This window comes from Leptopilina boulardi, unplaced genomic scaffold, assembly GCF_019393585.1.
Source record: "Leptopilina boulardi isolate dan_hultmark-lab unplaced genomic scaffold, ZJU_Lbou_2.1 LbouV2_300, whole genome shotgun sequence".
NCBI lineage: Eukaryota > Metazoa > Arthropoda > Insecta > Hymenoptera > Figitidae > Leptopilina > Leptopilina boulardi.
Genome location: NW_026137864.1, coordinates 161,165 through 397,769, shown reverse-complemented (window position 1 = coordinate 397,769; position 236,605 = coordinate 161,165). Strand labels below are relative to the sequence as shown.

Sequence of the window (236,605 nt, the reverse complement as noted above, 5' to 3'; positions counted from 1 at the left end):
AATAAAAATTGTTTTTTAATATAACATTAACAATGTCATGTTTTTGGTTAATTATCAACATTTTATATTGATAATTAAAATACAAAAAATAAGTTTTCATTAATCAGTTGTAATGATCAACGAGATTTTCAGCGCAAAAATAATTTTAAAACATGATGATATGTTTAAAAGTTAACATTTTTTATAGGACAGAAAAAAATTTCATATATGAAATTATTTAACGTTTTAAAACTTTTTTAAAAAAGTAAATAAAAAGATTTAAAAAATTCGAAAGATTCAAAAATGGGGTTATAGTATTTCTATTTACCTGAGTAGTAAAATTTCACAAGAAATATCCAAATTTTTTTAAATCTAAAAATAGCGTTAAAAATATTCATTTAATTTGAATTAAACTATATTTTCTGTATTTTTAATAAAGCAAATCCATTTTTTTGTCCTTTTTGTTGACATTTTACCAGAAATATTAAAACTGAAAGGTTAAAAAACAACTTCACAACTATCATACTCAGGGAAAGGGATCAAACGATTACATTATTTTTTTCCGTTTCCATTTTTTAAATCTTCTAAATTTAAAACAGAAAATCTTAATTAAAGAGGAAAATACAAAAGGAATCCTTTTGTCATTCTTCCATTAAAATGAAGAATAAAAATATTCTACATTTCAATTGAATAATCTTGTTTTAAGAGGAAATATTTAGAGGATATTAGAAGAGGAATTTTCCTCTAAGTATAAGATTACTTTTTTTTGGGTGTAGATTTTATATATATTTTTTATATTTATTTGTGTATTATAATATATTTATATTTTTTGGCAGAATTTACCTATATATCATAACATTGATAAAAAAAATTTTATTTTTGGGGCATTCCATGACTATACCTGTGATTTTATGTTTAGAAAAGAAAAAAAGGAAATAAATTTTTTTTTTCGGTATCCAGTATACGTAATTATCACCATGTAAGAATAAAAAAAATTATTTTTTTTGCATGTATAGTTAAGAATAAATAAAATAAATAAAATAGAATAAATTATCGGTCATTGCTTTCGGGGTTAGACTTTAAGAAAGCATCTTTCTATTCATAAATACAAAAGTTAATTTAAATATAATGAAGTGACTTTGGCAAAAAGTCATTCACACTATCCGGAGGATCTCAAGGACCTTATTCTTCTTTGACAGCTGAGGCGTGCAAAGAAAGTCTTGAATTTAGAGATGCACATTCGAGCATAATTTATTATATCCATTATATACATACAGATAACGTCAATTTTAATTAAAATAAATATTAATTATAATTAAAAGTGACTGTTTTAAAAAAAAAATTGGTAATTTAAATAAGTTGTAACATTGTAAAATTGATAATTTTACAATTTATGAATATAAATTTAATTTTGGCACACTAATTATTTATTTTGATCAATTTTTAATTTGTTTTTTTAAATTTTCTAAATTTATAATTTATTCTTGTCTGATTTACTTCAATGATTTCACAAAAATTCGAGATAAAGACACACACATTTTTTTTTTTAATATAAATAATCTATGTAAATCCCTTTTTTTAAATTTTATGTAATTTCGTCCGAGTCAAAGAAATATGAAGATTTCAAGATTCAAGAAAATTATTCTATTTATTATTAACCTTATTCATTTGATTGTTGGACTCTATGATTGTATCCAAGAAAATATTGGATTTTTATGAATTTTATTACAACAATTTCAAAATTTATTCAATCTTGGAAGCGTTTCGTCATACTTTTGAGCTATTGCTCGAAACTCTTAATTGCTGCGTGGAAGACAAAGCCCATTAAATTTGTTTAACTCATCAAAATTATATAAATCTGGATTTAAGAATGTTCTTTGAAGTCTCAGTTATAATGTTTGTATAAGAAAAATTATATTGAAGGAGCGTTATGACGATTTAACAACTGGTATCAAACTAAATTAATGATTTATTTAATTTAAAGAAGAGTATCCAACATTTCCTTTTGCTTTCGATTCATTTAATTTCAGGGTGTCAGTCCACTGACTTTCGTCTAATAGTGATTGCGACCAAATTTTAAAAAATCTAGTTTTAATATATGTGAAATTCGATGATTCCCTGAGTTCATTAACCATAATATTATGGTTAAAATTTTTTTCCCTTTAAAAATATTAAATATCAAAAGTAGGAGGTTCACAATGTGATTTTGTAACCTTAAATTTTTCAATTTTTTTAAAAACACTATTATTAAAAAACTATTAAAAATTAGATGTTGGAACTCGCTAAAAACATAAATCACTTTATTCTGCACAGAGGAACGAAAGAATTATTGCAAAAATTTATTATTTTTGGATGATATACGATTTTAAAAAAAATTTTATTTAAATATTCTCAAGATTTTCATTTACTTATAACTTTTTTGTCGGTACTCCGAAAAAATTGAGGTTTTGCACAAAGATTTTTTATCATATTCTTTACCTTCTATTAAAATCTTACGAAAGTGTTTTGCTTCGTTTTGGAGATATTAATTTTCAAAATTTTTTATTTAAAAAAGTTAATTAAAAGACTTGGAAGTTAACTGACCAATTTCAAATCGCTACATTTTAATATATTTTTATAAAAAATGTAGCGATTTGAAATTGGTCAGTTAACTTCCAAGTCTTTTAATTAACCTTTTTAAATAAAAAATTTTAAAAATTAATATCTCCAAAACGAAGCAAAACAACTTCGTAAGATTTTAATAGAAGGTAAAGAATATTATAAAAAATCTTTGTGCAAAACCTCAATTTTTTCGGAGCATCGACAAAAAAGTTATAAGCAAATAAAAATCTTGAGAATATTTAAATAAAATTTTTTTTAAAATCGTATATCATCCAAAAATAATGAATTTTTGCAATAATTCTTTCGTTCCTCTGTGCAGAATAAAGTGATTTATGTTTTTGGTGAGTTCCAACATCTAATTTTTAATAGTTTTTTAATAATAGCGTTTTTAAAAAAATTGAAAAATTTAAGGTTACAAAATCACATTGTGAACCTCCTACTTTTGATATTTAATATTTTTAAAGGGAAAAAAATTTTAACCATAATATTATGGTTAATGAACTCAGGGAATCATCGAATTTCACATATATTAAAACTAGATTTTTTTAAAATTTGGTCGCAATCACTATTAGACGAAAGTCAGTGGACTGACCCTTCATCATCATTCAAGAGAAGAAGATTTTTATTATTAATCAACAATAATTACGAATTTATGACAGGATTCATTTGTTAACATTCGTTTTTCATTTTTTTGGTTAAAAACAAATTTTCCTTAGAGAATGATAAACAAGATCATTTTTTCATTCTAAAAAGTGAAATCATTGATTAAAATCAAAGTTTATATATTTGAATATTAATGTAATAATAATTAATTTTGTAATTATTGTATTTATAAATCAATTTATAATTAATTCAAAAAGAAAATGATTTGAAGCCAATTTGGAATTTATTTGAAAATCTTCGGAAATAATTTGTTCTGGTAAATTTTGTTAATTTCACTAAAAATAATCGTTCTAAATTTTTCTTCTATTTTCGACTATATTTAAAATCAAAATTTAAAATGTTTTAATTTAAATTATAATTCAACCTTATTTTTTGTGTGTCTTATTTCGAGTATAGAATCCTTATTCTTTATAGAATAAGTTCTATTTAATTTAGTTGCATTAAACTTGTTACCCTCAAAATTCAAATATTAAAATCATTTTTTTTATATAAATTAAATGGTTCAATTTGTGATAATATTAGTCTATTTTTAAAATTTTTTTATTCGTGTCCAATAACAGGACTGGCGCCCAAAAGTAATGTCTTCCGAAGGTAACGTAAAAAAAAAATTAACGTTACGAGGTATACGATAATTTTAATTTAATTTTAACTAGCTGTTGGTACTATAGAAAAGTGCGCCATACATTTTTTGTTTAAAACTTCCAAAATAAGACTTTGGTAACATAAAAAATTGACAAAAGTCTATAAAAGTAGCAAAAATTTTTTTTTAAAAATCAGTCTGCTCCCATATACACATAAATGTAAAAAAATAATTATAAAACAACTGAATACGAATCTGGTGTGGAAAATAAAAAAAAACAAACAAAAATAATTTTCCTTTTCAAGGAAAATAATAAAATGTCGGCAAATGCTAACAAATCTTTCCTGGTAAATTTTATTGTAAAGTTTAAATTAAATACGCCATTTATTTAATTTTTTTTTTTTTGAGACTAATGTAATTTCAGTATTGGGGCGCAATGATTATCCCATAAAAATCATTAGTTAGAATTTTCATTTCTAACAATTTTATTAGATATAATTATTTTTTATTACATTTTTCGAATTAACATTTGTTAGAAATTTTTTTTAAAGAATTTTTAAGCACCGAATTTTTATTATGTCCAAGAAGTTGGCAACGCCATTTTTTTTTTTTTTTTTAAATAAAAGTTGTGCTGACTTGTGCTAACTGAGCACAGTGAAAAATGCTTAATAAACTTTTCCCTTAAATTCATATTTACCATGGAAATTTATGTTTTTTCAAATGTTTTTAAACAAAAATTTTCAAAAATAAAAATTTAGATAAATAAAAAGTTGTGCTGAACTGTGCTAACTGAGCACAACGTAAAAGTCTTAATAAACTTTTCCCCTAAATTAATATTTTCAATAAAAAATCACGTTTTTCGAAAATTGAAAAAAAATTTTCAAAAAAATTTTCAAAAATAAAAAATTTACAGAAAAGTTTATTAAGACTTTTTTACTGTGCTCGGTTAGCACAATTCAGCACAACTTTTCATTTTTCAAAATTTTTACTTTTTAAAATTTTTGTTAAAAAAAATTTCAAAAAACATGATTTTCTATGAAAAATATTAATTTTAGGGAAAAGTTTATTAAGAGTTTTTCATTGCGCTCGGTTAGCACAAGTCAGCACAACTTTTCATTTATCAAAATTTTTATTTTTGAAAATTTTTGATAAAAAACAAACCCTGTTAAGGTTATGTGGGCAAAGGACGTTTTTTTGTGGTTTAAAACTTACTCTGAAATAAAAAATGATTTTGGATTAACATTTTAGAGAAATGATTTTGTTTGGTACTATCAGAAAAAAATTCGTTTGAAGCAACCAAATTTTGGTCAAATCAACAAATTAAATGAATTGATATACAGTTAACCAAACATTTGGTTGCATAAACCAAACGTTTATTTAAGCTCAATCAAATTTTTTCTTTGTTCAAAAAATTTATTAAAATAAACCGAACAGTTATTTAGATCAAATAAATATTTATTTGAATTAAACAAATTTTGTTTGAAATAACCAAAAAATTGGATAAATATAAAAAAATGGTATATTTGGTTCAAACCAATGTATTTAATCATAGTTCATTCAGCGGCCAAAAGTTCGAATTGGCGCTGTTTACTGGAGCACTGACAAACTCAAGCAACGTCTGTGTATGCGCCGCCATCTTTGTTTTCATTTTCGTTTAAAAATGCCACATTTTAAACATCATTTTTTAATATGTTAACTCAAAATTATGTATTTTTCGGAGAACAGCGAGATTCTTTGTACCCTAATCTATCATCCCTCAAAATTTTAGACAAAAATCTTTTCTCATTTTAAATTGAAATGTATACTACCAAAACACATTTTTCCATACTAGGTCACGTGGGAGGTTCCCACATAACCTTAAGTAAAAATTCTGTACACGCAGAGAAATCCGATTTAAAATTTTGGGCTCCAGTACTAGTAATTTAGATATAATTCCCAAACTAGTCTACCTTTGCCGCTCCAGGATGAAAAATTTGGAAATGAATGATAAAAGGGAAATAACACGTTAATAGGCTTTACATTTTTAGGTTCATACGCTTGCTTATAGGCAGTCCAAAGCAGATGCACATATTGGTAGGCGCTTGTGGAGAATGCTCTTATGCGAGTTTGGAACTGAGTCCAAGCACGCTTATAATGTGTGCAAAGCGGTGTGGATCGTTTCATTTAAAATTTAATGCAATAACTGCAATCTTTTTGTAACCTATATTATTATATTTATTAATCAAAGCATTCATATTTCTTGCGATTATTAATAAACTAACTATTTTTCATTATTATTTATTTATGTTTCTATAAAAAGTATATATATTTACTTTTATTAGAATATTCAATTTGGAAACTAAATATAAAATCTAAAAATAAAATAATTAAAAATATTAGAATAGTTTTAATTTTAAGCAGCTTTTTAGAGGGATTTTTGTTGTATCTTTAAAATATTTAAACATCGAATCTCTTTAAAAATTAAATCTAAGTTTTTTTTCATCTTTTTCACCAAAGGCTTTGTTTTTAAAAAAGTTTTAAAAAGATTCCACACTTAAATATATGCATATAAAGATAAATAAAAATCTCATTTGTAAAGATTTTTAAAATTCAAACTATTCTAATATTTTTAATTATTAGATTTTAGATTTTTTATTGAATTTCTAATTGAATATTCCAATAAAATAATTGCTTCCTCATGGAAACATATTCATAAATATATCGAATAGAATAAGTGATAGATAAATAATTTTTTTTAATTGTATAGGTCTCTCATTTTCGGACAAATAATGCGAGTACTATTGTTACACTTAGAGATATTTTTTTTATTTCGTAGATTTTTTCAAGTGAATTTTTAGACCTATCAAGAAACCTTCTACAATTATTTTGACTAAAGTTTTTGACATTTAATGAATTGAAAAATTTTAAAAACAATTGTTTTTTTTCATTATTCTTTTATCAAATCTATAGTCAACTTTTATTGTATTGTTACATAGTAATATACATATAAATATATATAGATTTAAAATTTATATTTAACTTTTTTGAGATGTTTGAAAAGAAAAGACAATTATTTCAGGTTAGAATTATTTTATTACAAATATTTAAGAAATATTATTTTTACAATTTTTATCTCGTTGAACAAAGAACTTATAATATAAAATAAATAACTAGGTGAACTACTTAAATTTATATCCATTTTTTAAAAATATATTCTTTCCCGTCATTCAACCTAGTTTTATGTGAAACAATACTAGATAAAATATTTTTCCACGTCAGAACATTCCAAGTTGTATCACTATAACTTGTTATTTCAAATGCTTGAAAATGTCTGGAATAGTAACAATGATTTAAGATTTTTGTAACTACTACCACTTCATGAGTAGTTTCTAATAAAATACATTGAATGGAATGAAATTTTGGACCATTTTCGTCTGGAATAATGAGAACAGAATCTGCTTTAATGTATTGACCACGAAACTGAAGCCATTTTGTAATTGACACACTCGAATTCACGTCTAAAGGTAGCATTGATTCATTCATCATAAACTAATAAAACACGCACAAAATTATTAATAAATAGCGGTATATACACGCGGATGTATTACGTTTATAATGCCCGTTCCGGACGTAATGCAATGGTGAGCAACACACTGACACGAGCGCACAGCGCAGGCGCGTCTATCTCTGCTGTACCTGTGTGGCTGTGTGCTTATATGAGTATATGGCTGACTAAAATTGTTTGGGAATGAATCCAATGAAACTTGGAGCGAACAATCCGCTTCAAGTAAACGCTGATACACAGTTTCTAATAATTGAAAAACTGAATTGAAATAAATGTAAATATAATAATTGTTCTCAATACCTTGCGACTTATAATACATTGCTTTCAAAAATACTAATATGTACACAATTAATGCAACCGCTAATAAAGACTTCAATTAAGATTACATTTCTCTCTACAACACGATCATAAAATCTATTTCAAAGTTATTCCTTCACGAGTTAAAACAAATCACGGAAACTGAATAGCACTCGCTTAAAGGAATATATTAGCGTTTACTAAGATGTTTAGAATTCATTTTAATTGATAATCATTATAAAACTTTTTGGGATAGAAACCTAAACTTTTCAACTCATTCCTACGGTAATAGAAATTATTCCAATTGTTTTATACTCAGTCCGATATCTCAATTTTCATTTTTCTCCGTGTAGTATGAAAAATCGGTTATATGGAAATTATATCAAATAATAATTCGAACAAATGAAAATTCATCTGAAAGAAAATTCTATGATTCCATAAAATGAAAATTCTAGCTAATGATTTTTAGAACATATTTATGCGTTCCTTTTTGTTCGGTCTTTTTCAATTACGGTTCAATAAAAAATTGGCGTTGTTAAGAATTCTTTATAATAAAAATTTGATAAATAAGAATTCTGTTAAGTAAATATTTGTTTAAAAAGAAATTTCGTCAAATGTTAATTTGAAAAATAAAAATTTATCTGATAAATAATTATATTTAATAAAATTCTTTAAAATTAACATTTTAAGTAATGATTTATAATAGGATAATCATGCGCCTCATAAATATAGGAAATTTTATTGTGAAGTTTAAATTAAATTCGCCATTTATTTATTTATTTTTTGAGACTAATGTAATTTCAGTATTATTTTAAAAATAAAAAAGTATCTTTCTACTGTGATATAATTAATTGATTTTAGTACAGGTCATCATCCCCTCGAGGAAAAATACTAAAGAAATGTGCGTTTCGAAAAAGATATTAATCAAGAGTAAATTATATATATATATATATATATATATAGTATATACAGTGTAGATAAACGACAAAAGAGAATTTATTGACCCCACATCTTGAAGAATAAAAGAAAACAAAAATCACAAAAACCCTCTCTCTTTTTCTCTCGAGGATGCAAGGGGTGCGGCTTTCGATGTTGTTGGATGAATCAGAGCACTACCTGAGCTGAATTTCATTCTACAACTAAACCTACAAAAAATATTTGATTGTTGTCGAAAGATGCTTCCATTGATAATATAATGCATCATCCAGTTACAATTTCAATGTTCGGTCAATGCACTCACACTCTCTGCATAAAATAAGAATCTAACTATAAAAAGGGACGTTCTTAGAATATATAGTTGCAGTGCCACCAATGTCGTTAAATAAAATATTAATTTCAGTTTTTTAAATCTGCACTGAAAAAAAAATTTCTGGTTATAGAATAACTAGAATTCTGGATAGTCCAACCAGATTAATATGTTAAATATATATAACCTTATCCTAATAAGCACCATAAGCTAGCAATATATAAGTATTTTGCTATGGCAGCGAACTTTTTACTTTAATTTTTCTCGTTAATTTAGGGACAACGAAATTTGTTGTATGGCGTAACCCGTGTGGAAAAGTTCCCAGTTTAGCTGGATCCCACCTGGGCTTTCCAGTTTTTGAAAATTTTTAAAATTACTACAAAATAAACTAAATCCTTTTATTGCTACATTATACAATCAAATTATTTTAATTCTATAAGATTTTTTTTAATTTACTATTTTTTTGTAAGTAGGTCAAATTATTTAAATAATAGAAAAATTCCTAAAATAAAATTGACAAAGTGGTCCCTTTTCCGCCTTTACTTTGATCAAAAAAAAATATTTGAAAAATATCTAGCGGTTCAAGCTAGTTTTTTTTTAGTCGAATTTATATTGTTGTTCGAATCTTGTTATAATAATTATTCAATATTTATAAATATAATTCCTTGAAAACCCAAATTTCTATATATACTTTCTGAAAAAATAATTATGTTCTCTTCCTCATCACCCAGGAGGTGGAACATTAGACGCGTTCTTTAACGTGCTTCCCCATTGCACAATTTGTTCAATTGCAAATTGAAATTAATTTTTTCAATTTGTAATTGAGGTCAAAATGTGCATTAGGCCTAACCACGCCTCAGAACAAAATATATTACCCCAATAGTTGAAATATTTTCAATATTGCAGAAATATATTACTGCAATAGTTGAAATATTTTCAATATTGCAGAAATATTTTTGTACTGTGGGAGACCTGAAAGAAAAACAAATTTATTATTAAAACCTGAAACAGAAAAAAATTCATTAATAAACCTGAAACAGAAAAAACATTCATTATTAAAACCTGAAACAGAAAAAACATTCATTATTAAAACCTGAAACAGAAAAAACATTCATTATTAAAACCTGAAACAGAAAAAACATTCATTAGAAAAACCTGAAACAGAAAAACATTTTTTAGTAAAACATGAAACATAAAAAAACATATATTATTAGTAAAACATGAAACAGAAAAAACATTTATTATTAGTACAACCTGAAACAGAAAAAACATTTATTAGTAAAACCTGAAACAAAAAAAAACATATATTATTAAAACCTGAAACAGAGAAAACATTCATTATTAGTAAAACCTGAAACAGAAAAAACATTTATTATTAATAAAACAGAAAAAACATTTATTGTAATGAAACCTGAAACAGAAAAAACATTTATTATTAGTAAAACCTGAAACAGAAAAAACATTCATTATTAAAACCTGAAACAGAAAAAACATTCATTAGAAAAACCTGAAACAGAAAAACATTTTTTAGTAAAACATGAAACATAAAAAAACATATATTATTAGTAAAACATGAAACAGAAAAAACATTTATTATTAGTAAAACCTGAAACAGAAAGAACATTTATTAGTAAAACCTGAAACAAAAAAAACATATATTATTAAAACCTGAAACAGAGAAAACATTCATTATTAGTAAAACCTGAAACAGAAAAAACATTCATTATTAATAAAACAGAAAAAACATTTATTATTAGTAAAACCTGAAACAGAAAAAACATTTATTATTAGTAAAACCTGAAACAGAAAAAACATTTATTAGTAAAACCAGAAACAGATAAAACATTTATTAGTAAAACCTGGAACAGAAAAAACATATTTTATTAAAACCTGAAACAGAGAAAACATTCATTATTAGTAAAACCTGAAACAAAAAAACATTTAGTAAAACCTGAAACAGAAAAAACATTTATTATTAAAACCATAGTAGAAAAAAATCATGACGCTATCCAGCACTGCCAGACTCCATAGTGGCGCCTATGTAATCTAGCAGTGTTAGGTAGCGCAATGAATTTTGTCTATGGGAAACCTGAAAAGAAAAAAATTTATTATTATAGTAAAACCTGAAACAGAAAAAACATTTATTATTAGTAAAACCTTCAACAAAAAAAACATTTATTAGTAAAACCTGAAACAGAAAAACATTTATTAGTAAAACCTGAAACAGAGAAAACATTTATTATTAAAACCATAGTAGAAAAAAATCATGACGCTATCTAGCACTGCCAGACTCCATAGTGGCGCCTATGTAATCTAGCAGTGTTAGGTAGCGCAATAAATTTTTTCTACCAGGAAACCTGAAAAGAAAAAAATTTATTATTAGTAAACCCTGAAACAGAAAAAACATATATTATTAAAACCTGAAACAGAAAAAACATATATTATTAAAACCTGAAACAGAAAAAACATTTATTAGTAAAACCTGAAACAGAAAAAACATTTATTAGTAAAACTCTGGTAAAAAATCATTGTCCTAGCTAGTTCTGTTAGATTCCATAGTGGCGCTCATGTAATCTAACAGGATTAGGTAGCGCAATAAATTTTTTCTACCAGGAAACCTGAAAAGAAGAAGATTCATTATTAGTAACCTGAAAAATTGCATTATTTATAACCTAAGACAAATGTACGATTAAAAATTTTTTTTTTTTATTGATTGAAAAACAAAAAAACTGTAATATTTCTATTAGCGACTGTGAAAAATTAATCATGACTGTGATTAGTTGTTTAACTACATCACATCTTTCGCATAAAAAATATTTTTTTTTGAGTAACTTAAAAAAAGCGAAAAATATTTAATTTATTACAAAATTAATACATTAGTAAATTTTCGATTTTGATAAATTAGACTTGTAACATTACATTATTTATTATGAATTTTAATATCCGTCAATTTTTCACCCACGTATTAAGGCATTTTGTGACCAGTCGTTTAGCTGTATTACTGCCTCCGCGTAAGAACCGAATTTTTTAATAACTTAAAAAAAGTACAAAATTATTTATTACAATTTTTTTATGTCCGTAAATTTTCAACCCACGTACTAAGGCACTTTTTGTGACCAATCACTACTTTTGCGTACAACCCGATTTTTTTTTAAATTTGAAAAAATGCGAAAATATGTTTTTCTTTAAACGTAAATTTCCGACCCTCATAATTAAAGAATTTTTGTGACCAGTCGTTTAGCTGTATCACTGCCTCCACGTAAAAACCGAAAATTTTGAAAAAAATGATAAAACTTGTTTTTTTTATGTCCGTTAATTTTCCACCCACGTACTAAGGCATTTTTGTGACCAGTCGTTTAGCTGTATCACTACCTTCCCGTAAAAACCGAAAGTTTTTAAGAAACTCAAAAAATAAATAATCAAAATTTTCTAAAATTTATTATTGCACAAAAAAAAAGTTTCATCTGGAACAGCGTAATATTTTATTAGAATAGTGAAAGATTTAATTGAAACAATTAAAACTTTCGCTATTCTAATGAAACTTTTCGCTGTTCCAAGTAAGATTTTTTTCTTTTATTTAAATAATCACGACTGAAATTCGTACATATGTTCTCCGATTATAAATACTGACAAAAAAAAAAAATGAAAAACACATATTAATACATATTTAAAATGGGCACAATTTACACAAAAAATATTACAAAATTTTAGAATATAAATAAATATTTTTCTCACCACGATGATTTTGCTGAAAGAAAAGTTAGTAAACAAGTACAAAAAAATTTCTAGTTTATTTACACTTTTATTTGTAAAAACTTTAATTAATTTTTCCAAATAAATGTAAATGAACTACATGTCTTATAGAATAATTAGAAGATAGCGACACTTTAAAAAAGATACATCATGCGAAATTAGTACAACTACAATCAAACATACACAAAAAAAATTTCCTGCCTATACATGTATTTAAAAAAATTACTTCACTCATACAAAAATTATCGACCTCCCTGGCTATATCTAAAAAACGCGAAAATCCTAAAAACGACGAATATTTTTACATACCGCCCAGGTGCAAAGGACCTACACTAGGGATTACGTCCCGGGACGTATCCGACACCTGAGCTTAAAATCTCTCTCTTCTTCTCTCTCTCAAAACAAATTATGGGGGAGAATTTAATAATCAAAAATTCAGATTAATTTAACTTTTTTAATGCAAGAATTTTTTTTCAAACAAAATTGATTTAAATTTAATTTTTTTAATATTAATTTTATTCAAATGTTTGATTTTAATTTTTAATTTAACTTAAATTTTTTTCTCCAAAGAAAATTTTTATTTTATTATTATTAATTTAAAAAAATATTTCAGAAATTGTTGATAGAAAATTTTTTAGAATAATTTTAATTTCAATAATGTATTAACAATTAACAAAAAGGGTGGGCATTACTAGAAATAATAATCCTGAAATAAATAGCAATTTACAAAATTTTTAATGTAGAAATTAAAATTTCATACATTTAAAATAATGTTTGCCATTTGTGGTAATTAATTTCTAAAATAAAATTTTAGAAATTAAACATTTCAGGTTGTGTCGCTACGTTCAACATTAAATTCACTTGCCGATCGCGGATTCACCTCGACGGAGCGATGGCAGCATCGCCTCTTCTGGACCAGTCCCCCAGTGGCCCCTCTTCTATGCGGGGAGACCGGGGAACTATGCAGGGGTCATGCTTTCTCTGCATCCTCCTTCCTGTCCTTCAGTCTGAAAAAAGAAACATTTCAAAATTAGAAACAAAATTAAAAATTACAATTTTTTTATACAACTATGTTCTTTCAATTATTATAATTATAAAATAAAAAAATCTTACCGTGGACACCCTTCGCCCATGCCCGATCTCCATCCCGGAGCGGCACTCGAACGGTAGTTTTCAAATTGGCAAAAAAAAAAAATCACTCACACGCGGTTTTAAGAATTTCGCACACTCCCGGACCACGTGTTGACTTTAAAAAAAACTTTTATTTAATGCGATCGCGGTTTTAAATATTGCAAACACTCCCGAAATTAATAAATTATTTTATATTAAACAAAAGTTGAAGAAACGAAAATTACTTCCTAAATAACTCGATCGCGGGTTTAAAGAAATTGCAAACACTCCCGGAAGCTAACACTGACTCGAAAAAATTAAAAATTTTAATCATAGCTTCATGGTGATTCTATCAAACTAAATAGCCCTCGGAGATCCCTATTTTCAAGTTAAATATCCATTCAAAAAATGTGACAAATAACCGTAAAAATAGACCGAGTTCTAAACAGTTGGCAAGAATTTTGTGTACTTTAAAAATAAGATACCCTTTTTTACTTTCGCCCTTATCTTTCAAGTACGTAACACCATGAACCATCGAGGAAAAAAGACGTTGTCACGTCAAAAAATGCAATCCCTAAATATTACTCGATCGCGGGTTAAAAAAAAATACGAAACACTCCCGAAAGCTAAAACACTGATTTTAAAGAATTAAAAATTTTAATTTAATTAATTTCACGAACACGTGGTCATCAGAAATTGAGACGCCCGAAGATAACTTGCAAATTTGAACCGATGTCAATGATCGACGCTAGAGAAATGATCCCCCCCCCACATTAAAAATTGATAAAGCACAAAAGTGAATTTGAAACCACGTGGTCGTACGAAATTTAGATGCGCGAGGATAATTTTGAATTTGGCACCAATCACGTTTGAGACATGGCGGGGATGAGAAAATTCGAGACTGAGAGGGTAGAAACGCGTCACTTGTTTTCTCTCTCACTCTTATTTATCTAATATGTAATTTTAGATTAAATATTATAATATATTTAACATTAAATATATAAATTATGCAACAAAAAAATATTTATTTTTTTATTTACAATTTATATAAACATAATATTACAATATAAGAATTAAAAATATATATTTTGAAAAAAAATTTATCCCCACCATTTCGAATTAAATAAAAGTGACAAAGATAGAAGAGACGTACGCATGAATTTCATGCGACCACGTGACTAAATTGGCGCAATTTGGAATTTAATTATCATTAAATATGATGCATTACAAATTTGTTTTTACTGTAATAAAAATTAATTTAATACAATAAAAATACTGTAAATAAAATTTTATATTTTAATGAAATTTTCATAAAAACATTTTATTAAATTTTTTCGAATTAATTTTATTCAATACTTTTAAAATAATGCGAGACTAAGAGGGGGTAAAAACACGTCTCATCCTGTTTTCTCTCTCATTCTTATTTATCTTATATGTAATTTTAGATTAAAAATTACAATATTTAGCATTAAATATACAAATTATGCAACAAAAAAATATTTACTTTTTTAATTAGAATTTATATAAACATAATATTACAATATAATGATCGAAAATATACATTTTCAAAAAAAAAAAATTTATCCCCACCATTTTAAATTCAATAAGAGTGACAAAGATAGAAGAGACGCACGCCTGATTTTTGCGCGATCACGTGACAAAATTTGCGTAATTTTAAATGTGACGCATTAAAATTTTTTTCTTTTACTATAATAAAAATTAATTTAATACAATAAAAATACATGCAAATATAATTTTTTAATTTTCATGAAGTTTTCATTTAAAAATTCTTATTTTTATGAAATGAATTTCTTTGAATTAAGGGGTTACACCATTTTGATTGCATGAAAAAATACGTGATTTTAAAGATTTTTTTTTGAAGACAGGAATTTTTTTTAAGGCCAGGTCCAAGTGAGGCAGCGCCATCTACATTGAAACTAAAATTTTGGAAAATTTTCAACAGCCTTTTCTTGAAAACAAGATGATGAAATGCTTTTTCCTTTATGGATAATTGATTATTGGCAAGAGATACACCAGCTAAAACGTTTTTTGAGTTAAAATAATAAAAAAAATTTCATGTCAATAAATTAAATATGAGCACTTTTTTCACAAAAACTGTAACAGTACTTTCTCAGAAACTATAATCAAAAATGCAATTTCCATTTGGAAAATTAATAAACGCTAAAAAATACACGACCTAAGATTTTCCAATCACGAAAATAACAAAAAAAATTTTTAATTAAATATTTAACATATTAATACTACTTTACTGATTGTGACAGCCCTTTGGTAGATTACACAGCCACACAAAAAAAAAAAAAAGTTCTGATCTGGGGGTCTGACTATATATTTTCTATGTCTTTTGGGTCGCTGAATCCGAATCCGAGGCCCATTCAACCCCATCACATCAGGTTTTTGAAAAAACCTCAAAAAACCAAAATGGCGGACACTTTTTTGGAAAATTTATCGGATTCGCTTGAAACTCGCTACTCGGGGGTTTTTGGGGTCGCTGATTACGAATTTGAAGTCAGTTTTCAAAAATTCAAAATGGCGGATCCAATATGGCGGACATTTTTTTGAAAAATTTGCCGGATTTGCTTGAAACTCGCTACTCGGGGGTTTTCGGGGTCTCTGATTACGAATTTGAAGTCAGTTTAAATTTATCATATCAGGATTCGGACATAATCTAAAAAAACCTACAATTTGTGCTATTAAACGCGCGTAATATCTTTAGTTTCAATGTTTATGTTATCACGCCTATTTTACTATATAATGTACCGTCGGCATTTGCGTTACCCAATGTACACCGCGAGGAGGTTGCACGATCGGATTTTGTACATCATGTAGCTCTTAAAAGGGCTGGTTGTTAATGCTATTTGAGGAAAAGTTTTTTTTTTTTGAGAAAAATTTATCACTCTAATTGTTTTATTTTTTTGAACTGTATCTGGTTCTCTTTTCCTCAAAAGATCTATTTAATGGATTTCATTTTCGTTTCATCTCTTGATCTTGTGTTTCTCTTTTTAGCATCCAGCAAAAATCTGCAAGCATGTTAACATCCCAGAGTCCTTGGTAACGAGTTTCAACCACTTTAATGTCTTGGTGAAAACGTTCACCTTGTTCTTCACTGAAATGTCCCAGGTTTTCTGGAAACTCATCGAGATGAGAGAACAAAAAATGCAGCTTCAAGTTCATCAAGCACCCTTGTTTTTCGTAATTTTGAATCAGTTTGGCGACTAGTTCCTTATATTGTGGACTTTTTTTGTTTCCCAGGAAGTTCTCAGCAACTGCTTGGAAACTTTGCCAAGCCGCTTTCTCTCGATTTTTCATCGTTTTAATGAAATTAGGATCCCTAAAGAGTTTCCGAATTTGAGGACCATCAAACACTCCCTCTTTAATTTTTGCATCGGAAAGTTTAGGGAAAATTTGATGTAAGTATTTAAAACATTTGCCAATCTTTCACCTTGTAATGGTGCTCTCGATCTCTACTATCCCATAAACACAAGTAGCAAGGAAATTTTGTGAAGCCAGACTGTTGCCCTAGTAAAATAGTTATAATTTTTAAATCTCCACAAATCTGCCATTTATGTTGCTCGTAGCCAATTTTTTCCAATAGTACTGTCATATTCACATACTTTTCTTGCATCACAGTCGAGTGAGCTATGGGTATAGGAGCATACACGTTAGTATTATGCAGTAGCACTGCCTTAATACTTCTTTTCGAGGAATCAATAAAAAGTCGCCAATCAGTTGCTTTATAGCAATTTTCCTTCAGTTCATTCATGAGGCCATTAATGTCAATGCAATAAACTAGATCTTCATCTTTAACAAAATATTTCCTAAACTCTGACTCTCGATTTCGATAAACAGAAACTTTCGTCTGTGGTTCAAGGAAATTTCTCTGCTTCATAAATGAAGCTAAAAACTCAGCCTTGTCCTTTGGTAAGCCTAAATTTCGTACAAGGTCGTTCAATGCAGACTGTGAAAGCAGCATTGGGACCGATTTTTTAGATTCTTCCCCATAGTCAGAGTCGCTGTCGGTGTCATTGCTCTCAGGTTCATATTCATCAACTTCCATCACTTCAGTATTTTCAAATACGTCAGTGCCTTCGAAGTCACTTTTTTGCTTGGTTTTGACGGATAAAATTGGAGCCTTTACTGATGTCACTGTTTTGTACTCTATCTTCTGTTTATTCTTAATATTAAAAGCTCTACTCACTTTATTAGAGCAAAAAAAAACAGTCACTTTCACGACGAGGTTGGTTCCACTCCGTAGGACTAGAAAATTTACCTTGCAATTTGTCTTTTTTCCAACGATTCAACATTATTCGACAAGAATTACAAATAATATTGGGAACCCATGAATGCTCACCAATAGTCAAGCCAAAAATTTCTTTGTACGTGACTTTTATGTCATCATCTATTTGTTTCCGCAAGGAAGTAACTTCATACTTTGAGCAAATGTAACAAAACACATTACGCCTGCTATCACAGTTGTGAAATGAATTGTTACTTCTTCTTGTCGTATTATACTCTACATTAGCCAAGTTTCCCACCAATGAAGAGCTGCAGTTGCTGGATGACGACGCCTGAGAGCCTGCTTTCTCACTCTCAACCGCCGATACTGGGGTTCCGAGTCCCTGCATCGTAATACGTTTCCTACGTGTGTCTGCCATGACGGCATCAAAGCCATTAATCCAGGGACTTCGCCGGATAGGAGACAAACTCCGTTGCCCACCGTCACCACGTGGAGGTGCCCTGGACGCAGGCACACGCAAGATACAAAGTAAATACGGGTGAATTAAAACACTCAAGTTTTTGATTTCTCAAAAGAACATCTTTATTGGATTCGCCATTTTAAATTTTGTAAATTGGACTTCAAATTCGTAATCAGCGACTTCAAAAACCCTCATGTAACGAGTTTCAAGCGAATCTAATAAAGTTGACAAAAAATCCTGCCATAATGGATCCGCCATTTTGAATTTTTGAAAACTGACTTCAAATTCGTAATCAGAGACCCCAAAAACCCCCGAGTAGCGAGTTTCAAGCAAATCCGGCAAATTTTTCAAAAAAATGTCCGCCATATTGGATCCGCCATTTTGAATTTTTGAAAACTGACTTCAAATTCGTAATCAGAGACCCCAAAAACCCCCGAGTAGCGAGTTTCAAGCGAATCCGATAAATTTTCCAAAAAAGTGTCCGCCATTTTGGTTTTTTGAGGTTTTTTCAAAAACCTGATGTGATGGGGTTGAATGGGCCTCGGATTCGGATTCAGCGACCCAAAAGACATAGAAAATATATAGTCAGACCCCCAGATCAGAACTTTTTTTTTTTGTGTGGCTGTGTTATGTATTTCAGGTGGTTAGCAACAGCGCCAATCTGCTCCTTTCGGCAAAATCGCGAAACGTTTGGTGACATATATAACCTGCCAAACGGCTGTCATAATTAGTAAAATATGTTATGTTAAAAAACTTTTTTTTTGTTATTTTCGTGATTGGTAAATCTTAGGTCGTGTATTTTTTAGCGTTTATTAATTTTCCAAATGGAAATTGCATTTTTGATTGTAATTTCTGAGGAAGTACTGTTACAGTTTTTGTGAAAAAAGTGCTCATATTTAATTTATTGACATGAAATTTTTTTTATTATTTTAACTCAAAAAAAGTTTTAGCTGGTGTATATCTTGCCAATAATCAATTATCCATAAAGGAAAAAGCATTTTACCATCTTGTTTTCAAGAAAAGGCTGTTGAAAATTTTCCAAAATTTTAGTATCAATGTAGATGGCGCTGCCTCACTTAGACCTGGCCTTAATAAAATTAGAATACATAACGTTATTATGCTACAATTAAACTACAAAAAAAATATTTATAAATGTTTTCTTTTTTATTGTCTGTTTGATAGGTGGTTTAGCGCTGCAAAAATCGATGGTCATGCGGTGGGCCAGATAACTCAGTCCAGATTTGTGCTAAAATAAAAAACCAAAAAACATTAGTTTCTGTAGCCCAAAATCTGGAGAAATACGTACACAGTAAACTTGGTTGTATCTTTTTCTATTACAACGTTTTGATGCACATAAGTTATATCAAAAAGAGATCGTTTTGTGTATCATTTTTAGAAATGATACACGAAACGGTCTCATTTTTTGATGCAAAAAATTTAATCAATTTATATCAATCATGGCCGAATTGAATCGACTCAAAATTAAACGAATTTTTTTCAGATATTTTGGTAATAGTACAATTGCGGAGACCATTTCACTATTTAATTTGAAAATGAAAATAACAGAAAATCAAAGACAATGTGCAATTCGATAATTAAAAAGTGACAGCTTATAAACATAACCTAAAATGCATGAGAAAAAATTTGTCGATAAAATCAATATAGCCCAGCTTTTTAGAAGGTAGATGGCAGCACTCATCTATTTTCTTTCTTTAAATTTTTTCTGAATCGTTTTTATAAAAAGCAAAACTGCCATCTACCTTCTAAAAAGCTCGGCTATATTGATTTTATCGACAAATTTTGTCTCATGCATTTTAGGTTATGTTTATAAGCTGTCACTTTTTAATTATCGAATTGCACATTGTCTTTGATTTTCTGTTATTTTCATTTTCAAATTAAATAGTGAAGTATAGTGTTTTTAAATAATTTAACGCAAAATTAAGTTTTTTTTAATAGAACAGCGCGGTGCATTGTACCCAAATCTATCAACCCTCAAAATTTTAGCCTAAAATCTTTTTTCATTTTAGAGAAAGTTGGAATATTGCAAAACACATTTTCTCATACTAGGTCACGTGGGTTTCTCCCACATGCTGTTAACCGAAAAATCATTTAACAAAATTTCTAATTGATAGAATTTTCATTTGTCCGAAATTGCTAATGGCCGAACAAACACTCGACAGAAAGATTTCGGCACGATTTTTTAAAATCAAACAATCACAATTTTATGGATAAGTTTTGATTGGTTGATTTTAAAAATCGCGCTAAAATCTTTCTGTCGATTGTTTGTTCGGTCATTTGTAATTTCGGACAGATGAAAATTCTATCAATTAGAAATTTTGTTAAATGATTTTTCGATTAAGTAAAAATTCTGTAGTATAAAAATTCGGTTATATGGAAATTATATCAAATAATAATTCGAATAAATGAAAATTTATCTGAATGAAAAATCTACGGCAATGAAATTCTACCCAATAAAAATTCTTTAAAATGCCTATTATGTTAAATGAAAATTCGAGTAAATAAAAATTCTGACAAATAAAAATTTGAACTTAAATAAAAATTGTGTGAAGTGAATTTTCAGTTATATAAAAATTCTGTAATATATAGAAAAGCGGTTTGATGAAAATTCTGCAAAATACTAATTCGAACAAATAAAAATTCGGCTCAAAAATAATTATGACAAATGAAATTCTACAAAATGAAAATTCTAAAGGCGCTTGTAGACCTCACCGATCCCTAGTATACTTCCGTCGTGTACCATTGGAGTAAAAGAGACACAATTATCTTTTGTCTCTTTTACTCCAATGCTGCACGACGATAGAATACTCGGGAACGGTGAGGTATACAAGCGCCTTAAATAATAATTTTTAGAACATAATCATGCGTCCCTTGTATATTTGAAAGGAGAGCATTATGTTCTTGATCGAAGAAAGTATGGAATTCGACCAAGAAATTAATCAACTACTATAGAAAATTGAAACAAACAACGAAACTTGCCCTGACAAAATATTGGAATTAAATTTCTATCAGTTTTAATAAGTATCATTCCGGGAAAATTTTGAAATTTGTTTCCGAGTCAATCAGTTCTTATTCAAATATAAATTTTAACAAAGAAAAAAGCTAGTGTTATTTTTGTTGCGGGTAATTTTTTCCAATTTAAAAAACCCATAAGATTTAACACTTAAATAGGTATTTGTCCCAATTTTTATTTCTACTAATTTTTGAGACGCCGAATTCGTACAAATAAAAATTCGAACAAATTAAAATTCAGTGAATTGGAATATCTGCGTTGTTTAAAAATTTCAATTACATTAATTTCGATTGAATAAGAATAAAATTCAGCTAAATTAAAATTCATTTAATGAACGAATCGGCGCAATTGAATTATAGTCAAAAGTGACTAATTCAGATTTAGAGAATAAAGGGAAAATTAGTATAAATATAAAAAAATCTACTCAAAAACTTAATAAATAATACTCTAATAATATTAAAACTTTAAATAAAACTCATTTTCTTTTTCCCCTTATTAAAAATAAGATTTTCTTTGTACTCCGTAAAATATAGAGAAATGTAACGATTAGTTTTTCTCCGTCTTGTTTCTTTATATATACAATTTCTTCTTATTACGTTCCCAATGGCATCGTAATGAAATACTTATTATTATCATCATCATCGTATTTCTTGGCGAATGGAAATTGTATATAGAAAGTAAAAGTCTAATAAAAACCGCGTGTAAATTTGACGGAGAGATAAAATGCGAGCTTTTGATTCTGGTGAAGGAGCTTCACGATAGTTATAAATATATATACTGCGAAAAATATACACGCTGCAGTTCTTTGAATTCTTAAGGCATTTCTCTTTAGAACACGTGTTTGTGAAAAAAGGAAAGCTCGACACACCCGTGCGCGCATTCCTATTTGTATACGCTTCGGAGGGGACCATTAATTCAAATTCATTTATGCGAGAGACGATATTTAAGTTTGTGTGTGTGTTTTTTTTTCGTATTTTCGTCGTGACCCAGCATATAAGTTCATCTGTAAAGTCACTTGAAAAACTCTTTTTGACAAAAAAACAAATCATATTCAAATTAATAATGATGGTATCAATTTTTGAAAATTTTGATTAAAAATATTGTAAATTATATTAAAAGATCTTTAATTTTTTTTTGAATCGTTATAGAAATTAATGTAAAAAATGTTAACGGTTTTTTTTGTATCGATCTGATCTTTATAATTGCCAAATATATATATATATAAATTATCAATTAGAATTTTTATTTTAAAGTATTTTATTAGAAATAATGATTATTTATACGAATTTTCAATTTTCGAATTAAAATTTGACAGAATTTTTTTTTAAACAAATTTTTACTTAACAGAATTATTATGTATTTAATTTTTATTGTACAGAATTCTTAAAACGCCGAATTTTTATTTGTCAGAAATTGCGAATGTTCGAACAAAAAATCGACAGAAAGATTTTTAGTGCGATTTTTAAAATTCACCAATTAAAAAATTATCAAAAAAATTGTAATTGGTTAATTTTAAAAATTGCGCCCAAATCTTGCTGTCGATTGTGTGTTCAGTCATTTGTAATTTCGGACAAATGAAAATTCGGTGTCTTAAAAATTCTATCAATTATAAATTTGTAAAAATAAAAATTCGGTGAATTAGAATTTCTGTCATATAAAAATTCATGATAAATTCTATCCGTTGTAGTGAGTTTTTTACGTGCCAGAAGTTAGCAACGCCATTTCGTTTTTTTGAAAAAACAATTTTTGTGCTAATTTGTGCCGCAAAAAGTTTTTTGAAAAAATAAAAAATTAAGGGGCAAAATTAAAAAAAAAATTTTTATGAACCAAAAATATTATTTTCTTATAATAGAAAACAAATATTAGTGATCAATACTATCAACTCATTACAATAAAATGCAATCAACAAAGATGAGATAAAAAAAATTTTTTAAAATGAAAAATTACACAAAAAAATTTTTTCATAACCTTAACATTATGAAAAACACAAATTTTTTAGAAGCAATTTCTGTGCTAAATTGTACAAGATTGGTATTAAAAGACCCTCCATTAAAATTTTTAAAACATTTGTATATTTTTCAAAACAATTCAATTTTTAATTAAATAAACGTACCTAAACCTGACAACTTCAAAAGGTAATATTGTTAGAAAATTATATTTGTGCTGAATTGTGCATGACCAGCACAAAAATAAACTCTAATAACTTTTTATAAAAATATCTTTATTTTCCAAAATAACTAAATTTATAATTTAAAAAATAACGATCATAACCAAAAAATTTTCAAAAATTAAAATTTTCAGAAACTAATTTTTTTTACTGAATTGTGCATGACCAACACAAAAATAAACTCTAATAACATTTTTCAAAAATATTTACATTTTCCAAATCGACTCAATTTTTATTTTAACAATAACAATCATAACCAAAAATTTACAAAAATAAGAATTTTTAGAAATTAATTTTTGTGCTGAATTGTGCACGGCCAGCACAAAAATAAACTCTAATAATATTTTTTTAAATTATCTATATTTTCCAAAACAACTAAATTTTTAATTGAACAATAACGATCATAACCAAAAAAATTACAAAAATGAAAATTTTTAGAAATTAATTTTTGTGCTGAATTGTGCACGACCAGCACAAAAATAAACTATAATAACATTTTTTTAAAATAATTATATTTTCCAAAATAACTAAATTTTTAATTTAACAATAACAACCAAAAAATTACAAAAATGAAAATTTTTAGAAATTAATTTTTGTGCTGAATTGTGCACGACCAGCTCAAAAAATAAATAATAATAAATAAAATTTTCTTTTGAGGTTTTTAAACAAAATTTTGTTCTTTCTTCGTCATTTATTTCTTTTTATATATTATATATACATTTTTTATAGTAACCAAACAAAAATATATTTTGTTTCCATGAAAATATTTTAAATTCTACCAAAAAAAATTCTTCATAATTAAATTTTTTTTCTATTTGAATTTTATTTAAAAATTTAATGTTACAAAATTAAACTATACATCTATACAAAAATAATCTACACCGTAAAATTAGTTTTTAATTTAATTTTTCATTCTGTTCTACATTGTAAAACTCTACACACAAAAAAATGTTATTTTTTTAAAAATTAAATTATTAATTCTACGCTATTAAATTCAACTATAGATATAACTCTACGCAAATAAATACGTAAAATTTATTAATAAGAAAAATATTTTTTGTTTGTAGAATTTAATTTTGTAGAATCGTTACCACCACCATTTCAAATCATGCAAATTATCATCAAAGGAAATTTAAAATAAAAATTGTCTTTTGAGGTTTTCAAAAATAATTTTTCTTCGTCTTCTTCAAAAATTCGACTTTTAGGTTATGTTTTATGATAATTGTTAATAACTTTTTTCTACAAAAGGAAATATTTCTTTTTAATTTGTTTGTTTTAATTTTTTAATTTTAATTTCTTTATAATTTCTTTTTAAACGAATTTTCACTTAATAAAATTTTTAGGTACCAAATTTTTATTTTATCGAATCGTCAAAAACAGCAAATGTCGGACAAACAATGGACAAAAAGCTGTTGGCGTGAATTTAAAAATTAACCAATCAGAAATTAACAAGAAAATTTGTGATTTGTTAATTTTTAAATATACGCCGATAGTTTTATGTCGGACATTTTTGCAGTTTCGAACAAATGGAAATTCGACATTTTAAGAATTCTAACAAATAAAAATTTTTATAAAAACTCTGTTTTGAGTATACAATGAAATACATTATTATTATTATTATTATTATTATTATTATTAATTATTTCACTTTTTATATATTTTGTTTAAAGTTAATTTTTGAAAGCTCTTTGAAAGATTCTACAAGTTTCTACAATTCTGTACGTTGAATATTATTAACAATATTTTGTTTCAAAGTTAATAACAAAAAAAAAAAATTACTTTTTATATTTTTTAAACAAACTGTTTTTTAAAAAAACACAAAATCAGAATTGTAGAGAATCTTTCAAAGAGATAAATGAGCCATTGTCTATAAAAAATGGAGAAAAGTTAGAATTGTTCACTAACTTTTAAGAAAAAACACAAAATGTTTATTAATTATTATTTAAGAACAAATGTTAAATCAAAATACTTTTTTTTTGAAAATTGTTTTAACTGGATCTTTCTAATTTAGGTGAAATCAATTTTAAATTTATTTTTAGTTCTGTTAAAAACTACTTTTTAATTTGAGGTTATATTAATCGGGTTGAACCTTCTTAAATTAGAATTTTTTACATAAAAAAATAGGCTAAAGAAAAATTCTTTAAAATAAAAATTCGGTACCTAAAAAATCATTTAAGTATAAAAATTCGTTTAAAAAGAAATTCTGTTAAATTCGAAAAATAATAATCTAAAAAATAATTAATTTGAAGAAACTCTGTAAGGATTAAAAACTTTCTGCGATGAATAAAATTTCCAAGAGCAAAATTAATATAAAGGTGTATAATTTTAATAAAATTATTCGCATATATGAAAAAACTTTTCCACAATAAGTTTTTTCATACTATAGATCGTTTGATAATAATTTTTTTTTTCTTTTAACACACACGGAAGCTTGTATATATATTATATACAACAATTTTCCCCTTCTCTAAAGACAATATAATATGCAAAGTTGAGGAACAATAATAATGTATACGTGTGGTAACGAATGTGACTTGAATGATTGTATCATCAATATACAATCACGGAAACACAATTCCTCATTTATCTGTTCACGTTGCAAGTTTATATATACACATACAACCACATTATCAGAATCACTCATCCCGGATGATAATTTCTACACAGGATTCCAATAAAGTCATCTCGAATTTCAGAAAAGTGATTTGCATTTTTGAATTCATTTGAATGCAATTTTCCTTCATGGTTTTTTTTATATATAGGTATATATGTATGCATTTACGCCGGAAAGAAAAGAAGAATGATAATAAATATATGTTGCTTACTATATTTATAATTTTCCCAAAAAAGAATATATAAACTTCATACAAAGACGTGAATGTATTTGTAAATAAGACTATAGATATATATATATATATATATTTGATTTTACAATTTTTATATTCTCAAAAATAATAATAAAAAGATTAATTACTACCCAAGTAGAAATGTCCGTAGCTCGCCGTAATCAGTACTATGTCGGTGGTAAAAAAAACATTAAATGAAAAAGTCTTTAAATTATTCCAATAGGTAGAAAACGATGATTTTTTATTAAAAAATATGTTTATTAATTTCTTTCCAATACTTTATCCTCAAAATTTTTGATGTAATTGTAATGTATTATTATTATATATATAAAATATATTTGTTTGTATTAGTTAAAAATTTTGTGAGATAAAAAAATTCAAGAATAAATACATTTTATTTTCGTGATCAATAGATAATACGGTCTTCGAAATCAAAACTTTTCCATTAGGGTAAACTACTTCAAGTCAGCACTTCAAGCCAGCGCGGCTGTGCGGTATGCGTATCCGACTTGCGTTCTTAGGGTTTAGGGTTCGATCCCTCATGCGTGCGAGATTTTTCATTCTTAGTTTTGAGTGTTATAAGTACAATATTTGTTTATTTGTAATATTAATTATTAAATAATTAATTAATTAAGTATAAGTGCAAAGTAAAAAAAAATTAAATAGTATGAAATAAAAAAAAAAAAAATACAACACAAAAATATTTTTTGTAAATTAATTTATTAAAAATAATATAATTTAATTAACATATATGATAATTATTATTTTAATTATTTATTATTAATAATAGTTTATATATTCTAAATTAAATTAACTATTATTACCCTCACATTACCTTTTCGTGGTAAAAATGGGAGTAATAAGCTTATAAGGATGAAATTTGCAATGGAAAGAGTATTATATAGTATTTTGTAAAAAAATGAGATTTTAACTCCAGATGAGTACTTTACCAGTATTATTCCAGTACTACGTTAGTACTGGTGAGCGGGACAAAATCAGTACTGGACAGCGTTACCAGCCAGGGCTGGCCCACTACTGACCCAGTATGGCAGTCAGTACTGTTATACTGACTGACAGTGTTGGGTCAGTACTATACCAGTGGCACATTTCTACTTGGGCTATATAGCAATGATATAAGATAGATAATTATTGTTTATCTTCACATTTTTCAAAATGATCTTCTGTTTTATTTTTCGAGTTGTTAAAGAGAAAAAAAAACTGAATTTATAGGTTATGTTATTTTCTACACCTAGAGAAAAGATTTCTTTGATTTAAAGAAACCTGACTTGACTTTGACTTGTTTTCTTTCATTCAAAATAAAATTTTCTTTGAAACAAAAAAAGCTTCTTAGTTTTAAAGAAAATTTCTGTAATTTAAAGAAATTTTCTTTGAATAAAAGAAATTTGTGCATTAAATCAAAGAAATTCTAACATTGATATAGAGTCAAAGAAATATTTATTTGAATTAAATAAAAAATTTCTTTGAAACGAAGATATTTGTTTTGTTTTTTTTTGAATTAGAGATAATTTGTTTGAAACAAATAAATTTTCTTTGTGTCAAAGAAATCTTTTTTCCGGGTGTATAGATTGATATTCTTATATTGGTATCACTGCAGGATTTGTGCAATTTTCTAAAAATATTAATAATTTCATCATTATTAATAAAAATCATTAAATATGTTAATTTTATTTCAATATAATTTTTAAATTTAGCGCCATTATCTATATAGTTTTCTATTACAGGGTTGGTACTTCTACGTATTAATTTACAAGATTTCTAACCTATAAAAATTCTTCTATTAAAGTTATTATTATTATTATAGAAAATTGTAGTTAACTTTTCGGCATTTATTGAAGTTACAAATAATTAAAATTTTCCAATTTTTAAATACCATATTGTTTGAAAGTTAAAACTTAAAATTTCGGGCAAAAAAAACCAAAAAAATGTTTTAAATATAAAAAGTTAAAATTTCCAATAAACAAATTTTGTGTTGAATTGTGCTCGACTTGTACTATTTTGTGCATTAATTAATTTTTTTCAAAAAACTCAAATTTCCGGGCAAAAAAATTAAAAAACAAATTTTAAAACGTTTAAAAATAAAAATTTAAAAAAACTGATATTCTCTCCAACTCTAGTACAATTTGACACAGGATTTGTTTTTTAAAAAATTTAAATTTTAGACGCACAGTTTTCCTAAAAGTATCAAATTGAGTCCAAAAATTGCATTAAATCTTTGCAACGTTTTGATGCACATAACCCTATTGAAAATCCCCACATGGGAAACCACATGGGAAACCACATGGGATCCTATGTCAAAAACTATGTAAAACCCCATTCCCCACATGGGAAACCACATGGGATCCCATACAAAAACTCATGGGAAATTGGGACAGGAATTGGCATAGGAAAATATCAAAACGAGGTTCCTCCATGTCATTTCCTATGTCAAATCTTATGTCAAATATCATGTTAAATACCATGTTAAATACTAATTGAGATCCTTTATCACTTTTTGAAAAATTTTCCCATGTCAAACCCCATGTCATTTCCCAAGTAAAAACCTTTATCATTTTTTTGAAAAATTTTCCCATGTCATTTCCCATGTGAAATCTTTTATCATTTTTTTGAAAAATTTTCCCATGTCAAATCCTCTTTCGCCTTATCGAAAATACCCACATAGGAAAGCATATGGGAATCCACATGGGACACCATATGGGAATCCACATGGGAAATGGAATACGATTTCATGTGCATTCTTCCAAATGATAAAACAAATAGATTTAAGCATAGGAAATCATATAAGATTTCATATAGATTCTGAAATTTCAACCTAAGATTTCACATGGATTTACATATAGGAAACGATATAGGATTTTATTCGGAAATTTTTTAGTTGGCTGCTTTATGCAGGCGGCAGTTTACAAAAAAAATTAATTATTTGATTAAATATCAAATAATAATACTTCAACTCATCTGAAAATAAAAAAAAGTTTACTTTACTTCTGCCTTAGACTCTCAGCTTTTATAGTATTCCAGACTGATCTCAATTGTGAGAGAAAATATTTTCACCATCTGGTGGTGAAACAATGAAACTATAATGACGATCAACATCTATATTGAAATTTCCTATGTCATTTCCCATGTCATTTCCCATGTGAAATCTTATCATTTTTTCGAAAAATTTTCCCATGTCATTTCCCATGTGAATTCCTTTATCATTTTTTTCAAAAAATTTTCCCATGTCATTTCCCATGTGAAATCTTTTATTATTTTTTGAAAAAATTTTCCCATATCAATTCCCACGTCAAACCTCATGTCATTTGCCATGTGAAATCCTTTATCGTATTCCATTTCCTCTGTGGATTCCCATATGCTTTCCCATGTGGGTATTTTCGATAGGGCGAAAGAGGATTTGTCAAAAAAATGATGAAGGATTTCACATGGGAAATGACATGGGAAAATTTTTTCGAAAAAATGATAAGATTTCACATGGGAAATGACATGGGAAAATTTTTCGAAAAAATGATAAGATTTCACATGGGAAATGACATGGGAAATGACATAGGAAATTTCAATATAGATGTTGATCGTCATTATAGTTTCATTGTTTCACCACCAGATGGTGAAAATATTTTCTCTCACAATTGAGATCAGTCTGGAATACTATAAAAGCTGAGAGTCTAAGGCAGAAGTAAAGTAAACTTTTTTTTATTTTCAGATGAGTTGAAGTATTATTATTTGATATTTAATCAAATAATTAATTTTTTTTGTAAACTGCCGCCTGCATAAAGCAGCCAACTAAAAAATTTCCGAATAAAATCCTATATCGTTTCCTATATGTAAATCCATGTGAAATCTTAGGTTGAAATTTCAGAATCTATATGAAATCTTATATGATTTCCTATGCTTAAATCTATTTGTTTTATCATTTGGAAGAATGCACATGAAATCGTATTCCATTTCCCATGTGGATTCCCATATGCTTTCCTATGTGGGTATTTTCGATAAGGCGAAAGAGGATTTGACATGGGAAAATTTTTCAAAAAAATGATAAATATTTCACATGGGAAATGACATGGGAAAATTTTTCAAAAAAATGATAAAGGTTTTTACTTGGGAAATGACATGGGGTTTGACATGGGAAAATTTTTCAAAAAAGTGATAAAGGATCTCAATTAGTATTTAACATGGTATTTAACATGATATTTGACATGGGATTTGACATAGGAAATGACATGGAGGAACCTCGTTTTGATATTTTCCTATGCCAATTCCTGTCCCAATTTCCCATGAGTTTTTATATGGGATCCCATGTGGTTTCCCATGTGGGGAATGGGGTTTTACATAGTTTTTGACATAGGATCCCATGTGGTTTCCCATGTGGTTTCCCATGTGGGGATTTTCAATAGGGAAGTTATATCAAAAAGAGATCGTTTTGTGTATCATTTTTAGAAATGATTTTAGAAACGGTCTCATTTTTTTATGCAAAAAATTTAATCAATTTATATCAATCATGGCCGAATTGAATCGACTCAAAATTAAACGAATTTTTTTCAGTTATTTTGGTAATAGTACAATTGCGGAGACCATTTCACTATTTAATTTGAAAATGAAAATAACAGAAAATCAAAGACAATGTGCAATTCGATAATTAAAAAGTGACAGCTTATAAACATAACCTAAAATGCATGAGAAAAAATTTGTCGATAAAATCTATATAGCCGAGCTTTTTAGAAGGTAGATGGCAGCACTCATCTATTTTTTTTTCTTTAAATTTTTTCTGAATCGTTTTTATAAAAAGCAAAACTGCCATCTACCTTCTAAAAAGCTCGGCTATATTGATTTTATCGACAAATTTTTTCTCATGCATTTTAGGTTATGTTTATAAGCTGTCACTTTTTAATTATCGAATTGCACATTGTCTTTGATTTTCTGTTATTTTCATTTTCAAATTAGATAGTGAAATGGTCTCCGCAATTGTACTATTACCAAAATATCTGAAAAAATTCGTTTAATTTTGAGTCGATTCAATTCGGCCATGATTGATATAAATTGATTAAATTTTTTGCATCAAAAAATGAGACCGTTTCGTGTATCATTTCTAAAAATGATGCACAAAACGATCTCTTTTTGATATAACTTATGTGCATCAAAACGTTGCAATAGAAAAAGATACAACCAAGTTTACTGTGCGTTTTAAAAATATTTAAAAAAAATTTTTTTTCCCGAAACTTTGAGTTTTTTGAAAAAATGAATTTGTATACACAAAAATTATGACAAGTCGAGCGCAATTAAATAATTTATTTTCAATAAAATAAAAAATATTGTTCAATTACCTATATTTAATAATAACAGTATATATAAAATAAACCATTTATTGAATTTACAATTAATTGATTATATATATACCATTAATAGTGTAATAATTCAATTTTAGAAAATTTATCGTTTATTGTAACACTGCACTGTTTATAATTATCTTTTAATTAAAACATATATTAATTTTGAAACCATCAATTATATCGAAAATTCGATCAACAATTATAATTAAATTTACGACTAATTGAAAACAGAATTATAATTAAAATTACCATTAATTGAAGTAAACTTTAATTAAAATTTCTATATCAGAGAATTATTATCATACTAATTATATTAAAATTATTATTACATTAATTATTTATCATTAAAATTTAATATTAAAGTTATATATTATAGAGAATTTTGAAAACTACGATTAAATGAAATTAATTTATTATTATCACAGCATCAGTCATTGATATGTTACCTTCTTTATTTTTTTTTTTTTTTATATTTATTTCCTTTTTCTTTTCAAATAGTGTAAACAAATACAAAATTAAATGGTAATTACTAATTAGTGTCATCATTATCGAAGAAGACAATCAATAGGCGATTGCTTCCGAGCTTTGACCTCTAAGATTGATCGGCTGCAGATTATTGCAATTCGTTGAACTGAATTTAAATGCACTGCAATAAGGAAATGCGCTACGCGGATTATGACCTCGTTACCTACACTAGTTTGCACTTAAACGAGAATTGACCTCAACGAAAAAATTAAAAAAAAGAAAAAAAAAAAAAAAGAAGAAAAAGAACCAAACTTATTGCTGAAAAGTGAATTGGTGAATGAATACGGATGTTAAGCATATATATGTATAATGTTGTCAATTCAGTGACACCGAGAGCAAAAAACTCATTATGGAGGAGTGAAATAAAAAAAAATATTACAAAAAGGAGTGAATGAATATCTCATAAAATTCATTAGTTCTAGTTTTGATATGTAAAGATTTTATTAGATATAGAATTTTTATTCGACCGAAAGGGGCGCATGATTAATTTACAAAATCATTAATTAGAATTATCATTTTAAAGAATTTTATTAGAAATAATTATTTTTTAGACGAATTTTCAAATTCCGAATTACCATTTGATAAAATTTCTTTTTATATATACGAATTTTTAATTAAGAAAATTTTTAGCTACTAAATATTTGTATGGCAGAATTTTTATTTTATAGTCATTTAATTTACATGAATTTTTATTTAAGAAAAATTTTAATTTAAGAGAGTTTTAATTTAACAGAATTTTCATTCAATCGAATTTTGTATGATTCGAATATTTAAATGGCAAAATTTCCAAATTCATCGAATTCTAATTTGCATGAATTGTTAATTGATAGAATTTTTAAGACGTTGAATTTTCATTTGTCCGAAATTACAAATAGCCGAACAAACAATATCGACAGAAAGATTTCGGTGCAATTTTTGGAAATTGACCAATTAGAAATTATCAAGAAAATTGTGATTGGTCAATTTTAAAAATTGCGCCGAAATCTTTCTGTCGATTGTTTATTCGGTCATTTGTAATTTCGGACAAATGAAAATTCAGCGTCTTAAAAATTCTATGAATTATAAATTTGTACAAATAAAAATTCGGTGAATTAGAATTTCTGTCGTTTAAAAATTCGATCTGTTGTCGTGAGTTTTTTAGGTTATATTTTATGATAATTGTTAATAATATTTTTTTATAAAAGGAAATACCTATTTCTTTTTTTATATATTATATTTCAATTTTAATTTCTTTTTAAACGAATTTTCACTTAATAAAATTTTTTAGGTACAGAATTTTTATTTTACAGAATTGTGAAAAACTGCAAATGTCGGACAAACAATGAACAGAAAGCTTTCGGCGTGAATTTAAAATATTTAAACAATCAGAAATTATCAAGAAAATTTGTGATTGGTTGATTTTTAAATTCCCGCCGAAAGTTTTCTGTCGAACATTTTTTGCAGTTTGTGGACAAATGTAAATTCGACATTTTAAGAATTCTATCAAATAAAAAATTTTGGACAAATGAAGATTCTTAGCGAATTGAAAATTTTTGCATTTAAAAATTCGAATCACTTCAAATTCTGTTGAATGAAAATTATTCAAAAATAATATGTAACGCTCTGCGAGAAAAGGGACCTTACGTCAAAAAAAATTTTAGGTTATGTTTATGAATTTCGACGTGAAATTACTCATAGAGAATCATATATTAATTCAAAACATTTATGATTAAAATAACATAACCTAAATTATTTTTTTTGACATAAAGTCCCTTCTCTCGTGGAGGTTTGAGTATTGCCAAGCTTTTATCTTGACAATTGGAAGCAAGATAAAAAAAGTTATCGCTCAATGCATAAAAACTTGAAAATCAAAGTCAAACTGTTTCAGTATTTTGTCGAGCATTTCTAAGAAAACAGAATTAAAAATCATACCAAAATTTTTTCTTATTCCTTATGACTTCTATAACAGAAATTCACTTGAATTTTTGATTTTTGTCAATTTGGTTAATAATGGCAAGATGTTCCAATTTGCCCTGAGTTTTCGAATTTTTGGGGTAAATGGGGACAGCTTGTCATTATTAACCAAATTGACAAAAATCAAAAATTCAAGTAAATTTCTGTTATGGCAGTCATAAGGAATAAGAAAAAAATTTGGTATGATTTTTAAGTCTGTTTTTTTTAAATGCGAGACAAAATACTGAAATAGAAAAAAATAAATAAATAAAAAAAATTTTAAAAATTTCAATTGGTTCAACTATTAAATATCTACTACAAATTTTTTCAAGTTTTTTCATCCTTTAATACAGTAATATACTTAAGGAAACTTTTTTCTTAAAACTTTCTTAAAAACTATGCTATCCCCATTTACCCCAAATTTTATGAAATTTTCTAAATTTTGGGGTAAATGAGGACAGTCAGTTTCATGCGTTTAAAGCTTATCTAAATTTTTTTCTGCTGCATAAAATTAATCCTGGAAATGTAAATAACAACTTAAAAAAATATAAACCCGCAAATATTACCTTTTAAAGGAAGAAACTTACGTAATTTGTGAAAAATAGCGATTTTGTCCCCATTTACCGCAACTGATCCTAATTGGTTTAAATAAAAAATCTCTTTATTGAAAATTCGGTTAAATAAAAATTTTGTATTATGATAATTTTGCAAAATAAAAATTCTGTTAAATAGAAATTATATGAAATAAAAATTCAGTGAACTAGATAATCTGTTGTATAAAAGTTCGACTGAATAAATATTCCTTTAATTATAAATAGAGTTAAATAAAAATTTAATTTCGAAACTGTAGAAATTCCAAAATAATTCAGTTTGCGGAATATTCATGCGTCCCAAAAAAATATTTTTTTGTTGCGTTTAAAAACGACTTTTAGTCATTATATACTAAAAGCAACATTAGGCATTCGACCACATCCGAGTTGAATCACAGAATATAATGTTGTTGTCAACGGCCTATGCTCAATATATATATATATATATATATATGTATGTTTCATTGAAACAAAAGATCAGAATCTGTAAAGCATAAGCTATACATATATGCTTTTGTAAAGGAAGACATGATTCACAGATTAATTTGCAGTTCTTTTTGGCCCATATAGTTTTTTTCGCCTCTTGAATATATCGTTCCAAAAATAACTTACAATTTAGAGTTTAATGCCACTTGCGCTATAACTATTACGTATACACTTTTCAAAATATTTTTTCCGCACTTTATACTTCCTGTACAAATAAAAAAGAATCGGTACGCATCGTAAAAAAAAAGTAATAACCAACATAGAAAGTATAATTTATTGATGTTTTTTTTTAATAAAATTAAATTAAAATCAAAATCTTATGCCCTTATATTATATGTACATCTCAAGAATTATATTATATTTTCAAGTATAAGCAAAAAGATGTGTTGGTGGATTAAACTGAATTTTTTATCGCAGACAACCAATTATTTAATTGTAACAGATTTCCTGCTACTGCTGACAACGATAAATACATTCTTCCTACATTGAATTCTTTGTTGTGATATAGTAAGACTTATCTAACATTCGAGAAAAATATTTTTTCACTATCGACCGGGGTAATTATACCCACAAAAATGATGGTTTTTCTTTCCTCAAAATCTCATTAAAATTCAGAATTAAAAAAACAGGGAATTTAAAAAAAGCGCCGAAATCTTTCTATTGATTGTTTGTTTGGTTATTTGCAATTTCGGACAAAAAAAAATTCAGTGTTTTAAGAATTCTGTATAATTTAATTTAAATTCGCACAAAAACACTTTTTATCGATTTCTTTTTGGACACTTGAAGTTTTGGACAAATGGAAATTCGGCGTTTTAAGAATTCTATCAAACAACAATTTGTGCAAATAAAAATTCAAATCATTTGAGATTTTGTTGAATGAAAATTCTACTAAATTAATATTGGGTTAAGTTAGAATTTTTTTTTTCACTTTGATCACTTCACTTGAAATTTCTCATATATTTATTCGTATATTAGTAATATAATTGTTTATCGTACTAGGAAAACATTTTTCATCAAATAATAAAAATATAAATCACTTACGTTTGTGTTGGGGAAAAGTTTCACTGCTAATGTTTACCACCACAAGTTATTGACTACTTGAATCATCATCTTGAGATAACCTTAAAAAAAATGCTTTGTTTGTACTTTTTGAATATTAAAACATCTTCTTTTGTTGATAAAACCTTTTTTTATATATTTTTAACAATTAATTACGGAAATGAAAATTCAGTTATAGAAAAAAGTTCTTAAATTGAAATTTGGCTATAAATGAAAATTTCACTAATGAGATACAAAAATTTTCCGAATTTCTAAAATATATTTTCTAATTTTTCTTTTTCTAATAAAGTTCCATTTTATTCGATTTTTCTAAAATAAAATTTTTCTACATTGTACGCTCATTTACAAGTAAATAAGTAAGTAAAATAATTAAAAAAATTTTATTCTTTTTAATCAAGTTCAATTTCTTATTTTTTATTGTTTTATAATCGTTGATTATAAACTTTACATCCGAAAAGTCATATCTCTAAAAGTTTGTTTCTTGTCAAAACTAAACATATTACATTTTTAGTAAATTCATCATCAAAAAAGCTCGTGCACAGGATTTCTGTCTAGGGCATCTGATTAAAAATAATCGAGGACACCAATGCAATAACCAGACGAACGCTCGGACCGGCCGCGCTGAAGCCAGTCAACGAATGAAAAAGTCGAAAAAATTAAAATTCAAAATTTTGATTTTTGAAATATACTACGTTGTAGAAAATAAAACGGCGCATCTTTTTTTCCTTTAACTTTTTTTTGTAGAATGAATAGTTTTGACAATAATTGCAAAAAACTAAATATTTTCAATCAACAAATTTTATTGAATTTTTAAACACAAATCGTTCCAGTTCCGACAAATATTAATGAATTTATTTCAACTTTGGTATACCCACGCATTTAGGTCTAGAGAAGACGATAGCATGATGAAAAAGTTAAAAACCGTAAATTATTTAATTATTTATTAATTTAAATAATAACTTACCTGTACTCTCGTTTTCCTATCTTCGCCGACAAAAAGTCTGTGGGGAACTTTTTCGTTGAAAAAACTTCCAGTGAGACATTTGTTCCTCACATATCGAAGAAGTTTTGTGGAAAAATTCAGATCGATTTATTCAAAACTGACGAAGATACACAATTTTTAATGAAAAACACGTAACGCCAATCAAAATAACTCCACGATCCACGATCCAACACTGCCAGACGGCATTGTCGATAAGGTCGATGTTCAGCAATATAAACACACAAATCAGCCAAAGCGTTGCGTGTTTTTCATTAAAAATTGTGTATCTTCGTCAGTTTTGAATAAATCGATCTGAATTTTTCCACAAAACTTCTTCGATATGTGAGGAACAAATGTCTCACTGGAAGTTTTTTCAACGAAAAAGTTCCCCACAGACTTTTTGTCGGCGAAGATAGGAAAACGAGAGTACAGGTAAGTTATTATTTAAATTAATAAATAATTAAATAATTTACGGTTTTTAACCTTTTCATCATGCTATCGTCTTCTCTAGACCTAAATGCGTGGGTATACCAAAGTTGAAGTAAATTCATTAATATTTGTCGGAACTGGAACGATTTGTGTTTAAAAATTCACGGAGAGAAATAGATGGTACGTGGTACTATCTAGATAGTATCAGGTATCATATATGATACATATACGGACAGGAATCTATATTGTACGGGATACTATACATATTGTACGGAGTACCATCTTGATTGTAAAGTGGGTAACATAACCTCACTTTTTTAACATCTAGATGGTACCGAGTAGCATATAGATTGTACCGGATACCATCTACTTTTTACCATCTTAAGTTCATAATTTCTTACCATCTATTTCTCTCCGTGTTCAATAAAATTTGTTGATTAAAAATATTTAGTTTTTTGCAATTATTGTCAAAACTATTCATTCTACAAAAAAAAGTTAAAGAAAAAAAAGATGCGCTGTTTTATTTTCTACAACGTAGTATATTTCAAAAATCAAAATTTTGAATTTTAATTTTTTCGACTTTTTCATTCGTTGACTGGCTTCAGCGCGGCCGGTCCGAGCGTCCGTCTGGTTATTGCATTGGTGTCCTCGATTGTCGCATTTATACAGATGTCATGCAAATTTTTTTTATTGCATATGAATTAAATACTGATTTTTTAAGTCAGAAAAAAATTGCAACTTTTAGACAATTTTTATATATACACTGTAAAAAATAAAAAAAATTTACATTTTGAAATAGTAAAATTACATTTTAGAAATTATGTAATTTTACTACTCCTAGTGAGGTATTAATACACTTTTTAAATTTAGAAATACAATCGAACTTGTAATTTTACAACTTTCGTAGCGGGAAAAGGACAAAACGTTGTAATAGTACAAGATTGTATTGTCTTTGTGTGAGTTTCCAAGTAGGTAAGAAAATGGACCCTCTTTGAAAGTAACAAAAATACTCTATAATGCACAAGTACACAAAATTGTAGTCTTATATTTTTTTGTGGAAATTTACATTTATAAAAATTAAATAAACCCACTCAAAATAGTAAATTTAAAAAACCCAGTAGTTTTTCAACTTTGAAAATGAAACAAATACAATTTTCTCACTTTTGCATATAAAAGTAAATATACTCATTTGTCACTTTAAAAGTAATAGTTATGATAATACTTAGGTGTTGTGAATTACTTTTCGTTTTTTAATAATATTATTAATATAATATATATATATATATATATATATATTTATGTGACCCGATATGAAACGCAATGTAACCTAAAATTTTTTGCTCAATATATTCCTTTTTATTCCTTTTTATCTCGTCACACACATATTAATATATTAATATTATATATTGTAACTCAAATAATAATAATTTGTTACAAATAAATGTTTATATAAATTTGATTATTTGTATCACATATTTTTCATTGCAATGAAGAAAAGTAATAATTCTATAATATAAAAATAAATGGCAATTAAAATATTTTTAATACGATTGCACACAAAAAATAGCATTGGTAAAAATGACTGAAAATATGTAGTTAAAAAAAGCAGTTAAAAGTACCATATTCAGAACCATTTAAACTAAACTCAGACATTTGGTGGTACTAAATTTTAGTAGTCAATTTCACCTAGTCAAAATTACTAATATTTGTAGTTGAAATAACTGTCATGTGATTTTAAATGGCTTTACAACATATTAATAGTTAAAACTACTGTTAGAAATTGTTATTTTTAGGATTTGCGTTTAGGTGAAAGAAACATTTCTTATTAGTTGCAGAAAAAAATTTGATTTACTGTTTTCATGTAGTTAAAATAAGTGTTGAAAATAGTTATTTTTATGATTTATGTAGTTGAAGAAACCATTTCTTCCTAGATGCAGTAAAACCATTAGACTTACTGTTTTATGTAATTAAAATAAGTATTAAAAATAGTTATTTTTATAATTTGTATAGTTGAAAGAATGTCCTCAAATATCATGCAAGCCATCTTAGCGTGCGTGCGTGGTTAGATGGTTAAGTTGTCGGCTTGCGAATGTTAGGGTCGTGCGTTCAATCCCCAGCGTTTAGGGATTTTTCTCTGTTAGGTATACAAAAATTAAATAACATAAGGCATATATAAACGAAAGTAGTAGGGGAGAGGGTGAAAAAATGGATCTCAATACTAGTATTAATAATAATAATTTTACTACTTTGAATAGTTTTTTTTTCTAAATTTTACAGTTGATTTAACCGTTTTTACATAGTTGTCTCAACTACTTTTTGTTAATAGGCGCCTCCTAGAACTAGGAGAAATAGTTAAAATTTAGTCAAATTTACCATGATTTTTTTTCAGTGTATAATATTTAAAATTACCGTGTGGTGTACTTTTACACTACGAGATGTAAATTTACAAATTCTAAAAGTAAAATTCCCCATTCTAGATGCTGTTATACTGTTTTATGTACTTATGCCACTTTCACAGTAGGTAAGATTTTGGACCTACGTAGAAAATGCCCAAGTAGAAATGTGCCACTGGCATAGTACTGACCCAACACTGCCAGTCAGTATAACAGTACTGACTGCCGTACTGGGCCAGTAGTGGACCAACCCTGGCTGGTAACGCTGTCCAGTACTGATTTTGTCCCGCTCACCAGTACTAACGTAGTACTAGAATAATACTGGCATAATACTGGCAAAGTACTCATCCGGACTTAAAATCTCACTTTTTTACAAAATGCTAAAACACGCTTTCCAATGCAAATTTCATCCTTATTAGCTTATTACTCCCATTTTTACCACGAACAGGTAATGTGAAGCCAATAATAGTTAATGTTATTTAGAATATATAAAATATTATTCACAATAAATAATTAAAATAATAATTATCACTTATATTAATTAAATTATTTTATTTTTAATAAATTATTTTACAAAAAATAATTTGTGTTGTAAATTTTTTTATTTTTTTAAATTCATAACATTTAATTTTTTTTACTTTGCACTTATACTTAATTTAATAATTATTTAATAATTGATATTACACATGAACAAATATTGGGTGCAGTTCCGAATAGCACATACCTCTGATTTCGATAAAACTTGGTATCCCTACGTAATTTGGTGCGCTGATTACGAAAATCATAGTGAAAATTGGCGGAAATTTAATTATCATGGTAAAAACCATAAAAAACACCATAAAATCATGGTTTTTTTCGATTATCTCGTAAAAAACAAAAAACTTCGAAAAAAGTTTTAGACGAAAGTTGTAGATCTCTAAAAAACACACATTTCATGTTTTATGCATTTTTTACCAAAAGTCATTATTTTTCGAGAAAAACGCAAAATAGTAAACACGGCCTTCGGCCGCGTAAGTTACTGCTCGCTTCTCTTTTTAAGAAATCTTGGCGAGAGGGGGTGGATGTGTCCGAAAGTAATTTGCAGAAATTATCATATTCACCATTACTCAGGATCCAACGAATTCCGCAAAATACTTTCGGCCATATCCACCCCCTCTCGCCAAGGTTTTTTTAAAAAGAAAAGCGAGCAGTACCTTACGCGGCCGAAGGCCGTGTTTACTATTTTGCGTTTACCGCTGCTGTAGACTCCACCCCACAATTTCTGCAAATTACTTTCGGACACATCCACCCCCTCTCGCCAAGATTTCTTAAAAAGAGAAGCGAGCAGTACCTTACGCGGCCGAAGGCCGTGTTTACTATTTTGCGTTTTTCTCGAAAAATAATGACTTTTGGTAAAAAATGCATAAAACATGAAATGTGTGTTTTTTAGAGATCTACAACTTTCGTCTAAAACTTTTTTCGAAGTTTTTTGTTTTTTACGAGATAATCGAAAAAAACCATGATTTTATGGTGTTTTTTATGGTTTTTACCATGATAATTAAATTTCCGCCAATTTTCACTATGATTTTCGTAATCAGCGCACCAAATTACGTAGGGATACTAAGTTTTATTGAAATCGGAGGTATGTGCTATTCGGAACTATATCCCAAATATTGTACTTATAACACTTAAAACTAAGAACGAAAAATCTCGCACGCATGGGGGATCGAACCCTAAACCCTTAGAACGCAAGTCAGATACGCATACCGCACAGCCGCGCTGGCTTGAAGTGCTGACTTGAAGTAGTTCACCTAATACAAAAGTTTTGATTTCAAAGTTTGTATTATCTATTGATCACGAAAATAAAATGAATTTATTCTTAAATTTTTTAAACTCACAAAATTTTTTCAATTTTTACAAAGATTTAATGAAATAAAACTGGATATCAATTTCAGTTAAATATTTTTAATAAATTATTTTTTTTTAAATAATATTAAAACAGACAAAAATGATTGATGAATTACATAATTAAAAATAAGTTAATAAAAGAAGACTGTAAAATATGAATGGTGAAAAATTTTTTAAATTTAATATTTAATTATTAATAATATTTAAAAATTACAGTGAAAAAATTACATTTGCTTTATTTTTAAAACTATTAGAAAAAAATTCTCAACTTATTATTGTATGCATGATAAATAACTTAATGCACATATTTCAATGAGTACTAAAATAACTAAAAAAACATAAATATATTTTATATAGGTATATAATAATACATTACAATTACATCCAAAATTTTGAGGGAAAGTATTCGAAAGAAATTAATATACATTTTTTTAAATAAAAAATCATCGTTTTCTACCTATTGAAATAATTTAAAGACTTTTTCATTTAATGTTTTTTATCACCGACATAATACTGATTCGGTGTATTAGTCAGTACACTGCCAGTACTGAAAGTCAATACCGACAGCCAGTATTGGATCAGTACCATGCCGGTGTTTAATTACGGCGAGCTACGGATATTTCTACTTGGGTGGTAATGTTACAAGAAATATTTTTTACAGTGTACAGTAGGGTGCCCAGAAAAAAAGTCAACTTTTGAATTTCTATAACGCAACCCCAAAGTTTTATTCTTTAGTAGAAAAAAAAAGATACGTATTTTTTTAAAACAATTTTTATCAATATTTAGAGGTCGCGCTAGTCGATTTTTTCTTAAAAAATGGATTTTTTGGGTTAATTAACTATTATATAGGTAAAAACAATGCAAAAAAATTCGCACCTTTCACGAAATTACTCTAATGTTATCGCCAAATATCGACCTTGTGCAAACTGAAAAGAAATATATGATTTAAAGATTAAAATTGACATCAAAAGTTAAAAATTTGAAATCGAAATGTAGAAATGGGCTCAAAAAATCCGTAAATCATTTTTTAACTTATAGTAGTTACTATGATTTTGTTGTGTGCTCAAATGCCTGTAATTTATACTATATGTGATTACAAAAAAATAACCTCTAAAGATAACCTGTACATTTTCTTGGCACCTATGACATTTCTAATGGATATTTTTGCAAATAATAAGTTCGAATCACATTATTTATTAGTTTTTCGAGCCTTCAATTACGAATTAGATGTAAACTTTGGTTGTCCATATTGGGTTTTTGAATTTTGTAAAATTGATTTCAGATTCTTATTCAGCGACCTGAAAAACCCCCGAATAACAAATTTCCATCAAATTAGCCTGATTTTTTAAAAAACTTGCTCCATATTGGTTTCGCCATTTTGAATTTTGAAATGTTAACATCTAATTCGTAATTGAAGGCTCGAAAAACTAATAAATAATGTGATTCGAATTTATTATTTGCAAAAATATCCATCAGAAATGCCAAGAAAATGTACAGGTTATCTTTAGAGGTTATTTTTTTGTAATCACATACACAGTAATCTTGGTTGTATCTTTTTCTATTGGAACGTTTTGATGCACATAAGTTATATCAAAAAGAAATCGTTTTGTGTATCATTTTTAGAAATGATACACGAAACGGTCTCATTTTTTGATGCAAAAAATTTAATCAATTTATATCAATCATGGCCGAATTGAATCGACTCAAAATTAAACGAATTTTTTTCAGATATTTTGGTAATAGTACAATTGCGGAGACCATTTCACTATTTAATTTGAAAATGAAAATAACAGAAAATCAAAGACAATGTGCAATTCGATAATTAAAAAGTGACAGCTTATAAACATAACCTAAAATGCATGAGAAAAAATTTGTCGATAAAATCAATATAGCCGAGCTTTTAAGAAGGTTGATGGCAGCACTCATCTATTTTCTTTCTTTAAATTTTTTCTGAATCGTTTTTATAAAAAGCAAAACTGCCATCTACCTTCTAAAAAGCTCGGCTATATTGATTTTATCGACAAATTTTTTCTCATGCATTTTAGGTTATGTTTATAAGCTGTCACTTTTTAATTATCGAATTGCACATTGTCTTTGATTTTCTGTTATTTTCATTTTCAAATTAAATAGTGAAATGGTCTCCGCAATTGTACTATTACCAAAATATCTGAAAAAAATTCGTTTAATTTTGAGTAAATTCAATTCGGCCATGATTGATATAAATTGATTAAATTTTTTGCATCAAAAAATGAGACCGTTTTGTGAATCATTTCTAAAAATAATACACAAAACGATCTCTTTTTGATATAACTTATGTGCATCAAAACGTTGCAAAGATTTGATGCAATTTTTTGTCTCAATTTGATACTTTTAGGAAAACTGTGTATAGTATAAATTACAGGAATTTGAGCACACAACAAAATCATAGTAACTACTATAAGTTGAAAAATGATTTACGAATTTTTTGAGCCCATTTCTACATTTCGATTTCAAATTTTCAACTTTTGATGTCAATATTTATCTTTAAATCATATATTTTTTTTTAGTTGGCACAAGGTCGATATTTGGCGATAACATTAGTGTAATTTCGTGGAAGGTGCGAATTTTTTTGCATTGTTTTTACCTATATAATAGTTAATTAACCCAAAAAATCCATTTTTTAAGGAAAAATCGACTAGCGCGACCTCTAAATATTGATAAAAATTGTTTTAAAAAAATACGTATCTTTTTTTCTACTAAAGAATAAAATTTTGGGGTTGCGTTATAGAAATTTAAAAGTTGACTTTTTTTCTGGGCACCCTAATATACAGTAACTTATTTTATACATTGAAAAAACATCTTCAATTGTTATTTTTTCAATTGTGTCAAAAGTATGTTGTCAAAAAATTATTTAATAAAAATAAAAATAATTTAATTTTTTTATAAGTTGTGAAGAAAATAGTATATTGTGCATCTAGGGAGGAAAATGGTTCATTTCCGCGAGTGTAGTTTGCAGTTCGAGACGTAACGAGTGCCTGAGCAAATACACGAGACGGAAATCATTTTCCTCCCGAGTTGCACATAATATTTTTTCTAACACACATACCGAAAGTACATAGATTAAAAATAAAGAATGTTAATTTTTCTAAAAACGGTATTTTATTATTAAATTTGAGCAAAAAATATAACTTTTATAGTAAGTCGACTACATTGAGATTAAATTATGTTATTACTGATCAACAGAATTGATAGAATGACAACAAACGTACAGAGACGACAAGCGGCGAAAGTGTACACTATTGTTTACGTGATTATCGATTTTAAATTTGATTCGATATATCGAAATATCAACATTAAACTTAAACTCGATATTTCGAATCAATAGTTTGACAGTAAATTCAATAATATACTGTTCTTGTTCTTCTTAATGTTCTATAAACAACAGAAATAAAAATTGACGTTACGGGGAGGGAAAGTTACATTCCCTCCCTGCTAGTGACGTCACAGGGAGGGAAAGTACTTTTCCTCCCTGTCAGTGACGTCAGCGGGAGGGAAAGTAACTTTCTCTCCCGCTCGCCGGGAAAGACATACGGGTAAGTCCACGTCAGAAATATCAGAATCTGCAAGTGGTTCTTCGATTTTAATGATACTTGGTAAAATTATAGCTTTATATAAGAGCAATTTGTAAGTATAAGGAATTTTTAAAATATCTAAAATTGTAGGAGTTATATCACTTTTAATTTTGATACTGCATTTTTTTCTTTCCTTTATATCTCGGTCAATTTTCAAACAATTTTGATGAATCAAAAACGATTTTTTTCAGAAAATTACGTATTTTCAGAAAATTTTAAAATAAAAATAAAATTTTGTTATTTAAATAGAAAAAAGTAAAAAACAAAATTTCTTTTAGATTTTTTATCAATTTCGACCTCTTTTTTTTAATTTTTAATTTTTTAATAATATTCCTTTTTATTTTATCTTTAATTTAAAAAAAAAATTCATCCTGGAGACTTTTTTAGATCTCGTGATATCGTCCTTTAAATATTATAAGTCTTCATCAATTTGAAAACTGCAGGACTTGCTTCTATCATTACTTTCATTTGTTTGTTGAAATTTTTTATGGTTATGAATAACTATTTGTTTTAGAATCCTCTAAAAGAAAGCGCTAAAAACTTCAGCTACAATTTCAGGTTGCATTGTTAAGGTTTCATTACAATTTATTTTAAATTATAAATATTACAAAAAATAAAAACTTTGCTTCAAATCTATTAATAAAATATTGATTTGCTTGAATTTTCACTTGTTTTAGTCAAGTAATTTAAAAATAAAAACATTATTACGCGAAATTTTCTAGTTTGTAACAATAATATTATAAAACAAATGAAAGTAGAAACACAAATCTGGATCCTAGTTTTCTTGAGATGTGGATATTTAAAGAACGATATCACGAGATCTAAAAAAGTCTCCAGGATGAATTTTTTTTAAATTAAAGATAAAATAAAAAGGAATATTATTGAAAAATTAAAAATTAAAAAAAAGAGGTCGTAATTGAAAAAAAATCTAAAAGAAATTTTGTTTTTTACTTTTTTCTATTTAAATAACAAAATTTTATTTTTATTTTAAAATTTTCTGAAAATACGTAATTTTCTGAAAAAAATCGTTTTTGATTCATCAAAATCGGTTGAAAATTGTCCGAGATATAAAGGAAAGAAAAAAATGCAGTATCAAAATTAAAAATGATATAACTCCTACAATTTTAGATATTTTAAAAATTCCTTTTACTTACACATTGCCCTTATATAAAGCTATAATTTTACCAAGTATCATTAAAATCGAAGAACCACTTGCAGATTCTGATATTTCTGACATGGACTTACCCATACTTTTCTCCCCCTTTACAGATAAGAAATAGTGTACTTTCGGTGCGTGTGTTAGAAAAAATTTTTTTAACAACATTGAAAAAATTACGATTGTAGAGAATGTTTCAAGGAGTAAAATAAGTTATTGTTTATAAAAACAATTTAAATATTAAAAAACAAAGGATTTTTTTCAAATTTAACAAGTTCTTATCGATTGATGACAAGCTAGAACTCTACAATATTATCAGTTGGAAAAATCATAAATTTTGTAATCTTGTTTGCCGACTGTTGATAATGTAGATTCCTGCATTAACAGAAGTCGGTAAAGCGTAAATTTTTGTTTTATTCTCCATCGACAAATGGCTAGGTAGAATCCTCCATTATCGTTTATACGGATTTCTGGATTGCCCACCGGTGGTAAATTGTTTTCCTTCTTTAACGAGTAATGATGAGATAAATTTCTAAATTTCCGGAAGTAGGCGATTTAAATTAGATAGGTTAGATTGCCTGCATTATCAACATCTGGTAAATGCTTTAACCATTATGTAATTGGCCTATCAGGAAAAAAATTAATTATTTTTATAATATATATATAAAATTTTATACAAATTGTATTTTCGCAATATTCTATTACCTGATTATGGTTCATTATGGACTGCGGGAAAAATGTATAGAAATAAAGAAATAAATTTAGTTCTTCCTTTACTGCTGATGATAATGTAGATTACTACATAATTAGCAGCAGGTAAAGCGTGCATTCAAAAATTTAAAATAATTACGAAATTATTTCTAATTAAGTGATTAGATGTGAAAATGGTTTCTGCTTTCAGCCACGTGAAATTTTAAACATAAAGTTACTATAATTTTTTAATTTTTTTTAACAAATTAAAAAAAAATTCTTTACTTTTTGAATTCTATAAAATAGTTGAAATTTGATTTAAAATGTTTATGGAAATTTTTGGGGTAATTCATAAAAATATATATAGCGCGAACGACAATTAAAAATTTTGATTTCGGTAATTTACGGAAATTTTTGAGGTAATTTATGGAAATTTATAGAAATTTTGTCTAAAATTTATAAAAAATATGTAAAGTATGAATCACAATTAAAAATTTTAATTTTGGTAATTTACGGAAATTTTCGCGGTAATTTACAAAAACATATATAACGCGAACGACAATTAAAAATTTTATTTCGGTAATTTATGGAAATTTATACGGTAATTTATAGAAATTTTGGCTATAATTCATAAAAATATGTAAAGCATAAATCGCAATTAAAAATTTTAATTTCGGTAATTTATAAAAATTTTCGCAGTAATTTACAAAAATATATATAGCGCGAACGACAATTAAAAATTTTATTTTGGTAATTTATGGAAATTTATTTGGTAAGTTACAGAATCCGATAAAATTCTACTTTTTTTTTGACCCATAAAAAAATCCAACATTTTTGGAAACTAGGACCCAAAAAAATACTCGTATCTGGCCGTTTTGTTAGATCAAGTCGTTTGTGGTTTTTAGGGGTGAAAACAACCCCTAAATGAAAAGTGACAAGATATCTTTTAAAAATTATTAATATTTTATAAAACTTGGTATCTGGGAGTTTTCGGGGTCGCTGATTATTAATCTGATGTCAGATTTCCGGAAAAAAATGTCAAATTCAATGCAAGGAATTCAATTATTTTATGTATTAACTTGAATTTAAATAAATACAAATTTTTTTAGCTAAAACATTAATTTTTGATTTTTTAATTTAATTAATTCTTAAAATTTAAATAAAATCTATACTTTATATATACCAATCGATTCTTCTTGATGTAAGGAAGTCGATTATATTATATATTATCTTAAATTTTTCTATTTAAAAATTTTTTCAATTAAAAAAAAATTTTTGGAAAAAAGACGATAAAATTTTTTTTTTTGGGTATTTTCAAAAATCTTCTCCTCATTTTTGAGAAATTAATGTGATAAATAAGCCTACCAAATTTTATCTAAATCCATTAACCGTGTTTTTGAGGGTTTTCAGTATTTTTTTTCTTCTTAACCTGACGTGATAGAGACTTATATACAATTTAAATGTGTTGAATTTAAAAATTAAATTGTATAGAGTTTGACGGTGAAGTATGAACTTTTTGTGTTCATCAAATTAACAATTTCCTTCTCCATGGAGATTTTTTGTCATCAATTTATGGAAACTTATTTGGTATTATAATAATTTTAAGGTGTTAAATTGTATTTTTTGGGTATTTGCAGAGTAGATTTTTAACATCAATAACTTCGTAATATTTTACAATAAAAGGTTCAATAATAGGTCAATTGATTTGTTCTTAAATATACTTTAAGTTTTTCATAATACTTTTAAAGATATATAAAGAATTTTTAATAAATAATGTAAAAAGTGAAGGTTTTTCAAAATTTTTCAATTTCAAAATGTTAATAACTCTGAATAAAATAACAATAGGATATTCGCTAAGAGGTCAAAATATGCGTCTTGAAAAACTCTACAAAACTAGAAATAAATATCCATTGATGTCGATAAATTTTTGTAAATTTATGGGCAAAAAAAGTTTTTCTTTAATTTTTAAAATTTCAATAACTTTGGAAAGAATATCAGTATATACCCAAGTAGAAATATCCGTAGCTCGCCGTAATTAAACACCGGCATGGTACTGATCCAATACTGGCTGTCGGTATTGACTTTCAGTACTGGCAGTGTACTGACTAATACACCGAATCAGTACTATGTCGGAGGTAAAAAAATATTAAAACCAGTACTGGCAGTACACTGTCATTCACACCGAATCAGTACTATGTCGGTGATAAAAAACATTAAATGAAAAAGTCTTTAAATTATTCCAATAGGTAGAAAACGATGATTTTTGATTTAAAAAAATGTATATATTAATTTCTTTCGAATACTTTCCCTCAAAATTTTGGATGTAATTGTAATGTATTATTATATACCTATATAAAATATATTTATGTTTTTTCAGTTATTTTAGTACTCATTGAAATATGTGCATTAAGTTATTTATCATGCATACAATAACAATAAGTTGAGAATTTTTTTCTAATAGTTTTAAAAATAAAGCAAATGTAATTTTTTCACTGTAATTTTTAAATATTATTAATAATTAAATATTAAATTTAAAAAATTTTTCACCATTCATATTTTACAGTCGTCTTTTATTAACTTATTTTTAATTATGTAATTCATCAATCATTTTTGTCTGTTTTAATATTATTTACGGTAAAAATAATTTATTAAAAATATTTAACTGAAATTGATATCCAGTTTTATTTCATTAAATCTTTGTAAAAATTGAAAAAATTTTGTGAGTTTAAAAAATTTAAGAATAAATTCATTTTATTTTCGTGATCAATAGATAATACAAACTTTGAAATCAAAACTTTTGTATTAGGTGAACTACTTCAAGTCAGCACTTCAAGCCAGCGCGGCTGTGCGGTATGCGTATCTGACTTGCGTTCTAAGGGTTTAGGGTTCGATCCCCCATGCGTGCGAGATTTTTCGTTCTTAGTTTTAAGTGTTATAAGTACAATATTTGTTCATGTGTAATATCAATTATTAAATAATTATTAAATTAAGTATAAGTGCAAAGTAAAAAAAATTAAATATTATGAATTTAAAAAAATAAAAAAATTTACAACACAAATTATTTTTTGTAAAATAATTTATTAAAAATAAAATAATTTAATTAATATAAATGATAATTATTATTTTAATTATTTATTGTTAATAATATTTTATATATTCTAAATAACATTAACTATTATTGGCTTCACATTACCTGTTCGTGGTAAAAATGGGAGTAATAAGCTAATAAGGATGAAATTTGCATTGGAAAGCGTGTTTTAGCATTTTGTAAAAAAGTGAGATTTTAAGTCCGGATGAGTACTTTGCCAGTATTATGCCAGTATTATTCTAGTACTACGTTAGTACTGGTGAGCGGGACAAAATCAGTACTGGACAGCGTTACCAGCCAGGGTTGGTCCACTACTGGCCCAGTACGGCAGTCAGTACCGTTATACTGACTGGCAGTGTTGGGTCAGTACTATGCCAGTGGCACATTTCTACTTGGGTATATATAGTATGGTCGCTCTCATTATTTGTCCGCCAGTAAGATCTACAATTTAAAAAAAATTTTATCCCTTTAGCTCTTAAACAAAGAAAAAAACTGAACTCAGAATGAGCCGTTTAGGCGGCTCATTTTGATGTGCAACAAAAATGAACCAGGTTGGTGGCGCCAGTGTCTATGTCGTTTAGCATTGGCTCATTTTGATTTGCAACAAAAATGAGACTAGGTTTATTCTGTGATAGTATTCGAGATATTTAAGAAAATGTAGTGTATATGGGGCATTCTATAAGAAATTTTCATTGAAAATTTTTTTTCTCCGAAACATTTTTTTTCGAAATCTATATGAAAAATAAGGAAATACGTATTTTTTTATAAATATAATATAATATAAGGGTCCTTTTTAGGTCCTAGATAGGACCAGCTTTTTTAAAATTCACATAATTTTAATAGGATTAATTATTTGTTAATAAATTTTGATAACATAATTTTGTATTTTATATTGAAATTAATATATTTGCTTACTTTTAGTACATACATATATACAAAAACTTACTTATAAAATCTTTGTTTCATTACGCATATATAATATATATTACCATGTATGTACATAAATAATGTATTAACAATCAAATATTCGTAGATTTTTTAAAAAAATAAACAATTAAATATAACTGGACTTTTACAAAGGTTTAGCTTGCACCCTATGATTTAAATAAATCAGTTTCTTCCACTATAGTTCTCTTCGATATAAAGTCTTTTTTTTTTAAATTATAGAAAGTTTCTTTGAAAAAAATTATCTTTGTTTCAGAAAAATTTTAATTTTTTTTAATCAAAGAAATTTTTTTTGATTTTATATTAGTATTGAAATTTCTTTGATTGAAATTTTTATTCTTTTAAATTTTTCAACTTAGGGTCAGTCGGGGTAAATCCGAACGGGGGGTAAATCCGAACGCTAATTATTTCAGCTTAATTAAAATTTTTAAAAATAAGTTCGATATGAGAATTTTTACCTCAGATCCTCTTGAAGAGATTCTAAGTATTATCCCATTTTTTGTTTGTTAATTAGCAACAGCATAAACAAAGATAACGAGTATTGCAAAAAAGATTGAAAATCAAAGATGACACTCTTTCAGTATTTTGTCTCGTATTTGAAGAAAAAGAAGCTAAAAATTCATTTTATTATTTATAATTGTTTGTTATGAATACTAGAACAGAAACTATATTTGATTTTTGCCTTCTGTAAAATTATATTAATAATATCAGACCGTTCGTATTTACCCAAGAAAATTGGAAAACTGGGGTAAATCCGAACGGTATTTTTAATAATTTTTTTTTACATCAAAGCCACACAAAATTGTTTTTATTTGATTACACTATTATTTTAACATTATAAAAGTACATAGAAAAAAGTTTTTCTTTCTATACGTATCCTCGTTAGTAATTAATAAGCAGAAACTTAATCTCTGTTCTCTCGAAGGAGTGTTTCAATTTTTTTGCCAAATGGTTTGTTGAAAAAAGTTTTTCAGGATCTTAATAAAATTTGGTATTCTACGGTTTTTGGGGTCGCTAATTACCAATTTGAAGTCAGTTTTTCAAAATTCAAAATGGCGGACGAGAATTAAAAAATTCATTGGATTCGCTCGAAAATTGTTACTCGGGGGGTTTCAGGGTTAGCAAATTTGATCATTTTTAAAAATAAGTTTTAGGAAAGTCCGCCATTTAGAATTTAAAAAATTTGACTTTTATTTTTGTATTTACATTCAATCACTCCAAAATACTTTCTGTACCAAGTTTTGCAAAAATCCGTTATGATTTGATAAAGTTATTGAAGGTTTTAATTGTGTAATGCATTTTAATTTTTAACCTGTTTGATTTTTGTATTTATATATGATGCATTATTACATAATAGGTTTATTATCGTATTTTTTTGAGTTTTTATATAAGTTTAACAATTGCAATACTTTAAATTTATTTTCCCTAAGATTTTCCTGAAATACAGTGGCGTTCGTATTTACCCCCATATTTTAGGAAAGTTGCAAAGTATTGAGGTAAATACGAACGCTAAGTTTCCTGCGATTGTAATTTATCAAAAATTTTTCTACCCCATAAAATTGTTCTATGGAAGTAAAGTAACAACTTCATGCACCAGAATACTGGAAGTATTTTTTTTTTTAAAGAAAAAACTTATGTTATTGTTGAAACTTACTAAAAGCGTTCGGATTTACCCCAGTTGACCCTATTTCAATCAAAGAAACTTTATGTAAATTTTAGAAAAACTTTTTGTTTAAAAGGAAATTTGTTTCGAATGATACAAAACAAATCAAAGCAACTGACTTTTTCAAATAAACAATCCTTTTTTTCTGGGTGTATATAATAAAAATAAAAAAATGTAATCAATAATAATAAATAATAATAATAATAAATCAATAAACAAGCAGAATTACATTGCACTTTTTACATAAGAACTTAACCTCTAAATAACTTCTGCTTATAGTTTCGACCGTTTCGTCTGCTAGGGTTGAAAAAGTAGGGGCAAAAAAATTCAAATTAAATGTAACCCTTCTCATTTTGTTTAATATAAATTTAATTAATAATTAATTAAAATTTTTAAAAAACTATGGTATATTTTTATTTTTTTATTATTTTTATTATTGTATTTATATATTTTTTTTTATTATTTTATTATTATTTTATTATTATAATTATATTATTATTATAATATTATTATTAATTATAATTATTAATGCCAAAATACTCCGATATTACTAAAATGGCTTGTAAAAGCAGGACCAAGTTAGGACCAAATTAGGAAATATTAACATTTTCTGCCAAGTTAGGACCAGCTTAGGGCCAATTATCATTTTAGGCATACCTTGGCGATTTCTACTCGGGATATGTTTTTATGAAAATTAAAAAAAAACAAATGAATGTTATTGGAAAAAGGTTATATTTGTAGAAAAAATGCTTAAATTCTGTGAGCTGTACTAAAAAAATTATAAATAGTAATTTAAAAACTAAAAATACCACTTTCGCAGATAGGGGAAAAAATTCTTCAATCATCAGAGATTGTAATGCAAAAAAAAAAAATTAAAACTCGAAAGTGTCCATCTTTGAGAAAACTCATTTTATAAGTTGAATTTCAACTTTTTTGTTGCTTCTGTTATAGGTACGTTATTTTTGAGCACATATTTGAAAAATTTGAGAAAAAATGAACAAATTTCATATATATCATAATTTTTTATTTCTTAGTACAATAGATTAAAAAATATTCCAAAAACACACTTTCTTCGTTGACGTAAAATTTCAAAAAATCATAACTTCCTTGATTTTCATCAAATAAAAAAATAGGAAAAGAACTAGGCGCAATTGCGCCTACATCTAGGGTTTCGTGGCGCTTTAAATTTTAATGTCAACTACTGGGACATGTCAACTATATGGACATGTCAACTATTGGGACATGTCAACTATTGGGACATGTCAATTACTGAGACAGGTCAACTACTGGGACATGTCAATTATAGGGGCATGTTAACTAATGGGACATGTAATGTTCATTCGAGAAAATGTCCATTCAGTAAATGGAGATTTGGGATCTGTGGTGCCCCAAAATTCGAATTTGGAAGCTATGTTTGCCCCAAATTTGAATTTGGAAGCTATGTTTGCCCAAAATTCGAATTTGGGATCTGTGGGGCCCCAAAATTTGAATTTGGGATCTGTGGTGCCCCAAAAATTTAATTTGGGATCTGTGGGGCCCCAAAATTCGAATTTGGGATCTGTGGTGCCCCAAAATTCGAATTTGGAAGCTATGTTTGCCCCAAATTTGAATTTGGGATCTGTGGTGCCCCAAAATTCGAATTTGGAAGCTATGTTTGCCCAAAATTCGAATTTGGGATCTGTGGGGCCCCAAAATTTGAATTTGGGATCTGTGGTGCCCCAAAAGTTTAATTTGGGATCTGTGGGGCCCCAAAATTTGAATTTGGGATCTGTGGTGCCCCAAAATTTTAATTTGGGATCTGTGCCCTAAAATTTGATTTTGGGAGCTGTGGTGCCCCAAAATATACTACGGACAGACGGACGCCAAAGTGAAACTATAAGGCTTTCGGCCATGGGCCACGAAACCCTAAAAATACTTATTTCCTTATTTTTCATATAGATTTCGAAAAAAAATGTTTCGGACAAAAAAAAATTTTCAATGAAAATTTCCTATAGAATGCCCCATATACACATACACACACACACACACACGGAAGGACATTTTTTAAAATTATGATTTTTGGATTACTGAGGTCGAAAAACATAAAGATACATAAAAAAATCAAGTTCGAAAAATTTCACTATTACAATGCTTCCTCCATGAGGAAGCAATTTGAATTAAAATTGAACCAAATAAATTTTTTAGTTTTAAATCATAAATCTTAGAAATCAGATGAAAATTTCTAATGTATAAAGAAGTGTTATTTAAGAAAAATTTATGAATTAAGATGTGAAGAATTAGAGTTGCCAAGAAGAAAGAAAGCGAGAGTAAAATTCATTATCAAAAAAAAAAAAAAATGAAATGAAAAATTCGATTGATAAAAACAAATAGTAAAACATTTTTTTTTTTTTTTTTTGATGATACAACAAAGGGTTTTTATTATATATAGGATTCATCTCTATATCTGATGACGAGGTAGAAAGAAATTCTTTTCTTCTCCAAGAGGAGGTCCTTTCGACTTCTTCTTTATATTTATATATGTTGATATACCGAGTATGAATATATATATATAAATGAGAAGCAAAAAAGAGGTAGTTTGATGATCAAGTTGAAATAGTCCTCTGCGTACGGTATAGTATAGGTGGTGGGAGGCCTCGATAAAAGTCAGAGTCAGACTGATTGTGAGTCAGAGTTGCGGTGGACTCCGGGTCAGTACAAAGAGGCGCGTTTTACCTTTTCCCGAAGTCGCACGCGTTCGATCACGTTTTTCTCTTTCTTCCTTCCTTCCTTATACACACACACACCGCATATCTTCCTTTATATAGAAACTACCCTTTAATTTCAACGAAAGCAAAAAAAAAAAAAAAAGAATCATTATCTCCTTCATTAACAAGCAGTGCTGTGCCGGCAAATTTCGTGCCTCTTTTACAATTTTCCACTATTTAACACACAAGTTTAGTTTCGTGTCTTTGGAATGAAAACTAGGAATCGATAGTGCCGTGGCAACGATGTTAGTCTGACTTGGTAAAACGGAAGTGCAACAAGGAAGGGTCGAGCTTTCAAAAAAAAAAAAAAAAAAAAAAAAATACACCCAGAACGTGTAAAACGAAAGGCGAATATATATAAATAAGAAAAGGAAGAATAGCGAGAAGACATAAAAGAACTCGACGAAGAAAAGGAGATAAAGATATTGAAGAAAGGGTCAAAATAGAAACAAAAAAAAAAGTTTAAAAAAAAAATATTTTCTAAATACTTTTTAAATACCTTTTAAATACTTCTTTAATAAAACAAAAAAAAACGAAAGGCAATTAAGAAGAACAACAAATAGAAAAAAAAGAAGGCATTCAAGTGCAATATTGTTTCGGAAAATAGAAAAAGAGATACCGGAAGTTGAAGATACAGAACTTTTTCGTTAATTGAGAATTTTTTTTTTTTTTGTGAGTGCAAGTGTAAATATAACACAATTGAACTGTGGTTAGATGCATGACCGGAAGTTCTTATAGTGAGATTCAGGTCGAGATTATAATTATATTCAAATTCGTTTCTCAAATTTGATCCAATTTTGGATTTTTAATTTTTTTTTTTTTTTGCTTTTTTGAATAAAAACATAATTTTTAAAAAATATATGTTTTACTGTCTTTTCCCTTTTATTTCGTGTGATTCTTGAGGGGGGCAAAAAAAAAGAAGAAGAAAAAGTTGAAAGTATAAAAGAAAAGACACACAATGTCGAGAAGAGAGTTGACTTTAACGACAACTGCCGGAAGTCTTTTGCTTCTCTTTGTTGTTCTTTGCGCAAAAGCTGACAATTATCATTCTGATGTTTCCCAAACGAGAGCAATGGTATGTTATCTTTATTTTGGAAAAATATCTATTTTTTAAAATTTTATTAAAAATTGAATTAAACTTTAATTAATTCACGTTTTTTTCAATTATTTAAATAATCATTACAGTGATAATTTTATATAATTTGACAAGTGAAAATTAAAAGTCAAATTATGCAAAATATTCTTCGATTATATACACTTGAGGAAAAAAAAAATTTATTTATTTGAAACAAACAATAATTATTTCATAGAAATAATTTATAAATAATTATAATTATAGATAACGATAATAATCAGTGTCATAAATAATAATAATAATAACATAATAAATAATTATTTTGTAATATAGTTAAATAATCGATTATTGGAATCAAATAAACTTTTTTTCTAATGTTGTGAAAATAATTTATGCTTTGCAGTGACAAAAAACCTCCGATATTGAAATATGTTTAATCAAAATTTACGTAAATTAATTTTTTTTTTTATTTGCAATTATAAAAAAAGTAAAAAAAATCTATTAAATTGTAACGAAAATTTTTTTATAAACAAAATATTTTAAATATGATATAGGTAAATATTATAATAATTTAACTAATTCGTTTTTTTGTTTATAATGATAATTATTATTATATTTTTGAATTTTTTTTTAAGTTCGAATAATGTCATTAAATTATATGTCAAAAATTATTTTGCAAAACAAATTCAAATGATTATAATATTATTTTAATTTACTTTTAAAATAATAGTAAAAAAAGCGAAAGATTTTATTTATTCGTATTTTGAAGTATATAATAATAATAAAATAATAATAATAATAATAATAATAATAAAAATATAGTGACAATAATAAAAAATAATAATAATAATAACAATAATAAAATAATTTCAACCATTGTTAGAACTGTGATCATTTCCGTTTTTCCTTAAAATAAAGGATTACTTTGTGCACCCGACATTTACTGTAAAATCAATTGTTCTGTGAAAAAAACCGGTTTACCATTTATAATGACATAAGTGTGATGGAATTGTGACGCAAAGTTCAGCTTCACTTGATGACCTTCGATCAATTTCAAATACACTTTTTACACACACATACAGTAATAAAAGAAATTTTTAATTTAAAAAAATTAATTTTTTTTTTAAATATAATTAAATTTCACAATTGAACATAGAAAAATGTTTGTCAATTCTTGTCTTGTAAAATAAAAAAAAAAAAAAAAAAAAAAAACAAGAAATGACAGACAATAATAATGAAATTTTCCGCAATTAACTACAAAAATATGTAAAAATTTTATATATATTTTATATTTCGAAAAAATTAGAAAAAAGTGGAAACAATATTTACTATTTCTTTTTTAAGTATTAAAAAATTTTAATTTACATTAAATTTTTTTTTCTGTTTTGATTTTAAGTTATTAAAATTTCTATTGTTATTGAATTTCTTTTTTCAAAAATTTTGCAAATTTTTTTAGGTATTTTAAATATACATTTTTTTAATAAAAATTGTCTAATAAATTTTTTTTTAATAATTATTTTTTAGTAACTTTCATTAGTAACTATTTTTTAGTAATTTTTTTAGTAACTTTTTATAGTAACTATTTTTTAGTAATTTTTATTAGTAATTTTTTTAGTAACTATTTTTTAGTAACTTTTTATAGTAACTATTTTTTAGTAATTTTTATTAGTAATTTTTTTAGTAATTTTTTAGTAACTTTTTATAGTAACTATTTTTTAGTAATTTTTATTAGTAATTTTTTGTTGTAACTATTTTTTAGTAACTTTTTATAGTAACTATTTTTTAGTAATTTTTATTAGTAATTTTTTTAGTAATTTTTTTAGTAACTTTTTATAGTAACTATTTTTTAGTAATTTTTATTAGTAATTTTTTGTAGTAACTATTTTTTATTAACTTTTTATAGTAACTATTTTTTAGTAATTTTTATTAGTAATTTTTTTAGTAATTTTTTTAGTAACTTTTTATAGTAACTATTTTTTAGTAATTTTTATTAGTAATTTTTTTTAGTAACTTTTTATATTAACTATTTTTTAGAAATTTTTATTAGTAATTTTTTTAGTAACTTTTTAAAGTAACTATTTTTTAGTAATTTTTTTTAGTAACATTTTTTAGTAACTTTTTTTACTAATCTTTTTTTCTCTTAATTTTTTCGAATATATTGAAATATTATTATTTTAAGTAAACTTCGTTGATTACTTTAGTAAATTTTGTTTATTATTTTACTTACTATGCAGTCGATGCAATATATGCGGATGTGTTTGGCGTCACCAATATATCTCATTGAAATTTTTGAGACAATGCATTGAGACAATACTCTGTGTGTTAAACTTGAAATAAGTGCTTTTAAAGCAACAGGTTTTTTTTATTTTCCATCATCCACGGGAAATAATAATTATCTCCTAAAAACAACAATAAAAAATAGTTCATTTAAGTTCATAAAATTTTGAATTATCAATAAAATTTGAATACATATATATATAACATAAAATAAAAAATTAAAATTATTTATCGCGCATACAAATAATGTCTGTCAATTCAAAATAATATCAATATTGATTGTTGTATGTATATAGTTATTGTTTAAACATTCAGAAAATATGTCTTTTTGAACTAAAACAAATAATAAAACATATAATACATTGATAATTTGATTCATAATATTATTATAATTTGATTTATTCCTTAAAATAATGTTTGTTTAAATTACAGCAAAAAATTATGATTTTTTCATTGTAGTAAAAAATACTTTTTTTTTTTAATTTTAAAAAATATTTATGTCTTTTTGTTAAAAATAATTTAAATAAGTCAAATAAAATAATTTTTTACGCAGAAAAATTATAGAAAAAATTATAAAACAAAGTTAAAAAATTATTATTTAAAAAAAATTAAGTTTTAATTAAAAATCATTTTTAATATTTAACGTTATATTTATTTTATTTATTTTTGTAACAATAATAATAATAATAATAATAATAAATAAAATGAATAATAAATAATTAAAAATTCCATTATGTATACACAAAAAATTAATATTAAATATTTTAAATTTTCTAAATTACAAAAGCAAAAAAATCTTTACAATTTTACTCAATGCGTGATTCAGGTTTATGTGAAATATATATGGCATACGCATATTTATTCTAGAAAAACAGGAATACGATAAGATGATAATAAATTTGATCGTATCATATATAAATAGTAACCTTCGAAGTTACAGTGAAGAAAAAAAATCGATATAAATGGTAGTCAATTGTTAAAAAAAATTGATTTTTTTTTTTTTTTTTTTTTATTTGCAGAATAACATAGCCTACAATCAAAATGACCATAACAGGCACTAGTGTATATAATAAATGTTTTAAAAGAGTACTCGGTGAAGTTTTAAGTCTGTGTTAATGATAAAAAACTGTTAAACAAAAGAATCATTTTTTTTTAAATCTAATAAATTTACTTATCTATTTACAATGAAGATAAAAATAAGTAACAATAAAAACATCAGTACTGATTGTCTATAATATATATAATATAATATTGCGAGTAGAAAAAAGGAAGTTTGTCAGACCCCCTAGAGCCAGTGCAGTGCAAGTAGAAATGTTCGAAATATAGTCAGACATTTAACTTTCTAAAATTCGTATAAATACAATATATATTTCAAGACCTCAGACAAGAATTTCTTCCCTCCATTGTAATAAAAAGAAAATTCTTTTTATATTATTTTACTTTTTTCTGTGTACCCTAATGGCAATACAAAAACAAAAATTACTTATGATAATTTCATATAATTTTTAAGCATTAAATATACAATTAATTATAATTTTTTATTATTATTTTTTATTGTTTATGTTGATTTAATTAATTTAATTGAACTTCATTAATATTATTACTATTATTATCACGGTGTTTTTTAAACTGATTTAATCTAAAGGTGATATAATATAATGACAGGTTCATTACGTCCTGCCGCCGTCAGATGGCAAAAGCATTCAGGGAGCACAAAGTCATAGCTGTTATTAATTGATAGGTTATTTGGAAATAAAACACGTATAAGATAAAAAGATAAGAAATTATAACAAGTAAATTAAGACTTTATTTGAATAATTAATATATGCTTTTTAACTTTAGTATCTGACAAACTTGAATTTATATTTGAATGAGCCGTACAACAAAATTATATTATATTATTTTTTTTTCATTTTTCTAGTAAATTATTAATTGTAAAGGAAATTGATAAAAACATAAAAAATTCCTTTTTTAATATTCACAAATTCCACCTGATAAAACTTTTTTTTTAAATGAATATTTCTTAAAGAAAAATTAAATTTTTGTCATTTTGAATTTTCAAATCGACTTTTTTCAAAAACGGCTCCACAGAAAATATTCGTTTTTATTAAAAAAAAAAAATATATTTAGGATCTAGAATCGAAATCAATGAAGAAAATCTCAGGTGCCAGAAATTTTAGGTTAAATCGATTTAAAAAGAACCGTGATTATTATTTTTAAAAAAATCATATTCAAATGAATTGAAAAATATTAATTAGTTTATAAATAATTGTTATCTTTTTTTAAATAAAAATTGTAAAAAAAAAATTTTTTTTATCAACTTTAGTAGGAGAAAAACAAAATATATGTTTGGCCAATTTAATTTAATAATAAAATACTGAATAAATGTAACGGTTTTTTTTAGTATATTTTTTTTTCATGGAACATTATGATGTTACGGTAACATATATTTTTTTCTTTTTTTTTACTGAAAAAAAAACATACAAGTAGATAGTTTTGACACTTGCCGACAATTCATTCTGAATATTAAAATCGTACGAAACCTATTTATAGAATGAATATAAAGGCTTAAAAAAAATATCTCCACTATATTGATTTTCAGTCACACACGTTCTATACAAAACCGTTAGATGCCCAATATAAATAGAGAATTTCAATCACATATTCAACATTTTAATTCGATAAACTGTTTGTTCAGTATGTATATATTTTTTATATTTTGTAAACTTATTTATTTATTTAAAAATTTTTTTTAAATTTTTGTAAATGTCGCATAATTGCTTCTTTTTGTGTTGGACGAGCACAATTCAGCAGAAAGATTGTTATTAAATATTTTTGAATTCAGTTCCAAAACACGATTTTGAAAAATTTATAATAATTTTTGTATATTTCTGAGTTAAAAAATTTATTTTTGGATTTTAAAATTAAATTATTTTGAATAATTTATTATTAAAGATTTTAAAAAATGTTGTAAGTGAAAGTGAAAATAGAAACAGAATATTTTTAAATAAAGAGTACGAGACAAGAGCAATATTTTTTTTTCCTTTATATTATTTAGAGACAATAGCTTTGTTTAGTATATAATTCGTGATAACTGGTAAAATTAACTGATAAAATCTCATTTTTCCGGGCACATTGCCAAGTTAAGATTGTCACTGTGGTTTGTATACGAGGAAATGCTAAATAATGTATGTCCGTCTATGCGGAAATATTGTGATGATACTGACATGTGCTATACGTCTGATGGTCATCATCATCGTCAATCTTATAAGTCAAGGCACGAATTGGAATATTAATTTGATTGACTGTAAATATTTCTATTAAACCTCACTGAACTAAAGACACAATTTTTTTTTCTTTTTCCATATAAAAAAAAAACGTGAGTAAGCACTTTGAAAACGTGTTTCATATATACTCGCATATTTGTTTTCTTTTCAAAAAAAAAAAGAAACAAAAAATTATAGGTTATGTTTATTATAGTTTTACCTTGATTAGAAGCTAATTTTTAATCGTGTAAAACTAAAAACAGTCTTTATTGAATATTTCTGATTTATATAATGAAAACTTAAACATTGAAAATTTATCATAAACATAACCTAAAATTTTTTTCTTTTTAGGCCCTTTATGTCATAAATTTATATTTATGTCATTAACACTTCTATTTACACATTTTCGAATTTTCATTTCCACTTCTACTTTTTCCATTTTCCAATTTCCACTACCATTTCCATTTCCACATTTTCTAATTTTTATTCCCATTTAAACTTTATTTCAATTTCAAATCCCACTTCTATTTCCACATTTTCTAATTTTCATTCCCACTTCTACTTTTTCCATTTTCCAATTTCCACTACCATTTTCATTTCCACATTTTTTAATTTTTATTCCCACTTAAACTTTTTTCAATTTCCAATCCCACTTCTATTTCCACATTTTCTAATTTTCATTCCCACTTCTACATTTTCCATTTTCTAATCTCACTTCCATTTCCACTTTTTCAAATTACATTAACACTTCCATTTTTCTTTTTCTAAATTCCACTCCCCCTTCCATATCTACTTTTCTCAATTTCCAATCCCACTTCTATTTCCACATTTTCTAATTTTCATTCCCACTTCTACATTTTCCATTTTCTAATCTCACTTCCATTTCCACTCCCACTTCCATTTCCACTTTTTCAAATTACATTAGCACTTCCATTTTTCTTTTTCTAAATTCCACTCCCACTTCCATATCTACTTTTCTCAATTTCCAATCCCACTTCCATTTCCACTTTTCCCAATTTCCATTAACACTTCCAATTCCACATTTTCTAATTTTCATTCCCACTTCTATTTTTTCCATTTTCCAATCCCACTTTTTCTAATTTCCATTTAATTTTTTCCATTTTCTACTTTTACTTCCATTTCTACAATTCATTTTTTTAATCCCACTTTCATTTCCACTTTTCCCAATTTCCATTAACACTTCCATTTCCACATTTTCTACTTTTCATTCCTTTTCTACTTTTTCCATTTTCCAGTCCCACTTCCATTTTTACTTTTTCCAATTTCCATTCCTACTTCCATTTCCACACTGAGAAAAATGTTTAGTATCATCTACCAAAGTTTGGTTCTCTCTACCAAATTTTTTATTTGATATATGTGCAACTAATCCGTTTGGTTCGGGCTACTAAATTTTTTCGTTGAATCATTTTGTTCGGTCTACCAAATTTTTTGTTTTGCACAACTAACTTATTGTTTTTAAGCAAACAAAAAATTTAGTTAAATGAAATTTTTTTTTTGTTTTCTCAACCAACTTATTTTTTTGTTTCACCCTTTTCTCTTTATATAACCTACCTATGCCTACTTAAATTAATTTTTATGGCGGAAAAAACCTAACACTGCTGGGGCTCGAACCCTCAGACTACGCAACGCTAGTCGAGAACGCTGACCACTACTCTACGAATCCTACTAACAATTTGAGATTAAATCATTTTCACAATGTATAAAAGCTGGAAAAAAACTTTCGTTCTTGTAACAAGTTTTATTTATTTATTTTCACTACACAAACTTTTTTTTTTAAAAAATGTCTGAAAAACATAAAAACTTCAACACTGAAACTTCACGACGCGAACGACATATGGTTAATGTTGACATCCCGTGAATGGGAAGCGACGCCATATTTACGAGAAGAGCGCGTGCGCAATACAGTATGTCAGCTATTTAGTACTGGGAACCAAACTATTTAGTTCGTAAACATGAAAGCTTCAAATATATTTTTTGGTAGAGCCAACTAAACTTCCCGATTTATTGCCACTTTCTATTCTGTTGTGACAACCATATTTTAGTAACGCCAACTAAAAAAGCTCAACTAAATTATTTTCTTATTATTACGAAATTATTTTTCTCTATATGTGGAAAAAGTGGGAGTGGGAAGGGAAATAGGAAAATGTGGAAATAGACAATTTTTATTTTCTTTTCATTTTAAAAAAATATTTCTTAATATTAAAAAAAATATATTTTAATGTGTTAATAATTTTAATTTACATAAATGTTTATTAAGAATAGAAAATAGTATTGTTTTTAAATAAAACAATTTTTTTTTTGCATTCTTAGAAGCAAATTAAAAAAAAAAATTTTTTTGACAAAAAAAAACCATTATTTTGTTAATTTTTTAAACATTTCATATCCTATAATATTTGCGATAATGAAATAGCTTAACTAAAATGAAATATAAAACAGGAATAAACCAGTTATAATTATAAATTCTTCTGGTTCTCAAAGTGAAAGAATAGGAAATCTTTAAATGGCAAAATCAGTAAAAACGATCATGTAATACGGAAACGGAAGATTAATTTTTTTTTCCAATAAACTTTCATTTGAAATCAAATTTAACATAGTTGTAAAACAAGAATAAACAATATGTGACAATTAAAATTGTATATAAATATTTACTAGATATAAATAATATTAAAATCTTAGTTATTTTTATTATATAAAAATAAATAAAAAAATAAAAAAAAAGCCAGTAAAGATTTATAAATGACTCATTACCAAAAAAAGTCATAAAAATATAAATTCTGAATGTATAATATAATAAATATGATTCACATACTAACCGCACAAGTTCTATTTCTTTTTTAACGTTAAATATATGTTGCATTACTTCCGGCGTACACACAAAGCTGAATCAGCATTTTCTGTATTGTGATTCATTTTTCGATTATCACTTTTCTTTACCAATTTATTTGAAAAATAAAAGAAAATAGACACACAAGCTTATCAATATTTCCGAAAACTTAATATATGATTGCAAAATTTTATTTTTTAATAATTTTTTTTTTAATAATACATTTTTTCTATATTATGAATATTTTTTTTCTAAATTTATTTATTGTGAATTATATTTACTTTTTTTACGTGTAAAAATCTGATGTGTCACATATATTGTCAATATGTACATTGGCTTTAACTTGGAAATTATAAAAATTGTGAGAAATTAATTGTTTTCAATATAAGTAAAATGTGTCATACAGTTGAAATTTGTTTCACGAGAGATAATTATATTAATTGATAATTAGTTTCGTATAATATACAAGTGTGTATATATGGTGGAAAATTTCATCTTTGTCGAATATGTAGAATTATTACGAAATACATATTATGACGTATTGAATATGTATATATATATATATATATATTGAACGATTTTATCTCCAGTGGTTTGTTATTAGTAATGTCACGTGTCAAGTTGGTACCGATTTTGAGAAATGTTTATTCATATAAATTTTTTAATTAACATTGTAATATTCATTTCAGAAAAATTAACCTGGATAAGATTATTATTTTTTATTTTCACTGCCAAAACGAATATATTTTTTTTTACTTAATTATTTATTTTTTATTTCATTTATTTTTATTTTATTCATTATTATTTATTATATAATTTACTTTTATTTTTCACGGAAAATTTTTTTTATCTGGAACAGCGATATATGTTTCTCTAGAATAGCGAAAACTTTCGAAACTATATCGCTGTTACAGGTAAAGATTTTTTTCCGTGTTTCATTTTAATTATTACTTTAGTTATTAAAGTTTTTAAATTATAATTTAAATAAAAGCTGGAAAATTTACTCTTTTAATCGCAATATTAAGAAAATTTTATTTTATCTTACAAGCAATTTAAAATTTCCCGCCTCGTTTAACATAACCTTACTTGCGCGACGTTGCCAAATGTTTCATTTCTTTACAGCAATAGACAAAAAAATCTACTTTTTTACCAAGTCGGTAATGTCAAATTCTACCTAAAATTTTGTAGTCAAATAAAAATTTTTTTTTTTAAAATATCGGAAAAAAATAGTTGCGGCATTTAGCTTAGACCTCAAGGAAACGAATGATATAAAAATCTTAAAAATAGGACTTACAATTTTTCAAATTTCTACTCGAAATTAAATATTGTCATGGTACGGTCATGCATGCAGAAACATTTGGCCGGTTACACTTCAACGAAATCTAGTGAATGTTTAGTAACTTTCTAGTAATTTTCCAAAAATTTCGATTGTAACTAGAAAGTTACTAAACATTCACTAGATTTCGTTGAAGTGTGACCGGCTAAATGTTTCTGCATGCATGCACAATGCATGCATGAGATAGTGTGACCGTACCCTTACGTTAAAAAAATGTTATTCAAAAACGATCCTACATATTCTTCGAACCCCCATGAGATTAATAACTTCCGCAAATCCATGTCACTTTTTTAACACTCAATAAAATAATTTATAATTTATATAGAAATTATATAATTACATAAAATTTATAAGAACATAAACACAAATGACCATGTTTTCTCACGAAATTGCTTCACGAGCATCAGCGTGCTTCACAGTGTTGCCAACCGAATTGCTAACATCTGCCAACTGCGTTTACTAGAAAAAAAAAAAAAAAAAAAAAAAAAAAATGGTAAGCCCATTTTTATAGGAACTATTTTTATAGGATTGGTTATTATTTCCTGTTTACAAATTCTAAATAGTTGCGCTTCACATCGAAAATATTAAAATTCACTAAAAACATAACTGAATTTTACTAACTAAATAGGCAGGAGAATAAATACTTCCTTTACTAAAATTTACCAAAAAATTTAAAATAAGCATCAGTGGTATATAATATATTAATCTAATCCTCTTTGTGTATTTTCAATAAAAGAATCACAAACATAACCTAAAATTTTTTTGTCTCTAAAGTACTTACATTTTCTTGTGAAGCGTCGTAAATATGGAATTTCTTTTTCTTTTTAAATTTCAATTCGAAAATTCTCTTCTCTAAGTATGATATAATAGTATTCTTGCTCGTAAACGACTTTTTCTATATATACATATAGTATACATATGTGTTCATGAATCGAAATAATTGTATAGTATTACTTTCCCTTCAGAAGAAGTTTATTCATACAAGTTTAAAATCTCAATATTTAATATATATATATATAGTTCTAAAGTGAACACTGGTCAGTGTATGTATGTATATATATATAAGTGCAGTATGTACACAATCAGCAGAGTATTCATATAGTGAAACGCAGGTGAGACAGAAGGAACAATAAAATATATTAAACGATCGCACAAAGCCTCAGAGAGAGCTTCATATTCAAGTATCGTCATAAAGATGCGAGGTCGTAGAATACTGATGCTCTGCCATTACAATGACCCCTTCAAGGTCGGGGTCACTAGTCGACAATTGCGTGCACCGTTCCGAAACTCACATAATATATTCACGATCATCATCCTTCTTTTAATGCATCTTTCCCACACATACATATATAACTTTCCATTATCCAGTTACTTTTAGGAGTAAACTATTTATAAAATTGAGAAAAACAAAACATTCCATAAATGTGACGCGTGTACTAAAGAAAGGGATCTAAGAAGCAAAATATTATAGGTTATGTTTGTTTTAGATTTTATATATGTGGCGCTTCACAAGAGAAGGGACCTTACGTCAAAAAAATTTCTAGGTTAAATTTAGTGATAGTTTAACCTTGATTCCTTTTTATTAAATATTTTTAATGTAATGGAAACTTATATTTATGGTTATGTTTGTGATTTTTGGATTGAAAATACTAATAGAGAATCAACTCTTAAATACAAAACATATGTAAATATATAGTAAGAGATGATTTTCTGTGAGTATTTTCAATCAAAAAATCACAATTATAAGTCTCCATTAGAGGCTGGCTACACTGAGAGCCAACCAGGAGCATTAAATTTGATTCTCAGGCGTATTATACGAGTAGATTATAGAGTGACCTACCTTACCAACACGTCTTCTAGGTTGGCAATCTTGATTTCACTCACTCATAGATGAGAAAAGTTTCTCACTTTCGCATGAGAATGTTTCTCTTCTCACTGCGATGTATACTCACTCATATTCGCGTCTGCGCAGAAAGTTTGTGTACATCTGCGACCATGGTTACGATAGGGACAGGTTAGAAAAGTTAGGTTAGAAAAGACGACCCTGTGGCACGGTCCGGAATCTCTTCAATGCCTACAATGGTATGGTGGGGTCTCGCGGTGAAGCCCGCCGATAGGTGGCTACGTGTCGAAAAGTCTACTCTATCTTCGTTTTTCTTTCTTGGTGGAAAAAAGATAGAGATTACTTTACGACACGTAGCCACCTATCGGCGTGCTTCACCGGGAGACCCCACCTAAACAGACAAGATTCCGGACCTGTATATACGACCGTGCCCTGTGGTCATCAAAGCCAATGAACTTTTCTAACCTATCATTATCGCAATCATAGTCGCAGATGTACACAAACATTCTGCGCAGACGCGAAAATAATCTACTCGTTTAATACGCCTGAGCATCAAATTTAATGCTCCTCCAGGCTCTTAGATTCATAAAATTCAATAACCGGTGTACCAGTTTCCTCATCAAAATTTTATTAATCATCAAATTATGACAATTTAAATTTTGAACATGATTGTAAGTTAATCCATAAATGCGATTCTTTTAGAAAAACTTGGATCATTTTTTTTTGGTTTCAAAACTGAACTTCAAGTTATAGAGAGAAGTCAAAATTACTTCGAGTTATAGTGGTTTTAGAATTCGAGTTGATTGTGCCAAAATTTATTTTAAAGTTTTTAATTAAACTTATTCCTTTGCCTATATGAAATGTTATTAAGTTTCCCGTCTCTGATATATACGTATATATATATATATATATATATCTTTAAAAAGACAGCCGCAAACACATTTGATTGTTGCAAGTTTCACATTTAAAGCTAACGAGACGTTGATATTATACTATTGTTTTGTCTAGTGACATTGAGGTAATTAATGTGCCACACTAGTTACGTTTACAAAGGGCACTTCCTATGTACGTGTAATAAATATACTTATTTGACCTCGTGCCCGTAGTTTTCAACATAAATAAATATATATGCATATAATTCTAATACGCGCTTCAAATACATTTTATATTAGATAAAACATAATTCTCCAAGAATCATTAATATTTTTACATGCGAGAGAACAAAGAAATTAAATACCCAAAGACATGCAAAAAAAAACTGCAATACATGTGTTCTACTATTATTTTTAATTTAAGCACATCAATCGAAAATTAAAAACTAAAATATAGAAAATTCAGAAACAAATATATATACATATAACTAGAGTAATAATTTAGTAAATAAAATATTTTTAAATAATAATAATAATCTCATTCAACAGAATTTTAAGTGATTTAAAGTTTTAAATGTCAGAAATTCCAATTCACCAAATCTTCAATTTTTCGAATTTTTATTTGCACGAATTGTTATTTAATAGAATCCTCTAAACGCGATGAATCTTCATTTATCCAAAATTGTAAATGACCGAATAAAAATCGACAAAGATTTTGGGTTGATTTTTATAATTGACCAATCAGAAATTATCAAGAAAATTGTGATTGGTAAATTTTTAAATTCGCATCAAAAATCATTCTGTCGATTGTTTTTCGGACGAATGGAAATTCGGACTTTTTGTTTGGAAATCTATCAAATAAAAATTCGTTAAAATAAAAATTCAGACAAATGCAAATTCTGTGAATTGGAAATTCTAACATTTAAAATTTAAACATTCGATTAGAAATTTTGTAAATAAAAAGAGAAAAATTCTTTAAAATACCTAATAATTCTGCCAAATAAAAATTATGTACGCAAAAAATGATCTAAAGTAAAAAATTTGGTACATAAAAATTTTTGTAAAGTAAAAATTTGTTGAAAAAAAAAAAAAAATTCTCTCAAATGCTAATTCGCAAAATGAAAATTCGTCTAAAAAATGTAATAATAATAATTATATGTAATAGAATTATTTAAAATGAAAATTCTAATTAACGATTTTTATGGGATAATCATGGGCCTTATGAAATTAAAAATCGAAAGAAATGTTCAAAATAATTCATGTATGCAAAAAAAAAAAAAAAAAAATGAAAATTCAGAAAAAAAACTATACCTACAGGAATAATAATTAAATAAAAATATTATTAGTTCTCTTTTTATTTTAAAATTAGAGAACACATATGATTATATTGTCGTTTCTTTTAAGGAAAATATAAAATCAGTGTTTTGTAATTTTCGCTTTAAAATACTTGCATACCTATGAAATGAGACCACGCTAAAGACAAACTCTTGGTATCATGAAAATTTATCAAGTTATTACTGATAATGAAACAAAGATAAAAGTTACTTTACTACAGACGTGACAATCTTATAGGCATTATGAAGAACACATTTACGCTCATCCAGCAAATATAACGTTCAATCTTCTCTTGACATAAAAAATAGATTTAAAAATTATTCACGGTCAGACCACCTTCTTACATATATATACCTATATATACAGGGTGATTTTTATGTTGCGGACCCCTTAAAAATTTTTTTTTTGGTTTTTTACACAAAAAAAAGTGAAATTAAAAAAAAAATTTAGGGGGTCTGGAACATAAAAGTCACAAAGTAAATATAAATATGGGCATATCTCTAGAACTTTTAAACTTTATGTTATCGCTCATTATGATACCTTAAGAATTTTTTAAATAATTTTTCAATACCATAATTTGACCAATTATAGGGCTTTTTATATGTATCATGCGTTATATAATTTTTTTAATTATGTAGGAAATGACGAACGTAAGTTAAAGTGGTGAAATCGACAGTTTCTAGTGTGTGATATTGACTGGTTTTTTTAGTTTATAGACTGTAACTTTTTTAACGAAACATTGTGTGTCTTGTGGCTTGCAATAGGAGTCGGTGGGAGTGTAAAGAACTAAAAAATCCATGAAACAATGATGTGCCTCAAATTGAATAAAAACTATGTAGCTTCAAACTTGCGAGACAACTTTTTCAAAATTTCTACAAGTTAGCAGTTAAACTGATATAACTTTTTTAACGAAGGTTTTTGAGTAACGGCACAACGGGATTATATTATCTACCTAATAAGAAGTAATTTAAACCCATACAGGAATGTGTGCCTCCTTTACACAAAGAATGCAATGACTTCAAACATTAAATTTTAAAACGTAACTCAAATCAAAATACCACATATTTGAAAAGCACATGTTGAATTTTGCTTCTAAATGCTCCCAACTCATTGTAATCTCTTCTCATGCATTATAAAAGTATACAGAAAAATAGTTAACCTTTGCACACTTCATTAAAACTGTATAATTAATAATGAATATAAACCTAAACTGTCCGACGCATAGTTTGTGAAGAAAAGTAAGTATTAACCAATAGATGTGTTTAAATCTGGCTGATATTTCTCACTCGAAGGTTTTTGGGGTTGCTGCGACTACTAATCTGAATTTTAAATTTTCCAAAATTCAAAATGGCGAATCCAATATGGCGGACGACTTTTTAAAAAAGTGATCCCATTGGCCTAAAATTTGTTACTCGGGGGTTTATGGGGTCGCTGATTACGAATCTGAACTTAATTTTTAAAAATTGAAAATGGTGGATCCAAAATTGCAAACAAAATTTTTTAAAAAATTTTTAAAAAATTAAATTTTTAAAAATTCAAAAATTGTTATAAACTACATTTACTTATGACTTAATAAGCAATAGGCCATAAAATTTTCGAAACTGTAGCATTAAATCATTTTAAAGGTGGTAGCGACCCAAAAAACCCCCGAGTAACAAATTTCAGACAAATTCGATCAATTTTTTTAAAAGTCGTCCGCCATATTGGATCCGCCATTTTGAATTTTGAAAAACTAACGTCGCATTTGTAATCAGCGACCAAAAAAATCCGCGAGTATCAAATTTCAGTCAGTTTTAAACACATCTAGAGATTTTGGGCAGGTTTTTTGCAATAAGGCCCACTGTGATGCGTAACAATGTGTAAAAATGAGTTACGCAAATTTTTTTATAGCATTTGATCAATACTGAAGACAATAAAATTTGTTTCACGAATGTGCCCTGAAAAAAAAATTAATTTTTCTAATATCTCAAAGTTTAAAAGTTCTAGAGATATGCCCATATACGAGAGAACAAAAATAAATAAATATAAAAAATAAGATTGCAAAAAGAGAGAAAAAAATTGAAATAAACTTTCTAATGAACTCAAAAATAAAATTTCGACTGAATCAACTAAAGGTTTATTTGGCTCAATAAAATTTTTTCTTTGTTCGGAAAATTTATTAAAATAAACCAAAATTAGGTCAAATAAATATTTATCTGAAATAGGATAAAAAAATAAAATAAATAATAATAATAATAATAAATATATAACAAATTTTTCAATAAATATAATAATAATAATTAATAATATTAAATAAATAAATTCAATAAATTTTGTTAGAAATAACCAAAAAATTGTGTTAATACAATAAAAATTGTTTAAACAAAACTTTTTGTTCTGCACTAAAAGAAAAATTTTGTTTGAACCAAATATATCATTTTTTTTGTATTTAACATAATTTTTTGGTTAATTGAAACAAATTTTGTTTGATTCAAATAAATATTTATTTGATCTTTTGATTTATTTTAATATATTTTTCGAACGAAGAAATAATTTTATTTAGCCAAATAAAATTTGAGTTGATTCACTCAATAGTTTGGTTAACTTGGCAATGCATTTAATTCTAATTTCAAAGAACAAATTTTTTTCTGAATGAGTTCATGCAACGCACTCATTTTATTATTATTATTTAATTATTAAAAATAATTTCGTAAATTTTCATTCATATCAAAAAAAAAAAATTTATTTCAAAATTTCACTATTCTTTAAAATAAATATTAGCAGAAGCAAAATATTTTCGTATTCTTTTTTTTTTTTAAAGCAATTTTTGCATTCTATTTTTGTCCTCATTTTTTGCAGTAGAAAACCTACTGATCTATTTTGTGGGAGTTCATATAATGTCCTTGATATAAATATAATTAGTTTAATAAAGTTTGAAAATTCAAATTTCAATTGAAGCATTATACATTAACCAAATTTTGAGATCGATTCTAGTTTTATCGGAGTTGAACGAATTATCATGTATGTACTACTCAGCGGCGATCCATTCCCTTGACCCGGTTATGAAGGTAACGACAATATTCGTGCTTCCTTTATTATAACCCCATTGTAATAATATAAATTAGTTTTTACGCAATATTGTACATAGATTATTTTCTTTAAACATTTTGCATATAAGTAAAAGAAAAATTTAGTAAAAATTCCACTATTATTTACAAAAATATAAATAATAAAAGTAATTCGTCATTTCGTTTTTCTTATTAAATTTGATAAAAATTATAATTTTCAAATAAATAAATAATTTATTATTTTAAAACTGATTTTGATTTTCTTTAAGAACAATATTTAAATGATATTAATTGGTTAACCTATAAATATTGTCAAATACTAATATAATGTCTCTCCATGTAAGAAAATGGACCTTTTGGTAAAGAAATTTTAGGTTATGTTTAGTGATACTTTTATCTTGATAGGGTGTGACGATCAGGGAAACGTCAGGGAATTTTGTTGGTCAGGGAAAAATCAGGGAATTTCAGAAAATTTCATTCAAAGTCAAGGAAATTTCTGTAAATTTCTATAAAAATTAAAATTTTTTGTGAATTTAAAAAATTTTTAATCTAAAAAACTTGAATGGTTTTTATTACCATTTGTTACTACTATTAGAAATTAATTTATTGTTAAATATGTCAGTAACCCTGCTTGATAAAAAGTTTCTAATTAATTATGAGATAAAAGTTTTGAACGTTCAAATGAACAAAATATTTTTTTCAATCTATAAATTATTAGAAATTATAATGTTTTAATGTAAAATAAAACAGTAAATTAAATAAATATTAAATTAATAACTTCTTTTTAAATATTTAAAACAATATTTTGTAATAAAATTTGTACTTAAAAAAAGTTAATTTTAGGGTCAAACCATTATATTTCAACTAAAGTGGTCGCTGACTAATTTTTAAAAATTATAATACTTTGCAGGAATGATTTTGAAGTTATCAAGATCACGAAATGAAAAGAATTTTATTAAAAATTTAAATATTTATTGTAAAATATGAATTTAAAGTATATGAGGTGCTAAAAACTGTCAATTTTTTAGCCATTAGAAAATATGCAAAAAAACATAGAATTTACCATAAAATAAAAAAAAATTATTGGAATTTACTAAGAATGAATAAATTTATCATTATCAATTGATATAATTATTTAAAGATGTGAAGTAATATATAAAATATGATTTCCAAGTGCACCTGTCAAATAACCTAATTTTGCGATGTTTATTCATTAATTATAAAAAATAGAAAACATTAAATTAAATAAAAACTTACCAAATATGAAGTTCTTGCCATAAACTTTTAGAATTTCTTTGCACTTTTCTTCTTTTCTATTCATAAGTATGAAAAATTTAAAAAATAAAATAGCTACTTTGTCTATTTTCACTATTTTTGAAAGTCAATAACTTTCTTGGAGAAAAATGAAAAAATATGGGGTTTCGAAAATTATTTAAATACACACTACATATACATTCACTGAAAATTTCGCATTGGTCCCAAAGCTATTTTCGAAGATAAAGTAAATTAAAAATTTCGTATTTTTTAGGCTATATTGACATGGGTTTTAAATCAATGTGAAGGTGGTTCACTGGTGACGACAAACTTCACATTGATTTAATACCTTTAAAACCCATGTCAATATAGCCTAAAAAGTACGAAATTTTTAATTTACTTTATCTTCGAAAATAGCTTCGGGACCAATGCGAAATTTTCAGTGAATGTATATGTAGTGTGTATTTAAATAATTTTCGAAACCCCATATTTTTTCATTTTTCTCCAAGAAAGTTATTGACTTTCAAAAATAGTGAAAATAGACAAAGTAGCTATTTTATTTTTTAAATTTTTCATACTTATGAATAGAAAAGAAGAAAAGTGCAAAGAAATTCTAAAAGTTTATGGCAAGAACTTCATATTTGGTAAGTTTTTATATAATTTAATGTTTTCTATTTTTTATAATTAATGAATAAAAATCGCAAAATTAGGTTATTTGACAGGTGCACTTGGAAATCATATTTTATATATTACTTCACATCTTTAAATAATTATATCAATTGATAATGATAAATTTATTCATTCTTAGTAAATTCCAATAATTTTTTTTTTATTTTATGGTAAATTCTATGTTTTTTTGCATATTTTCTAATGGCTAAAAAATTGACAGTTTTTAGCACCTCATATACTTTAAATTCATATTTTACAATAAATATTTAAATTTTTAATAAAATTCTTTTCATTTCGTGATCTTGATAACTTCAAAATCATTCCTGCAAAGTATTATAATTTTTAAAAATTAGTCAGCGACCACTTTAGTTGAAATATAATGGTTTGACCCTTTAACTTATTCAAATTTAGAGTAACTAACATTTTTATAATGTACTATTTAACAAACAAAATAAAAAAAAAAAATACAAAATTTTTGTGCACATTTTTTAAACCGTGAATTAATTATTATTTTCCTAGAATAATTTTTGTCTTTTCTTTTGTACTATTTTATCGTTGTCATTATATATTTATAAATTGCACGTTATAATATCAGATTTAAAGAATAATTGCAAGCAATTTTTTTTTCCACAAAATTATTACACAAATTTTCTACATGCAAGTAACAATATTATCTAATGCTACTTTTATTTATTACGTGTGAGGGGAAAAAATATTCTATAAACTAAATTCATTTAAAGCATTTTTTTTTTAAATGAAACTACTAATTTTCAACATCAAATTCGTAATCTCGCTAAAATTCTAGGTTCAAACATATATGTGATACGCACATGACCAAAATATTTGGCCTCATCCCAGGCATTGGGCCAGAATTTATTGTAAATTCGCGAAAAAAACTACTTCGAAAATTTTTGAGTTCATAGATTATATTTTAGAAGACAATTTTCAAATAGGGCCCAATGAAATTATTTTTTAAAAAATGAAATCACTAATTTTCTATATCAAATTCATAATCCCGCTAAAATTCTGCGTTCAAACCCAACCAAAAATTTCAGTATTATACCAGAGTTGACTACTGGCACAGTACTGGTTCAGTATTGGCTCCCGTTAGGTTGGGCAGTCTGTACTGAACCAGTACTGGTATTTACATTGTATAAGTAACCAGTACTGAGCCGATATTGAGCCAGTACTGGCTCAAATAGATTTTCTTTTTGATTAATACTAGTGTACAAAAAGTTCTAGAGTGAACCCAATGAATCTTTTTGTTTAAATATTTTGTTCATCAAAAATTTTTCAACTTGATTTTATTTTTGAAAATTAAAATGTACTTTATTTTGCTTTTTTGTGGATAAAATTCTTTAAATAAAAAGTTTCCTGAGACTAAGTCTAAAACATTTTGCAAGATTTTCTTTTTATTTTCAGATATATGGTATAATATAAATTTAATTTAAAAAATTAAATACAATCCCAAGTAAAATTGCACAAATGTTATATATTATCAATAATATAAAATATATAATTAACCTTTCTTAATGGAAATTATAAAAAATAGTTAAACCTACAAACTTATATATTTCAATGGTCAATAAAATTATTGTAATTTGTTTCTGGATGTTATTCTTCAGTTTTTTTCCAAAAGTGAATAATAAACAAAAATTTAATGTTAATTTAAAAATAATTTAAATAATTGTTTTAATAATTACCTAATTTCAGGAATTTAGTATTCATTATTTATTAAATCATTATATTTGTGATGAGTTAATTTGTAAACTAATTTTGTTTTGTGTAAATTGAATTGAATTCAATGTTAATTTATTTCTATTTGATATAATAATTAATAAATTAAAGTGAATAATAAAATAATTAAATAGTTAATTGCATAATTATATACATTATAATTATTTTATAAACATTTTTATTTCAACTAAACTGTTTTTATATATTATAAAAACTTTGGTTTTATAATAAACATATTTTTATATTTATTTTTTGATTTTTTAAAATAATAATTTGGAATATATATGAAAATTCTTTGTATTTTCGATTTTATATAATAAAATATTAATTAGTTATAGTTGACTAATTTAATTAATATTTCATTTGTGTTGGGTTACCAAAATTTTCAGACACTTTTTCCTAAGAATACCAAAAAAAGTATTACTTTTTAATAAGTGAAACTTATCTCTGTTACAGTTAAAGCTTTCTTTTCGTATACAATAAATTACAAAACTGCCAGTACTCGGCCAGTACTGAACCAGTAGTGGTTACCAATACTGGTGCCAACTCTGGTATAGCCAAGACTGGTAAAATGTTATCATCCCAAAGTTACGCTAACTCTGGTGCCATTAGTGGGTGCCAGTATTTGTCAGTACTGCGCCATTAGTAAACTTTTGATTGGGAACATATAAAACTGTGACGTCCCAGAATGTCAAAAGTTCACACCTTTCTTTTTGAAGTTTTGTTTAGGACGAGGGATGCAGAATGTTCAAAAATTAATATTAAATTGTTTTTAATGTATGTTTTGTGTTGATGTAAGAATGTTGTCCCGCATGTTTGTGTTGTATATGTACTATATGTTAAGAATTTACACATGTTCTATGAAATTATTCTATCGCTATTTTCTAATATTTTTCTTACAATAATTAAATTAACCAATTGTATGTATTTCATATATATATATTATTAGAATTTTACATATTTATGGAATTTTACCCAAAAGCGAGCCTATCGACATCTGGTTCCTCGGACATTGTTTCCTATTCTTGGGGGAGGTATGCGAAAACTTATCCTTTACCTTCTTTACTTTTATAAAAACTCCAAAAAAAAGGAATATAAAAAAGCAATTGCTTAAAATTATGCCTAGACCGGAACATCGTCAATATGTTGAGTATCTAAATCATGAGCTCACTAGTTCTGAGTTTAGATTTTCAAAGGTTGGAAAAAAATACAATAAAAAGAAAACTTCTTTCTTATTGCTTATGACAATTTGTCAAAACGTGCAAGTAGAGCCCTGCAATAAAGTTAATCCTTAAAGAGGCCAACTACGCACGCATTGCAAACGTATGTTTGCCAAATGTTTTATTGCGGTACCAGACCAACCTTACCTGGACCGCTAGTACCTGACTCACGATTTCCGCGTCTGGGGCGTAACTCTAACTTTTTTTTTTGTATTTTTTATAGACAAATCAGATTTTGTATTTTTCTCATTTTTCCCTTTCCTTCCAAAATTTTCCCTACTATCGTCTTTTTCGCAACTTTTCCTAGGAGTGAGAATCGGCGTCGCGGGTACCCGGAGCGTCGCTTGGGCCCTTTTGATCAGTTCCTGTTCGGGCTTTTCACCGTGAATTAAAAATTCGATCCTTTTCTCGTTACAGTTTCTAAGGTTCGACTTTAAGATTTCGCAGTCTTAGACGACTGAAAACGCGACTTCTTATTAACTGAATAATTCCTTTTGAAACTTGACGAGATCTGTATCAGTCCTTACTCTCGTTGATACCCGATAAAAATTTTAATAAATTAAATTCGCGATTTTGTAACGCATTTTTAAACTAATTAACGATCATTTATTTTTTTTTGTTGTCTTATGAGTTTTGATATTTTATGTGAAAAAGGGTTTTGAACAATTAATGATTATAAGTTCTATTCCAATCAGAAATATTATTTTTGTGTAAGCTGATAGAAAATTCGCTAATCCTGATAAAATTTTATGAGTAAGTTAAATAAACAAAATTGTATAAATTCTAAATTTTCTTTCCTTTCTTGTTTTATTCTCCTATAACAACAATAAGGTGAGTTTTAACTCTTTGAACCAAACAAGTTCCCACAACTCTATTTTCTTTGCCGCTCGAGAAAATAGAAAATTTTCTAAAATAACTTTTAAATTAATAAATAAATTATTTGAATTAAATATTTCATTGTACACCATTTTTCTCTCTCTCTTTTTAATTATATTTCTTATGACGTAACAAAACACATGACCAAAATCTTGGGCCTTATCTAAGGTATTGGGCCCAAACTTTTAAATTCTACATAAATTCGCGAAAATCACTATACTTGGACGGTTTTGGAGCTCACAGATTACGATTTCAGAGTCAATTTTCAAATTGGACCATGGGACCAACGTAAGACACCACAGGCCAAAAATTTTGTTTATACAGAAAATGAGTGGTCAAAATTTAAAAAAATGTATATTTTTTTACCGTAGGGCCTTACATTGCATTGGGCACGGGTACAATTTAAAAATTATCTTCAAAATCGTAATCTGTGACTTCCAAAAAACCCCCCAAGCAGTTTTTTTTCGTGAATTTACTTGATTGTATAGAAAAAAGTTCGGGACCAATATTTGTGATAAGACCCAATATTTTGATTATGTATATCTCATATCTGAACGTAGAATTTTAGAGGGATTATGAATTTGATATTAAAAAATTAGTGGTCTAATTTTAAAAAAATATATATTTCTTTTTATTTATTGGGCTCTGGGCCCAATTTTTCAGATCTGACAATATAGTTCTCTTCATTCGGAACAACTTTTGTTTTAATCATATATAAATATACTTGGTTTTGTAATTGGACTAGTAGACATGAAAAATTTTACATGACGTAAATATTGTGTTGTGGAATAAAATAAATAGAGCCCAACTAATTTTTATGCGTAAACTTTGTTTTAGAGAAACAATCATATTAATTATTTCATTTTTTCTTTCTTTTTTTTTTCTTGAAAAATATCGTTACGGAAGAAAAATAAATAAATTTTTTATATTTGGAAAAAAATTAGAATTTAGGCATAGGACTTAATTTTTTTTGTAAAATGTTTGATAGAGAGTATTAGGAGAATAAATGACCATGTTCCGGTAAAATGTGTAACAGTGCGGGACGGTTTGACCTGCTCTCTTGTTTCGCTAGACTGAATCCATTGATTCTAGATTGTCTTTAATCACGATTTCCAGGTTAACCTCACCTGACCTTATAAATGTGGTTTCCATAAATTACATATGCGGGTCTTTTTTTGCGTATAATATATTCCCCATTTTTCTTTTAAAATACATAAATCCGTTTTTTATAATATATTATATTATATTATATAGAATGGGATAAACCGGAACAGAACCGTTTTAACGTAAACAAAAATATAATAAATAAATTTAATAAAACTTAATTTTAAACAATTTTGGAAGATATGTATATATATTACCAAAATTGTTACCTATCCATAAAATCTTTTGATTTTAATGCAATTACTAATTGTTAAACATTTTTTTAATTAAATTATTTAAAATTTCATCCAAGTTTTTTTTTAAAATTTAAATAATTTTTTTCCTTAAAAATACACAGTTGAACTAACATTGGAATCAAATAATTTTTTTTTCAGTATAAGTCAAACATATTTAAGTTTAATTCAATAATACATTTTTGTTTAAAAAATTTATTTAATTTAAACATAAATTTTTTTTTATTCAAAGTTAATATATTTTTAATATGCAGTTAAATATATTAAGTGTAAGAGTGTTGAACGGTCATTGAAATTCTTTGATAAAAAGAGACCTTAAATAATCACTTCATAAATTCGGGACTGAATCTGAAAATGATAAACATTGATTTTAAAATACTTTTTTCTCAAAACACTGACACTTTTTACAAAAACGGCTAACAAATTAAGGATCTTTGTATTATAAATTTACAAAATTTCAAAAATTGTGCTAATTCATGCAAAAAAAAACCCGATTGTAAAATTGGAAATAGAAAAGTAGTATAATGACAGTCTTTAGGAGGTTCATTACGCCCAGTCGCCGTCAGATGGCAGAAGTCGCAGCTGTCATTATATTACTTCTCTATTTTCAATTTTGCAATCGCATTTTTGCATGAATTCGCACAATCTTTTGAATTTTGGAAATTTATAAGACTCAAGGATCCTTTGTATGTTGTCCGATTTTGTAAAAAGTGTTCAGTGTTTCGAGAAAAAAATATTTTAAAATCAATGTTTATCATTTTCACATTCAGTGTCATTTTTATAGGGCGATAATTAAAGGTTTCTTTTTGCCAAAGAATTTCAGAGACCGTTGAACACTCTCAAATGAAAAATAATAATTCTTTAGTTGATCTAGTATAATATTTTATTTGTATTATATCGTGCACTTTGGATAAAAATACAGTAAATTTAATACACACAAAATAAACTTAAACTTAAAATCATTTCCAAAAGATACACGAAAAATAATTTTTTAGGTTAAAAATCATGTCAAAATCTTATTGACTATAAAATAATCAGTGGAACATCCGAATTGTGACACTTTGCAGAGAATGATAACTTTTTTTTGATAAAGGTTATACTATCAAAAAAACATTTCTCTATTTTAAAGAAACGAAGCTAAAGTACGCAACGTTTATATAAACGATTTTTAAAGAAATAATTTTTTAAAATGAAAAATTCTATAATTTTTTGCCAAAAAAAATATTTCTTGTAGTTTTCATTAAACAACAAATTATAAAAAAATATTTTTTAAGCAAAAAAAATTATAGAATTTTTCATTTTAAAAAATTATTTCTTTAAAAATCGTTTATATAAACGTTGCGTACTTCAACTTCATTTAAAGAAATGATTTTTTTACTTGTCTTTTGTTGTCTTAAAGAAATATTTCTTTGATTTTACGAAATTTTTTATTTGAATCAAAGAAATAAATTTTTATTTTAATGCACAAATTTCTTTAAATGAAAAATATATTTATTTCATTTTGAAATTGTTTATATATGTTCGTAATTTGATTAAAATATAATTTTAAAATATTAAATTAATTATAAATATCTTTGAAATAATTTCAAATGTATTTCAAATTTTTTCGTAAAAGCAAAGAAAAATTTTTTTAATTCAAACAAATTTCATCTTTGATTCAAAAAGTGATGTTACAAAAAACTATTTCTTTATTTCAAAGAAATCTTTTTTTGTAGGTGTAACATAATAAAAATTCAGTACATAATTGTAATGATACAATAAGAGAAGAGATTTTTCAAATTAAAATTATGTAACCTTGTGTCATATAAAAAAAATGACAAAGCAGTTTGTAAATTTCCGCGATGCAGACGAAACAAATGAAAAAGAGACATTGTTAATGAAAAAAAAAATAATGATGATGATGATGCGAGCAATAGGAATTTTATCTATATAGTATCAAGGGTCTGAATCATATTTAGTTTCTGTCTTCATACATGTATATGTGTAATATAAATACATATACATATGCATCTACTGAGACTAATTTATTTTACTATTCGTTGGAGAATATTTTCCACATTCGTCGCATCTATGCTTTTATGGAATCTATTAAATTTCTTCGTCTTCGCTTTCTATTCAGTATACATATATATACACATAGTCTGCGTCCATTCACCATTTACTCGTAACACCTGGCTACTACTATATGCTCTCAGCTCTTCAGCGCCCACGCGCTTCTCTCGCACACAGTTTCATTCATAAAAATTACATTACTCACAGGTTACTAACAGTTTCATTCATAAAGTTCCCTCGTACTTCTCAGAAGAGACTTTATTACATTACATATAGAAAAAGAAAAATATAAAATACAAACTCAAACTAATTTTATTCTCTGAATCATAATATATATTTAATCGAATATATATGTCATCCGGAGAGAGATATCAGCTTTGTGTCAATGTTCCCTATTTCAATATAATATATATATATAGATTATCAACTCCTATCTGTTATTGCATCAGAAAAAATATATTTATTTTTTATTTTTGCAAATTGAAACTTACGATTGTACATTATTTGTTATTATCATTCATACTGGCAGTGAGAAAAATTGATTTGTACCATTCACTATAGATTTTATATTGAAAAGGTAATTTATTTATGTGTATGAAATCATCTGAATAGTTTGATTAGCAACAACTGACTGAAGTGTACATAACTTTTATGATCAACGATTTTTAAGGAAACATTGTTTTGATGCAAAAATTTGGGGCGGTATAGATTCTACACAAATAAACCCTACGCGAGAAAATTGCGCACCGATAATTTTACAAAAAAAAATCCTACACTTGGACAATAAGCAAAATAAAATTAATTAACAATTTTTTACTTTACACAATTAAATCAAACATAATTTTATTCTACACATTTAATTGCACACAGGAAAACCCTACACCGTTAACTCTGAAAAAAAATAGTCTACACAATAATATGCGGAATAAAATTTAAAAACAAATAATAAAAATTCTAAACGATTAAATACTACAAAATATAACCGCACAAATTAAATTGCACTCAGGAAAACCCTACACGATTAACTCTGCACAAGAAGATTCTGCACCTTATATATACTTACTCATAAGTATGTTTATTTATGAAAAAAACGGGGTTGCCATGTCGACTGTGTAGAATATAAAAAATTCTATAATTAACCGTGGAGAGTTGTGCAGAGTTAAGGAGGTTCATCCCTTCAAGCGGTACTCATTCTATTAGGGGTTTTCCGTAAGTTTAAAACCGACAGCTATAGTCCATAAAAGTTGAGCTCCACTGGCCAATTTAGAGGTTATGTTGCCGTTTCTCCTCTTCTTTCTTTTATTTACATGGGATAAGTTCAAAAGTTGCTAATTTTGATTAACATTTACTTCACAACCAAACGGTAAAAAAATTTCATATTTTTGTAAAAACTGTTAAAACTCATAATTTAAAACATATTAGTTTTTTAAAAAAATCTGTAGAACCGTTTTTTTTAATTAATGAAAACATGGTCATTTTTCATGTTTTTTCACTGTTCCCATGTAAAACTTCAAACTTTATCAATTTTTATCTTGAAAATGATACGGTAAACTTCAATAAAATTTGAACAACACATGTAAAGTGATGTCAATAATACATCTTAAAATTTTTTTTAAAAATCTGTAGAAAATCGATTTTGGGATGAACCTCCTTAATAGTGTAGGGTTTTCCTGAATGTAATTTAATTTGTACGGTTATATTTTGTATAGTATTTATTCGTTTAGAATTTTTATTATTTGTTTTTAAATTTTATTCCGCATATTATTGTGTAGAATATTTTTTTTCATAGTTAACGGTGTAGGGTTTTCCTGTGTGCAATTAAATGTGTAGAATAAAATTATGTTTGATTTAATTGTGTAAAGTAAAAAATTGTTAATTAATTTTATTTTGCTTATTGTCCAAGTGTAGGATTTTTTTTTGTAAAATTATCGGTGCGCAATTTTCTCGTGTAGGGTTTATTTGTGTAGAATCTATACCGCCCCCAAAAATTTTACAAATTTGCAATTATTCATCAAAAAATTATTTAAATTTTTTTTGTTTAATAATTTGTTGAAAAAAATTTTTTTTTGTTTTTCTAATCCAAATGTATGTTAATTTGCTTTTCTCTAAAAGTAAACGAACCTAGGGTAAGAGCATCAATTACGGCGCGTTCATCAAAAATAACTATTATATTTAATATAAATGTTGCAAAATGATTTAAAAAAATTATTTCAATCTTTTTTTGATACAATTACTAATAAATAAATGCAGACTTAAATAATTATTAATTTAATTTTTTGATATCAAATTTTTACCCTCGCCGTAATTGAAACATTTTTAAGATTTCCATTGGCTTCAATTAAGGTGGGCAAAGTATTTTCAAAATACACGTAATTTTGGTCACCGTAATTGACACACCGAAACTGATTCAAACGCGACGTAATAGAAAATTACGGTATTAGTTTTAATTTCTCATATTTGTTTAAATAATAATCGATTTTGATAAAGTTTAAATTCTTTTTTTGAATATCTAGATAACATATAAGCTTTTAGTTCAATAAATTTTAAATTGACTTTCTGCAAAGAGAAATATCGAATTTTCTATTTCAAATATGTTTTGACTCGAATCGCGCTGTAATTAGTGCATTTACCCTAGAAATCAAAAATATTTATATATATAAAAAAAAAATTATTTACACAAAAAACTATTATTAGGTCCACTCTGAAACTTTTTGTAAAACATTCTTATATTATTTCCAGATATTAAAAGAAACTAAAAAAACAACTTAAAAGCAATTAATAAATAAAAATTTTAAAAAAAATTTTGAATTTCATTATCAATAGATGTAATTTAATTATTATTTATATATTGTATATTTATATTTGAAATATTTATGTAATATTTATTTTTTGGAATTTTACTGATGAGTTATGCACTATATATTGATTATAATTGAAATTGATTCTTGATAAATATTCAACTATTGGCAAAATTGCAAGAAATGTTACATTCATCATTCACTACTATATTAGACAATTGATATTACTTTGAAAAATGAAAATGATCATTTCACGTAAAGTATTACTTGTACAATATAGATATTCCCTGTATATATGAATCAATCAGTGTCAATTAACCAACTAAAATATATTCACTGCGCAACGAATTCCATTCATTTTATTAATACACGGAAAGAAATTTAGTAGCAATATTTGATAAATCTGATAGGAAATTTTAGTATTCTCTTTTTCAAACGCGGAACATTTGGGTTTGATAACGAAAATCGGTATATTTTTACCAATAGTCTTTTTAGTAAATATATTCCAGAAATTGAAATTATTATTTCGTAAATTGATAAATTTATACGAAAAACCAGAAGTAAGTTAAACCGACGCGCACTTCGTTATTTACTAAATTTATATGAAAATTTGGAAAGATTATTTCGAAATTTGTTAAAACTATACTAAAAATTCGAAGTGGTTCAGTCGTGACAGATGACGACAGAAACACCAACAGATTCTACGCCAAAGTTTTATTTCTTTCTCATCTCGAGGATAGACGAGGATATGAACTTTTAAATGCACACACACACATACACCGCATTGTTTTACACCGATTGGCTTATTTTTATTCCTAACCTATACTAACGATAATACGTATAACATTCGCAGAATAACGCTTCATATACAAATTTACGCTCATGTGAAAAACTGATGTGACCATTCTTATATACTAACCAGACATATTTTTCACCGCTTATGAGAAAGGTGAAATTATATCAAAACATGTTTAAAAATATAAATAAAAATCATTATTTATTGGGAAATAATTAAATATTTTATTATTTTTTAAAGAACAATTTTTTTTTTACTGATTTATTGTAAAATCTTCGAAATTAATTATATAAAAGAAATTCAGGTCTGTATCAAGATAATGGTAAAAAGGGGCTTGCCTAAAGAGCTTCGTCAGTCTTCGTTACCACTCGGTGAGGATCGGGCAATTCCGAACGTTCAACTTCGGCAAATTTCGTCGAATCTCGTTAACTTTGATATTTCTTTTTCAATTTTCATATCAAATATATCAAAATCTGAAATAATTATATCATTTTATAGAATTTTAATTACGAAATTTGAAATATTTGGTTAGAAAAATTGATAAAGAGCTTATTAAAATTTGACATTTTTGTGTTTCAATAAAAAGATTTCAGATTTCGTAAATATTATATTAAATTTTCTTTCCAACTATATTAAATATTCTTATTTTAATCTCAATCATTCTTAAAAATAGTATCGAAAATCGTTATCATGCCAAAATGTTCCGCAATTGTAACCAAATATACTAAAAAGTAACACCATAATATCAAATATTGCTACAAACTTTCTTTCCGTGTACACAATCAAATTATGAAAAATTGATATACTATATTTGATATAAAAATAAAAAAAATATGTAGGGTCAGTTAGGGTAAATGGGGACAGGGCTTAAATAGTAAAATAATGTGTTTTATCATAGTTCATTCAGCGGCCACTCGCTCGAATTGGCGCTGTTTACTGGAGCACTGACACACTCATGCAACGTCTGTGTATGCGCCGCCATCTTTGTTTTCATTTTCGTTTAAAAATGTCACTTTTTAAACATCATTTTTTTTTATAATTTAACTCAAAATTATGTATTTTTCGGAGAACAGCGAGATTCTTTGTACCGTAATCTATCATCCCTCAAAATTTTAGACAAAAATCTTTTCTCATTTTAAAATGAAATGTATACTACCAAAACACATTTTCCCATACTAGGTCCCGGGGGAGGTTACCACATACCCTTAAGGAAACATTTTTCTTAAAACTTTCTTAGAAACTGTGCTGTTCCCATTTACCCAAAATTTTATGAAATTTTCTAAATTTTGAGGTAAATTGGGACAGTCAGTTTCATGCGTTTAAAGCTTATCATTCTCTGGAAATTGTCACAATTCGGATGTTCCATTGATTATTTTATATTAGTCAATAAGATTTTGACATGATTTTTAACGTAAAAAATTATTTTTCCTGTATCTTTTGAAAATGATTTTAAGTTTAAGTTTATTTTGTGTGTATTAAATTTATTGTATTTTTATCCAAAGTGCACGATATAATACAAAAAAAATATTATACTAGATCAACTAAAGAATTATTATTTTTCATTTGAGAGTGTTCAACGGTCTCTGAAATTCTTTGGCAAAAAGAAACCTTTAATTATCGCCCTATAAAAATGACACTGAATGTGAAAATGATAAACATTGATTTTAAAATATTTTTTTCTCGAAACACTGAACACTTTTTACAAAATCGGCCAACATACAAAGGATCCTTGAGTCTTATAAATTTCCAAAATTCAAAAGATCGTGCGAATTCATGCAAAAATGCGATTGCAAAATTGAATATAGAGAAGTAATATAATGACAGCTGCGACTTCTGCCATCTGACGGCGACTGGGCGTAATGAACCTCCTAAAGAGTGTCATTATACTACTTTTCTATTTCCAATTTTACAATCGGGTTTTTTTTGCATGAATTCGCACAATCTTTGGGATTTTGTAAATTTATAAGACAAAGATCCTTAATTTGTTAGCCGTTTTTGTAAAAAGTGTCAGTGTTTTGAGAAAAAAGTATTTTAAAATCAATGTTTATCATTTTCAGATTCGGTCCCAAATTTATGAAGTGATTATTTGAGGTCTCTTTTTATCAAAGAATTTCAATGACCGTTCAACACTCTTACACTTAATATATTTAACTGCATATTAAAAATATATTAACTTTGAATATGAGCCAAAAGTTTTGAACGTTCAAATGAACGAAATATTTTTTGGAACTTCTTTAAGTACGAATTTTATTACAAAATATTGTTTTAAATATCAAAAAAGAATTTTTTTATTTAATAATTGTTAAATTTACTGTTTTATTTTACATTGACATCATAATTTTTAATAATTTATAGATTGAAAAAAATATTTCGTTCATTTGAACGTTCAAAACTTTTGGCTCATCTTTGAATAAAAAAAAATTTATGAAATAAGTTTTGTGAACTAACATGTATTATTGAATTAAATTTAAATATACTTTACTTACAATGAAAAAAAAATTTATTTGATTGAAATAATCATTTACTTGGACTATGTATTATCAAATAAATATTTACTTGAACCAAATAAGGGATCGTTCACAAATTATGTCACGCATATTGATAGGGGGGGTCTTTGCCAAACGTGACACAATGTATTTTTTCTATAAGAAAATAAAAAAGCGTGACAGGGGGGGGGGGGTAGGGGTAAACAATTTTGAAAAAGTTCGTGACATCATTTGTGAACATTCCCTAATTCTTATTTGAATTAAATAAAGTGTATTTGTACCTATAATTTTATTTTTATTATATTATGAAAAACAATTTGCTTATGAAGACACAATTTTTTTTTTTTTTTTTTTTTTTTTGATAAGGTCAAATGAATATGATTATAATCGAAGTGCTTCATTTTTGAAATTGAGGTCACGTCGTATAAGTTAAATAGATTTTTATCCTAAAACGAGGAATGTGGGTGGCTTGTTTCAAGTCTTTTGAAACCTAATTGAGATTGTACGTCGCACGACACTCTTATTATCATTAATTCACATAATTCATTGCAAGCGATTTACAGAGAGTATCTTTCCTACAATTGATCATAGTCATGTTTTTATATATCAAGAAAATTCTGATGATCACCGTGTAAAGTAGTGTTAAAAGGAAAAGAAAATTAATTTTTACTTAAAATTCATTTCATATATATATATATATATATATATATATTATACATTTATATTGCAATATTTATAATATATTATGAAAAAAAAAAATTATTCGGATCAAATAAAAAGATAAAAATAAATTATTTACATTATCCATTAAATATATATTTGAAGCAAATAAATATTTAATTAATTCAAATAACCAAATATTTCAGTGACTTATAGAAAAAACTTATTATTTTTTTTTAAAGAAATAATTTATTAGATTCAATTAATTATTTACTTGATCTTATGAAAATTTATTTGATTTATTATTTGTCATTCAAAGAATTGGACTTATTTGAATATATTTTTTTATGCAAATAAAATAATATATTAAACAAAAAAATATTTTTTAAATAATTTGAATTGAAGAACAAAATAAATTTTTTTTAGTGTATTATTTAAATTTTAAACTATGATATAATACTAGACCAATTTTAAAGTTTAAAAAAATTTTTTTTCTCGAGGTTCTTGCTCTCAAAAAATAAATATGTTTATTATACGAATTAGAAAAGTTTAAAGTGGTTTTTTTTTATCACTACAATAAACGTTAAAATTGGAAGCACAATGTGTGTTGAATGTACACATGGATAAGAAATAAGGTTTACACTTTTACTCAGTTCACCTTTAAAACTACATATATATGTAATATAAAGAAGACTCAAGATCACATTACGATACGAAATTACAAATCTCAAATAATATATAACGTATACATATATGAAATAATGTTACTTTCAAGCTCATATCATACATATAGATATTTCAACAAATAGAAATGAAGAATTTATAAAATAAATAATATAACATTTTTTTTCTTCTATTTTTCTCTGTATCAAAAAAAGTTTGTTGGATATTTCATAATTTTAGAAAAAATGAATGTATTATTTTTAATTTTTTTGTGAAACATTTTTGAAATCTTTGAAAAATGAGTGTTAATTTTTCTGTAGTTTTTTTTTTAAAATCAAAAATTTCAATGAAGATGGTACCTAAATTGAAATTTGATTCCTGCATTAAAAAAAATTTATTTCATTCAAATAATCGGTTACTTGATTAATATCAAAATAAATATTTACTTGAACCAATAATTTCTATATTTGAAATAAATACCATTTAAATGGCTCAAATAATAACTTATTAATACAAATATATATTTATTTAATAATAGTAAAAAAAACGGATTATTTCAATCAAATAATTTTTTTTTTTTTAGTGTATAATACACTTTCGTTTTCGATACTAATATTTGAAAATAAATCTGATCTTGACAATAAATGTTCCCCATACAAGTTAAATAAATACTTAACGTCACCGCACCTATGGCAAACATTGTGAAAAAATGAATGACATAATTTTAAACGATACTGTAATCATTGTTGTTGATAAAAAAAAAAAAAATCTCCATTAAAATCTTCAAGGTCGAGAAGAGTTTTAAAAAATTAAAAAAGTATAAAACGAATTTAAGAACTTTAAAAAAATTTTAATTTTTAATTTTTTTTTTAATTTACTTTCTAAATTTGAATTATTAAGAATTCGTTCACTATAATTTAAATTAAAAATTTTCAATAAAATATTACTATTTAATTTAGTAATATTTTTTTAAATTAAAGTTTTAGTGAAAAAGGACTAAAAATTAGTAGAATTTTTCTTAAATTATTATTGAACAAATTCTCATACTAATTCAAATTTAGAGAATACAAAAAAAATTAAGAATGTACGGAAAAAAAAGAGCGGAAAAATTCAGAAACGTAATTTAATTATTATAAGTTCAATAAAAATAATAATTAAACTATTTTTTAAAATTTAATTTAAAAAAAAAATGTTAACTTATTTATTTAATAAATAAATATTTTTTGACATTCAATAAATTGCAATAAAATCATGTTGTTTGTGTGATAGAAAAAAAATTATTTGAAAAAAATTATCCGGGAATTTAATTACAAATTTTTAATAAATAAATAAATTTTTGCAAAAAAAAAACCACGTATTCTACGCTAATTTTATCGTTTTTCCATTTAAAGAAATTTAAACAACTTCACTTTTTCCATTTATGTTGACAGGACTAAAAGCACTGATTTTTTTTTTTTAAATCTACTATGCAATTCTCTTGTCGAAATAAGGAAACAAAAAGCAAATTTATTTAAATTTTTGTATAACGGAGAAATAAATGGTTAGATATTAATAGAAATGGAGGAAAGAAGTTATTTTTCTGGAAAATAAAATGCAAATTTGTGCAAGATTAAAATTTCCAAACATTGACATTTTAATCTAAACCTAAAATTACAAAATTAAAAAAAAATTTTGTTTAATTTTTTTTCAGTTTCTTTTTACGTCAATTTGTTAAAAAAAAATTCAAGTAAAATTTGAATAGTATATAAAAAATAAAAAATAATAAATATAAAACAAAAATTAAACAAAAAATTAAAGTGTTTAGAAATTTGAATGTTACACAAATTTAAGAAAAAAAATAACAACAATTTTGTTAATAATATTCATAATAATTAATATGTATAATGTATAACAAGAAAAATAATTACTAAATTAATATCTTTTTTTTTTCTTTTGCAGAGATATTTGTCACAATTCGGATATTTACCGCCAGTCAATCCAACTAGTGGTGGAATAATTTCTGAATATACGATGTCAAAAGCAATTTCTGAATTTCAGTCATTTGCTGGATTAAATATCACAGGTAATTAAATTGATAATTATAAAATTAATTTACTTTGTTAATATTTATCATAAGGGTCAAATCATTATAAATTTCAACCAAAGTCGTTGCGGACTAATTTTATAAAAAAAAAAAAAATTGGGGCCTACAAAATTGCTATTGGTTCATAAAATAAAGTAATATTTTTTTTATTCAAATTAAGGGTACTTAGCCCCTAAAAAATAATTTTTCACAGAACTAAAAATATATTTAGAAATTTACTACACCAAATTTTAGAAGATTTAGTTGTACAAGTTTCAAAAAAAAATTAATTTTTAAGAATTTTGTTATATTTAAAATTATTTTTTTAACGAATTTTTATTTTTCGAATTTAAATTTGACAGAATTTCTTTTTAAACGAATTTTTACTTAACAGAATTTTTATGTAGGGTCAGTTGGGTTTTTTCATCCCTTAATACAGTATTATACTTAAGGAAACTTTTTTCTTAAAACTTTCCTAGAAATTATGCTGTCCCCATTTATCCCAAAATTTTCGGGTAAATAGGGACAGTCAGTTTCATGCATTTAAAGCTTATCTAAATTTTTTTCTGCTGCATAAAATTAATCCTGGGAATGTAAATAACTGAAAAAAAATAAACCCTCAAATATTACCTTTTAAAGGAAAAAACTTACGTAATTTGTAAAAAATAGCGATTTTGTCCCCATTTACCCCAACTGACCCAATCAAATTTTATTGTACAGAATTTTTAAAATGCCGAATTTTTTATTTGTCCGAAATTGCGCAAATGACCGAATAAACAATCGACAGAAAGATTTTGGCGCGATTTTCAAAATTCACCAATCACAATTTTCTTGACAATTTTTAATTGGTCAATTTTTAAAATCGCGCCGAAATCTTTCTGTTGATTGTTTATTCGGCCATTTGTAATTTCAAACAAATAAAAATTCGGCGTTTTAAGAATTCTGTTAAGTAAAAATTCAAATCACTAAAAATTCAGTTTGAATGAGAATTCTGTGAAATCAAAAATTCTTTTAAATTAAAATTTATTTAAATTAAATTACTAATGTAAAATAAAAATTCTGTCAAACAAAAATTCAATAGCTAAAAATTTTGTTATTTAAAAATTCGTATATAAAAAGAGAATCTGTAAAATTTTAATTCGAAAATTGAAAATTCATTCTTAAGGCCATGTGAGACAAAGTCACTTTTTGGTAGTTCCAAGTATTCTCGAAAATGAGTGACTATACACCGCAATGAAAAGAGAAACATTGTCATGCGAAAGTAAGAAACTTTTCTCATCGATGAGTGAGTGAAATCATGGTTGCCAACCTAGAAGACTTGTTGGTAAGGTAGGTATTGAATAGTTTCTTAAGAAAAAATTCAATACCTACCTTACCAACACGTCTTCTAGGTTGGCAACCTTGATTTCACTCACTCATCGATGAGAAAAGTTTCTTACTTTTGCATGACAATGTTTCTCTTCTCATTGCAGTGTATAGTCACTCAATGAGAAGAAATTTCGGGTTGAAATTTTGAGGAATGATAAAAAAAGGGTTGAAGGAATTGGGTCGTTCTACTTATTTACTGTAAGTGAATGCGAAATAATTTAAAAAAAGTAATTAATAGGTTTTTGTTATTTCTTTGAGCGGCCACTAACTCGAAATTATTAAATTATTAAAAATTATAATGTCAATGCGTAATATAAAACAGTAAATTAAACAAATATTAAATTAATAATTTTTTTTTAGATATTTAAAACGTAATAAAATTTGTACTTAAAGAAGTTGCAAAAAAAAATTTCGTTCATTTGAACGTTCAAAACTTTTGGCTCATTATTCTCTATCATATTTTACAAATTTCAACCAAAAATTCTTTACCATTTTAGAGAAAACTTGGTAATACAATACCATGTTTTTTTTGCATGGGGGTCACGTGGGTATTTCCCACATGGCCTTAAAAAATAAAATATTTCTAATAAAATACATTCAAATAAAAATTTCAATTTACATTATTTTTATCATGTGCCCTTTTTACGAGTTTTTTATTTATTGAATTATTTCAAAGTCAATTGCAGCCTCTTTTTTTTTGTTATCAAATTCATCACTTTTCTTTGCAACTGTAATAATTTAAATTCAGAAAGAGTATAACGATTATTTTCGCTTGTAAAACAATAGAGGTTGTATTTTTGAGGTTTTTGTCTTTTTTTTTTTTTTTTTTTGAAAAAAAAGAATGCACATTAGTTTAAGTGCAGTTGCGGTTAAAATAGCATTGTTTACATAAATTTTTACCTTCTTTAAAAAGCAAGAAACTATTGTCCTCAGTTCCTACGAGGACATAAAAGAAGTTAGTGCCAGTTAAGCATACAGACTTTACTTGTATGCTTAATTGTATGTGAATGCGCAATTTAGTGATTCACTCACATAATATATAGTGTATAGTAAATATATTCTGTTATATATATGTGTTCCCTGCACTGGCACATATGACTCAGTATAAACTCTTGACTCTCGGCCACGAGGGAGACAATAATACTTAACAATTTGTTAGTGAATATATATATATATATATATAAAATCGAACAAAGTAATAATACTATAACGACACATACTTGATCCACTTAGCTTGATTCCCGTACAAGATATAAATCTCATGATTATTTCAGTTCATGTTTTCTACGTAAAAGTCCATCAGGAATTCTTTTCAAAACTTTTCTGAAGGGCAACTCGTTCTAAAGATTGTGCACAAGTCCATTTTCTACACTGAAAGAAATTCATTAATAAGTTTTAGTAAAGTACACACTATTTATATATATGTATATATATATATATATGTATTGAATTGAAAAAGAAATTTTTATTGACGAGGAATAAAAAATCTATTTTTGTTCTTCGAATATAAGAAAATACTTTTTTAGAATGAAAAAAAAGAAACAAAACCAAAATGAAATTAATTTTTTTCCACCTTGAATACATATTATTGAATATTAATTTTGTTTAACCTTTTTTTCTCATAAAAAAAGCAATTATTGATTCTTTTTATTTTCATATTTAAAATATATAAACACCTAAGTTTTATATTTTTACTTTTATGTATAATTATTGAAAAATAACAAAAATAATATATTATAATTATAATAATATTTTACTGAAAAATTAGTGAAAAATTTCTACTAATTTAAATTAATGGATAAATTCTCGCACAAATTCAAATTCAGAAATTATTTTATTGAATTTATCAAATGTATAACATTGTATTTTTAAATTTCGAAAAAATTTTAATTTGTCACTTTTACTAACAAAAAATATTAATACCCTTTTTGTGAAAAAATAAATAGAATAGTAAACAAAAGAGACAAATGGAATTCAATTTTTTTTTTTTAAAGTTACTTAACAAAACGAACGACAACTCTGGCAAATTATAAACCGTGAAAAATCCCATTCACAAACTGAGTTTAACTTTGGAGTTCAAGAAACTTATATACATACAGGAAACACACCGAAGATACTTTCAAGGGTCAGTGAACGTTCTTCATTAAGACAGTTTTCTAGATCCGCGTTTTAAAAATATATCGAATCAGTTAAATTCTAAATTTAAATTCGCAAAAATTTACGAACTCACATTTTACTTTGAGATTTTTATATAGATTTTATGTTTGTATATAATATTTCCAAATTATTTTCTTGAAAACTTTAATTAATAAAATATGTTAAAATCTAAAATTTATTTCTCACAATTTTTATTTAACTTAATTATTATTACTCTCTAAATCTGAATTAATAAAAATGATTACTAATTTAAATTAGTGACTCACTTTTTGCTTTAGAATTAGTTAAATTTTATTAATTGTTAGTAAAAGTTACTAATAATTAGTAAAATTTTACTAATTGAGAAGCAAAAAGTGAGTTACTAATTCAAATTAATAAACTTTTTTACTAATTCAGATTTAGAGAGTATGTGCCCTAATTTTGAATAGTACAAATTAATGTTATTAAAACCAATTTTTTTGGGGCCTAAATGTAATTATATTTCTTAATATTTTACAAAACTCGTCTCGCATACGCGAGTCCAGTAAAGGACCCCGCAAAGCAATGAATTTCTGGCTCGATTAAATTTTTTGTAACTGAAGTATGTTTCAATTTAAAAGCTTCTGAATAAAAAATGTAAATACAAAAATGCGTAAAAATCAAAAGTTTTTGAGATAAATGATGAAAAAGATGAGATAGCACCATATTCCGCATTACAAGCAAAGTGCAATATTTCTGCTTATTTGCTTTGTTTTACATTATTCATTTGTTCGAATTTTCATTTTACAGAATAAATTATTAACTGATTATCAATGTTGCCGAATTTTTATTTAGACAGAAATTCAATTTGATCGAATCTCAATTTGTGCGAAACGTTGTTTTATTAAATATTCATTTTGCAAAATAGTAATTCAAAAATTTTTAATTATGCAGAAATCTGTATTTTCTGCAAAATTAAAAGGTTCTTTTTAATTACTATTCTGCAAAAATAATTTTCTACAGAATTAATTTCGATTAAAACATAATTCTAAAAAATTAACTTTAGTGCATATTTATGCGTCTTCATGTTTTCAGTAACTAGAAAAAAAAATTTTTGTTCCGAAATAAAAAACCTAAAAGTATCCAAAAAAAGCATTTTTTAATTTTCAAGGTCGAAATTCTAATGGAGCAATTCTGTTTACGGATTCGTGTTTAGCGTCGAAAAACCACTAAGGAACCATCCTAATTCCCTAGTAGAAATTTGTCCCAGTAATTATCGTGGCACTGGACAGTTGCGCTAGAAGCTGTCTAGTAACTTAACACTGCAACTGACTAATTACTCGAATGGAATATCACGCTTTTTTCGTCTAGTTAATCCCATAAATTTTTCATTTTCTCATCCGCCATATTGGATTTGCCATTTTGAATTTTGAAAATCTAACGTCATATTCGTAATCAGCGCCCCCAAAAACCCACGAGTTACAAGTTTCAAGGAAATCCGATCAATTTTTCATTTTCTCATCCGACATATTGGATCCGCCATTTTGAATTTTGAAAATCTGATGCCAGATTCGTAATCAGCGAACCCGAAAACTTTATAGACATTATTGTTAGGTTATTTCCTATTGTTGTTTAGTCACAATTACATTTATTGTAAAAAAACGCTATTTCTAAACTTAATTTGTTTATAACATTTATTTTATTTATAAAAAACACTTTTTTAATGTAGTTATATTGTAATAGATATTCTAAAATACATTTTAAATACATTTTGTTACTGAAATGTGTAAAATAGTGGCTGAAGTATTCAAAAAAGTGCAAGAAAAATATATATATTCAGAAAACATGTGAATATAGATTTTATTTATTTATTATATTAAAATAATAAATTATGTTAATTTATATTTACCTGAATTAATTACAATTTTATTATTTAAGAAAATAGTGAAATAATATAATAGTTACATGAACACAGATTTCTAGCACTTTTTTGTCTACTTATTAGACATGTACTGCAGCGCTGCTGCCCCGAAAGAAGACGAAAGTATAATTTCTAGAGACACTATAGACAGTGCCATTCAAGCAACTGGACAAAAGTTGAATCTAGCCAATTTCAAGTTCAACTTGAATGTTTTCTAAGACTGTTGGTCAAGTAACTTTACAGTAATTGTCTAGTTTGTCTAGAATCAGCGTCCACGAGAAAAACTGGCCAGTTACTAGAGTATTTCTAGTGCTTCCATGACAAATTTCTACTAGGGTATAAGTAATTACAGAAATAGAAAAAAGAATTAAGTCAGTATTTAGATAATCTAATTTCCGGCATATATAAAACAAAATATAGTCTAACATTAATTTTGACAGTACGTATGAGTGAATTTTCATATGAGTCTAGACCTCGAAGGTCATGTCGGTCGTCCAACCGGTTGCTTATGTGATAGTGGTCGCGGTTGTCGGGGTGAAAATAAATATTTGAAATGTTTAAAATTTAATAAAAAAAAAAGAATCACAAGCCCTCTCTTCTGTAAATGCAATATAACCATATATATATATATATATATATATATATTGAGAGTATAGTCATGGAACAAAGATGCTAATATACGAAGGGTATATACCTTTAGAACAAATATTTCCCTGTACTCCATTGCCAAGGCCGTCACAAGAAACTCGTCTGAAACGAAATATATATATATATACTAACGACAACTTTGAACAAAGTTCACCACAGCATTCCTTACGCGGAATAATTACAACTTAAAATGGTTCTTTCGAATTCTACGAAATTTTAAGAATGCATTAATTCAACAAGATTATCTTTATAGTACCTATATATTATTTTTTTTTTTTTTTGCTTCGAGAAAACGATCAACTTTTCGTTTCATTGTATAAATGAAATGCATTCATGGGGAGGAAACTATTTACGTGAATACAAATTACTGACGATGAGACTACAATTTTTTTTGCAGATGAATTTTCATTCAACAGAATTTGAAGTGTTTCGAATTTTTAAATGCCGCAGAATTTCCAATTCACCGAATTTTTATTTTCACAAATTGTTATTTCATAGAATATTTTTGATTGGTCAATTTTAAAAATTATGCCTATTGCGTTTGTTGGTCATTTGCAATTTCGACGTTCTTAGAATTCTATCAAATAACAATTCGTGTATAAATAAAAATTCGAACAAATGAAGATTCAGTGAATTGCAGAAATTTTGGAATTCCAAATTCGAATCACTTTAAATTCGGATCCCAACTATAGATGTTACCCTTATATGTAAATCTAACAAGATGTTTTGTTGTTATAGTCTCAGCTGTGCGAAAATCTTTGTTTAGAAAAACTTACGTTATCTAAAAAAAAGTATAAAGAGGGTTTATCTTCTAATGTTCTGAGTATCCGGTGTATTTTTGATTCAGATTTTTCATATCTAAGTACATCAGTAAATTTTAAGTATCATTCGTATTTCTCTAATGCTATAACCAAACATTCCGACCATACTTGAGGCGAGAGGGCTGTCCATAAGTCTGACATATTTATTTTGTGAAGAAGTACATTTAATTGAACAACTCAGTTATACTCGGGAGCAGGATCAGAGCATTTCATTAATTCGATTTGTCTCATAAGGTAGATTCTTGATAACCGAAATTAGTCCATTTTTAATATTTTAATTACGTAGAGATATGCAAAATTTTTAATTTCATACTAACGAGATCCAACTCAAGTCGCAACGCCACACGTTAAATGTGCATTTTGGAAGAGACAACAATTGTTTAAAATGTAATCCGTGTGAAAGAGAGTCTTTAGAACATTTTTTATTTGACTGTCCAATCTATAATGGCTATCGAGAGTTTTATTTTGCGAAAATTATAATAAATACTCAACATAAAAATAGAATGACAGAACTTGGTAATGTAGCAGATGATCATAGTAAATTCAATAAAAATTTCGTATACCTAAAAAATCCGTTAAGTAAAAATTCGTTTAAAAATAAATAAAATTGAAAATGTTAACTAATTTAATTTATATGGAATATTCATGCGCCCACGTAAAATTGCAAAAAAAAAATAAAATAAAACCCTCTAAATTATTAAAATAAGATATCTTCATTTATGTCATTGTCTGCCGTACGATGATCCCTTATACTAAAATTCTCACTATAATACACGCGTTTGCACACACATATTTGTGTTGCATGAATTGCTCGATGATTCACAGTTCGTTGAAATGCCTCCGGAACATGGTACCCCAATATATATATATATATATATACCTTCCAAAATACATATATATATGTATATACATATCTGAATCATCGTATAATTTGTCATTATAATTCCAGGTTCAATTTCCCCAGAAAAATCACACATATAATATACAAGAGGAAATAAAAAAAAGGGAATTGCAAAAAAAAATTCTACTTCTATAATGCGATTATAAAACTTCCTATTGTCACAAATATAAGTGATTTAAAATTAGAATTCTTATATAAAAAAAAAAAATTCAAAAATAGGTGAAAATGGATGAGTAGGAAATGAAAACTGTGATATGCATCTATAAACTTATCATTATTGTTATATAGTGTATGTATCATCAAAGCAAATAAGTAATATTTGTCATTCAATGAAACAGTTAAAAACCCTAAGGAAGCAAAAAGGAAGGAGTCACAATTGATAAATAAGAAAATTGTTATTGTTATAAAATCAGACGAGACTGTGTGATTAATCCCAAGGATTCGCGGCTATATATTTTAAATTACTATACGATTTTCCGTTACCTACACATTCAATGGCCTTAACGTGCTATGCAATTAGAAATGATTGAAGATCATTAATGCAGATCACTGTTAAGTGTGTATAGAGCGCTTTGGAAAAATAACTATTTTATATATATATATATATATATATATATATATATATATATATATATATATATATATATATATATATATATATATATATATAAATATTATTTATATTCATATAATTATAACGTTAATGATTTTTAACAGTGTTTTCAACACTTTTCTATAAATGCGCGTTTACAAATAATTATATTATTGTTAAATAATGTCAGTACATCGAAAATTCTTCACAATATTTCAATGTTTATAATTAATACTACAAACTATATGTTTTTTAGTATAATACGAATTGAATGGAACAATGTAACAAAATTTTCTCAAATAATTATTGAATTAACTGAAATTTCAACGGTGTTAAAATTAATAAGTTTATAAAACCTGATTTTTTAGTTGGCCGAATTTTCATTTAATATAATTTTCTTTATTATTTCTAAGTGGTTAATTTTAAAATTCGCGCCAAAACTTTTCTGTTGGATATTTGTTCGACCATTTGCAATTTATTTCGGTCAAATGAAAATTCGGTGATTTGATAATTCTCTCAAAAATGATAATTCCTACAGATGAAATAAAAATATTGTCAAATAGAAATTATATATTACATATGTGAATTTAGTTCAATCAAAAATTTTGTTAAGTTAATATTTTACTTAATAAAAATTATATTAAAAAAAAACAAACTTATGCTTTAAATAGTTTGAAGTTTTAATTGTAAGTTCTGTTATTCATAAAAATTAAAAAATATAATTATGAAAATTATTGTTTACAATTTCAAAAAAAAATTTACTGTTTTTAATTATACTTGCAGTGTATAGATAATACATAATTTATAAAAATTCTTAACCATTGTGTAATTTAGAAAAAAAGTTATTTTTAGGAAATAATTATTTTTGTCATTTAAATTTGGTATTTTATAAATAAATATTCTAATAAACTGCTTAACAAAATTTTTTTCTCTCAATTTATCGTATTCTAAAATTTGTTTAAACTTAAAAATTATTTCTGTTTTTCTGTCCATTGTTTGTTCGGCCATTTGTAATTTCGGACAAATGAAAATTTGGCGTCTTAAAAATTCTATCAATTAAAAATTCGGACAAATTAAAATTCGGTGAAATGGAATTTTTGTCATTTAAAAATTCGAATCAGATAAAATTCGATTGATTGAGAATTCAGTTAAATTAAAAATCGATTAAATTAAAATTCTTTTAAATAAAAAGTCATGTAAATTAATATCAAGAGATAATTTTTTTTTTCAAAAAAGTCGTTACAGCATCTGAAAGTACTATTCTTACTCATAAAAAATAAATAAATAAAAAAAATAAAATAAAATAAAATAAAAATAAATACTCTTTAAGGGTATGTGGGCAAAAGACGTTTTTTTGTGGTTTGAAACTTTCTCTAAAATAAAAAATGATTTCGGGATAAAATTTTGGAAAAATAATTTTGTTTGGTGCAAGGAATCTCGCTGTTCTTTTCATTTAACGCAAAAATAATAAAAAATAAAGCAATAAATTGTAAAAAAAAATGTGTTTTATCATAGTTCATTCAGTGGCCACTTGCTCGAATTGGCGCTGTTTACTGGAGCACTGACACACTCAAGCAATGTCTGTGTATGCGCCGCCATCTTTGTTTTCATTTTCGTTTAAAAATGCCACTTTTAAACTTTCATTTTTTAATAATTTAACACAAAATTATGTATTTTTTTGGAAAACAGCGAGATTCCTTGAATTCAAATCTATCATTCCTCAAAATTTTAGACAAAAATCTTTTTTCATTTTAGAGTAAGATGTATATACTACCAAAACAAAGTTTCCCATACTAGATCACGTGGGAGGTTCCCACATACCCTTAAAAAATCTTTATTCGGCTCTAAGTTGTTGTCATTTGAATTTTATGAGTTTGGTGAATGTTTCAATTTTTGTTAAACTAACGAGTAATATCAGATAATGCTTCAAAAATTTAAATGACGATAACTCAAAACCGAATAAAGATTTTTTAAAGTTTCAAAATGCATTTTAAAGAATAAGAAAAGTACTTTCAGATGCTGTAACAATTTTTTAAAAATAAAATTATCTCTTAATGTTAGATGCCCTTAAATACGATGAAACTGAAGTTACCATAACGTTGATTCAACGAAAAAAAAAGTTAAGGATTCTAATTCCCATCAATAAAATTTGATTATTTTAAACCCTCCAAAACCTGAAATAAAAAAAAAAACAGTATTTATCATTTTTTTGTCACAGATTTTACGAAAATCTCGAAATTTCAAGTAAATTACTATTTCCTCGCCTCGGAAGCAATTTTTCTTGTTTGATAATTATTTATTTCAGTGCTAGATGCCTTTTAAAAAACAGAAAATTTGCTTCAAAGTCGAGGAAAGCAGTGATTTTGATGTTTCTGTCACTGATTTTCCGAAAATCCCGAAATTTCAAAAAAAATTGATATTTCCCCGACTTAGAAGTAAATTTTCTGTTTTTTAAAAGGCTTCTAGCATTGAAATAAATAATTATCAAACAAGAAAAATTGCTTCCGAGGCGAGGAAATAGCAATTTTCTTGAAATTTCGAGATTTTCTTAAAATCCGTTACAAAACAAGAATAAATACTGTTTTTTTTTTATTTCAGGGTTTAAAATAATAAAATTTTATTGATGGGAGTTAGAATCCTTAACTTTTTTATTTTGTTGAATCAACGTTGGTAACTTCAGTTTCATTAAATACGGTCAAAAAATGTCTTACAAAAGAAAAATAAATTTTCAATAAAATTATCTTAAAATTACATAAAATTTAAAAGCTCACATCTAAATTTTTTCAATATTGTTTTTTGCACACCTGTATATAAATGTGTAATTATTCGTGACATTAATGAAAGAATTAAACAGGAATCAGTCTAGTGGAATAGGAACTTTCGAAAGTGACAGTCATTGTGCAAATGGACACTGCGTACATACACTCTCAGTGACGGTTTTTTTTTTTGTCTCTAAGCATTTATATATATTTCTTTGTAGGTATATATATAAATATATTGCTACCAATTACGACAAGTAACGGAAGAAATAGAATTCTTATAGTAAAATATTCCTTGACAGTGAGTCGAGAATTGTCAAGAAGAAGTCAGTGTCAATGTCGACAAGATGCTTGACATACTTCCTATATATATATATTATTCTTTCCCATGAATTTATCACCAACGCATCGCACATCAATATCCCAATTGTTATTCCTCTAGCAACATTTCCGATAACAATTCAATGTATATTTACTATATTTTTTTTTTTTATTACATTTTTACTGTGAGAAAAAAATAAATTCAAAATTACAAAAATTAAATTCGTTTTCACAATATTTTAAATAACTATATATATATAAAGTTTTATACACAAATAAAATGATATAATTTTATAAAACGTTATTTTAGAAACAGATTTATTTTTTCTTTTATAAAATTGATTTTTCTCAATATGGAACGTAGACTCGATACAAAATAAATGACATAATCAGAGTTATTTAATATTGTTTGAGAAATCTAAATACAGAAATTTTCTTCAATTATTGCTTTTTTAAATATAGAAAGTATATAAAATTTTTTTAAAGAATTTTTCTGCTTTATTCACTGTAAAAAGAAAGGTATTAATTTAATACCGACTTCAGGTACTAAATTGTCATTTGGTACCTAAAATCGGTACTGTTTTAGTACTTTTCGGTACTGTTTTAGTACTTTCTTTTTACAGTGTTGATTTTTGAAATAAAAAACGTGTGTATATTGAGAAATAATAACGAAAAATTCAGTGATGAAAAAAAAATGGAAATATTTGCATTTTATATAAGCCATATACTCTACGTCTATAATATATATATATATTTATATAGAAAATAACCGAATTTTTGCTAATAAATATAAATTGATTCATCTTTATTGAGAAACGAAAATTTCTCTCAAGTCACGCGAATCATTGGAATGTTTTTTTTTATCCTCTCTCTTCCTTAGCTTGAAAATATGTGACTCATCCTATAATATATAATAATTCACCGAGTTGCTATTTAGACTTTATAACTTTAACATATAACAGTATATAATCTATTGGACCATTAAAAAACCACGCGAGCACAGAAAAACATCAATTAATAATAACAGGGATATTGTAATTATATGAGGTGTAGAAAAAAATAATTTCCAGATAAAACAGAAATCGATATAAACGATTGTTATATTGAAAAATAAAACTATAAAGAATCATTTCTTACTAGAGAATTATAAAATTAAATTTCATTAAATTATTTCAATTTTTAAATTAATAATTATAATAATAATAATAATAATAATAATAATTTATTTATTTCTTTATTTAATAATAAACAGGTCAAAGCCTTTTCATATATAAGTATCAACAGAATTTTAGGTGATTCGAATTTTTAAATGCAGCATTTCCAATTTACAGAATCTTCATTTATCCGAATTTTTGTTTTTTATACGAATTGTTATTTAATATAGAATTCTAAGAACGTCAAATTTTTCATTTGTCCGAAATTTCAAAATGACCGAACAAACAATCGACAGAAAGATTTCGGCGCGATTTTTAAAAACCAACCAATTAAAAATTATCCTAAAAATTATGTTTGGTTGATTTTTAAAAATCGCGCCGAAATCTTTCTGTCAATTGTTTGTTCGGATATTTGCAATTTCGAACAAATGAAAATTCTATATCAATTAGAAATTCTTTTAAATGATTTTTCGGTTAAGTAAAAATTCTGTAGTATGGTTACTAAAAATTAAGTCCACACAACAATTACAGATTGTCAATATAGAACCAGCAGTTCTATTTGTTTTTGGGACAAAAAAAATTGTTAAAATGGGATTGTTATTAAAACTATTCGGATTATTGTTCGGTGAACAAACAGAATTGTTTTGATGAACAAAGAAAATTGTTATGGAACAGTTGAAATAACAAAACTAAATTGTTAAATCGGCAATACAATTTGTTGTATTAACAAAGCTGTGATCCGTCTAATACAATTTTTTCATGTTTTTCGCCTTCTAAAATAATCGATAGCAGATTTCCGTAGGTCATATCACTAGTTTCATTTGCATTAAAATCTGTGGAACATGCAGTTTCTGAATCAAATTCTTTGACCTGAGACCAAAAAATTATTTTGAGTTGAAATTTCTTGTTAAATAATATTTAATATACATTTTGTATTTTTTAAGGTGAGACTATGTTCAATAGTAACCGAGTATAACTTACCGATAAAAGATGAAATTGTCTCTTCATCCCTTCACTACACTTGCAATAGATTTCTCAATTTAACCGAATTCATTATTTAACAGCACTTTGTCATTTAAAAAAAAAAACTAATAATAAAAGCAAAAGTGGCACATGTGCCAGAAGCAAACGACGCACAGTGGCCGATTTCCCGAAAAACCTGGCCAAAAGTCAAAAAAATTTTTTTAGAAATTTATACTTTTTATTGTTGAATATTATAAAGGAGGGTTCACTGCATAATTTTGCGAAAAAAAATTAAACTTTTTTTATCACCAATTTATTATGTGAACAAGTAAAAGTGATCTTTGCCAGAGATTTACTCAGAACGTTTCATAACTATAAATTTTCGTCACAGTTAAAATAGTGAAAATATACTAATATACAGCAGATTTTTGAATATCTTTTTTTGGGAATTATTAACAAAGGTGTATGAAATATGTTGAATGTATTTATAATCACATTTAAAACGTACAGTTTTTAAAAAATGACATTAAACATCGCTATTCATGGCGACGATTTTTGTATTGTTTTATCAACGTAAATCATGAAAATAGTTGTGAAATCCACCGATATCCGCGCTCTACCTGGTATTATCATAAACTAGAATATATTTTGAATTCATTTTAATTGAAATCAGTTGCCCCAAGCTGCCCCTGCAGTTTTGGTATCACTTTTTATTTCACTAAGCGCGGTTTACCGACATCGCGTTGCACCGGCCGGCGGTGCAACTGAACGTGAAAGACTGACTTTTTCTTCATTCGCATTCGCTTTAAACTAAAATTTAAGCACTGTCTGTAATTTAAAAAAAATAAGCTCTAACACATTTACGCAATTTTTATAATACCAGCAAATATTTTGGATCCGCCATATTGAATTTGATAAAACAAATGTAAAATTTGATTTCAGAAACCCAGTAAACGTAAGTATACTAAGTTTGGTTAAAATCGTACCATTTTTTAATTTTTAGCAAAGTTTTTTAAAATCTAAACGGCCATTTTGGATCCGCCATTTTGAATTTGACACAACCAATGTAAAATTTGAATTCAGAAGCCCAAAAAACATGGGTATACCAATTTTGGTTGAAATCATATCATTTTTCGATTTTTGGCCAGGTTTTTCGAGAAATCGGCCACTGTGCGACGCGACGGTTTGCGAGAATTCAAGATGACCACGTGACATGGAACAATAAACCTGTCAGCTGAACAAATCCGGATTGTTCCATCAGCAATTGACAGAGAGTTTGTTTCTGCAACTGTACGGAATTGCAAACTGAACAAAACTGACAACAAAAAAATTCGTCTTGTTGTTAAAACAACATACATTTGTATTGACAACAATCCGAATTGTAATATTAACATTTCGAATTGTAATATCAACAAATCTACTGACAACAATCCAAAAATTGTTTGCACCACAATCCCATTATTATTCTCCGTGTTAAATGAAAATTCAATTAAATAAAAATCCTGACAAATAAAAATTCTGTGATGTGAATATTCAGTCAAATAAAAATTCTGTAATATAGAAAATCATTTTAATGAAAATTATACAAAATAAAAATTCAGCTCAAAAATAATTATGACAAATTAAATTCCATAAAATGAAATGTCTAACTAATGATTTTTAGAACATAATCATGCCTCCCAAAAATTATGTGTCTAATGGCTAAAAAATTTTTAATATTTTGTCCGTTCTACCATAAATATTTCATTTTTTTTTTTTTTAATAATGTCAGTGACTCCAAAAGAAAAAAATTACATATTGAAGATAAAAACAAAATAGGGTGAATTGAATAAATATACATATACGGGTCAAACCATTATATTTCAACTAAAGTGGTCGCTGACTAATTTTTAAAAATTATAATACTTTGCAGGAATGATTTTGAAGTTATCAAGATCACGAAATGAAAAGAATTTTATTAAAAATTTAAATATTTATTGTAAAATATGAATTTAAAGTATATGAGGTGCTAAAAACTGTCAATTTTTTAGCCATTAGAAAATATGCAAAAAAACATAGAATTTACCATAAAATAAAAAAAAAATTATTGGAATTTACTAAGAATGAATAAATTTATCATTATCAATTGATATAATTATTTAAAGATGTGAAGTAATATATAAAATATGATTTCCAAGTGCACCTGTCAAATAACCTAATTTTGCGATTTTTATTCATTAATTATAAAAAATAGAAAACATTAAATTAAATAAAAACTTACCAAATATGAAGTTCTTGCCATAAACTTTTAGAATTTCTTTGCACTTTTCTTCTTTTCTATTCATAAGTATGAAAAATTTAAAAAATAAAATAGCTACTTTGTCTATTTTCACTATTTTTGAAAGTCAATAACTTTCTTGGAGAAAAATGAAAAAATATGGGGTTTCGAAAATTATTTAAATACACACTACATATACATTCACTGAAAATTTCGCATTGGTCCCGAAGCTATTTTCGAAGATAAAGTAAATTAAAAATTTCGTATTTTTTAGGCTATATTGACATGGGTTTTAAATCAATGTGAAGGTGGTTCACTGGTGACGACAAACTTCACATTGATTTAATACCTTTAAAACCCATGTCAATATAGCCTAAAAAGTACGAAATTTTTAATTTACTTTATCTTCGAAAATAGCTTCGGGACCAATGCGAAATTTTCAGTGAATGTATATGTAGTGTGTATTTAAATAATTTTCGAAACCCCATATTTTTTCATTTTTCTCCAAGAAAGTTATTGACTTTCAAAAATAGTGAAAATAGACAAAGTAGCTATTTTATTTTTTAAATTTTTCATACTTATGAATAGAAAAGAAGAAAAGTGCAAAGAAATTCTAAAAGTTTATGGCAAGAACTTCATATTTGGTAAGTTTTTATTTAATTTAATGTTTTCTATTTTTTATAATTAATGAATAAAAATCGCAAAATTAGGTTATTTGACAGGTGCACTTGGAAATCATATTTTATATATTACTTCACATCTTTAAATAATTATATCAATTGATAATGATAAATTTATTCATTCTTAGTAAATTCCAATAATTTTTTTTTATTTTTATGGTAAATTCTATGTTTTTTTGCATATTTTCTAATGGCTAAAAAATTGACAGTTTTTAGCACCTCATATACTTTAAATTCATATTTTACAATAAATATTTAAATTTTTAATAAAATTCTTTTCATTTCGTGATCTTGATAACTTCAAAATCATTCCTGCAAAGTATTATAATTTTTAAAAATTAGTCAGCGACCACTTTAGTTGAAATATAATGGTTTGACCCATACTTTATATACTTTTGAATTTATGTCAAGGTTTTATAAAGCATCCTAAAGGAAATTGCGAGGCTCACAGAGCGTGACCAAAATGTAGGAAGAAGAAGAAGAAGAGGCAAAAACTATTCCAAAGCATATTGCCATTGATCGTAAATCGTAAACATTATAAAAGACATAGAAATTTCAAAGTTTCGATGAGGAGGCTCAATAAAAATGGATGGCAAACGGATGAGTTATCTAATCGTACTTTATATATATTTTTGTTTTTAACTTTTCTATATAACAATTATTACAATTTTCTTACCGCACGAGCTGTGTCGTAAAGTGCAAATACTTCCGGGAAAAAAGTTGTATAAACAAAAACGAAAAAAAAAAAAATAATAATAAAGTATTCTAGCGCGATTTAACTGAAATTTCCTGCTCTCTACATCACACGCAGGTGTTAATTTATGTTAATAGTAAATTATTATTTTTTTTTTTTTTAATTATTTAAATTAAAAACGAAAAATTAAAAAAAATTATTAAAACTGTAATATAGATATAACTTAATAGGAAATAGAAATAGTAAATTAAATATTAAAATAAAATAAATTAGAAAATAAATTATTAATAAAAAAATAAATATTAATAAATGAAAAAAATAAATAGTAATAAACGAAAAAATTAAGAAAATGAAATTTTCACTTTCGCAATAATATAAAAATACACGATATTTAAAATTCAGCGACCTCGACTTTCAAAAATTATGACAAATGCAAATCTTGGAAAAAAAAAAAATTGAGAGAAAAAAAGTGAAATATTCAATGTTTACGTCTGTTTGGGAGCACACACGTGTCAAGTGTATTATTTAATATATACATATACATACAAAATTGTACATGTGCCATTGTGTACAATATGCAAGAGTAGAAATTTTTTTTTTTGAAACAATAGATTTAAGAATTGCAGTGTGTATTTCACTATGTTTCAACGTGCACGCAAATACCACCCTTAAGAGAGGATCGATATAAGAATAGCGTGCAAGTTTACATTGTATATTTATATACGAGGAAGAAATGTTTTTCTTTTTTTTTTTTTTGCTTTCTCTCTTTTCTATATTAGCATATAGTATAATTTTAACTTTTGTTCCTATATTTATATATATATATATATATATTTTTTTTTTTATATTATATTAAATATGTAAATTGAATCAGTGCAATTTTATAAAATTTTCAATTTTTTTTATGGTTTCAGGATTATTGGACGATGAAACTGCTGAAACCATGACCTTGCCAAGGTGTGGAGTTAAGGATAAAGTTGGAGTAAGCTCAGATGGTAGATCTAAGAGATATGCTCTTCAAGGTAAATTATACATATATGTATATGTAATTACCATTTGACACATTGAGAAACAAAAATTTCCTTTTCCTTACAAATATTTCTGTCAATAACTATTAAAAAAAAAAAAAAAAAAATTTTTTTATTTAAATATTTCTCATCGAGAAAAAAAGAGAAAAAATTTTTATTTTGTTTCATAAGAGCGATATTCGCATTAATGTTCACGCTAAAATAATCCTTATTGTAATTGACAAAGTGGTCATTTAATTTTATTATCATTTTATTTTTATTTATTATTTATTTTATTATTTATTTTAGTATTTATTTATTATTTATTTTATTATTTATTACTCATTCTATTATCATTACTATTATTATTATTATTATTATTATTATTATTATTATTATTATATTTCATGGTGTTTACTCTTTTCAATAGAAAAAATTTCACGATTATTTTCTGTATCCTTTTACGTTAATAAATTAACAGTATTTTAATTTAATTTTTATTAATAACCAAAAAATGAATTTTTACTTAAAGTTTTGTATTTTTTTACCTTGTTTAAATAATATATTATTATCATTATTTATCAAGAAATTTTTTAATGAATTTTTGAAAAACAAAAAAAAAATTTATATATGTAAAAAATAATAAAATTTTTAAGTTTATAATTAAAATAATTAAACCGAAAAATAATAATAAAAATAAAATTTGATCCCCTATTTTACCTATTTTTATAATTTCTTACCTTTTCACGTTTTTTTGTGATTCGATTAATTTGCGATTCAATAAATTATTGATTTATTAATACTAACGAAAAAATTTGTGTTAGTTATAAATAATAAAAAAAAGTTCATTTTTATTCAAAAGTTTAAAAATTATTAAAAATTTATTAAGTGAAAAAATTCAATTTGTTAACAAAATCGAGAAAAAATGACAAAAATTTTAGAGAAAAAATTAAAATAAAAAAATTTATGAAAATAAAAAACCAAAGAATATGAAAGAAAAATAAAGAGAATTTTAGAAATTATTATTTTTTAAATTGAATTTTTTTAAAATTAAAATTAAAATTACTTTAGGAATTCCCAAAATGAGAGATGAATTTCAAGGGAAAATTGAGAAAGAATAAAATTAAGAAAATTAAAAAAAAGAAAATCAAAAAAAAAAAGAAAAACAAGAAAATTTTTAAGAAATAGCGAATGATGAAGAAAATAAAAGTTTTAGAAATTATAAATAAAGAAAAATTTGAGCGAAAAATTAAAAAAGAATAAAAACAATAAAATTTTAAAAAGAAAAAAGGAAAATTTTAATAATTTTAAGAGAATAAAATATTTTTGAAGAAATGAAAAATTGATCATTTTAGAAATTCACAAAATAATAGAGTATGCAGGAAAAATTGAGAATTTTGTTCCAGTTTGTGAAAGTAAATAAATAAATAAATCCAAAAGTTTCAAAAAAAAGAAGAATTTGAGAAAAAAAATCGTTTTAAAAAATAAAAATTAAAAAAAAAATTGAAAATCAATCTACCTGAAATTACGAACGTTCAAATGAAAGAAAAATTTGTTTACTACTTTTTTAACTTCAAATTTTTTAAGTTTTATTATAAAATATTACTTTCTGTATTCAAAAATAAATTAATTTAAATGTTCAATATACTTTTATATTTTTCATTGCTGCAGTAATTTTTTAAAAATTTATAGACAAAAAAAATGATTTCCTTCATTTGAACATTCAGAATTTCAGGTATACATGAAAATCGTAAAAAAGAAGAAATTCAATGAAAAATAGATTATTTTAGAAATTTCATGAAAAACAAAGGAGACTTTGAGGTAAGAGCAGAAAATTTTGTTTTGTTTATAAAAACAAAAATTTTGTTCATTATAAATTTCTAAAATAAACGAATTTAATTGAAGAAAATAGAATTTGACGAAAAAATAGAGAAAATTTAGTAAAAACTAAAATATTAAAAAAAAAATTCCCCTATTTTTCTGGCAAGTAAACACCATTAATTATTATTATAAAATTATTATTAAAATTATTATTATTTTAGACAATATAATTTTAATTAAATAAAAATAAATACTTTTCAAAAAGAGAATTTTCTTCTTAACACTTTGAAAATTTGTATAAATAAAATAAGAGTAATAATAATAATTTTTAATTTTAGTAAGCCCGTTTATTATTGTAAATAAATAATAAAAATATTAATATATTAATAATAAAAAAATAATAATAATAATAATAATAATTTGATGATGTTATTATTGACACTAGCGTATATAATATATTATATGAAAATTTTCTTCGTCAACAACATATAGAAACGTTTCCTATTCCGCTCGCGGTTCCCTCGTATATAGTTTGGTGTCGAAATTAGTTTGCATTTCACGCCTAAGTAAATCCACGAGGAACACACTGCAACAGACTCGCTTTTATTTGTGTCGATTCTCACGAGTTTCGCGCGACCGAACAACAATTAGCAAATTCAGCAACAATTAGGAAAGCCTATTACCCACCGTGACTATACATTACGTGCGACTGACAATGACGTAATGAACAAGCAATCGATTATCTAATATCTCTCTCTATATATATATATATATATATATTGTTTATTTGTCGAGACATTTTCACAAAATTATATCCATCATTATTTACTCAATATTAAATATAGAAATCGATAAAAACATATACTAAGTTCAAAGACAATTTTCTTAAACAATTCAACTCGATATACACTGGAAAAAAAACTAGTAGGTTTTACTACTTTTTACCTACTCTGAGTAGTACAATAGGTCCTCAACTGAATTTAAACGGTTCTATTAACTATATAAAAATAGTTAAACCAATTAAAAATGTAATTGGTAGAATAACATTTTGTGATTGTATTAACTCAATTTAAAAATGTTAAAACAACTCAAGATGTAAGTAGTAGATTTTACTACTTAAAGTGGTTCAATAGGCTTTAAGAACATTTTTTTGGTACATTTAATAAATATTTTGCAATTGAAACTACTACTTTAAGTATAGTAAACTTTACTACTGAAAGTGGTTCAATAGGCTTTAAGAACATTTTTTTGTAGAATTAATAAATCTTTTGCAATTGAAACTACTACTTTAAATAGTAGATTTTACTACTTAAAATAGGAAAATATAATTATTTTTTATTTATAATTGTTTATTATCAGTAGAATTGACTTTTTCATCCTCTCTCCTATACTGACGCTTATTTTATGCCCTAACGATTATGTACCCAACATAGAAAATTTCTAACCGACGGGAATTGAACCCTCGACCCTAACGCTCGCAATCCGATACCTTAACCGACTAACCACGCAAGCTCGCTACGACAGTCTGCAAACTACTCGAAGACTACTTTCTGCTTGTCCAATTGGTAATTTAACTATTTAAAGTAGTCACTTTTACTACTTTTATTAGTTGCTATAACTATCCTTTTTAAGTTTTGACTTGTCAATTTTTCATCTTTTAATTATATTATAAGTTGTTTAATTGCATAGTACAGTAAAATCTACTACTTAAAGTGATAGTTTTAATTGCAAAGGATTTATTAATTCTACGACATAAATGTTCTTAAAGCCTATTGAACCACTTTAAGTAGTAAAAGCTACTACTGAAAGTAGTAGTTTTAATTGGAAACGATTTCTAAATTTTACATCAAAAACGTTTTTCAAGCTTATTGACTTAATTAAAATAGTAAAAAAATTACTACTTAAAGTAGTGGTTTTAATCACAAAGGATTTGTTAATTCTACAACAAAAATGTTCTTTAAGCCTATTGTACCACTTTGAGTATAGTAAAATCTACTACTTAAAGTAGTTGTTTTAGTTACAGACGACTTGTTAATTCTACAACAAGAATTTTATTTAAGCCTATAAAATCATAGAAATTAATAAAAAATTGACTACTCAAAAAGCAGTTATATTAATCAAAGAAAATAATTCCTTTTACTACATTTCATATAACTGGTGAATAGTAGTTGGATTTACTACTCTTGAAATAATTTTGAGTTGACTACAATTCCACTTGTTTTTACTACCTTAAGAAAGTTAATTTTACTACCGACCTGTAGTTGTACTTTAACTACATATTTACGTAAAATCAACTATTACTTATTAACTTCTTAAAAATAGTTACATTAACTACATCAACATGATTAGATTAACTAAAAAAGTAGTTATTTTAACTACTTTCTAGTCAACTACCTAATGGTAGTTGAATTTCTCGGTAACATTTTTTTTTAGTGTAGGTATACGTATATGTTAAACGGATGAGAAACCAAATCTGATATATTTTTTAATTTTTTCTTCTGTAAATCAAAAAATAATTTATACACTTAACGGCATGTGGGAGAAACCCACGTGACTTAGTATGGGAAAATGTGTTTTGCAATATTCCAACATTCTCTAAAATGAAAAAAGATTTTAGGCTAAAATTTTGAGGAATGATAGATTTGAGTTCAAGGAATCTCGCTGTTTTCCAAAAAATACATAATTTTGTGTTAAATTATTAAAAAATGAAGTTTAAAAAGTGGCATTTTTAAACGAAAATGAAAACAAACATGGCGGCGCATACACAGACGTTACTTGAGTCAGTGCTCCCGTAAATAGCGCCAATTCGAGCAATTGGCCTCTGAATGAACTATGATATAATACATTATTTTACTATTTACTGTTTTATTTTTATTATTTTTGCGTTAAGTGAAGAACAGCTCTATGCTTTGCACCCTACTTTATCAAGTCATGAATATTTTAACCCGAAATCATTATTTATTTCAGAGAAAGTTGGAATCCACAAAAAAACGTCGTTTGCCCACATGGCCTTAAAGAAAATATGTGTCAAAATGTGAAATATTGATATAAAAAGTACTAGACTTCTGAAAATATATTCAAGCCTCGGATCGATTTTAAGGAGAAAAAAAAAATTTTTGAGAAATGATTTAGTTTGGTACAAGGAATCTCGCTGTTCTACTCATTTACCATAACTTAACGCAAAAATAATAAAAATAAAGCAATAAATAGTAAAATAATGTATTTAATCATAGTTCATTCAGCGGCCACTTGCTCGAATTGGCGCTGTTTACTGGAGCACTGACACACTCAAGCAACGTCTGTGTATGCGCCGCCATGTTTGTTTTCATTTTCGTTTAAAAATGCCAATTTTTAAACTTCATTTTTTAATAATTTAACGCAAAATTATGTATTTTTCGGAGAACAGCGAGATTCTTTGTGCCCAAATCTATCATCCCTCAAAATTGCAGACAAAAATCTTTTCTCATTTTAGAGTGAAATGTATACTACCAAAACACATTTTTCCATACTAGGTCACGTGGGAGGTTCCCACATACCCTTAAAGTTCCATTTTTTTAATTGTTGTGAAATCTGATTTATGAAAATTTAGCTTGTTTAGTGTAAAAAAAAGGACAGGTCAGATTTTTGTTTAAAAAGAGGACACGTCGAAAAAAAATTTTTGATTGGTAATAGCACTGCTATTGAAGTTGATATTTAAATAATTATTTATTTATTACAACTGGAATAAAATATATTGTTTAGAGTTATTCAAATTTAAGTATTGATTGAAATGATTAAAATTTAAATTAATTACAAAACTGGAAATAAATCTTGATGGTCCTATCTCACGAAGATAGGAAATTGATTTTTGAAGTCGTAATTTGTCTGTTTTGTCACCTTTTTATAAATATAATTATAATTTAAATTTAAATAATTATAATTTTTTTAACACAGCGAAACTTAAAATTTTTATTAAACAAATTTTATCATGTCAACAAATTTTCTTTTATTGATTTTTACAAAATAAAATATAAGTAAAGTATAAGAAAAAAATATTTAGTGAGATAGGATCATCAAGATTTATTTCCAATTTTGTAAATTATTAATTTAATTTTTAATCATTTTAATCCATATTTAAATTTTAATCACTAACCAATATAATTTATTCCAGTGGTAATAAATAAATAATTATTTAATTGTCAACTGCAGTAGCAGTGCTATTACCAAACCTAAAATTTGTAAAAAAAAAAATATTTTTCCTGACGTGTCCTCTTTTTGCGAACAAAAATCTGACGTACCCTTGTTTTACCACTAAACAATCGATTTATGTATTCGAATTTAGAATTTTTTTTTCAAATAATTAAATTGCGGAAGATTTTTGAAATAAATTTTCTGCAAATTTGAACTGCTGTAATTTTTTTTCAATTTCTGACAATATTCAAATTTAAAGTTTTTTTTTTTGAAAATTTTTTAAATAATTGAATTGTTTAATGAAATATTAAAATTATTAAAACAAATTTAACTTTAGAAGAGTTAAAAATTTTGAGACATAATTAATTACAAAAGATTTTGTTAAACTTCAGACAATAATTTAATTTTTTAGAATTGAAAATTATCTATCAAATAATTTTAAGTTAAAATTTTTCAAAAGTAAATTAATTTTCCAAGATTTATAATTCTTATTTTTTGAAAATAATATAACTTCAAGTGATTTTTGATTGAAATTTTCGATGATTTCTGTTGTCAAAGAATTTATTAGAAATTATAGACAAACATTGAGCTTAAAAAGTTTTTAATCGAAAAATGTTTTCAGATAATTGGATTTTGGAAGAATATTATAAAAATCGTCAAAAATAATTGAATTTCAAAAGAGTTATAGTTAAAATTATATTTCAGAAAGTTTTAAAAACAATTAAAGTTTGGAAAGTTTTAAATTGAAATTTTTGAAAATAATTAAATTTTAATTTATTTCAATTTCAAATAGAAATTTTTGGTAATTTTATTTGCTAAATTTTTTTTTTTTACTTTTGAACAATTACTGAATTTCATAAAATTTTGAATTGAAAAATAGTTTAAGATAATTGAATTTGTGAAGAATTTCATTAAAATTATTAAAAAATAATTAATTTAGAAAATAATTTTAGTTGAAAATTAGTTAAATAATTGAAATAAAGAAGAAGATCTGCATTGTATACTAAAAAAGACGTATTTTATTTAAAAAATTTTTGTAAAAAATGTAAAAAAAAAAAAAAACTTGAAAAACTCGTATCTTATTAAAATAAGTCAAAAAAAGATCGTATTTTCAAAAAAAAAAAAAAAAAAGTCGGAAAAAGTCGTATAATCCGAGGCCTAAATTTAAAATGAAAATAATTCAAATCGTTACGTAAATCGTAACATTTTGATAATGAACAATATTTTTCTTCATCTATAGTATTTTGGGAATAATAAATTTCGTCTCTCCGCAAAATATACAGAGAAATTTATTGTATTTGTATAATGTTATGTCATTCATAACGTTTTTTGACTTTCTGTCTCATTATTGTTGCAAGACGTAACAGAACAAAACCACTAACCTTAACGGGCCAAACCCGACGTGCCTTTGTCACATTTCTTCACACTACATCTATAGATGACCAATCTTTAATGTATATGTCTAAACATGAAACGTGTTGACTTGCCAGCATAATCCTTTTTTTTTTTTTTTTTCTTTTCCTGTCGACAGAAAAGTACTACTAAGTATGTGTCATACAAATCTTAGCGGTTTTCGATCAATAAATAAATTTATTTATTAATAATAATAATAATAATAAATAATCTTATTATTTATAGAAAATTAATAATAATATAATATTAGTAATAATAATATTATAGTTAATTAATATTCGACTTGTTCCTAAAAAATAAATTATAACGTTATATATTTGAAGTTCTGAACGCTCAAATGATTTTTAACTTCCTTCATAAATTCAGAACTTGAGGAACATCAAAACTAATCATAATATTATTAATTAAAATATGAAAATCCAATTTTGAAATTGGCTCAAGACCTGGAAATACATTTAAATTGGATACAAATTGATATTTCGATAAACTCTCTAATTCGCAAAATTATGCAGTTATTAATCAATTTAGAAAATTTTATAATTTTTAATTACAAAATTAAATGCATTCAATGTAAATTCACTTGAATAAGAATATTTTCTTTAAATTAAAAAAATAACCTCATTTTTTTTTTTTTTTTTTTTGTTTTGTTTCTATATAGTAAAACTTTTATAGAAAAAAAAAAATATTCGAGAAAGCCGCATTATTTAATTTTAATATTGCCTCAAGGATTCAATTGTTGAATTTTCTTTTCAGGTTCTAGATGGCGAGTTAAAAAACTGACTTACAAAATAAGCAAGTACCCAAGACTTCTAGACAAAGGAGCAGTCGATAAAGAAATTGCAAAAGCTTTTTCAGTCTGGTCAAATTACACAGATTTAACGTTCACTCAGAAAAAATTAGGCCAAGTGAGTTTCAAAATTCGAATTATTAAATTAATACGCAATTAAAAAAAATTAATAAATATAATTTTTATATATTTTAGTAATTTCATTGTTTTAATATATTTTACTAAATAACAGGCTTCGAAGTGTGGTAAGAGACTAAGAAAAGTATGAAAAAGTATCATTTTTTTTTTTTAAAAAGTATCCCCAAAATTGAAAAAAAGTATCAAAAAAGTGATCTTTAAAATGAAGTAAAATTAGTTTGCTAAGTTTGACGTTAAAGTGTAAATATTTTCTTGACTAAAAAAAAAATAGAAAGAAAAATTCTGAGGAATAAAAATAACGTCATTTTTCTCCTGATTATTTAAAAAAAACTACCTATGATTATTCCATAAAAATGATTTTTTACATTAATTTTTATTTTACAAAATAGCATTTAATACAGAATTTTTTTTTAAACGAATGTTTACTCAACGGAAATCTCAAAGTACCGAATTTTTATTTAACAGAATTTTTATTTTACAAAATTTCTCTTTACCCAACTGTTTCTTGAAAAGAATTCTAATTTAACATATTTTTAATTTATTACAATTCTCATTCAGTAGAATTTTAAGTAATTCGAATTTTTAAATCCTAAAACTTGCAATCGAAAACTTATATAAAATATTTAATATTTTAAAGCAACAATTTTAATAAAAAATCTCAAAAAATTCAATTATTTCTAAAAATCTTAATCCAAAATTTAATAATTTTAAAAATTTGTATCTAAAATTCTTTGCATAAATTAATAATTTCAATAACTTTGATCCAATTATTAGAAAAATTCAATTAAATAAAACATTTTTTAATTAAAAATTCTCTAAAATTCAATTACTATTTGAAACTTTATTAATAATTTTCAGCAATTCTAATTTACAAAAATTTTAATTCAAAATCTCTTGAAATTCAATTATTATTAAAAATGTTGATTCATATTTTTTGTTGAAATAATTATTTCTAATAACTTTAATCAAGATCTTGTCATTTCAATTATTTAAAAAAAATTTCAATTCAAAATACTCTAAAATTTAATTATTGTCTGAATTTCGGTTAAATTAGAATTATTTAAAAAAAAAAAAAACAGTTGGGTAAAGAAATATTTTGTAAAATAAAAATTGTGTCAAAAAAAATTTGACAAATTAAAAATTCTATTGAGTCGTTTAAAAAGAAATTATGTTAAATGGTATTTTGAAAAATGAAAATTCGTGTAAAAAATAATTATATAAAGCAATAATTGACGCGGTCAATAATAAATCATCAACTTGGTGAGCTTTTAGGAATGAAAAAATTCGCTGAAATTTAAAATTCTTGAATTCTGTCATTTTTCAAATTATTTTTTGAAAAAAGTAGCATTTAGTGACTTTTGGACAAAATTAGTTGTAAAAAAGTAGCTTTGTTAAAAAAAAAAGTAAAAAAGTTTGTCACTTCGAAGCCTGACTGTACAATGCTGAAGTACGCAACGTTTATGATAAACGATTTTTAAATAAATAATTTTTTAGAATGAAAAATTCTCCAATACCTATTATGAAACTGAAGTTGCCAACGTTGATTCAACGAAAAAATAGAATTTAACGATTCTAATTCCCATCAATGAAATTTGATTATTTTCAATCCTCTGAAACCTGAAATAAAAAAAAAATAGTATTTATCATTGTTTTGTCACGAATTTTACGAAAATTTCGAAATTTTAAATAATTTTGATATTACCTCGTCTCGGAAGCAATTTTTCTCGGTTGATAATTATTTATTTCAATGCTAGAAACCTTTTAAAAAAATAGAAAATTTGCTTCCAAGTCGAGGAAATAGAAATTTTTTTGAAATTTCTGGATTTTCGGAAAATCTGTGAGAAAAAAAATGAAAATCACTACTTTCTCCGACTTGGAAGCAATTTTCCTGTATTTTAAAACGATTCAAGTATTGAAATAAATAATTATCAAACGCGAAAAATTGCTTCTAAAGCGAGGAAATAGAAATTTTCGAAAAATCCGTGACAAAACAATGATAAATATTGTTTTCCCCGCCTTGGAAGCAAATTTTTCTGCTTTTTAAAATGCTTCTAGCATTGAAACAAATAATTATCAAACGAGAAAAATTGCTTCCGAGTCGAGGAAATATCAAAATTACTTGAAATTTCGAAATTTTCGGAAAATCCGGGACAAAACAATGATAAATATTGTTTTTTTTTATTTCAGGTTTCAGAGGGTTGAAAATAATCAAATTTTATTGATGGGAATTAAAATCCTTAAATTTTTTTTTTCGTTGAATCAACGTTGGTAACTTTAGTTTCATTAATTTTTTGCCTTGAAAAATATTTCTTATAATTTTTATTAATCAACAAATTATAAAAAATATTTTTTTAGATAAGCAATTTTATAATTTTCCGTGTTAAATATAAAATTAATTTCTAATCGTTGATCATAAACGTTGCATACTTCAGTATCGTTTAAATATTGAAAAAAAAATGTTGAAAAATCACAATGCTGAAGTCCACATAACGTTTATGATCAACAATTAGAAAACAAATGATTTTTTTAAGACAGAAAATTATAAAAATTTATCTACAAAAATATAGTTTTAAAAATTTTTGAATCAATAAATTTTTTGAAATAAAAATTGATAGAATTTAAAAAAAAAATTTTTTTTAAAAATCGTTGATTATGAACGTTTTCAACATCGTTGAGAAATTGAATGATTAATAATTTTCTTTTTGTATTATAGGTACACATTGAAATAAGATTTGAACGCGGAGAACATGGAGATGGAGATCCTTTTGATGGACCAGGTGGTACCTTGGCCCACGCCTATTTCCCCGTTTATGGAGGTGATGCACATTTTGATGAGGCAGAACATTGGTCCATCAATAGCTACCGTGGTACAAATCTCTTTCAAGTTGCTGCACATGAATTTGGACATTCACTTGGTTTGAGTCACAGTGATATCAAATCTGCACTTATGGCACCTTTTTATCGAGGTTACGATCCTAACTTTATGCTAGACAGCGATGACATCCAAGGAATTCAAGTATGTAAACTTTCACATTTATAAAAACAAAAAAGAAAAAAAAAACACTAACACAATATTGTATAGTATTCCAATGAGCCAAAAGTTTGGAACGTTCAAATGAACGTAATTTTTTTTTTCAACTTCTTTAAGTAAGAATTTTATTATAAAATATTGTTTTAAATATCTAAAAAGAAGTTATTTAATTTAATAATTGTTTAATTTACTGTTTTATTTTACATTGACATCATAATTTTTAATAATTTATAGATTGAAAAAAAAAATATGGTTCATTTGAACGTTCAAAACTTTTAGCTCATAGTATTCCACGCCAAATTAATTTACATCTCCGATTTTTTTTGAAACTTTTTTTTCTATTACTACTAATTGAGACTAGCTTTCACGATTTTTTTTCAATCTTTTTAGCAAGCCTTTTACGATACATGAAGTTTTCGAAAATTCAGAATTTCAATGATTTTTTTTGTTTTTGAATGATTTATTTATTTAAGAATTTTACGGGCTATTGACCCGAATTGATTATGAATTTCTTAAAAATTCATCAATTTTATTTTTTTTTTTCAAGTTGTGTGTTTTTAATTAAACTTATCGAAAATTCGATGCAAAATATTCTAAAAAAAATAAGTTAATATATTTTTTGAAATTTAAAAATTTTAATTTTATTTTTAAAACTTTTTTTATTCATCAATTTTTCTAGTCGGAATTTTTTCGGAATTTTTTAAATTTTTCGTAATTTTACATTTTTTTGAAAAATACCTCTGATTTTTATTGTATAGTTGTATTTATTCAAGTACATTTTTAATTTTTTTATACACTTTTTGAATATTTTGCATATTTTATCCAAAAAGCAACCACAAATTTTAAGTCTTTTTTGTGGTTTTCACCATAAAAATCAAATATGCAAATATATATATTCACTACAATTTTCATAATCTTCGCATAAAAAAGGAGATATTTAAAAAAAATTCAAAATTTCGAAAATTTTAAACTATTTTAAGTAATTTTAAATTATTCTGAAAATATTGAAAAAATTGTTTCCCCACTACTGGACCAGGCATAAAATTTTTGTAAAAGAAAGTAGTTTTTTTTTAAATTTCTCAAACAAAAATTAAAAGTTTACAAATAGTTTAAAAACAAAATTTTAATTTTTAAATTTGCAAAAAATATAGTAAATTATTTTTCTACAATTTTTTGCATCCAATTTTCGAAAAGTTCTCGTAAAAAACACAATTTAAAAAAAAAAGAAACTTCTAAAATTGTTGCATTTTTATGAAAGTCATGAGCATTTAAAACTAAAACTCATTGAAATTTTGAAAAAAAAATCATATTTCATAAACAGCTATTGAGAAAATAAAATTGAAACAAAATCATGGAACCCTTTTTTATAGAGCACTAAAAAGTAAAAAGTAAAAAAAAAAAAAAAAAAAAAAAAAAAAAAAAAAAGAAATTAACTAAATTAAAGTGTCAAGATCAACGATGTTGTGATCTTGTGATGGCCTGAACCCCATTCCCCCTATATAAAGCAAATTCAACATTGTAAAATAAATAAATTACCATATAAAAAATATAAGATTAAATATAATAAACGAAAAGTTTACTTACATATCACAATTTGTCAATTTTTTTTCTCATATCAAAAATAAAAATTTATTTTATTTTGACAATTTAGCTCTTTCTTCATTATGCCCATTTGCACACTATTTTTTTTAACCTCAAAATACGATAATACATAAAACATTACTGCCGATGAATTTTTAATATATTCTTCTTCTTCTTTATTATTGACCAACTTTTTTCAGACACTATTTTTTTTTTAATTATGAAATAACAAATATTTAAGTCTCAACGACGGTCCCAAATGAAGTGAAAATCGTTAAAAAAAATTAAGATGGCCAACTTGCTTCTTTTAAGCTTAAAGGCGCATCTTCATGAATGTAAATTTCCGAAATAAAATTTCGACCAATCAGGTAATAGTTTGCGAAAAAGCTAAGATATTATTTCCCATCCCTGTTATCATTTAATTGGTTGATATTCTATTTTTATTCAAAAAAAAAAAAATGCGCAATGAACACTGCACATTGTATTATTGTTTTTACAGCCCACATTTTTATATTTAAAAAAAAAAACAAACAATTATTTAACGGTTAAAATTTAATGATGGAATTTAAAATGGAAAAATCGATAAAAAAAATAAAGTTCTTTTCTATTTCTTTCTTCTTTTTTTTTTGTGAAAAATGATAATATGAGAAAAAGATATGTCAAACCGGCTTTTAACCTCAAAACGTCGAAGAAATAGAAATTTATATGAATTGAAGATATTTAAATAGGATGTCTGTAATAAAATTTGTAATTACATATTTTACAGGCTCTCTACGGTGCAAAATCAGATGATGAAGGTAGCGAAACAAATTACAATCATCGAACAACATCAGCTCCTCCAGGTGAAGAGGATCCTTTATTGTGTTCTGATCCCAAAGTCGATACTATGTTCAATTCGGCTGAAGGTCATACGTACGCCTTTAAAGGTAAATTTATAAAAAAATTTTTTTTATTCACAAGGAATTTTTTATTTTTAATTTTTAATATTTTTGAATTCTTTTTTTAAATTATCTATATATAAGATATTTCACGTCAAATTAGACACCATTTTGCATTTACATGGCCGATTTTTTTTTTGATACTTTTTTTTTTCTTTAAGTATAATAATTAAAATTAGCTTTCATGATTTGAAAAAAAATTTGGCACCCGTTTATGAAATATAAATTTTTATAAATTTCAGAATTATAATTTTTTTTGTTTTTTTTTTTAAATTAATTTTTGAATTAAAAATGAATCAATTAAAAAAATTTCGTTTTAAATTATTTGTTATTAAAATTTTATAATTAAGTATGTACGTATAATATATTTATAATATAATATAATATAATTTTAATTACCTATAAAATTAATTATTAAATTTAATTAAATTAAAATTTTTAAAGTATTTTGAAAAATAAATATTTTAAATTAAATTTATAAATTACGTTATATTACGTGAATTTTTCGAAAATTCGATGATATTTTTTGCAATTTAAAGAATAAAATTTTATTTTTAAAACTGTATTCTTCAATTTTTTTTTAATTTTCAAAAAAATCTACTTTCTTTTACAAAAATTTTAAACCTGAACCAGTCGTGAAAAAACAATTTTTTCAATATCTTCGGACTTTTTTAAAATACCTTCGGTTTTTTTTTATACTACGTACATTTACGTAAATCAGTGAAAATACCCGCAAATTTGACTTTTTTTGGTGAAAATCATAAAATAGTCTTAAAAATATCTTTCTTTGGTAAAATATGTAAAATTAAAAAAAAAAAAAACTTTTAGTCGATAGTTGTAGATCTTATTGCAGTACATTTTTTATATCATATATGTAATTTTAAAAATTATTTGCATATTTTACCAAAAGAAAGCAAAAAAAAAAAAAAAAAAAAAGAATATTTTGTGGTTTTTACTATAGAAATTAAATTTGCGGGCATTGTCACTATGATTTTCATAATTAGCGCATCAAAATAAAAAAACCGGAGGTATTTAAAAAAAAATTCTAAATTTTTATAAATATATTTATATAAATACCCCGTGTATTTTTATAAATAAATTCCGAAAATTTTTGAAAAAATTCTTTCCCACGATCGGACTAGGTTTAAAAATTTTTTGTAAATGGAAGCAGTATTAAAAATAAAATTTTAATCTTAAAATTAGAAAAAATATAATAAATTATTTTTCTAGAATTTTTTGGATAGAATTTAAAAAAAAAATAAACTTTAAAAAAATTGATGCATTTTTATGTAGGGTCAGCCGGGGTAAATCCAAACGGGGGGTAAATCCGAACGCTAATTATTTCAGCTTAATTAAAATTTTTAAAAATAAGTTCGATATGAGAATTTTTACCTCAGATCCTCTTCAAGAGATTCTAAGTATTATCCCATTTTTCGTTTGTTAATTAGCAACAGCATAAACAAAGATAACGAGTATTGCAAAAAAGATTGAAAATCAAAGATGACACTCTTTCAGTATTTTGTCTCGTATTTGAAGAAAAAGAAGCTAAAAATTCATTTTATTATTTATAATTGTTTGTTATGAATACTAGAACAGAAACTATTTTTGATTTTTGCCTTCTGTAAAATTTTATTAATATTATCAGACCGTTCGTATTTACCCAGGAAAATTGGAAAACCGGGGTAAATCCGAACGGTATTTTCAATAATTTTTTTTTTACATCAGAGCCACACAAAATTGTTTTTATTTCATTACACTATTATTTTAACATTATAAAAGTACATAGAAAAAAGTTTTTCTTTCTATACGTATCCTCGTTAGTAATTAATAAGCAGAAACTTAATCTCTGTTTTCTCGAAGGAGTGTTTCAATTTTTTTGCCAAATGGTTTGTTGAAAAAAGTTTTTCAGGATCTTAATAAAATTTGGTATTCTACGGTTTTTGGGGTCGCTAATTACCAATTTGAAGTCAGTTTTTCAAAATTCAAAATGGCGGACGAGAATTAAAAAATTCTTTGGATTCGCTCGAAAATTGTTACTCGGGAGGTTTCAGGGTCGCTGATTACGAATTTGGAGTTAGCAAATTTGATCATTTTTAAAAATAAGTTTTAGGAAAGTCCGCCATTTTGAATTTAAAAAATTTGACTTTTATTTTTGTATTTACATTCAATCACTCGAAAATACTTTCTGTAGCAAGTTTTGCAAAAATCCGTTATGATTTGATAAAGTTATTGAAGGTTTTAATTGTGTAATGCATTTTAATTTTTAACCTGTTTGATTTTTGTATTTATATATGATGCATTATTACATAATAGGTTTATTCTCGTATTTTTTTTTAGTTTTTATATAAGTTTAACAATTGCAATACTTTAAATTTATTTTCCCTAAGATTTTTCTGAAATACAGTGGCGTTCGTATTTACCCCGGTATTTTAGGAAAGTTGCAAAGTATCGAGGTAAATACGAACGCTAAGTTTCCTGCGATTGTAATTTATCAAAAATTTTTGCTGCCCCATAAAATTATTCTATGGAAGTAAAGTAACAACTTCATGCACCAGAATACCGGAAATTTTTTTTTTTTTAATGAAAAAACTTATGTTATTGTTGAAACTTACTAAAAGCGTTCGGATTTACCCCGGTTGACCCTAAGTCATGAAAAAATAGTAAAATACAAAATCATTAAAATTTGGAAAAATTCATATTTCGTAAAAGGCTTGCTTAAAAAAGAATTGAAAAAAAAATCGGTGATGTAAATGCAAAATGATTGTCTGATTTGTCGTCGAATACCTCCTATACAAATCGTTACAGAGAAAAGCAGTTTCTTCTTGTATATAATTTGATTTTCAATTTCTATGTAAGTTTATTTCCTATATTTACAGGTCAATACTACTGGATGTTAACGGCCGAAGGTATTGCTAGCGGCTACCCCAAACTCATTAGTTCTTCGTGGAAAGGTTTACCAGGGAATATTGACGCTGCTTTTACGTACAAAAATGGCAAGACATACTTCTTTAAGGTGAAGAAAAATCATCAAAAGTTTTATATATAATATGCTAAGAATGTGAAATTATTAAAATTGGGTCAGACCATTATATTTCGAAGAAAATTGTTGTGGCCTAATTTTAAAAAAAAATTGATTCACACGATAGCCATAAGGGTAATTTTTTTTTTTTGTCAGTAAAAAGTTTTAACAATTTTTGCCACTAGAAAAAATCACAGGTAATCATTATCTATTTTACCTTTTTTCACCTATTTTGATAATTTATTTATCTTTTTTACCTTTCTCATAATTCGATTAATTTAGGGATGTAATATATTCAAAAAATAATTAAATTTACATATTTAAAAATATTGATATTAAGTTCAGGAATGTTAAAAAATAATTTATTAGTTTAATGAGAATTTTTTTAACATTCCTGAATATTAATTCATCCAAATTTCAAATTAGTTAAATTTTATTCGATTCAAATTTCAATTCAATCTAAGTAATTCAAATTTCAATTACTCAAATTTTTAATCAATTCTAATTAAAAAGTGTTAAATGAGATTTTGACACAAAGATTTTGTGTCAGAGAAAAGTTTTTAATGTCAGGTAACTATTAGGAAATGACAAAATTTATTATTGTGGCAACTCAATTATGGATTTCAATTAAAAAATATGTAATTTTCAAGGCAAAAAAAAAATTTGTTGAAATAGTAAATTTTACACTGAAAAAAAATTCATTTAAATCAAATAATCAGTTACTTGATTATTATTAAATAAAAATTTAATTGTGTATCAAATAATTAATTAATTAAACCAAATAATTTTTGTATTTGAAAATAAATAAAATTTAATTGACTTAAATAAAAATTATTTGGATGAAGAAAATATTTATTTAATAATAGCCAAGTAACCAATTATTTATTTGAATAAAAAAAATATTTTCTTTTCATTGTACTGATGGGTTTTACATTTTCTTAAATAAAATAAAATAATAAATTATTTAAATTTAAATCAACAGGGATCAAAGTATTGGAGGTATATTGGGAAAAAAATGGATGGCGATTATCCTAAGGATATTAGTGAAGGATTTACGGGAATTCCTGACAATATTGATGCGGCAACAGTTTGGACTGGAAATGGAAAAATTTATTTCTATAAGGGTACAAAATTCTGGAGATTCGATCCAGCTCAACGACCACCTGTCAAGAGTACATATCCAAAATTGATCTCAAATTGGGAGGGTGTACCTGATAATATGGACACAGCTCTAACATATCATGGATATACGTATTTCTTTAAGGGAAACACTTATTATCGATTTAATGACAGAACCTTTTCTGTAAGTATTTTTTTTTCATACAATCACTTAAAACTATGTACCTACTAAACAGTATAGACAAAATAATTTATAATTAAAATATTGCTAAGGAATTTTAGTTAAAAAAAAAAAAAAAAACTGAGGAGTAAGTTTTCAAAACCTGATAAATTCTTATTTTCTTATTTTGAGAAATTGTAACAATTGTAACCACTATAGTTACTTTTAAAATAAAAAAAAAATTATAATAGTTTATTTCTATAACAATTTATTTTTCTAAATTATTATTAATTTTGCAGAATATTTATTTCTTCGAATATTAATATTTTAGAAAATACAAATTCGTCGAAAATCAATTTGTCAGAATTTTTATTTAGACGAAAATTAATTTGACAGAAATTTAATTTCATTGAAACTTTCTCTTGTAGAATATTAATTGTTCATCATTGTCATTTAAAAGAATCTTAATTTTGCAGAATATTCATTTACTTGAATATTATAATGTCCAGAAAATTAAAATAGTCGAATATCAATTTGCCAGAAATAATTCGGCGGAAACTTCAAATTTGACTAATCACAATTTTCTTGTTGATTTCTGATTGGTCAAATTTGAAGTTTCCGCTGAATTATTTCTGTCAAACTTGATTTTCGACCATTTTAATTTTCTGGAACATTTATATTTGAGAAAATGAATATTCTGCAAAATTAATATTCTACAAGACAAAGTTTCGTTCAAATTGATATTTGATTAAATTTAATTTTTTGACGAATTTAATTTTCGTCTAAATAAAAATTCTGTCAAACTAATTTTCGAACATTTGCATTTTCTGAAACATTACTATTCGAACAAATAAATATATTCTGCAAAATTAATATTCTACAGAATAAGATTCTATCAAATCATAATACTAAAAAATTTTTTTTTATAACTTTTTCATGCTTCTCTAATTTTTGACTATTCTAGAATTAGAATTTTTTTTTTTTTTTAATTAAAATTTTTTGAAAATCCATATACAAGTGATTCTAAAAAATCTTTTAAAAAAAAACGTGGAAAAATAGTCAAAATTGTGAAAGAAGATATAGATATTTAAAATATTAATTTTTTTAAGACTTTAATTTACCCTTTATATTTTCAAAGTACTTTCATTTTGAAAAATTTTAATTTTTTCAAAACTATATAAAATAGTCAAAAATTAATTTTTAGGACCCAAATTATGCAATTAAAAAAAAAGTCAAAATAAAGGTAGAGCCTCCCCTTAAAGTCGATCCAAGGCCTGTATAAATAAATTGTTTTTTTTTCTTATATATTTTTTGTGTTTTTATTTTTGTCTTTAATTTCATGTTTCTTTTCGGTAAATCTTTCTTGTGTAAAACTTGAATTATTGTTGAAAAAAAAAAATGATTTACTATTATATCTTCTTTCTATTAAAAAGAAAAAAAAATTTTTTTAGGTGGATAATGCTGATCCTGCTTTTCCAAGAGCGACTGCATATTGGTGGTTTGGATGTAGGGGAGCAAGCAAAGGAACGATAGGTAATATTCAGTGGCAAAATAAAGATGATTTGCCCTTTTTTCATGGCAATTTAGAAAAATCACCAGTGAATTTACTGAACAGCGACGCTTTTGGTTTACGAGATGATGTTGATGACACCATTTTAGACGCAGGTACTTGAATGATTAAACAATGTGTTCAGAGTTACAAAAAATGTTTTTAAACAAAAAAAAAAATTGTTGATCATTTTTTGGTCGTTGAATATTTCATTTATTTCCATTTTTAGTTGAAATAATATTTACTTATTATTATTAAAGATAAATTCTATTTTTAAATTTAATTCAAAAATATTTAAATTTAATTAATTAATAAACTTAATTTAAAATTTAATTAAAATTAATTTAGTTATTTTTTATATTAATTAAATTAGTATAATTTAAATTAATTTAATAAATAAAATATAATTTTTAATTTCATTTCACATCTGTTTTCTTATGTAAAAAGTTTATTTTTATCAACAAAATGAAACTTCCTTTAAATGGGAGATGTAATATTTTTTTATAGTTCATTATTGACATTAAATAATTATATCAGAAACTTTGAACACATGTTTTCATTATAATATGTCTATTAATTGATCCAGTGTGAGATTATTAAATTTTTTGCTTTACTTTGTGGTGATGTATAATTGCATATCCCTGGCTAGTATGCGTTAAAAGCTTATTTAAATTTATAATGCTTCTATAAAAATAAATAAATAATACTAAATATAGAAATTTAGAAAAATTATATCGAAATATAAAAATTTTTAAATATTCAACTTTAATTGTAGTACTAGGAACTATATTTTTGTTTTTATTTATTTTATTTATTTTTAACAATTAATACAGTTATAGAAAACTTTTTTTTAAAAAATCCATAAAAATCAATTTATTATTCTGATTATTAACTAATTCTGAAAAGTGTAATTTTTATAACTGAAACAAGGAACCTGAATAGAAGAAAATAAATAATTATCTTTATATTGTTTATTTTAAAATAAGAACAAAGCTTGTGCTCGATATTTCCTTTTTTTTATAGTTTATTTTATTATCTAACTGTTTATTTTATTAGTTAATATTTCTATTTTTCTATTTTTATTATATTGTATTCATTAAAAATGAAAAATTGTATTTTTTTTAAATGAAGAAATTTTAGATTTAAAAATTTTTTGTTTCAGCTTAAAATATTAGAAACGTTATCGAAGTGAAAATATTTATTCTTATTTAATTCATATTTTGCTTTTTTTTATGAGCTGCAAATTGGTGAAGGTGTTATTTTAGACTAATTTTTAAAACTTTTTTTTTTCAAATTTTATAATTACAGTCAACTTTTTAATTTTTTCAATTAATTAATTAATTTCGATTTTTTTTTAAATTTCTTTTTTCTATTTAGGTATAGATTTGTTGTTTCTTTTTAATTCTGAATAAAATGATAATATTCTAAGTTTTAACAAAAAAATAATAGTAAAACATAATTTAGAAATAGTGTGAATAAATTTTAAAAATATTTTAAAAATTAGTAATATCTAAACCTTATTAGCCAGGCGACATAAATATCCTACAATTAAATTAATAGTAATTAATTTACATAATCTTCGGGATTTTTAAAGAAAATTTTGTTCTATTTTCATAATAATATAGTGTGTCTAATTCAAAAATAACAAAATTATATCGAAAAAAATAAAATAAAGCGTCGCCGTTTACGTATTCACTGCGTCTTGAACAAAGTAGTTATATATTTTATTAAATTATTCTATTTATTGTTATCATTGTTGTTTGTAAGTATTTGTCCCCTTTTGCTTTCCTTTATGGTTGCGGTTATTTCTGTCAAGCTGTAGCAAAAAATTCTTTGTGCTTTTGTAAATTTCTCCTATAATGTAACTCTTATTCTTTACTAAACAAAACAAAAAAAAATAATAACTGGTTATGGAAACACATTAATAACTTTTAGAAAATAGATTTAAGTCGAGATAATGTTTCATATTCACAGTAATGGAAAAAATGGAATTATTTGAAAAGTTAAAAAAAATATTTAATTTTATAAAAATAAAAATGAAAAAATTGAAAAAAAAATGGAAACTGAAATAAAAGTAAAAAATTGAATTTAAAAAAATAGTTTCAAAAAAAAAAGAAAATCATAAATTAATTAATTTAGTATTTTTGGATATTTTAAATTGTTTAAACTAAAATACATAAATTTTTGTTTCTTTAAAAAAAAAAAAATGTTTCCTAATTCTATTTTTGTATAAAAATATAAATTTTTCACAATCGTAAAAATTCAGATTTTTTATAATATAAATTTATATTAAATTTCCCTTTATTCACATGTATTTCTTTGCACTTTTAGTCTCAAAAATAAATTTATAAATTATTTCAATTTTTTTTTTTTTAAATTGCACTTCGTATCTTGTATAATAGAATTGCATTTATATTTTCCAATAATATGAATTTGTGAATTTATAATCGAAATTTAATTTTAGTATCCAAATAGATACTGCATGAAATATAAAACTATGTAAAAATACACTTATATGGTGACAAATCATATATACACGAAGGTGCATTTTACAAATGTAGAATATATACTATATATGGTAATGGAAAAAAAAAGTAAAAAATAATTGGACCATTATATCAATAAATAAAAATATAGAAGGAAAATATTCACGAGGAATTGTAATGATATTGATCTCAAACGATGCATGATCAAAATTTTTTATTGGAATATGGCGGTAATTGTTGTTTGGAACTCAATTTTGAATTTTTACAATGATAATATTGTAGTTTAATTCACTCATTCTTTATTATTATAATTCTTTATTCTTTTAGAATTTAGATAATTGCACAAATATTGCACCCATACATTCATTAATTATAATTTTAGAACATTTTACCTTCACGCAAATTAATATTGCAAAACTAATTTATAATATGTTTCTTTATTTTCTTTATAATTTTCCATATTATAGATTTTTGTTTTTTATATTATGGGTGAAGGTAAATTAATTATCTATATTAATTTCACTTATTATTTACGCATGTAGTATTATTTTGCACGAACATTTTTTTGATATTTTAGTTATTGCATTTTATCTTTTTTTATTGCACTTGCAACTTGTTCTAGTTAGTTTTAGTTTTGATTTTAAAGCATGATTTTAATTTTTTTCATACAACACTCACTGTAAAACGATATATTTTATTACATCATTACTTTTATTATTATTATTCCTTTATCTTTATGTGTTCTATTTTTTTAATGTTTATTTAAAGGCTACGTTCAAGTCATAGTTTTTGTAGTAGAAAAAAAAATATTTTTCAGAAATTTTTTCTTGGTTTTTTTTTTTTTTTTTTTGAAATACTTTTTTGTATTTTATGCACTGAAAAATTCAAATAAACAGTTATTTGAGAACTGAGGCAGATCATTATTATATATTTCGAATACAGTCATTGAGGCGGGACGCATGATTATATTCTAAAAATCATTAGTTAGAATTTTCATTTTATGAAATTTCATTTGTCATAATTATTTTTGAGCCGAATTTTTATTTCTTCGAATTAGGCAGAATTTTCATTAAAACAATTTTCTATATTACACAATTTTTAAATAACCGAAAATTCACTTCACAAAATTTTTATTTACTCGAATTTTCATTTAACATAATTAGTCATTTTAAAGAATTTTTAGTGGGTAGAATTTTCATTTGTTCGAATTATTATTTTTGATATAATTTCCATACAACAGAATTTTTACTTAACCGAAAAATCATTTGACAGAATTTCTAATTGATAGAATTTTCATTTGCCCGAAATTTCAAATGGCCGAACAAAGAATCGACAGAAAGATTTAGGCGCGATTTTAAAAAATCAACCAATCACAATTTTATGGATAATTTTTGATTGGTTGATTATTAAAAATCGCGCCAAAATCTTTCTGTCGATTGTTTGTTCGGTAATTTGCAATTTCGGACATATGAAAATTCTATCAATTTATTAGAAATTCTGTTAAATGATTTTACGATTAAGTAAAAATTCTGTAGTATGAAAAATCGTTTATATGGAAATTGTATCAAATAATAATTGGAGCAAATGAAAATTCATATGAAAGAATAAAATGAAAATTCTATGCAATGAAATTCTAGCCAATAAAAATTCTTTAAAATGCCTATTATGTTAAATAAAAATTCGAGCAAATAAAAATTCTGTGAAGTGAATTTTTGGTTATATAAAAATTCTGTAATATAATCGTTTTGATAAAAATTCTGCAAAATACTAATTCGAAAAAATAAAAATTCGGCTCAAAAATAATTATGACAAATGAAATTCCATAAAATGAAAATTTTAACTAATGATTTTTAGAACATAATCATGCGTCCCATTTATTCTATGTATATTTTATAAATAAATAATAATTAAATAATAATTATTTTATTTAAATGAATTTCTACATACTTTTGTTCTTTTAATTAGGGAAAACTCAGAAATTATGACTTTAATTGACAAATTATCATTTACTTTATTCAATTTAAAAGAATTTTGTCTTATAATATTGAATTTTTTAAGTTATAAAATTTATTTACAAAATCTTATTTATTTATTTATCTATTTATTTTTTTACCATGTGAATTAGCATACAGAAAAAACAAATGCCTTCTTGTACTAAAATATCGTCTATACAAATTGAAAAATATTTAAAAATTTTTATTTTTAATTTCTTACAGAATTAGCTTATATTGATTAAATTAATTAATTTCATATTTCTAGTATAGTAATAAAAAGGAGACAAATTTATTTTTTCTATTTTTGATCACTTTTCATTAGAGAAAAATTTGAAAGAAAAAAATATTATATTTCTTTTATCTTATAAATTAAAATGTTTAAATAAATAAATAAAAATAAGAAAAGCATAAATTAGATAAATAAATATTTAAGATTTTCATTGTTTAACGATATATTTACGTTTTCGATGCACTTAATTTTTAAATTTTTATTTATCAATTTGTCATGAGACACTAATTAAGAACACATAGTGCACATTTTATATATAAAATAAGATATTTATTTAATGAGGCGCATAATTATTCATATTAATTATTTATTAAAATCTTCAATTTACGTAACTGAAGATTGGTAAGAATTTTACCTTTTTCAATTTTTGATGTTTAAATTAATGAATTATTGACTAGAAATTCTTTAATTTCTCGTAATTAATTAAAACACTTAAAAATTAGCAAAATAAATTAATAATTTAAGAGAAAAAAGAAATAATAGGTATCATAATAAACGTTGCATTATTATTAAAAAAAAAAAAGGAAATAATTAAAAATTACCGGTAACGAAAATTTGGTTATATTAAAGTAAATTACAATAAAAATAAACAGTATTTAATTTAACGGGAAATTTCTCCAAAAAAAATTACCTATATATATTATTTTTAAAAAATGAATAATTATGCGCCTTTTATTTTAATTAATATTATTTTTATCACTCATTTAAAAATTTAAAAAATAATCAAAATGAAATTTACTTTTAATATTTTTTATTATTATATTTATGTTTAGCAGTGGAATGAAAAAACTGTTCTAAAAAATAAAAATTCAAACCGGTACAATTAATTTGGAACAATAATGTTTCCAGCGGAGAGCAGAAAATTCCCCTATGGATCATAAATTCCATGCTAGTGCCATTCGAATAAACCAAAAATAAAATATAAAACAAACAAAAAATATATATATACACACGTTCCAAACAACAAGAACCGACAACCAGTGAATCAACATCATAAAAAAAAAAAAAAAAAAAAATGAGAAAATTTTTTTTGCAAATTGCACAAATAATAGCGCGATTTTGCACCTTCGTGTGTCATGATGTGTTCATCAGCAAGAAAATATTTTTTCTCATACACATATATACTATAAATATATGAAAAACTCAACAGGGGACAGTGATGAGCAACATGTCACTAATTCAAATCAACATTCATCTGATTCTGCGGCAGAAAGTATATTCATCACACGTGAAAGCAGATGGCATCTTATTATTATCATCAGTATAATGACATTTTTTGTCAATTTTCGACATATTGTTTTCACGTAGTAATTAGAGAGACGCAAAAAAAAGAGAATTTTTTTTTTTTTAGGAGTAACAAATTTTTTTGTGATAAAAAAAAAATGATGAATATAATATAAGAAATACGATTATGGACGAATGAAAAGTAAAAAAAGAAAAGCTCTCAATAATAATAATAATTATTATTATTATTGATTGATGTTATTTTGATGATGTCAATTTTGAAAAGCTGCAAAATACGTTCGCATCATCATTATCATCGTCATTATTTTCTCATCATCGATTTTGAAAATTTTCTATATTTAATTATATAGGTACACTGCCCTCGATTATTTCAAAACGGTGATCAAAGTGCACTTTATACAAAAAAAAAAAAAATGAAAAAAAAACAGAAAGACTGTTTCTCCAATTGTGCACAATTATTATCTTAGATTTTACAATTTAGCCGAATAATAATTAGTCTCGGAAAGTCTTGACAGTATTTGCAATTCGAATTTTTGCTTGTGAAAATAATTTTTTTTTTTTTATTTTGCATGAAAATTCAGTTTAATTTTGACTTTTTAAAATTCACTATTTTCGTTTAATTAAAATTGTTATATTACTTTTAATTATAAAATTATTCTTTAATTTTGAGCAATTTTTAATTAATTATTTATTTTTGATTAAAATTAATTTTGTGTAATTTATTTTAATTATTTTTTAAATAATTTTTTTTTTTATTAGTTTCGTTTATTTTTGTCCTCCATTGAAATTTAAATACAAAATTTCAAATAAATTAATTAAAATCAATATTGATATAAGAAACTGAATTTTAGTGGAAAATTTTGTTAATTAATTTAAATTTTGTTTTTTATTTTCAATTTTCGAAATAGCTAAGGCAGCTTCGAAGACTGTCTAAAATTAATTGCGTATTATATACAATAGGATGAACCTAATAATTTGTCGCTGTCTCTATAATTAAGGTTTTCGATAAATGCGCCCTGATGTTGAAAAAAAAAAAAAAAAATTTCGCATAAATTGTGATTTTCCGAGTTTTAACGAAATGTGATCATCGATCTACGAAAGCGCAATCATTAGAGATTAAGTCATCTTTGAATAAATATACATTATATAATAATTAAAAAAAAAAAAAAAAAATAGAGCATTGTTGCAATTTTTTTTTTAAATGTATATAATACATTACAAGGTGAATTTTGGTTGTTCTAACCAAAATTACAAAAAGTATTCATTTGCTTTTCAATAATATTTAGATAACTTAAATTTAATTGACAAGTCTGATGTGTACGTATTTTTTTTTGTTAAAAATAATATTTTCATTAATTACTGCTCTTTGATAGTATTCCAAAAGTATTATATATGAAAGCAAATTTTGAATATTCGTAAAAAAAAATGATTCTATATATATTAATTATATAGGTTAATGTAAAATTTTTAACAAATTTCTTTTTTTTTCTGCATGAGCCATAACTGCCGCTCGAAGTAGAATTTTATTCTATGAATATTGCAATTAAATTTATAGAATTCGGAAATAATCATACTGTGCAACAAAAAGAAAAAACATTAAATATACTTTTGATCGAATTTGGCTATTTTATGAAAATGAGAAAATTATCAAAATTAATAATTTTATAACTTGAATGATTTTTATCCAATCGTGATAGTTTACGACTGATTTTAAAGAGAAAATAATTTACTTTCTTTCAAATACACCAATAATTGGGGCTATTTTATCCGTCAAAGTTTGTTTCTTTATAAAATGGCCTTAAAAAATTGTTAAAATTATTTTATATAAAATCTTTACTGCAGTAAAAAAAAATTTGGTAGAAATTTTTTGACAAATTTAAAAATTAAATTAATTGTTTATTTAACATGAAAAATTATAAAATTGTTTACTTAAAAAAATATTTTTTTATAATTTATTGATTAATAAAAAAAACTACAAAAAATATTTTTCAGACAAAAAAATATATAGAATTTTTCATTCTAAAAAATTATTTAATTTAAAAATTATTAATTAAATATTAATTATTAAAAATTATTAAAATCAAAAGAGTTATGCATAATCCCTAGTAAAATTAATAAGAATAATAAAAATAATTTGTAATTAATTAGTTATTAATTATTAATTATTAAAATTAAAAGAATTATTAATCCTTTTTAATTTTTCATGATCTAGAAACTTTACCATATCCGGTCAAAAGTATATTTAATATAAAATATTTGCCAGTAGATGAATTATTGAAAAAAATTCACTTACAATATAGAAAAGAAGAAAAAACAAAAAAAAATGTTCATTAATTTTTTTAAATTAATTTACTACAATAATTAGTTAAATTTTGATTTATGCAAAAAAAAAAAGAAAAAAAAAAAAATTTGTTTGTCGACTTTAAATTTTCATATAATTTAATTAGATAAATAAAATTTTAAATTGTAAAAAAATTAAGAAAATTAAATAGAAACAAAGTTAGAAAAAGGAGATAAATGCGATTTCGACGAAGAGACAATTGAACTAAAGTGCCTTAAGATAGTATTTTTGTAAGATGTTTAAATGTTCATTTTGTCTCTCAATGATGTATGATGGAAATTTTAGCTTTTTTATGCGATTATGTGTATTATTATTAATTATTATTATTATTATTAAATATTAATATAGCTAACTTTGGTATATACCGTGTAAATATATAATATAAAAAAAGAAACGTAATTCATTTGCATTATCATTGGAATCTTTCAGTCAAAATATTATAAATTTATTATAATATAGTGGCTATAGTTTATAAGTTATTACGAATATAAGTGATCATCTTTTGCAGATTTATAAATTATAATTTCAATAATTTGAATCTAAATTATGTGTTATCAATATTACGTGCAATATTATATTTTGTTAACTCTAATGAAACAGGAAATGAAAAAAAATATATATATTGCTTACTACCTCTTTGTCATGCAAAAGAAATTAATTCCTTCTTTTGTAATAGTCTTATCAATTGTAGAAAAATATATTAAAAAAAAAAAATATTTTCTCATTGTTCATAAATAGGTATACTTCTACTTCCTTTATATCAGGAATATCATTTTATAACAATGTCATTGCATTACTTTAAACTATGTTTATCTAGTACTTAATAAGTTTTCCTTTAGGTGCTATAAATGCGAAAAAAATGTACTACAATGAAATAAAATATTATTTTTTAATACAAGTACCATACTCTCTTTTTTTAATTTCTATTGTACTAGTTTTTAATCTAAATTTTCTATTTTATTAAACAAATTAGGTTTTAAATTTCAAAAAAAAAAATTAAGTTTTCCAAAATTTTAATTATTCAAGATCTTTTTAAATTTGAGACAATAAAATTAAATTTTACAGAATTTTTAATTAAAAATATTTTAAATATTTCAATTTTCGAAGAATTTGATGAAATTAAAATTTTTAGAATTAATTGGATTTCAAAAAATTTCAAATCAAAATTTTTAAAAACTTTATTTGCTGAAGATTTTTTTTAATTTCAGTGAATAATTAAATTTTACAGAATTTTTAATTAAAAAAATGTTATTTTTGGAAATAATTGAATTTTATGTTATTTTGAATTAAAATTTTTAGTATACTTTTATTTGATGAATTTTTTTAGAAATTTCAAACAATTATTGAATTTATTAAAAATATTTTCAGATAATTAAATTTTTTAAGGATTTTATTTAAATTATTGAAAATAATTAATTAATTTAGCGAAGAATTTTAGTAAAAAAATTTGTAGTTATTAAATTTTGGAAAATCTGCATTGTATATAAAAAAAAGTCTTTTTTTTATTTAAAAATTTTGTAAAAAAAAAAAATCGCAAAAAGATTGGACAAATTTTGTATAATTCGTGGTCTCCTTTTTATATTAAAAAAAGAAAACTTATGAAAACAACAAAAAATTTTTTAATGAAATTTTTTTTTTTATTGAAAACAATGTAAAAATATCGAGTGTAAATTGTCACATATTTTATATCACAATTTTTATAAAGTACAAATTGTATTTTATTTTTTATAAATTTCAATAAGATCTTGTTTCAAAGTTGGTTTAAAAGTTAAAAGTTTAATGTACTTTTTAAACAATCTTCTCCAGTAACAAGTAACGTCTTTCATTCGTAGTTTCTCCCAAATAAAGTCTCTACCTTGATTCGCAATCTTTCTTGATATCTCGTCGTTATCTTTCGCAAACTGAATCAATTCTCTGCAAGGACAAAAAAAAGAAAGAGTTATATCTGTAAAAAGTAAATAATATAAGAAACTTGAAAATAAAGATTCTTCAAAACAAAAAGATTTTATTTGTTTTGTATATATATAATAAAAAATTATTTTTAATTAAATTGAAACTAATTTAATATCAGATTTTAAATTTTAAAAATATGTAAATATTATATGTAAAATAATTTTTTTTCTATATTTATAATAATGTGTAAAAATCGATTAAAAAAAAAATTTTTTTTAAACAAAATGTTTTTATTAATTATTAATTAATATTTTACTCGAGTTCGGATTGACTGGCATCTTTTGAAACTGGAATATAATGAATCCATGGCTTCATGGCATCGTAATAAAATTCAGTCCACTCATTCCCTACATGAAAAACCAATGATTCACAAAGAAACAAGTGTTTGTGTCTAAATGAAGCAGCGACACCACGATAATTAAATAAGTATTTATAGGCACAGTGCGATTCTAAAGAAACTTCTCCAGCCGGTGGTAAATTTAAAGTATCCTGATGGGAAAAACAGAAAAATATGTCAAATAATTATAATTAATTAATTAAAGAAATAAAAAATCTGCTACACAATTTCTAATAATTAGAAAAAAAAATATTTCACAAAGATTATAAATAAAAATTGTATTCTTCTAAAATAATAGAAAAAAATATTTATTAATTCTTTTAATTATAAATTTTATTCAAAGTCGTTGTGTGGATTATTTTTAGAAAAATCTATAATTTTCTGGATTTTATTTAGAAAAAAAAAAACGAAAAATTAAACTGTATGTTTATGTAAATGATTCAGAAAATTTAAATTTTCCTATTTCACAAATTGAATTTACATTAATGAAATTACATTTATCTGCAAAATGGTTAAAATTTAATTCTATTTTTTAATTAATACAAAGTTTAAAAATATATTTGGGTCAATCCATAACATAATTTAATAGATTTAAAAATTAATTTAATTTGTACAGAAATAATTTTAATGTCAATTTCTTTATTGGTAATTCTTGAAAATAATTCTAATTTACTTATATTAATTTGATTATTGTATAAAGAAGATCAAAATAATTAGATGACAGATAATTTTTAAATTTACCTGTGAAATGTTAAAATTTAATGCCGTTCAATTAAGAAAATTTGAAAATATACTTTTATTAAATAAAACAGCTTAATATGTTTAATGTATTTTCATATAATATGCTGATTTTTCAATTATTTATATAAATCGAAATATGAAAAGTGCTTAAATACATAATAAAGAGAAAGAAAAAAATTTTATTTATTTTTTTTACCCCCATAAAATACGTACTTTTTTAGATTTCCATGCTTGATTTTTCGTATACTGTGCATCGACAAGATTTGGTTTCTCTCGACTCAAAAGAATCAAATTATCACGTTCTGAACTAGTTCTTGATCCACGAAAGAATGCCAATTCTTTTTTACTTTCCCATGGCGTTTCCAAACTGGCATTATTCAAAGAAATTCGATGTTGATCCCATCTACCAAGTCCACGAGGATAAAGGGAAATTGCTGGACCACCTTCCCAAAATGACCAAGCGGGATACATAATATCATGATAATCTGAGGTCTAGAAAAAAAAATAGTATTTCAGTTGAAAATAATAACAAATAAAAAAACCTGTATTAAATAATAAAATAATTTTCGAGAAGAAATTTTAATTTCTTAAATTTAAGTAGTTATTTAAAATTTAATTAATTAAAATAATAGAATTTAATTTTATTTATTAAATTGTTATCCATGTTAATAAAAAATAATTCAATTATTTTTTTCGCTTATAAATTAGAAAACTTACCTTACTGAATGAGAATACAGGCAATGGATTTCCGAAATGTTTACTGGATTGAGGATAATCACGAGTGTTGATAATAACTTCTGCATCTGAGATATTGTCAATAATATTTAAAATAAAATGTTCTACACCAGCACATCTTGAAGGGAACATGCATTCTTTTTCTCGATAAAGATGACCGTCAATCAATTGATACAATACTCCTCTAAAAATTATAAATATAAATTATAAAAAATGTTTAAATAAATAATTATATATTAATTTTGTTATGGTATTATATTATTATATTTTATATTATAATTGTTTTAATTAATTTTTATCAAATTATATATTTATTTATAAAAATTTCTACCTATCTCTAGAATTTTCAATTAATTTTTCATCAATTCCCTTCTTTTTGAAAGGTGCTAATTGTTCTTCAATTACATTTTTATAACATCCACAGTTACTTTTTGTACACTCGACATAATTTTTTTCAGCAATCTCAATTGCTTTGAAATATTTTTCATATTTATTGGAAGCTAGAAAATAAATTAATTTTATAATAATAATAATTTTAAAATTTAATTAAATTTAAAAAAAAACATTACAATTAATATATAATATATAGAGCATTCAATGTGAGATTTTCATTCAAAATTTATTTCAATTTTTTAGATACTTACATTGTAGTTACTTTATTTTTTTTTGGTACTATTTAAAATAATAAAGAAAAAAATCAAACAAATTTCATACATATTAAATTTTAAAAATTCCTAACTTCCATACTTATTACCAAATAAAGAAATAAAAAAATGAATATTCTTTTATTTTTTTATAAAGATTTCGAAAAAAATATCGGAGTAAAAAAAAATGTTGAATGAAAATTTCATATGAAATGTCCCATATAAAGGGGGATTTCACAAGAAGTGATCAAGGTGAAAAAATGTTTCTTTTCAAATGCACTGTGTAATTTTTTTAATTAAATAATTAAATACAAATTCTTTTTTCCCTCGATAACTTCATCTAAAATTTCTTATTATTTAAATAAGATATTCATAGAAGAAAAATAAATATTACCTTTTGAATATTTGTTGTGTGTTTTTCCACATTTTTCAGAATTCAATGAACAATAATCATTCGATTGTATTTGAATAATTAAAATTAACAATAAAAATATATACAATGACCACATGTCTTTCTGTGTAATATAAAAATTGAAACAGAACTAAAAACAAAATCAACCAGAGTTGAGTAGTTATAGATTTTATATATTTACTACAATTTTTTTTACGTGAAAGAATTTTTTTTCATATTTTCAATAAGAAATGGAAAGGATGCAATTGGAGAAATGTGGAAAATTTACTAGTTTTTTTTTTATTTTTACTCTACTTTAATCGTAAAAGAAAAAAGAAAAATAGAAAATGTTATCTTTATTGTATTGAATATTTTTATTAAATATAAAAAATAATAGACAGTTTTCTATTTTTACACTCTTAGTCATTCACGCAAATACACGTCATTTTTTTTTTTTTTTTTATTAACAATTATTTTTGCCAAAGAAAAAACGCAATTAAATATTAATTTGCAAAAGAAAATTAATGAATGAATTTAATTTTAATGTAATTGACAAGCTCTAATGGCAATAAGTTGTAATAAAAAGAAAACGGGACTTAAAACTTCCGAATATTCCAATGAAGCTTGACCCGATAATTTTTGGCATAGAAAATATTTGAATATAAAAATTAAAAGTAAAAGAATTAAACTCCAAAGTGCTCTTAATATAGCATCCTTCACCATTCCTTCCATATGCATTCTTATAAATATAATACAACAAAAATATGTATTTAATCCATCGGCAACAAATAATGGTGAAAAAACAATCCACCAATCTTTGTGATTTAAAAAATAGTCATTGTCTAATTTAAATGCCAATAAAATAAAAAACACTGAAAGTGATGCCAAATTAACCCATATTTCAAAAATTGTTAATCCTAACCAATGAACGAGTTCATTCAATGAGAATATCATTTTGAAAATATTTTTAATTCATTTTGTTTTTATTTTCTATATCATGCGTTTGTTTGCATTTTAATTGTTCATATTTTATATTTCCATTGTTTAATTTCACTGTAATGATGTTATTTTTTCTGTGAAAAAAAAATTAATATACACTTGTAAATATAAATAAACATTTACAATTGTGTATTATTTATATTTTCTTGTTCTTTACAATGTTTGAAGTATTTTTTAAATATATATTTTCTGAATTAAACAATATTTTGATTTCATTTACCTCTTTCTCGTTTATTGTTTTTTTTTGAAGCATGAATATAAATTGTTTTCTATTTTTAATGAATTTTTTTTTCTATTAAATTATTTTAAATTAAACAATATATAAAAATAACATTTATTTGAATTAATATTTAAATCTTGTATTTTTTTTTTTATTTTACATTAGAAAAAAATCTGTAACTGTTTATGACAAATTCTTAAGGAATGCTTTATTTATTTAATATAATTAATATAATTAGATAAAAGTATTGTTGAAATCTTAACCTTTTTTCCTTTATTGTGTTTTGACAGTTCGTCAAGGATGGGAAACATGATCTTTGAAGTTGTGTGAGCAGGGTTGCGTCGGTAAATTACATGTTTTCCTATCGGTAATTTACCACGTAACTTATCTGAATAGTTTTTTACCCCAGGTAAATTACCTCATATTACGTGATGCTTCTTGTATTCTTACGGTTATGAAATACGTCAAATTTAATTTTTCTATAGATCCGACATCTTTGTTAAGTAATTTACCAGTTTTTTTTACCGTTGATTACGGTAAATTACCTACTTATATAAATTTACCGTCGAAAACCTTAACTTACGCCCGATCTCGAAACCCTGTACCTTACCCTGCTCTAGTAAAAATTTAGTGACTTTATAGTAACTTTTAATTTTAACAATAAAGTCACTAAATTTTTACTAGAACAGGGTAAGGTACAGGGCTGCGAGGTCGGGCATAAGTTAAGGTTTTCGACGGTAAATTTATATAAGTAGGTAATTTACCGTAAGCAACGGTAAAAAAACTGGTAAATTACTGAACAAAGATGGCGGACCTATAGAAACAGAGATGGGTAAAAATGCTTTTCTGGAGTTTTTCTACCATGGAGTAGTAAGGAGACTGAACAACGTAAATTGAAAGTGGACCAAATTTTGGTAACCTCTTAGTGTCTTGAAAATACGTAATGGAACACAAGCGCTCTCGTGGGAAGTATGTAAACAGTGAAAAAAGTTAGAAGTACGTTGAACATAACCCAAAAATACATTGCTCCTTATTTTTAAAAATTTTACAATGGCTGACTGTCCAGCTGAGTTTAACACAATCAGTGGCGCTAGTATTCCATTACGTATTTTCATGACACTAAGCGATTACCAAAATTTGGTCCACTTTTAACGCAGATTCATGGAGCGGTCACACCTCGCCTGCAGGAGCAGTTGCCAATGGCAACCATGTAAGAGTAAGAGAGATGGAAAATCTTCTATCTCTCTTACTCTTACACGGTTGCCATGGGCAACTGCTCCTGCAGCCGAGGTGTGACCGCTCCATTAACATGGTCGTTCGGTCTCCTTAAGGTGCTTTTATACCTCCAGTATTTTGATCAAGCAATCGGCTGGATTGAATTTTCACGGAGAATCACTGAATTTGATTGGCTCTGACTAATATTTCATTTCCACCGTGAAAATTAAATATTTTTAGAGCCAATCAAATTCAGTGATTCTCCGTGAAAATTCAATCCAGCCGATTGCTTGATCAAAATACTGGAGGTATAAAAGCACCTTTATACTACTCCATGTTTTCTACGTATAATACATAAATGACGTATTATACGTATAATACTGTAGAAAACCAGGTTTTCTACATTGTAGCCACATCAATGGCAACATAACCTCGTTTTGTTATTTACTTTCTGGTTTATTGAAATATATATTAATTACTAAATAAAATATTTAAATATTGGTCAATTGAGAACTTTCAGTTGAGTTAAATAATATTATTTTATTTGCAATAATTTCGTAAATTTTTTTAACATTTTAAATGTGCTTCCGTTCTCAATTTAGAAGAGAAATACTAATGTAATTTAAATTTTATCATAGCATCGATAATTAATTTGTGCCAATATCAGAACTTTTGAAAATTGGAAATTCGAAACAAGCAGATTTAGGGTTATGTTTCTAAAAATTAGCCTTATATATAATACACACGTAGAAAACTCATAATACGTGTATATTACAAGTAAAATACCTTGTATTATACTCGAGGTTTTCTACGTTCCCATCTCTGTATAGAAACATAAAATTTGACGTATTTCATAACCGTAAGAATACAAGAAGCATCACGTAATATGAGGTAATTTACTTGGGGTAAAAAACTATTCAGGTAAGTTACGTGGTAAATTACCGATAGGAAAACATGTAATTTACCTTATGTAATTTACTTACGTATTATTCGTGAAAATTTCGAAATTATTGGGTTTTCTACGTATTATACGTTGAAAACCTTGAGTTGGTTACATTTACCCATCCCTGGTTCACAACACATCATTAAGGCTATGTCCATAATAAACTTTTTTTGCGACCTTCTGTTATATATTACATAAAAATACAATTTATTTTCTTATGTTTTGTTTAACATAAGGACATAAAAAGAGCCCATTGTGGACACAGTCTAAAAAAACTTCAAGTTAATATACATATACATGAAGTCTACGTAATATCAAAATGAGAATTTGATACTTCGTAGTAGACTATTAAATTACCTACCCATCACTGGTATTAAACGGCAAGTGTGTGTAAAGTAAAGCAAAAGTGTCAGTCAGTGTGTGTGTGTCACGTAGACGAGCCACCATACCGCATGGTGGTAGTATATTATTACAAAAATCAGGGATTAAAAAATGATCTAATTGTGCATCGTCTTTTTAAGAAGCGTCCTCAGTTTATCGAGGAGTGTCTACACTCGCTGAAACGGTAAATACAAATACATATTTTTCAATTTTAATGATATCTTGCCGGACAAACAAAGCAATCGAATGTTGTTTGCTCTTTTCAATGGCTGATGCCTATCCGTGGCACTCGTTAAGGCGTTCGTGGTGGTTTGTTTTCCTTTTTGTTTACGATACTCCAAAATGCCTCGCAGGCATCCATAAACTTCATTTCACCTCAAATTATATTGAATTCAATAATTTGAAATTCTCTTTAATTAATTAGAATCAATTTTTTCCTCAAATTTATATATATATGCTATATAATAATCGAATCACGACTACAATTTCCCCTTGCTTATCTGTCAGTGTTGCCCCTCTTACACTTCTTGACTCCCATCCCCCGTGTCTACTATATACAAGATTTAAATTTTTCTTTTGATATAAAATAACGTATATTCATTGAATTTAAACATTGTAAATTTTTCATTTAAATGTAAAAATAAAAATTGTCGCGTTTGAAAATTTGCGTCATTGGAAAGTCATGAGAAAATAAAGAGAAAGAGAGAGAGAGAGATATGTTCAACGTCGTGTAAGCGTGTATAATTTGCCGATGCCATTGCACCGAGGGATTGGATTATGGCAGGAGAGGGAGCTATAAATACACACGCAGTATGGGGTAAACAAACTTGACCTCATCGAAATACGAAGATAATTTTGCAAAGAATTTTCCATGTTTTGTGTTTTAGAAATATGTTTATATATATATAAATAAACGGAATTAATTTAATTTCTTTCTTTTATGAAAATTATTTCCTTATATAGTGTCTGTTTAGTTGATTATTTGATTGTTTACGTTTTGAATGAAAATCGACAACACAATGTGATACAGTGTTATTAATGGGCAAATCAATACGTTGTCATTTCCATTTACTAATTTACACATAAAAGCAATTTCAAATAATTATCTGTTGCTAATTTTCATTTTCAATTAAATGTTAATATTTATTATTTTTAATATCACAATAGTAATTATTAAATATTATTATATTTTTTTCAAATATTAAGAAATATTTTTATATGAAAATGAATTTTTAAAGTTAAAAAATATCGAAAAGAAAAAATACAATTTGTTTATTTCTATTTCAGAGTAGAATTGGTTTTTTTGGATCAGTGAGATTAGGTGAACCTAGTTGTTGTGCAATCGCACTAACTCAGGTGTCGAGTCAAATTTAACTGCAATAGTAGTCGCGATTAAAAAAGAAAAAAAAAATGAAGTGGTCACCAGGAGCTCTTTTTTGCGAACAAGTTGGTGAATTGACACGTGTATTTTCACAATGGAATGAATGTGAACAAACAGTCGTTCTCTACGCTCTTTTACGTCGAATTCCAGCGGTTCAAGCACGATTTCTTGCACACGCTGTGCAACATTCACTTCATTCTGTTACGGAACTTGATTCACAAGAATTAAATGCAAATAATCCAGGTAATTTAGAATTTTTGTTTTTTTCTTTTTGTTTCCCCTAATAAAACACGAAGAAAAGAATTAAAAAAAAGTGATAAATATAAATACTTACAGCTTTTGTCAATTCATTGCTCTCGGAATCTACGGAAGTTGCTATTAATCAATTGCTCTCACATCTTCCTTTACTGAGACCCGGAAATGTTGAATGTAAACAGTGTTATCTGGTTGCTATTCCTGAATTGGTTAGTCACTGCGTTACAACTGGACAATTTACTGAACAAACACAACAACTTTTGAGTTATACACTTATTCATCCGGCAATTACCAGTAATGATAGGCGATCTTTGTCACAATGGCTTAGACATCTTGAGGAGAGAATCAGCGGGACACCACCTATTCATAATTTGGAGGAATACACCAATAGTTCATCCAGGTATAATATTTTTAAATGTATATAGGTACAATATTTACAGGTCTTTGACACACACAATTATTTGCTACTCTCTTATTTTTCAGCAAATGAAATTATTTATTATTATATAACATTATATAATAATATATAATTAATATTATATATATATATATATTTATGTACAGTACTAGAACAAAATATTTATTTAACAATTCGTTTTATAAGTTAAAAAGTGAAAAAATGCTTAAATTTCATTTGAATTTCTTGAAAAAGTTTATATATATATTCTTAACGTTTTTATTTTTGCGGCGTGTAAAATATCACTTCAGCTACTATGGAAATATCTAACCGACATATTTTGTCAAAAAATTTTCACTATCCCATTAGTGTGCCACCACTAAAACTAAAAATACGAAGGTTTGATTGAGTGATAGCACTTTTTAAAAAAAATTCAATTGAACGTCTTCTTATGAAAATATCTATTACGGCGTTGAATAAACATAAAAGTTCAATGTATTTCTTAAAAGGTGATGAAAAAACAAAAATTTTAAGACCTTTTTCAATGATGCCTCTAAGAGGGGATCGAAACATTTTCATACATATATTTGAATACAAAAACGCCGCTTAAGGATTTTGAGTGAAATAAATTTTATTAAGTTAAGAATATGTTGAAAACACTTTTTTGGAGTCTTTACCCCCTCTTTTCTCAAAATTCTGACGTGCTAAGTAAATTTGGGTGCCAGAATCGTGTTCAGAGGACGAAAATACTTTGGAAACCACTTCGATATCAATAATAAAAAAAGTTGAATTTTTCAATTTTATATGTAATTTATTAACGTTAAAGAGTTTAAAGAGTTAAACATTGACGGCGTGAGCTAAAAATGAATCACGCAAATGAATTTGTAGTGCTAAAATGTACTTGAACGTGCATACAAATGCAAATTAAAAAAAGAAATTTTTTTTTTCTTGAAAGTTAAAAGTTTCGTGGATTTTCCCATATATATGAGCAATTCAACATGATATCCTTCGATTCCTTCTATAACTACGTTTTTAGATAGTAGAGATTATGGGTCTAATTGAGTAAAAAAAAAAATTTTGAAAAAAAATATTTATTATTTTTCGAGATAATTGCATTAAAAAATTAGTGCAACTTTTTTTTCAATTATTCATAACTTTTTCACTTTTAGTTGTAGCAAAAAAGTTTCTTCAACGTTTTTTTGCTTAGAAAATATTTAAAGTTTAAGAAAACAAAAATTAATTTTAAAAAAGGGTAAGTCCACGTCAGAAATATCAGAATCTGCAAGTGGTTCTTCGATTTTAATGATACTTGGTAAAATTATAGAATTTTGAAAATATCTAAAATTGTAGGAGTTATATCACTTTTAATTTTGATACTGCATTTTTTTCTTTCCTTTATATCTCGGTCAATTTTCAACCGATTTTGATGAATCAAAAACGATTTTTTTCAGAAAATTACGTATTTTCAGAAAATTTTAAAATAAAAAAAAATTTTTGTTATTTAAATAGAAAAAAGTAAAAAACAAAATTTCTTTTAGATTTTTTTTCAATTTCGACCTCTTTTTTTTTAATTTTTAATTTTTTAATAATATTCCTTTTTATTTTATCTTTAATTTAAAAAAAAATTCATCCTGGAGACTTTTTTAGATCTCGTGATATCGTTCTTTAAATATCCACATCTCAAGAAAACTAGGATCCAGATTTGTGTTTCTACTTTCATTTGTTTTATAATATTATTGTTACAAACTAGAAAATTTCGCGTAATAATGTTTTTATTTTTAAATTACTTGACTAAAACAAGTGAAAATTCAAGCAAATCAATATTTTATTAATAGATTTGAAGCAAAGTTTTTATTTTTTGTAATATTTACAATTTAAAATAAATTGTAATGAAACCTTAACAATGCAACCTGAAATTGTAGCTGAAGTTTTTAGCGCTTTCTTTTAGAGGATTCTAAAACAAATAGTTATTCATAACCATAAAAAATTTCAATAAACAAATAAAAGTAATAATAGAAGCAAGTCCTGCGGTTTTCAAATTGATGAAGACTTATAATACTTAAAGGACGATATCACGAGATCTAAAAAAGTCTCCAGGATGAATTTTTTTTTAAATTAAAGATAAAATAAAAAGGAATATTATTAAAAAATTAAAAATTAAAAAAAAAGAGGTCGAAATTGAAAAAAAATCTAAAAGAAATTTTGTTTTTTACTTTTTTCTATTTAAATAACAAAATTTTATTTTTATTTTAAAATTTTCTGAAAATACGTAATTTTCTGAAAAAAATCGTTTTTGATTCATCAAAATCGGTTGAAAATTGACCGAGATATAAAGGAAAGAAAAAAATGCAGTATAAAAATTAAAAGTGATATAACTCCTACAATTTTAGATATTTTAAAAATTCCTTTTACTTACACATTGCTCTTATATAAAGCTATAATTTTACCAAGTATCATTAAAATCGAAGAACCACTTGCAGATTCTGATATTTCTGACGTGGACTTACCCAAAAATAAAATTTTTTTCATTAATTTATTTAAAAAATTAAATTTGTTTTTAAACTTGTTATCGGGCTCCGTTTAAGCTGAAAAAATTCATGAACATTCCTTAATATGAGCCAAAGACATGCGCCAAATTTGGCGAATACCCTATTTTTTGTTTTTGAGATATTAATTAATAAAAATTAATAAAAAATGAAATATTTTACGAACAAAATAAAATTAGAATAATTTTAAAAACACCATTTTAATGCTTATCAAAAATTTGCATCCAACGAGCCCTATATGAACTATTTCGGATGAACGGATTTTAAATTAATAATAATTGATAATAATTATTATTTAAATAATTAATAACATTTGAAAGAGTGACGATAAATAGTTAATTTTTTTTCGTTTGGAAAATCATTTAATTATTTGTCAAATAATTTATTTAACAATATAAATTATTAACAGATGATTATTGAAAATCGCTTTTTGAGCACCCCACGGCACAATTTGGCATAGGTGTCCTACCATCTCGGCATGGTATTTTTCGGTCTTTCTCTAAATAATATTTTAAAATTAATTTTCGATTCTAAATAATACTTAATATTCTTTTTTTGACACAGAATTAGATGATCTTCCAAACAAAAAAAAATTAACTGTTTATCGTCACTCTTTCAAATGTTAATAATTATTTAAATAATAATTAATTATTAATTATTAAATGGTGTTTTTAAAATTATTCTAATTTTATTTGTTCGTAAAATATTTTATTTTTTATTAATTTTTATTAATTAATTAATTATTATCTCAAAAACAAAAAATATGGTATTCGACAAATTTGGCACATGTCTTTGGCTCATATTAAGGAATGTTCATGAATTTTTTCAGCTTAAACGGAGCCCGATAACAATTTTTTAATATCTCGAAAAATAATAAATAATTTATTCAAAATTTGATTTCGAAAAGTTTTTTCCTTCTCTTTCGAATGGTGCAAAATTTTTTTTAAAAAATTCAAAATTTACCCCTTTTTTGAAAATGAAAAATATTTTTGACTTTTTTTTTTTAATAAAGTACAGTTTTTATTTCTTTTTTAACCCCTTTAAATGAAGCTTAAAATCTATGTTTTTAATAAAGAAATTAAACAAAATGTCGTTTTTTTTGTTTTCGATATATGAATGTTAATAAAAAATTAAATATTTTACAAACAAATAAAGTTACCGTAATTCTAAACTTACCAATGGAAAGTTAAAGTAATTCCGCATCCAACGAGCCCTATATGAAGTATTTTAGATAAGTAGATTGTTAATAAACAATTGCAATGCTAACTAATTCTTTATTAACAATCTGCTTATCCAAAATACTTTATATAGGGCTCGTTGGATGCGGAATTACGTTAACTTTCCATTGGTAAGTTTAGAATTACGATAACTTTATTTGTTTGTAAAATATTTAATTTTTTATTAACATTCATATATCGAAAACAAAAAAAAAACGACATTTTGTTTAATTTGTTTATTAAAAGCATTCATTTTAAGAGGTAAAAAAAAGAAATAAAAACTGTATTTTATTAAAAAAAAGTAAAAATTTTGACTTTCAAAATTATTATATTATAAATTATATAATATTATAAAAATATTTTTAATTTGCAAAAAAAGGGGTAAATTTTGAATTTTTAAAAAAAAATTTTTTTTACCTTTCGAAAGAGCAGGAAAAAAACTTTATAAATTAGATAGGTCAAAAAAATTTTCACCCTTTTATACAATAGATTATTTTTTAAAAAATCCACTGTTTATATTTCACCAAAATTATTTTAATTCTCTCCCCCCCCTATAGTTTTTGATAAAAATTAATAATAATTTATCGGTGAAGTACTTACCCATAGTAAATGTTATGCTTATGTTATTTTTAATTGAATCAATTCAGAATTTACGTCTTCGATTCTGAAATATTCGAAATAAATTATCTTGATAATATTCCTATAGAATTATTTTTATTAAGGAATTAATAAAATGAATGTAATATCTAAAAACATTAATTATTTAAATTATTTAAACTTATTAACGAATTTTTAATTTAAAAAAAAGAAAATTGACTTTTTCAACTTTTTTTTTTAATGTAAATCGACTAAAACAATTTTTTTTTTGCTCATTTGTTTATAAATTGACACTTAAGTTTTTATTGTTTATTTTTTGATTCAATGAAAAGGAAATTATTTAAATTTCGAAACGTTGGAGTAAAATTTTTACTAAATACTATTTGTCCGAATGTTTTTCGTATTTATTAAACTATCTTTAAATTACAAAATGAATTTAAACCATTTTTTCTCTATAAAAATAGAAATTATTTCAGTTTTCTAATAATAAATAACAACCGACTAATTGAAAGTTACTTAATAATTTAAAAAATAAAAAATTCGAATCTTAAAAATCTTTAAAAATAAACAAAATAAATGAAGTTTTAAAATTTTTTCAAAGCCGAGTTTCAATTCGAGCCATGTGTCAAGTGTTAATCTACATAATAACTCATTCCTCAACAGCCCGCACAGAAATAGTATATCAACAGCTTAAAACATACAATATTAAACTGATAAATAATTACCAAAAAAAAAATATATTATATATATTAAATAAAAATATATTTTAAATCCATACGATTGATTGTTCAAATTCATATAAGAAAAGTGTAAAAAAAAAACCTAGAATCATATTCCATTTTAAAAGATTTGAAGAAAAATTATTTTTTCTGTTTTACATTTAAAAATATATTTTTTTTTTTAACTATTTTTTGAACAAGTTAAAATTTTTTCAAACCCATACGATTAATTGTTCAGAGTGATGAAAAAAGTGTACAACAAAAATTGTCGATGAAAAATACTATAAATTGTGAAGGAATTTCAAATTTCAATTCTTCCTGAATTTTAAGTAATTACAAAAATTGTTAAATTTTTTAATAAATTTTGGTTTTCTAAATTTTCATTACGCAACATTGTTTTAAATTTTGTCCTTTTTCTTTTACTTTTAAAAAGATGGGATGCCGGATGGCAACGAAATGTGAAGCAACAAACGGAGCAAACGAATTTGTTCAATTCACAGCCTGGGACAACTTTTAATTCACAACTTTTGCCACCAGTGTCTCGTCAACGTCGATCAAATAGTTTGACACCTCCTTTTGCTCCTCCACATCATCCGGAGATCATTGATCGAAGTAACAATACTAATAACACTACCAGACACAAGACCAGAAGTTTCAGTGTTTCTGGAGATCATACGACTTGTAAGTTATATTTTTCTTTTTGTCATTTTTTTAATCATTTCTCAAATTCTATTGATAAATATTGGTTTTCTTTTTATTTTTGCAGCTGCTTTGATAGGACTAGGACCTCTGAGTCCACAAAGTTCGTGTACAAGTAGTGGAAGCGAAGGACGTTTAGATGAAGCTTCAACACGGCCTCTGTCCAGTGGAATGAGAGGTTCGTTTAATTTTCAATTTTCAGTTAAATATTGAAATCACTTAGAATTTTAAAACAAAACCTTGAATTATTCAAATTTTATAAAATAATATTTGTAGTTTAAACTCCTATAAAAGTCTCAGTTTACGATAAATGGTTGAAATTCAAAACTTAAGAGAAAAAATTCCAATCCAAAGAATTGAATGTGATGTGAATAAAAAAATTTCCATCATCAAAATTCATTGAAATTTATACAATTACCTTTCTAAAATATAATTTATTATTATATTTTATATTATTGAATTTTTTTTCAGATGTACCCGGATGGTTAAAAACACTTCGTTTGCATAAGTACAGTTATTTATTTGCAACATTGAGCTACGGTGAAATGTTACAATTAACGGAGGAACGTTTAGCGGAACAAGGTGTGACAAAGGGTGCACGACATAAGCTGGCACTTTCCATCACTAAATTGCAACAAAGATATACGACACTTCTCAATTTGGAAAAGAATCTATTGCAACCGACGCGCGATGGAAATCAACCAGCTTCATTTGCTCAGGGCTCGTCACTTTTAGTTAATACACTTGATGAGCTTAAAAATATTTTAACCACTCCATTGAAACCGAGTCAAGAGAATGATCCACAAGATATACCTTCTCAATTTACAAAAGTTCTTGGGAAATGTATGATTTTTATTTTTTTCTTTTACTTTACAAATTCTTATTTACTAAAAAATTTGGAAATTTTCAATAATTACTATTTTTTTTGTTTTTTTTTGTTCAACAGTGTGCAGTAGACTTGCTTTAGATAGTGTGGACGATGGAATTCTTTGCACGTGCATCAATGTTTTGGAGAAAGTTTTATTACACGATTGCTTTACGCCAAATCAAAAAGAAAAAGTTCAACAGTGGCGCAGTCGTCTTGGCAATCCTAGACCAACTCCAAAGTAAGAATTATCTTTATATTTTGAAGGAAAATAGAAATTTTTTTTTGTTTATTTTATCATTCATCGATTTCATATTTTTTTAAATATAATTTTCTTTTTAAAATGTGTTTATAAATAAATTAACTTGAATTAAAGAACAGTATAATTGTATATGAAATCTACAATTTAATTTTAAATATTTTAATTATTTAATTTAATATTTAAATTTAATTTCTAATAATAAATTAAAAATAACTGATAATAAATTATATGTTTAATTAACAATAAATGCAGGCCTCGGATTATACGACTTTTTAGACTTTTTTTACAATTTTTTTTTTTTTGCAAAATTTTTAAACAGAATACGTCTTTTTTGGAATATAATACAGATCTTCTTCAGATCTTCTTTATTTCAATTATTTAAAAAATTTTCAACTAAAATTTTCCTCTAAATTAATTATTTTTAATAATTTCAATGAAATTCTTCATAAATTCAATTATCTTAAATTATTATTTTTCAATAAAAAATTTTATGAAATTCAACAATTGTTTACAATTTAAAAAATAATCAAATAAAATTACCTACAATTTCAATTTAAAACCTTTAAAAATTTATTATTTTTAAAATTTTCCATCTAAAACTTTTTGAAATTTAATAATTTCAATTATAATTCTTTCAAAATTTAATTATTTTTAATGATTTTTATAATATTCTTGTAAAATTCAATTTTCGTCTGTAATTTCTAATAAATTCTTCATCATCAAACATTTCAATAAAAAATCACTTGAAGTTCAATTAATTTCAAAAATCTGAATTATAAATCTTGAAAAATTTAATTATTTAAAAAAGTTTCAAATAAAAACTAAAATTGAATTGTCAGATTTTTTTTTATTTTTAGAAATTTGTCCTACTTAATTAAAATTTTTGAAAATTTACGTCTTCGATTCTGAAATATTCGAAATAAATTTTCTTGATAATATTCCTATATAGAATTATTTTTATTATGAAATTAATAAAATGGATTTAATATCTAATAACATTAATTATTTAAAGTAAAATACTTATTAACTAAATAAATTTAATTAAAATTAAAAAAAATCGACTTTCTTGACTTGTTTTGGAATGTAAATTGACTGAAACGACTTTGTTTGCGCCTTAAAGTCGATCCGAGGCCTGTAAATGAAAAACAATGATGAATTTGTTAGTCGATATTAAATTATCAATGAAGAAAGAAAGAAAAAACAAACAAAATGAATTAGAAATAGTGTTAATTGTGAATATTCGATTTCCAGATGGCAACACAATTATCCATACAATAATAGACGATATTGCTGCATTCAACAACAGAATCATCAAAATAGAAAACCAAGTTTGAATTCGAGTCATGTGTCAAGTGTTAATCTACATAATAACTCATTCCTCAACAGCCCGCACAGAAATAGTATATCAACACCATATTTGCAGAGTAACCAAAGTCCAAACAATACACAAAACAGCTTAAGACCAATGCACTCAGCTGAAAAGCGACCCAGCTTACAGGAAAATAGTTTGGAGGTAATTAATAATTTTACTTTTTTTTTAATTTTACATTAAAGAATAAACATTTCATAAAAGTGTTCTCAGGGTTGCTATGCTTATTCTAGAAATCTAGAAAAGTCAGAGAATTTTATTTGCTATGAAAAAGTCAGGGATTTTTATGAAAAGTACTGGAAAAATATAAAACTTCTAAAAATGCTACTAAAATTATAATTTTCGAAAATTTCAATTTGAAATCTTTTGAAATTCAATTACTTCTAAAATTTTTAATTTAAAACCTTGTAAAATTTAATTACTTTTAAAATTTTCAATTTAAAACGTTCTGAATTTTTATATAATTTCTAAAATTTTCAATTATAACTCTCCCAAAATTCAATTAATTTTAAAAAAAATGTTTTATTACAATTTTTTAAATTAATTGTTGACCGAATTAATTTCAAATCAGACAGACTTGACTTGGTTGGAGCTGAAAATAATTTTCACCTTCAAAATGTTGTTCTTCAATGAATTTTAGATGACACGTATTTTTTTATTTTGCTGAAAAAAATTTTTTCTTTTAGTTATAAGGAGTTCAAATATATAAGTCGAGAACTTCGTTTTGTTTAAAATGAAGAGAAAAAATCTTAAAAGTGATGTAACTTTTTGAGTAATTAAGATAATTCAATTTTTTCTTTTGTGTCTGAAAGGACTTTTATTCTTATTTCGAAATCCATTGGAAAATTAAAAAAAAATATTTAAAAATAACAAAATGGCGGCCATTTTACTAAAAAACTTTCATTTGAAATTACTCAAAAACCCCACCTTTTTTTTTGCTCAAAATTTTTTTGGGAATTGTGTTCATAGAGAGGAATATTGCTCACAAGAATTTAACTTGTGCCCGATTCTGGCACAAGAGAAAAATTTTTTTAAATATTTTTTAAAAGAAAAACATCATTTTTCTCAAAAAATACACTAGATATAAAAAAATGTCTCAGATAAAAGTTGTTCCTCGTTAAAAGACCTAAAAGACCTTTTCATATTTAAAAATACGGAGTGGCTATTTCGCCCGTCGCGGGCGAACTAATTCATTTCTGTTATTTCGCCCGTCGCGGGCGAAATAGATACGTCTGTGTGAACTGGCTATTTCGCCCGTCGAAATGAATGTGTTTTAGAAGACGGGCAAAATAAGAAAAATAGATTATTTCGCCCGTTCAAGATAAAATCGAGTATCTGGAAGACGGGCGAGTATATTATTTCATCCGTTAAGTATAGACAGCTGTTTTTTAAATAATGAGAAAAAATAATTTTACTTTTTTTAAATATAACAAATAAGATGGATAGAAAAAAGACGTCTGAGTATAGGTCTAATATTATTTATTTATATCTTTTGGAGTATTTGATTTAATAAAATAGAAGAAATTTAAATAAAAAAAAAGTTCTTAAAAATTCTTTAAATTCTTAAAATTAATACTTAATTATTTTCTATTTTTTTTCAAAAAATTTTATTAATTAAAGTTTTGAGAATATTTGTAACATAAAATTTGTTTGTAATTATTAACTTGAAGATTTTTCAAATATTTATTTTACACGTTTTTGAGACGTGACTTTAAAGAATAATAATTATTTTATCTAAGAAATTGTATTAAAAAAAAAAAATTAATATATTTATAGAGGTATTAATTACACTTATTAAATAATTAAAAAAATTTAATATTTTATAGTAATGGTAAATAAATATAATCAAAATTATAAAAAAAATAATCTAATATTAAAATTATAAATTATAATTATTAAATTTAACTAATTAAAATTAAGATGTTGAAGTCGAAAACAATTAAAATTGATCGTCATCGATTTAAAAATATTAATATTTTTTCAAATAATTAATAATATTTTTTAATTAATATTTTTTATAAATTTTTCTTTTAAAAATTGTTGACGAAAAAATTGCAAAAAATTTTTTCTTAAAAATTGAAAAAATCATTTAAAAAATTTTTTTCATGAAAAATGAAAAAAAAAATTTCTTAAATTTTGTTTATTAAACTTTGGTAATAAAAATTGTGGATTTTAATTTTGTAATTTAAATAAGAATTCAAAAATCGACTATTTCTGAAATTTTTGTATATTTGCATCTCTAAATTCAACGAGTAAATAAAATTGAAGACAATCAAAATAAAGAATGTCATATGAACTACTTTCGATACCAAATAGATTTTCAAACAACGCACCGTCGTTTTCAATATTTAAAGAATATACTATACGGAGTATAATCTCACATTGATATATAAAACCATGATTCTGCTGAGAAAGAAATCAGAAAAACCCTTTTTTTTATCGAAACACAAAAAATTAATGAGACCATCAAATTTGTTTATCAAATATATGATATTTAACATAAATTGCAAAATAAAAGTTAAAATAATTTTAGTTTGTAAATTGAAATATACAACAGCTGTTTATACCTAGCGGGCTAAATATTGTATTTTGATTATTTCGCCCATTTTTGTTTAAACATTTCACGGACGAAATAATATACTCGCCCGTCTTCCAGATACTCGATATTATCTTGAACGGGCGAAATAATTTATTTTTCTTATTTTGCCCGTCTTCTAAAACACATTCATTTCGACGGGCGAAATAGCCAGTTCACACAGACGTATCTATTTCGCCCGCGACGGGCGAAATAACAGAAATGAATTAGTTCGCCCGAGCGGGCGAAATAGAAACAGCCTTAAAAATAATAATAGTGACATTACAATACAAAAATTATATAAACATACCTTATTTTGCTTTTTAAAAAATAATTTTAAAAAATGTTTTTTTTTTTTAATTTTTAAAAAAAACTGATTCTTTAATTTATTAATATTAATACTCGTTATTATTTTTACTGAACACAAAAAATTAACAATTTTAACCTCTGTGACAGTAAAGATTATTAATTATTATTTGATTGTTGCTATGGAAAAAGACAAAAAAGAACTATTTCACAGGATTAATGAAACTATTTTAAATGATATTTAAAAAGCAATAAATGTGAGCTTTTAATCCATGTTTTGCAAATATTGTTGAACAAACACAAGATGGACAAAAATGACAACAGACATTTTTTTATATCTACTGTATTTTTGGAGAAAAATGATGTTTTTCTTTTAAAAAATATTTAAAAAAATTTTTCTCTTGTGCCAGAATCGAGCACAAGTTAAATTCTTGTGGGCAATATTCCTCCCTATGAACACAATTCCCAAAAAAATTTTGAGCAAAAAAAAAGGTGGGGTTTTTGAGTAATTTCAAATGAAAGTTTTTTAGTAAAATGGCCGCCATTTTGTTATTCTTAAATATTTTTTTTAAATTTTCCAATGGATTTCGAAAGAAGAATAAAAGTCCTTTCAGACACAAAAGGAAAAAGTGAATTATCTTAATTACTCAAAAAGTTACATCACTTTTAAGATTTTTTCTCTTCATTTTAAACAAAACCAAGTTCTCGACTTATATATTTGAACTCCTTATAACTTAAGGAAAAAATTTTTTTCAGCAAAATAAAAAAATACGTGTCATCTAAAATTCATTGAAGAACAACATTTTGAAGGTGAAAATTATTTTCAGCTCCGACCAAGTCAAGCCTGTCTGATTTGAAATGAATTCGGTCTGTTAAATTATATTGTCAACCAATAATTTTCTTCATATTTTTCGAAAATTAAATTATTTAAAAAAATTTTAATAAAAAATTCTGTAAAATTTAAGTATTGTTTGAATTTAAAAAAAAATTAAAAATTTCAACTGTATCTCTTTCAGAATTCAATTATTTAAAAAAAAAATTTATTTATTTGATTTTAGTTATTTAAAAAAGTTTCAAATACAAATTTTCAAATGTCAAAAATTAAAAAAAAAAAAAAAAAAAAAAACTACAACAATTTGAATTGCTGAGCCGAAATTATGTCTCATTTATTTATTCGTTTTCGTTTATAAAAACGTTGCGAACTTCAGCATCATATTTATTACGAAGCTGAAGTACGCAACGTTTATGATAAACGATTTTTAAAGAAATAAATTTTTAAAATGAAAAATTCTATCATTTTTTTGCCTAAAATATATTTCTTCTAGTTTTTATTAATCAACAAATTATAAAAAAAAATTTGTTTTTTTAGGTAAACAATTTTTTAATTTTGCGTGTTAAATAAAAATTTATTTCTAATCGTTGACCATAAACGTTGTGTAATTCAGCATCGTAAATTTTTTTTTGTAGCAAATCTGATCGGTCATATTATTAAATTTCAAAAAAATATTGGTAGCTTTTTTTTGATTTATTTATTTTTATATTTTATTGGTGTTTTTTAATAAAAAAAAAAAAAAAAAAAACAAAGAAAAATAAATGTAATCTTTTTTACAGCAATTACAAAGAACTTTACAACGTACATACTCTGCACCAAGGGATCATTTTCTTGGCCAATCGAGTATTACATCAGAGACGACTGAACCTGAAATAAACTCTCAGCTAGAATCTTTATGCTTACGAATGACCGAGCAAGCTATTGGAGGTTTTGGTGAGGCCTAAATCTCAAAAATTATTCTTATTTGTTTTATTTTTTTTTGAAAAGTCAATATCGCATATTAAATTATATACACGTTGCTGAACTTTGAGTTCAGTAAGAAATTTCTTTAAGTCCTTTGACTAACTCACTTTTTATTTCGAAATATTGGTAAAAAAAAAAAAAAAAAAAAAAATTTGACTAGAGAAGGCGTTTATAAAACGTTTTTCTTTAATACATGTAATGTTTAATGCGATGACACGAAAGAAAAAGGTGATTGTATTTTTTTTTATTGTTTTTTTTTTTTTTTAATCATTTATGATCATATATGATCAGTCATTTGCGTATACATATAACGTATTTTATTTACGCTCAGTAAAATATATTTATGAACCGACAGAATTTGGCAAGCCAAATGATAATAGGTAGATGGATTATAATTTCCTATTTACTGGGTTTTACAATTTATGTATGTAGTAGAGAAAAAATTTCTCTTCGACCGCAGTGCGCCGCGAATAATGAATAATTTATTTACAAAAAAAAAAAAAAGAAAGGAAAAAAGAAAAAAAAAAGAAATATTGAAAAAAATCACAAATTGGGAAATGAAATTTGTTTTTAACGTTAACAATGTTCAGATTACATTATACAATTTAAATCTATCGACAGTTGAACTGGACGGTAGTCAATGACTATTACGAATAATATAAATAATAAATCTTTATAATTTTTTTTTTTTTTATTTTCTATTTTCTTAATACTTAAGATTCATAATATTGGACGAAGTTTTTTTTACAATTTATATTGTTTACTATACATATATATATTATATACATATTTCACTCTTAATTCTTCATTTCTCAATTTGAAATGAATTTATTATTCTAATTTTAAATTTGATTGCAAGCCACGAATGTCGTTGTATACCTGATTTTTGATTAATTGCCGGTAAATAGGTAAATAATCAAAGAAAAAAAAAAAACAAAAATGACGTATAACGATATTCGCGTCGTATATTTATTTATTTTTTTTTTTTTAATAAAATTTTAGGATATTAAGTGAAACATGCATAATTTGCTCAATTCAATTAGAAATTTTTATGAAAATAAAAAATGTTGATATTTGTTTAGAATTGAGATGTTTGGCTGCGTTCTTTTTTTATTGGACATTAAAAAAAAAAGTGATCTCTTTTACGTGAGAAAGAAAACTTGCGACTGATTAAAAAAAAAAAGCTTTTTATTGCACTTTATTGATTTTAAGATTTTCGTCGTGTACTGCGATCGAATAAGTTTTGCTATTCCCTTAAAAAAAATATATATATATAAATATATTATACATATAAATAATTATATTATGCTAGGTTTTTAAAAAGGAAAAATTGTGTAAATTATGAAGAGAGAAAGAGAGAGAGAGAGAAAAAAGGGGAAGCTGTGTGACACTTGCAATATTGTTTTTGTGTTATCCATTTCGGGAAATGGAATTCTTCTAATTTTAACAAGCGAACTGATTTTCACCTCCTTATATTTGCTCTATCAATGATAATCGATCTCGATAGATGCTTAAATATCTAATTCTATTTTCTTATAGGCTTATATATATATACGTGTAGGAATAACTTTAAATGAAAGAAAAAGGTACACACAGTGTTCAATAATTTTCTTTTTTTTTTATCTCTGCGTAAAATCGCGTTGAATTATTAAATAATTATTCATTCTTTAATTTTTTTTTTTTTTTTTTTTTTTTTAATCGGACAATGAATTTCAACTATATTTATACAGTTTAAAAGGCCTTAAACGAACAAGAAAAAAAACAAAGGTTCGTAAAAACCAAAAAAGAAAATTTTAATTAAAAAAAAAAAAAACCGAGATTAATTTAATTTGAAAAAATTAAGTAGCGTAAAAACGCGTAGTTTCAAGACATCGAGATTCGTGGCTTGAATTTCTAGAATTACGTTTACGCACGTCGGGTGATTTTAAACGGCTTCGCTGCGACATTCACAATATTTTTGCGCGTAACGGAAATCTACAGTAATTAATCGTAAAAAAAAAAATAAATAAATAAACAATGAAAGACTGACTATTTCACGCGTTTCGATAGTTGAAAAAAAGAAGAAGAGAAAAAAAAGAGAAGGGAATAGAGAATGAATCGAGCGAGACATGGAAAAAAAGTACCTAAGTCTAAGAAAAAAAAAAAAAAAAAAAAAAAATAGGAACTTTTTTTGTCAACGCTCCGCGTGCGCGTGAAAGAAGCAATTGGAAGACTGCCGAAGGGAAAAAGAACTTGTCAAAAGTAAGAGAAAAAAAAAAAAAAAAAAAATTAACGAGTGGTATCGAGTAATGCAAGTACTTGTAATTTTTTAGAATACCCGACGATAATAGCACTATATATATAAAAATATATATATTATCTAGATTATAATCAATTATGTAAGGTTACATGGTGATTGCCGAACCCAAGTATCCCAGGGGCTGCTGATATTATGAGCTTGCTCGCACCGAGTTATGCTAATCGCCAATATTATCATTATAAAAAATAAAAAAAAAAAAAAACAGCAATTGAATAAAAAAAAACACGATCTGAATTAGATCGAAAATAATAATTTTTTTTTTTGAATTTTAAAATGTCGCGAAACCCAAGACAGATTATTATCGAAAGCTAGTCAAATGATACAGTTTTAATGTCTATCTGCTAATATAACTAAATAGTCTAATCGTACTTTACAAATTTTCTCTCTTTTTTTTTTTCTTTTTTTTTTCAATTATATACTTAAGTGTACGACATGGGTTCGCGCACAAGAAACGCCAAACAGGAAATTAATCCTGGTGCAAGACAAAAAAAAAAAAAAAAAAAAGAAATGAAAAAATAAACATTCGAGAAATATGAAAGACTGCTCTTTAGATGAAATTAGAAATTTTAATCGTGATTGTAATTAATAATTGTGGTATTAGCTCCAATATTGTATTTTGAAAGGCAGGACCTGAACAGTAGAGTTCTAAAAGTTTCGCATTTAATAAATATACTTTAATTTTTTTAAAATAAAAAATATTTGGAAATTGTTTTTCTCTCATTTTAGATCAAAGATCTAAAAATGTAATTTTTTATTTGAAATTGAATATAAAAAATGATTGCAAATATGTATTTTTTTGTGAAGAAAGGGGAAATTTTAGAACACTACTGAAAAATCACGAGAGCAAGAAATCTTTTTTTTTTTTATCATGTTATAAATTAAGAATATATCCCATCGGTGTTCATGTTTATATTGCTGAAGCGACACTTGTATTTTTAATCTTGCACGCAGCATAAGACTTTAATGCTTCAGCAATCGCTTTTCTATACTTATTATATTATTATTATTATTATATTATTATTTTGTAACATTTTATTTGTTACTATTTATGTGATTTAAATAATAATTACGGAACCAAGTTCAGATCAAAATTAAATCGATGTATAAAATGTTTCTATTTTTTTTTTTTTTTTTTTTTTGCAAAATGCTTATTTCTTTACAAATTGTTTACTTAATAAAAAAAAATATATATATATAACTTCGAAAAACGAAAAAGAAAATTATGTATAACACTGAAGATTCCAAACATGAAAAATTGGATATATATTTTTATAGTGATTTTTTGAAGTTCGAAGATAAATTCTCAAAACAGTTTTTTAAAACTCAAAATATACATTTTTAGATATTTTATAGATTTTTTTTTTGTTTTTTAAAAACATATATATATATAAATATACTTTTGGAAATAAATTGAAAGTATTGTTTAATTGTATAATATATATAAACTATTAATGAGAAAATAGGCATCGATGAAATATGTTCTTCAAATGACGCATGTATTGCAGGGTGTGCAATTTTCATATAATATATAGTAATCAATTAATTAAATATTGGTGAAATTGTACTTATAGCTGTAAACACTGTGTCAAGAAAAGCTCTGCAGTACTTGTATTGTAAGTTTTTGCGTTTGAACTAAACTCAAAATGTTTACATATATATTTGTAATGTTCTAAATCTAAATGTTCTTTTTTTTTTTTTTTTTTTTTTTCTATTTTAAATAATTGTCTTCAAAGGTTGCCTTTTTATTTATTCCGACACGCACCTTTTACATACATCTCTAAATGAATAATTTATTTTTATTAAATACATATTATAGAAAATTTATTTTGATAATTTAGTTGTTGAAAAATTTTTTTTTATCATTCCATATTTATAGTTTATTATTGATAATAAAAATTCATTCATTGTGCCATGTAATTTAATTTTTTTTTTTTCATATGTAAAAGAAAAAAGGAAAAGAAAAATTGTTAAATATAAATTTCAATTCTATATAAGTAAATGGTAAAATTTTAGGAATGATATATTTTTGCAATTCGATATATAGTAAAAGAAGAATGTCGGAAAAAATGAGAAGATATTGTGATGATATAAACAAAAAAAGGGGGAAAAAAAAGATTGTTCGATTAAAAGAAAAAAAAAAATTGTTTTTAAGAATCACGCGAATGCACGAGCAAAAGAAAACGTCACAATCTTATATTGTAAACCCAGGTAGCGAAGTGATCAAAACCAGTGTTCACAATTTATTTTTACTAATTAATAATTGATTCTTAGTGCAACCGCTTTCATTGTGTGTGTGCAACTATGCTTTTATAATCAGGTTGCTAACTGGGATATTTAGTCATGTAAGCTTGGACAACTTGTAAAAATGCAATTTTTGTACTGTTACAAAGATAAAAAAAAAACAAAAAAAAAATAAAAAAAAAAAAATAGACAGTGGTACTCTGACGTTGTAGCGTGGAAAACATTTTTCAATAAAACATTTTTCATACACCGAATATTTCAATTTTGTCTTATTTATAATTTTTTTATCCTCAAATTTTATTTTGTTATTAATTCTCATTTTGTTGAATTTTCAACTTTATAATATTGATATTAATACGAATTTCACATAAACATTTTCTATACTCCGAATATTGCAATTTATATTTTCGTGTGAATTTTCTTTTTATTGATTTTCTAATTATTGGTAAACATTAATTTAAATTAATTACTATTAAAGCGGTGCGCAAAGGAAATTTTTTTTTTTTTTTGTAAAAAGAAAATCATATTAATTTCTTTTAGGGTATGAAAAGTGATTTGATTTTTTTTATATAAATTATTAAAATTTTCAAAAGTAAATTCCATTTTAAATCTTTTTGGTAAACGGAAAGCCTCGAATTGTACGACTTTTTTTCAAAAATACGACTTTTTTTTGACTTATTTCAATTAGATGCGACTTTTTTTTACATTTTTTTTTTTTTTACAATTTTTTTAAAGCAAAATACGTCTTTTTTAGTACACAATACAGATCTTCTTTATTTTAATTATTTAACAAATTTTTAACTAAAATTCTTCACTAAATTAATTATTTTTAATAATTTTAATGAAATTCTTCACAAATTCAATTATCATAAACTATTTTTCAATTAAAATTTTTATGAAATTTAATGAATTGTTTATAATTTTAAAAAAATTAGCAAATAAAATTACCAAAAAAAAATTTTAATTCAAAATCACTTGAAATTTATCTATTTGCAAAAATTTGAATAATTTTTAATGATTTTTATAATATTCTTTTAAAAATTCAATTATCTGAAAGCATCTTTCAATTTATTAAAAACTTTTGGAACTCAATTTTTGTATGTGATTTATAATAAATTCTTCATTAACGGAAATCACTAAAAATTTCTCTTATTATAATAATTATTGTCTGAAATTTAAAACAATCTTTTGAAATTCAATTATTTTCAAAAATTTCAATTTAAAAGCTTCTAAAATTTAATTATTTCTAAAATTTTCCATCTAAAATTTTTTGAAATATTTTATAATTTCAATTATAAATCTTCTGAAATTCAATTATATTTAATGATTTTTATAATGTTCTTTGAAAATTCAACTATCTGAAACCATTGTTACTTATAAAGTTTTCAAATTATTGTATTTTTGTCTACAATTTCTCATAAATTTTTTAGTAACAGAATTCAAAAAAAATATTGCATGAATTTTTTTTTTTTGACCATCAAAACTAAAAATGATGACAAAATTGTTAATTCGAATAAATTACTTAAATCAGACTTGAAAAAATTATAAAAATTGAACTTTAAGAATTTTTTTTTTTAGAAAGTCCTACTTATATAAAATTTTGAAAATTTGTCTTACAATTATTTCGATTTTAAAATATTAGAAATAAATTTTATTCAAAATATTTTTATAGAATTATATTCATTACAGAATTAATAAAAAAAATTTAATAATCTAATAACATTAGTTCTTTAAAGTAAAATATTTATTAACCAATTAAATTTGGTTAAAATAAAAAAAATCGACTTTTTTTTATTAAAACGACTTTTTTTGTGCCTTAAAATCGATCCGAGGCCTGAAACGGTAAATTATTTATAAATGTTTTTTTTTTTTATAAATTTTACCCTTTTCCAAGATTTTTACCAATTCTCTCCACCATAATCGAATTTAGAACAATTGAAAGCTTAATATAATAATGTTAGATAATTCAAAATAAGATAATAAAAAATTATAAAAAAAATTATATGTTCTTATATAGAATAATTATGAATTCTATTTTTATAAAAAGAAAATATAAAACTCATAAAAAATGTAATTTTTCATCAATTTTAAGGTTAAATTAATTACTATAATTTTTCTCTTTTTTCGAAATTGTAAAGTAATTTTCTTTTATTATAATATGCATTTCTTACAATTCTTTTGAAGAAAATATAAAAATATTTATTATCACTTATCACTTTAAATTCCAATGGAAATACATAGGTGGGAAAATAAAATGTTTATTTAAATACAAAAAATATGTAAAACATTTTTGAATGTTTTGTCATTTCTTTTTTAACATTTGACAATCAATGTTGCCAACTAATTTTTTAAAACAAAAATTCTAATTTTACCTCTCAAGAGATCTCATTGGTTTGTTATATTTCCGGTAATATTACCAACCAATGAAATATCATATATTTATTGTAAAAGTTTCTCAACTCTGCTTGGCGCTACATATGAAACGTGCCTCATAATTTAATTTACGCATGCGCAACTCAATTTTTTTTATAATATATAAAGAAACGAGAGGCTTTTTTTTCAATTCCCGGTGGCCGCTAAAGTGCTATTGAATAGCATTTGAAATATGGCAGACGTAGTTGATTGTAATTTTCCTGTTTGGGGCCTTCTGCCAAAAAAAGAAACGGGCGTTACTCAGTTTATTACTAAATATCCTCAATACGATGGCCGAGGTGTTATTATCGCTATTTTCGACTCTGGAGTTGATCCTGGAGCACCTGGTTTACAGGTAAGGACATTTTTGTTTTTTAGCTTTGAATATATGATTTCATTCTCTATTATCCTTGATCTCTTTAAATAAGGATTTATTTACACTATCGTAAATTTTCTTTATTTCGTTTGTGTTTTTCAATTTTTCAATTATTTCATTTGCCGGTTTGCCTTTTTTTTGAATTATTAAAAAAAAAAATGTTTAATATCAACTCTATTGCGTTTACTATATATATATACTTTTTATTCCTTTGTCTTGATTGTCAAAATGACATGATTGTATTTATATATCTTTTAAAAATGTTTATTTGAAGTAAATTTTTAAGTTTATATCAAGGGAACAATTTTTTTTTCGAAATGAAATTTTGTAAACAAAATTTCCAATTTCCAATTAATTATAATTAATTATTAACAGATAACGTCCGATGGAAAACCAAAAGTAATCGAGAGATTTGACTGTAGTGGAGCTGGAGATGTTGACACAAGCACAATCGTACAAGCAACAGACGGATCCATTGCAGGTCTTACTGGCCGAGAATTAAAAGTAAATAAGATTATGATTTTCAACAGGATGTGAAAGATACATTTAAAGAAAAAAAATTTTTTTTTTTTTATTTGGAATTTAATAAACGCTGAGTCATTTTTGCTTTTTTTTTTGTTGTTGTTGAATCTTTATTCACTTTCGTAGAAAATATTATTTATTCATTTAATATTTAAATAATTTTTTTTTTATTATTTAAAGGTGCAAATATTTTAAATTTCAATTAAAAATTTTTGAAATTAACAGATTCCATCTTCCTGGAGAAATCCAACTGGGAATTATTATATTGGAGTAAAAAATGCATATTCACTTTATCCTTCTAAATTACGGGAAAGAATTGAAGCCACTCGAAAGAAACGTTTGTGGGATGACGGGCACAAAACAGCTTTGGCGGAAGCTACAAGACAACTACAAGTGAGTGTTTCGAGATTATAAAAAATACTGTACCTATTTTATTAATTTACAAAATTTTTAACTTCTTTTATTTTCAAGTAATATAAAATTTATATAATGAGAATTCGGTGGAAAATTTCTAAAACTGAATTTCGAGAGAATTGAAATTAAAATTGTATTTTAAAATTTTTTTTTTAATAATTAATTATATATTATTATAATTATATTTTATTTAAATTGTACACGGGTTTACAAAATTTATATTAAATATAAATAATTAATATTAATATATTAATTAAATATTTTTAAAAGAATATTTGATTTAAAAAAAAAAAATTAACTTAACGTAAACACAGAACAACAATTAGAATTTTAGATCATGTGGTCCAAAGATAGTTGTTGGGCTTTTGTACTTAATACTACATAGAAAATAAATTGGGACAACTATTTCACAACAGCAACCGATAGCTGTGACAAATTCTATCTTTATAGTTGGCAGTTTAATTGAACAAAAGACATTGACTCTTATTATGTAATGTGTCAACGAGATCTTTTTTCTAACACATACACAAGTTAAATTGTCCTAAAAATTCCATGCATTTTAACACAAGTTTCTCAAATGCAATCACAACATTTTTTATCATTTAAATGTTCTTGATTGTTGACAACAACAAAAAAATTGCCTACTCACCATGAAAGATTGCAAATTTTTTTTGTTTTCTCCCAAAAATAAGAAAAAGAAAACAAAATATTTGCTTATGAAATTTGAGTTTAGCAAGGGTAGTCACATTTTAGGGAAAATATTTTGTTAGGAAAATTTGAAAAATTGAACATATTTACAGAAAATATCAATTATATATGATGTATTCCGCGAAAAATTCAAAGTCCATCTGCAATTGCATTTCCGTTTTTTTTTTTTTTTTTTTTTTTTGAAACTTTTTTTTCTTTTAGTACTAATTGAGACTAGCTTTCATGATTTTTTTCAAATTTTTTTTAGCAAGAAGAATTTTTTATATTTTAGAATAAGATATAAAAAATGTATTTTAATAAGATCTATAAATTTTGTCTAAAATTTTTTTTTTTTTTTAATTTTGCATATTTTACCCAATAAATGAAAAAAAAAAAAAAAATAAGACTTTTTTATGGTTTTCACCATAAAAATCAAATTTTCGTGTATTGTCATTTTTTCGTAATCAGCGCATCAAAATACATAAAAGTACGTAGTATAAAAAAAACAAAAATATTTTTTAAAAAATTCAAAAATATTTAAAAATTCCGAAAATATTATGAACCAAAAGTTTTGAACGTTCAAATATACAAAAAATTTTTTTCAATCTATAAATTATTAGAAATTATAATGTCAATGTAAAATAAAACAGTAAATGAAACAAATATTAAATTAATAACTTCTTTTTAGATATGTAAAACAATATTTTGTAATAAAATTCGTACTTAAAGATGTTACAAAAAAAATTTTGTTCATTTAAACGTTCAAAACTTTTGGCTCATAAAATATTTTAAAAATTGTTGGCCCACGATTGGACTAGGCCTTAAATTTTCGTTAAGGGAAATAGTTTTTTTGATAATCATCCATCAGAACGTCAATTGAGAAAAATGACTTTTTATCTTTAAAACTTAAAAATTTGATAGTCATATTATTTGAAAAAAATTTTCAATTTTTTTTATTGAAAAGTACGTTTAAAAACACGCATTTTGCAAAAGACTGTTAAAATTGATGCATTTTTCAGGAAGTTATGAACATTAAAAAATTAAGTCATTAAAATTCTGAAATTTTGAAAAATTCATAACTCAAAAATGGCTTGATAAAAAAAATTTTGAAATTAAATTTCAGGCGATTTGAAATTGAAATTTTTTGTAAATTCATACTCCTGAATTTTTTTTATACAAATTTGAAACATTAATTATTAAATTTTACAACATTTTTTATTAAAAATTTGTTTAAATAATTAAATTTTTGAGAAACTATGGAAATTATTAAAAAATTATTGATTTATCGAAGAATTTTAGATAAAAATTTATAAGTAAATTTTTTAAATAGTTTCTATTAAGATTTTTAGAATTAATTGAATTTCAAAAGATTTTTAATTGTAATTTTTTGTAAATTTAATTTTCTGATGATTTTTTGTTATAAATTTTTAACAATAATTGAGTTTTAGAGAATTTATAATTAAAAATTTTTGCAAATAGGTAAGTGAAATTTCGATGAATTTTTGTTAAAATTTTTTTAATTCATTAAATTTTCGATGTTTAGCAATTAAATTTTGTGTTAATATTTAAAATTTTAAGACATTTTCAATTGAAAATTTGAAAAATCTTCAAAAGTATGAAAAATTGTATAAAATTTTTTGTAAAATTTTAATTTCGATATTTGGAAATAATTGGTATTTCAAAGAGCTGCAATCAAAATTTTTAATAATATAATGAAATTTTTTGAGAAATTTATAATACAACTTTTTTACAAATAAATAAATTTTGTAATTGAAAAAATAATTAAATTATTGAATAAGTTTATTGAAATTTTTGACAATTAATACATTTTTTATTTAAGAATTTATGTTAACTTTTTTTAATAAATAACATAATTATATGAATTTAATGGAAATAAATAAATATTCAAAGAGTCTTAATTAAAAGTTTTGACTTTTTCTATTTTTAAAAGATTTAAATTAAAAATTTACTTTGTAATAAGTAGACAATGGAGAAAATAAATCTAATCTAATCTAAACTAAAAATTTTCAAAATAATTCAATTATCAAAAAATTTATTCAAAATTATGAAATAATTATCCGAATTTTAGTGTACCTTAAATTTTATTTTTAATTTTTTTTTTTTTAATTATAATTATAATTGATTTAAATTTTAAATTATTCGAATTTAATTTATCCAAATGTTAATGAAGTAAATTTTCGATATACCCAAATTTTAAATTGTCAATATTTCAATCTTTGATGAAAAATTTCAATTAATCAACATTGAAATAAAAAGAAATTAGTTATTTAATTGAAATTAATAGATTTCTATTATAATTAAAAAATTAATTCTTGTGGCAATCCTGTTTAGGAAATTTTTGGGAATATTTTAAATTTATCATTTTCTTGTTAGGTATTTGATGCAAAACATCGTCAGTTATCAACATGGGATGAAAAATTGGAAAAAGAGGAACTTGAAGCTAGAGTTGAAGTATTAACAAATGCAGAAAAAAAATATGTTGATGTAGGACCAACTTATGATTGTGTATTATTTCACGATGGAGAAATGTGGAGGTAAATATTTCATAATAATTTGATCAATCTATGTGAAACGAAAAATCCCTATCTTTATTTGTTTTTCAAATATTATACTTTTAAATATTACAATTTTATTTTTAAAAAATCCATTAAACGAAAGAAAATAGGTTGAGAATTTTAAAGTTACAAAATTTTCAAACAAAAATCTCGTGAAATTTGATTATTTTTAAAATTATCTAAAATCCTTAACCATAATAATTTTCAATAATATTAATAAATTGTTTTAATTGAAATAATTTTTATCAAGTTTTTCTAAAATTCAATTATCTAAAATATTTTTAGATAAAAATTCTTCTATTTTTCATAAAATATTTTATTTTTAAAAAATGATTGCAATTCTGAATCATTTTCTCTTTTTTTTTTTTTTTTTTTTAACAGAGCATGCATTGATACTTCCGAGGAAGGTAATTTAGAAAAAGGAGTTTATCTTGGCGAGTATTCGATTACACATGAATACAAACCACTAACACAGGAAGACCAACTCAATGTTTCAATCAACGTTCACGACGATGGAAACACTTTAGAAATAGTTAGTGTATGCTGTAAGTTCCTATATACCAAGAAAAAACAATTATATCGTAAAAAAAATTATTATTAATTAATTAAAATAACAATTTTAATAATTATCAATTATTATTATTGTAAAAATTACAAAATTAAGGGAGATTTTTGAGTTTTTTTTTTTTTCGCAAAACCGATTTAAAAAAAAATTCCCTTAATTTCCACGGCTTATTTAATTGTATTAATTAATTGTTTTATTTTGATTTTTACAGCCGGACATGGTACACACGTGGCATCAATAGCTGCTGCCAATTTTCCGGAACATACTGATTTAAATGGTGTTGCTCCAGGTGCTCAAATAATTTCACTCACCATTGGAGATGGAAGAATTGGTACAATGGAAACTGGAACTGGTATTGTTAGAGCAATGATAAAAGTAATGAGTTATAAAGAAAAAGTACACGTTATTAATATGAGTTATGGTGAACATACAAATTGGTGTAATTCTGGTAGAATTGGAGAACTTATGAATGAAGTTATTGATAAATATGGAGTAACATTTGTTTCATCTGCTGGAAATTTAGGACCAGCTCTATGCACAGTTAGTAAGTATAATAAATGAAGAAAATTTGTGAAAACAAATTTTATAATTTATTGATTACAAAAAATATGAATTTTAAAAATTAATTATTATTTTGTAAAATATTTGTTTTATCATGTTATTTTTTGTTTTTTTTGTTTTTCTTCAGCCACACCTCCTGATATATGCACAAGCAGTATTATTAGTGTCGGCGCTTACGTTTCGCCTGATATGATGCTTGCTGAATATTCTCTACGTGAAAAAATGCCAGGCATGCCATTCACGTGGTCATCCCGGGGACCAACGATGGACGGTGGTTTCGGAATCACGGTTTGTGCGCCAGGAGGAGCAATTACTAGCGTACCAAATTATACACTCCGAAAAAGTCAACTTCTTAATGGCACTAGTATGGCAAGTCCTCATGTAACCGGTGCTGTTGGTAAGTAAAATTAATTTTTCATTCTTTTGCAATAGTTTACAAAAATTGCAAGAAATATTAGTTTTTTTTTTTTTTAAATTAATAACAAAAATAAATACCCTAATTTTCAGTTTAAAAAAAAAACCAATTTACCTAATATGAAACAACAAATTCCTAAAATATTAACTAATTTAAAAGAAAAAAAAAGTTCTGAAAAGTATCGTTAACACAAATTAATAAATTTTAATTTTCAAAATTAAGTCTTATTTTTCAGTTTAAGTATTTAAAAAAATTTTTAATTGAACCTTATTCTATTGTTATCTCTGGAATTAGGAGTAATGAAAATAATACACACCTTAGTAGTTAATTTTTAAACACATTAATAATTACAATAAATTTCTGGTCTCGTTAATAAAATGTTTAAATTTTTTTTTTGAATTTGAAATTTATAAATTGAATTTTTAAATTATTTCTTTCAGCTGTTCTCATATCAGGACTTTTAGCTAAGAATTGTCCATATTCTCCATACAGTATAAAACGAGCACTGGAAAATACAGCATTATATGTTGATAATCTCGATCCATTTGCTCAAGGTTCAGGTTTACTTCAAGTGGAACGTGCATTTGAAAATTTAGTATCTCACGCACAATCAGCTGAGAGAGATGTGAGATTTTCAATTGGCTGTGGTGTTAATAATGCAAAAGGAATATTCTTAAGATCTGGTATTGTTGATCGACCAAAAGATTATGCCGTTGTTGTTGAACCAATATTCATGGATAGCGAAAATATTGATCCAACGCGAAAAATTAATTTTAACATTAAATTATCATTAGTTTCGGATGCATCGTGGGTACATTTTCCATCACATTTTGATCTTATGCATATGCCAAGGGCATTTGCTATTCGAGTTGAAGGTTCAAATTTACCAGAAGGTGTTCATTCAACAAGGTAATTCAAATTTTTATAATTTTTATGATCAGAGTAAAATTTTTTTTATAAAGAACATAAAAAGGAATTTGCCGGAGAACCACCTTAAGTGTGTATTTCAATGCCAAGTAAATTCGATAAAAGAAAGGTAAAAAAAAAAACATAAAAACATTTTTTTTTATTTTCCTTTTATTGAATTTACTTGCCATTTAATAATTTTTATTATTTTAATATTATATAGGTAATAATAAAGTTAAAAATTAAAATAATTACAAAATAGAGTAAGAATGAAACGTGACACTTAAAATCAAATAATTTTTTTTTTTCGTTAAAATATAGTTTTTCTGATAGTGTTTTATGTGAAAAATCACTGTACCAAAGGATTTTACAAAAAAAAAATTTTGTTACTGTTATTAACAATTAAAATTTTCAGACCTTTTTTTAAAGAAAATTTAGGCCTTGGATTATACTGTACAATTCCAGGTGAGATTTTCATTTTTTTTAGAGTAGGTTAACCGATTTTAATGAAACTTTGGAATTTTTGTTATATATAGTAAGACTAATCTTAAACGTAAATTGCAGCTTAAAATATTTGTTAGTTTACGAGATTTGCAATAATAACAAAAAATTTTAAACTGCTATATCTTCCGTTCTAATAATCGGATTGAGGTCTATATTTTTTTAAAATATCAAGGAAAATAAGAGGAATAAATCTCCTTTATATATAGTTTTTATAATTTTGCAAACTAAAAAAATGATTAAATAATAATTGAATAAATTTCGGCCTCCAATCTAAAATTGAATTACTTAAACACTAAACTGATGTTACATGTGTTATCTTTAATGTTCCAAAGGAATCCAAGTAACACGATAAGTTTAACTTATTCAATTTTAATAATTTTCGAGTATAATTATTAAAATTGAATAAGTTAAACTTACCGTGTTATTGGATTCCTTTGAAACATTAAAGAAAACATAGGTAAGATCATTTTAGTGTTTATAAGTAATTGAATTTTACATTGGAGTACGAAATATATTCAATTATTATTTAATCATTTTTTTAGTTACAAAATTATAAAAATTATATATATAAAGGAGATTTGAGGAGCAAGTTTTCAAAACCTGATAAATCCATATTTTCTTATTTCGAGAAATTCAAACAAATGACTTTCCACACATAACCACTAGAGTAAATTTTAAAATAAAAAATTTATAATAATTTATTTCTATAACAATGTTTTTATATTCAAGACGTTATGTTTCTAATTGAACTTTGTCATAATTGAGTGATTTACAGGTTTTGGTAATTTTTTCTAATATAAAACATACAAATTGTAAATCATCTGGGTTATGTCAATAAGTTTTTAAATAAAAAATTTGTAATTAATAAATTTTTTTCCTTAAATTTAACAGTGACAGATCGATTTGTGAGGCCCTTAAAATATTAAATTTATGGTTATCTCCATTTTTTTGAAAAATAGATTTATCAAGTTTTGAAAATTTGCTCCTCATTTATTCCTTTCATTTTTCTTGATATTTTAAAAAAAAAATGTAGAACTCAATCCGATTAATAGAACGGAAGATACAGCACTTTTAAATTTTTTGTTATTATTGCAAAAATATTGTAAGCTGTAATTGACGTTAAAGATTAGTCGAATTTTATTTAACAATATTCCAAAGTTTCATTGTAATAATCGGTTAACCTACTTCGAAAAAGTCAAAATCTCACCTGGAATCGCTCAACAATCAAAGTCTTTAGGCCCTTTTTTTTTAAAGAAAATTTAGGCTTCGGATTATATTTTTTCGACTTATTCGGATAATATACAACTTTTTTTGTTGTGTTGTCCGTATTTACACGGGGGAAGGATGATAGCGTCAATGGGCGTTTTCGGCAGATACTCCGGAGTGCTCTGGAGCATTTTGTTGATTGACTGAATTCAATGAAATTAATAGATGATTGGACCAAAAAATTCTCCGGAGTATTCCTGGAGCATCTGCCGAAAACGCCTATTGTATACGGATCTTAATTATGTAATTAATTAAGAAAGGGTGGATGGATGAAAAATGAGACAAAAAAGGTGTTTCGAACACTGAAAAAAATCCCTAACACCCGTATAACAGGAATTGACTAATTTGCCTGGTTACGAGAGGAACCCACTATTCAATCTTGGTCAAAATTAATTTTGACAATTAGTCGAAATGACTTTATCAGAATAACCAGCTATCTTAGTTACATTGGCTAGAATGAACACTTTGACTAAATAAACTTTAGCAAAATTGACTATAGATACATGTGATATTAACCAAAAATCTTAGTTAATATAACTAGGAAACAAGATGTCAATTCTACTAAATCGCCTTTGACAATATTAACCTTGCTACATAACTAAATTGACTAGGATTCTCGGTTACGCTGACTACATTTAAAGTTGCTATGCGGTTAATAGTCATTAAAGCAAAGAAAATTTTTTTCAATGAAGGTAGAAAAGTGACAACGAAAGAATTCCAAAAATATACCATTTATTCACCCAAATACCCCATTTTACAAGATATTTTATCAGGTAATTATTTATTATTTACAATAAAATGAAAGAAATTCATCGAAGCTGAGATCTTTGGGGCACATGCCCCTGTCATTGATTGGTCGCTGTCCATCGCCCGAATTTTCGGGTAACTGAAGGAACATGGTTCAGCTCTCGGAGGGTGGTATTCTGCCTGAACGGAATGTCAAGCAGAGAGCGAGGTCCCTCGTTTTTCTTGTCCTCTAAGATTTCGGTCGGAGAAACCCTCGTTGGGCCGGATTGTGCTGTTGCCGGACTCCTCTCCCGTGACCTTGGAAGAGGAGGGCTCATAGCTATTGGGGATCCCGGTGTTAAGTCCAAAATGTCGTCGTCACTGTCGCTCAGGGTGAAGTCTATCTTCAGACTTTGGAATGTGAAGACCGAGGACGGCACTGCCTCAAACCGGGAGATGAGAGGAGGAGGTTCCTGTGTGGTCGGTCTCGTGAATTCAGGATAGTTAGGCTTTGGAGATGTGGAGCAAGTCTCCTTGAAGATGGGAATGATAGGTTCGTTTGTTGTGACTGTATCCGCTTGGAAGGTCCAAGGTTGTGAGGGTGTGTTCTCCGGATGAACTGCTAGACTTCTCTCGGTAATTGCGATGGAAGGCTGGTTGACCTGTCTTTCCAACCGACGCTGAAGTTTCATTAATTTCTTGTGTTCTCGAATTCTCCACCCTCGGTTCTGGCTCCTCAGTTTCTGGCGGGCGCTCTTGTGTTTCCTTTTGACAGATTTGTCCATCTATTGGAAAAAGTTTAAGAATTAGCCATAGTGTAGAGAGACGGTGTTATTTGGTTACGAGAATTGTGCGTGTATTGGATACATTTTCCCTAGAGAATCGTATCGGTACTCGCCTATAAATGAGCCTACGAATACGATTCTACGTAAGTTGTGTTGACCCGGATAAACGGGCCTATTATTACGATATCCATGTGATCGACGGTGAATTGAGACTCTTAATTCTATTACTCGCCTAACGCTCGGTCGGGTAGGAGCGAGATAGCTATTGACAGTCGCTGCTACCCGACTACCAATAGAACATTTTTCCGAGCGTCGGGCGAGTTCTAGAATTGGGAGGCTCAATTTGTCTATTTGCACGGAATCGTATTGGCACCCGAAAAGAAGGGCCTACAAATACGAATCTGTACTATCTCCAACAGCACCGAAACTTTCCTAAAAATTTATTTAGGTCTGTTCACAAAATACGTAACGCTTCCAGGCGCTAATGTATGTAACTGACCGTTACATACATCGGAATATTTAATTGCAATGTTTAGTGAAAAATTGTGTAAATATTTAAATGTCCCACTTGAATAAATGTTCAGGAAAGTTTCACACTAAACATTTATTTAATCGGGACATTTAAATCTTTACACGATTTTCACTAAACATTGCAATTAAATATTCCGAACATTTTAAATAAATCTTTAGGAAAGTTTCGATGCTGTGGGGGATTCGAGTGTATACTTTCTATCCGAATCCTATTGGCACCCGTTCAAACGGGCCTACAAATACGGATCCGGACAGAGTTACGTGTAGGTGTATGTGTAGCAAGTATCACGTGTAAAGATGTCCTTACCAGGGCCCTGGTAGTGAAAATCTGGCCCCGATCAGGGACAGATCAGGCCTCGATCCGAGCCATGGCAAAATTTCTACACGGGATGCTTGGAGTAAAGGCCTGAGCAGAATAGAGACGTAACCGAAATCGCAAACGCAACCGAAAGAATGAGTTAAAGAAGGACAAACAATATGTCTATCCTTCTCTAACTCATTCTTTCGGTTGCGATTGCTGTTACGATTCTGGTTACGTTTCTATTCTGCTCTGGCCTTTAAGTGGTGGTGTAAGTGAGTAAAGTTGGGAAATGCTGCTTACCGTAATGCGGTGAGATGATGAATAAGGCACCACTTAAAGGTTTATTTGTTTATTTCCACTTAAAGACCAGAAAATCAATTGAAAGCGATGTACATGGGACCGTCCCTTATATAGGCGGAAGGGCGCCATTTTACCCCTTGTGGAAGGGATTGACAGTCTTTGTTTTGCCGGGAAAACAAACGCTGGTTCCGTAGATGCGAAAAAAGGCATTGGAGAGTGAGAGAGAAGTGAATAGCCCGTATGCGTTGGACAAAAGAGACTTCGTCTGGCAGTAGTGCTAGGCGCCAGCCTGGGAAAAACCCAATCTTGCCGGCAGCCTATATAGGGCCCGTAAGAGTAATAGAGACGCAACTAGTTTTATGTCAAAGTTGCAAAGATCGTTCTCCTTTGTGTCGGTCGACGAGCGAAAAAGAGAAAAATTACATTGCAATGATTTTGAGAGTATAATTTTTTTTTTGCTCATTGATCGACGTATATCTTTAAAAAATTTTTTAAACATATTGCTTTTTTTTTAGTATACAATACAGATCTTCTTTATTTCAATTATTTAACAAATTTATAACTAAAATTCTTCTCTATAAATTAACTATTTTCATTGAAATTCTTCACAAATTCAATTATCTTAAACTATTTATCAATTAAAAAATTATATGAAAAAAATATATTTGAAATTTAAAATCTTTTGCAATTCAATTATTGAAAGAAAAAAAAAAGAATTTAAAAATCTGTAAACTTAATTATTGTCTGAAATTTTTTTGACCATCAAAACCAAAACTGTGACAAAATTTTTAATTCAAATAATTTGACTAAATTGAACTTCAAAAAATTTTTAAAATTGAAATTTAAGAATTTTTTTTAGAATTTCAAAATTTCGAAAATTTGCCTTAATTCGATTTTGAAATATTGAAAATTAATTTTCTTGCGATAATATTCTTATTAGGGAATTAATATAATGGATTTAATATCTAGTAACATTAGTTATTTATAGTAAAATATTTATTAACTAATTAAATTTAATTAAAATAAGAAAATTTGACCTTTTCGACTCTTTTTACGCTTTAAAGTCGATTCGAGGTCTGAAAATTAATTACAGAAAAAAATTTTTAACCGATTTTAATCATTCAAAAGCCATTCTTTTTGTTTTGAATCAGTTTTTAATATTTTTTTCATAAAAAATTGATTGTAAAAAAATACTAAAACAAACCATTTCTCAATCAAATTTCAGGATGAAAAAAATGGCACGGATTTGACAAATAATTTATTTAAATAATTTTAATGTTAATAACAATAATAAAAATTTTTTTTACAAAATCCTTTGCTACACTGATTTTTCATATAAAATACTATCAGAAAAAACAAAATTATTTAATGTTGGGTGGCACGTTTCAATATTTATTATTAATATTCAAATACATATTTATTATTTTCATTGGTATTTTAAAAAAAAAAAAAATTATATTCCTTTATAGTATTCGAGCTTACGATGTCAGTAACGTTGATAAAGGACCCGTTTTTCGCATTCCTGTTACACTTATTCAACCAACTGTTATTTCAAAAAGTGCCACACTTCCGGATTTAAATTTCACGGATGTTTTATTTAAACCTAATACAATTGTTAGGCATTTTATTATTGTACCTGACGATTCAACATGGGCAGGTAAATTAAATCAACAAAAATTTTAATATTCAAAGAAGAGAAATTTTTTTTTTTTGCTATTTTACAAAATTATTTACAAAATTTCGTGACAATTTCTATTTTATATAATTTGCAATTGGTTCTTTTTTTTTATAGTTCTGAAATTAAAAGGCACGGAAAAAGATAAAAATGGTCGATTTGTGACTCATACTGTTCAGTTGAAACCTCGTTTGTCTTGTAAAAATCTCGAAGTCAATAAAATGATTAATGTTTCATCACAGGCGGAAAATGTTCAAGGATTCTCTGTAGAGGTATGTAAATTTTTTTCTTATATTTAAATAATGTTGAAAATTATTAATAATAATTACTAATAGAAAAAAAATAATTTTCAGGGTGGAATTATTTTGGAAGTAGCTGTGGCAAAATATTGGGCTAATTTGGGTGACATTCTAATTAATTATTCGATAGAATTCCATGGACTTCGTATGATAGGCGGTGGCCTTACAATGCAACCTGGTGACGGTTATCATAGAATTGAATTAAGAAGTTCGTTGAGAAATGAAGATGTTGTACCAAGTTGTTCTCTAAAATCATCTGTACAAGTATTGAGGTAATTAAAATTCAATTAGTTTGTTTTCTTTGCAGATTTCTGTTTGTTTTTTGTTTTTCGTTTAATATAACCAGGAATGAATTTTTAGGCCTACAGATTCGAAAATTCTCCCATTAAAAAAACGAGATGTTATACCACCAGCTCGACAAATTTATGAATTACAATTAACTTACACATTCCACATAGCGAAAGCAACTGAAATTACTCCTAATGCTGCATTATTTAGTGAGTTACTTTATGAAAATGAATACGAAAGTCAATTGTGGATGATTTACGATTGTAATAAACAGCTTATTTGTTGTGGTGATGCGTATCCTTGCAAAGTAAGTTTACAATTAATATTTCTGTAAAATAATATAATTTTTTTTTTTAATAATCAAAGTGTTAATCGAACTTGAAAACATAAAAAAACGACGTAAATTTAATTACGCCTTGAAGAAACCTTTAAAAAATTTGCATTTTTATTTTCTTTTAAATTAAATTTTTTTTTCTAAAATTAGGCCGCAACGACCTTTGGTAAAATATAAAATGGATTGACCCTATAATAATTTAATAATTACTAATAATAATTTTATTATTTTATTTATTTTCTAAATATATATAAAAATCGAAATATTAGATTTTTATATTTCATTGAATTGTTATTTTTTATCTAAATAGATTATATTTAATTTCATTTTAATTGTATCATAATTTTGATTAGTGAAAAACATAATTAATTCAATATTATTTATGAAAATATTTATTTTTCTAGTATACGGTACAAAAAATAGAGAAAGGTGATTATACGCTAAAAATGCACATTCGACATGAAAAACGAGAATTACTTGACAAATTAACAGATATGCCAATGTTATTGACACAAAAACTTGGTACACAAGTAAATCTCGATGTTTATGCTAGTCAATCTCAAGCGCTCGTTGGTGGTAAAAAAATGGTGTCGGCATCAATTCCACCTGGACACACAATGCCATTTTACATTGCTCCTTTAAGCAATGAAAGCAAGTAAGTTTTATATAGTATAAGATTTTTTAATTACTATCAGGTAGGTCACACAAAATATAATTCTTAAAAACTGGAGAAAATAACAAAAATCCATGGAATTTTTCATTTAAAATCATAAATATTCTTTTTTTTTTCTCTAATTTGTTGTTAAAAAAATTTTTTTTTTTTAATTTTTTCAGGCTTTTCAAAGGTGCAACACTGGGTTCATATCTTTTGGGAACAATATCATTTTGCAAGGATGAAATTGGAAAGAAAGTTGATTGTCACACATTCAAGTATGTTTTGTGTGAGCCACCGAAAAAATCAAATTCCAATGGAAAAGCAGAGAAAGATCAATCCAAATGGGACGAATATAATGAAGCATTGAGAGATCTTAAGTGTAATTGGCTTTCAAAATTGGGTAAGTTTCTTCTTTTTATATTATTCAACAAAAAAAAAAAAAAAATTGAAATTTTCATTTTATTAGCAATAAAGGGTCACATGAATATTGTAGGAATTTTTGTGCGATCGAATTAGGTACTAATTATCGAATTTCAATTTAGTAGAAATTTATAATCAGAGTTGCCACAGGTCAGGGAAATCAGGGAAAAGTGAGGGAATTTTATGAAAAATATTGGAAAAATATCAAATTTCTAAAAATGCTACAAAAATTATAATTTTTGAAATTTTCAATTCAAACTTTTTGCTTTTAAAAATTATATTGTCATACATTTGTATATTATTGTAGATCTCGGATCGACTTTTGAAAGAAAAAAAAAAAAGTCATTTTAGTCGATTTACATTACAAGAATTGTCTAAAAAGTCAATTTTTTTTCAATAAATTTAATTAGTTGATAAATATTTTATTATTATTATTAACAATTAATTAAAAATTATTCAATATGAAGTTCATTTTATAAAATTCTACTAAAAATAAAAATTTGATAATCAGTAATTCGAAAACCACAAATCTAATATGGAAAATATTCATGAATCTCACAATAAAGCTGAATATTAGTCTTCAAAAAGGTAGAATAAAATTTTTATTTATTTCTGGGAATTTCTTCATCTTTAAAGTACCATCTAAGAGTAAATTGGCTTATCCATATGAGGATCCTAGCGGACGTCCCATTGTTGGTTTGTTACGTTCTTTTTTTTTCGTAATTTGTCCCCAATCCATGGTTTTGATTATACCTGAATGAAAAAACCCTGCGTGTGATGCGAGATGAAAATTGTTTCTCTTGCACGATCCCTCCCCCCCCTCCCTTAAAACTAATAAATTATTTAAAAAATAACTTAATTCTATTTTTTTTAGAAATATATGAAAAATTCCTTTTCCATAAAAGTATTATTGTTTTTTTTTTCTTATTTTTTATTATAGAATATAATTTTGAATTTTCCTTTTTTTCTAAACAGAACCTGGAGAACATACACACAAATTATATGTGGAATTAAAGTCAGATTTTCCTGATCATTTGCCAGTTTATACTTCTATGTTGTCATCATTGGATTTAACAGAAGCAAGACGTCACGTACCACACGACGATTTACCAGACACATCGCTCAATTATGCAAATCAAATGCTTGCCGTTGCCGATAAAGTTATATGTTCAGTTGATCAAAATAAAATTTTAGCATATTTCGGTTCAAAGACTGATCAAGGACCCGATGCTGCAAAAACCAAAACAACAATGGAAAAACAAAGGAATTGTTTAATTGAAGCTTTAGTGAAAAAAGGCTGTGCTTTATCACGATTATATGTTGGTAGAACAAAAGTTGAGGGCGAAGGACCGAATAAGGAGTTACTTGAAAATTTTTGGGATGTTTGGAAGGAGGTTCAAAAGTTTTCCGAACCAAATGACATTAAAGTGAGTTATTATTTTTTTCAAAACAATAATTTTAAGCAAAAAAAAAAAAAAAAAGTTTTATTTTTTAAATTTATTACATAAAAATTTCTATACAGTTTTTTTCTAATAATTTTTCTGAATATTTTTTTTCGCATTTTTCGACTATGAAAAAATTATTCTTGTATTAAAGAATTAATGAAAATAATGATAATATCTGATCCGAGGTTTGTAATTGGAAAAATAATTTTTAAATATTTTTATAATGCAATTTGTTTAAAATTGTGTTTAAAAAAAAAAAAAATTATAAAATTTTCATATTCTTTTTAGGCCATTTCTCTTAATTTATGGCACGCGCATCTCAACAAGCAATACGGACGATATATGAAATTATTGACACGTTATTTAGAAGAGAAAGCGGTAAAAGAAATTGACGAAAGAAGCATAGCAGTGGCTCATAAATTGGGATGGACCCATTATGCAAATCACGTTAGTGCAAGTTTACCAACACGTTATCCAAAATCATATAAACCATTTTGATTGGCATTAATTTAAAATTCAAAAAACGTCATTTTTAATCTTCCATCTCTATTTTTTTAATCATATATACGTTTTTCTACAAAACAATGGTATTAATATTCAAATAAGGTCCGAAGCAACAAAAAAAAAAAAAAAAAAAAAAAAAAAAAAAAAAAAAAAAAAAGTAAAAAATAAGTTTCGAAGAAACTTAGGCAAAAAAAAAAAATAAAAAAAGAACGGTAGGTAAGAAAAATTACAAAACTGACAAATGAAATGAACATTTGTGATTTTTGTAAACGCACTTGAATTTCGGACGTCGCACACAAATTGACATGAAAACAAAAGAAAGTATAAAAAGCACTAATTTTTTTTTCTAACAAAAAAAATATACACATTTGCGTGTTTTTATAAAATTTCACTAAGATTTTACAATTTTAGACTAATATTTATAGTAATATTTACGTAAAACCCTCATTTAGAAAAAAAAAATATTCAAATAATAATTAACACAAAAAAAAAAACTACAAATGTGCAATTATAAAAGAAAATATTAATATTCACTTCATACAATGAAATTGTAATCACATTTTTTTTTATACTTTTAAAAAGACTGCTAAAATTTATATCAACTAGTCAATTGATAACATTGACAAAAAAAAAAAAAAATTGAAAAGAACATATTTGCCGCCTTGAGGGTTTTTTGTATTGTAAATGAAATTTTGTATGGTTTTCACAATTATGATGAAAATAATAATTTCCTTTATCTATTTAACTGTTGAAAGACATCCAAATTTTAGAATAATTTACATATTTGACATGAACTTTCAATGGTAAAATTGATAATTACTACGACAAGAAAAGTCTTTTAAAAAAAAAGACTTAATTAATAAAAGTGGTTTGTAAAGTTTACACAATTGTAAGCAAACTATTTAATTTTTTTATTATCGATTTCATTGTTGAAAGGTATTAAAAGTTGAGAATTTTTCTTCTTCTTTTCGATCAACTTTCAATGCTGAAATCGATAATGGCGATGATGATGATGATAAAATGATGATGATGAAAATAAAAAAAAGTCTTAAAAAAAGACTCAAATTAATAAAAAAAAAAAAAAAAAAAAAAAAAAAAAAATAATAATAATGTAAGTTTGCACAATATTGTGAACAAATTTTTAATTTCTATTTTCGATTTTATTGTTGAAATTCTTTTTCTTTTCTATTAACTTTCAATGATAAAATCGATAATGATGATGAAAATAAAAAAAAGGTCTAAAAGGACTTTAAAAAAAACAATATAAATTTGCACAATATTGTGAACAAACCTTTAATTTAAATTCTATTATCGATTTTATTGTTGAAAAACAAAAAAAAAAATGTTGCTTTTCTTTTCAATGGTAAAATCGATAATAGTGGTGATGATGATGATGAAATTAAAAAAAAAAGTCTGAAAAAATTTACTTTAACGTTTGCACAATTGTGACTGAAATAATTTAAATTTTACTATCGATTTTATTGTTGAAAATCTTGATTTTATCAACATTCAATGATAGAATCGATAATAGTGGAAAAAAAAGTCGAAAAACTTTAATGTGAATGCGCAATTGTGAACAAACAATTTAATTTTTTTATTATCGATTTCATTGTTGAAAGGTATTAAAAGTTGAGAATTTTTTTTCTTCTTTTCGATCAACTTTCAATGATAAAATCGATAATGGTGATGATGATGATGAAATGATGATGATGATGATAATAAAAAAAAAAGTCTAAAAATGACTTAAGTAATAAAAATAAATTTTCGTTTTTTAATTATATATTCCTATGCCATCTAATTTTTTGAAAATTAGAATTCTTTTTTTTTTTAATTTACTTGAATGCCATTTTATATTAAAAATAAAAAACAGTTTGGTATGTAAAATATTTTTATTCTGCCGATTCTGTTCTCACAATAATAATGTAATTTACAATTACAAATTTATCGTGATGTAACAAATTTTTATTTTAAGTAGACTTCAATGTTTCCATCAACAAGACATATTAGTTACATAACAAAATTTTTATTATAAAAACCAAAAAAATTCAAATTTTTTTCAACTTTTTCTTTTAAATAATAATTTATTGCACAAAATTTGAGTATTAGTGCTTCATTCTAAAATAATTTCTTTTTATGACAAATTTAAAAAAGCAATATTAAAGTAAAAAATCTTCTACTATTTAGAAGAATTAAATTTTTTTTTTAATATCTATTAATATGCCTCGTTGTTAAATTACGAATTAAAAAAAAAAAAAAAATTTCTATGTACACTTAATTATAATTTTTTCCATTTTTGGTTTTTTCTTCTTCAAAGAAAGTAAAATACATTTAAAAAAAAATTTATTTAGATCCCTATTTTTTTCAACTCTAGAAAAAATATTAAAGTAAAATAATTAAAAAAAAAATTGTTCTTTATGAAAAATAAAAACTAAAATCATAAAAAAAAAACATCTTTTTATGTAAAAACAAATTCACTCAGAATCGCTACACACCAATTACAGCGATTTTTTTTGTACTATTCTAAAAAATATAGTCTATAATTAACGTTTATACAGTGATAAAATTACTAGTCATATTTACAAATGTCATTTTTGTCTAAACATTAGACAATTATATAAATTTTGTGTCGCTAAAATATTTTAAGCATATTATTTATATATATATATATATTTATAATAAAACAGTCGATCTCAACTTTTGTAAGAAAAACAAAAGCGCCGATGAGATCAAAATCTGATACCTATATTATTTGAAAAAATTTACATTTTTTTTATTTACGTATATCTTCTTTCTTGGTGCATCACTTCACGTCGATTAATTTTTTTTTTTTACATGCCTTGCTAATAAATTCTCTCAAGATGATCCGTGAAGTCATTAATATCTTCAAAGCCCAAAAAATTTATTTATTTCAATCAGCTACTTATTCCTGTTTTTGAGAAAATAAAAAATTAATATTTAAAAATATTTAAATCTCTGTTACATCCAAAATATTCAATAAAAAATTATTTTTATTTTATATAAATAGAAAGAAAATTTTAATCAAGATAAAATTAACATAACCTACAATTCGTTTGCTTCTAAGGTCCCTTTCTTCAGAGCGCGTCATATTTTAAATAAAATAAAAACTTTATAGTTTTTTTCTTTCAAATAATGAAAAGTAAATTTTAATAGCAAAAAAATTACTGTTTTCTTTAAGTAAATAAATACATTTTTCGATTTTATTCGCTAAATAATTATTTATTTTTTTATTTATATGCAAAAAAAAGTATTTAAAATCATTAAACTAAAAAATATTCAACTATGAATAAATTTAAAAAAAAAAAATAAATTCATTTGATAAACTACTAATTTTAGCAATCGAACAAAAATAATTAACAATTTTAATAAAATAAACAGTTTAAAAAAATAATATTAAATTAGATATAAAAAAATAATAGATTTCGAAGAAAAAAAAATTGCAATAAATAATTAATAATAATGGGTTAATAAAAACGAATTTTGATGTAATTTTTCATTTATAATTATTAAAATAAAATTTGATTTTTTTTTTCACTCACCATATATTTGGGGACGAGCAAAATTGAAATTCCTTGCTCAATTTATCGACGTTATTAATAACTATATATTTACACGTGAAAAGTACATAATTATTATTGTTGTAATAGTTCTTTAAAATGTAATTGCCTATAATTTGTTAGATTTTGTCACACATCTATTTGTATATCGCTATCTTCAGCTTCACTTCCTGTACTAACCATTGCATCTTCACCGGCTAATAATGCGGCTGGTAAATTTTGTGAAACATTATCAATATCTAATCGTGGCGTTGAATAAACATTTAAAACTTGAATAGTTGTTGAAGGCGGCGAAAGACATTGTTCAACTGATTCCAATGGATCAGAATTTAAATTATCACAATTTAATGGAGTTGATAATTGCAATTGTAAATTGTGTAGTTCCGGTATGTGTGGACGAATCTAAAATAAATAGAATATTTTATTTTTTTCATTAAAATCTTTCATATAAATAAATATAAATAATAAATAATATAAATAAATCAATATAAATAATCAAGGATTGAAAAAAGAGTAAATTTTTTCAATTCTTTTTGCATTAGACAATTTTAATAGACAAAAAACAATTTTATTAAATTTAATGAATTTTAATAAAAAGGAAATATATTTGAAGTTAGAAAAAATATTTTTCTATTGTATTTGACTATTTTTACTAAAGTAAAGATCACAGTACCTTTTTTTTTAATTAAAAATAGGTGAAAAGGGGAATTATTCACCAAAAATAAGGGATAAAATAGCTGATAGAACCAATTAATGTGCAAAATAAATAATTTGTATCTATTCAAATTTGGATTAATTGAATTTTTCATCAGAGATTAAAGCATTAATAGTTTAAAATTTCGGTAAATTCAAACTTAAATCAGTTAAAATTCGGATAATTTGAAACTTAAATTATTAAAAATAAAAATTTGGACAAATTAATATTCGGGTAATTTTAAACTTACCACAATTAAAATTTGAACAAATTGAAATTCGAATAATTTGAAAATTAAATTAAAAAAGAGAAAATTCTAACAAATTGAAATCCAAACAATTTTAAACTCAAATTAATTAAAATTTGGACAATTTCAAATATAAATCAATTAAAATTTGAACAAATTGAAATTCAGACAATTTTAAGCTTAAATGAAGCAATTCAATTAAAATTTAGATAAATTATAATTCGGATAATTTAAAAAACATAAATCGATTAAAATTTTGACGAATTGAAGTTCGAATATTTTGAAACTTAATTAAATTAAAATATCCGGATAATTTAAAAATTAAATCAATTAAAATTTATTTCGAATATTTCAGAATCGAACTAATTGTAAGAAAAATTTTCAAAATTTTATTTAAATAGGACAAATTTCTAAAAAAAAATTCTTAAAGTTCCATTTTAATAATTTTCTCAAGTCTGATTAAAAGAATTTATTCGAATTAAAAATTGTATTATAGTTTTTTTTTTAGTTTTGATGATCAAAAAAATTTCAGGCGTACTTAATCAAGTTTTAAAAATTTTTAAATAAAAATTTTTTTAAAATACTAATAATTTTGGGAAGAATTTTAAAGTTGAAATTTTTAGAAATAATTGAATTTCAAAAGATTGTGTTAAATTTCACACAATAATTATAATACAGAGAAATTTTTGCTGATTTCTGTTGATGAAGAATTTATTAGAAATCACATAAAAAAAAAAAATTGAATTCCAAAAGTTTTTAATTTAAAAAAATGCTTTCAGATAATTGAATTTTCGAAGAATATTATAAAAATCATTAAAAAAAAATAATTGAAATTTTTGCAAATAATTAAATTTCAAGTGATATTGAATTAAAAATTTTTTGGTAATTTTCTTTGTTAATTTTTTTTTTTAAATTATAAACAATTATTAAATTACATAAAAATTTTAATTTGAAAAATAGTTTAAAATGGTAATTAAATTTGTAAAGAATTTCATTAAAATTATTAAAAATAATTAATTTAGTGAAGAATTTTAAGTTAAAATTTTTTTTAAATAATTGAAATAAAGATGATCTGAGGAAGATCTACATTATATACTAAAAAAAAAAACGTATTTTGTTAAAATTTTTTTTTTAAAAATATAAAAAAAAGTCGAAGGAGTCGAATTTTATTAAAATAAGTCGAAAAAAGTCGTAAAATCCGAGGTCTGAGATTGCATTAAAAATTCAAAGCGAATTCACGATTTTTTTAAGGCGTATATTTATATTCTTTCCTTTTTTTTTTATATGCAAAACTTACTTTGAGACCGTCAGCAGTATGGGGATTTCTACAACCTCGACACCTGCATTCTGAGCAGGGTTTACTTTCCACATAACACGGACATCGCTGACCGCAACAAGTTAATTTTCCAGGAATTGCTGTTGCATTACCGCAACGACAGCCTTTTCTTTTACTTCGCGTTGAACCGGAACGTGGTTTTTTAAAACTTCCCGAATTCTGCAAATTCAAATATTTTTAAATTCATAAAATTTACTTTTAAATTCATAAAATTTACTTTTAAATTCATAAAATTCACTTTCAAATTATTATTTTTTTATTTTTTTTTTTTTAATTAATCGTGTAAAAAAGTACCTTGCTACTTTTTGAGGACTTTCTCTGTGAAGATGAACCATATGGCATTTGAGAGGAAATACATTTAACTGATCCTGCAACAGAACTTTGTTGCGATGTATCTAATTCATGATGTGAAATATCCGATCCTTCAGTGGCAGCAGCCTTTCGTTTTATTGTTATTTTATTTCCAGATCCGGCATACATTACAGAATATATCGAAGCTCCATTCGATACCGATCTAATTGTTGAAGGTTCTGTGAAAAATTAATTAGAAACACGTTCAAATGATTTTGTGTTCATACATTATTATTATTTTTTTTTTTTTTGCCAATTATAAGTGTTGCCACAAAAATTTTATTTTGTTTTTCCCTGATTTTCAATCAGAATTTAAATTTTCTCTCTGATCCTAATAAAAATATTTAAAGAGGTTTTCAATTAAAAAAAAATTATGACAATTTTTAGAAGGAAAAGTTTGAATAGAAAAAATTTCAAAAATTATAATTTTAGTAAAATTTGATATTTTTCCCTAACCCGTGGCAACCTTGATTATTATTTTTAACCCATTGAGAACCAAATGTTTTTTGCAAAAATTAATATTATTTATTTTTAAACAAGTTTTTCAGCGAAACTAATTAAGATTTTTTTTTTTTTGTCTAATAATGAAAATTTATTATACAAATGAAAAACATTGATCCAATATTCAGTTAATTAAAAATCAAGGAACTTATATGAATGAAATAAAAAATATTCAAATGGTTAAACAAATCGGCACGACAAAAACAAGAAAAAGAATATAAATAAATAAAAATGAAAAGAAACATACCTGAAATATTTTGCGAGGCCACATCTTGAGATTGAAGAACACTTCCTTGTGTTTGAGTTGATGTTGTACTAGTATAAACACAGGGTAAAATACTATAAGCAGATTTCGATAAACCGGCTGTACATTTAAATTCATCTTTAAAACCCGCGCCTTCTTGAATGAGTTCCATTAAACTACTTGCACCCATTGTCACTGACCCAATATTAGTATTATTGGAAGACACTGATAAAATTAAACTTCGATATATGTTTGTGCTTGTCAGGTACTCGCAAAGTTTTTTATAACATTGAAGGAGAATTCGAAGTTGCACATTTTCCACATATTTCTCATAGTCTTTACACCATCCACAAGAAGGTTTAAGTTTTTTACGACCACCTCTACAACCACGACATACATGATGTTGACAATTTGTTTCTGTTGGCGTATGCGGTTCAATTAAAAGATTTGAACAAACAGTACAACTTAGGCTTTGTCTTAAATAAGGAACTAGCCTATATAAATCGGTCCATGAATTTAGATCTTCGGCGTCTGCTTGCAAAACAAGCCGACATGTCGAAACATATAGGCTTGTTGCGTTCATTTTGTCCTGCAATAATAAACAGGACTTTTTTTGTTGCACTTTTTTTTAATTTTTTTTTTTTTTTTTTTTTTTTTTTTTTACAACGAAAAACTATCTAAACATATATAGTCGCGGTAGCACAACCTATCCATCTTTTTTCCTTACAAACAAAACATCGGCCATCTTCAATTTTTCAGGTTTCTCAACCCCCAATTGAAAATATAACCAACCTCTCAAAAAAAATATGAGGCCGATGACCGTTGCAAACGGTTGGGTAGGTAAATCATGCTTTTATGATGAAAAAAAGGGGGGGGGGTGCATATACTTTTTTCACAATTGTAACATTGCTTTTATTTCGGCAAGCGATGAATTTTCACGGTCGAATCACTAAATTTGATTGGCTCTGTCAAACATTCCATTTTCACAATTTTAAAAGAAACTATGAAAATGGAATATTTTACAGAGCCAATCAAATTCAGTGATTCGACTGTGAAAATTCATCGCTTTTTTAAAACCAAACGCTTATAGAAGCTTGTCTAAATTTGAAATTATATATGAATTTTAATATTGTACGAAATTTAATAGTCTTGAATTCGAATTTAAACGAATTTTCAAAGGAACGATTGTGAATTTAGCTTAAGTTTCAGTTATCATAATTTAAATTTGTCCTAATTTTTATTTCTTGTCCACTCGTGGCCAGATATGCCTACACTTTTTTGTCCTCTTCTAACGGACTTGTTGCCATGACAACACGTGTGTTAAAAAAGGACAAAAAAAATGTTGGCATATTTGTCCACGAGTGTATAAGTTTCCTTGACCTGTCGGTTGTCATGGTAACGTACAATAGCAAAAAAAGACAGTGAATTAGTCTTTCTCTTTTATCCTTACACGTTACCATGACAACCGACAGATCAGGGAAACTTGTATAAGAAATAAAAATTAGGATAAATTCATATCAGGACGTTTTTCAATTCGGCTAAATTTAAATTAAGACAACTGAAAATTAGGCTAAATTCACAATCGTTCCTTTAAAAATTCGAATTCAAGACTAGTAAATTTTTGACAATATATACAATTCGTATAAATTCTAATTTAAACAAATTCAAATTTATATATTTGTAAATTAGGTACCCCTACAAAATACAGGAATTTTAAAAAATTAAATGAAATTAATTAAAATATTTTATATTTTAAAAATGCAAATGAAATTTGAGTTTGAAAGAAAAAAACATCGAAAAGTTCGAGTTACGCGTGATTGCGCATGAATGATGTTACATTTTAGAGTTTCCTCTGTAAGACATGCTTGTTCATGCTTTGCAATTGTTCCGAGTATATGAATGGCAATTAATGTAGAAAAAGAAAAGACGTATTTTTAGATTTCGATTATCAAAAGTGACGCTAAAACTTTTTCATTTATTGCTTGCCTGACGAGTGTTGTATTTTGTTAAGTAAGTTTTGTCTTAAATACAATATAAAAACCTTGAATTTAATGTGAATATTATAACATAAAAGTTATTTTTTATTCCACTATTTCTTTGCAATATATTGCAGACATTGAGGTTAGGTTCATCATACCTCTCATTTTATTAAAAAAAAAAAATTTTATATTACACTTTTCTAACATGTAACCAAATTTGCTCTATTGTAATAATTTTTTGCATTACAACTTTTTTTTTAAATCCCTTGAATTATATAATTATTTATAAATCATTAATTTCTCCTGTGTCGGCAGTGTGACGCCAATTCGTAAAAGGTTATAGATATTATAGATTGGAATACGTATAAAAATTTTGTGAAAATATTTTTTAAGTAAAAAAAAAAGAAAATAAACTAAAGTTTATATTGGAATTTATCTTTTTTTTAAATGTAAAATACAAAAAATGATAATACGAATTGTAGTAAAAGTATAAAAAGAATATTTTATGTTTCTATCGATATATTTAATTATAAATCGTGTTGACATTTACACGGCTTTTCAATTATCAATTTGTCAATAGTCAATAGTAAAATAATATTAATATTTTTGTCACGATGATAAAACAATATCGCGTAGAAATTATTGTCACAGCCAATGGCGTTTAGAGTATTATTTTATTTTTCTAAAATTTAAAATTTATTTAAATCGGTATTCTTTTTTTCTAAACTGTTTTTTTTTTTTTTTGGAAATAATTTTCAACTTTTTTTTTATGATTAAAATTTATTTAGTAAATTCGGAAGTTTTTTTATGTATAAACTATTTTTTAGGACTGTGAAATTATGGTTCTATACTTAAAATAATTAAGTAAACGTAAACATGAATAAAGTAACCAAATTGAACCCGTCGATCGACATCATTCCACTTCAAGGATCCAGTGATGATAGCCGATTTAAATCAGTGAACAATCGAAGATCATTTAATTCAAATTCTATTTATGGAGATCCCATGATTATGGATAGGGTACAAATGGTAAAAAAAAAAAATAACAAATATTCTGTAAAAATAATTTAAATCTTTTTTAATGTTCAATTTAAGACTTAATTTAGAACATATTTAGTCTTTAATTTAAATCTTTAATTTTTGTAAAAAAAAACAAAAAAAAAAAATTGTTCAATATATTTCAGTATCTGTATGAAAATGAAGACAAAGTTTATGTAGACATTAATAAAATGTCTGATAGCATCCAAAAGAAATACAGGGAATATCGTAACAGAAAACGAGGTCCATTCAGAGAAATGGTACGTAAGGCGTACGATGCTGTTAATGAGAGTTTAGCTTCAAGGACACAATGGAAAGAAGACGATGATGTTGAACTGGTAATGTAAAAAAATGTTTAAACTATATATCGACATCTTCCATTGATATAATATTTATTTGAACGCTAATTTACTATAATTCTTATTTGAAATTGCGGATAATATGATTTTTATTCGAAACTCCAGAGAATAATAATGCTTATTCAAGGTTCCTTGTAATATAAGTCTTATTCAATTTTCCGTGTAATATAATTACTATTCAGAATTAAATAATCGTCTCGACAAAATCTATTTTGAAAATCTAATCTTACAAAAATACATCACATAGGGTAGGTGTACCAATTGTCGATGATTTTAGACAACATGTGACTTTGATTTTTTTTTTCTCAGGAGTAAATGTACTTAAAATTTTGAATTTTGTGCAGTTGGACGAAGAATTTAATAATGTTTAATATTCCTATTTATTTTTCTAAAATAAATTATAGTGTAAGATAAAAATTGTTTTTAAATATAAATTGAGCAAAATCACCATTTGTCGATGGTCGTGTACCAATTTTCGATGGTATTGAATTTTTTTTAACATATGAGGAGGTCAATCAAATAACTCGATTCGCGTTTGAAACATCGCCCTTATGGTATTTCAACGCATCAAAAATAGTGAAAAATTCAAAATTTTAATTTAATTTTGAAAAAACTATCTTGTAGGGAATAAAAAAACACAACTTTTTTCCTTAGGGTCAGCCGGGGTAAATCCGAACGCTAATTATTTCAGCTTAATTAAAATTTTTAAAAATAAGTTCGATATGAGAATTTTTACCTCAGATCCTCTTCAAGAGATTCTAAGTATTATCCCATTTTTCGTTTGTTAATTAGCAACAGCATAAACAAAGATAACGAGTATTGCAAAAAAGATTGAAAATCAAAGATGACACTCTTTCAGTATTTTGTCTCGTATTTGAAAAAAAAGAAGCTAAAAATTTATTTTATTATTTATAATTGTTTGTTATGAATACTAGAACAGAAACTATTTTTCATTTTTGCCTTTTGTAAAATTTTATTAATAATATCAGACCGTTCGTATTTACCCAGGAAAATTGGAAAACCGGGGTAAATCCGAACGGTATTTTCAATAATTTTTTTTACATCAGAGCCACACAAAATTGTTTTTATTTCATTACACTATTATTTTAACATTATAAAAGTACATAGAAAAAAGTTTTTCTTTCTATACGTATCCTCGTTAGTAATTAATAAGCAGAAACTTAATCTCTGTTCTCTCGAAGGAGTGTTTCAATTTTTTTGCCTAATGGTTTGTTGAAAAAAGTTTTTCAGGATCTTAATAAAATTTGGTATTCTACGGTTTTTGGGGTCGCTAATTACCAATTTGAAGTCAGTTTTTCAAAATTCAAAATGGCGGACGAGAATTAAAAAATTCATTGGATTCGCTCGAAAATTGTTACTCGGGGGGTTAGTAAATTTGATCATTTTTAAAAATAAGTTTTAGAAAAGTCCGCCATTTTGAATTTAAAAAATTTGACTTTTATTTTTGTATTTACATTCAATCACTCCAAAATACTTTCTGTAGCAAGTTTTGCAAAAATCCGTTATGATTTGATAAAGTTATTGAAGGTTTTAATTGTGTAATGCATTTTAATTTTTAACCTGTTTGATTTTTGTATTTATATATGATGCATTATTACATAATAGGTTTATTATCGTATTTTTTTTTGAGTTTTTATATAAGTTTAACAATTGCAATACTTTAAATTTATTTTCCCTCAGATTTTTCTGAAATACAGTGGCGTTCGTATTTACCCCGGTATTTTAGGAAAGTTGCAAAGTATCGAGGTAAATACGAACGCTAAGTTTCCTGCGATTGTAATTTATCAAAAATTTTTGCTACCCCATAAAATTGTTCTATGGAAGTAAAGTAACAACTTCATGCACCAGAATACCGGAAGTATTTTTTTTTTAAAGAAAAAACTTATGTTATTGTTAAAACTTACTAAAAGCGTTCGGATTTACCCCGGTTGACCCTAATACTTTTTTTTGTAGAACCAATATTAATTAAATTAAAAATTAAAAACACAAAAAAATTTTTTTTTTAAATTTAATTAAATTTTTAAACATTAATCGTTGTTTTGAAGTCAAATGTTAATGAATTAACTTGCAATTTTTTATACAAGTTCATTTGGGTCTGCTGAAACCGAAAAAATCATATTACTGACAGGCCATTGTTTACAATAAAAAATAATTAAACAATAAATAATTTTTAAAGTTTTTATGATTTTTTCGGTTTCAGCAGACCCAAATGAACTTGTATAAAAAAATTGCAAGTTAATTCATTAACATTTGACTTCAAAACAACGATTAATGTTTAAAAATTTAATTAAATTTGAAAAAAAAAAAATTTTGGTGTTTTTAATTTTTAATTTAATTAATATTGGTTCTACAAAAAAAAGTATTAAGGAAAAAAGTTGTGTTTTTTTATTCCCTACAAGATAGTGTTTTTAAAAAATTAAAATTTTGTATTTTAATTTTTCACTATTTTTGATGCGTCGAAATACCATAAGGGCGATGTTTCGAACGTGAATCGAGTTATTTGATTGACCTCCTCAATTGCCCTCTTAATTACAAAATTAAAAATTAAAATAGAATAGTAAAATAGTAGAATAATAAAATAATTAATACCGTTTTTAGAAATACCGTTTAATTTAGAATTACAATTTAAAAATCTTAAATAGATTGACTTTGAACGAGTTAGTTTACAGTAAGCAATTTTTAATTAATTAACTAATTATTATAAAGTTTTATTATTATTTAACTGTTTTTGCATTTAATTCTGAAGAAGATTATATTACACAAAATCTTGAATAAGAATTATATTACATTAGCGTTCGAATAAGCATTATTATCAACGGGAGGCGTCGATATAGTGAATTTGTCAATTTTCAACCTGACGCGCAAATATTATCTAAAAAAAAAAAAAAAACATAGATTATATTGAATTTTAAAGAAATTCTAATTTCCTTTAAATTTTGAGAGATTTTCAAATTAAATAGAAATTTGAAGAGCAAAAAAAATATTCACGTGCCGGAATTTTAATTATTGCTTTGAAAAAAAAAAAAATTGCTCTATGTCCGAAAAATAAAGTACAAGTTAAAAAATAAATAAATTAAAATTTCAACGAACTTTTGTTATTTATTGAGATTATTATTACGATATAATATAATAATAATATTGTTGAAAATAATTTCTCTAACTATAAGAAAATGTGAATATTATCTTGATATTTTAGTATGATTCTCAAAACGATCAAGATGAACTTTTGAGAATGTATAAAAGAAGTATGAATTCAAAAAATGGAAATACTAGTGACAAAGAGCTAATTGATATTAGCAGTGATGACGACAAAATCAATGAATTGTCTATGAATAAGGACACTGAAGTATTTGAAATAAACAAAAGGCCCCGCAAAAGATCTTTATATCAGGGTACAAATTCCAATGAACAGCCGAGTGATCAAACAAACTTCTATTCTTCGGAGGTAAAACGTGTTTTATGACACTTTTTTGAAAAAACAAAACAAACAAAAGGCTACAAGCAGAGATCGGACTAGAGTAAAAATGGGCTATTCGTGTCTAAAAAAAAAAATAAAATACTAAAATATATTTTCACATTGATAGTATTTTAATTTTTTAATTTTTTTTTTAATTTTGACTGAATTTATAATATCAGTTATATTGGAAAAATTTTTCAATAGTTACCAAAAGTTTCCTTGAATATTGATTAGATGAAATTTATTTTCTGTATTAGATAATTTTAACTCATAATAATTTTTGTTTATTTCATACATATATACATAAATATCAAATTGACGGGACAAATAATGCGACATTTTTGAAAAACGATAAAAAAAAAAAATTACATATATCAGGTAAGCCACTAGTCAAAGAAGTTAAGAGAAACAAATTTTTATTAGTGAAATTTGAGAAATTGGGAATTTTAATTGATTTAAGTTTGAAATTATTCGAATTTTAATTTATCTAAAATTTTAATTTATTTTAATTTTACAAAATTCTTTTGTAAGGGAAACTTTTGTAATGTCATGAAAATTAAAAAATTTACTCTTGTAGCAACCCTGATATATGTTTATTTGTATAATTATTTAGAAAAGGATAATTTATAAAAAGTTTTGTTTAAGCTTATGATAAAATTGACGAATTTATTTAAACTTATCGGAAGAATTATTGGAATAATTCAATATAATAAAGAAATAAAGAAAAAAAAAAAGGTAAAAAAAATGATCTAACGTGAATGAAAGAGATAATTTTTCTAAATTTTAAATATCGTTACCAATACATGTACATTTGTATTAAATTAATCATTTTTTTAAATTGAAATCTTGTGTTACTTTTAAATTCCAGGAATAAAATCTGCTTAATTAATTTTAATATAAATCAAAAAAATTCAGACATTAGTTTATTACTGTATTGAAATTAAAATTATAATTTAATTGAAAAAATATTTAATATTTTAATTTACAAACTTGAAATCGAAAGGGAATTGTATTAAAATATAATCCATGATTAAACAATGACTTGTAATGTAAATTATTGACTTTAAAATATTATTAAAATCGTATTAATTCGTATTCGTATGCTCTCTGCTCATTTGCTTTAGTCCATTCTCTCTGTCTCTCTCTCTCTCTCTCTTTTTTTTGTATAAAATATCTTCCCTACAACGGAAAAGTAAGTAATGTGATATAGAAATACGTTTCACATGTTTTTCCATTGTAGGGCAAATATATTTTTTTAATATCAGGTTTAAATGATGTTTCTTTCCAATACATAAGTTTTTTTTTAAACAAAACAGTTTTGTTGTAATTTATTATTTGAATAATATTTTTAAATCTTTTATGAAATAGTTCAAAAAAAACCATGAAGTTTTTTTTTGTTTCATTGTATATACAATACAACTCCCAATCCAATTAATTTTTTTTTAATTTACATAACATTGATAGAAATTACATGTCTGAATTTAATAAATTACACTTGAGCAGTGGATTTGAATTTAAAAATCTTTTTTTTATATATGGAAAGAAACCCTGATGATAAATTTAGAATTGAATTGAAATTATTGAATTATTTATATTTTTTGTGTTTAGATTTATCCAGAAAAAACAGCGGAACGTTCAACGGATAAACAAGAGAGAAAACGACAGAAACGAAATGATGGCAGTGTATTATATAGTACTGTTGCACGAAAAAGAGTTGATGTTTCGGTTGCTGATCATAAAGTAACATTTGCAAATGTTGGCGGTGCAACTAAAGTTATTGAATCAATCACCAAATTATTGGTTCACATGAAGCATCCAGAAATATTTCAACAACTAGGCATTTCCCCGCCAAGGGGATTTTTACTTTATGGACCTCCCGGATGTGGAAAGACATTGTTGGCCTATGCAATTGCAGGGGTAAATATTATTTATTTATTTTTTTTTTTTTTGTACAATTGTTTTATCATAATTTCTTTGGGTAAGTCCACGTCAGAAATATCAGAATCTGCAAGTGGTTCTTCGATTTTAATGATACTTGGTAAAATTATAGCTTTATATAAGAGCAATGTGTAAGTAAAAGGAATTTTTAAAATATCTAAAATTGTAGGAGTTATATCACTTTTAATTTTTATACTGCATTTTTTTCTTTCCTTTATATCTCGGTCAATTTTCAACCGATTTTGATGAATCAAAAACGATTTTTTTCAGAAAATTACGTATTTTCAGAAAATTTTAAAATAAAAAAAAAATTTTGTTATTTAAATAGAAAAAAGTAAAAAACAAAATTTCTTTTAGATTTTTTTTCAATTTCGACCTCTTTTTTTTTAATTTTTAATTTTTTAATAATATTCCTTTTTATTTTATCTTTAATTTAAAAAAAAATTCATCCTGGAGACTTTTTTAGATCTCGTGATATCGTTCTTTAAGTATTATAAGTCTTCATCAATTTGAAAACTGCAGGACTTGCTTCTATCATTACTTTCATTTGTTTGTTGAAATTTTTTATGGTTATGAATAACTATTTGTTTTAGAATCCTCTAAAAGAAAGCGCTAAAAACTTCAGCTACAATTTCAGGTTGCATTGTTAAGGTTTCATTACAATTTATTTTAAATTGTAAATATTACAAAAAATAAAAACTTTGCTTCAAATCTATTAATAAAATATTGATTTGCTTGAATTTTCACTTGTTTTAGTCAAGTAATTTAAAAATAAAAACATTATTACGCGAAATTTTCTAGTTTGTAACAATAATATTATAAAACAAATGAAAGTAGAAACACAAATCTGGATCCTAGTTTTCTTGAGATGTGGATATTTTTAAAGAACGATATCACGAGATCTAAAAAAGTCTCCAGGATGAATTTTTTTTTAAATTAAAGATAAAATAAAAAGGAATATTATTAAAAAATTAAAAATTAAAAAAAAGAGGTCGAAATTGAAAAAAAAAATCTAAAAGAAATTTTGTTTTTTACTTTTTTCTATTTAAATAACAAAATTTTATTTTTATTTTAAAATTTTCTGAAAATACGTAATTTTATTTATTTATTTATTTAATTACCATGTACGGGCTCACAAGAAAAAGAAAAATGCCCTCTTGTGCAAAAGCACTAGATAATAAATTTACATTATCAAATTACAAGCTGTAAAACAAATCGCCTTGGCAGTCACACATTTACTCAAAAATTAATTTACGCAAATCACGGATAAATCTATCTAATGATATACCGAAAAAATCTAGCTCATCACAATACTCATTACCCCTAAAAAATATTCTATTTAAAACAGAATTGTCCAAATAGTTTTGTCTATTAAATGGTATTTTAAACAGTTTCTGATTTCTCAAACCTTTTGTGGGAACAATAAAGTCAATACAAGATAGTATAAGAGGGCAATCAATAAGTCCGTTTATAATTTTAAACAAAAACAATAAGTCCAGATAAATAATTCTAGATGAAAAAATTGGGACCATAAGCGACTCTCTAAGATTAGTGTAATCATGACTGAAGAAATCATAGTGTACGTTAACTTGTTTCGCAGCAAAACGTAAAAATTTGTTTTGAGCGCGTTCCAACTTAAGCAATTGATAATCCTGGTGAAGTACCCAAATTGATATTGCAAATTCCAATTTCGATTTTGCCAGGGTATAGTACAGCGTCTTTAGAACAAACAAATTATTAAAGTGACATGCATTTCGCTGAATATAACCGATTACTTTCAACGTGACAATAACAGTTTCATCAATATGAGTATCAAAACTTAAATTGGACGAAAACGTGACCCCAAGATCACTCATACTGTTTGCCCTTCTCAACTGAACATCGCCAATGGTATAGTTATTCAAAATTGGCTTACCGTGCCTAATTTTCTGAAAAAAATCGTTTTTGATTCATCAAAATCGGTTGAAAATTGACCAAGATATAAAGGAAAGAAAAAAATGCAGTATAAAAATTAAAAGTGATATAACTCCTACAATTTTAGATATTTTAAAAATTCCTTTTACTCACACATTGTTCTTATATAAAGCTATAATTTTACCAAGTATCATTAAAATCGAAGAACCACTTGCAGATTCTGATATTTCTGACGTGGACTTACCCCTTTGTAATCAAAATTTTAATTAATTTTTAAAATTTGTTCTTGAAATTTGAAATAAAAACCAATTTATTTATTGACGAAATACATCGATGTAAATAAATAAATTGAATTTTATTTTTAATTTTATTTTTAATACCAAAGGCCCTCACACAAATTTAATAAATGGCTACTTTTTCGAATTATTTGACAAAATAAAATTAAAAATTTATTTATTTATTCAATTAAAAACAAAATGTCTATGACTTTTTTTTTAGTACAAATTGTAGCACATTCAAAATTAAATTATTTTGAAAATTTAAATCTAAAAAGTAATTGCAACATTAATTATTTAGTAATTGAAATTTACAAAATTTTCAAAATTCTATTAAAGAAAATATAAGTTTGCTTATGTATTAGAAATTCTTCGATAATTCTGCCTTTTTTGAATATAAATAAAAAAAAATGTTTTTTTAAAATAAATCATGGAATGTAATTATCACCTAAGTTTATTAATTTAAATTTTATTTCCCATTAAGGAATTAAACGTGCCTCTATTGAAAATTGCCGGTCCAGAACTCGTTGCTGGTGTTTCTGGTGAAAGTGAAGCGAGAATTCGTGAATTATTCGATCAAGCTCTCGCATTATCTCCCTGCGTTCTCTTTTTAGATGAAATAGACGCACTTGCACCACATAGAGCTAATGCTTCAAAGGAAATGGAACGTCGTATTGTTTCACAATTGTTGGCATGTCTCGATGGTAAATTTTTCCGTTTTGAAAAAAAAAAGTAGAAACTAATTATAATAAAATTTTAATATAAAATATTTTTGTAAAAAAAAACAAGAATTTTCAAAATTTTATATTTGAAAAAGGAAAATTCTCTTATAAAAATATTTCTGTAAAAAAAAAAATTGATATGGATAAAAAAGGAAAAATTTGTCGTTCTAGATTTGGGTAAAAAAGAAAATGGAAATAGAGTTTTAATTATTGGAGCTACAAATCGACCGGATGCATTGGATCCTGCGTTGAGAAGAGCTGGTCGTTTTGATCGTGAAGTTGCACTCGGCATTCCCGATAAAGAATCAAGAAAACAAATTTTAGCTGTTCATACAGCCAAAGTGAAACTCTCACCAAGTGTTGATTTAAATCGACTAGCTTCTTTGACACCAGGTTTTGTTGGCGCAGATCTAGTCGCTTTAATCAGAGAAGCTTCAATGGTTGCAATAAACAGGTAATTTTTTTTACACATTTATAATTTCAAAAAAAAAAAACACACTTTTCAAATCTTATCTTAAACTATTTTCTCTCTAAAGATTGTTTGCCGAATTGAAAAATAATAGAACCAATAAAGACGATAAAATAACAGTGAATGTCGATGAAGATAAAAGTATGGACATCGAGGTAACGGAAATAATAACCGAAGAAATTAATTTAGAGCAAGACGATGTAAAGAAATCAGATAAAAATGACGAGAAAGAAAAAACAAAGGAAAAAGATGATGATGATGATGATGATGAAATTATAACTGAAGAACCGGAAAAGGAGAAAGAAATGGAAAAAGAAAATGTAAAAGAAAAGGAGAAGGAAAAAGAAAAGGAAACAGAAAATCCTGAAATTGAGGAAGTTACACTGGAAGTAGATTCTTCGAAGAATACAACAACAACAAATGATGAAAAAACAATAACTCCTACAAATGAGAAAAAAATTCCAAATGAAGAAACTGGTGAATTAAGTACATCGGAAATATTTTTGGAAAATGGTGATATGGAAATGGATAAACCAACAACGCCGGAACAAAGATCAGAAATAGAACTTTTAAATTGGCTTCATAATGAGCCACCAGTTTCGTCGAAAAATTTAGAAACATTGTTTATTGAGCACACGGATTTTGAGGCAGCTATTAAAGTTGTTCAACCTTCTTCGAAGAGAGAGGGATTTGCTACTGTTCCCGATATCACATGGGAAGATGTTGGTTCTCTACAGGATATTCGACAAGAGTTACAAATGTCAATATTGGTGAGTTACAAATCTAAATAATCTTTTGCATTTTTTTTTGTTTAATTAATTCATTTTAATTATTTTATTATAATCTAATACATATTCTGAATTTGCAATTCGTAATTTGATTATTTTGATGACAAAATTTTATTTTATTCGAAAGAAAAATTTATTTTCCTCATCAATAAATTAGCTGCAATTATTTTAATGAGACAACAATTATTTTATTAATTAAAAATTAAATGTAATAATTTCTGGTATATATTTACAGAGTATAATTTTTTTTTTTTTCTAAATTAAAACGTTTTTCTTTTATTTTAGGCACCTATTAAACAAGCAAAAGAATGCGAATTACTTGGCTTGTCAGCACCCAGCGGTGTATTATTATGCGGTCCACCAGGTTGTGGAAAAACTTTATTAGCAAAAGCAATTGCCAATGAAGCAGAAATTAATTTTATTTCCGTCAAAGGACCCGAATTATTAAACATGGTAACGTAAAAAAAAATCAATATTTCACTTGTGATATAAAATGTTTAGATAAGTTTAGAAAAAAAAAATTGTTTTTCCTTATTTTGAGTAACAGTTTAAATATAAAAAATTAATTGACAATTGTCAAAATAAATTGACTAAGATGTTAATATTTTTATAGAAAAGTAAATTTTGACATGAATTTTTTTTCTCACGCAGTATGTCGGTGAAAGTGAAAAGGCAGTACGACAATGTTTCTTAAGAGCACGAAACTCAGAACCTTGTGTTATTTTCTTTGATGAAATTGATGCACTATGTCCAAAACGAACGGAAGGTGATAATTCCTCAACATCGAGAGTAGTCAATCAAATGTTAACTGAAATGGATGGAATTGAGGGAAGAAAAGGAGTTTTTGTTATGGCTGCCAGTAATCGACCGGATATTATTGACCCGGCTATTTTAAGGCCCGGACGTTTAGACAAAATATTATACGTAGGATTACCATCAACTTCTGACAGAGTGGATATTTTACGAGCCGTAACCAAGGTAAGAAGTTCAAAAAAAAAAAAAAAAAAAAAAGAAATTAATTTATAGGTGATTCTCCAGAAAGATTCATTTTAGTTATAATTTTTTTGTTGAAAAAACCAAATGTCGTTACTAACTACTTGTATGTCTTATACATCAACCCTGGTATAAACTTTATACTATTATGAATTTTTTTTTTACGAGAAAATGTTTTTTTTTTCTAGAATGGAACAAAACCAAAATTAGCAGCAGACGTTAATCTATTCCAAATAGCTCAGGACAGTCGATGTGAAAGATATACTGGAGCTGATTTGGCTGCTTTAATGCGTGAAGCTGGTATTCAAGCTTTAACAGAAATAATGACAAATCCTTCGACAGTTCCTGAAGTTTGTCAAAGGCATGTGAATATTGCTTTCACTAAAGTAATGCCCTCGGTTCAAGAAAATGTAAGTAATTATTTTAAGTTTCTTTTTTTTTTTTTGTTTAATTGAAAAAAATTGAAACTTGTGATGAATTGTCCTAATTTTTTTGTCTACCTACCTCGAAGTAAAATGTTTCTTGAAAAAATGAAAAACTAAAAAAATTTAATTTTCTTTTACGCTTTTCTTTTATCTAGGCCAAAAAAAAATTTTAGTAAATTTTAGTGTCCACCCTAGAAAACAAAATTAAAGTGTAAATTAATCTTTTTTTTAAATAAATAAAAATTTAAAATTTATATAAAATTATTTTTTTAGGATATTCAACGTTATGAAAAATTAAAATCAAGATATGCTGTCACACTTAGTCACATGGACGATACTCCAATGGATATTCCTGTTGATTCATTAAATGAAAATTCGTGGAAGCCATGGAGACCAGAAAGGAAGTAATTTCAGAAAAAAAAAAAGAAAAAGAATTCTCTTTTCCATTCAAAGGCTACCATCCTTTGAAATTAATAAATTTCTTTGACATTGATAAAAAAAAAAAAAAAAAATACAAAATACTTTTCATCTCTAAAAGAGTTTCTATATATTAGATTATTTTTATTGTTGTAATTTTTAAGTGAAATTGATTAAAATAATACATTTTTTTTTTGTTTTTCTTTTGTTAAACTCTGTTCATCTTTGAGACAATAGTTTTAAAGGATTTTTCACTTTTAAAACTAATTAAAAAAATAAAAAGAAAATAAATAATGTGATGATAATAATATGGTTCTCATTGTAATTTTTCATTAAAACAGCCTCCATGAGCAAAAAGAAAAAAAAAAAAAAAAAAAATCACTTGATTAAAAGGATGGTAGAGCTGGTATTTAAATTATGATTAAGTCACTGTATAATGTTTGTAAGTCATTTAAGCCTACATTTTAAGCACATTTTTAAAAAAAATTTTTTCACACCTGCAATGATTCTCTTTTTGAAAGTATAATTAAACAACAACAAAAAGTATTCATCAAGTTCTTGTAAACATTTTTCCATTTAGTTTTACATAAAGAATATAATTATCATTTATAGATTCAATAATTTTTCGTTAATCGAAATATAGATTTAAAAAAAAAAAAAAAAAGAACCTTGCACATTAGCAGCAAAAAAATGGTATAATAAAACAATTTGAAAAAAGTTTATGACAATTTTTCCCTAATAAAATTTTTTTTTCCTTTTTTTGTTAATTATTAGGAATAAGAAATTGTTAAAAATGATTAAAAATTCGAATTTTTTTTTCCTTATAGATTAAATTCAGTTTATATATCGAAAATTTAGAGTGAAAAATTGCACGTGTCAAAAAATACATCGAAAATAATAATTGCTTCGTAATTTTCTTTATCAAAAAGCATGTGTAAAAGAAAAAGAAAGGAATAGATACCATATTTAGTCTTCCTCATCTTCGTATAAATTGTTTGTTCTACAAATATTAGAGAATTATTTATCACTGTCTTTATAATTACGAATTTTTTGCAATAGTAAACAAAGACTCGGAAAAAATACTTTTGAGTTTTCCGTTATTGTTTTGCAATTTATTAATAAAAAATAAAAAAAAAATTAAATTAAATCTCATATTGAAATAATTATTTCTTTGAATAAGGATTTTTTTTTTTGCAATTTCTATTTTGAAGGAAAAAAATATAGTTTTTGAGTTAATAAAACTATTTTTATTGTTGTCATTTTACTATTTACATTTTTGTGTATGTAACGCTGACATATATATTCCAAATGATAATGAATTTTGGTGTTTTTATGCAAAAAAAAAAAAAAGAAAAAGTAAATGAATTTTATAATTCGGTGTGATGGGATGGAAATTTTTTTAAAACCGCATGATATAAATTGTAAAAGGCATAAAAACTAACACTAAAAATAACAATAAGAGCACAACCAAAAATCCATGATAGAAAATTGCCATCAATTATATCTGAGGTTTCTTTTCGTTTCTTTGCACTCAGATCACCTAATGTTCCTTTTCTTTCTTCCATTAATTTTCTCATGTTTGACAATTTTTCCCGAAGTTCATCAACTGATTCTGTCATATCATCCATTCCATCCTCGCTTGGTACATTTCCTAAAACTAAATTTAAAATTTTTTTTTTTTTTTTTGTCAAATAAAATTCAAAATCTAATTTTCTTAATCATTTTTAATATATGGGGTGAGATTTTCATTCAAAAATTTTTTTTTTTTTTTGATTGAAACAATTTTTTTTCGAATTCTATATGGAAAAAAAATACGTGTTTTTTTATTTTATGAAAATTACAAAAGGTTTTTTTTTTAAATTTCAACATTTCAGAAGTAGACGACTTTTGAAACGTGTTTTTCTCTGTTTTACTTGAAGATTAAAAATAAAATAATATATGAAAATTATTCGTTTTTTCTTGAGTATTTCAAATATGTAATAAAAAAAAAAAAAATAACGCTAATCAAAGGAAAATGTTTAAAAAATTAAAATTAAGTCTAAAAAGTGACTTTTCTCAAATTTTCAAAAACCAAAATATATTTTTTTTTTTATTTATTGTCGATAGTTTATTAAATAGTTGTTCATTTATCGTACGTAAATTTTTTGTAATAATATGATTTCAATTTAAAATGTATTGCAACAGCAATGGAAAAATTGTATTAATAATAATAATTTTAATTTTTTAAACGTTTTCCTTTGATTAACGTTATTTTTTTATTCCATATTTTAAATATTCAAGAGAAAACGAATAATTTTCATACATTGTTTTATTTTTTATCCTCAATTATTATAGAGAAAAAAGCGTTTCAAAAAGTCGTCTACTTCTAAAGTGGCGAAATTAAAAAAAAAAAACCCTTTTGTAATAAAAAAATAAAAAAACGTATGTATTTCATTTCCGTAAAGAATTTGAAAAAAAAAATTTGTTTCAATCCGAAAACAAATTTTGAATGAAAATCTCACGAAAAATCTCCCTATATACTATAATATAATAATATTATAATTATTTTTTTATCCGATTTATAAATTTTTAAACTAAATTACTTTAAAAAAAAATTAATAACACGGACTTGTCAGATTATTTTAATAATTTTTATTTTTTTTTTTTTTTGTTTGTAATTTGAAATAATATTCTGAAATTAGTTTAGTTACCACATATATAAGTTTTTAAATACATATATAATATCAATAAGAAATATTTAATTTAAAGTAATAATTTTGTTTTCTTAAATAACAGAAATTAATTTTTTTTTTTAAAAAAGTAGTAAATATTTTTTTACCTGTAGCGTCTGGCACGTAATTATTTCCTGGTATTTTCATGATAACAATCTATTGTTTCCGTCGTCTATATGATCTTAAAAATGACTCATGAAACGCTATTGATCAGTCAGCATCCCACAGGATAAGTAATTCATACATTTGCGCAGTCTCAACGCTAGAAAACTAATAAAATCCTTCGAGTCTATGAAATTTTATGGATTTTTAACTATTCTCACAATTTTTGTTTGTCAATATATATATATATATATATTTTTTTTTTTTTGGTAATATATCTATTAATTTTTTTTCTAAAGGAATATGTAAAATATATATTAATTTTTTTAAACCTCTAACATGAAATATAATTAATTAATTTATAACTGTTGAAAAGTAATTAAAACAATTTTTTTTACTGATAATAAATATAATTTATTGTTATTTTTGATTTTTATAAAAAAATTTACATATCAATTTATTGATTTTTAACCAAATATTTCGATTTTTAATAAAATAATAAAAACAATATGTTTTTTCTTCAATTGTTCGTAATTATTGTATAATGTTTGCAATTTTTATACAAAACATTTTTAATAAATGTTATTAATATTTTAATTTGCAAAGATTAATTTCTATAATTTTTCCAAAAGAAGATGGCATTGTTTGTATTTTCCAATACATTATGAAAGATTTGAAAATACATGAAACGCCATCTAAATTTAAGATCGAATAAACTAGGAACTAAACAAAAAACAATTTTTATTTGTTGTCAATTTACAATTACAATTGACAATTGTCTAGACATTAAGAATAGAACACCTAGTTGTAATTTTTTTTTTTTTTAAATAAAATGCATTTAACTCTTATCAACTTTTTAAATAAGGTGCGACCACACGGAAAACTCTTTAGAGGGTGAGTACATTTATCATAACCTCAAAATTATTACATCATTATTGAAATTGTTTCCAAATTTATTTTCTATCTTTACAATATTTATAGCTTATTTAATAAAAAAATTTTTTTTAAATAATCCAAAATTTTATCTTAATTTTTAAAATACACAAAAGTTAATTATGTCAAAAAATTATGTTAGTGAAGTTCACATATTAACGTTTATGATCAACAATTTTGAAGAAAAAATGTTCTATTATATAAAAATTTTGAAACGTTATTTTGATCAATAGCAAAAAATTTTATTATTTTCCGCTTGAAAAATATTTTTTAATCTTTGATCATAAAAGTTATAAATTTCACCGATGTGAAAAATTGAAAATTAATTTTTTGTATTGTATATTTATTATATTTATATTTTAAATCATTTTTTCGGGATATTCACACATTTTTCAGGCCTCGGATTAAACAACTTGTTCCGATTTTATTTGACTTATTTTTACATATTTTTTTACAAAATTTTTGAACAAAATACGTCTTTTTTTTAGTATGCAATGCAGATCTTTATTTCAATTATTTAACCATTTTTTTAACTAAAATTCTTCTTTAAATTAATTATTTTCAATAATTTTAATGAAATTCTACACCAATTCAATTAAATTATTAAATTTAATAATTGTTTAAAATTAAAAAAAAAAAATTATCAAATAAAATTACCAAAAATTTAAATTTAAAACCTTCCAAAAATTAATTATTTTTATAATTTTTCTGAAATTTAATAACTTTAACACTTTCAAAATTCAATTATTTTTAATGATTTTTTTAATCTATAAAAATTAAATTATCTGAAAGCATTTTTAAATTAAAAACTTTTGAAATTTATTGAATTTATAATAATCAATTTTTGTCTGTAATTTTTAATAAATCCTTTAGCATCAGAAATCACCAAAAATTTCAGTTAAAAATCACTTGAAGTTCAATTATTTTCAAAAATCTAAATTGTAAATCAAATATTCATTCAATTCAAATAGTTTTCAAAAATGTTATCTAAAATTATTATTTATAAATAATGATATTATACTTAAAAATTGCCTAAATCAGACTTCAAAAAATTGTTAAAATGTAACTTTAAGAATTTTTTTTTTTTTGAAATTTGTCCTACTTAATTAAAATTTTGAAAATTTGTCTTAGTTCGATTCTGAAATCTATTTAAAATAAATTTTCTTAGGGTCAAACCATTATATTTCAACTAAAGTGGTCGCTGACTAATTTTTAAAAATTATAATACTTTGCAGGAATGATTTTGAAGTTATCAAGATCACGAAATGAAAAGAATTTTATTAAAAATTTAAATATTTATTGTAAAATATAAATTTAAAGTATATGAGGTGCTAAAAACTGTCAATTTTTTAGCCATTAGAAAATATGCAAAAAAACATAGAATTTACCATAAAAATAAAAAAAAATTATTGGAATTTACTAAGAATGAATAAATTTATCATTATCAATTGATATAATTATTTAAAGATGTGAAGTAATATATAAAATATGATTTCCAAGTGCACCTGTCAAATAACCTAATTTTGCGATTTTTATTCATTAATTATAAAAAATAGAAAACATTAAATTAAATAAAAACTTACCAAATATGAAGTTCTTGCCATAAACTTTTAGAATTTCTTTGCACTTTTCTTCTTTTCTATTCATAAGTATGAAAAATTTTAAAAATAAAATAGCTACTTTGTCTATTTTCACTATTTTTGAAAGTCAATAACTTTCTTGGAGAAAAATGAAAAAATATGGGGTTTCGAAAATTATTTAAATACACACTACATATACATTCACTGAAAATTTCGCATTGGTCCCGAAGCTATTTTCGAAGATAAAGTAAATTAAAAATTTCGTACTTTTTAGGCTATATTGACATGGGTTTTAAATCAATGTGAAGGTGGTTCACTGGTGACGACAAACTTCACATTGATTTAATACCTTTAAAACCCATGTCAATATAGCCTAAAAAGTACGAAATTTTTAATTTACTTTATCTTCGAAAATAGCTTCGGGACCAATGCGAAATTTTCAGTGAATGTATATGTAGTGTGTATTTAAATAATTTTCGAAACCCCATATTTTTTCATTTTTCTCCAAGAAAGTTATTGACTTTCAAAAATAGTGAAAATAGACAAAGTAGCTATTTTATTTTTAAAATTTTTCATACTTATGAATAGAAAAGAAGAAAAGTGCAAAGAAATTCTAAAAGTTTATGGCAAGAACTTCATATTTGGTAAGTTTTTATTTAATTTAATGTTTTCTATTTTTTATAATTAATGAATAAAAATCGCAAAATTAGGTTATTTGACAGGTGCACTTGGAAATCATATTTTATATATTACTTCACATCTTTAAATAATTATATCAATTGATAATGATAAATTTATTCATTCTTAGTAAATTCCAATAATTTTTTTTTTATTTTATGGTAAATTCTATGTTTTTTTGCATATTTTCTAATGGCTAAAAAATTGACAGTTTTTAGCACCTCATATACTTTAAATTCATATTTTACAATAAATATTTAAATTTTTAATAAAATTCTTTTCATTTCGTGATCTTGATAACTTCAAAATCATTCCTGCAAAGTATTATAATTTTTAAAAATTAGTCAGCGACCACTTTAGTTGAAATATAATGGTTTGACCCTTAATAAATATTCTTATAGAATTATTTTTATTAAGGTATTATTAAAATTAATATCTAATAATATTGCTTATTTAAAGTAAAATATTTATTAACTAATTAAATTTAATTAAAATTGAAAAATCCTACATTTTCGGTTTTCTTTTTTAAATGTAAAAATCGACTTTTTTTTTGCATCTTAAAGTTGATCCTAGGCCTGATTTTACTATAATTTTAAATAATAATGAGAGAATTTTTCTTTTTATTTTATATAGAAAAAATCGAAAAGTAAGGAAAATAACTTTCAAGGAATTGAATGATTTGAAAAATGATTATGAAAGAGAAGAAAAAAATATGCTCTTTCTACGACATCCTTATCTAACACAGGAACAATCACATGGTTATATGAAAGAATTAAGAGCAATGCAGCCATATATTACTCCACTTGTGGGTAAACTTAAAGACATTAAATTCTCAAGAAGATATTCATTTGAGGATGCACTTTGTCATTTAAGAGTGAAAGAAACTTGGGATTAAAATGGAAAAAAATCTTAAATTATTAAAGAAAAAAAATTCCCCTGTAATTCATTTAATGTACATTTATTTTTCTTTGTAACAAATAATATACAATATTAAAAATAATAATTCTCCATAATATATATTTTTATCAATTTAAGCGTACGTAATACTTTTAAATTCAAAAATTTCGTTTTTTTTTTTACACAAAATTATATTAATCTTCTTCACTTGAACTTTCTCGAAGGAACTCTATAGTTCTTCTCAAATAATTATCTAAATTGCTGTAAATAAATTATGGGATTATTTTTTTCGCAAGCAATTTTATGTCATATTTTTTTTTTGTCAAAATTTTCAAAATATTATTTGTAATAACATTAACATTTTACAATGGCAGGGAAACGCGAAAATATTTAAAAAGTTTCGAGTATTTATAAAAAAGGCAGTTTGTAGCTGTTGTAGAAATATGTCGAGTATTGCAAAATGTTCTCTGTGCAAAAGCTATAGTATGATATCGTCGAGATTGATTCCTCATATTTGGTCCAATCCTAAAAGTGAATTAACATCTCAAAACGAATTAAAAAAAAAGAAAATTTCTCCTCTACTCAAAAATTCGGTATTAAAAAAAATAAATACAATCTGCCTTTAATTAATATATTATATTAAAAATCTCAATTAATACTGAAAACCGGAACTAATTATCATTTAGACGTGTTTAAAAAAATTATAGAATATTCTCTCATGCTTATATAAAAAATAAATATAGAAATTTAATTTTTTTTGAAGCCTTACGACTTCGTGTCAGGAAAAGGAATAGTTGTTTTCTCCGGTTCCAACGATGGAAGCATATCTTTTGGTATATTTCTCATCCAACCTGTTGGATTTTTTTCCACCTCTTCACGTGTTAAAATTTTCCCCTCGTAAAGTAAATTTGCAAAATCAGCAACAATTGGATCTCTACCAACGCTACTCATTGCAATTACTTGATCATTCTTGAAATAGTAGGCGAAAAATTTAAAGTCCTCCAATGATCCATGTACTTTAAAACTCTCAGCACGTCCATATCCTGTAATAAAGAATTTTCCAAATTTTCATATTTTAATTTCATTAAAATTTGAGAATAAAATTAAAAAAAATTTTTTTCCACGGTTTTTTAAACAAGGTTTTCTAAATTAATAATTTACTACAAAAAAAAAAAATTCAAATAAGTATTAAAAAATATATAAGAAATTAAAAAAAAAATTTAATTAAATATAAACGCAGTATTTAATTAATAAATAAAAATTATTTTCTAAAAAAAAAAAACTACGTACCTGCATATCGATAACTTTTGCCAAATAAAGTTGTCCAGAAAAATGGAACAGAATTCAATGGAGTTTCCTTGCCACAAATATTGAATGCAGCAATTTTTCCATGATAATGTGCCAAAGAAAAATGTCCAATTGCCGCAGAAGTATTAAAAATATTTAATGGAGCAAATGCAATGTCACCTCCTGCATAGACATTTTCTACATTTGTCTTCAAATACTGAAATTATTATTAGAAAACAAAAAAAAAAATTGATTATTATTAAAAATATAATGCAAATGTTAATAAAAGAAAAAAAAATATATCTCCCTACAAACAAATTTTTCATTTTTACTTTTCTGATGAAATAATTCTTAACATATCTTACCTTATCAACTTCTAATGTTCCATTGTCCAACATTTTAATCGAAGATTCTTTCAGCCATTCAGTATTAAAGAAAGATCCAATTCCTATTATTGCAATGTCCGCAGGTAAAATAGTTCCATCTTGCATTTCAATTTTTGACAATATTTTATCGTCGTTCTCCTTGCCTATATATTTTTCGACACTATTTTTGAAAATAAACTTAATTCCTAAAAAATGAAATGTTTTTCAAAATTATGAAATTATTCTTCAAAGGTTTTTTTTTTCTTTAACAAATCGAATAATTTGAAACTTACATCAATTTAAATTTTGATAATTTTTAAACTAAATTCAATTAAAATTTAGACAAATTGAAATTCAAATAATTTGAAATTTAAATCAATTAAAATTTGGATTAATAAAAAATTCGGATAATTTGAAACTTAAATCAATTAATATTTAAATAGATTGAAATTTCGATTAATTGAATTAATATTTGATTAAAATTTTAATTAATAAATTTGTTTTCAACAATAAAAAATTAGAATCGATTGAAAGTTGGATCACTTAAAATTTAAATTTGAATCCATTAAAACTTGAAATTAATAAAAATTTAATTAAATTTAAATTTGGATTAATCAATAAATTCTTTAATTTAAATTTAGATTTATGAAAGTATTTTCTAAATAATTTTTAAATCAATGACAAATTTTTGATAAATTCATGCTTCGTTCAATTGAATCATTTATGGGAAACATGAAAATCTATAATTGTGTTTTTTCAAAAAAGTCAAGTTTAAAATTTGAGTAAATTAAATTTAAAAAAAAAAAATAAAACTTAAATCAATGAAAATTTGCATTTAAATTGAAATTTGAGTAATTTGAAATTTATGTAGTTTGAAAATAAAATCCATTAAAATTTTTTAGATAAATTAAAATTCGTATAATTAGAATCTTAAATCAATTAAAATTTGGTTAAATTGAATTTTGGATTCATTGAATTGATGGTCAATTAGAATCAGAATGAATTAAAATTTAAATCGATTAAAATTTTAATCAATAAATACTTCAAATTTATTGAAATTTTGCCTAATTAATTTTTAAATCGATGAATAATTTTGATAAATTCAAGCTTCGGTCAAATGAATCATTGAAAAGATGAAAATCTATAATTTTGTGTTCTCTAAATTAATTTATAAGTGCAAGAATGTTAAAAAAAATTTCTTTAAACTATTAAATTATTTTTCAACATTCCTGAGCTTAAATCAATGTTTTAAATTGTAAATTTAATTATTTTTTAAATATTAAATTCACAAATTAATCGAATTATGAGAAAGATGAAAAAGGTAACAAATTGCCAAAACAGTTGAAATAGGTGACAAAATTTCAAATAGGTTCAATTTCCCAAATTTTCCTGACGAAAAGAATTTATCTTTGACTTATGGCTATCCAAAACATAAATAAAAAAAAAAATTTGTTATACATAAAATATTTAATAATCTTTAAAAAAAAATATTGATTTCAATTTTTAAAAAATTTTCATCTCTAATAATATTATTTTTGACAAACCTTTAGATTCAAATTCCCGCTTAACTCTTTCACCAATTTCAGCACCAAAAACGGGCTCCAATGGTACGGATTCCCTTCCAATAACAGTAACTGACGCACATTTGCCAATACAATAAGCAGCTGCTTCCATTCCAATGAAACTTGTACCCAAAATAATAACATGTTTTTCAGATGACAATTGTTTATGAATATTATTTGAGTCCGTGTAATTTCGAAGATAAAAAATATTTTTCAAATCAATGCCAGGAGTATCTGGCACTCGTGGTCTACAACCAGTTGATATAAATAAATGTTTATAATTTATTTCTTCTCCTTTATTCAATTTTATCAATTTTCTCTCTGTATCTAAGCCTAAATTATAAATAAAAAAAAGAAAATTGTAATAATTACTGTATTATTATTAATTAGAGGCAATAAATTTAATGACGTTTGACGTCTTGGTTTTAATAATAATTTTTTTAAAAAAAATTAAATTTTCACCTGTTGCTTCAATGCCAAGACGAGTTTCAATTTTATATTCATCGTAAAACATTTGAGACCTCAAGAGAATATTATCCACATTTAAATCCATTATTTTTGACACTTTAATACGATCGTAGGGCAAAGAATTTTCTTTACAAATCATAATAATTCGCCCGGTGAAACCTTCTTGGCGTAAAGTTTCAGCGCATGTTGCACCAGCAGGACCTCCGCCAATTATAACAGCAGTATTTAAATTATCAAGATTAAAGGGACATATTTCTTTTGTACGTCGATTAGCCTCAAGATCTTTTCGTTTAGCTCGTACTCGCACATTTCCATTATCATTCACGCTTACCTTAAAAATAAATTTTTTGTTTTTATTAAAATTAACAAATTTTAATATTTAAACATTTGTTTTTTAAATAAATTAAATATTGCAATTTTATTGTATAAGAATAATACAATTCCTTCTGTATTTATTGTAGTATTTTACATCGATGAAGTTCACAATGCTTAAAAAAAAACTTTTTTTAAATCGTTAATCAATGATTTTAAAAATTATATTTTTCACACGGAAAATAAAAAAATTTTTCTTTATAAAAATTGTTGATCGAGAATTGTTGACAAAATTTTGTCAGACAAAAAAATTATAATAGAAAAATATTTTTACCTTCAAATCGTCCATTTTATTAATTTCCAAATTTTAAATAAGTAGGACAAATTTCTAAAAAAAAAAAAAAAAAAAAAAAAAATGTGAAAACAATTCAATTTTAGTTTTTATTTGGAAACTTTTTTAAAATAATTATTAATTTTTAAAGAAATATTAAAATTATTTTAAAAAATTGAAATTTGGAAGAGTTATAGTTGAAATTTTCTAAAATAATTAAATTTCAAAAGATTTTGTTAAATTTCAGACAAGAAATAAATTTTACAGAATTGAAAATAATTTATCAAATAATTTTAGACAACATTTTTTTAAAAGTAATTGAATTTTCAAAAATTTACCATTCAGATTTTTGAAATTAATTGAACTACAAGTAATTTTTAATTGAAATTTTTGGTGATTTCTATTGATGAAGAATTTATTAAAAATCACAGACAAAAATTGAAAATTTAAAAATTGCTATCAAATAATTGAATTTTTGAAGGATATTATGAAATTCATTTAAAATCATTAAATTTTTGTAAGAGTTACAGTTGACATTTTTAGAAATAATTTAATTTTAGAAGATTTTAAATTGAAATTTTTGAAAATAATTGAATTCAAGTGATTGTTAATTAAAATTTTTTGTGATTTCTCCTGCTGAAAAATTTATTAGAAATTGCAGGCAAAAATTTAATTTAAACATTTTTCAATTAAAAAATGCTTTCACACATTTGAATTTTCAAAGAATATTATAAAAATCATATATAAAATAATTTTATATTTTGAAAGAGTTATAGTCAAAATTATTAAATTTCAAAAAAGTTTTTGATGGAAAATTTTAGAAAAAATTAAATTTTTATAGGTTTACGAAGCTGAAGTACGCAGCAATGTTTATGATAAACGATTTTTAAAGAAATAATTTTTTAAAGTAAAAAATTCTATAATTTTTTGCCTAAAAAATATTTCTTTATAATTTGTTGATTAATGAAAACTATAAGAAATATTTTTTAGGCAAAAAATTATAGAATTTTTCATTTTAAAAAATTATTTCTTTAAAAATCGTTTATCATAAACGTTGTTTTTAAATTGAAATTTTTGAAAATAATTGAATTCAAGTAATTTTGAATTAGAATTTTTTTTTAGTGAATTCTGTTGCTGAAGAATTTATTAAAAATTAAAGACAAAAAAATTAGTATTTAAAAATTTTTTAATTGAAAAATGCTTTCAGATAATTGAATTTTTGGAAGAATATTATAAAAATCATTAAAAATAATTGAAAATTTTTTAGATGGAAAAATTTGAGAAATAATTAAATTTCCAATGGTTTTAAATTAAAGTTTTTGAAATTAATTGCAATCAAATGATTTTGAATTGGAATTTTTGATGATTTCTGTTGCTAAAGAATTTATTAAAAATTAAAGACAAAAATTGAACTTTAAAATTTTCTAATTGAAAAATGCTTTGATATAATTGAATTTGTGAAGAATTTCATTAAAGTTATTGAAAATAATTAATTTAGAGAAAAATTTTAGTTAAATATTTGTTAAATAATTGAAATAAAGAATATTTTAACAAGATCTGCATTGTATACTAAAAAAGATATATTTTGTTTAAAAATTTTGTAAAAAAAATGTAAAAAATAGTCGAAAAAGTTGCATTTTATTAAAATAAGTTGAAAAAAGTGAGAAAAAGTCGTATAATCCGAGGCATGTATTTTAATATTTTTTGTTAATTATTGATCATAATACCTGATAGCAAGGTAAGGAATCAAGTCCAGGATAATCTTCAATATCACCTGTTTTAATATTGAAACAAGCACCGTGCCATGGACATCTTACTCTACCTTCTCCTAAAGCACCAGTGTGCAATAATGCACCATAATGTGTACATTTTGTTCCAATTGCATGAAATTCACCTTTTTGTTTAATAAGCAAAACTTTTCCACCATCCTCACCAAGCGACAACATTTTCATTTCATTCTCCTTAATATCCTCTTCATTACACACCACACCTTCAATGTAATCATTGTTCTCCGATTTACCTAAAAAAAAAAAATACATACATTATTATTCAGGAATCACAGTACCTTTTCTCCTCAAAAAGGTGATTTTTTTTCTAAAAAAGGGGACAGAAAGATGACAAACAAAAAAAACAAATTAAAATCTCTTTTTTATAAACACAATTTGAAATATTTACAAAAAAATTCTATATTTTTGATCATCAAAAAAAATGGGGGAAAATCATTTAAAAAAAGGTGAAAAATTGTTAAAATTGAAAAAAATGTAAAAAGGGAACTAAAAATATTTTTATAATTTATTGCAAAAGAAAAATTCTTTGAAAATAAAAACTAAAATTCTATAATAATTTAAATTTTTATTTTTCAAATATATTTTTGAAATTTTATTTTTATAAAAATAATTAAAGTACAAATTTTAAAAAAATCTAGTTTTAATATATGTGAAACTCGATGATTCCCTGAGTTCATTAACCATAATATTATGGTAAAAATTTTATTCCCTTTAAAAATATTAAATATCAAAAGTAGGAGGTTCACAATGTGATTTTGTAACCTTAAATTTTTCAATTTTTTTAAAAACGCTATTATTAAAAAACTATTAAAAATTAGATGTTGGAACTCACCAAAAACATAAATCACTTTATTCTGCACAGAGGAACGAAAGAATTATTGCAAAAATTCATTATTTTTGGATGATATACGATTTTAAAAAAAATTTTATTTAAATATTCTCAAGATTTTTATTTACTTATAACTTTTTTGTCGGTGCTCCGAAAAAATTGAGGTTTTGCACATAGATTTTTAATAATATTCTTTACCTTCTATTAAAATCTTACGAAGGTGTTTTGCTTCGTTTTGGAGATAATAATTTAAAAAAAATTTTATTTAAAAAGGTTAATTAAAAGACTTGAAGTTAACTAACCAAATTCAAACTGCTCCATTTTTTATAAAAATATATTAAAGTGTAGCGTTTTGAAATTGGTCAGTTAACTTCAAGTCTTTTAATTAACATTTTTAAATAAAAAATTTTGAAAATTAATATCTCCAAAACGAAGCAAAACACCTTCGTAAGATTTTAATAGAAGGTAAAGAATATTATTAAAAATCTATGTGCAAAACCTCAATTTTTTCGGAGCACCGACAAAAAAGTTATAAGTAAATAAAAATCTTGAGAATATTTAAATAAAATTTTTTTTAAAATCGTATATCATCCAAAAATAATACATTTTTGCAATAATTCTTTCGTTCCTCTGTGCAGAATAAAGTGATTTATGTTTTTGGTGAGTTCCAACATCTAATCGTAGAGGGAAAAAAGAATTTGAAATTGTATTTTATTCAGCTCTGATTCACAATGAAATTATTGTAATAAAAAACTTACAGGAACAACAACAATGTGCAATGTTGAATTTGTTTAATGTTAAATTTTGTAATTTTATTTTATTGCAATGATCACATCTTTGACTATTTCCAAAACGAGACATTTTAAGATTCTAATAAAAGAAAAAAAAATTTTTTTAATAAAAATTTTGCGAATATATGACATTTTGAAAACGTTTAAATCTCTGTCTGAAAAAATTTCTTTTTTTTTTATTTATTTACATATTATATCTATAATAAAAGAATTATTAATTTGAATGATACCTGTCATATTTTCTCTCTTCTGTAGTAAAAAAAATTTGTTAATCGTATGTATGTTAATTTACGTGACAAAAATATAATTGCCGGTTTATTATTTTTTGAGAAATAATTTAATTAACTACCATAGTAAATATTAATTGTGAAAGAAAACAATTACTGTTTTATTATTATTGAAGTTAAAAAGATTGTTTAACTTATCAGTAAAAATAAATTTGGTATAATAGTATTTTTACACATTCAGAATGACAATTTTTTGACATCGATTGACACTTTTAATTTTAAGGTTATGTTTATTAAACGTCAAAAGTATTGTTATGATGAAAGGCATAGGAAAGGGCTCAAAGGGAATAAAGTAAATAAAAAAAAAATACAACAATCTTCTTTAAAGAAAAGATCTCTTAATTTCTTTATAAAATCAAATAGTGTAATTACTATGATTTATGCAAAATTATTTTCTCAAGTTACTCGAAATTATGTACACGAAAATAGGATACATGTATCCATGGTAATAATCACGACAACTGCTCACATTTCATATCGATCGGATCAAGTTAGTTTCAAATTCATTTTTCAAAACGTTTTTTTTTGTGTTTAATAAAGTTAAATATTTTACTATATACTTTTATTTTAAAAAATCAGGCCTAGTTTTGATCAATGTTAAATATTTTTTTCATATTGATTAAAAAGTAAGGTTATATATGAAACGTTATAAGAATTTTAATCTTTCATTGGAATACTATTGATTTATTTATTTAAAATATCACAATTCAATCAAGATAAATCATTTTTAAATAATAAATACTTTTTCTTTTTATTACACACATTAACCTATAATTCAAAATATATACCATGAATTTATTTTGAAAGTTGAAAATAAAAAAAAAGATGCGAAAATATGAATAAAAATGAAATTGATATTTAAAATCAAATCTTATTCAATTCTTAATAAAATTGTCATTTAATTTATCCCGTAACTTATAATTACATTCGTAAACAAGTGAATTGCTTTTTTTTCAAAAAATAAAACAGTTTTTCCAGGAGATGTAATTTTCTATGTCATATTTTTTGTGAAATAATATATTATATAATAAACAATTTATTTACCTGAACTTGAAGATGATTTACTTCTGATCACCGAACGTGGAGAAAAACTTTTGCAATTACTTCCACCCATTGTCTATATATTACATATATATATATTTACCGACAATATTCAAATACACATGTAGAATTTTTTCCAACCTTTCATATAATAAAAAAATATATATATATATATATATATATATAGATAAATTTACAGATAAATTGAAGTACGTGAGAGATATATTTATGTGTGCATATATATCCTTGATCTACAAATGTGATAATAGTCTTTTCTTTTTCTCAAATTAGTAAATAAATATATTTAATACTAAAACAAAATTAAATTTATATTCTAAAGAAAATATATTTAATAATTTAAATATGTTTCAAATTTGATTATTATACAATAAAATTATAAAAATGATAAATTACCTTGCAAAACTTATTTAATTTAGATAACTTTAAAAATTGTATCTTTTTTAAGTAATTGATATTTATTTATTAATAATGCATAAATTTTATGTTTTCATTTATCAAAAAATGTTTAATGAAATACCTATAATTGTAAACTTAATTTTAACTTGTTTTTTAATTTTTGAAAAAGATAAGATAAAAACAAGGAAAAGTAATTTCCTGTATGAAATCGCGTAATTATTTAAAAATAGAAATTTTTTGAAACGGAAAAAATTTTTTAGGACGATAATTATGTATATATATACATATATGTATGTACTTTTCATCAACTTTGTTACACCGCAAAATACACTGACAAACTGAACCAGTTGTCGATTCATTTCTTTAAAAGTGAAAGGAATAAGCGGAAGGGCAGGGGGAGGGGGGTTATACTATAGTTACATACACTTGTATCTTTCGCGTAAGGAATCATTTTTAAAAGGACAAGTAATTAAAATGTAGTTAGATATATTGGATATAGTGTACAATGAATAAATATTATTCCATTCAAAATAGATTCTAAAACATTCGTTAGAAATTAATATCGAATACTAAACTGCAATAACACTTTCTTGTATACCCATTTATTATTATGATTTCACAAACTTTCTTTCTATTATATAATAATGTTAATTATTGACAAATATCGAATATAAATTATTTTTGTAAAACAATGAACTTTTGTCATGGTAAAATGTTACATTGAAGGACGTAAATACTATAGACATTTTTTCTTAGAAACAAATTAACCATTGTATCATATTATACATTAATATGATTCATCATTCTGAGATATAGAAATTTTAATCTATGGGACAAATTAAGAAATACTGTTAACCTGAGTAATTATACCTATAATAACACTATTTTTTAAAAAGCAGATAATTAAAATTAAATATTTCCAAAAAAAAAAAAAAATTTTGAACTGTTACCGGCTTCGAAGCGTAGTAAGAGACTTAGAAAAGTATGAAAAAGTATAATTTTTATTTTTAAAAAAAAGGATCCCCAAAATTGAAAAAAGTATAAAAAAAATTGCCATCTTTAAAATGAAGTAAAATATTAGTTTTCTAAGTTTGACGTTAAAGTGTAAATATTTTTTTGTCTAAAAAAAGTGAAAGAAAAATTCTGAGGAATAAAATTAACATCATTTTTCTCATGATTATTAAAAAAAAAAACTATCTAGGTATTGTTAAATTTCGATTAACTTTTTGTTTTTGACACAACTATGATTATTCCATAGAAATGATTTTTCACATAAATTTTTCTTTTACAAAATAGCATTTCATACCGAATTTATTTTAAACGAATGTTTACTCAATGTAATTTTTAAAGTACCGAATTTTTGATTTAAAAAATTTCTCTTTACCCAACTGTTTCTTGAAAAGAATTCTAATTTAACCAATTTTTTATTTATTAGATTTCTCATTCAGTTGAATTTTAAGTAATTCGAATTTTTAAATCCTAGAACTTGGAATCGGAGGCTTATATAAAATATTTAGCATTTTAAAACAACAATTTTAATTAAAAATCTCCAAAAATTCAATTATTTCTAAAAATCTTAACTCGAACTCTTACAAAATTCAATTATTTTTAAAATTTGTCATTTAAAAAGAAATTATGTTAAATGCTATTTTGAAAAATGAAAATTCGTGTAAAAAATAATTATATAAATCAGTAATTCATGGGGCTAATGATAAATCATCAACTTCGCAAACTTTTAGGAATCAAAAAATTCGCTAAAATTTAAAATTCTTGAGTTCTGTTATTTTTAAAATTATTTTTTGAAAAAATTATCATTTAGTGGCTTTTTTGGCCAAAATTAGTAGTAAAAAAGTAGCCTTGTCGAAAAAAAAGTATCAAAAAAGTAAAAGAAAAAGTGTGTCACTTCAAAGCTTGCTATTACGTTATGTTGTGTATGTCTAAAGAGTTCTTAGACAAAAAAAATTCGAATTATGTTTCTTTTTATCAAATGTGAATTCTATTTTTAAAAATATTGTAATAAATAAAAATTCAATTGAATAAAAATTATGATGAACATTTTATATAAAGAACAATTCAAATTTAAAAAAAAAAAAATACGTCGGTGAAATTCACAACGTTAATGATCAACGATTGTAAAAAAAAATCATTTTTATCCGAAAAATAGTTTTTTTTTTTGCCTGTAAATTATTTTCTTTCAAAAATTGTTGATCGCAAAATGTTATAAAAATTTGTTTAGACAAAAAATTATAATAATTTGTATAGAAAAATAAATTTTTCTTCTAACTCGTTGATTATAAACGTTGTAATTATATATTTTCAAAAATATAATTTAAATTATTATTTAAAATTGTTTAATTATTTCCAGGGTGACTAGCAAGAAGTAAAAAAAAAATTCCCTGACTTTTTCCTATTTTTCTTTGATAAATATTTAATATTAAAAAAATTAAAAGTATCAAATATTAAAGTATTTTTAAGATAATAAAAAATATTTTATTTATTAGCATTATAAACTTTTTCTTGCACTGAAAAATTTAAAAAATTCGTAAAAATGTTCATTTTTGGCAAATTTTTAAAAATTCGCCTGACTTTTAATTAAATTCCCTGACCGTTAGACACCCTGATTTCATAATTTTTTGAATAAATTCTTTAATATTTAAATTTTTGAAATTTTTAAATCAAAATTTTTTAAATATAAAAAAAAAGTCAAAGCTTTTAATTTCAATTATTTTAATTATGATTTATTTCTATTAAATCCATTTAATTATGTTATTTATAAAAAGAAACTTAACTAAAACACTTAACAAATTTTTATTTTTTTTTTCAAATAATTCAATAAAATTATTAAATGATTGAATTATTTAAATAATTACTAAATTAAAATTATTGACAAATATCAAAATTAAATTTTTACAAATAATTTGTACCAAAAACGTTTTTCATACTTTTAAATATTTTCCAAATTTTCAATAATTTATAAATATAAGATATAAGAATATAATAATAAGAATAATAATAATACAAGTTTACATATTTATTACATTTTTTTTTTTTAATTATAAACTTTAAAACTGAGTATTTAAAAGAAAGGGTAAATTTTTTTTTATAATTATGTACAAAAATTATGTTAATAAAAAGATTCAATCTTTTATAAGAAATTGTTCACGTTCTTTCCTCAACCCAGCGAGAATAGAATAGAAATTTTCAAAAAATATACACGCATTTTGCTCTAAATATTCTTTTCGTCTTTTTAATGAATTCAATTTATCTATTCCTTCCTCTAATTCATTATTTAATTTAACTAAATCAACTCGCGATTCTTGAATTAATTTAATTTTTTCCTCTAATTTTTTATTTTTCTCACGTATATCGGCCTCTTCTAATTTTCCTTGTGCAACAATTTCATTAATTTCAATTTCAATCTCCTCTGATTTTCTCCCCATATCCTCTTCAGATTCCATAACTTTTGACAATTTCTTTTCTAAATTTTGTAATTCAACATTATTTTCAACAATTAATTTTTCCACATCATGTAATTCTTTTTCTTTTTTCGTTTTTAATATTGTCAATTCTTTTGAGACATTTTTTAAAATATCTATTGACAATGTTGACGATATATTTTCTGGTAATTCAATTTTTGTTATATCAACACCTGTTATTCCAACAAATGAATTATGACAATCGCGATTATATTTTAAAACAATTTTTGTTAAATTATGATTTAACGATGCCAATTTAATATCACGTGAATAGACATCCTTTTGAATATCATCGACATGATTGGAATATTCTTTTAAAAATTTTTTTATATCATTACATTTGGCAACAATTTCATCACGTTCTTCAATTGTTATTTTTTGTTGATCAATAGTGAGTTTTAATTTTTCTTGTAGTTGTAAATTTTTTTCAATATCATCATCTAATATATTACAATCTCTTTCAACTTTTTCATTTTCATCATCAAGATTTTTGATATGTTGATTTTGTTCCAAAAAATAATCATCAATATTATTATTGTCTTGTTTTAAATTAGTTAAAATATCATTTAATTTTTTTGTTTCAATATCTAATTGAATTCGTAATTCTTCTTTTTCAAATTCACGCAATTTATTTTCATAATCAGCTTTTGCACGTTGATATGTTTCATCGCTAACATCATAATGTGATTCTTCATCTTGTAAATATTCTTCGACAAGTGTCTCTTCAAGTTGTGCATCTTCATTCCATGCAATATACCAATCCATCATTGAGAGAAATAAATTACGATTTTTTGCTGCTTGATCGTTAACATTTAAAAATGGCAAATTTTTCAATGAAAATTGTTCAAATGCAAGATCTTTTAATTCACAAAGTTCAACGAGCCAACTTAACCATGCTAATGAATTTGGTAAACCGTGCATTGCATTTGCCGTTTTTAACCAGGCCTTTGTCATTTGTCCCATATAATTAAGTTTCTTGGCAATTTTTGGTATTTCCTCGACATAATTTATGGTATTTAATGTATGTTTAATACCCAATAGTCCAACGAGTAAACCTGACATATCGACAAACATTTTTATAGACAATGGCTTTAAACTACCATTTGTATTGAGCATAGAACTTTGTTGAATATTATGAAAATAATTTTCAATTTTTTTGATCATTAATGTTTGAAATGCTTTATCGGCTATTGGTCTTGTATCTTTGCGAGGTGCTTTTCCAACGAGCATACCGGCACGTTCGGCAGATGGTGAACGTGTATTTCTTTGGACTGACATTGATAACATTGCAGAGCGTGGTGCATAGGATGCTCTACTTGGTGTTGCCAAACCATAATGTCCTATTGAAACTTTTCCTGCAAAATAAATACAATTATTAATTATTTGTCATAATTACAAAGTTGCAATTAGAGGGACTATTATTTTTGTCCGAAAATTTAAAAAATTGAACAAAATTTATAGATGATCAATTATTTACTTCCTGTATATGCCATTTTGTTATCTAATTCATTTGTTTTAATAATTTTCAGGCTTTGGATCAACTTAAAGGCACAAAAAAAGTCGTTTTAGTCGATTTTTTTTATTTTAACAAAAACATTTTACAGATTTTTAAATAATTTTTTTTTTTTAAATAATAATACTTTTGGAAGGGTTAAAGTTGAAATTTTTAGAAATAATTGAATTTCAAAAGATTTTGTTAATTTTCAGACAATAATTAAATTTTACAGAACTAAAAATAATTTATCAAAAAATTTTAGATAACATTTTTTAAATGTAATTTAATTTTCAAAGATTTACAATTGAGATTTTTGAAATTAATTGAACTTCAAGTGAGCCGCCGGAAAGTAAAAGGGCGCATAAAATTTGTACGGCCGTTCGAGTTGGCCCCTGACGCTTGAAAAATCGATTTAAAAAAAAAAAATTTTTTTTATTACTATATTACTGGAAATTTTATTCCGCATCTTTTTTCTTCTATGAAAAAAATCTCTATCTTTTTCGGTTTTCGAGTAAATCGAAAAAAACTGGATTTTTAAAAAACACAAATTTAATTAAATTTTTCACTTCAACTCGCTCTAAAAAACAAAGTTATAAATATTTTTTGACAAAATTTACAGGAATTATAGTTTAAACTATTCTTAAAACGACAAACTTTGTAAGAGGGTCATTCCATTATATTTCACCTAAAGTCGTTGCGGCCTAATTTTTAAAAAATTTGGTACTTTCAGAAATGATTCTTTATAATATTTAGGAAACGAAATAAAAAGAATTAAGTTTAAATTTTTATTATTTATCTCAAAATATGTATTTAAAGTGGACAAGGTGCGGAAAAATGTCACCTTTTTAGCATTTAGAAACTTTTTTTAAAAACATAGAAAAATTGTTAAAAGTGTAAAAAAAATTATTTTTTCTTGTTTAGAATCGATTAATTATCTATTTTTTAATGATTAAAGTAGTAAATAAATTAAAATAATATATAAAATAAGTTTTCAAAGTTGGTCTGTCAAATAACCTAATTTTGGGATTTTTATTAATTAATTATTAAAAAGTGGAATTATTAAATAAAATAAAAACTCACTGAATGTAAAGTATTTGCGGTGAACTATCAAATTTTCTTAGCACTTTTTACTTTTTCCATTTATAAATGTAAAAAATCTTGAGTCGAAAATTGGCACTTTGTTGATTTTTCCGATTTTTAATCGCTTGTAACTCTTTTGGTGCAAAATAAAAACTTTTGAAACCTGGCGGAATATTTAAGTTATATCTAAATAAAAACTCACTGTAATTTTCGTGATGGATTTTGATCGAGATTAGAAGAAAATTTAATTCCAAAATTGTACGTATATTTCCAGGTTAATGTATGTAATTTTTCGTCTTTGAAGTAGTGGCCCAACTTCAAGTTTAAAAAAATTACATACATTAACCTGGAAATATACGTACAATTTTGGAATTAAATTTTCTCCTTATCTCGATCAAAATCCATCACAAAAATTTAAGTGAGTTTTTATTTAGATTTAACTTAAATATTCCACAAGGTTTCAAAAGTTTTTATTTTGCACCAAAAGAGTTACAAGCGATTAAAAATCGGAAAAGTCAACAAAGTGCAAATTTTCGACTCAAGATTTTTTACATTTATAAATTTAAAAAGTACAAAGTGCTAAGAAAATTTGAAAGTTCACCACAAATACTTTACATTCGGTAAGTTTTTATTTTATTTAATAACTCCACTTTTTAGTAATTAATTAATAAAAATCCCAAAATTAGGTTATTTGACAGACCAACTTTGAAAACTTATTTTATATATTATTTTAATTTATTTACTACTTTAATCATTAAAAAATAGATAATTAATCGATTCTAAACAAGAAAAAATAATTTTTTTTACACTTTTAACAATTTTTCTACGTTTTTAAAAAAAGTTTCTAAATGCTAAAAAGGTGACATTTTTCCGCACCTTGTCCACTTTAAATACATATTTTGAGATAAATAATAAAAATTTTTAATTAATTCTTTTTATTTCGTTTCCTAAATATCATAAAAAATCATTTCTGAAAGTATCAACTTCTTTAAAAATTAGGCCGCAACGACTTTAGGTGAAATATAATGGAATGACCCAAGAATGTAATTTTTTTATTTCGAAAAAAGTTATGAATTTTTTTGTTTCACAGTGACAAATTTACGTTTCCAAATTTTCAAGGGCTTCGTTTATCTGAAAAATTTTCAGTCAGTGAAAACTTATCCCGAAAAAAATATTCACTAGGGCCTTACAAACATTTTTGTAAAATATTTTTGCAATTGGAATAGCCGTTTACGAAATATTATTGAAAAACTATTTTTCGTCAAACGCGCGCGAGTCAAAAACTTCCCGTTTGTGTAGAGCCGGCTAGTACTCAGCGATGGCTGCCAAGGTCGTTTATGTTTACTCGCGCGCGTTTGACGAAAACTAGTTTTTCAATAATATTTCGTAAACGGCTATTCCAATTGCAAAAATATTTTACAAAAATGTTTGTAAGGCCCTAGTGAACATTTTTTTCGGGATAAGTTTTCACTGACTGAAAATTTTTCAGATAAACGAAGCCCTTGAAAATTTGGAAACGTAAATTTGTCACTGTGAAACAAAAAAATTCATAACTTTTTTCGAAATAAAAAAATTACATTCTTACAAAGTTTGTCGTTTTAAGAATAGTTTAAACTATAATTCCTGTAAATTTTGTCAAAAAATATTTATAACTTTGTTTTTTAGAGCGAGTTGAAGTGAAAAATTTAATTAAATTTGTGTTTTTTAAAAATCCAGTTTTTTTCGATTTACTCGAAAACCGAAAAAGATAAAGATTTTTTTCATAGAAGAAAAAAGATGCGGAATAAAATTTCCAGTAATGTAGTAATAAAAAAAAATTTTTTTTTAAATCGATTTTTCAAGCGTCAGGGGCCAACTCGAACGGCCGTACAAATTTTATGCGCCCTTTTACTTTCCGGCGGCTCAAGTGATTTTTAATTAAAAATTTTTGATGATTTCACTAAAAAAATTTATTAGAAATTGCAGACAAAAATACAATAATTTGAAAACCATTTTTAATTGAAAAATGGTTTCAGATAGTTGAATTTTCAAAGAATATTATAAAAATAGTTAAAAATAATTCAATTTCCTTAGAGTTATAATTGAAATAGTTAAATTTCAAAAAAATTTTAGAAATAATTAAATTTTAGAAGCTTTTAAATTCAAATTTTTGAAAATAATTGAATTTTCTTTGATTTTGAGTTAAAATTTTTGAGAATAATTGAATTTTAGTTGATTTTGAATTGAAAATTTTAATAATAAATAATTTTGAGTTAAAATTTTTGAGAATAATTGAATTATAGTTGATTTTGAATTGAAAATTTTGAAAATAATTAAATTTTCTTTGATTTTGAGTTAAAATTTTTGAGAATAATTGAATTTTAGTTGATTTTGAATTGAAAATTTTGAAAATAATTAAATTTTCTTTGATTTTGAATTGAAATTTTGGGTAATAATTGAATTTTATTTGATTTTAAATTGAAAATTTGGAATATAATTGCGTTTTAAAAGATTTTGAATTGAAATTTTGGAAAATAATTGAATTTCAATTGAAATGTTGGATAATAATTTAATTTTAGTTGATTTTTGATTGAAAATTTTGATAATAATTCAATTTTAAATTAAAATTTTAGGTAATAATTGAATTTTAGCTGATTTTGAATTGAAATTTTTGAAAATAATTCAATTTTATTTGATTTTGAATTGATTTATGATTTTGAATTAAAAATTTTTGGTAATTTTATTTGATATTTTTTTTAAATTATAAATAATTGTTAAATTTTATAAAAATTTTAATTGAAAAATAATTTGAAATAATTGAATTTGTGATGAATTTCATTAAAATTATTAAAAATAATTAATTTAGTGAAGAATTTTAGTTAAAAATTTGTTAAATAATTGAAATAAAGAAGATCTGAAGAAAATCTGCATTTTATACTAAAAAAAAAAATATATTTTATTTAAAAAACTTTTTTAAAAATGTAAAAAAAAGTCGAAATAGTCGCATTTTATTAAAATAAGTCAAAAAAGTCGTATTTTTGAAAAATAGTCGGAAATAGTCGAAAAAGTCGTATAATCCGAGGCCTGAATTTTTTTTCCCGCCTTTCGGTATCATTCGCAGGCCTCGGATTAAACGACTTTTTCTGACTTTTTTTTCGAAAATACGACTTTTTTCGACTTTTTTTTTACAAAATTTTTAAACATAATATGCCTTTTTTAGTATACAATGTAGATCTTCCTAAAATCTTCTTTATTTCAATTATTTAACAAATTTTTAACTAAAATTTTTCTCTAAATTAATTATTTTTAATAATTTTAATGAAATTCTTCAGCAACAGATAACACCAAAAAAATTATAATTCAAAATTACTTAAATTCAATTATTTTCAAAAAAAATTTCAATTTAAAACTTTTTAAAATTTAATTATTTCTAAAATTTCCCATCTAAAACTTTCTGAAATTTAATAATTTCAATTATCATTCTTCCGAATTTTCAATTATTTTTAATGATTTTTAAAATATCAGGGGTGTCTAACAAGGATTAAGCAAAAAAATTCCCTGACTCCTCCATGACTTTTTAATAACCTTATTTCTGCTTTCTTTAGACAAAAATATGGTTACTGACATATTTAACAATAAATTAATTTCTAATGGTAGTAACAAATGGTAATAAAAACCATTCAAGTTTTTTTAGATTAAAAAAATTTTAAATTCACAAAAAATTTTAATTTTTTTAGAAATTTACAGAAATTTCCCTGACTTTGAATGAAATTTTCTAAAATTCTCTGACTTTCCCTGACCGTTAGACACCCTGAATATTCTTAAAAAAATTAAATTATCTGAAAGAATTTTAAATACAATTTTTGTCTTTAAATTTAAATAAATTATTCAGCAACAGAAATCAACAAAAAAATTTCAATTCAATCACTTGAATTCAATTATTTTAAAAAATTTCAATTTGAAACCTTTTAGAATTTAATTATTTCTAAATCCATCTAAAATTTTTTGAAATTTAATAATTTCAACTATAACTCTTCCGAAATATAATCATTTTAAATGATTTTTACAGGCTTTGAAGCGTAGTAAGAGACTAAGAAAAGTATGAAAAAGTATCATTTTTTTAAAAAAAAAGTATCCCCAAAATTGAAAAAAGTATAAAAAAAATTGCCATCTTTAAAATGAAGTAAAATATTAGTTTTCTAATTTTGACGTTAAAGTGTAAATATTTTTTTGTCTAAAAAAATTGAAAGAAAAATTCTGAGGAATAAAATTAACATCATTTTTCTCATGATTATTAAAAAAAAAAAAACTATCTATTGTTAAATTTCGATTAACTTTTTGTTTTTGACACAACTATGATTATTCCATAGAAATGATTTTTCACATAAATTTTTCTTTTACAAAATAGCATTTAATACAGAATTTTTTTTAAACGAATGTTTACAAAACGGAATTTTTCAAGTACCGAATTTTTATTTGACAGAATTTTTATTTTTCAAAATTTCTCTTTACCCAACTGTTTCTTGAAAAGAATTCTAATTTAACCTATTTTTAATTTATTAGAATTCTCATTCAGTAGAATTTTAAATAATTCACACAAATAATTTATTATTTCCTTGATAAAAATATAAATATTGTTCGATACTCATGTATTATTAAATTAAACGTTTAAATATTTATTAAAAGATAAACTTCTAAAAAACAATCAGAAAAAAATATGACGATAAATAATAATATATTAATTAATATTAGTTGATTTGAAAAGAACATTAATAATATAAAACTTATTAGAATTTTATTATTAAAAAAAAATTGTATATTAAAATTTAGAGAAAAATTCTATCTACGGACAATCGAAACAAAATTCAGTCAAATGAAATGAAAACAAACGTGAAAATGATTTAAATATAAAAACTAAACAATGACACTTATAATATATTAAAAATAATGAATTATTCTTACCTGATTGTTTTATTAAATTTGATTTTCTACCACTAAGTCGATCTGTTGATAAACTTCTTATTCGAGGTCGAGGAATATGAGAACCATCTGATGAACCTCTATATTTTTGAAGTTGAGTTGTTCTTCTGTGACTATCCGAACGATCCGGTGGATTTGATGAAGAACGTCGTTTCATTTTGTTTTATATAATATTTTTCACTTCTCTAATTAAAATAATAATCTTTGTCGCAGTTCATTTGATAAACAACATTTATATTTTCAAATTTAACCGTTGTTACGCATGGCATAGCCAATGACTATCTAACATAGAATAACTTTCAGTGAGATATTTTTCACCGCGCAACAATAGCGCACTCTACAGAGTATTTTATTGTGACGTCATTTTCCCTACCAGACGGTAATTTTGCGCAGATATTTATTTTACCGACACAAATATATGTATTCTAGTTTTAATTTTGGCGCCAATTTTTAAAAAAAGAGAAAAAATAATATAAAGAAAATCATTTTTTTTATTATCAGACCTCGGATTATACGACTTTTTTTTAACAGTTTTTACAAATTTTTTAAACAAATACGTCTTTTTTTAGTTCATAATGCAAATCTTCTTCAGATCTTCTTTATTTCGATTATTTAACAAATTTTTAAGTAAATTTCTTCACTAAATAAATTATTTTCAATAATTTTATGAAATTCAATAATTGTTTAAAATTTAAAAAAAAACTACAGCAGTTTAAATTTGCAAAAAATTTTTTTCAAATTTAAAATCTGCAATTAAATTATTTAAAAAAAATTTTTATTTAAAAATCTATAAAGTTATTGTTCGAAATTTTTTTGACTATTAAAATAAAAAGTATAAAATTAAAATTTTGAAAATTTTTCTTCGCTTATAAAATATACGCAATAAATTTTCTTGATAGTATTTTTATAGAATTACGTATTCTTATTAAAGAATTAATAAAATTAATTTTTAATATCTAATTCATTATTAAATGTAAAATATTTATTAACTAATTAAATTTAGTTAAAATTAAAAAATTTGAC

General features: G+C 24.7%; 12 protein-coding genes and 1 long non-coding RNA gene across 31 annotated transcripts; 5 read left to right on the top strand and 8 right to left on the bottom strand.

The window, feature by feature from the left end:
- Positions 1 to 19,608: 19,608 nt before the first annotated feature.
- Positions 19,609 to 106,314, bottom strand: LOC127282616 (uncharacterized). Its single transcript, XR_007843219.1, has 5 exons — positions 106,202 to 106,314; positions 95,209 to 95,359; positions 59,357 to 59,528; positions 36,449 to 36,528; positions 19,609 to 19,734 (listed from the first exon to the last, which is right to left on the bottom strand). It is a non-coding gene; the product is annotated as an uncharacterized LOC127282616 (long non-coding RNA).
- LOC127282597 (matrix metalloproteinase-14-like) lies at positions 55,799 to 138,447 on the top strand. 7 transcript variants are annotated; one of them, XM_051306944.1, is made up of 10 exons: positions 55,799 to 57,129; positions 92,497 to 92,620; positions 110,729 to 110,836; positions 118,979 to 119,130; positions 121,864 to 122,166; positions 124,529 to 124,688; positions 127,577 to 127,713; positions 128,702 to 129,022; positions 130,450 to 130,663; positions 136,467 to 138,447. In XM_051306944.1, the coding sequence occupies exons 1-10, from the start codon at positions 57,013 to 57,015 to the stop codon at positions 136,622 to 136,624; spliced, it is 1,794 nt and encodes a 597-aa protein (XP_051162901.1). In that variant the 5' UTR covers positions 55,799 to 57,012; the 3' UTR covers positions 136,625 to 138,447. The 7 variants fall into 7 exon arrangements, with proteins under 7 accessions (XP_051162901.1, XP_051162902.1, XP_051162904.1 ...); XM_051306945.1 differs by having other exon boundaries at positions 136,166 to 136,603; XM_051306947.1 differs by having other exon boundaries at positions 55,801 to 57,129; positions 136,090 to 136,603.
- Positions 138,448 to 140,516: 2,069 nt separating this feature from the next.
- LOC127282602 (O-glucosyltransferase rumi homolog) lies at positions 140,517 to 145,265 on the bottom strand. 3 transcript variants are annotated; one of them, XM_051306955.1, is made up of 7 exons: positions 145,186 to 145,265; positions 143,707 to 143,854; positions 143,000 to 143,168; positions 142,651 to 142,852; positions 142,147 to 142,425; positions 141,112 to 141,344; positions 140,517 to 140,816 (listed from the first exon to the last, which is right to left on the bottom strand). In XM_051306955.1, the coding sequence occupies exons 1-7, from the start codon at positions 145,231 to 145,233 to the stop codon at positions 140,621 to 140,623; spliced, it is 1,275 nt and encodes a 424-aa protein (XP_051162912.1). In that variant the 5' UTR covers positions 145,234 to 145,265; the 3' UTR covers positions 140,517 to 140,620. The 3 variants fall into 3 exon arrangements, with proteins under 3 accessions (XP_051162912.1, XP_051162913.1, XP_051162914.1); XM_051306956.1 differs by lacking the exon at positions 145,186 to 145,265 and adding an exon at positions 144,923 to 145,040; XM_051306957.1 differs by lacking the exon at positions 145,186 to 145,265 and adding an exon at positions 144,626 to 144,644.
- Positions 144,196 to 145,235, bottom strand: LOC127282611 (transmembrane protein 203). Of its 2 annotated transcripts, none has more exons than XM_051306971.1 (2): positions 145,186 to 145,235; positions 144,196 to 144,776 (listed from the first exon to the last, which is right to left on the bottom strand). In XM_051306971.1, the coding sequence occupies exon 2, from the start codon at positions 144,655 to 144,657 to the stop codon at positions 144,244 to 144,246; it is 414 nt and encodes a 137-aa protein (XP_051162928.1). In that variant the 5' UTR covers positions 144,658 to 144,776; positions 145,186 to 145,235; the 3' UTR covers positions 144,196 to 144,243. The 2 variants fall into 2 exon arrangements, with proteins under 2 accessions (XP_051162928.1, XP_051162927.1); XM_051306970.1 differs by lacking the exon at positions 145,186 to 145,235 and adding an exon at positions 144,923 to 145,067.
- Positions 145,266 to 147,481: 2,216 nt separating the features above from the next.
- On the top strand, positions 147,482 to 165,263 carry LOC127282596 (protein Smaug homolog 1). The gene is made up of 9 exons (XM_051306943.1): positions 147,482 to 147,645; positions 148,749 to 149,085; positions 149,179 to 149,497; positions 155,007 to 155,254; positions 155,340 to 155,450; positions 155,744 to 156,115; positions 156,219 to 156,378; positions 157,651 to 157,912; positions 162,261 to 165,263. The coding sequence occupies exons 2-9, from the start codon at positions 148,872 to 148,874 to the stop codon at positions 162,423 to 162,425; spliced, it is 1,851 nt and encodes a 616-aa protein (XP_051162900.1). The 5' UTR covers positions 147,482 to 147,645; positions 148,749 to 148,871; the 3' UTR covers positions 162,426 to 165,263.
- Positions 165,264 to 169,535: 4,272 nt separating this feature from the next.
- On the top strand, positions 169,536 to 188,212 carry LOC127282586 (tripeptidyl-peptidase 2). 2 transcript variants are annotated; one of them, XM_051306920.1, is made up of 17 exons: positions 169,536 to 169,751; positions 170,148 to 170,276; positions 170,520 to 170,687; positions 173,790 to 173,950; positions 174,353 to 174,516; positions 174,748 to 175,080; positions 175,225 to 175,494; positions 175,953 to 176,421; positions 182,301 to 182,488; positions 182,624 to 182,778; positions 182,860 to 183,077; positions 183,166 to 183,400; positions 183,832 to 184,082; positions 184,262 to 184,482; positions 185,139 to 185,198; positions 185,478 to 185,929; positions 186,236 to 188,212. In XM_051306920.1, the coding sequence occupies exons 1-17, from the start codon at positions 169,590 to 169,592 to the stop codon at positions 186,443 to 186,445; spliced, it is 3,846 nt and encodes a 1,281-aa protein (XP_051162877.1). In that variant the 5' UTR covers positions 169,536 to 169,589; the 3' UTR covers positions 186,446 to 188,212. The 2 variants fall into 2 exon arrangements, with proteins under 2 accessions (XP_051162877.1, XP_051162878.1); XM_051306921.1 differs by lacking the exon at positions 185,139 to 185,198.
- LOC127282609 (uncharacterized) lies at positions 178,811 to 181,174 on the bottom strand. The gene is made up of 2 exons (XM_051306968.1): positions 180,832 to 181,174; positions 178,811 to 179,699 (listed from the first exon to the last, which is right to left on the bottom strand). Exon 2 carries the CDS (start codon positions 179,697 to 179,699, stop codon positions 179,034 to 179,036), a length of 666 nt encoding a protein of 221 aa, XP_051162925.1. The 5' UTR covers positions 180,832 to 181,174; the 3' UTR covers positions 178,811 to 179,033.
- Positions 188,213 to 188,887: 675 nt separating the features above from the next.
- Positions 188,888 to 194,187, bottom strand: LOC127282601 (E3 ubiquitin-protein ligase MSL2). 2 transcript variants are annotated; one of them, XR_007843218.1, is made up of 5 exons: positions 193,403 to 194,187; positions 192,598 to 192,833; positions 192,265 to 192,462; positions 190,009 to 190,428; positions 188,888 to 189,377 (listed from the first exon to the last, which is right to left on the bottom strand). XR_007843218.1 is itself a non-coding variant. In XM_051306953.1 (4 exons), the coding sequence occupies exons 1-4, from the start codon at positions 193,980 to 193,982 to the stop codon at positions 190,156 to 190,158; spliced, it is 1,287 nt and encodes a 428-aa protein (XP_051162910.1). In that variant the 5' UTR covers positions 193,983 to 194,187; the 3' UTR covers positions 190,008 to 190,155. The 2 variants fall into 2 exon arrangements, 1 of the variants encoding a protein (XP_051162910.1); XM_051306953.1 differs by lacking the exon at positions 188,888 to 189,377 and having other exon boundaries at positions 190,008 to 190,428.
- LOC127282614 (uncharacterized) lies at positions 190,582 to 215,211 on the top strand. Its single transcript, XM_051306975.1, has 3 exons — positions 190,582 to 190,596; positions 211,754 to 211,901; positions 214,832 to 215,211. The coding sequence occupies exons 2-3, from the start codon at positions 211,840 to 211,842 to the stop codon at positions 215,091 to 215,093; spliced, it is 324 nt and encodes a 107-aa protein (XP_051162932.1). The 5' UTR covers positions 190,582 to 190,596; positions 211,754 to 211,839; the 3' UTR covers positions 215,094 to 215,211.
- On the top strand, positions 195,280 to 209,144 carry LOC127282587 (nuclear valosin-containing protein-like). Of its 2 annotated transcripts, XM_051306922.1 has the most exons (12): positions 195,280 to 195,409; positions 196,206 to 196,407; positions 196,563 to 196,754; positions 199,993 to 200,241; positions 201,862 to 202,170; positions 204,865 to 205,084; positions 205,274 to 205,556; positions 205,639 to 206,341; positions 206,645 to 206,812; positions 207,011 to 207,337; positions 207,541 to 207,762; positions 208,051 to 209,144. In XM_051306922.1, exons 2-12 carry the CDS (start codon positions 196,255 to 196,257, stop codon positions 208,183 to 208,185), a joined length of 2,961 nt encoding a protein of 986 aa, XP_051162879.1. In that variant the 5' UTR covers positions 195,280 to 195,409; positions 196,206 to 196,254; the 3' UTR covers positions 208,186 to 209,144. The 2 variants fall into 2 exon arrangements, with proteins under 2 accessions (XP_051162879.1, XP_051162880.1); XM_051306923.1 differs by lacking the exon at positions 199,993 to 200,241.
- Positions 209,419 to 211,176, bottom strand: LOC127282613 (uncharacterized). Its single transcript, XM_051306974.1, has 2 exons — positions 211,013 to 211,176; positions 209,419 to 209,851 (listed from the first exon to the last, which is right to left on the bottom strand). The coding sequence occupies exons 1-2, from the start codon at positions 211,050 to 211,052 to the stop codon at positions 209,562 to 209,564; spliced, it is 330 nt and encodes a 109-aa protein (XP_051162931.1). The 5' UTR covers positions 211,053 to 211,176; the 3' UTR covers positions 209,419 to 209,561.
- On the bottom strand, positions 215,141 to 224,987 carry LOC127282594 (apoptosis-inducing factor 3). 7 transcript variants are annotated; one of them, XM_051306936.1, is made up of 9 exons: positions 224,871 to 224,987; positions 224,159 to 224,296; positions 221,148 to 221,440; positions 218,772 to 219,108; positions 218,292 to 218,642; positions 216,748 to 216,953; positions 216,386 to 216,599; positions 215,865 to 216,138; positions 215,141 to 215,620 (listed from the first exon to the last, which is right to left on the bottom strand). In XM_051306936.1, exons 2-9 carry the CDS (start codon positions 224,226 to 224,228, stop codon positions 215,458 to 215,460), a joined length of 1,908 nt encoding a protein of 635 aa, XP_051162893.1. In that variant the 5' UTR covers positions 224,229 to 224,296; positions 224,871 to 224,987; the 3' UTR covers positions 215,141 to 215,457. The 7 variants fall into 7 exon arrangements, with proteins under 7 accessions (XP_051162893.1, XP_051162894.1, XP_051162896.1 ...); XM_051306937.1 differs by having other exon boundaries at positions 224,159 to 224,231; positions 224,871 to 224,949; XM_051306939.1 differs by lacking the exon at positions 224,871 to 224,987 and adding an exon at positions 224,694 to 224,848 and having other exon boundaries at positions 224,159 to 224,231.
- Positions 224,988 to 227,567: 2,580 nt separating this feature from the next.
- Positions 227,568 to 235,878, bottom strand: LOC127282576 (kinetochore protein NDC80 homolog). The gene is made up of 2 exons (XM_051306906.1): positions 235,565 to 235,878; positions 227,568 to 229,403 (listed from the first exon to the last, which is right to left on the bottom strand). The coding sequence occupies exons 1-2, from the start codon at positions 235,737 to 235,739 to the stop codon at positions 227,710 to 227,712; spliced, it is 1,869 nt and encodes a 622-aa protein (XP_051162863.1). The 5' UTR covers positions 235,740 to 235,878; the 3' UTR covers positions 227,568 to 227,709.
- Between the last annotated feature and the right edge of the window lie 727 nt (positions 235,879 to 236,605).

Coding starts and splice junctions, on each gene's coding strand:
- LOC127282614 (XM_051306975.1), top strand. CDS start 211,840: ATGCATTTAACTCTTATCAACTTTTTAAATAAGGTGCGACCACACGGA. Junction 211,902..214,831: donor CACGGAAAACTCTTTAGAGG/GTGAGTACATTT, acceptor TATTTTATATAG/AAAAAATCGAAAAGTAAGGA.
- LOC127282594 (XM_051306935.1), bottom strand. CDS start 222,897: ATGTCTCGTTTTGGAAATAGTCAAAGATGTGATCATTGCAATAAAATA. Junction 221,441..222,794: donor TGCACATTGTTGTTGTTCCT/GTAAGTTTTTTA, acceptor TTTTTTTTTTAG/GTAAATCGGAGAACAATGAT. Junction 216,139..216,385: donor CAAAAGTTATCGATATGCAG/GTACGTAGTTTT, acceptor TCTTTATTACAG/GATATGGACGTGCTGAGAGT.
- LOC127282613 (XM_051306974.1), bottom strand. CDS start 211,052: ATGAAAATACCAGGAAATAATTACGTGCCAGACGCTACAG. Junction 209,852..211,012: donor TTACGTGCCAGACGCTACAG/GTAAAAAAATAT, acceptor TTTTAAATTTAG/TTTTAGGAAATGTACCAAGC.
- LOC127282602 (XM_051306955.1), bottom strand. CDS start 145,233: ATGTTTCCCATCCTTGACGAACTGTCAAAACACAATAAAGGAAAAAAG. Junction 142,853..142,999: donor ATTGAAAATTCTAGAGATAG/GTAGAAATTTTT, acceptor TATAATTTTTAG/AGGAGTATTGTATCAATTGA. Junction 142,426..142,650: donor CTGTATTCTCATTCAGTAAG/GTAAGTTTTCTA, acceptor TTTTTTTTCTAG/ACCTCAGATTATCATGATAT.
- LOC127282576 (XM_051306906.1), bottom strand. CDS start 235,739: ATGAAACGACGTTCTTCATCAAATCCACCGGATCGTTCGGATAGTCAC. Junction 229,404..235,564: donor AAATTTAATAAAACAATCAG/GTAAGAATAATT, acceptor TTTATTTTGCAG/GAAAAGTTTCAATAGGACAT.
- LOC127282611 (XM_051306971.1), bottom strand. CDS start 144,657: ATGATATTCTCATTGAATGAACTCGTTCATTGGTTAGGATTAACAATT.
- LOC127282587 (XM_051306922.1), top strand. CDS start 196,255: ATGAATAAAGTAACCAAATTGAACCCGTCGATCGACATCATTCCACTT. Junction 196,755..199,992: donor AAGACGATGATGTTGAACTG/GTAATGTAAAAA, acceptor TTGATATTTTAG/TATGATTCTCAAAACGATCA. Junction 205,557..205,638: donor TCAATGGTTGCAATAAACAG/GTAATTTTTTTT, acceptor TTCTCTCTAAAG/ATTGTTTGCCGAATTGAAAA.
- LOC127282609 (XM_051306968.1), bottom strand. CDS start 179,699: ATGGACAAATCTGTCAAAAGGAAACACAAGAGCGCCCGCCAGAAACTG.
- LOC127282597 (XM_051306944.1), top strand. CDS start 57,013: ATGTCGAGAAGAGAGTTGACTTTAACGACAACTGCCGGAAGTCTTTTG. Junction 57,130..92,496: donor TTTCCCAAACGAGAGCAATG/GTATGTTATCTT, acceptor TTTCTTTTGCAG/AGATATTTGTCACAATTCGG. Junction 110,837..118,978: donor TAAGAGATATGCTCTTCAAG/GTAAATTATACA, acceptor TTTTCTTTTCAG/GTTCTAGATGGCGAGTTAAA.
- LOC127282586 (XM_051306920.1), top strand. CDS start 169,590: ATGGCAGACGTAGTTGATTGTAATTTTCCTGTTTGGGGCCTTCTGCCA. Junction 173,951..174,352: donor CACGATGGAGAAATGTGGAG/GTAAATATTTCA, acceptor TTTTTTTAACAG/AGCATGCATTGATACTTCCG. Junction 182,489..182,623: donor TGACGATTCAACATGGGCAG/GTAAATTAAATC, acceptor TTTTTTTTATAG/TTCTGAAATTAAAAGGCACG.
- LOC127282596 (XM_051306943.1), top strand. CDS start 148,872: ATGAAGTGGTCACCAGGAGCTCTTTTTTGCGAACAAGTTGGTGAATTG. Junction 149,086..149,178: donor ATTAAATGCAAATAATCCAG/GTAATTTAGAAT, acceptor AAATACTTACAG/CTTTTGTCAATTCATTGCTC. Junction 155,255..155,339: donor TTCTGGAGATCATACGACTT/GTAAGTTATATT, acceptor TTATTTTTGCAG/CTGCTTTGATAGGACTAGGA.
- LOC127282601 (XM_051306953.1), bottom strand. CDS start 193,982: ATGAACGCAACAAGCCTATATGTTTCGACATGTCGGCTTGTTTTGCAA. Junction 192,463..192,597: donor AGTCCTCAAAAAGTAGCAAG/GTACTTTTTTAC, acceptor TTGAATTTGCAG/AATTCGGGAAGTTTTAAAAA. Junction 190,429..192,264: donor ATACTGCTGACGGTCTCAAA/GTAAGTTTTGCA, acceptor TATTTATTTTAG/ATTCGTCCACACATACCGGA.